Source organism: Simochromis diagramma, unplaced genomic scaffold (genome assembly GCF_900408965.1).
Source record: "Simochromis diagramma unplaced genomic scaffold, fSimDia1.1 OVJJ01000483.1, whole genome shotgun sequence".
Lineage (NCBI taxonomy): Eukaryota > Metazoa > Chordata > Actinopteri > Cichliformes > Cichlidae > Simochromis > Simochromis diagramma.
The window spans coordinates 1166924-1388305 of record NW_024386835.1 but is presented as its reverse complement, the minus strand read 5'-3'; the positions used below and the strand labels follow the sequence as shown (position 1 = coordinate 1388305).

Here is a 221382-nt window from a genome sequence, read left to right as displayed (position 1 = left end):
TTAATAAAATTAGGAACAAAAAGAGTTAGCAAACAGGATGTGATGTGAACAGTACGTGATAAATTAGATGCTTTCCAAAATGCAGCTGACTGAAATGGAACAATACACCAAAACTGGCTGCAGCACATTGATCTGCCAAACAATGATAACTTGTCACACTTCATACTCATGATCTAAGTGGTTTAGAGCTGATAGCACTGAGGAGATTAAACATGGTTTGTGTCTCTGGTCCCAGGAACTAAATAAGCATTGAGGATCTCTAATCTGATGGTGAGTGTACACATCATCTTGTGTTGTTTCTGGTAGTTTTCTGTGAAAAGCAGGAAAATAGTGCATCTGTTTTTTTTTTTGTTTTTGTTTTCTGCCACACCGCTCCTGTCCCAAATAGTACTCCAGACTTGTTCTGGTATGCCTGCGCATACTGTAATAATAATATCCACCAAATTCTGCTTACATGTATTTTTTATATGAGTATTTTTGAATTTACACCGTTACCTGAACGTTGTCACACTATAAAGCAGTAATGTTTGATATCAGTTTTTTATTTATCAATTTATTTATTTATTTTTAGACTTGTTCATATTAATGGAAAGGGGGTGCTATTGAAAATAATGAGTATTTCTTTGCGTCCAAGCCGGATTTTCGAAGCTCAGTAGGAGTAATATTCATTTAGTATAACGTGTTATACGGTTATTTGCTATTTTACCGACGTAATTTACAAAAACCAACAAGTCCTTTAAATAAAACATAAACGCCTCCCCCCGAGGTGAATAAGCTTGGTCTGACCGGGAAGCGTGTACCTTTGTTTGGGGAAATGACTAGCTTTCCGCTGTGCTTGGACTTTGTGTAGCTATTTCGGCTTAAAAAACAACAACAATTCAGCACTGACTTTTGAATAGTCCCGATTCTTGTGCCGTGTTATTTGAGCCATTAGGACGACAGCGTCGGTGCGAGAGTGACCCGAAGGAGGACGTTTAGCCCCAGATTTTGCAGTGTCTGCAGCTATTGTACCGCCTTGAGAGACCATGTCCGATTTATTTCTGCTGCTGCTGATAATTGTCCTTCTGCTGTGTTTGGTTGTGACGGTGGGGAGCTTACTGCTGTACTCGGGGGTCCTGTCAGACATTGTCATTAAGACTGGACCGCCTCCAATTAGAAATGTCACCATTGCTTATAAGTTTAAAGAGGGACCATACAAGGACTGCGGTGCAGCCTACACTGAGAGCTGCAGCATTGGGCCAAAGCTGAACGCCATCGGTGTCTTCTACGATGACCCCAAGCAGGTGAGACCGTGAGAGGTAGCACCTGTTACCGTAATGTTTAACTACACAGCACTGAAAGTGTATTTACATTTGACCCCGTGACATAACATCGAAATCCAATGTACTCTGTTAGCAGATAAGATATTGCAGCCAGTAAGATATGCTGACCTGCAGAGTGTCCTAAAGGTCACTCAAAGGCTCACAATGTATATTGAAAACTTAGACTGTTGCATCATTTAACATTGAGCTGTGATTGTCTGTGTAGTGGACTTAACAATACCCCTGAAAAAAAAAAGTAAAATATGACCATGGCTTCAATAAGTGCTGGTTATTTTCTTGATAAATTGTCTTTTTTTGTGACCAGTTTATAATGTGTTAGTAAGTAAAACATTTAGCACGCAAAACAAAGCAGCACAGATCAGATATATAGCATCCATGCAGTATAAGAGACTCCTCTACGGCTGACTAAAACCTGTGTTACAAAACTTTCCAGTAAGAAAGTCTTCTAAGTTTAATTTTATCACACAAAAAGCTCCTTCCTTTAATGAACAAATATACATGTTAGCATTTGATAAAGATTGCCTTTATATTTAAAAGTATTATCAGTATTGTCAGTATGTGTCGCATTATTGTATTGTCTCTAAAATCACCTCACAATTTCCCAGCAGCTACAGTTACATCTTTAATTGAATTCTTTTCTCCATGCAGTATCCTGTCATTGGAAAGTGCTTATGTTGGCATTTTTTGCTTTAAATGTAAATACATTTGTATTTAAATATAAATACATGTATTTTACTAAAGCTACGAAACATCGGCTAAGTTGTTAAGTGGCCACTGATCCCTTTTGGATAATAAACAAATCTTTTTGCTCTAAATACTGTTTATTCATATTTTTTCATGGCACTGAACTGCGTAAGCAGATTTATTTCAGTGTAATTTACTATGTGTAGCTCAGTGGCTTTAATATACAAGCTGTCTTTTAAAGTAACTGAGCTTGAATGATGAAACCAGTCGGCTATTCATTGCCACGTTGCACTGTTGATATTGTTTCCCCTCTCATCTGTGGCTCCAAGGCACTTTGGCATTTGCCTGTTTCTGACTCAGAAATGGTAACCAGACTCCTGACTATAAGGGCAAACACAGCCTCTTCACATGTGTCTAGGAAAAGCTGACAGATGTCTGAAAATGTAGCGGGTTCTGCTGTAGCCTAAATGAATTATATTACAGTCACAATCCAGATAAAAGAAGCAATGAATATCCTTTTGTCAGATGGATCCAGATCCAAATTTTGCATAACCTGGTCATTCCTCAGCTGAGAACTGCGGTTATTTCCTGCTTTCATTCTACATACTGCTGGGCATCACGAGTTGTGTTTTTAGTCAACAAAAAGAGTCTGTTCAACAGCTGATGGGAGTGTTCATTGAGTTCCCAGCTGGTATGGGAGCAGCACAAACACTGTGCAGTTTGATGAAATTTCACAGTTGCAAGTTATTTTCTATATATAGCTTAGTCGTTGACTTAAAAAAAAACCTAACACTTAGGCTCTGTTTGCTTATATTGCATCAGTCCTGCTGACACAGGGTAAGGAAGGTGAGTGTACGTTGTTGGACGAGCTGACCTAGCTGACAAACAGTGTGGCAAAATAGAGGCATTTGACACAACTTCAGTCTATGTGGTGGTCAAGGAGCAGTGTCATGTGTGTAAGAGTTTCAGAATTTCTATATGGCCAGATCACAATTCAGTTCCCTTTATAGAATAAAGAATGTGACACAACAGCATAACTGTCTGTATTTCTGCTTACACCCACTGTTTTCTCTGTCTTTTTTTAACTGAAGTCTTTTAGTAGAAGCTCTGACTGTGAGTCATGCCAGTGGAAAGTTCTGGGGAAAGACTAATTGAAGAGCTTTTAAAACTTTTTTGCTGGTGCTGGAGTTTGTGGAGAGTCTGGCTCATAGGGTGTCTACAGAACACAGAGATTACTATATAGATCGCATGACTCTTGCAACTGGAAAAAAGCAGTGTGATGAGGAATTAGGCTTTACTGGGGTAAATTAAGTAGGCAAGTATTTGAACTTAACTGACAGGTTTGAGGTTCTTAATGCAAATTTTCAATCTCTTTTTGACCTGACTCTTTGTCAACCCACAGCTCTTCACTGTTTTCAAAGTGACATGACATTCTGATTCCTCCCCACCATCCGCAGGAGTAAACATAAATTGCAAAAGTGCCACATGGCTTAACATTTGCTGAAAATTCTACTTAACACTAATATGTTAAAAAAAAGTTTTTCAAACAGGACTCTAAATTGTAATGCAGTAAATCTGCGTGAAGAGATACAGTTTTTATGTGATCAGATTTGTTTTTACTGCTTTTTTATTGCATGAGTTTTATTAGCTGTTACAGCTAGCTGTTTAGTCTTTACTTAAGGAAACTATTTACACCTACAGTCATGTGAAAAAGAAAATGTTCACAGGACTCTGCAGTCACCCTTAATTCTTCCTAAGGAATTAAGATGGTAAATTAGCAGCCAGGTGATGCTCATTAAAAGCAATGGATTAACTGATTATCAGGAAGTGCGAGCACAATGATCCTGAGCACAGCAGAATACTGAAAATAAAAGAATCAAGGTCCTGCAATGACCAGATCAAAGTCCAGATGCTCCAGATTTAAGACTCACAAAGCACAGGACTTTACTTATTTTTTGACAGGGCTGCACTTCCTGTGCAAACTTTCGCTTTCACTTGACTACAACTCTTATTTTCCTTTTGATAGCACGGCCTTACATTATAAGTTATAATAAGTTGGCTTTAAAACAAATGTGCTTGAACACATTCTCATTATGAGTATGCTATACCTAAATAAATAGTAATATAAAGTATAATAAGTCAAAAAACATACTGTGCAAAAGGAACAGTATGTTAAGTTGACTTATTTTTATATTTAATACAGATTCTTATTTGTTTAACTAGCTTGAAATTATTTTTTTGTTGTAATTTGTGTGTGTCGTGTACTGCATAGCTACCATAACAGTGCTTTAATGACTATTTCAATAGTAATGTTGAGTGCGAAAACAGGCTGGAAGTCATCAGAGGCTAATGTCTTGGGTTTAGCTTTTGCTAACAGCAAGCCACCACGAGCTTAAGCCACACAGACCTTAAAAGCCACCACACACATTCACAAGAATGAAACTATGTACTTATCTGTGTGAAACTGTCAAGGCTCTAAGGGGTTTTCCTGGCTCAGAATGGATCTTTGGGCGTTAAGCATAACTGGCCCGCATTCAGAGAAGGCAGTGAATCTGTTACCTTATTGAAAATATGCTGTTTCATAGTTTTGTGTTATATCAGGCCATTAGATTAAAAAATGTCTATCATGCTTGAGTTCATTAAAATCACATTTAATATAACTTGTTAAAACTTCATGTTATTAAATGATTAAAGTGCTGGTAAGTAAACTTCACTTCCCCCATCCGCCACTATCAAAAAGAACAATACATAAAGCTCAATGCACTAATTAATATTAAGTTAGGTCTGTTAAGTTGAAATATTAAATGTTTGTCATTTTTATGTTTACCATTTGTACATAGTTTTAAAGAATTCTTTCTGTCCTCCCCTCCCCAGATCCTTAAGATTCTGGGAGGGGGGGGCGGTAGTGTTTTTATCACAGGAACACCCTTGTTTGAAGTTGGCAAACTTCCTCCCCTTTGTATGGCTTCACTGTGTTATCTAGGGTGAACCATCTAGGGTGTGGGGGAGACTACCCTCTTTATGACCAAGGATGTTCCTCTTGTGCTTTTATGTTATATGACCCTTTGATCAACAGAATCACACACACACACACACACACACACACACACACACACACACACACACACACACACACACACACACACACACACTCTTACTTAAATACAGAAGTTCACACATCTTAGGACCATGTGGGCGTGGCTTTGTTCTGACGTGTTTTGTGTGAACTGTGTCTCAATAAAAAGGGCAGCAAGGGAGGTCGTGGTCGAGGTCATTTTCGTGGTGGACACAGGCCTCCCTTGCGCAGCTGTTTGATCGAGCGACTGTCTTGTTTTCTTCATGATGAATAAGTCTCTAGAATTAGCGGGGCTTGTGGAAACACAGACCCAACAAGGTCATTTTGGGGTTTTACAGTAGAAGTAGTCCAAAGTGTTGTAGTAAATCCATGTGACAATGGCATAAGTCAAAATTTCATGCTGCAGAACAAGTAAAAGGCAAGACATTATTTTAAGGAAAAATGAATACCTGAATTTCTTTATTCAGCAAAGCTGTTTAATATACATTTAAATTGTGCAATAAATGTATGTTTACATGTAAAAAACAGAAGAAGACCACATCTGGAATATGATAATAAAGAGGATAGTCTGGAGCACAGCTGAGATGCAGAATCTTACAATGTTACGCAGTTACTATCCTGACACTCCTTAGTTAAATCAGTAAGAAGGTATTTTAAACTATGCAGTATTTACTTTGATTGTTATGAATTAGTACTCCTTAATCTCCTATCTACTATGTACTGAACGTGCTACGCTGCACACTGATGGACTCTAGATGGCACTATTAGCGTTGAAATTGAGTTTGTGTGGGAGGAAGGTGCTTCCTCAAAACCACAATTGATCTTTATACTCAATTTATTATAATGGCATAAGTAGTGTGACTCAGCCCAGCCTCTTAGTATTCATTCAGTCAAAATGAGTTTCATCAAATTAAAATAAAATTGGATTTCATACCTGCTTGAGCTGGTCACCACGACACATTACTCCAGTGGTTTTCACTCCTGGCTCTCTATTCCAGGGCATGGCTGGTTTTCGATGATTCTTCTGCATTCACCTTGCATTCAGATTGAAATACGGTGCCTGTTTAATGACGATGATGAAAGCTAGAAGGGGTCTGTGCCCTGAAAATGTGGATTCAAAACTGACTACGTAAATTAGAGGGCTTCTGTTATAGCAGTGGAATATATTCAGTTGTATATGTGGCAAGTCAGAAGGCTCTTTGACTGTATATTAAAGACGTCTCTGTTGCTTGTTTACGTCTATACAGTTGTTTGCTTGGTCTTATAATTACCTTAACTTATTATTGCAACAAACCTGAAGGATTGAACGTCAAATTTCAAAATAATCGTTTGGCTCTCAGGTGTCAGTCAGCTGCACAGTGACCCTACACGGCTTGACTTAACAATCGAAGGCAGAGAGCTCCCTCGGGATCTCCTGTAATAGAGCTTTGACATAAGCTCCATGACGCGATCCCAGATTGGATAAGTACAGACTAAATCACTGGATTTTGTAGTTGTAGCCCTTTCTTGTGTTGTAGCATGAAAGCGAGTAAAGAATCTACAAGCAGGCTGCCTGTCTGCAAGAAATCTCCAGAGCAGAATTCATTAACAAGAGTGGGCAGCAGTGAGTGCTCCGAGGCCAACGTGTCATGAAGGATAAAGCAGTAAACTACCGGAGGTACTTACAGTTACCAGAAGTAGTTTACTGAGGGACAACTGCGTGCAATTTCACTCCTTCAGTCAAATTAGTGTACAGTACAAATTTACGTCTCACTTTAAATATAATGGCATCTGACTATATGTAAAGGAGCTACATAGCAAATGCAGCTGTCTGTGGCACTCATAGCATGTTGTGTAAGCATTGAATCTCAAGTAGAGCTGCTATTTGGTTCATCCTCTGATCTGCTGAATTCCCACTTTGTTTTAGCTCTCCGAAGCAAACCAACTCATGGCTCCCCATGACAAGGAGGAGAAAATGAAATGTCATGTGTAGACATATATGGGAGTGGCAGTGAGAGGTGTGGAAGTGCCTTGGAAGAGGGGTATAAATTGGTAGTCTGACTCACCTTGAGAGCATCACATTGCTCCAATTCATCAATCGGAATTTCAGATCAGAGCGCCGAGCATCGCTTCACTCCCAGTCAGATTTATTAGCATTTTAGTGCTGCTTGTCTGTCTGTCAACAGCAACAACATGAAAGAGGGGCTTCTGGCAAGGGGTTGCCGCTTTTAAAGGTGGATATGAAACGAGAAATAAATACACTCATACCCTGGAGTCTGGTCCCGCAGGTCTTCAAGCCAATATTATGCAAGGATATGGACATGCCAACTCTCCCTGTAGTAAAACACCCCATTAATTTTTATGGACTGAGAAAGACACTGAAAATCGAGAACGGGAGCAATCCAGATGGAATCGGTTTAATGGAGAACCGCTTGTGCCCCCCCCAATTCGGCTGTCTTCACAAACTGTTTTACTCTTTTTTTACTCTATAAACTGACATGTTCAGATTAGTCAGTGAAACAAGAGGGTGAAAAATGTCTTTGAATCTTCTGCACCATCCATCTCGTCGTTTCACGCATCTGCTTTTTTAGGCCGGGATACACAGGATATTGGATTACAGAGCTGAATATTTATTAGACAAGACATGGAGAAAGATGGTGGAGGAATACAGTTGAACATTTTTTAGAGAAAGAGCTAAGCATGTTTGGGGATGAGGGGGTGGATTCATTCATATTTCCTATTAGGGAAGATTAACTCTGTTACATCTCGCTTGATGAGTGCCACGCAGTGTCCAGCTGGCCTTGGAGTGGTAAACCAGCTCCACAACTGTGTGAGGGAAAACTGTGTCCTGCCTCCAGCAGGGTGCTTATCCTCACCAGTAATTATACATGCCAGTGCTCCCAGGATGCCATGTGTAATTACAAACCAAGTCTGAGCACAGCCTAAAGGGACAGAGCTGCACTCGGTGAAAGCAAGAGAGACAAAAAAATGGATTTCCTTTGGCTCCTGACTTAAAGGGCCACTGGGGCCCACACAACATCACATCACTGGATGTATAATCTGATTTGGATGCTTTAGGGCTCACTTAAATTTGAGGACATTTTTATATTTTGAGCTTTCAGTTCAAAAAGTGATTTTGATCCAATATTAAAGTCTAATGCTAAATCACTCAGTTTTCTCAATGATGGTTGATTTTTGCTTTGTGCCTAAATTGTAAAATGAATGGCACAGTTCTTTGTTTTTTTTTAGTTGGATACATGTGCTTCCTTTACTTTTGCGATAATTAAGCTGCAAACAGCCCATCACAGCATACCTGTGGTCCCGGTGCTGTGCAGCCTTGCAAGTTTCAATTTCCTTCCTGGTGACTTTGTCTTTGCCGTCTCATCTGCCTGTGGGGGGGCGAATGGCTTCCACTCAGCTGAGACAGGTTATTGCTCTGCCACACTGAGGTGAAAGACAGCTCTTGTTGAGAAATTGCTTATCCTGTAGTCTCCTGTTCTTGTTTCTCCCCATGTGTCAGGTTCTTTGCTTGGTCTTTGAAGTGCCCTAAACAACCATCTGGCTCAGTGTTCCAGATATATGGGAAGAAAATGATCCCGTGAACCACTGAGCGGAAAGAGAGAGCTCCCCAGCAAAACCCGCCATACTTTTATCCGATCCAGTTGAACCGTAGATGAAATATGATTGTGGTTGTTATCCGTTTTACACAGACTTGGGGTTTTCTTTATGAATGCTGCATTTCCTCCTTGTCATACTTCACTGGGGACACTGATCTGAAGATGGCATAGTGCTTTAAAGAGGGTCCAAATTTGCAGATTTGTTGGCTGCAGTGCAATGAAAGGACCTTGTACTATCACAGCCTCTTTAACTCCAGTCTGTCACGATGGCAAAACCCAGTTTGCCAACAAGAGCATGAAGGGCAAACATGTCGCATTTGGCTCTAAGTCTTATCATTTTTCAGCACTAATTTCAGTGACACTACTTAGTTTTGTGCTGTAGCAAACTTGACATGAAATAAGAATGATGTATTCATTTATTTAAATCATTGTTTCACAGCTCATAGCTGTGCTGTTATGTTGCCTTTACAGGGTTTACATGGTTTATTTAAAAACCGAGCAATATTAGTCACTCCTTCCCTCCTAGTTTACATTTTAGATTTACTTTTTGGTGAGTGGAAGTTTTCCAGTTTTGTCTTGACTGTGGTGATAATCCTGGATTAAGCAGAGCATGGCATGCTTATTGTGATCCTTTGTTTTATGCTGCGGCAAGGTAGAGAGTTGTCTCCTTGGTGTGTTTGTCCCCAGTCCTCCCTAACCTGCTGACACTTCAGAAATGACCAATTACAAAGCGCCCCACACTGGAAACAGTGCATACAAAGCACTGAAGGCCAGGAGGCTAGAGATACGGGGCTAAGAGCAAGCAAGATGAAGAAAGTAAATCCTCATTACGTGTCTGCTAATAAAAAATTACCTCTCTCAGCTGCGCTTTTGTATTGTTGGAGAGCACTCATCCATCAAAAAAGAACCCTTGTAGCCTCAAGCAAAGAATTGCTTTTGAAATTACTTTGTCTCTCAACTGGTCCTTAGAGAGCTGGCTTATATGTACAAAACAACTGGCAAATTAAAGGAAAAACCTGAAACCTTGACCTCTACCTCGAAGTGATCCAATAGCTCTTTTACCCCTTAGAGGACATTTTCTCATTGGGAGAGTTTAGCCAAACTCATCCCCTTAGCAAGAAAATCAGTGGAAATCAATAAAAAGTAGTTATGGCTGATAATGCTCATGTTATGCTGAAAGATCTATATCTATCTATAAGCCTGTATCTATAGCTGCACACACATAAAACACACACATTTACAAGCCACTTTTAAGGAAATTGGGTTTCTACAGCTCGGTACCGAAATATAATATATCTGTGTTCAGTTTCCAAGGTAAAAGCACCACAGTCTTGCCATTATCTATCGCTTTGCTTTTTACTCCCGCCAATCAAAAAGCCACAGTCGGCGTTTCCTCTGCTACCTGTGAGAAATGGTCTTTCAAAATCACAGCTTTGGCAGTGTGGACAGAGGTGAAGAATTTCTGCCTTTCGGACATTTGAACAACTGTGGCGGAGAAGCCAGTACAAGTCAAGTACATGGAGTGTTGTTACTCTCCCTCTCCTAATTGCCTGTAGTTTCTGGGGTGTGTTATCTGAAGGGAAGCAGAGATGAGATGCAGTCAGAGCTGCTGTTTGTTCCTGTTGCTGTGTGGGATGTGAACGATAGCTAGAGCCCTGAATGATATCATTAGTGAACTACTGGTTTGGCTAGCACTCTAGTCTATCAGTGCAGAGAGAGCATGAGAGATGGCGAGATATAAGACGCTGAAGAAAGGCCGTACGTGGGAGGGGTGTTGTTATCCCTTCTGTGTTTGAATGGCTATTGTTTTGTCTTATCATAAACCACCAGTGTTGACAGGGAGTAGCTTTGTACAGAAGCCATGCTGACAGCTCATACATTTGATGCATCCATGTAGGACAGAGGGCGATGCAGGCCAATCCCTGCACATAAATCCATTTGGATAGAGGAGAGAGGCTAAAGAAGAAATCACGTTCACACGACACATCGTATTAATGCTCTTTTATTCATCTAATTTTAAATTTAATATATTTGTTAAGCTATAATTAATGTTTTACTTATCTGAAGAGTTTCATTTACTGCACCACATAAAATTGGAAAAAAAAGGTTGTTTGCACTTTTCATTATCTCACCTTGTTGGTGTTATTTTTGTAGTTTGTGTGCATGTCTGTTTCTTTTTTGCTTACATTTGGCATCTTCATAAATCGTTTGTGGCGGTGGACAAGAGTACTTCTGCACACTGACAATCTTATGTGCACTTCCATGTGCCTATGAAAAGCAGTTTTTTTGTATCGTGTTTATGGTGCAAAGATTTACTGAATGATTTTAAAAACTAAGTGAAGATAAGGTTCTTGGAAAATCACCCAACGGTTAGAATCACCTTATATTTCAAGACAAACTGACAACAGTTAAAAGGATTTTTACTAAAAGCCACGAAGAGAAATTCACATGGTCACACTTGATAGATACGCTAAGAATTCCACCTGCTCTCTGCAGTTACTAAAGGGAGAGCAAGGTTCCTAGCGTCAGTGTTTTTGCTTTTGTACCAGTAATAGTTAGTAACTAGTAATTACATTCCTTTATATGTTACTAGGCTTTTAAATAGAGATGTGTACATGGTTACATTGTTGCGACAATTCACTGTGACACTGCTAACGCAGCCATTGTGACTCCCTGTGTTTGCAGTGACTCATTGCTTCGTTGTAAATAGATCTAGTGTATCTCATGCTGCCATGTATGAATAATTCCCTGTCAAAAGCAGGTGATCTATGTTCTCTGAATCACCACTGAACATGGTGTCATGTGACAGTTAAGATTATCTGCTCATCCCAAACAGACACTGTCAGTCATTATTATTACCCAAATGGTACATGCATGCGAGCGGCACCCATGGTTGAGGGGTCTGTGTGTTGAAATATATTTATCTCACCCAACCGCAAATGCTGAAATACAACACAAAAGCTGCTGCATGAACAAAGTAAGACAGCAGCGATGGCGCAGTGTAGTAGCAGTGTGATCAAAAAATAGCTCCGAATGTGAGAAGTGAAATGGAAAAGAAGAGGACGTTGTGGTGTTGAGACGTGATAATTATGCAAGGATGCCAGGGACATGAAGATGAGCGTCTTCCATCTGTGCCCCCTCGGTGCCAGCCCTCCACAGACATCCACTGTCACAGAGCAGAAACCAGCAGCAGGTCTTAAACACTACACTGTTTTTTGCATGTTTTAACCCATTTGACAGGAGTCACTTAAACTTACTTGTGAAACTTGAACTTACTTGCAAATCCTGCTTTTCTCATCAGCTTTCTGGATTTCACTGTGTTATGAAAATCTCATGGCAGCAATTTAAAATGCCCTTGAATCGGGTAATTTCCCACAGTGAATATTCTATTTTGTATCCAGTTGTTTTGACATAACATTGTTTATGTGTCTCTGCAAGTTCTTTTTATACTGTACAGGAATTAATGGGAACCATTAGAATTGCACCCATTCTAAAGAGCCTGTTTGTTGTTCTGCATAAAATTTCCTGCAGTAAGGCAGCATCATTATTATTGGCAGTTTCCTCATGTCTAGGAATTTTAATCCAAGCTACAACTTATTTTACACACGGCTGAAAACTTAGACTCGGGCATCTAAAATACAGTGACAACGCTCATCAAGAAAGGGCAGTTAATATAAAATGTACTGGGGACAAAAACCCAAACTGGTATGGCCCTTTAACCACAGCTCCCACTCTCCTTCTGCAGCAGACAGACTGCAAACCGTTTACAAGCGGATGTGAGTGGGAGATCCGTTGTCAGATCCTTTTCTGACTGACAGCTCACTCAGTGTTTGTTCCTGTGCTTATCTCACATCTGCATGCAGACATGTGGGCACATTAAGAGACATAATGTTGGCAGAAAGGCCTTTAAGTGAGGGAGATCATACCATCCTGTCAGTTTGTGTCTGCTCTCCTCAAATGTCATAAGACAAGACAGACAGTCTCTGCCAGTTCTAGGGGTGATGTTCTGTAGCTGAACCTAGAAATATTACAATATTACTCATCAAATTGATTGTATAATACCTCCAGAATTCAGAGGAAGTAAATTAACTGTGTGGAGAGCCCTGTTATTAATAAATGCTTTTCATGTAAGACAAAACATCCTATTTAGTTATCACTTGAAATGTTTCAAATCATTTTTGCATAAAAATAAGATATTTTGCCCACGGTATGGGCATCGTTTTTAGCACATATACAATTTGGACTGCCGTGTATGTGATCCGGCTTTTGGATATCTGGGGTAAGATGTTCACCAGAGCTGGCAGCCGTCTGTCCAGAGACACTTCGGGCTATATGAAGGTGCAACGTCTCAACATGTTTCAGTCAAATGGCTTCTATTTTTACTTGCACACGTGTGTAGTTTTGTGTTGATGCAGCATTAATCCCAACATACAGATTGCATCCTCCAACTCGCTCCCTTTCACTGTACTGGGCCTCTTCATATGCTTTAAAGCATTGCTTGTAATAATCGTAATATATCATAAAATATTGACCTTTTGTTCTTTACTCTGCAAAGAAAAAGTTGTCTATGTGAGCGTGGCTGATTAATAACAACCCTGTGATCAGTTATTTTTTGTCTTTCGTCCAGCTGAAACCTCATGACTTTTTACTCCTTCTACACTAAAGGGCTTGAAATGGGGTTGAACATGCATCATATGCTGTATATTCACTTTTTCTCTCTCTCTGCGCGCTCAGAGGCCACCAGAGAAGTGCCGCTACGTGGTGGGCAGCATCCTGTGTGAGGGTGAAGAGAAGCCAGATGAAGATCTGCAGAAGCTGTATGAGAAGTTTGGCTTCAAGATGTTTTCTATGCCAGATGTGAGCCATGCTGTGACCACCAGCTTTCCTTGCACCACCCCTCTGTCCCACGTGCTCGGGCCTTACAGGGTGTACCCCAGAATTGCTTCCTACATTGAGGTACATACTCTTTTAAACTTTTTAAACAGTAGTATTGGGTCGAGCTCGCTACTATGTTTAGCTACTATGTTTAGCTACTATGTTTAGCTAGCATTCTTAGTGAGCCTTGTTTTCTCATTGGATCTAAACAGTGTGAATATGTTTACAGGTTGTTTATATTCATTCATGCACTCTTGCACATATAGTGTATATCATCATATGAACAGGAGAAGCAGGAGTTTTCTTCCATTTTTCTCTTGTGGTTTTGTCTCTCATTCTTTTCTGCTTGCTGCTTGTAAAAAGTTCCCAGCCTATGTGTCGTTTAATTCATCACATGAGCAGATGAGGTCTTCAAATCATATTTAGACTAGATGAAATAGTAGAAAATGAAGGTACATATGAGTCCTCCAAGCCCGTATGCTTGGCTCCATTTCCTCAGGACAGGCCTCAAAAAGCTATTGACATTTGCTTATGACATTTACACACATGGTTTCATTTAGGTGCGTCCCGTCGCATGAATAATGCTCCTCGTGTAATTTTGTGTGTAGGGGGGTTCGCATGCATGTGCCTGCTTCCGTGTCTGATCATCTGTTTATTTAATATCTGTCTTTTCACAGGAGTTGAAAACACCCCATTATTTTTTAGACAGAAAATGCATTATTATATTTGAAAAAAAAAAAAGCTCGATCTTTGTGACATTTAGTGTTTCAGAGTGGAACAAACCACCTTTCTCAAATTCGTGACGATGTGTGACAGAAAACTAGTTCACAAAAAAGCTGATTTAGTGTAAGAGGCCTCACATTTGAGTGCAGAAATTCAGTGGTTTGGCTCTAATTCTGTGAACCTTTTATGCTTTATCTGTAAACTGCAGTTTTTCAATTGACAACACAAAGCCATTAAATGATCAGCATGTAGAAGTAAATGGTACCATTATGCCATCACAGTAGTGCCTTACTGCATTTAGTCCTTCATCTGTTATTGTGTTCAGGAAAATGGGTGCAAGGACTGTCCACTGGCTATATCAGCTCAGCCACCACATCAAAGCTGTCGTGTAGGCACAGCTATTTCTCACTTTTTATATTGTTCTCTGTCATCCTGGCCTTCTCTTTAATGTTTCAATTATTGGTACTGAAATAATTGGATTTCTTTTTTCTTAGCTGTCCACTATATCAGGTGGAATGTGAAAATTTGCCTGTATACAATGTCTACATCAATTTGTAGTTTTGTCTTGCCATTTAACTCCTCTGATGCATGCAGTATAGTCTCCTGCTCTTTCTTTTTACCTGCTCTGTCACAGCACAGCTGAACTAAGTGTTAGGGGTTGCAAGAGTAATGACAGATAAATGAGGGGGGGAGTTAAAAATCACAAAAAATATATATTTTAATATGTCATATTTTCCAAGTATGTAGTTTGAAGCTGCCTCTGGTCGGGATAACTAGGACCAACTTTAGCCATTATACTAATATACAGTCTAACCTTATGATCTTTGAAGTATGTGGCGCTCTATGAGCTGTAACACCCGATTTTTAGAGGCAGGACAAACTGTAATATGTGCACTGACACAGAATAAATGGTCTAAAGTCAAAGCCACTGCATCCCTAAATGTTAAGATCTAGTAGTAGTTATATAATCATAGCTAGTGTCAGTGTGCGTTTCTTGTGAGCTTGCAGCTGTGTCTTTTATGCTGGGATCCGTTTTCACTCACACACTCGTGTGTGTGTGTGTGCGAGACAGAAATGCTTAGTCCGTCAGTTGACCTGAGTGCTGCGACAGGTTGTTGCACTCAGGGTTTAGGAGCTTCCTCTGTGGGCTAATAACACCCACTGACAAGAGCACTATGCATACTAGCTGCAGCACGGCTCGTGAATAATGGAATATGGTTTAGTGTGGCTTGGTCTAAGGGGAAGGTATGTGAATGTATTAGAAATGTATACATACATGTATGATTAATGGAGTAGATGTGTAGTTTGAGGGAGTTTGAAAGGAGCGTAAGACTTGTGTGACAGTTTTGCACAAACTGTACATATTCTTTCTACTAAATTTTTGTGCTAGTCTGTATATAAATGATTAAAAGAACTGTTCTCCAACTGCATCTAAACACAAGCCTGGAGAGAATGGCTAAACAGAAAGTGGGCCATGAAATCCTCATATGTGTATAATAATAATTATATACTCTTTTTCTTAAATTACTCAAAGCAGCGACACTGTTGGGATTGTGGAGCAGAGACGGGTGACGTACACTCAGTTTCTGAGAGTGTTTGGAGAGCGTGAGAGTGTTTTCTCAGGGATTTTAGTAAACCTACTGGCTTCTTGTAATGCTTCTGCTATCTGTGAGCAGGTTAAGTGCCTAACTGCCCTTTTGGACCTCAGCACTTTCTTTGTGTGTCCAGCCATGGGGCAGACTGAAACAATAACTCAGGCTGGGAATTTGGCTCCATTCCACTTAGGCTGTGTGTTATTTAGGGCTGTCACCACAACAGATTGGCTCTATCTGGTTAAAAGAATTCACTTTAATCGTGTTAGTGGATGTGTAGTGTAGATTATTAAAAAGAATAGTGCTGTTGATACGCTTTGTCTCACTCTCAAAATAAGAGGTGTAACCATAATAATACAAAAGCTGTACAAGAACTGGGCAATGAGACAATTGGGAGGATTATTCATTCTCCTTCTCTTTCTCTCACCTCCACTCTTAACTCGACCATCTATTATGCTATTGCTGCAGAAGAAAAGAGCTTGCTGCATGCATGCATTCACATGATCCACAGCCGCGCCCGGTGAGAACATACAGCCTATAGGAAAACACGAGAGAGCTACAGCTGATGTGTGGACTCTGAGAGGTCAGGCAGCTCATTCCTGCTTTTGTAATATTGCTGCTCACATTCACGGCAGGATAAAACAACCCTTAGGCCACCGTGAAATTTCCCTGGTGCTCCTGACTGCGAGTCAGCCACTTGTCTTTTATCCACAAAGCATAACAGTATTTAAACTATAATATCTTCAGCATGTGTTGGTTTGACTATTAAAAGCAAATTAAAATGTCAGTGAATTTGTCATATTAGATTAATGCCTGAGGTCTTGGCCATTTATGTTTAATATCACTTCAAATGAAAGCAATGATTGAACAGGTAAGACAGCAGGACTGGTATCTTCTCTGAGTTATAAAAATGCCAGTGTTGAAAGCAAAGGAAAAATTAGAGGACAAAGGAGTAGCTGTCACGCTACATTAAAGGACTGAGCAAGCCCAGGACCTACAGAATCAAAGCAAACAATCACTGTGCTGTTATTTTGGTGTTCGCCCCAGAAAAAAAACTGTAATAGTCCCCGTGAGCAGAAGCAAGATGAGATGCTGATAGCCCCCGTCCATTTACCAATCCATTTATCTGAATCAAGCTTAAACATCATAAAAGCATCTTTCCCCTCATTTCCCTCTATACTGTGTCATAGGATGATGTTGTATGCCCTGCAGGTGCCTCAACAATTAAAAGAATTATATTTATAAACCTCCTGAAATATCCTGCATTTGTATCATCTGAGGTTTGTGACTGTATATGAATGCAGTCTATCGTAACCCATAAGAACCCACGTTTTTATGGGTGTCGCCGTCCTTTTACAGATTGAAGAAAGTTTCTGTTTCAGCAATTATATAGTTTTCTTGACAGTGAAAGTGTGTCTGGGCTTTTATGGGTTAATTTTGCTTCATAGGTTACTTAGATCATATTTAAAGATAAGATATGTTTTATATAGAGAAGAGGGGAAATCGTAAACAGTGCAGACTAACAAATCATTGCCCACAAAAATACTGTAAGCGGAACTGGGAAAGCTTAAATCTTTATCAGCATTAAAGCTCAATTTCCTTGGTTTTCACAGTAGTGCCTGGAAGGAAAGTCTAAGCAATTTAGCACTGTCACAAAGATAAATAACTGGAATATTGTTTTGAGCTCAGCCTGAATTAGAATTGTGCATCAAAGCCCACAGCCCACAGTTTGAGGAGTATGGGTCTGTTGCGATGACAGGTCGGCAACAGTTGAAGCTAATAACTTGAGTGGCCAGCTCTGTGTGTCACGGGGACACGAGCTGTCCAGAAGCAGCTGTGAAGACCTGCTAAGTGCGATCTAATATGAAGCCTGCTCCCATTTCTTCATTTTCTGTATGACTTCAGATACTCACTCTGCAGTGGACAGTGGAAGTCCACACAATGCAGAACTGACCAGGAATGTTTAAAAGAAGAAGCCGATTGCAAGTTCAGACAATCTAATATGATCTTAAAAAAGATAAACGCTTTGTAGCTTGATGGGTCAGAAAACTGCAGTCTGCAAACTTCTAACTGGACAGTGGTCAGTAGCGGATATTTGATTCAGGACTTCCTGTTCCACATCCCAGTTATTGTTTATGAATGCAGACACATTTTAAAACCTAAATGTCTGTGAAGGTTCTCAGTCATCCAGGTCATCGTAGTCAAAGGAGCTTGCAAAGAAAAGCGTCTGGATTTCTTTAAGTTGCTTGAAGACGTTTCACCTCTCATCCGAGAAGCTTCTTCAGTTCTAAGGTCAAATGGTGGAGAGTCCCAGATTTAAACGTCTTCAAGCAACTTAAAGAAGTCCAGACGCTTTTCTTTGCAAGCTCCTTTGAAAACCTAAATGAACTAATTAACCTAAATTTAATAAATCTAAATTAAACGTATATTAGGAGAAATCCTCATCCTTCATTATTTGTCATGAAAGTAAAAATAAAAATACTGAATATTCCCGCCCTGATCAATTTTAAAGTACACCAAGTCCATCACTGATGTCATTAGTTTAAAATTGTAAAAGTAAAATAAAAATATTTGCAATGCAAAGTATTTATCCCTTTTTTAAAAATCTTTTCTTCCTTAAAAATAACATGTAAATTACAGGCAATATGTAAATCTTCTCAGAGGAGATGAGCTGCTTCTCTATATCATGATACTCAGATTGTTGTTCACAAAACATCTGATAATGTCACCCAAGGTTCTGCAGTGTTGTCTTCTTAAGTATGAATAATTGATCTATGAATAATGAAATGAGTTGCAGCCCAGACTGTGTCTTCCACTGCACTGATGCCGAAGTGTTGCTGTTAATCGCTGGTAAAATCCTCACTGTTTTCACCTTTTTAAGTTAGTGACACCCTTCATGCTCCGCCACCGCACGGTGTTGATTCCTCACCTTCATTCTGCTCATGGTTTATTCACCAGCCACTCTTCCTCATCCTCTTTGATCTTATTATTTGCTGAATTAAATATAGAAATTTTGTTTTGGTTGTCCACAACATCTATATTTCATGCAATGGCTTGATTAGAGGTTATCCAGAGGAACTGTGCTGATTTCAGGTGTATCCACAGAGTAAACAACTGAAGTGCCCTTCGCTCTGGTTAGATGGTTCTGTGGTTGAATATAAATGTGTCTGTTCAGTCACAGCCAGCCATTGTTTTTGCAACCACTTTATGCTTTAGAAGTATGCTTTTGCTTTGAGGTTTTTCTGTCATCAAAGTCAGAATTGTTTTGGCTTCTAGAAAACTCAGAGATATCTGTTCTTAACATATCTTTCTTGTCTGTTTGTCTGTAGTCAGTGTTTGTGCCTTGTACCAGCCATGTACCCCTCGCGTGCAGCTGAAAAACTACATGCTGTCTGTCAGGCAGCATGATGGTGAATGGGAATTGAACACAGTTAGAGAATGAGTGGCTGTTGCTTCTACATTACTGTTTTGCCTCATGTTGTTGTTGTTGTTGTTGTTGTGTGTGAGTTATTTTCTACAAAGTCAGGTAGAGGAATCCTCCCACTTACTGCCCCCATCCCAGCTTGTCTGAATATCAAGCTTTGTAGTAGAGCCTTTTTTTCTCCCGGTACTTGGATGACAAAGCTGTGTTCAGGTACATGTTTAAGGGCTGAATTGTTATGCAGATACCTACTCGTTTTTGCTTTGTTCTACAGTATATTGTATACAGCCCGGACCCCCTGGGAATGTAGGCACTATAGCTTTTCAAAGGTGCTTTGGTTGTTTGCATATAAGGATATCTGATTAGTGCTGTTTTTTTTTTTTTTTGCTTTGCCCAACACTCCCCATTTGTGTCACTGTGTAAAGTATGTGATATGCAGTGAGTGCAATATACTAATATGCTTTCCTTGGTTTGTGTGTGATCTATCTGTCTATCTGTCTATCTGTCTGTCTTTCTGTCTGTCTATAATGATACAGAGTATTTGCCATAAGAAAAGAAAGGAACTGCGCATACTGCATGAAAATTAAGCGAGCAGAGAAATACTATATTAGGAGTTTGGCAATTTGAAATTACTTTTCCTACATACCCAAGTGAGATAAATGTACAGATGTCTTATGAAAGTAAGTACCTTTACCCACTTTATGAATTTATCTGGGATCAAAAAACAGCTCTTCAGCATATGGCGATTTAAAACTGCAGGCCAGGAAATAAAAACAAAACAAAACAACCAAAAACATACCAGAGTTTGATCCACTGAGAGAAACCCTTATTAGAAAGACTATAGTTTTTTTCCCTCTTATATTACAGTGTACAAGGGTGTAAGTGGGACCTACAACCACAGTTTGTCATTAAACCTTTCACTGGAATTTGTCCTTTAAATATCCCACATTGTATTTTTTTTCTTTGGGCTTATTCCTACAGTGATTATTAACTCAGGAGTCTGTATTGTTTACAAAACAGGTTGATTAGTTTAATTATTTTAAATAGCGCTAATATGTGTCTCTGTGTAAAGATGATTTACCTAATTAAAGATATATGTGTTAGTTTGAGTTAGGAAAATGGGTGTGACAGTATTGGTGGGGCATGACCATCTAGAGTCACTCCCTATGACAGATTTATACTTTCATTTATAATTATCCATCCATCCATCCATTTGCTTCCGCTTATCCTTCTCAGGGTCACGGGGGGCGCTGGAGCCTTTCCCAGCTTTCTTAGGGCTAGAGGCAGGGTAGACCCTGGACAGGTCCCAGTCTGTCGCAGAGCTAATACATACACAGAAACAACCATTCACACTCACACCTATGGGCAATTTAGTGTTTCCAGTTAACCTAACCCCACTAACTGCATGTCTTTGGACTGTGGGAGGAAGCTGGAGTACCCGGAGTGAACCCACACAAACATGGGGAGAACATGCAAACTCCACACTGAAAGCCCATGGTGCATGGTGGCATAGTGGCTTTATATTTTTTAAAAACACACAAATGCAGTTGTTGCACTCAGTTAGCAATATTTTGTTTCTGTACTATCACCAGACATCACAAGCCTTAACACAGTTTTAAAGTGAACCTCTCTTTGCTCTTTTTGTTTGACACTGAGAACTTTGCACCAGCCCAAAGGGAAATAGAGGCGGGGAGAAGGCGTGGCAGCATCGCCCCTACTTTGATCCTCTTCAGCCCCTTTACATCTTTAATGCCTCGGAGGCTCAAGGCGTAGACTCCCTTAACTGCTCTCTGTCCAACGATTTCTGCGTGGGATGGTGCAGAAAAACAGGGGTTGTGGCAGCGATGCCATCAAAGTGCAGAAAGCAAGAGTGAGAGTCAATAAGTAATGTGTAAGTTTGCGAGCACGCATTTGTCTCAGTGACTGATTGCTGGGGAGCTTGGTGAAAATCTTGTTGGCGGAGGAATATGCCTGTCTGCTTTTTCTGTGAATGTGTCTGTGTGCTTTAAGATGCAGGTCGTGGTGAGAGCAAGATAAAGCTCCTTCATTATTAAGGCTTTCATTCCTCAGCATCGTTCTCTGCATTACATTTTATTGGCTAACACCAGGTTCTCGATTCTTGAGGGCTCTCAGAAATAATAACCTTGGAAGAACAGAAAGCATCGAGCCAAGAAGGGGGAGGCCTGACCTGCAAGGCTACATATTATATGTTTACAATTAATATGGCTGTTATTCCTTCAGTCTGCCATTTGACAGTCTGCAGAGGGAACACTTGGCTGTAGATGCACAAAGCTATATTTAGAGTCCAATGACGCCGATGGCAGTTTCATCAGTCCCCCCCCCCCCTTTCTTTCCTACAAAGTCTGGGCATGATGCTCTGAAGCCCAGTGTACACACTGGGCTCTGCCTAAAATTTCATATAATGCCTGCTTTCTTGTTTGCTCTGCCGAGCTTTCAGAGAATAAAAAGCACTTCTGTAATTCACTTATTTTCTGTTTTTCACACAGAGCCGTGCACTTGTTTACATCTACGGTAAATCACAGCTAATGCTTAACCTATTTACGCCTAAGCAAAATTGTTGCATTTTTCTAAGGTTTGTGCAATTAAGCCTCACTAGGCTGAATGTCAGCTTCTAGGCATCTGATTATCAAAGTGTTATTGGGAATGGGAATGTACTTTTTAGTACTAATTTGCCGTGTAGGTCATATTTGCTCATTTGTATCAGAAGGCTTTAAAATGTAACTCATCCTTGTTACCGCTCACTTGGAAGGGGAGAAAAAATTACACACACACACACACACACAAAAAATTGAGGAACGACAGAGAAGGTCTTCATGTTTCAGGACACAGACATGTATAAATAACATAACATACAATACCATACTATACTTTATTTATAAAGCACTTTCACAGCTGACACAAAATGGTATTTATTGTAACTAAATAATAAAAATACATAAGACATAAATAAAACCAATTAAAAAGTCAAATAACTAAAAGAAAAACTAAAAGTAAAATTAAGTCTCTTTGGTTGAAAGCCAAAGAATAAATGGGTTTTAAGACGTGTTTTAAAAGTGGACAGTGAAGGGGCCTCTCTAACGTGCAAGGGCACAAAGTTATTCCATTATTTAAGAGCAACAATAGAGAAGGCTCTGTCCCCTCTGAGCTTCCTCCTGGATCTCGGTGCTTCCAGAAGAGACTGACAAGGTGAGGAGGGGTGAAGAAGCTCAGAACTACACAAAATTACAGGTATTGCAATTAAAAGACAATATGACATTGGTATGCTGGCTATAACCTCATGCTTTAAAACGCTATGTCTCCATCTACTCGATCTCAGTAAAATCATTTCCTTTACGTCTGTTATCTGTCTGCACATTTTGAGAAAACGTTGTAAACATTTAAGCATTTCCAGGGTTTAATCATCCTGATAGGTGAGGAACCTATTCTTAGCGACAGCCCAGTGATGCAGTAAGTAAAGGTGATAAGAGGCAGAAGTGTTTGTGGTGCACTTATCGATTCCTTCTTCCCCTCGGCTCTTGGATACTCTTCGTTCTGCAGCACCTGCAGGACATCACGCACCATGCTGCCAATTAGGCTTTTTCTTTGTAAGTGTACTCGGGTAGTTTGTACATTTATCTGTCTTCTCCACTAATCACAGGTTTGCTGTTTGGGTGAGAGGTAAGTTGGCCACACATTTTTTTTTTTTTTTTACCTACTACATTTTACCTGAGTCGATATATGCATAATTGTTGTCACTAAGTAATGACAGGGTTTTTTTTCCTTTATACAAAAACTTCAGGTTTGGTCATTTTCAGTCTCTCATTAGCCTTTTAATAAAGGTCTCTTTGAATGTGTGAGCCTGCCCTCTTTCATCTGCTTTGAGAATGGCAGCCTGGGTGTGAGACTGAGGCAGTGGGAGAGTTTACTTTAGATAGAAGGTTTGTGCAGCCACACAGTATCCGGTCATTTCCCACAATGAGCCGCGATCCCTGTTTGGAAGCACTGTTTCCTTCCTCACATTCATATTCGCACACAAAATCTTATTAGTGTGTGTCAAATAACTTGTTCGTCAGATAGCCCAGTGAGGTTTATTGACACGGTTTCAGCTTATTACATCTCGCTAAGTCGGCGAGGACACCTTGGCCTTTAAACAGAAGTTCATGGCCTTTAGGAAACAATTCTCTGCTGGAACTTTTGGCTCACTCAGAATCTGTCATTTTGTAAAGAACATTTAAACACTGACACACATTTTCATACCAGGATGTTTGAAAAATACACAGACACATGATTTCTGTGTATTTTTTGTGTTTGCACTGTTAATTTGATTTCAGTCAGAAATACTTGTTAGTAATAACTTGAAGATTTTTACTTGGTTTGGGCTGCTAAACAGTTTATATAGCTTTCATTCACAAAGCAGCTAGTATGTTTGCAGTTTCCTTATACTTCAGCAGTGACCTGCTAATTTCTTCTGTTTAGCAGTAAGACTTTATTTTTGCTCGGTTGAATGTGGGCCGAAGAGGTGCACTTTACACCTCTGCATCCGAGCCTGAGTTGGACCACTTTTCTTATCTTGTACTCATATTTACACCAATATTCATGCAAGTTTGTTCAGTTAATTAAGTCCAGTGCACTTTGTACAATTAAGAGCATGCCATTTCTTTTAGCCAAATTTTGAATAGAGCATGCAAATCTAGTCAGTGTCAACAATGTGGGCGGTCACAGTTGGTTGATATATTTTAAGAAGACATCTTGTTCCTGCAAATTCAGGCTGTAACATAATACAGTAATCTCTGTTTGCTGTTAAAGTGAGCAGATACTCATTCGTTTTCATGAGAAGCCACTTTATTCAAAAAACAAAACACATACACTTGTTTGAGTGATGACGGTATCTGTGTTTGTGTGTGTGTGTGTGTGTGTTGTTTTATCCCTGCTTTATCACTCATGCCTGATTTACAGAGCAGCGTTTTGTAAATACTCCAATGTCATCTCTGAATAATGTACTCAGCCTCTGTAGTTTTGTTATTAAGTAGAGAATGAAATATGCCTCACTGTATTTTAATTAGGCCTCACTCACTGAAACCAAAGCAAAGGTCTCTATTTTTGCCAAGAACTGATTTTCAAATCTTAATCTTCATGTCATATGTAGCTCTGACCTTCAGTGGACCACATGAATGCAGTCTGCTATATTAGTGGTGACTGTCCCTCAGTGAAAAGGCCACACTGCCTTACCACTGGGGGTGAGCAAATATTAAACAGATCCCAGATTACTTAGAAAGACCCCTATGGTTGGCACATACGGCTGTTAATCCACAACCCTCTGGCTGTTGTGACACAGGAGAGGAGCAGGAGCAGAAGTGTCAAAAGAGATCAGCTGTTGACATTTCCTAAAATATATTTTGAGTTCTTTTTTTCCCCCTGTCACTTGATTTTTGTAGCTGCTGCTATGCTGCAGAATTCTTTCTTTCTGTGTTTGTGCGTTTGTTTTCTACTGGATGCGCAATAAGATACTAGAATTATGTAAAGTAGCCGCACAGACATGCGATGGCCTTTGGGCATTTCCGTACCAACAGCAGGGGAAAGAAATAATATCATGAGGGGAGACGGGACATGCTCTGTTTATGCTGAAAAAGTGGTAATATTCTGGTTACGCTATGCTAGACGCTGTGTAAATGCAACACTGATAGTGTGGTTCTGTCTCCTTTGTTTTGTCTCCATGTTTTCTTTTTGTAAAGCACAGTACTCGCAAAAGAAGACAAATGCTTTGCTATAATTACTGTCGGAGAATAACTTACATTGCCCCCCCCCCCCCCCCCCCCCCCCTTTCCCTTTTTTTCTTCCTTTTTCTAAATTTCCACAGCTGAGATCATAACATAAAACCTTTATTTTAGGAGTATCTTGGTTTCAGCTTGTGGTGCAAACAGCACTTTCATGTGCAAATAATGAAGTGTCAGTGGAGTGTCTACATGCATTTATGACTAAAGACAGGATTGTAAATGAGGTCTTTGCAGATGCCTAAAATGTAGGCGATGATTCAAATCTATAAGAGGACCCTGAATTACCACAGCTTTATAAATCAGATAGAAATGAGATGCACATTTCCCTCACTGTGCATAGACAGAGTGTTTTGAATCAGACCCCTAGTTTGACAACGCTGCTTCCAGTTAACCTTGGTTAATTTCATTAGCCTTAGAGTAACGTCCTTGTTACATAGCATATTATGCTAAATATCAGCATAATGTTAACATATAAGCTTTTTATCTTTAGAACTCCTGGGCACACTTGCACATACTTTACAAAAAACATAGCTATTGCCTGGGGATACAAACATGTCTTGCTGTAGGCACATTTAGGACTGCTTTATCTGAGGCTACAGCAAAAATATATCAGAGGTGGATATGTATATTAAATAACTCTCACTTTTTTATGTAAAGTATTGGCTCCATTGCTCTCTGAAGCTAAATCTCCAACACTAATAAACAGAGCTGGAACATATACAGTGGTGCAAGTCAGACAGAGACCACACTATGCACAGTGAGACTGCAAAAGTTTAAAATTCTCCCAAGTTTGCCTTTTTTTTTTTTTTTTTTACATTTAGTGTTTTAATCTAGTATTATAATTATGCATATTTAAAGAGGTGCTCTTAGAAAGTTCTATTTGAATTCAGAAAAGTGTGAAATCAAAATCGAGCAAGCGGAGGATAAATATTCTGTCCTCTATCAGGAGGAAGCCGTGAGATGGAGAGATGCTGTGTTATCTCATGCGAGAGTAATTGTCAGACACCTTTTCTGCTGCTGCGTCCTTCTTCTCTTGGTCCCAGGTGGCCTTACAGTCCATTTTACTTTTGAACCTTTGATCAATTATGTAGCCTTTATGAAAAACGAAACGTCACTGTTTTTATAAAAAATGTGATTCGCAGAAGTCCTCGAGGAAATAAAAAACAGCAAAGGATAGTAAGGGTGATAAGGAAAGAAAATCAATTACAAAAACAGAAGTCACTTCAAAGCTAATCTATAAAGATTAAGCACTGGATTAATCTTACACACAGACAGTTAGTTGATGTTGTGGTAGAAGGACACATATTTTTGTTCGGTTTCTGTTTTGCCTCCTTATGGTGTGTGTTGATCTGTGTGAACACAGTGTGTGTCTTTGAACTGTTGTTTTATCTCACACAAATTATTTTCCAAAGCAGCTGCCCTGCTGCAACAACACCTGACTTTAAAAAAAGCACTGGCCTAAGTACTTTTGATTCTTCTATGATGACTCGAGGATAGGCATCCCAATGTGTATTTGTAATTTCAGCCTTTAATGAATTCACCGGGAGCCTTCTTTAGAAGCCATCTGTTACCAGTTTGTCCAATACAGCATCTTTTAATTAGGCAAGGATTTACTTAGGACTCTCATTCTGTCTTGTACTCTGTGTATAAACTGTGTGTTTTTGTCTGTGTTCCTGTAAACTTGCACACACCACTTCCTGTTTGTGGCTTATTCCCATAGGGAAGAAGTGGCGATATGTAAAAGTGACAAGATAAGCACAGGGGATTGCTGTTGTGAAAAATGAAGCTGACGCTCCGGCTTAGGTGAGAGGCTCGGTGCATCCTGTCCAGGTCACTAGTCAGTGTCGCAGTTACCACAGATGTAAACAAACACATTTACACTTGCATTCACGCCTACAGACAAGTTTCCAGTTCACCCAACTTTAATGTGTTTGTGCAAGTTTCAGAGGAAACTCGAGCACTCAGGGGAAACCTGTGAGGACTCAAGGCGAACCTACAAATTTCACACTGAGAGGCCCCAGCCAGAGCGGTCACGGTTATCCCGTTATTACTGGTTTTAATCTTTAAGAGATGTGTACAGATGCTGAAACTTATTTCGTCTTATGCAGCAATGCAAACACGGGCTGATGCTGACCACATTTGCCCAATTTCTATGTTTGCTAGCATGCAAAGCTTGTTTGCGGTTAAAAGTTGCAGGAAAAATTGCCCATCAGCAGCCTGGATATGTAAAAGCGTAACCATATGTCATTTTACCATATTATCTAGTTCAAATCCAGACTCTTTCTTGCTTCTTTAGTACATGTGTACTAACTCCATGTGTATAAACAGTCTTGGTTTCTGCTGCAAAATTCAGATGGTAGGATCATAATTTGGCAAAAATATCATGAGAGCATGGATCCATCCCGCCTTGTGTCATCAGTTCAGGCTGCTGGTGGTGTAATGGTGTGGGGGATATTTTCTTGGCACACTTTGGGCTCCTTAGGACCAACTCAGCATTTTTTTAAACACTGCAGCCTACCTGAATATTGTTGCTTACCACGTCCATCCCTTTGTGACCACAGTGTACCCATCTTCTGATGGCTGCTTCCAAATAACAAAATTATAGATCAACATCTATGATGTGCAGCTTATAAATCTGTAGCAACTGTGTGATGATGCTGCCATGTCAGCAAGGATGAAAATCACCTTGTTGAATCTGTGCTGTGAAGAATTAAGGCATAAGGGGGTGATGCTAGCAAATTGTACCTAATAAAGTGGCTGGTAGCACCACTGTTCTGAAGAGTAATGCTGCCAACCCCTTCTTGCATAGCTTCATGGTGGGCACACTTGCAGCATTGTACGTCACATTCTAACTAGCAGCAGCCTGAAGCTGCAGTGGGAACAGTCAGTGTGTTAAAGAGGCCTGGTGAGCAATCCCTCATTAAAAGAGATGAGACATCAGTGGTTTGTAGTGTGGAGCCTGGAGAAATGCTTCACGGGTGCAAATATTGATTTTATTTATTCTCTCCCCGTGGGAAGAATGTTGTAGATCCATGGGGTTGAATTCTTTCTTTATTTAATGATCAAAGTCTGAAGTCATTAAGATTTTGCACTGACATGTCACTAGCAGTCACGGAGCTTATTGTCTGTCACAGACTTATCTGTGTTAATCTTAAACATTAGAACGTAATTAAAAAGCACTGAATATCTGGGTGAATGTATGGACCAAACTGTTGAGATACAAAGTGTTTCACAAACTTTTAATATCAAGAAATTAAGCAGGAAATCTCATTTATGCTTTAAAAGTCTGTTAGTTTACTACAGTGGGCTTTGTCTTTTTAATTGCACTAGAAAGGAAACTTTTTGATGTGTGAAAACAAAAGCTTGTCTTAATCTGATCTTGGAATTTTATTAAGGATATTTTATGTGTTTAGGATATTTTCTGTGAAGCTGGTAAAAAAAACAAAAAAAACAACAACATAAAGCATGTGGATTAATTGCTAAATAATAATATATACACTAACATACATTCATATGCATTTTAAAGCCTTTGCATTCACCAGATACCTTTTATGCTTTCCAACTGAAATAACGCTGCTGTGTCTAAAATGTGAAGCGGAGCTTATTTAAATAAAGTCAGCAGTACTGTTTTCACTTTCTTGTGACAGTGACGTGTCTGACTGTGGCGCTCCTCTTGTCACCTACCTGTGAGGCTGCTTAAAGCATGCTTTGGAGATTATTTGCGATGATTAAGAGAAAGTGTGAACACCAACTCACAGCGCTACATCTCCACCGACCTCTAACAAGGAGGCAGCAAGCTCCTGGGAAGGGCTTGCATCAAATTTGTTTGTAGATGCAGTGAAGCATCCACGAGGATATCCGGATTCGAATGTTGGGAAACGGGTTATACATATGCTCACATGAATTTATGTCAGTGTATGTGGGCGAATGCGTGCCTGTGGATGCTTGCGTGTGTCATTGTCCAGCTGTAGAAATCATGTTTTCCGTGTCACCAAGTGTGCAAGAAATGAAGCAGGCCGCAGTGCTGCGTGCGAGCTGCTTGATTAGATTAGGGCAGCAAATTGAATGTAAGCGTGTAGTTGTCTCCATCGGAAAGTGCCAATGATAGAGGACGCGGTCGAGTGCGCTGGCGCCTAATTTGATCGCTCAGTAGCTAATGCAATCGGCATTACGGCAGCTATTGCAGATTAGGATTAATGTGCCAATAGGCTAAGCAGGAATTGGGTGTTGGAGGAAAGTTAGAAGGCTGGGGATCACACACTGGCTTGTGATCAATATAAGTTAGAGAATGACACAGGTTCAGACATTCTCCATTTAGCCTTCCTAGTCTATACACTCTCAGGAAACATTAGAGAGCTTAATTCCAGTTAGAGCAGTGGGAGCAGTTTTCATTAATTTGAACTCAGTTGACTGAACAGCAATGAAAGCAACATCCTCTAGTTATAAGCTCAACATTTGACCATTATTAAACCAGAATATTAGTATAATGGTTTGCAAAAGTACCTTTTTGATAGATAATTATCTTCTCTAAACGCCGTGTCTTGTGTCCCATTAAAAAAAAATGTAGTTTGGATCTCAATGTATCATTGAATGCCCATCTGTGTAGCTTGAGAACTTATTTGCATATTGTAACTCAACATGTTGGAACAGCATTTGCATAAAGCATCGCGTGTCAGTGTCTTCATATCAGAGTGATTGAAGCCAGACAAACAGGCACAGACATTTCTAGCATGCCACTAACATTTTACTCATGACCATAAACTGTATGTTAGTGTTTGTGGGGCGTAGTTTTTGGTGTATTACTACGTCTGTATAGCACATTATTACATTAGTATGCAGCACATTTCTCAGTAAGTCTCATATCACACCTGTGCTTTTGTTTTTTTTGTTTTTTGCACTTGAAGAAATTGAAATGTTCTTTAAAAACAAAACAGGATGCCTTAAAAATTTGCATACTTTGAATCTTCTGCTTCCATGTATCCATTCTACATCAGGGCCTACTTACACTAAATAAGTTAGGCATGAGCGGACTAATAGTCTGCATTCGGATTGACCTCCTATGAAATTAAGAGAAAGGAAGAGCTGCTTATCATAGTGATAATAGGGGTTCTGCCTGTCCTCTGCCCACTCCCATCATCTCCTGTCACATTCACTCATGAACCCAAATGCCACATTAGCATGCCTGAGACCCAGGCCCACAGGCATCACACAGACAGCTCTCAAAACGGCTTTGCCTATAGATCCCCTATTCAGACAAAGCAGCAGCTTCCATCATGGTTTATGTATTTCCTTAGCCTTCGTGGATCTTTAAGAGCATCCACACAGGCAGCAAATGGGATATAGTAAAAAAAAAATGTGTGGGGTGTAAAATTGATCGAAAAGTGATATACTTGGTTCTGTTTAGCTCTTTCAGCTCAAACAAACATGATGAATAACTGCAGAACAAATGTAAAATCAAACATTAAGACAGAGCTTATTATCAGCAGTATTTGAAAGTATTAATATAGGATGGGGAGGACTATATATTGTTTTTGCTTATTATCAACAAGAAATGAGAGATAGTTATGCTATTTAGTGCTATATAAAGTGTCCATATTGATGCACAGTGCCTTTTAAAAATATGTTAGAACAGGCAAAGAAGGCCTTTGTTCCTGAGTGGACAATGAAAGCTGTGGTTCATCTGTCACCTTTCACTGCAACAGCTCCACTATCAAAGCCCAGGCATGTTGTGGTCAGCAGTATTGTCCAGCTGGAGAACAGGTCTCGGTCACAAGGGCTTCAGAGGGTGTATCAAACAATGTGGTATTTTTTGTGATACATTTTTATTCATACAGCTTTAGCAATACAGCTTTAATAGTGACACATCCCTCGGTAAGTTAATATATAGTCTCAGGTGGTCATTTTAAATCAGCAGTTGACCTTTCCTACCAGAAAAAAAAGCTGACCACCCTTAATAAATGAATCAGATTTGGAAGATGTCTAATTCCCCCATGTACAGAATCAAATTCAGTTTTGTTTTATTAACAAATAATATTACAAGTGTAATTAATCCAGTCTCTCATTAGTGCGTGCAGTGCCTGGCGTGGTTTCTGTCAGCAGTAGTAAAATGGGAGAGAATTCTATTAAATGTGCTCAGCAGGAATATTTAACAACACTTAAGGATAAATGGCTTTTATGCTGTTGTTTTACACATATTTTGACAGCACTCGCTTGATGAAATAGTTTTTATTTTGAACAGCTAAAGAATTATGGACTGACATTGACTCTGAGTGACAGTCAGATAAATCAGGGCTAAATAAACCAACATTAGCATCCTCTTCCAGAGCACAGCAGCACAAAAGTAAATACCAATTTAAGCAATTCAGGGTTATTATTTCTGTTTTTAGCCGACACATTCAAGTGCTCATAGCTTGTTAACCTTTTTTTTTTACGAAACCAATTTTCCTGCATTTGCTAAATATTCTATTTTGAGCCATTTTTACCTTGTCATGCGTTAAATGGTTAGTGATTCAGGCAGTTATCTATGCACCACTTTTCTTTTGTCTTAAAAACATATTAAAGGTAATTTTCAGATGTCTGTTAAATGTGACACATAGTGAGTGGTACAGTAACTAGTATTAAGTGTTACATAAACTACTTCTGTATTCTGTTACACAAACATGTAAACAAGTATTTTTTTCTTTCTTATTGCGCCCCTCATTTATTCATGATTTACTTACAAGAACCTGGGTTTCCCTGTAATTGGCTGACATTGACTGCGTTTTCATTAATTTTCCACTTTTTTTCCTAGCCTAGACACACATAAATGGCCTGCATTTGTATAGCGCTTTACTCAGTCCCTAAGGACCCCAAAGCGCTTTACACTACATTCAGTCATTCACACACACATTCACACACTGGCAATGGCAAGCTACGTTGTAGCCACAGCTGCCCTGGGGCGCACTGACAGAGGCGAGGCTGCCGGACACTGGCGCCACCGGGCCCTCTGACCACCACCAGTAGGCAAACATGGGGTTAGTGTCTTGCCCCATGTTGTTAACAGACAACTTAACAAAAAGCCAATTTTAAATTGTATCTTTAGGCACTTTTTTACTAGTAGCCTGTCAGGAAAACACATAATAAAGGTTTTTTTTAGTTTGATCTAAATAAATGCCAACGATAACACAGATTGACATGCCTAAAATTGTACTTTTGCAGCAACAAGGTGACTCCCAGAGAGCCAAAACTGTGAAGTGTGTGCTTTGAAATTTTCAAGGAAACTGGACAATTTAGGGAAAAAAGAAGAAGCTGAAAAAACTATCTACAGCAAATGAGCGGTATCTAAAAGTTGTGTCCTTAACAAATAGGAAAAAATCCAACAAAGGCCTGACCTGAGAAATGCATCCGTCTCGTCAGTGGTTCCGACAATGGCCTGGAAATGTGGCTGTTAAGAAGCAATTCTTAAGAGGGGAAAGAGGGAGAAAAGGCTGAGGTATAGCAAATTACACAAGAACTGGGGCGGAAATCACTGGCAACAGGTCTGATGGAGTGATGAATACAAATTCATCGTCAGTATGTACGAAGGAGATCAGGTACGACAGTGAGTGCCTACAGCCATCTGTGACACACGGTGGAGACTGTCATGGTTTGGCGCTGCATTTCAGTCAGTGGCGTTGGAGATCTCGTCAAAGTCTTTGGAATTTTTAATGCAGATTTTGATCCACAATGCAGTGTCATCTAGAAAACATCTGATTGGCAATGGCTCAGCATGACAATGCTCCCAAACACACTGCCAATGCAATACTTGGATAAAAATACACTCAGTGGAACAATATCAGTCATGGATTGGCCTCCCAGAGCCCGGACCTCAGCATTAGTGAAGCTGTGTGAACTCATATTGAGAGAGAACATCCAAAGAAGAGCTTTGAATGTCTTTCAAGACACCTGGAGAAATATTCTTAAAGACTACTAAAAGAAAATTATAAGAAAGCTTGCATTTTTCCCCATCTTGTTATATTTTTTGTTCATTTTGATTTTCTCATTCAAAATCACCATCAGTTATTGTTTCTGAAGTGTGTGCAAAATGAGCTAAATTACACTTACTTAAGTGGTTTGTGTATTTTTTGCCCTTTCCCTGTTTATTGACTGTTCACAGACGTACGATTCGTTTGGATAAATAACTAATATGACTAAAGTGATGACTCAAAATAAATCAAGTGAGCCATGCAACAGAAATTAGCCCAGGGATAACATCCAATTACTATATTAATATTATGTGCCAAATTGAAGATAAACACTTATCTATATTGCTTAAAGTAGCACCCTTCCCTGGCGCATATGTTAAATCATTTTGCTGTGGGAAGGGAAGGAAGGGATTTTTATCTCAGGGGCAGATTCAACAAGCTGCGGGCTATGGATCAGTATTCTAAGGCACATCCCTTTGCACAACTCACCTCTAAAACCACCGTGTCTGTCTCTGTCTCAGCCAGTCTTACCACTCTAATTTTGCTGTTTTCCCACAGAGGCTGCAAACAGTAGCAGCACAAGGAAAGGTTAATGTTACACAGAAATCATGTCAAAGTGTGAGGTTGAGTCAAACAGGCCTGCGAGTCCACTGAGAAACAAATGATTAAAAATTATATTTCACAGACAGGCGTACCTATGATATTAACAAAGGTGGGTTTAAAGATGTTTACCTGTAGTTAGATTTTAGGGACATGGACGATCAAAAAGTATCAAAGTATGTGTGAGTGAATACATTTATTGAACATTGCTGTACACAAACAGGTGATTATATCCTGGCGGTATCTTAAAAGCACAGTTCTGTGAACTGTTACTACAGCAGGGTAATGAGAAATTAATGTAGTGTACAAGTTTGTGCCACACAGTGGACATTTTACTTTTTTTATTTGATAAAATGGTACAGACAAACCTAGCCTTTTGACCTGGATCTCTTATAACTGCCAAATGAGTGCTTGTTCCCCTGTGAACCGAAGTGGAGACGCCTAACAGTGCAGCTCAATTTATTAATGCCATTCAGGAAGCTGTCGCTCAGAGGAATGAGGCGGCGCAGGGCAGGGTGTGAAATACCATAAACATCTTCATGGCACTGAGTGGTTTACTGAGCAGGATGGCAGAAGGTTATGGGATGCGCCCGAGTGCAGTGATGAGTACTGCACGAGCAAAGGAGTGAAGATTACATATTACTCTGAAGACCACTAGGCTGCTTGAAACCTCCTCCCCTCTGGTCTCCTATGTGTAAATTTATGGCTTCTTATATGTATGGCTCATGGCATGCACCTCGCCTACTGACTTCAAGCTTGGAGGAGTAGACACGCTTAACAGCAGGACACCAGTCAGCTGTGCTGCAGATCACAGAGAATGACAGCAAGGCAGATCTGAAATGAAGTGGATGACATACAGACGAGCTTAAAAATATGTCAGAGGTCAGGCCGGTGAATGATATTCTGCTGACTGAGAGGCAGGTTTGTGTTTTCTCAGGTGAAAACAATATGCACATGACTATATGCTCTTTAATTGATTGCTGCATTTGTTTTCCTGCTCATAAGGCTGATAAGATTTCTCTTCTAAACTAAATTCCTTCATTCCAGGACATATTTATACCTGATTATTAATTATTAATTAATGACATCTGATCCACAGGCAGGTCACATTTACACATGATTTCAATTGTTCCAACCAGTCGATCTTAACTCCATTCTGCCATGGGGATTATAGACTACTATAGTAGGTTTAATGTCACAGGTCAAGGACAGTGTTGCCTGTGATAGATGTGACATCATTTTAAATCACTATGACACTTGGCAGCTACTTCTTCTATCTCAGCTGACAGTTAATGTTTATTTTCTGGTGAATGTTGTTACACTCAGTGGATTATATTTATATCTGCTTGAAGTCCAGTGTCAATGTATTTGGCTTTACTTTTAATTTAAAATAATGTTTTTACCTGTGTGGAGGTAATTATTTCTATTAAAAAGTTACATTTTTAACATATGATATCAGTAACATTATATTAGTTTCCATTAAAGTCCAGAATATCAATAATGTCAATATATTTTGAAAACCATTTGCCATTTTTAAAATTTATGCCAGCAGAAGCTTCTAAAACAGTTCAAGTCTAGAAACAAAGTTCAGCAGACATATCTTTAATTATGGACACTGTATTATGTAATGTCTTTGTTTTTTCAGTTTTATCGAGTTTTACCAGAAACTTATGAACTGATAGTATCAGCAGCAGAAAGATCTTGAATTTATGCTGGGTGTGGGCGTGCTGCTTTGCTTTTGCACAAGTCTGCTAATTGGAGTGGATGCACCATAAATAGAATTTTCCTGGAACACTTTACACGTTGAGTGGGAAGTCAGATTTGTTGCAGACGTGTTTCTCGCACTGCAAGTGTGTCTGTGTGTGTAGGTATGCACATGTATGTTTTTATTCCTTGTAACTGCTTGTGGGTTTCAATCAGCTGCTGATCAGCAATCCACGATGATGTCTGTTTTCTGTACAATAATAATGTGACATAATGGCATCACTCTGCCACCGTTGAAAATTTGCGGTGCCTTCATTCGTCTTAATGCTGTCACTAGCACAGTATGAGAAATGCTTTCGTATGGATCTGCTGTCCCTTGAGACTTGAAGGCAGCTTATTGTTTTTCATATCTTTATGTCTGGGGATTTTTTATATATTTCTCTGAAAATGAAGATAAATTGCTTCTCAGTTTTGTATGGAGAGGACAAACCAGATTTACATTTTTCTTTTTCCCTCGCTCATTTGCATATATGCTCATTTTCTGTGTGTCTCTGCCCATGGGCAACAGGAATATATGTTTCTTCGTTTGCTCTTCTAGTGGTGCAGTGTAATGGTGTAACGATTCAAATGAGAACTTTTGCTTATACCTTGCACTGGAGTATGCAATGTCACCTGATGATTTAGCATTTGCTCTTATATCTCATACTTAGCGATTTCACCAGAATTTTCTGTCTACTGTAACAGTACTGTCAGTATAAAATGTACTGCACTGAAATTTTTTGAAAACAAGGAAAATGACTAGAAATTCATTTTTCATGGGGTTTTCTGTGTTTTTGATCCTTATTTGATTTTGATTTTGGCAGCAGTATACAAGGCTTGTGAATCATCTCTAAAATGTTTCATCATTTCACCAGCACATTTAACATAATTTTCATCACTATCACAAATCCAATTAACATGATGAAGCTGTCTTGGGGGCAAACCTTTTTTGAGAGATTGAGGATGAAAATGACTAGCTAGAAGAATAGTGTTCTTGTAAGTTATTTTAATAGATGGCCTGAAACTAAACTGTTTCCCTTTTGAAAGAAACACCAGCCAGTGTAGAGATCTGCTCTTTGGTAAAGGAACAATGAGACTGGAAAATTCAGAAAGAAGGTCCTCTGAGCCTCTGAAAGCCATTGTACTAAAGATGGTGTTATAATGACTACAAAGCTTAAGGTATTTAAAAGTTGACCTTGATATCGGCTACAGACAGCTTCTCACAGTCCCTCTTGACAGTGTGGTAGACATAGCTATGTTGTTCAACTCTTGCTTATTTTATTAAATGTATATAAATGTTCAAATATTATAACAGAGTTAAAAAGAAATTGTTGAAGTTTGTGTGGTTAATACGCAGAAACTCTCAGCTTCTGTGTATTAGTGTTTCCAGGTAACACGGCAGAGCATTAAATATATAAATTTAGTTACACTGACTCAAAAAGGAGTGCACTTTAAGCACAACAATTATGCTGTTACCAATTTTTACTTCACAGAAATACACTTACCTGCTACATGTTACATATACACCTATTCAAATTGCAAATCTAATCAGTGAATGACATGGTAGCATCTTAATGGATTTCGGCATACAGCATCAGCATCAGAATGGGGAAGAAAGGTGATTTAAGTGACTTTGATCATGGAGTGGTTGTTGCCAGACAGGGACATCCAAGTGTTCTAGGAACTGCTGATTTCCTGGGATTTTCTCAGACAATAACCTCGAGGGTGTACAGTGAATGGTCTGTAAAAGAGAAAATATCCAATAAGCAGCAGTTCTCTCGTCGAAAATGCTTAGTGATGCCTGAGGCCAGAGGAGAATGGTCAGACTGGTTTGTGCCAATGATAAATCAACAGTAACTTAAATAACCACTTATTACAACCAAAGTCGGCAGAGGAACATCTCTGAATACACAACATGTCAAGCCTTGAAGCAGATGGGCTACAGCAGCAAAAGACCACAAGGGGCTTTCACTCCAGCCAGCTAAGAACAGGAAACTGAGGCTACAGTTCGCATGGGATCACTAAAAATTGCCGTAGTTCAGAATTTAGTGTAAACAGCATGAAAGCATGGATCCATCCTGCCTTGTATCAACAGTTCAGGCTGGTGGTGGTGTAATGCAGTCTTTAAGTCTGACGTCATTAGCCGTGCCTGGGCCCAAACTCCGCTGCAGGTCCCTAAGTCACACGATCACTGTGGCATCACTGAGAGTTAAAAACTGTCTAAATCCTTTCATCTGTAATAAAATTATCAGTGTTGCTGCTCTACCGGGTGTAACAATTAAGTTTAATATCCAGGCATCCATGAAAAAAAAAAGAAAAGAAACTTAACGGAGTTAGAAGTTAGCAGGGAGTTAGCTCGCTAGTTTCCATCTAAATATAATATACCATGTTTTGACTGAGCGATTTCCAAAAGAAATTAAGATGTACAGCACTGCTATCACTTCCAACATAAATGAAGACAGGAAACTAAACAGCAGTGACATTTGTAGGGTTACTGAAGTTTGGCTAGCTGGTATATAATGATGTGCTACATGATTGCTAGCGACTCAGCTATGTTAGCATAATATAAACAGTGAAGCTGGAGGATGAACCCTTACCTTTTTCCACTCGATAAAAGTTAACGTGAGGGTTCCTGAAGGTTAGGGACAAATGCAATCGCATGGCAGGATGCTGTAAACAGACCAAACTTAAGTCAGGAGAACAACTGAGATAATCCATCCACAATACGAGGTTAGTCATTAATGCACTGCTGCATGGGCTGGGCTGTAGTTACATCGTAAGGTTTTAAAAACTGAGCTTTAAAATGAACAGTGGTAATAAAAACCGAGAGATCATCTTATCATGCGAATTCCTGAGGTCAGATGGCCTTCACAATGAGCTCACCCGAAACCCTGGCTGATTGGGACCCACACCCAGTTTCACACCTTGGCTCAGGCGATTAGAGGGGTCCTTTTGTCCCTCTGTGGGGGGATACTCCCACTAGGTTTAAATCTGGGACTCCCCACCATTTGACCTTAGAACTGAAGAAGCTTCTCGGATGAGAGGTGAAACGTCTTCAAGCAACTTAAAGAAGTCCAGACGCTTTTCTTTGCAAGCTCCTTTGACCATGTTAAATACACAACAGCCTTATTAAGCGCAGAGTAGTTTGGGCCCAGAAGCAGGATTCATCACATCATCACTTAAAGACCGGATTATTTGGGCGATACTCACCATAATACCTTTTTATTGTTAGCTTGTTACCATATTACTACAAAAATATAACTGACTAATATTACTGATATCTTTAAATGTGTTTCCTCTTCATGAATTAATTGTTCTAAGCCATTTATGACCATGCTGAATGCATTTCATCCTAAATTACCACATAAACTTAATTAAATGTTATGACTTATTAACTCAATTCAATTTTATTTATATAGCACCAAATCACAACAATAGTAATCGCCTTTATAGTTTTATATTTGTGAGTTAAAAACTCTAAAATAATACAGAGCAAACCCCAACAATCAGATGACCCCTTTGAGCAAGCACTTGGTGACATTGGGAGATAAAAACTTCCTTTTAACAGGAAAAAGCCTCTGAAAAAAACAGGCTCAGGTAGGGCCAGCTATCTGCAATGACTAGTTGGGGGTGATGGAAGGTAAATGGGGAAAAAAACCTCTTTGTTACCCAATGGCTACTATTATATAGTAATAAAGGTGTAATGTAAAGTGCTACTGAAATTATAAGGCAAAAACTGTTCATGGCTTACAAAGATTGAGTGCTAGAAGCGGACATCTCAAGAACACAGTATTTCTGTTGGCATTTCTACTTCTTTTCTCATTTTGCTCTTTTGAGAAAACTCACATTCTTCACAAGACGTTTGCCAGCCACTCGGCACTTCCCCCACGTCTTTTGTAATCCCTCACATTATCAAAGTATCCAGTCTCCATGGAAAACACAAAGGGGACTCTTTGGGAGAGGTGGTTGCCCCTAGCAACAAGCTCAGTCAAGTCAGCTGCCCAGAGCGGGGGTAAAACACAAATGACTAAACCACATACCTGAAAGTGGGCAGCTGACAACCTGTCCCGTCTGAGTAAGACAATGGGGGTGAAGACAGTGTGGGGAAAAACAGTTTGTTTAGAGGACAAAATAGCACTGCTAGATGTTTGCACTGCCTTATGAGATGTCTCAGAGCTGCTTCTTAAACAATTATAAAATTATATATTTATTCTTAAAGAATTATTCAGCTTTCCAAAAGTTTCTCACTGGAAAAAAATGTGCGTACTGTAGCGCTATGATAATGACTTGCTCACTGGAAGAATTAAGAGTGCTGATAAATTCACCCGCACTTTTGACACTAGCATTCAAGCAGACTTCAGTAGTGGGTTGCCTTGTCTTGCACGTGTACTAGGTTGGATTTTTAGAACATGCACTTCCCTGCTGCTGTCATTCAAATCATATTGTGTCGGTGATTGTTAGGCAGAGCTGCTGCTGCTGAGCGTTTCCATTTCCTTCACATTCCTGTGCAAAAGTGTCTTTTAAGAAAGACTGCCAGACTGAAGTGAGTGTCATGTGTTTCATTTTGAGAAGCAGTCAGTGTTGACATTTTCCATCTTCTATGTTGCTGTCAGCTCCAGTAGAAAATCAGAAAATCTCTACCTGACAAACTCCAGCTTCTGCTTTGAAACTACAGGTTATTTGAAGGCTCTTCTGAAAGAGTTTAGATGTGCTACAGTAAAATGAACAAATGTTGCAATATATTAAGTTTGAAGGGCTTTGCTTTCAGAGTCCGACACCATTGTGCAATACAGCTGAATGTACTATGTCAGACAGAGAAAATGTATTGATTTACTTTTGTTTAGAGCAGCATCCAAAATCAGGAATAGTAAATAATGTATATCTTATTGATGTGGCCTGACAGTTACCTGTGGTTTTGACATGAACAGACATACCGAAGCCTCAGGGCTGTTGAAGTTTGAGTTTGACTGTAAGCAGCTCTTCTGCCGTCATAGGCTAGTTTCCAGAGGGACAGTACAATCCAATTAGTAATTTGTTGACAAGTTGGGAATGCAAACCTAAGGTAGGAAAGAAAAAAAGTCAAAGTCCAAAATGAAATGTCAGCGATATTAAATGCAGCAGCACACCAATTAATGGACAAACATCCACAATGCCGATGTGTCGGGAGTATACTCTCCTGGGTGCTTTGAGTTTTAGGAAACAGGAAATTTTATGCAGCATCAACAATGTAGGACAAAGAAAATACAATACTGCAAATAAACTTTGCCCTTTTTAAATATATTTCCTCAAGAAAGAATGTATATATGTGTATATATATATGTGTGTGTGTGTGTGTGTGTGTGTGTGTGTAAAACTTTTCAAAAACTTTTAAGAAGGAACCCCCCCCCCCCCCACACACACACACACACACACACAAAGTAGTAAAGTGTCTTTGAAGAGTAGTTTTACTCTCATAAAGCCAGCAGGTATTTAAAAGTATAAGGCTCAGTGAACTTCAAGAGAGACAGACAGTGGAACAATATTGGAAGTTCACGTTTTACCTTTGGGGACGGCACATAATAAAAACCTATCAGAGGTGGAGTGACACAAGTTAGACTGATGGACAGAAATAGTGATGGAAAGCATTGAAACAGACATGCTAATGGAAGGCTTTTGCTCTAACACAAGGCTTTTCTGATGAGGATTTTCTTAGCTTTTTATATAGTAATTTAGATTCAGTGAGGTGTGGCCAAATTGAATGAGCTTAAGGGGGGAGGATCGGTCAGAGTTAAGTGCCCTCTGAAGCAAAGTGGTATTTTATTTAGGCAAAAGTGAGAGAAAGTCTGAGTAAAGTAATGTGATAAGGCAAGAACGTTTTCAAGTCTTTCTGGATTATAATTTGGATGAATTATAACAAGAAAGATGCAGTGTACAAGTAGCTTGAAAATGAACTTTTGGGTCGGCAACATTTTCATTGGCTTTATTGTTTTTGTTATTAACGTTAAAAAGATCCAACACAGATTAATAATAATACTAAAGGTAACACATTTATTTTGAAACCCTTTTTGCCAGTTAATTATTCAGAATTCTTAAGGAAAGAAGGTATTATAGTATCTGGAGGCATAGCTGTAAAGAAGCAGCTAGCCAGACATACCTGTAGTAAGCAGCAAAAGTGGAGGGGGGAGGTTTGCTGTCCTTATCTGTTGCAAGAAGCCCAGATGGTGTCAGGCTGTTGTAGTTAGGGATGACATGCTTTTTGGACCAGTTTGTCTGTGATGTGCATCCCAAGGTTTCCACTATGGTGCCAAAGTTAGCAGTGATCTCTTTCATTTTGTTGTCATTCGAGGATAGATTGCTAGTCTTTCTCCGGCTCACAAGTTGTTTGACCTCCTCCCTATAAGCTGGTTCCTTGACGCCCAAAAGTGGGCCGACTACTGTTGTCTTGTCCGCAATTCAGTCCTTGACACTACAATTGATGGTTATCAGTGTAAACTGTTGTGGGCTAAGGACACAGCTCTGAGAGGAACGCTGAGATTGTTTTGGAAGTGTGTCCAAGTCCATCAATTATATAGATGGGTGCTTAAACTCACTGGGTACAGTTTGCTTACCAAGCCCCAGTGATTGTTTTGAAATTGTATTAGTGTAGGGAGGTTGTGTAGTTGGAAATCGCAGCTTCTCTCACTTTGCAAATATATTGGAACAGGACAAATTGAACACTGTAATTGTTTTCTGTATGGGTATGGGTGAACATTTTCCAGGCTAACAAATATCCATGTTGTTAAGGAAAAAACACACATTGGCTTGTGTTTTAAACATGTATTAATTTAAACTATACTCATGCGTGTAATTGAGTTTTTATTAGTGATGTAACATGTTACATATTTAACTTAAAATGACTTCTGCAGAGATTTTGTAATTGGTCCTGGGAAATATGTAAAGCATATGGCATGGTCTAGCAGTAATGCTGTGAAAAGAAAGAATGAAAGGATTCAGTAGCTTGTAGCAATGAAAAGTGAAATAACTGTTAGACATGAAGTGGGCATGTATCATATTAAACAATATGAATGGATTAGTGATTGAAGTTAATAACAGTACTAAAAACTACAGATATAACAGGGTTACCTATGCAACCAGAGCCTGAATTGTCGGCAAGTGATTAACTAAGGCGTCAGTTTGGAGACCTAGAGGCCAGTAGGCGACTCCCTGGTCACAAGGGAAATATGTATGTTCATTGACTGTTTGGTGAGTGGTTGCCGCAGGTTAATACAAAATTTTGCTTTGCAAGTGATTGTTGCCAGGTGGTCACACGCCAGGCTCTAGGCCAGGGGTGTCAAACTCAAATACACAGTGGGCCAAAATTCAAAACTGGAACAAAGTCGCGGGCTAACATTAATATTTATTGAAATATATTTATTCCTCCAGATATAAGAATGAATCTTTTCTTATGGGCTCAAACAAGTTTTGCTGAAAAACTGAATATGGAACAAGCAAAGCTTAATACTAAACAATATATATATTAGCTGTATAATACCAGAAGGCCAGCTCTAATAGTAATTTGGTATGGCTTCGCGGGGCCAGAGTTTGACACTTATGCTCTAGGCTTGTGTAACTGAGGTCGTAAATACCATCCAAACAGGAAGGAACTAGCAGTGACACATTGACCACAGAAAATCACTTATATTCAGTGAGCGATCAGTGGTGAAACTGGTGGTTCCTTAGTTAACCAGTTAGTAATTTTTAGGCAAGTGATTGAAGTGACTACAAGTGAGAATGAAGGATACCAAACTCATGGACACTCTCATTCAATCACATGGTGGTACATACATTAGAGCATCACCTAGGCAACAGAGCCTAAAATGTTTGCTGGCAGCCACTTGTCATCAACAGAACGCTGTACAACAAGCGTATCACCCTGAACAGGTACATCAGAGTGGTTGTTCAGCAAAACCCTTTATATTTGGTGCGTTAGCACTCTCCGCTACCATAATCAAACCAAAGGAGAGGATGTCTTTTGAAAGAATCATGTAAAGAGTTCCAGAAACCCAATGAATTTAATTAATTGAAGCTCTTCTGGCTCATGAACATTTTTTTTACTTCAATTTCAACATAATAACTTGAATATAAATTAAGGACACTGCAACTCTATAGTAAACTTGGCAGGAGGGGAAAAAAACTGTCAAATGCTAATTTAAACACTGCCAGACTAACATCTGTATGGAGTCAATTGGTCAGGAGGATCAAACAACATGAGAATTTTCCAATCTCATTTCATATTTGGCGTTGTTAGACTCATGACCAGCTCACTGCTCCACCGCTCCACGAGGAAAACTCTCACACTTCCAGATGGCCTGTTTTCTTGTGACTGCCAATAACCATCTGAACTTTATTCTGAATAACTAAATAACTAAAGAAGTGGTATTTTAAAATGAGCAGTTTGCTCTTTATTTAGATGGGAACATTAAAACAGCTAAAAACGAACTGACATTAATAAAGCAATACATTTGCTTTCAAAACTTGATGGAAAAAAACGGCTTTGTTCATCCACAGAATATGCTACGATTGAAGGAAATGGAATTGGGATAAAACAGATGGTTAAACAAATGAAACCACCACGTTGAAGCTTTTATTTATAGGACTTCTCAGCTCTTCCCCAATCTCAGGGTTGACTCCAGCAAACAACAGCCAACATAATTTTACAGATCAGTGTAAAACTATCTTTGTCCTCTCCCTGCCCTGTATGTTGTTTCAATGTAATAGACATGGAAAATGTAGCAATAGAACACATATGTGCTTCTTAAAATTGTAACTGAAAATTGTGTCTCCAGTATGAAGATGGTTTATATTGGCGTTTGTGTTTATCATTGCAGCAACCCAATAAAACCAAACCTATAAGAAAAAATGTTTTTCTTTCATTTTTTTATTATACTGTTATATGATAGTGCTTTTCTCCAACCAATAACTACAGTATATCTCAGCACTGCATACCATTCCTTGTCTAAACCCAAGAGCCGCATTCTGTGTTATTTTCTCAAAGCTCCATTCATGATTAGATTTATCTGAAACTTCTGTCCCATTTTAGCGCTATTGTTTATTTCTAAACCTCCTCTTTCTCTATTCTTCATCTTCTGGCTCCATCTTTTAGCTCAGGTTTCTTTTTCACTGCACCCATAAAACACAATCATTAGAACAGGATCAGGCTGCAAGTATCACACAGGGGGCATTCTGATAGGGGCTCTGTCAGCAGTAGGGATTGTTAATTGTAACCATTAGGCTGCCGTTGTGCCATGCTGACAGAGCCTTAATAAAGGGTGGCCTGTGGCTTAAACATGGTTCTTGCCCTGTGGACAGCGGTAGGGCAATGGCGACTTTAACCCAGACCCAACAGTTCCTGTCTTGTGTCTGACATAAGACCATCCCTCCCTGTGATTTTTGTGATCTTTAAGGATGGAGGCGTGATGCGAAAACAAATTGTTATCCTTGGTACCACTTAAAACACGTCATTAGTCAAAAGATTAGTTTGAGTTTCCTGTTTTGTTCTCTCTCTTCCACTCACACTGATTGTGGCTTTGAAACTGAAGTTTGTTTTCCTTCTTTATTATAATTTTGTTGGCTCTATGTGTAGTTTATTGGAGTTAATTAAAGTCCTATTAGCCACTACGCGCTGCAACAGATTTTGTATGTACTGACAAAATAATGCTGAGGATGTTAGTATGTCGCCTTTGTGTTGGCTCATTTAAACTTGATAGCACTGTGTACAACTGGAAAATGTAAAAAACAATGTGGGAAGGCTCCAGGTGGTGGTCGTAGAATAAGAAAGGTTGGAGTGTGGCAGGCGGTTGGGGAGGCAACGGAGAAGAACTTTGGCTTGGCCTCAACTCAGGAAAGGAAATCAGGGCTTGGCTCCAGGGAGCTTTGGTCGGGGCAGAGAAATGCCGATCCTAGCTGGGTTTATTCTCGTGCAGCCGAAGGAGCACTTAAATGAGAGACGTCTACATGTGCTTTGGGGAAGCATGCGAACTGGGTTCCCCAGGGGTTTAGCTGAGAAGGGGTACTGTGGAAGTACAGGGTCTAGGGCCATAGTTACATGCCTGGTACAAAGTCAAGCAGTGTTTCTTGGCATAAGTTGCCCCTCATCTCTGTTCATGGACAGGACCTTAAAGCATAGCTGGGGATAGGAGAACTTCTGTTTTGGAAATCCCTGCTTTTTCAGACAATGTGGTTGTGTTAACTTGATTATAATATGGCCTCAAGCATGATGTGCAGCTGATTGTACAGTGGCTGGGATGAGAGTCAGGGAGAGACTACCGGTATCTTCGGAAATAGAGCTTCAGGTTGGTCAGGGGACATCTGCAGTTACGTGGGCATTGTGCCTGCCTGTAGTGGTGACGTGAGAGCTGAGCTGGAAGGCAAAACTGTCAATTTACCAATCAGTCTGTGCTAAAGCCAAACCTATGGTAATTAGTTCTGGGTACTAATCGAAAGAAAGAGCGTGCAGATACATATACTTTTTGCTCTACAGAGTGCTGAGCCCATCCTTAAAGAAAGGATTCATATATGGATTTAGATTCTATATTATTTGAGTGTCACGTTTCTCTCATAATCTTGCTTAGACTGTTTCTTTTATGTCTTCAGTTCCATCAACTGTAATTGTTTGTTTGCTGTGAACTTTGAATGCCAGGGGATGAGGGGTGTAGTCAACAAAAATTTTGTTTGTGAAAGGAAAGCAGCATCTCTAGCCACATAACTGTAGAGAATATACAGTAAGTGTGGGTGTTTTTAACTTCAAGGCAAACATGAGAATTGTAAAAATGTTATAAGTCCTGTTTGTGATTTGTGATTTATTAAGATTGCTATGTGCACTCTCTTCATGTGTTAATGCCAAGGATGGGTAGCCATGGTTTATTCAAAGAGATGATGTTGAATGCCTTATGGCTGATTTCTAAAGCTACAAGGCCAGGTTGTTGTGGACTTAATTGGAGACACTGCACTAAGTAAATCCTGGCCAACAGAATTCTGTGTCTCTCTGCTGATTATGAAATTTTAGGTGTGGAAGGAATAATTTTCATCACCCCTTACTTCCTTTTTATCCTGTGCAGGTCTTTAACTCACAGCTCTTTGTTATAATGTGCCCTGTCTGTCATTTCATTCTTTGGCCAAATCTCACAAAATACTTGGCAGAACTCATTACCGCCACATTAAACACATCGGCGCTACATTAATCACACCTTTTTCTATCTTTGGACAATACTTTTCTTCTGCTGCTGCCTTTCAGAACTTTTAAATTATGTCTGGGCAGGATTTGTGTATATAAGTTGATTGGCTGTGTGTGGCTCTCTTTAAGGATGCCACTGAGACGTAGACACAATTCAAGTTTTTTGCCCTAGGTTTTGTAGAGCTTCATTATACTGCTGAAACTTAGCAAAATGCCATTTCCGTAAAATTGAGCCCTCTTCACTTGACAGGTCAAAAATTATTTGCTAATAATTTCTTGGGCCCTCTAAATGCCTCCGGGTTTGCTTGTGCAAAGAAGCTGCAGCACTTTGTAGAGACTTTCATTGTGGCAAATATTTAAGGTGCTCTGCAGATGAGATCCCGGCAAAAGCAAAAAATGGATAGATTCTTTCTCCGTGTCACAGTCACTGTCCTCATCCCCTTATCCTAATTGTATCTCATTAGAACAGATATGTGGATATCTCAAACATTAGATTCTCAGATTAATATCCCAAATAAAGGAGGGAATCTTTCTGCCTATTTAAAACGAGTCATGATTTATATTCATGCATTTCTGTATCCTGCTTTCCATGTAGTGCTTCACTGATTCCTGAAGCCTTAATGTTCAGGACTAATTGACTGCAAACCTCTCCGATGGTTTTCTTAATGGCCTCGTGCTTACTCTTAAATCTGTTTTCAGAGGGAAATCTCACTGCCACAATAAAAGCTACTGTTTACTTTAGGTCTTAAAGGCATATTAAGTATCCTTCTTAGAGGATGTGTTTAGAGCTGAACTCTGCAGTTCACTTAGCTTGTTTACAGGCTTGGTAAGAGTTTAGGAGAGACCCTTTTAACACTGCCCCCTTTTTTAAAACATATAAATACTTTGCTGGTACCCAGGCTGATCTTTAAATGTGAATAATTCAGTGCAAAACCTTCAGGCATATAAATCATGATAATGTAAGTGAATGCTTATGCTGGATTAAAAAAAAACTGCAATAGCTAATTTAAAATAAGATATTTTCACATAAAACAGACACAATGCAACATCTGTGCACTTAATATTATTATTATTGATTTGCTTTAACATGTTTTAGCATGCTGTAGGCTTTCTGACTTTATGTATATGGGATGGGGCCTTAAGCCCAATATAAACCCCAGCATGTAGCTGTACTAACTGTTGATATCATAGAAATCCTTACTTGTGTTTTTATTGTTTCACACTTCCCCTCCTGCTTCCCTGTCGGTGGTTTCAGTCTCTGTGTGCATATTTTCTTTTTTCATTTACTTCCAGTCACATTTTGAAGTTACCTAGTTTGTCTCTAGTTTGTTCTTTTTGAACGTTTTTCCTACCCTCATTGGGTTCACCTGTGTCTTAATACCCAAGACACACTTTGTATCGTCTGCTTCCTGTTGTCAATGCATCTTCCTCTGATTGTCCATTCCTGTGTGCTCCTGTGTTTTCCTTTGAGCCGTTGCCGTCTTGTTTTCAGTTACTCTTTTAGATCGTCTTTTGTTGGATCCTGTTTGTACTCAGCCTTCCTGCGCTCTGTTGATGCTTTCTGTTAAATTTTGTTTTCTGTCTGCATTTGTTTACCTGTAGTAAACGTTATGAGAAGAACTTTTTGTTCATTCAGCCTGTCTGTGTCATTGCGTATTGTGTGAGGCATCCTCTGCCTTGAAGTGAAACCTCAAGGCCTGGACTATTTCAACATCCTGATGTTTAGCAGATATATTTTATTTGGAAATCCAAACATTTTATCTGGAAAGCCATCTTATGGTTGTGGAGACATTTCACTTCAAATCGCAACTGTCAGTCTTATAGTGGAATTAGGGGAAAGGTTACAAGTTCACACATGGATCTCAGAAGATGTCTGCAGGATCAGGAACAGACATGTATGTGGTGCAGAGCAAAGATAGATAAGTTTTCCTTAATGGAGATACCGTGGTTTGTGTGAGCAAGCAGCCTAAATAGAGTGAACATGAGGCAGGACACACCTGACACTGTACCGCCTCCGGTATTCTCACATGTGTACTTCTGGACACTACAATTATTTTGTGGTGTCAGGCTAAAGCCTGTTTAATGTCAGATTCAATTTCATCAGATATTTGCATTCTCATATGCCCCCCTTGGTGGAAACATCTAGAAATGTTCAGGGCTTCATTGCATATGTGCAGAACTGTTTAGCATGGTAGTTATTTGTGGTGGTTATTATATTTGTTGCAATTTATCCAGGGCTTTGCTGCATATTGTATGTGAAACTCGAACTTGCTTGTGGCATTAACAAAGTGAACTGACTTTATTTATTTATTTATTTTAGCTTTGTGGATGTCTGTACCAGGTTGCACTGCATTCCATTTGATATTTTCAAGACATACCCTCAGAAATCAAAAATTTATTTTATATATATAATATTTCAGCGTGGACCATAGTAGTGCTTCAACTGCTCAGATAGCACTAAAGAAAGAAATGGGAATAAATCTAAAAGACATAAAAAGTCTAAGCTAATGTTGAATGTTTCATTCATCAGCAGTGATCTAGACACTGCATACATTATAATATGGTGGAACAGATCATCAGTGGTACCTTTTCCTAGTTTCATATTAACTAGCCTGTTCTTTTACTTTGATTTCATGTTGTGTGTCCTAAAGCAAGCAAGTAAGATGGGATTTATAATGAACATTTTGGGAATTAGCCACTCTCACTGTTTTTTACCTCTTGCCAGCTCATCAGATCAATTGGGAGACCTCTGGAGGCCACAGCAGCTGCTGACTGAGTCGCTATACTTGTAGCTCATGAAGGCTGTGTACTTATTGATTGCACAGGTGCACAGAGAGGTTGCTACAAACCCATCACCCTGCCTTCTGCAGCAATGCAATTTTCAGTCGTCAGATCTCTGCCACCTCCAGCCAGCCATGTCTGCACACTTCCACTGGGGCATGGAAGCATGGAGGTGATAGAGGTGATGGAGAAGGCCTGGGCTTGCTGAGAGGGATGCAGAAAATAGCCTTATTGGAGGCAGAATGAAAATGCTCTGTTCCGGAGAAGTGTGTGACCATAAGGGACAATCTGAATTGGACACCTCTGCAGAGGTGTGAAGTAGAGTTTTTGTCTCTTTCCACAGATAGGAAGGGGTGAGGAGGTTATGAAGGGTGTGAGGAGGGTGGATTGTGGCTGTAATAGTGCAGTGGGAGTAAATAGACCAGGGGATAGAGGGAACTCGGGAGACTGTCACCAATTATCACCAGAAGTCACCTACCTTTTGTATTAATTTTCATTTCTGTGTGCCTTTGGGCCGGGGTGAGAAATCATCCATCTATAAATAAATGTGCCCAAGTGTGTCCATATGTTCATGTGTGTATGAATGGGTTTGTTTTCTTTACATACCCTATTATGATGAAGTGACCTACACCCATAGCTAGAGGCAAGCTTCTTTTACCAGCTTGCACTGGGCTAGCAGTTTACTACATGGCTGAATGAACATTGTCTTCCTTTCATTATTCACTGCTGCTACACAGCTCACATGTTTCCTGCGACACGGAGGTAGGCTGTCAGTGTGTCTTACTCCTGACAACACTATAGCTTCAGCCTTTTAGGATCGCTAGTTTATTTAACGATAGTTAGCTGTGTTTAAAGAAGAGATCTACTATTAGCTGGGCAGATTAGGTGATTTACTCTGCTTAGTTAACTTAGTTAAATTAAACTGAAGTATTGCAGTTTGGGTTATTCAAACATGTCCTATATTAGAAATTACTTTAAACAGTTTAGAGAGACCATTGTTTATAGGATGAGCAATTGTGCTTACCAAAGTACCATAATTGAGGTACAGTGAATCTTAACATGTTAATATTTCAGAAGTCTGGGAATTATCGAGGTCAGTGTGCTAAATCCTTCAGGAACAGTACATAGTTGTAACACTTGTAGAAACTTTTTGAGTGTGGACCAAGGTAGTGGAAAAAAAAACTTTAAAGCCACACAGCTAGCATGTTTTCAACAAATATACAATTAAAAAAGTCCAAAAATAACCCACAAGGTAACATAACTATATCAGGTGTGATGGTGTTCTTTAACAGTGAGTAAGTGTGAGGATGGATTTTTACCTACTGCACTGTAATCTGCCTTCATGGGCTACCTGTCACAAATTGCGTTCAGTCATGTGGGACAGTCAATTATAGGGTTCCCTGGTGGCTACTCACTTATGGAATATACACTTAACTCACCGATAGGATCGGCACATTTTAAAGTCCTAAATAACATCTTAGTGATTTACACGGAGTAAAAGGAGCTGTGATGAAGGGCGATAATTTGCTTTTTATTTGTTTGGCCATATTAGTCTGCTTTGCCTACCTCTATTTAAGGCGGCAAGTTTCTAACATCTGCAACTCTGCACGACAACGAACGTCAAGCTGAGACATGGTGTTTGAGCTGGGAGTAATGATTCTAGCAGGAGTTTGAAAAGTGAGAATTGCCATTTCTTTAAGAGTTAATCAAATCTGAACACAGGTTTTTTGACAAATTGATCTATTTCTTTATGTGATAGTTTACACAATTGTCAACAATGTAGTGTGTTAAAAAAAGAATAGAAAACAAGCTAAAACAACAAAATACAGCTTGAGGTGAACAGCTCTCGTTATTAGGGATTATTAAGCTAGATCACAAGAATAGTCCCCAAATAAATCAAACTGTAGTTGCGGTAAGGCGTAAAGTCACACATCTTATTGCTCCTAAAACAAAATTCACCATGTAGTATTGGTCTCGGAAAAGGATGCTGGGTAAATTATCCACTGCTCACAGTTTAAATTTTATCCATGGGACCTGACAAACAACACACTGCATCCCTGAAAATATAAAGAACACAGTGAGGTGAGGATGACCCCCGTGTCTCGGTCAATCTAGAGTCAGACCTCCTGATATTTGCTGTGGGTTGTTCCTCGACTTTGTGAGTCTTCTGCGTTTTCAAAGTGAGATTTTCCTGTGTCTTCTGCCTCTTCTTTTTCTGGCCAACAGCCAGAACAGCTCCTGAGCTGAACACAAACCCGGAGATGAGAGCTGAGACATGAAAGGAAGAACCAACCTAATGCTCAGATCTTTGAAAATCTCCTTTTTTTGATATCACATCTTTCAAGACACGTCTGCAAGTATGCAACGCTGCAAGTGAATGATTGTTTGTGTTAGCGTTATTCATCAGACCTAAGAGGATAGAATACATTTAATATGTGAAAGGCTAAAATACTTCTGCTGTATTTATGGCCTCGTTACTCTGGGGGGGGGTCAGTTCAGAGTTAGTTAAGCAATGCAGTAAATGAAGCTCCAGGGGTGTTATTATCCATGTTCACCTTCCTGTTATTGCTGTTTCTGTTGAAGGAGGGGATACTGTGTGTTCACTGAGCTGCTGCCAGAGAGGTCAAAGACTATAAAACCCCAGGAGATTCTCCCCTATATCTTTATCTTTGTCTTGTAGTTCTCCCTACACACACACACACACACACACACACACACACACACACACACACACACACACACACACACACACACTCTAATTACACTGAAACACAGTATGAAAACACAAACCTTTTTGTCCCAGTCAGTCCTGAGTAACCCACAGGTGTAGTTATATCACCATAAACTACTAACTTGGCACTGTAATGCCACTTGTTCCATATTCGATACATGGGTTTTCGTGAGTTTTTGAAACCTCCTCATCCTCAGTATGATTTCTTTTTCCTGAAAAACATGAATAAATTGCACAACAATGCATATGTGCAAAATAATATTTAATTTATTATTTAATTTTAATATGTCATTTCTTTTTCAATCTGTCAGAAGGTTCAATTAAATCTCCAGTTTCAAAACATTGTAACTTTTTGGAAATTATTAGGGTTCAAGTCATTCGCTTTTGTTCTCTAGAAATCCTGTCAGACTTGGGTAATAATAGAAAATTGACTGTTGTCTCCGTTCAATCATTTGAGCAGCTGCTATCATTTCTCATATTTTCTTATAAGTGACAGAAAACCAGTTGCTTTTAAATTAATGTGAAAAAGTATGTATTTCAATCTCACCTGAGAAGACTTTTTATGAGACCGATCTGACTGATATACCGATCTTGATTGTTGCAGTAGCAATTATATTCCTCCTGGAAGGCTGCTTTATGAGCAGTAATTAAAAGTGGGGGCATTTCTATTGATTCAGTGGGGGAATTACTGCCTATATCTTGAAGTGAGTATTAATAAAAGGTCAGTCAGAGTACTATCCTGGGGATAAGACTGTGTTCAAGGGCACATCCACAGAACTGATGCTTCAACCTGTGTCCTTTGTTCTGTTTAATCATCTCGTTCTCCTTCAAACTGACTTGTTCTATGTTTGTTCACTTCACACCTCTTCTTCCACGGACATTTTGTGAGATCCTGTAAATATCACAGTACTTGTCTTGTTCTAAGGATAGAGCCTGATTAATTACTCATTACCTAATGAGGTATGTGATACAAGAAGCATTCCTAAGCCAAGATGATACTATTCTTTTCTGGTTAAAAATCCTGTACACTATATCGGCCAAGCAACTGATATTAATTAATACTTTTCTTTCCAGAGGAAATCCCGACATGGTTACACACAAGATAAAATATCCTGTGTAGGCATGAAATGCTGTATTGTAGTAACAATACATGCAGCAAATAACATATTTTTCTAACATTTTATGTTTTCTTTGCTTTTGAACTTCTGCCATGTGCCAGAGATTGTGATGCGTATTTTGAAGGTAGAGTACTACAATACCCATGATTTCTTTATATTTTGCAGGGAATGTGGGAAATAGGTGCAGCAATGTATTGAACTATATGCAAACATTACATGGAAATACAGCTTATAAGGCAAAATCTCTTGAAAGTCTATGTTTGGTCGGACTGTCTTTACTTTCAAACACAGCCTGAACCTCTCTTTGGCACTTTTCTTGTCATTTCTTTTAAGTAGTTTTCAGGACTAGTTCTCCAGGCTTCTTGTGGGACATTCAAAGCTCTTCTTTGGATTTTGGTCGACTTTTGTTTTGTTCTAAGTCAAGATGATCCCTCACTGTGTGGTGGATCAAAATCGGATAGTACTTTTCTGCGTTCACAATTCTGTCAATTTTGACAAGATCGCCAACATCACTGGCTGAAATTCAGCCCCAAACCATGGCAGAGCCTCCACTGTGTTTTACAGGCGCAGGCTCTGGCTGTAGATACCTGTTGTACCTCTCTCCTGGCTTCCTGCATACATATTTGACGATTTGAACCACACCTGTTGCCGCACATTTTTCGTCCAGTTCTTGTTTAATCTGACATACCTCAACCTTCCCTTCCTTAAGAATGGCTTCTTGACAGCCAACTTCTACTGGGACCATTTCCAGTGAGGCGTCCGTGAACAGTAGATGGATCAACTGAAGGGCCAGATGCATGTTTTAGACCCTGTGTCAGGCTTTTGGTGGATTTCTTAAGGATGACTTTCAGATACTGTTCATCTGTTGTTGATAGTTTATAAGTTTGTCACTTGTTCGTTTGTCGTCCACTTGTCCAGTTTCCTAAATTTTTAAGGACTCACTCCTCATACTAAGATATGCCTAAAACTGCGATATTTGCCAGTTTTTATAGATTCAACTGAAAACATGGTAACTAATACAGTAATGCATTATATTTGGCTCCTCTGAAGCAAAACATAAAAAAATGAGGGGTGGCTGGTGGATATATGATGGATATCACCCACTTCTGTGTCTTACACTTTGCCGCAACGCCTACATATATGTTTTTTCTACTGTTGTCAGCAAACAGCAGGCCCCAGAGTTTTGAGCTATCATGCAAGTCAAACTCCAGATTGTCTGATTTCTCTAATTAAAATGTGTTTTTTTCATAGACAAAATGTAACCAAATACAGTAGTGACTTTAGCAGGTGTATTTTTATTGAAATTCAAACTTCTGTGCCTTTAGCACTTGACTGCACATAATTATAAATGGATTTCACACCTCCACTATATTCTGATTTGTTTACATCACCAACTTGGGGATTATCTTCTGTTTATTTGCAAGCACAAGAGCTTTTCCTTCAGATGTATTATTAATGAAAAATTAAGAAAAGGCTATTTTGTATAGTAAATATTAATCATTAAATTGTATCCGCTGTTAATTTAAATGTAGTCAATTAAGTCTTTAGTCATCAGTAATCATTTCCTAATGTGATGAGGAATTTTGGAAAGTGTGGCCGTGACGATGATAACCATTGAGTCTGCTAGAAGGCGACGGGCAAGGAAGCAGTGACCTGTTTTTCGATGGTTCAGCCATCTGCCTCTGTATCCTGCAGCAGAGCACATTTCATTCCCAGCAGCTTCAAGACACAGGTTAAGTGGAAGCTTGTTGACTCCATGATAAGCTTTCGGGAAATAGATGGCACCCAATCAGAGAGCAGACAGGCAGAAACCACAAAAGGCCACTGGGTGGAAAGAGAACATCTTGCTTGTCGTATAATTAAGACGTTCAAGCCGGGAGCGAGTTTTGATTATGACAGTTAATCTGTCTGCTATTTCTTTATTTATTTCCCCGGTGACAGTAAGCATAGATTACTGGTCAGTGAAACATACCCCCCACAGATCAGACCCCTTTGTTGTACATATCGTTGTTTAATAATAGATGTTAGTTGTTGCTGTTTTTTTCCTTTTGCTGGCTGTCAGATGAGATGGCTGTAATCATTTAAACAGGTAAGACAAATGAAACACACTGTGTATAACATGTAATATGGAACAAGCCTATTTCAGTGAAACTTATGTAACATATGATAGTGAATTATGCTCCAATCAGTACCAGTAATAATGCCTTGTGAAATAAACTAATGTATGTTAGACCTCCTGCTTTTTATATTAGCTGAGGAGGATTTACCACAAGAAAAAATACTTTGATTAAAAAAAGGTGGTGGTGGTGGTGGTGTGGGGGGGGACCCAACAATGTTGGAGTAAACAAAAGCAGGTTAGTAAGAAGTTATGATGAGAGGTTTTCTTCATGCAGAAATAATCAAGGGACCCAGAAGAATAGTATAAAATATGAATATATTTATTATGAAAATGACTGAATATCAAGGAGAGGAGAAATGAAAACACATTACAGCAGGTATCATCATCCCTGTTCTGATGTTCTAATCTCACACAGAGTTTCATATACCCCCTTCTATGTCTGCTCTCCAGATAAGGAAACAAATTGTGCCTCTGCACTATCAAAAAGCAACTAGTCTGTCCTTGAGGCCTATCCTAGAGCCAAAACAAACAGCACCAAACACAACGTGGGTCATTGTTCTCCAAAAGGTTCCATCAGGCCTCCTGAAAAAGAAGTGCAATCCCCCTAAAATACAGGTGTTAACTTCATAAAAATCTATCACAGAAGTCACTGTCAGGTGTAAAGATTAATGCTGCCAGAAGACTTGAGCAGCTATGACTATAGCTATAACATAGGCCTACCAGCTATAACAGGTAGGCTTATGTTTGAAAACTCTGCTTCCGTATATATTTTAGTATTTTTTCATTAAATATCATCAAAGACAGAAAGAAGCTAATTATGTTAATGTTACTTTGGGTACTTCAGTTTAGAGATTGCCTTTTGATTGTGCACTGTTCATAAAGGCAAGTACAGTTAAAGTGAAGAATCAATTACTGTGTAATTAGAAGTAGTTGTTTGTGTCGACAGCAAAAGGAGTAATTAAAAAAACTGTCACTGAGGTCTTTGAAATACCTTAAAGAGCAACAGAAGATACAATAGAAATGAATCTTATAACCACAGATTAAGTGTAGTAAAATGCCTGCAGCAGGGAAGATGATTGAATAAACAAACCTATGTGAAGATTTTATAATCGGAAAATTAGAATAAAAGCTTTCAAAAAATCAACTTCGTATTGCAAAATATGTTAATGGAAGTGAAAAACACACCACTCGTAATTTTTAGGATGATTTTCAAAATAAATATATTCAACAACGTAACACTGTTAATGCGTTAGCAGGAGTGCAGTAATGATATTCACTGTTTCTGTTAAAGCAAATTTTGTTTTAATGTGGAGTACATTTATTTTGAAGAACAGCTCTAGAGTGGTGCGTTTGTGAATTAAGTAAGTGCCCAATGATTTGTCACAACAACTGAATGCCCTGCTGGAAAACTGTGTACATTTATATTGATGTCACTTTGGCATCTACGTACTTTAACACTGCTGCATTTTAAGCAACCACACCGCCAGCCCAAAGAACACAGAAGCTCCACCCACATGACCCAGCGGACCGTGCCCTAATGTTTTGGAACTACTTTAGTGCCATTACAGGGACCTACACCACAATGCAGGGAGTTTTACATTAATGGTCACAAGTAGGATTTTTGACTCCATTTTGCGGGATTAGGTGATAAGATGAGATAAGATGTTATAGAAACATTCCTCCTCAGGACTGAGATGGGCTAATATATGTGTCAGTAAATCACTATATAGTATTAATTGGTAATTAATTGGTAATATGCATGACATGATTTACAAAATTAAAAGGTCCAGAATCCTGTGCTTTCTAATAAGCTGTCTTTATAACACACTGGCATCCTGCAAAGTGGATTATTGAACATGTGCATCATCTTGTGCCTCTTGTAGCTTCACATGCTGTTGTGTTGCTTTATTTGTTCATTTATTTTTTTATTCAGGTATGAGACTTTTGCAAAAGAAAGTACTTTGCATTTCCTGTGTTAAAGGCAAAAATTTGTATTTGTACCAAAGATAATAGAAGTTATATCCTGTCTCCCTGATGTTGTGGTAACCATTAATTCATCAGATTCAGCCAAGTGTTTAAATAACATCTTGCAGTCACTGCTGGAAGAATCTTTTATGGAAAGAAATGGAAAATTATTAACAAATGACTGTTTTAAAGTAACTCTTACTGTCTGTAATGCAGATATATTGGTTTACACCTTTCTTATATGTGCTTTTCTTTCTTTTATCTGTTACCGTATCCCTTGGAGATACATGTATGCCTACAGTATGGTGAACTGTCTTTGTCTCAAATTCTCTGCTCATTATCGGAGTAGGTTCAAGGAGATGGGCACTCATTTGCATAAGGAGCCCCAAGGCTGGAGCCTCTGTGTGTTGCAGCCAGGTGATTCATACCAGCTCCTACAGTCTTATTTTGCAAGGATTAGATTAAAACCCATCAGTCAACCTAGATCACCCTGACCCATAGGAAATGGAGCCAGGTTACCGCAGTTAGGCCATCCAACTTGTTTCTTTCATTATTTCCCCCTCAGAGCTCAGAATAGCTTGTTTTGTAACATAACCATGACAACACAGCAAGTCTATACATTCACTTAAATTTATAGACGAGACCTTTATGAACATTTGCATGGTGAGATGAAGAGCAGCGCGAGCATAAAAATTCAAACAGTGGAGTTATACTGTGTAATATAAAGAGAGCGAGTGCGCGAAGGTTTCCACGTGGGAACGAATATGTGCGCTAAGGAGAAATCAGCAGTGCGGTTCAACATAACAACACATTTATCCAGCAGCAGATTTAAATAAATAAACCTCGCAACATTTTCAAAGAGCAAAAAGAAGTTTTGAAAAGTGCACCAGGTTTAAGGGTTTTTTTGTTTTTTGGGGAGAAACTGCTTTTTTAAAAAAAAATCAAAGTGGTCACTTCAGTTCTGAGAGGTTTAACTAACGAGCTGAACCAAAAGCACTTCTTGTAAATGTCATTTTCGCTTATTTGCTAGTCGAAGAAAAAAAAGTGAATAGAATAAGCATATTTAAATCTATATAATGGTGCAAAGTCACATTTTTAGAGTTATACTTCCCTGGAGCTTTCCCTGCATGTTTCCTTCTATTCGAAGTCTCCTGTTTTTAATAGAAAAATATCGAGTATCTTCAAAGCTATTTCACAACTTCTACTTTACAGTTACTTTCTACTTTGTGTGGTAATAATTTAAAAAGATATATATAAACTTGGTGATAAAAGCTATGTTTACAAGGTTCAGTAGCTCAAATTAGCACCGGCTTGCTCAGTTTCAGCAGGAGATACCGAGACATCAGTTAGGCAATTTTTCTGTTTTGTGTGCTTTTAATACTTCAAGGGCATTTTGTTCCAATGCTTTTATAGTTTTACTTGTAGTTAGCATTGCATATTTTTTTACTTTTTCATTCTATTGATTTTTTGTAATTTTAGCTAAAAATAAGTTATCACTTAAATATGTTGTTATTAAGTTTAAAGACATGTACATAAAAAATAAATTAAATTAATGAAATTGTTTGTGAATGCCATTAATGATGATAATGGAATGTTGTCTTATACAGACGCTCATAGCAAAGCGCACTCCTGTGTGTCAATGGCACGTTTTGCTCTCTAATGCAAGCGAAATCCTAACTGATCATTAAAAACTCCTTTTCCTGTCATCACGGCTGAAATCTGAAACACTTCTTTATTCAGTTAATGTTGAATTCTTTGCAGGTTTTATTCAAGTCTTAAAAGGGGCCCCCCATAAAGCTGTAAACATTCCTATTCTTGCTCTTGTTCTAAGAAATGAAAGCTGTGGGAAACTGACAAACACTGAAGATCGCATGCAGTGCTGGCAAGTTCTCCCTCCACAGAACAGTGCGGTCTTGCTCTAACAAGAATAGAAAGAGATGTGTGAGGCCCTGGAGCGCAACTGAGCAAGAAGACAAGTAGTTTGATGTATTTGTCGCCTCACAGGTCTTCAACTGGCAGCTTCATTAAATGGCACCCACCAAACACCATTATCAACACACAGTCAAGAGGCGACTCTTGGAAGCTGGCCTTCTAGGCATAGTTGCAACAAAAAAAAGCCAAATATGAGGCTGGCCAGTAAAAAGGAGATGATTAAGAGTGGTTAAAAAAAAAACCTCAAAGACACTGGACAGAGACAGTTTTGGGGGAAAGAAGTGTCGTGTATAGACACATGTGTGTTTGAGCTCTTAGATGTGGAGCAAATGGAAAGATGCTGAAGGAGTGCTTGAAGCCATCTTTCAAGCATGGTGGAGAAATGTTATGGTTAAAGGTTGCTTTGGTGTTGGTAAAGGGCATATTTGTAGCGATTTAATGCCCCAAAGCACAGCTCAAAACTATGAAATCTTTTGAGTGTTTTGGAGCCATTTGCTGATATCAGTTGTCCACATAATGCTTATGTCCTAAAATGTCAGGAATGTGGCTCCCAAAAATATACAAAAACAACAATATAGTTAGACCCAAAAAGGTCGGGTTTTCCTGGACTCCTTGCAAAACTTTTGCACCACCTTTTAATCATTTTCACCAATAGAGAAAATCTCATAGGTATGCATTAATCTGTGCAATGTAAAGGCAGGCCGGTGCAGCCTCAGTGTGGCAGCCTTGGTATGACAAAGCGGTCACTGTAGCCATGGCTGTACTTGGGCTGTTGCAGTTCTGACTGTGACACATCTGTTAATGAGAAGAACACTGACTGCACGTGTGTGTGTGCAGTGATGAATGTGCTGTAATGGGGTTGGCGGTTTAACACATTTGTCACAGAAGCAAATAGCACAGCCGTACATATTCACAGCACCACAGAGTCAACCTTCGAATGCAGCTGTCTGAAGGCTGAGTGATAACTGTATCCAGCCACAGCTTCACCTATAAGAGCCAGACAGAGCAGCTGCAGCTGTGCTCACAGCCAGCAGCTGTATACAGTCATAAATTTGCCTTTAATATGAGGAACGAGAAAGAATTATGTAAAACAACCCATCATACTGAGCTCTCTTCTCTTTAGTAGCTACAGAGTGTTACCCTTAGCCGGATCTCTATTATAAGTGAACAACTAGGCAACTTTTTTTATGAATCATAAGGAATAAAAAAATAAAATCAAGGGCAAAAACACTGCGTGGGATTTTTATTGACTTGTGTTCATGTCTGTGCATTCCAGCATTCATATGTCACTTTGCAGCCGATCACAGCTGAGACCAGCCTGTGCAGCTCACCTCAGCTTCTGCCGCTCATCACACAGCTCATTCCTCTGCAGTCCCTTGAGAACTATATGAAAGCATAAAGAAAAATTATGAAAGGCTAATGTCCACTTTAGAGGAAAATATAGTATAATATTTATAAACTCTCCACTCACTGCATATACTTCTTGCGGAGAGTGTAGACGCACTGATGTAGATGGTAATGCAACTTTAATGAACTCACATAGAAGGGGATACAGTATATACATATTAATGTGTGAAAGACATAGTGTTATATCAGCAAAGGCACTTTTGAACTGCATATTTGAAATGTTTTCTGCTTGTCTGAGGTGTTCATCACACTCCTTCAGCACGGGTCCTCGGTCCCTACGCTCTTTGTCGTGTTTTATGTGAGAAGCATTGAAAGAAAGGATTTAACCAGCAGTTTTATGAGGCCTTTGGGTGTTTTAAATTTGTGTTTAGCTTTTGTAGTGCAAAACAATAACTTGGAAAAACATGATGGGTACAGTGAGAACTGAAGATGTCCTTTACTCTCAGTGTTGAAGTTAATTGAGTCTGCTCAGACCTTTTTCATGCAAATGAAACACGAGGGCCTTTGCATCACTGCTTCCTAAACATTTTTTCAGGCATGTCTGACAACATAAGGCAGAAAAGTTCATATCCTACCACCAAAGATAAAAAAACAGAATTATAGTTCTGTTTTTTTAGTTAGTTAGCTCGACTCCATCAGAAATCTGTAGTTTTCCCCTGGTCGTGTACGCCACAGCTGCAGTGGCTCTATTCTCCACCAGTGGGGATCACATTTTGAGAACCAGTGACCCCGGTGCCACTGGCACTGTGAAGAAAAGGGCATGTTATTTGTTTACAGAGATTGTGCATCACTTGAATTTGATCATTGTGAAGATGATTATGTAGAATTCTGTTATCTTGTGTGCGCGAAGCAGTCATTTAAGCAGATAGTCTGCTCTCTGTTGATCTGATCTTTCTCACAGCTCAAAGCTAGTCAGACTTCATGCTGTCTGTGTGCTTGTTTTCCTTCTTTTTCCTCTTCCAGCTCAGTGTAATTATGAAAGGTTATCACTTTCTCAATTAGAGACACAAGCACAAGTTTGCACAAATATTAAGGTGACATTCGACAGTGTCTTTGTGGTTTTTACAGAACGAACGCGCCTATCTTTGCAAGAGTAATAGGATATTATAATGTAAATCTCACTTCCTGTTTTGTGTCTTTTTTCTTTTTCCATTTTAATAGGAGAGGAAGCTTTGTGCGTTCCCAACTATTGAGATCTACAGATCGGATGTCATCAACTATATGGTTCCGCTGTCTCGTCAGACGGACTTCTTTGTACCAGAAATGAAAGAGGAGGTCAGAACAGATGTGAAGGAAGAGGACTCGGACGACGATAGAGGAACCGACATTACAGGTAAAGATTTTACACATCCTCGGATACTGTCAGCTCCCCCTGAGGCAATTAGTGACAGCATCAAAAAGATTTCTCAAACAAGAAGAAAGAGCTGTCAATTTGTCTGATTCAAAATTAAGGGACAGTTTTCAGAGCGGAACAACTTTAGTTTAGATTTTTTGTGTGATTTATTTATTTATCTTTTTTAAAATCTAGCCGTCAAAGAATTGATGCTTTCGGTTTTCACTTGCTGTTCTCAATGGATTACAAAATGTATATCAGTAAAGATTTTCAACTTTTAATGTGTCATTCATTGAGATCTGATATGTGATTCAGGTGTTTTCTTAATTCGTTTGATGCGTACATTTTATAAGAAGTTTGTAGGAGAGCGTAAGAGAGTAGTAAGGTAACTAAACATACTTTAAACCACAGGAATCGGTTAAGTTATCACCGGACTGCGCTGATGTGCAGCTATATTCTGCTATTCTCGGATTATGTGACAATAGAGCAAACCTCAGCATGTGGCCAGTGGTTTTAGCCACAATGAGGTGGTTAGCCTGATGAGTCAATGATGTGTGAAAGCAGCTTTAAAAAAAATCAGGGACAACCAAATGCCACGTGAAAAAGGAGCCATCATGTGGTTATACTGCTGTCGTCTAATTTCAGTCTTACCAAGCATTCATTTCTACTCTGTTGATCCTACAGCTTGTGTCAGTTAAAAACAAACAAAGAGAAAATGCGTAACAACTTTTATTTTGTCTGCCACTGCGCTGACTCCTCTCTCGCCCTGGATCACAGAGGACGGGTGATATCTGAGACTCTGTAATTGCTCTGTCATTACAAGTATGTGCCTTCAAGCGCGATGTCTTCCATGCTGCCATTACTCTTTGAATCACAGCCGACCTGTGGGCTGGTCTCAGAGCCGTATTGACTTAATCAGCGTACAAATCTCCGGAGAACAAAAATGGTGTTGCTCTGTGGGGACAGAGTGAGTGGGGATGGGTTGATTTAAATCAGGTGCCTTAAGAATAGATCGTGTGACATCCCTTGTAAGCACAGCTTAAATTTCAGAGACGTATATGGAAGAAGGCCTAACATGTTCTGACCATGGTTAGTTGGCAGCCACCTTTAAAATAAAGCGTCATTACATGACAGAGGTGAAGACCACTCTCCATACACAGCAGCTTTATCCGCTGTGGAGACTCTCATATTCTGAGAGGCAAGAGCAAACTGAGAGTCTGAGCTATTCACAACTTTAAATGAGTTTGTCAGCATCACCAGACCGAGACAAAGTTTTGATTATTGCTTCCCTAACAAATGAGAAAGTAAATAAGAAAGAACTAAAGTGCCAGAAAGCATTTAAATACGTTAATTCAGATCAAATTAATTCGATCTGCCACGTGTCTTAATCACATGAGGAGAAAGTGATTTTGCAACGTTGCACACTCTTACTTTTTATGCATTCACTCAGTGGTCTCCAAATCTTTTGTTAATTCGTCGTGCCGCCGTGTCTGCGTTAATCGTGGCTGTGTGCTCGGTCTGGAGCCGTAGCCAAGAGTTAATTAGTTTGGCTTACCATGAAGACTAGAAGTAGGGAATAGACAGCTAGCCTTGCTCTTTCCAAAGATGTCCCCATCATAACTAATATTACTAATGAACATGTCTCCAAATAGAAATGTAAAAGTTTCCTTTTTTTAAGTAGAGGTGACACAGCTATAATACAATGTCAATGAAAGGACACATCTACATGTGAATTTACTTAAAGATGTGTCTGTATAAAAATATTTTAGCCTAAGCTTAATAAAATCAAAGAGAGAGGCTGGAGCAAAATAAAAGATATTATGAGTCTCTGTTAGGCTCTAAGATCAGAAGACAAACAGACTCACTCCACGCAGACGAGTGGTGTGTCCATTGTGCAAAGCTCAAAGCTAGCCAACAGCAAGGTGGTCAGTGCAATGGCTGTTTTTGGGTGAATAAACACAAAAGGGTAGATTTTAGGGAGAATTATTGCCTCTAACCGTTTCCTTATACAGTGACTTACTGGATTCTCCTCTGGCTGCCTGCAAACATTACATTATTGAAAACAAAAGCGTTTGTCGAAGTTTCAAACTATTCTTTTGTTGTAGTATTTCAACTGGTGTGGTACCAGTCTAACGATGATTTATCACATCAGTTTATTCTGTTCACAAACTAAATCAAAGACAGTTCGATAAACATTGGTCTTACTAAGTGGTACAACAGAAGATTATGTATAAACATTTGTCACATTCACTTTAAACACTTTTTTTGGGAAAGATGTGATATTTCTTTTTATGCTCCACATTTAACACCCAGAGCCTTTTTAATCATTCAGAACAATGCTGACACTGCTAACAATGCTTAGCTACTGTGTGTAGTAGAAACGAAACGATAAGTGGAGTTTGCAGAGAGGTGGATTTTTTATTTATTTATTTTATTTTGAAGAGTTTCTTTTATCAGAGAGTTGTGTGTTCTGCTTTTTCATACTTGTGAAAATTGGCTTGGAAATCAGTTTCTGTGGAAATATTTGTTGAATGCCTTTGAATACCGTTTCTTCCGTCAGAGAAATGTTTTTTTACCCACTTCTTGGCAGTTTTCCTTCTTGGCTGTGATCTGTGGTTTTGAATTAGCGTCCATAAATCGTCACTGTGAAAAACAGAATCTATCTTTATTAAATGCCCATTACTCAGAATGCCAAGACGTGCCCAGTGCTTAAAACATTTTAGAGCATCATTTGGATATCACAAAAGGCTATTTATAGGTAGATCATGAGGAATCTCCAACACTGAGGTCAAATCAGTTTTCTTTAGATAACAGATAAATGAAACGTTCCCCAAATATTCTGAATGAGTGAGTATTTGCCTTTGATTAAAGAAGTCCTTTTTCTATTGGCAGGGTTGTAGTTAAGGTGGCAGGGTCAGAATTTTGTATCTGTAGTTCAGCATGCTCCTGGTGGTGCAGTGCTATGGGGAGTATTTTCTTTTCACACTTTGAACCCTGCAGTACCAACTGAGAATCATTTAAACACCACAGCCTACCTGAGTGTTGTTGCAGAGCATGTCCATTGCTTTATGACCACAGTGTACCCACCTTCTGATGGTTGCTTCCAGCAGGATAACACGCCAAAGCTCATCTAACTGTAGTTAGATGAGCTCAACAGTCACCACATCTCAGTCTAGTAGAGCACCTTTGGGATGTGGTTAAACAGGGGATTTGTCACATGCCAAAAAAGGGTTCAAACCAGTATAAGCAAGGTGCAACTCATGAAGTGGCTGGGGAGTGTGTCTTGAGTGGCAATCAGAGCAGACACACTATATGTAAGCCGATACCAATTTAATGGCGATTGACCATCTGTAATATATATTATATATGCGGCCCAGCTCTGCTCATTAATATATTTGAAAACATTAACTGTACATCAGGGCTGTACACTGTTTATTTTAAGAATGAAAAGACATTTTACTATGATATTACTGCACACTGAAGCAAACAACAAATACAACCAAGCAATCCAAATTAAGAAGTTTCATTAAACGCAGTGTAAGTGTGTTTTTATGATGAGCTTCCTTAAAACGCTTGTTCTTTTTGGCTCTCATCTGTAAATATGATGATCCATTAAGTGTATCACTTCTTAATGTATGTTTATGCATTCCTTTTCGCACTCTTCTCGCAATCCACTCTGCTTATCCAAGCACTAAGGAAGCCCTGTCTGTGTCTAATTACCTCCTTAAAAATCCTCTTCTCTTTTTCAAACAGTTTGAAGAACAAGACCTTGATTCTCTGCTAATAATCCCAATGGGCCCAATTTAACAACTAATTTAGGCAAATGTTACCTAAAAGACTTTCAGAGGCTTCAACCACACTAGCAATTTCAGGACTTGCTTGCAGTTGTAGTGAAGGGTGAAAGTTGTCCAGTATATTGAGGTTTTTCCTTGGGGGGCTGTCCACCCAATTACCCTAAATAGACCCATTATTTCCTGTAAAACCTTATATTGTAAAACGAATCTTTGGAACAATCTTTTTACTGCAACACACAAATGAAATAGACTATGGATCACTACATCAACCCGTTTATATGCATTTTGAAGCAGCACCACCGTGTCAAATAACCACTTTCTGTGCCACCCAAGACTGTTCCCATCGGGTGTGTTTGGACATGCTAGCTAATCAACAGGCTCATAAATAGTTATTATAATGACCTAAATGGACTTCCATATGTAATATTTTACACTCCAGACAAGATCAGATCTGCTGGATGTGATAATTAGATTGTTGGGATTCAAATAAAAAGAAATGGTGAACCTCACAGAGCAGCTTGGAGACTCCCTGTTTATTGTGTTTGGGTCCCTGATGATAGATTTAGTGCAGACACACTTAGATGTGTGGATGAGATTCATTTGGAGTGTGAAGGCGGAAAGACAATGATGTGGATAAAAGTGTTTTAGTGTCTAATGGGATAGTCAAGTCAGATTCGGTTTTATTTGTCAAAAACATTTCATTTTAAGGCTGTCCTTCTACTTTGCAGAAACAATTTAAGTCTGTGAAGGTTCTCAGTCATCCAGGTCATTGTAGTCCAAGGAGCTTGGAAAGAAAAGCATTTGGACATCTTTAAGTTGCTTGAAGACGTTTCATCTCTCATCTGAGAAGCTTCTTCAGTTCTGAACTGAAGAAGCTTCTCAGATGAGACGTCTTCAAGCAACTTAAAGAAGTCCAGACGCAAAAATAGACAAGCTTGAGAGTCAAACTTGGTGTCACCACCTATATTCTTTAAGACAGTCTGAACACCTTTAGGCAAGCTTTCTTATCATTTCTTTAAGTAGTCTTCAGGAATAGCTCACCAGGCTCCAGGAGGACATTCAAAGCTTTTCTTTGGATGTTGCCTGCATTTTATTCCGTTCTCTGTCAAGATGATCCCACACTGCTTCAATAATGTTGCGGTCTGAGCTCTGGGGAGGCCAATCCATGACTGCTAGTGTACCACTCTTTGCTTTTCTACCCAGGTCTGATTTTACTGTACTGATAGTGTGTTTGGGATCAATTAAATGCTGAAAAATGAAACCTTTTAAGATAGTATCACAATATGTTTGTAAGTCCACCAGTTTTAACGAGATCCCCAACACCACTGACTGAAATGCAGCTTAAGCCATGACAGAGTCTCCACTGTGTTCTACAGATGGCTGTAGAAACACACTGTTTTACCTCTCCACTTATCTGAACCAAAACAATTAGATTCGGATACATCACTCCATAAAACCTCGTGCCACTGATTTTCAGTCGAATTCTTGTATAATTTGTCATACCTCAGCCTTTTCTCCCCGTATCCCTTCCTTAAGAATCCTCATCAGAGTTTGAGAGGAGCTTCAGCGAGTAGCAGATGGATCAGCTGAATCTCTTCTGTCAGGTCTTTGCAGGATTTTTTCCTGTTTCGTAAGGACATTACTTTCAGGTGTTATTCATCTGCTGTAGGTTTTAAACCTGCTCTTTCTTCTTTTGCCCTCCAACTGTTTAGTTTTCTCAACGTTTTAAAAGACACACTGCACACCGTGCTGAAATATGCCAAGTTTTTTAGTTAAAAACTAAAACTACCTTGTTGGTGCAAAAGTCTAATTTTATAGCTATCAAACAGATTTATCTTTGGAAATTTTTGTTGATTCAACCAAAGAAATGAAATGAAATGAACTGTTTTTGTGACAAGCTGTTAGTTGCCTAAAAATGTATTTTTTTTTTCTTTTCTTTGCCAAGATGTCTGTTATGTGTAGACACAACAGCGGTTCATCCCTTTAGTTTGGTACTTTTATGGTTAATGATTCATAGATCAGTGTTAAGTGGGTTAACAAACAAAAAAGCATTCCCTTTTATACTGGTCAGGTACAAGGACTGAACTGAAAACAAGCGAACAAGCATCCAACGTCCAAAGAAAAACTTTCAAAGACCTTCAGAAAGCCTGGAGAACCTTTTCTCAACACCACTCTAAAATAATTAAAATGAAGTCTGGCTCCTTAGAAGGAAAATATAAAGAAATGAGGAGTGGCTCAAGACTTTTGCGCAGTAATGCATATATGTATAAAATCAAACTTCAACACATTAATTCAGCATGTGATCACAGCTTTATACAGGGAGCCTTTTTAAAAGTTATCGTCACATGGGCTTTTCCTCCACTTCTTTGAAGTATCTTCGAGAAGACCAACTGCGGAAAGATCACTGAGTAATATTTCTTCTGTAGGTGGGAGGTGTGATGTTCTTCTCACATTTCTTGCCCTAATGCCAGTTTTCATTTGTAATTTTAGGGAGGCTAAGCAGAAAAAGCTTTATATCTTTCATGTGTCTCTGCTTACATCTTTGGCCCATGCAGAGTATTTTTCTTTCCGTGAACCTTGAACATGTTGTATTTAAACCTTCCTGTAAGTTTTAGTTTTTAAATTTTTCCTAAATAATGCAGATTTTTTTTGGTCCACCTACACAGTACAGCAATAACCTTCCAAATCGCTTGCACAAAAACTCCTATGAATAACATTCATCAGGGACAATAAGTGGTTATTGGGTCACAGTGAATCATAGATCAAAGGGCAATTAGAATCAGGTTTAGACAGAGAGCATTAGTAAGCTGATCATGTGGGTGAGAAAATCTCCATCAATCAGGTTAATGGACATTCTTTGTGATTACAGATATGCAATATGCACAGCAAGAATATCCCTCTCTGCAAATTATAGTCCATTACACAATTTCATGCAAGTAATGCCAACATGTAAATGACTGGTCTGTGACTTTTGTATAAATAATGTCTCTCAATAATATTTTGGTCCCTCTGAGCTCATCTGATTAGTTAAAGTTGACTGAGCTACATCTGCTGAATTTTAAGCGGTGAGCACTTTTAGGTTTCATGAAGCCAACGTTACATTTCTAATCTGTGATCAAAGGATGGAGGAGTATGTAAGTGCATATACCCATATCTTCACATCCTTGCATCATTTTTGATGAGCTTCAATACTAAGCATATTGTTAATGTTAATTACCCAACCAACATTGAGAAGATGATGCTTTTTAACCATATTCGCAGTGTTGCCATGGATCATAAAGTCACGAGATATGACAACCGATTGTGAAGTTGGCTACAGATATATACATGCAGTAACTACTATTTTCCGTAGCTGTTCCCATTGTTTCTTTCTTGCGTGCTTTGTGTAAGTAATAGTCTCTGCCTTGCCACCATTATTTGAATATCTGCAGCAATGTCCCAGAGGATGACTCCTAATGACTTTGTTCAGCCACTGAAGTTTTCACATCGCTACAAAGTATCAGAACACCACCTTGCTGAATTAGCAAAATATTTAGTACAGACTTCCTCTGTTCACCTGTAAAATCAATCTTTCAGTTTTAGTCTACGTGAGCTTTCCTGCCTTTCCTCCAATGATTTTATTTTGTTAATTAGTTGTGCATGACCCATTTTCTCACAGCCAATTTGATCAATTTCTTCTGTTTTGTTTTTTTGCATTGATGCAGGTGCAGATTCCCACAGTGATGTGAGCTCAGTAAGCGGTGGCGTGCCCTGGGACAGCAGAGAGACGTCCCTGGCTGTTTCCACAGCCGCTTCCATGGCTTCCTCACTGCCCCTGAGAGACGTTTTAGATGCCAGCGAAGACCTTAAATACAGGGACCATAGCGACAGAGGCTCTAATGACTCAGTGGGCAGTGGCTCCTCCTTTGAAGAGCTTGACATGGATCAGGAGGAGCTGGGGGAAGGTGAAGAGAGGGTGAAGAAGGAATATGGGGAAGAGGAGGACACTCCTGAAGGTGAAGGCGGAGCTAGAGAAGGAGCTGAACTTGCGGCTGAGAAGAAGGAGCGCTTAGGGGAAGGAGAGGAGTAGGGAGGATGCTGAGGAGATAAGGGGTGTAGCCACGTAACACTGGCATGCTGGAGAGCTTCTCAGCTGTGCTGTTGCTGGTTATCTGTCATGTAATCTTGTTGGTGGATCTAAAGCCGTTAATGTAATGACCAACATGCCGTATTTCCGCGCCTTCTAAATCTCTTTTTGAAGCCTGTACTTTCTGTTATACTCTAATCTCAGTTCAAAAGAAAAAAGAAAAAAAAAATCCGTCTATACAAACATACACACAACAAATGGGAGATTTAATTAGATATTTCATTTTAATTGTAATCCTGTTTGGATCACTTTAATTCCCTTTCAGATTAGAAGTAACCTTTCAGTTTAAGATTAAGGATTAAAAGCAATGGGGAAACAGAGTTACCAACTATCATGGATCATCAGAAAGTATATGTTGTTTTGCCCATATGTGACAGGTGATATTGCAACCCCACTCTCAAGGTCAAGTCCTGAGGAAATTTGTGTCACGCGTTTGTGCGCATTACCCGACTTTGGTGTTGTGATGTAACGACTGGGTGAAAAAGTGCAGGCGTTGCCGCTGCTGTAGAAATGTTCATGGTGCTGTTTCATTGTGTTATTTTATACGAGGGGAAATTCTAAAAGCTGAGGTAGAGAAAAAGATTATTAAAGTAACATCATCAATGCCTCCGGGTCACCAGGACTAAGATTTAGATTAAAGTTCAAACATATTTGTAAGCTTTCCCCCTGAAAGGTGTACAGAATATTTTATTGTCACTCTGCAAAAAAAGGTTAATTGAATTATTTTAATGTATTGTTCATTTTCTGTGGGCAGTTTGTTCTGCCACATTTCATTTACGTTTATGTTGTTGTAGACAAAATTCACCTATTATCTGAAACTAGATGTAACATGTTTGTAGGTTGACGTCGGATATGATGTACGATGCATTGTATGTCTTCCTGTGTGTAATAAAATTTTCAAAGAAATGTTAGTTTGAGAAGAACAGCAAAAATGGTCTCCGCTCTGCTGCTTTTATCCATATTTATTTGTGCGTTTCCCAACAGGGATGCAGGAAGGTAACAAAGTGTGTGTGGCAGTCAAAGCTTTCTCTGAAGTTTCATGACTTTACGATGTAACGATTGCTTTGTGGGGCTTACATGTGAATTCATAAGCTGCATAAAAGAGAAATGGTACAAAATAGCCCATAACATCAGTTTTTCAGTGCCGGGTGAGTTAAACAATGCACTGCTTTAAGGGTTTTTTTTTTTAAGTGAGCAATTTCCCCAGCACCCTTAGGACTGGGAAACTGTTTAATCAGAATGCATAAAATAATACAAATGTAGATACTTTTGGAAAGCATAAACACTTAAGATTAGTCTCACAAAATGTTGTTTATCCAAATGCCGGCGCTGCATCGATCGGGTCAACATTTGACTGAGTGGTTTGGCATTTGTTCTACAATTTATTTAATCAGCTGTGTGCACAAAACAACAGGAAGAATAGGCTCCAGCTGACTACTGAAGTTTGATGGACATACTTGTTCTTTAGCCTGCGGTTCTTAATGAGCATCATGACCTATAAGTGTTAATGTTTTGTTTCCAATCCAGCGCCATTGTAACCATGGTAATTTTACTGAGTAATACGCCATTAACCAGAGAGAGAGAGAGAAAAGCCTTTCATGCGCCTGGTCATGCTGTTAGTGTTGAGGATATTGACTTAATTGAATAAAGAAAAATGTATTTAGGGCTTGTTAGGAATGCAAGCCAAATTAGATGTGTAGACACCAAAGTCCACTGAAGAAGGATTTCACAGCTACACTCTTCTTTGCATTTGACTTGCAGTTGGAGTATTTGGACAGTGATACGTATTTTGGGAGCAGGTGGAAGAGGCTATGGAAAAGTGGAGGTATGCTCTGGAGAGAAGAATAAAAGCCAGTAGAAGCAAGATGAGATGGTTTGCCAGCAGGAGGAAGAGAAGTGAAGGAGGACGTGCACGGGGTTGGTGCCACAGAGGAGGATGCAGATGATCTGCCGTGTCGACCCCTAAAGGGAACGGCCAAAGAAGAAGAAGCCCCCATACACCACCACCGACAGTGGATTGGATATAAAACAATCCAGACTGACTGTAATACAGTCCTTCAGCTTCACGTCAAAGAGTTTTACAAAGTATTATTTAGGAATTACAGCCATTTTTGTACATAACCTCTATATTCGCATGTTCAAAAGTAACTGTACAGTTGTCTGACAAGCATTTTCATGGCCAGGCGAGGTCTGTTTCCACAGTATTTCACAACAAATTAAGCAGATAAAAGATCTAGAGTTGCTTCCATGTGTTGATCTTAAACTGTTAACCCTTCTGGTACACTAACCTGGCAATGAAACTGTTTGTCATTCGATCTTTAAATGACTTCTGAGCCTCTGAAATTAGAGGATTATTTATAAAAATGGCTGCAAATCCTAAATAATACTTTTGTTAAACCCACTGAATTACAACTCAGTCTGCACGTCAGTCACATGATTACCACAGTAACACAGCAGAGTATGTGCTAGCAGCAATACTTCAATAGCATATTTGCAGTTTCAAAAATGTTCCACATGCTTTGACGTCACCATAGCAGACAGAAAGAGACTTGAGAAATTTCAAATGGGTACACATGGGTACCCTGATGTACCAAAATAGCCAGTTCTTCTAAAAACTCTGCTTCACATTTGGCATATCTAATGTTCAGATGCGCTTTGGCTTTTTAGAGATCTGGAGCTGCACAATGGTGTTAGGCAGAAATGAAATCTTTTATTTAAGCTGCTTTCCATGTTTATTGGACCCATAACATCTATACTGATACTCTGCAAAAATCTCATAAGTGTTAACTTTATTATGACATCAGTGTTATTTCTAAACCCTGTTGTTGCAGAAATGTACTGTGTTCATTTTTAACAGATCTTTAAATAATAAAAAGTGACTATAAAAATGCGCAACAGCTAATCTATTACAGTTATTCTATTACAAATGTTAGCCCCAAAATGTAATATTGGTCTGGCTCCTTAAACTCTCAGGAAATCCTAATAAATGAACAGTAGATGATGGCAGAAGGTGAAGATGTGACACCTGAGTGTTACTGAACAACCACCATCAACACAGCGCTGATCTTTTGGTCTGATACAGTGATTCCCACAAATCAAGCACGCAATCTAACCAAGGGCCACTTTTGTTGGAGGGTTCATTATAACCGTGTTTTTTCCTTCACTTTGTCCTCGATTGCCTTGCAAGTCTCATACAGAAATATAACCTTATCTATTGACCAGAAAACGCACAAACCACGCCAGCCTTTAGTAATATCGTCTTTTTCTGACGAGAAAAAAAAATGAGATCGGTGTCTTGTGCGTGACCAGTCTGCGGGGACAGATGCCCTCACCACATGTGTGTTGCACTTTCAGGATCAACTCTGGCACCCCAGCCGTGGTCCAAAGGCAAAAATAAAAATCGGTGAGGAAAAGAGTGCGATGACACACTGGGTCAACAACTGATTTAATTAATTGTGAAACCCACATGGGTGTCACACAGCGTTCGAGGGCGCGGAGATTATTGCCTGTCCATGAAGTTAATTATTAATCTCATTACACTGAAAGAGAGAAAGAGAGAGACGATGTGAAGTCTCAACATACAAATTTAGAAGCCCACGACTGCGTGTGCGAAGCTGCTTTTGACAGGAAGGAGGGGGGGTCCCAGCACATCCCCTCTCCAAGCGCACGTCCCTCGAAACGCATCGGCCTGCCATCTGGGACTGACCTCACACTCATCTCGCGCCGTGTCACAACTTGTTTGCCGATCCCAAATTAAAATTATCACATCTGGAGATAATCAGCCCCCCCCCCCCCCCCCGCTCATTTGAACTAAACAGCGGGCGATTCTTTAAAGCTTCTCTCCACTGACATCCACAGTCCGTCAGTTCGCGTCTGCAGGAAGCCACGCAGTCGGTTCATTGGGCTCTAAATGACATAATTTGGCACAGAGTTGCGACGAGGCAGACTGCTATATCCAGGACTGCTCCTGCGTGGAGCAACTGCGTCTTTGTTCAAGTGCGAAAAACCTTCTGAGAGTTCTCCCAGGTTGCTGTGGCCATATCCGCAGCAAGCGCGTTCATCAGCTGATGTAAAAAACAACAAAAACAACAACATATATATATATATACACATATGTGTCTCGTTGCCAGCTATGGGGGATTTTGCCAGTCGAGTAACAGGTAGAATTTCAATTTTGTGTCGGTTCTCAGGGCGCCAAGTCGATAAACTGGCATCCCACCAGGATAAACAACACCTTTAATGCACGCCGTCTTATTAATCTCTCTCACACTTGACGCTCAAACAGAGAGAGAACCCTCTCTCGCTCAACGCAGTGATGTGGGCTTCACTTGCATTTATTTCAAGCGCGTTTAGGAGCTGTGACTTTTGAACCGCTGTTTGCAGGAATCGCTCCTCCAGGAATCCGGCGACTCTTTGTGCTGTGTGTGTGTGTGTGTGGCGTTATTATTATTATTTTCAGCACCACGGACAGCTGCCTGGCACGCGGCTCAAACTTCAGGCAGCTACGCTCACCTCCTTCATCCACCCTGCTCCCCAGCTCCTCTGTAGTTCGCAAACACACTTGCTTTAGGCTTTAAAAAGAAAAACTCCAACAGTGGCGCGAAGGATATGCGTTTAGTCTGCACCGAGGATCCACTGCACGGTAGCGCTGGAAACTGAGGAACCGTTGGCAGGTAAGAAAATGTGTTTCTTTTTCCCCCCTTTCTTATTTTCTGTGATTTTTTTGTGCGTTGAAAGCCTCCAAAGTGCATTTTTCTGAAGTTAAACGAGTTGTTTTGTAAGGAAGGCGCTTAAGTCGCGTTTTGACTTTGTATGGTTGACAAAATTATTCTTATGATGCTGACAAGACTGTGGTTTTACACCCTTTAATGCAGCAGGCTACACATGTGGATAGGCATTCATTTCTGGAGATATTATCTCGATGCTTATCATCATTTTGACCTGATTTTTGTTTGCATCTCTGGCTCCGGGCATAACCATAAGCAGTAAAAGAATGATAAATGAGCGAGGCTGCTGAAAAAACTACTAAACAGGCGATGCAGTAACTACTACACGGCAACATCCACCATCTCCCTCACTGGGTTGATCTCCCGTGTGACTTCAAAGTGAGACAAAAACTTGATTGACATTAGTTACATGTAAGAAGAATATGATCTGCACAAAGGAGCTGTTTCTTTTGTTTCCAGGCAAAGGCTTTTACTTGACTCTGGCTCTCTTCCACGGGAAAATGGATTGCTATCTCAAATGTTTCCCGTTGGAACTAAATTGGGCATTTTCATATTAATTCTTCAGCAGCTGAGACTTGTGATGCCCTGTGTGTGTCTAGAAATGGGGTGTCTGTGTAATTATTTGTTCCACAAGCGTCTAAAAAGCATTTTCAAAACTCATGGGGAATATGAAGAAATGCAAAAGCCGTGCAAACAGTTTGAGGCTGCATCCTTAATACTGGACAAAGGTATTAAAGGAGGCAAAATGCACAGTGGATTATTCCCAGGGGGCATCTGTGTGGCTGCACGTTCAGCAGATAAAACACAAGAAAGAAAGAAAAAAAAAATGGCTCATTTTTAATGCCTCAGTTTAGTCAAACCCCAGATTTAGATTAAACCAAAAGGTGTACTTATTAGGCTGCTTGATCAACTGTTAATATATCAGATGCATGTATCTGAATTTCTTACATAACAGAATTACAGCAGGCACGCTCCTCTAAGACTAAAAAACTGGAATAATATGTGAGCTCATGCTCTCACGGCTGAAGATGTTGATTACTGGAAATTATTCAGGTCATGGCTGACTGGAGAGGAACACGCTCTGCTGCCATCATCTGAATCCAGAAACAAAAAGTGGCAGAAAGGGGCAAGGCTGTCTAACCTAGTGATCCCTCCACACAGCTCACTCCTGTGTGCGGCCAGGTTCACCTGTTACTCTTCACTTGATGACAATGGGGACTCGCTGCCAGTGCGGCACAGGGATAGGGATCCCTAATTACCTTCATTTCTCAGAGCAGTGCAGATAGCAGCGTGAACAAAGACGATACAAAAAAGACTCAAATGCACAGAGAACCCAAAACTCTGTGCACGAACCAGCTTACTCTTATGTAAACATTAGCACCAATGTGTGGTTGACTACCAAGTTATTAATAATGGTGCGTGACTAAACTTTACCCCTCCTGCTTTCTAGATTTCAGTTTCATGTTAAGAGACATCGGTCTTGTTACTTCATCATCATTCAAACCTTTTACAATACACACGAGTTGCATTTGCTACCAGCCACAAGTGATTAAATTCAAGCATAACGACACGCCTGTGCTATCGAAAGGACAGCTTAATAGCTCACCCTTCCATCTGATCACGCAAATACGCACATACATGCAGGTGGGATCCACAGACTGATCATGTTATGTCTCTACAATACATCTGTTTAGTTAAATATTTAATTTCTCACTGCACCAGTGTTAACATAGGAATTCATCTGCTGATTTAGATTTGGTAATCAGATGGTACGTCTGCACCAGTTTTAATAAGGTGCAGTTGCGTTGCACACAGTGAAGACAGAGTGAGCGTGAAAGATGGGAAATGACGGAAATGCTGTCTTGGCTCCAATTTTTACAATAAATGGGGAAACCTACAGTTTCATTTCTGTGTGACATAAATTAAAATGAAGCTCAAGTCACTATATGATAATGCAAAATACACGAAACCCTGAACTCTCACTTATGACGAGGACAAAGAGCATTAAGTAAAAAACAAAAAAAACAAAGCATTGTTCCTTCAGCTGATTTCTGATGAAGTAGAAATATTTAAACATGGATTCCAGTGAAAGCATACAGGAGCTTCCAGGTAATTAATGATGCGCGTGACTCAGATTAAAAGTGACTGCTGGAGTGATGCTGGGCATATGTGAGAGGTTCCTAGGTGAGTCCTAGGTCAGCTGCACCAATAATTTCCATTGTGAGTCATAATGAACAGCTGTTCAGTCCTTTTACTTCCAACTCGTGCTAAAATAAATTCTGACTTCTGCTTGAACAGGATTATACTTTGTATTTGAGGATTAAGCAATAGGAGTCTGGTTTCTGCTGTGGTCTAAGAGAGACCTCTGTATGTGTCTGTGGGAAAAACGTCAGTGTGGAAAGGGGTCAGCCCAATGACCTTGCTCTGCTTCTAATACTGCACATTTACTATAAAAAGAAAGTGTCTTAAAGCGCCAAGTGGTGACACCTGGTTTCTGCTGATGAAAGCATGTCCTAACATTATGGCTGATTAGTGTTTGCAGACCCAGTGTTAATGTTAATTAAAACAGCCAACCTTCATTTGCTTTTAGTAACTTAATGTAAAGCAGCAGCTCCGCGGGACCAATTGTTCTCAGACTGATTGTAAAATGTTGGTAATCTGTGTTAATAAATTAGATGACAGCTATTTGTAGATTTTGGCAACCAGTCTGACAGTTGGTCCAAGTTGCACTGTGATTGTCTGGCGACAGTCTCCCACCAGATCAATCAATCAATCAATCAATCAATCAATCAATCAATCAATCAATCAATCAATCAATCAATCAATCAATCACTTTTATTTATAAAGCACTTTAAAACAACCACAGCGGACACAAAGTGCTGTACATTGGAACCATAAAATAAAATTACATAAGATATAAATAAAAGCCAAATAAAAGAAAGAAAAAATAAAATAATTAATTAAATAACTAATTTCATGTCAACGGAAAACTAAGTCTCACTGAGGTTAAAAGCCAAAGAATAAAAGTAGGTTTTAAGACGTGATTTAAAAGTGGACAGTGAAGGGGCCTCTCTAACGTGCAAGAGAGGGCAAGACTGTGAAAGCATTTAAAAACAAACATAAGAATTTTAAAATGAACTCTAAAAGACACAGGCAGCCAGTGCAGTGAGGCCAGGACAGGGGTTATATGCTCTCTTTTACGAGTTCCTGTTAGGAGTCGTGCAGCAGCATTTTGAATCAGCTGCAGACGTGAGAGCAATGACTGACTGACCCCCACATAAAGTGCGTTACAGTAGTCCAGGCGGGAAGAAATAAAAGCATGGAACACTGTTTCAAGGTGCTGCCTCGAAAGAAAAGAGTTTACTCTTGCCAGTCGCCTTAAATGATAAAAACTGGACTTCACCCCTGCTCTGATTTGGTTGTCCAATCTAAAATCACTGTCCAACTTTAAACCAAGATCAGTAACAACAGGTTTAAAATAAACTTCCAGGGGTCCCAAATCTACAGAGGAGGACTCACAGGGACCACTGGGTCCAAACACCAACAACTCTGTTTTCTTTTCATTAAAATTTAAAAAGTTCAGAGCCAACCAAGCTTTAATGTCATCTAGGCATGTCAGGAGAGGTTTTATGGAGATGCCATCCTTCTGCTTCAGTGGCAAATAAATTTGAAATGCGATCCCATGCCTTCTAAGGATAGAACCCAGAGGCAGTAAATACAGTAAAAACAGTAGTGGCCCTAAAATTGAGACCTGTGGGACACCGCATGACAGAGGAGCAGAAGATGATTCGGAACCGAGAAGGCTGACACACTGAAAGTTCGATCTGACAAATAAGACTTCAACCAACTGAGTGCAGTGCCACCAATATCTACTACATTACTTAATCGAGAAATTAGAATATTGTGGTCTACGGTGTCAAAAGCAGCAGTTAGGTCAAGCAGGACAAGGACAACATGGTTACCAGAATCAAATGCCAGAAGGATGTCATTAAAAACCTTTAATAATGCAGATCTGTGCTATGAAGAGTTTTAAAACCTGACTGAGAAACCTCAGAGATGCCATTATCATCTAGAAAATCTTTCAGTTGACTAAAAACAATTTTCTCTAAAACCTTGGAAAGTAAAGGCAGCTTGGAAACAGGCCTATAGTTCGCTAAAACTGTGTGATCAAGGCCAGGTTTATTAAACAGTAGCTGCACTACTGCATGTTTGAAATTTGCAGGAACCACACCAGAAGACAGACTGCTGTTAATAATTGATGACCTGCACAATCACCTTTTCATGACAATAGATTCCCAGAAGTTGAGGATGTTGAACAGTTGATCTCTTAGTGACGAGCTGGTCAATGCAACTACTTGCAATCAGCCGCTGAATGCAAAAGAATTCAGTGTGATCACCCGGTAACTAAAAGTTTTTATGAGTTGCAAAAAAGTTGCCATCCTACTTTTACTCTAGTGCGCCTGAGTCCTTGGGCCTGTGTTGGTTGTTTCACATAAAGGATTTCATTATTCCTGTCACAGAGTGTACATAAAATATGGATTAAGCTTCGGAGTCTAAAGTCAAGGCAGAAGTACCTTAGATGTGCATGTAATGTCCAAAATGACTGATTGTATAAAAGTGTATGCGAAAACAGCTGTTCACTAGTTTGCCACTTGATTTATGACCTCTGAAAAAAGTCTCACAATAAGTTCATGGTTTCAATCACTAGTTTGATGCCTTTTTAATACTAAACTTTGTGTTCATTATGTAAAGTGTGGACAGCTAATAGAGCAGTTTTGTTCAGTATCTTTGATTTCAAATACACTCCTTCCTTTTCAAAAACCAAGATAGTGATGACCAAAATGCTCAAGTCAAGGCTTTTAAAAATGGGACTTGATGAACAAACCCCCAAATCATTGTACCAAAATGATTTAGGGGTTGATTTGTGACTGTTGCCTTTGCATTCTTCTTGCCAGCTTGAATTGGATGGTGCTTAGTTGACTAAAATAAGATGACATGTACAAAGCACCAATCATGAAGCTGTATTTGAATCAAAGTGTGATGAAAGTTATTAATTTTCTGTTTTGTTACCAGGCTACTGACAATTTCATTGCATGATACCACACTGAGAAACAGGAAACTCTGAATGCTGAATAATTGAGTAATCACAAGTAATTATTTAGTCCTAATCATTTTTTTTTATAAAAAAAACCTTGGATTACCATTTCAGTTTAAGCTTGAAAGAGTTGCTAAATCAAGCCAAATAAAATGTTGAGGTTCACGTTCAGGATTTATTAGTAAAACAAGGAACCAAGAAGGAAACATAATAACCCTCTGAAATAAATCACTGCTTAATCTTGCAACCTAGCCTGAATACAATAACACTTTCATATAGTTGAAGAAAAAGCTAACTGAGAAAAATTGGAGCAGGTTTTTAAAAGCAATCCTGCTGTGGGATCTGGATTTGTAGTTACATAAGATCCCAAAATTGCTAAGTGTGACTTCTCATTTTGTCATATTTCATGTAAAATAATGATTAAAACTTAAAATTTCCCCAGTAGCACGTGTCTCCAGTCCAGTTGCTGGAAAACAGACATCGATCTTTTGTGTTTGTAAAAAACGCAAATCTCTGAAACAACACCAAGCGCCGCATGTCTATCACCGTGCTCGGACCAGTCATAAACCTGGCAGTAATGATCTCTGAGAGACAAGGGAGTGGATGAATGTTTGATGATGGAAGCAGGACGAGGCTGCTGGGAGTCAAAGAACCATTCAACACATGCGAGGGATTCCCCCTTCGCAGGTAGAAAGAGGATGAAGAGGAGGCGATAAAGTCAAGTGCGAAAGACAAAGCAAGCTGCTGAAAACAAAACAGGAAGCATACACAGAGGTTTTCCATTTGCAGACTGAGAAAAACTGAAGGAATCAATCTGCAGGTAAAAGTGGAGGCCCACAGTATCCAAGCGGTTAGCTTTTTTCCCTTTTATTTCTGTTGCCTGATTTATTTCAGCCCACCAGTACCATCCCTGTTTTGGAGTGGATGTGCCTGCATTTTTCCAGCTTTTATACTGAAAATAATTAATCAAAAAATTGTTTGGTGAAGAATGATTGCCTTAGAAAAGCTTCTGGTTGCAAAAGCAACACATTGTACTGGGAAATAAGATACGACATTTAGTGTTACACTACAGGACGCGTCAGTGGTGCCTAAAGGCAACCTGGGCACTGTGTGGTGTCAGTGGTGCAATTTCAGAGGGAAATTTGAAATGACAGAATAATATTCATCCATTCATCTGGCAGCAAAATGATGCACTCGAGATTAACGCCCCTCCAGACATCCTGGAACACCGTGAAGCTAAAGAGTTAAGTAATGTCAGATTGGGTTTGGGCCATAAGAGTTTTCTTGACAATAAGCAATAGAATATTAAGAAGCTGATATAGAATTTCAGGTTCTTCCAGCCTGATCTTCCATCTATGATTGGCAATATGTGCATGTATATGTTTTGCACTCTTGAGCCCTCTTTCCCATTTACAGACCACCTCCAGCTCGGCCCGCCCCACCCCCAGCCCAGGACCACTCTCTTTGTCAGCAGGAAATGTGATTTTAGGGAAGCCTGACTTCCATTTCCTCTGCTTCCTCTTAGCAAGACTCCAAGTCATTCCACTGGGGATCTCCAACCTGCTCATCCAGACTCATGGCAGCATGTACAGAAAATGACCTCCAGTCTTCAACACTTTCTGTTGCCTGCGGGGGATATTACCATATTAATGCTGCACTCCTGGGGCAAATGAGTGTCATAAAAAAAAATCACTCTGGATACCGTCTTCCTCAAACCTAGCCCCCCCTCTTTATTTCCCTCCGCTTTTTTTCCCTGCCTCTCACATCTGCTATCTTTTGTTGTATTTTCTGCAGCCCCCATTGACTACCCCCCCCCCCCCCCCCCCCTAACCAATTCCTTCGCACAGTCTGGTTTGAAGTGTGTAAGAGGCTGGCAGGCTTTACACTTCAGAATTAAAAAGGCCATCTGGTGGAGACAGAAACGTAGATGGCTGGATAGGAGGGGAGAGGAAAAAATGAGAGGAACAGTTTGTCTTTGAAGTTAACATGTAGACAGAATCCTGGGTGGGGTATTACATCTAAAGTGTAAATATCGCTCTTAGCGTCTGTCATTTAAGTATACACACAGCAGTTTGGAATGGCACCACACTGATCTACAATACAACAAACTGCAAAGCTTAACTGTGAAAATCTTATTAATTTGAGGAAACTAAAAGTATATGAACAGATAATGAACTTTATATTTGCTGTATAATGTCAAACCTTTTCTTTGACTGTCAATTTCACATAGAATTTGCCTAATTTGTTTTGCCCTAAAATAGCAGCATTTTGATGGGATCGGGAATCCCAACCTGTATTCCACATGGACATACTGGAATTTTTAAAAGATTGGTTTTCCAACAGGAGTCTGTCTGTCTGCTACCATAATAGGTTGCACACCGGAGTGTTCTGAACAGAGAATTGGAGTCCACTGGTAACACGCAGGCTCCCAGTGGGAATGCAGGATCAGAAAAGAGACTGACAATGTGTCTGTCAGAAATCCTTTTGTCACCCTTCTCCCTTGAGACTGTGCGCTTAAGTGCTTTGCCAGAGCCATGGCAGACAATTTTTCCCCCCTGCAGAATCTCCAGTAAATACATTTAGTCAGCTTACATCTCAGACATTTGATGAAAACTTGTGCATCGGTGTTTTAATGTGGCAGAGAGCTACACTTAATCCGGAATACACTCTTCAAACATTAGAATGTTCTTATTGTACAGAGTCATATTCCTTCGCTTGTTGTGGTTGCCTTTGTACGCGCGGCAAGTAGCGCAGGCGATTGCACTGGAGTTTCACTTGTTGACAAGCTGCTGAGGGAGCAAATGGAAAGTCTGACACCTACACAATTATTTTGTGCGGAAGAAAAAGGACCTTTTAAGTTTCACCGATGGTTCCTGAAGTGTAAGGCTACATGTCACATCTTGTTTCCCAGTAAAGTATGTCGCGCATACACCAGAAGCATCCCCTAGGCGATAATTCTTCACCAAACCATTTTTAAACAACTAAGAATCTGTCAAAGATAACATATTAAAACAATAGCGGTGTTAGCTGCATCTTTCTGCTGTTTTATTTCAGTCGCGGTTGAGGGTGGGCTGCTGTTTAGAAGGCAAAACATGAAACGCTCTGGCAGGAATTTGATAAGTTTGGTCAGTGAACAGTGCAGGCTTCCCAGTTCTCCCATAAGACCAGGCACCACGCATGATCAGACTGGCCCACTTGTCCTGGTCTGTCTTCCACTTTCCCTTCACCCTCTCCATCTACTGGCAAGTTTCCATGGAAACAACAGAGAAAAAGACAGAAAAAAAGAGAGAGTGTAGACAGAGAAACAGAGAAAAACCCCAAAGAACGTGGTCTGCAGCCTGATCCCATTGAGAGCTTTATGTTGTTTTAATAGGTAAGTCAGTATTTTTAAATGGATTTGAAGACATATGCGCATTAATATCCCCCTGCTCTGTTTTCATAATCTCTCATCAATACAGATAATTACTGCTTGTCAGCCTACTTGACTTGGTGAGACAATGGATTTGAGACAGATCATTCTAGCTCAATAATTTACTCCGATAAACTTGTCCCACACTCAACACGCTGCTTAATTAAGCTTCTGGGATTTGTGGGAACTGACACCAGGGAACAGGCGCATAAAACTCTGCGTAGATTAACAACTAAAAGGCTGTGTATGCACAGAGAGCAGAAATATGCATGCACAATCTTTTCAGCAGATTTATAAAGCCACAAGTACGCCTGGCTCTGTTTTGCTGTCACTGTGGAGCTGGGCGCACATTTATAAGCCCCATTTGCTCTCCTGCAGTTCACCACACATCGAACACTGATACATGCACAGTCACTGGACAGTAGTTGCGCTGGTAAGGTTTTCCATCAGCGCCAGAACAGATGTCATTATGCATAATTGTTATTGCTGTGGACCTTTATTGGATCCATCCATAGTGTGTCATTAATGAATTTATAGCTTTCAAAGAGAAACAGACAAAGTTCTACAGAGCTGAGGATAACATTTAGAGATAACTAATCGCTCAAATGTCAAGAAAAAGAAAAGAATTCACTTAGTCAGTGACACTATGCTCGCCAGACACTTTATTTGGTACACCTGTTCAACTCCAATTTAATGCAAATATCTAATCAGCTAATCACATGGCAGCAACTCATTGTACTTAGGCATGTAGACATTGTCAAGATGCCCTGCTGAAGTTCAAACCGAGCATCAGAATGGGGAAGGAAGGTGATTTTAATGTGGTGTGGTTATTGGTGTCAAATATGCTAGGAATGATCTGCTAGGATTTCCCCACACAATCATCTCTGCTTACAACCAAGGTACGCAGAAGATAGGAAGTAGATAGGCTACAGCAGCAGAAGAGCTGGGTGTCGCTCTTCTCAGCTATGAACAGGAAACTGAAGCTCACCAAAACTGGATAATAGAACAGTGGTTTGATAAATCTTGATTTCTGGTGCGACAATCAGATGGTAGGCTCAGATATTTGGTGTAAACAACATGCAAGCATAGCTCCATCGTGCCTTGCATCAACGGTTAAGGCTGCTAGTGTTGAAATAGTGTTGGGGGTAATTTCTTGGTACACTTCAGGCCCCATATTACCAAGTGAGCATCATTTAAACACCAGAGTGTTGTTGCTGACGATGTCTGAATCTGTATGTGAAGAATTTAGCCGGTTCTGAAGGCAAAACATGGTCCAATCTAGAATCTAGAATCTAGAAAGATGTACATAATAAAATGTCTGATGAGTGTATACTTTGATAATCTCAAAAGTCACAAAGGAACCAGGGTAACTTTGGAGCAACTATGCCACGCTCACATTGACTAATGCTCACGTTTGTAAAAACCACCAATCAATCTTATATTTAATGTCCATGATATCACATCATTTAGCCGTGTGACAGACTGGCAAACTGTCCAGGGTATACTCCGCCTCTTGCCTTACGGCAGGTGGGACAGGCTCCAGCCCCCTCGCGACCCTGAATTGGATAAGCAGAAGAGAATGGATGGATAGATGGATATCACATCATATCACACAAGACTGACTGCAGAAGACTCAGTGTGCTTTGTGAGTGAGGAGTGACCTTTACCACACCTTCCTCAGTAACGCTGTCCAATTATACCAGTTAACGAATGTTAAATTTATAGTTAAAAACAGCTTTTTAGAAGGCATATATGTATTAACAATGGAATTATACTTGGTTTTAATACACATAATAATGATTAGTTATGACTATATATAGTAATGTGCATGAAGCTGAGAACTGTTATTTTACAATGTTAACAGCATCATACCATAACATTTTATATACTGTGTTATATGTTTGTAATGATTACACAAATGAAACAAATACAGAGAATTCTTTTTATTTTTTATATTTAAAATTTAAACATAACACACTGTGTGCCCTAAAAACAAAAGGGTGTCTGACCCATCGTTAGAGAACAAGTGCTTTAAATAAACACAGTGTAACTGGCTGTGATTTAACACCCAAATGGCAGCTTCGGTGCACTTTTGCTGAACATCTGCACCCAGTGCACTGTTTGTCTTGTTCACATTGGCCTTACAAAAATGTCTTTTCATTTTCTAAGAATTTCCCACATTAATTTTGCGTTTCATCAAACCCATGAAAATAAATCATGTTCCAAAACAGTGAGTGAAGACTGAAGTATATTCTTGTATCTCTAGATAAAATCCCACTAATTCAATTTGTTGGCAACAAAATCAATTTGCTTGCTCAAAACAGAGTCCTCAAATCCATCTCGTTTTATTTTTGCGCGGATTTTTCTTTTGTTGTGCGTAAATATTGTCTTTGTAAGACTCTGTGAGCATTTAATGTGATTTGACAAAATGTTCCTTCGGGACACGATTTGTTATCTCTCTCGACTTTCGGTGTACAGGAGCATGTGCACATGTGATTATAAAAGAGTTGTACAATCATCTGCCTTGGAAGAAAAGCAATGTGAGGTCACAAAGATAGAGGGGATGAAATGGAGGGAGAATAGAAAAGCAGAATCAAAAGTGTAGCGTACACGCTCACTAAATGAGGCCCTTGACAATGAGAGATTAACTGTATGCTGCCCGAAAACACGCGAAAGCCATTACGGGGATGTTTTTGTTATTCTCAGTGAACTCTGATCTAATGGTGAACCCTGTCCTTAAGCTGCTTTATAAGCTGGCTATTTCAAAGCTAGACATGTCATATAACTCCGGATAAGAGAAACATTGGTGTTCATGAAAACTGGAAAACAAACTGGAAAAAAAATTGTCTAAGGTAGCAAACTCACTCCAGCTGTGTAGCAGCGCGTGTGGTGACAGTTAACAAATGGAGAGTTTTTGTTTTCACTGTCTTGCCTGTCACATCTATCATCAATAAGAATCAAAGGACACAAATATTTACTAATGTGTAGATGTCAAATATTTCCAAGGGCTGAGTCTGTCCCTGGCAGACGCACAGTCTGTGAGACAAAGGGATCATTGTACTTCAACTCAAAAGCTGTGACTGAATTTCTCTGTTTGATCTGCAGGCTGTAATCTACAAACACTCTGAAGAAGAGGACGCGGAGGATGGCAATGATGCTGTAAATGGCCTCTGTCAGAATAAAAACAGTGGAGCTTTGAGATCTGGCGGGGCTGCTGCTGCACCTTCTTTTCTTCAGTGCCGCCGTATTTAAAAGCCGACCGGACGCTGACCACAAATCGCAGGCGGGACGGTGACTTTGTTTTGCCCAGGGATATGTCATTGGGGAAAGCCCCTGTGTTGGGGGTGCGCCCTCAACCCCGACCCCTCTGGCTGTCCAACCTCAGCCTGCTGTGCTTATGTGTGTCTCTCTTTGCCCAGGCTCCCCAGGGTTTGCCTGTGGTGGGTTACAACACTGACACCAAGAAAGAGATCACACTGGAGGGAGATTTGATGATCGGTGGCCTGTTCCCTGTGCACCAGAAGGGTGAGGGTGCAGAGGACTGTGGAAAGATCAATGCACAGAGAGGGATCCAGAGACTGGAAGCCATGCTCCTGGCATTAGACGAAATCAACAAGGATGAACACATCCTTCATGGGCTCAGACTGGGAGCTCATATACTGGACACATGCTCTAAGGACACCTATGCTCTGGAGCAATCCCTAGAGTTTGTCAGGGCCTCCCTCACCAAAGTGGATGACAGTGAGTACACGTGCCCTGATGGCTCCTACGCCATCCATGATGATGTCCCTCTGGCTATCTCTGGGGTCATAGGAGGGTCCTACAGCGATGTCTCCATTCAGGTAAGGACTAGTGAAAACAGAAATGTTTTTTTTTTTCATTTATTTTAAAAATGCTTTATGCCAATAAATAAACTGATCAAAATTCTGCATTAAATTTGTCAAAGAGACCATTTTCAAAAGATGAACTTCACTTTTAGCTGTTACTGTAGGCTCGAGAGAGAGCGCCAGAGAGGGGAGGGATTACAAACCCAAGAGTGATTGTGATGGATTGTCATATAACTGTCCATTTAGACTTAAGTACCACGTGCAATTACCCCTTGCGAGATGTTAACACAGGGACTTAATGAGTATCAGTTCCGCAAGAAGGATCTGTTTACCTGTACGCCCATGTGCTTGGCTGATCTAATTTGGAAGCTCTCTTTCTCTTTCCCAGTAATTCACACTTCAGCAGTGGTCCTGTCAGAGGCAGACATGCTACAGATGTTGCACTCAGGACGGGCTGACAGGATGACTAGTGATGGCATGATTACTCTCAGCAGCAGTGCTCCTTTCGGCTCACTCAAGCTGATGCGATGAAAGCTCTGCTAATTGGGCCTCCCAATCTTCAGCTGTAATATGGCTGCCACATAAATGCAATTTCAAGTCATTGTGAAAAGAGATACTGTGCGTCCTGCAGAACTGAGATTTGTAAACATCCACAAATATACATGCCTTAAAGCATTAATCCAAACTCATCATCCCGGCTCAGCCAGCCAGACGACCCAGTACGCCGTCTCATCTGAAGAGCACGGTTCACCTCACTTGAGATATGCAGCTTCATGTTCCAGATATCTGCTTCTTGGAAGAAAAGAAACACACTTCTGCTCATCCAAAAACAATGATTGGAATCAGGTCGCAGATAAACAACAGACTCTGCAGGAACCCCTGTCAGTGGCAGTGTGCTGTTTGCAGCCTTTCCCCACTGCGTATGGCAGGACAATAGGCTGGGGGAAGCGTCTATACACACTTTGTCTACAATATAGACATGCCCACAATGCTAAGCCAAAAAATAATTAATTCCCTGTGAACAGCTGCTTCACTAGCTATAGCGGGCACATGAAAAATCTGTCTCTATTCTGCAAAAAATTGATACGATAACTCCAAAAGTTTTTAAATGAGTAAATGATGGTTAGTAAGTTTGGGAAGGTGCTATGTAAATGCAAACATCTTCATTTACTGTAGTCTTGACAAAAAATAATACCAAATATGTAAAGAAATGATACATTTTGCAGGTGGAGAGCTCCTGGAGAGCTTTAAGGCTCGTGCCTATAGCACCTATAGAGGGATTCCTGTTCAAAAGGAAAGTTTGAAAATAAAGGAGTTGATAAACGAGCTGTAATTTTAGCAAAACTCTGCATCTGGGGCTCCTCAGAGAGTGCCCTTGTCTTGTGGTAATTTATGGGTATGCTATTACAAGCCTGAGGTCTCAGGTCTGCCCTAGCTTCTCGCTGAATATTTCTCATAGTAGAAGTACACCATAGGATACAGATGTCTTTTTTTTCAATACCACAAACAACTTGTAATGAAGTTCAGTCATGAGGTGTGCTCGCCGTCTCTTTCTCACGCCTGGTTGGTGAGTGTGTGATTATGCAAATAAATCTGCCCTCCTCTTACACACTTGCTAGCATTTTAAAATGAACTTTAACCACATAGTTATATTTAATCTTCCTAATGTTCTAAAGATTTACTGCTATTTTCTGGGACAGTGTTCATCCACAAACATATGCATTTGGGCCATGAGAAATATGTGATATTTTTGTGCTGCTGCTGGAAATCATCTCCACATAATGTGTCCGTTCTTTGTAACTGCCTCATTTGTATATAATCTATAGCCTGTCAGACCTTTCGGTGAACCAGCCTGAGTGAGTGAAACTTTATAATGTCTTCCCATCTGTGCGAATGGCACAGAGTTAATACACATGTGTGTATTTCACCCCAAAGGCAAGGCAGTTACAGGACAAGCAGCATTTATTAGTTTAAAGGCGCTTTTTGGTCCGGCGACGTGGGGGAACATGTCGAACTGACAGGTGGTGAGAACGCTGAGTGCTGTCTAAATCTGTCACAATGAAGAAGCGTGTTGTGCTGTGCTGCTGGTGTTGTGGTGTGACAATCGCAGATATGGGGGCGGATCTGGCTGCCAGCCTAGCCATGCTGCAGCTACACGGGCCCAGATTGAGTTAAGTGTGGAGGCGAAGTTTGATGACGCTCTTGCAGGGTAGGTCCTGTCTTCCCCATCTGTGGTTGCAGCCGGGCTGTCTGGTAGATTGGCAGAGGTGTGCATGCACACAGAGGACGAAAAAAAAGGGGGGGATGGAATGAAAGCTCATGTTTCTCAGAAACGCGGAGACGCCGACGTGCAAATCTGATCACAGAGTGAAGGAGATGGAGTGAGTCACATGGCGTCATGTGGCGTCAAAGCACTTCACAACCCCAAGTCTGTATCTTAAACAGTCTGGGGGAAGTCTGTGATGCCATCTGGATGCTTTGACTAAATGTACATGTAGAAATCGTTGGGTGATTCAAATTTTTAGCCTCGACCATTTTCCCTGTGGAGTATCCAAACAGTGGGTCATCAGTGCAAGGTGAGTAATGACCTTGTGATGACATGCTCGCTTACATTCAGCATCTTTATTCATGTGTGAAGCACCAACAAGTTACACGTTTACCCTCTGGACATATCATTCTATACTTGAAGCAAAGACACTGAAGCGCTTTGCCAGTCCACATCCGGTGTCACGTTATATTAATTTTTGTTGGTATACCTTTTATATAACTGGGGACATTAGCTTTATTACTCTGCAGTGTCCTAAATGGGTGGGTTAAAGAAAGGGTGCATTAAATTCTACAATTGCAGTCCAGGAACATCTAGCCTCGGGGTCGGATTCTGATTAATACACGGACGGGACTCCACTTTTTGTTACCCCGACAGCAGTCTTCGGTGCTGAATATGACTCACCGGTATGAGAGCATCCCCAGGCAAAACATAATCACCGGGGCGCATTAGAAGAACAACACCTCTGGAATGTCAAATACTCAAGTGCTCACAAAAGAACAATGCTCAGGCATAAAACACGGATAGATTTAAAAAGAAAAAAAATCAAAAAACTCTGGAACCAATCTGCAAACAATGGAAAATAACACACTGTGATGTTTCAGAGCAGCATACAAAAATTGCTGTCTGGAGGCAGAAACGTGGCTTGTTCCAGGGTATTTGGATAAAAGCGCTTTCTGAATAACGGCAACTTTGTGGATAATTGGAATTTCTTCTGGATTCACAAGGATGCATGCTGGAATTAAAAATGTTGATCTTGATTTGAGCAGTCTGGTTGACATTTGAAGACTAAACTGTGTGAGCAAAATAATAGGATATATTTATATATATGAGCTTTCAGCCAGCTCGAGAATTTCATTTTTATCACCCGCAAAGAAGACTATTTTTAGCATTGTCTTCATCTGCAGGTAGACTGTGCCAATCTCCAGAGCATACATGAGTCATATGAAGGATTTAAACATGGATACACACATGACAGAACGCAAGCCCCGGAGAATAATAATGATGAAACGTATCAGTAAAGCTATGCTGTGCAAAATGCATTAGTCATGGGTAAAAGTGAAGAATACGCCCTGAAATTGTAAATAATTCACGTATGATTGGATTATTCAGCCACCTGACCAAATCCACTATTTGTGCGGTTGAAATAAATATCATGTTCACCGCACACATACACACACAAACATCTATATCTATCTTATATGATAGATATGAATGATAACATGACTTAAAGTCAGCTGAACCCCAGTTTTGTTGTTCTGTGTCTGAGGCTTTTTAACACCAGTGTCCGGCTGGATTGTACTGACCATGTCTGGCAGATATGATTTAAATCTAAAAAGATGAAATTGAAATAATGACCAAAAAAAATGAAAATGAATAAAAGCAGTACATGTCAAAGCTGAGTGACTGACATTAAAATGAATGGAAGTGCAGCCGTAGCCTCTCATTTAGTGTAATCTGAATGGCTGCATGGCTCTGGGGGCTTTGAAAGACTATTGCAGCATAAAGGAGACTCGTATTATCCAGCAGCATTAGAGGGCAGGACCTGATCAAAAACAACCTTGCTCCAAGTATGTGACAGCTCATATTTCTATTCTGTTAAAGCTGTTGCCAAGCAACTAAATGATAAGAAATAAACTGATAATGATCCACTGCTAATGATAACACCGTGCGTGTGCTGTGCGTGCATGCATGTCCACTCCCCGTGTGCGTGTTTGCCTGAGTGTTCCACAGTGCTGCAGTGGGCCGTGTGTGTGTGTGATACTGAGTGAAGCTAAGGACTGCTGCTTTGGGAATACAGTGTTATTGCTGTAGAAGCACACAGAAACAGTCTTCTGGGAAGAGCAGATGGGCTTTTCATGTAAAAAAAAGAAAAAAAAAATCATGACATCTCTACAAAGGAGGCCTGATATTTTCTGGACGAGGACACTGTTTCAGTTTCTTATTTCTGTGTTCTTGTATATCTCTCGCGTTTAAATTTTTTCTTTTGAGCACATCTCACCCACTCACTAGTATATTAAATTCTTTCAGTTCATTACTGCCGTATACATTGGTGGATGCTTATAATGAACATGGCCAAAATGTTATATCAAGGTCAACGGATGTACAAAAATCAGAATGCTATTAACACTTTCTTATAAAACATTTTTTTAAAACTATGAGCTCTGTATGGCAATTAGCTCACTAATATCATTAATATAGTTTTTTATATATATATATATATATAGTTATAGTCCCACCCACCTGCTGTTGAAACCTTTTGTTTATGTGGGTCAACCAATCAGAGAAAACTTGATTCGGTGTAAAGGGAGATGATATAAAATGCTTTGTTTCGTCATTGGAGAATTAATAATAATAAAAAATCAGTGCAACATATGTTCCATATCTCCAAAAGATCAAAGCATATTTTTACATTTGAAATTTGCACATATATATTTTTACTTTTCCGTCATGCAATCTGAAATCTTTTCATTGTTCTCCTGCCAACTAGCAGTATATGACAGCTGAGAGATCGGCCCAAGTGCTGCTACCAGATCAGGCATGCCCTCACTGCCTGGTAGGAAACCACTTTCACAGTAATCTGCTCAGAACCAGACCCTGAGCTGTAAATCCACACTAGGCCAGTTCTTAATTGTATTAATTAAATAAGGTGCTGTCTGAGGCAGCATGATCCCTTATAGCTGAATGTAAGAGACTGGAAGCCATACACTACAGCTAAAACCAAAGGCAGTTATGTATAGTTTAGTATTTTGATCCATTCAAGTAAATTAATTTAATGAGTGTTCAGTTTCGTCTTTGTGCTTTATAGAGCGCTTTGAGTACTCCGGGAGAGTAGAAAAGCGCTATATAAGAATCAGTCCATTTACCATTTACCTTTGCATGAATTTTTTAGATTTCATATTTGTACACCACCTGCTGTCTTTTTTGTCAAAACAAAAACAATAGACAAAATGCCAATCGTTGCCTGCAAAAAGTAAGTAGTAGTAGCAGTGTTAGTGGTGATCCGACACCAAACCGTAAGTTATGTAATTAAGGTTTCAGCTTTTGAACTTTTCAAATGCGATTTTATCTCGATAAGTACTATATCAAAACATTTTACTCACTTAAATGAATTCCGGCACATAAGACATGCAATATCGACCACTAAATTAACCAAATTTTCTAAAGATTAAGATTCCCTCTTTAATTTCCAGTACAAAAGCATTAATATTGACATTAAATTAATGTACAACACCAGATATGAAGAAGCACATGCAGGTCTGTCTATATATAGCCATTTATAGAGCCGTTCACAGGACCTTCTTAAAACCTGCAGGTGCAGGCAGAAAGAAACCCTCCGAGTGCAAATTGTTAAACAGAAAAGACTGCAGGATGAAAACTTTTCTCCTGTAGACACTGACTTAATGTGTTTCACATCGTTCCCTCTTTTGCCACAGGTTTTCCAGTGACAGGATTCATTCCTCAAGTTATTGCCCTCTGCTGTCATATTTTGTATTCCTTTGAACCTGTCGGGAGTTCATTCTCGACTGAGAATCCTTGTGCCGCAGAAGCCAGCTGGCAAAAACCTCCCAGGTTAAAGGAACGTAATGATGTTAAAAAATAATCAAGATGACAAGAGTAACAAATGGATAAGCAGAAAAAAGAAAAATGGTGATTGTTGAAGTTGTGCGCACACTATCCTATTTTACCAGTGGCCTCGACCCTAAATCGTCATTTTTTAATACATGCCATATAAACATCTATATAATGATTTCCATTAAGCCTGTTGTATCAGTGTCATGCCTGCCGCTGTGTGATACAAGATTTCATAAGCTACGTGTAAGTGGATTACAGCTCCATTTAACACCCCACAGAGAACTATCACTGTGAGCATTGAAGAATTTCTGCAGCACAGATAAATGTTTTTATTTTTCTAACTGTGCACAGAAAATCATGGCAACAAAACTATGCCATGAAATGTACTGATACTACAGGTGGAATATTAGGTACCCTAGACAGATATTTATATAAATGTCATCATTATATCATACTATCATACTGTAGTGATGACAGAAATCAGGCAAAGATTAGGAAAGTTTGTTACAGCCGATACTGACAACCTCCTTATAAGCAGCGTTATAAAAAGTTATAAAAATAATTACCGAGTAATAGAGTTCAGATCAAAGGGGCCAAAATGCAGACACAAAGGAGGCAAGCTGTAACAACCACCTGCATCAAGCTGCAGGTGGTGTAAACCTAAGGGAACCAGAGAACAAAAGGCAGCTGGTGAACTCACGTATGAACATTAACACAACGAAATACACTCACCGGTCATTTTGTTAGGTACACCTGTTCAACTTCTCATTAACACAAATATCTAACCAGCCAATCACATGGAAGCAACTCATTACATTTAGGCATATAGACATGATCGAGCTGATGTGCTGAAGTTGAAATTGAGCATCGGAATGGGGAAGAAAAGTGATTTAAGTGACTTTCAGTGGTACCAGACAGGCTGGTTTACCTGTACAACCATCTCGAGGGTTTACAGAGGATAGTCTGGAAAAGAGAAAATATCCAATGAGCAGTAGCTCTCTGGCTGAAAATGCCTCATTGATGTCAGAAGTCTGAGGAGAATGGGCAGTATACTTGGAGCTGACGTGACTCGGTCATTCATTACTACCAAGGTGTGCAGAAGAAAGCTGAATGCACAACACGCTGAACCTTGAAGCAGATGGACTGAGGCTACAGTTCATTCAGGATAATCAAAACTGGACAATAGAAGATGTTGTCAGGTCCTAATGAGTCTCGGTTTCTGTTTCTTTGACACAAACAACATGAAAGCATGGCTCCATCCTGCCTTGTATCGATGGTTCAGGTGGGTGGTAGGTATAATGGCGTGGGAGATATTTTCTTGGCACACTTTGAGCCCCTTAGTACCAACTGAACATTGTGCAAACACCATGACCTGGCTGAATATTGTCGCTAACCACCATCCATCTTTTTATAACCACAGTGTACCCATCTTTTTATGGGAGCTTGCAGCAGGATAATGCGCCACGTCACAAAGGTCAAATCATCTCAAACTGGTTTCTTGAACATGACAATGAGTTCCCTGCATTCAAACGGCATCCACAGTCACCTCATCTCAATCCAAGAGAGCATCTTTGGGGGATTAGCATCGTGGATTTGCAGCAGACAAATCTGCAGCAATTGTGTAATCCTATCAAGTCAATATAGACAAAAATCTCTGAGGAATGTTTCCAGAACTTTGTTAAATGTATGCCATGAAAAATTAAGTCAAAACAGGGTCCAACCCAGTACCAGCAAGGTATACTTAATGAATTTTCCAGTGAGTATTCTCAGATGACCAATTTGGTCTTCCTAGCATCGATAGCACACGTCTGTTTCTTTGTCTAGAACAGCTCAGAGATGGTTAATACCCTCAGCTTAACAGTCACGGGACTCACAGGCCTCGATGACAGTCTGTTTCTTGCCTACAGGAGCCCTCTTAGATTTTCTGGCTGCTTTTCTGTTAATGCTAAAGTCAGGATGTGAATACAAACTTTAAACTGAAAGAAAAACGTCTTTCACAGCAATTTCTACTTTGAATTTTCTACTTTTCAAGTTCATTTTATATCTCACCAATTAATCATCCTTGAGCATGTAACACATGGTTTAAACCATCAGTACAACCAAAAGAAATTTTAGCCTTTGTTCCTTATATAACAGCGAACACTATGAAGATGTTAAACACATCCAGTTTTCTGTTTTTTGCTTTTTTACTGGTGGGGTTGGGGGGAGGTGGTGATGGTGGTTATCAGCTTTCTCTGTTAAACTTGGTTTTCAGCTTCAGATTTTGTGCATGCTCACATGCATTTCATGTCTCGTATGACTCATAGGGAAGTGATGCATATTCCAATCAGTGATTCTATTAGATGATGATGATAAAAAGTAAAAATAAAAGTCTGTATAGAACATTTAAGTCTAAAAAAAGACATGAATATGCTGGTTGCTGCAGAAAAGCATTAATCTTGGGATTTTGAACATGACGGCAGTGATTTAGAGGTCTCAAACTGGAAACATTACAGCTTAATAAAAGATAAATAAAGACGTGGAAATCATTTCAGTTTCTAGATAACTTAGAGTAAAATTACATTTATTGACTGGACAGGTGTTCTTGGTGTGTGCTCTGTGTTCTAGTAGCTGCAGTTCAAACAGTGTATGAAACACTAGAATCAAGTATAAAAACAAGCAAAGATTTTCTGCATCACCAAATTAATTATGCAACACACTGTTTGTGCTGCTGTAACTTTACAGCTGGGCTTCAATCTTAAAAACTTGCACAAAAAATGTATTCCACCAGCTGAAAATTCATATTACAATTAAAACATGTACGTAGTAAATAAAACTATCAGTGAAAATGTGGCACTTCAAGTCAATTTTTAAAACAAAAATTCAGGAAAAAAACTTTTCCTGATCAGGTTAGCATTAGTTACCATGGTGATTTAGCCAGGTTAAAGGAGAGCCATTTTCATGACACTAACACATTAAGCGATGAAGTCACAGAGAGGGGGGGATAGACTGAAAGCGCAAACTTTATACCCTTAGCTAGTCCCTCTTTTCAGGTGCAGCCACTTCTCTGAGACTGGGAGAAGCAGGAAGCATAGAGGGTGAGATGTCACACCTGTGATGTCTAGATTGAAAAAATCAAGATGGTGATAATCAAGGTGCTTAAGTCAGGAGTTGCAGTCCATGACAGAAACACATTGCACAGCACAGCTAGTAATATATTAATGATATCAGCAAACCTTGATTTTTTGGAAACATTACTGTCCCTTTTTGTAGTCAGATATCACCAACATGCTGATATCATTATGTAAATATTAAATTAGGAAAAAAATACAGGAGAAACTCAATTTAACACAAAAAATTGTGAATGTCCCCAATGAATTGTTAGGAAACATTTCCCACTGCAAATATGAAAGAATTATGGACTACACTGATTAGCTATCATAGGGTGAACTGGTAAATGTAAAAATGATTAATCTGTGTTTACATGTCACTTGCACTTTAAGTTATGCTTTGATTTCTTCCTAAAGCAAGCAAGCACAGTACTGCCAGCTGTTTTACCACATGTTGAGAATGGCTGTCATGACGGTTTATGGAGAGAGATGATTTTATGTAGAAATGTGATTACGTATAGGCCTTTCTGCATAATCAGAGTTCCTCCAGCTGACCTCAAACTCTCACTGAATACGAACCTTTGAAAAAAAAAAATCAGTGAAGTGTTTCAACGACCTGGATTTTCATAGTGTTTCATTTGCTACACTACAGAAGAAGCAAAATAAAAGCTCTAAATCATCCGCTAGTAAAAGTGTTTGATATTGTGCCTGTTTGAGTGGTGGTAAAAAAACAAGACCAGTGGCACTTGATTGTGCATATCATTTTTTGTGTGAAACATCCTGTCATTCATTTCAATAAAATTAGCAGCCTGGAAATCACTGTGATTGGCTCATTTAACATTCATCTCACTACGATCCAACAGAATTATAAAGCTCTGATGATTTAAATCCAAGCACATCACAGCAGATCTAAGGGGACATTTCAGTGCATTGCTCTGTGTTTCTATAAAGATAAACTCTCATCTAAGAAGTGTCTGCCTATGTTATTTGATGTGACCTGCTTTTTCCTTGCTACTCACTGTTTTCCATCCAAATCAAGCGATTTGTTACCAATAACTTGCAATTTGCATATTGGCTACTACCTATAGGAATACTATTCTAGCCTCACATATAGCCATGCTTTTACTTTGTCTCCATTTCATGATTTTGATACATCAAAGCACTTAAATTAGTGCCATTATTTTCAAATAGATGTCAAAATAATACTACTATATAATATATATATATAACTATAATACTACCACTATTATAAACTGCTTGCAGCGTAAACCAGGTTGCTCTCACTACAGCTACATGCAGATAATATATAGTAATGATAAATGAAATCACACTGGATGAGCTGGAATGTGAATTTCCTTTCTGACTTTTATAAGAATGACTCATTGGCATTCAGGATGCAGCACCATGAGTGTGCTGGTGTGAGAGTCGGCATTAAAGTCAGCCATAATTAGGTTGGCATTCTTTTGACTGATCAGACTGACTCCCCTTAGGCTCCCACAGAAGTGCCTGAAGCAAAAGTTAGTCAGTAGCGGCTTCTGCACACACAGCATGCAGTGTCACAACACCGACAGAGCTTATTACACAGAAAATACAAAGTTTTGAGATTCTTTGACACTTTGACGTCATTTCACTCTCATCCCTACCCTCGGTTTCACTCTACTCCTGTCTCGTCATGCTTCTTTCTTCTTTCATCAGAAACTTTTCTGAAAATGTGTTCCTTCTTATTCTGTTTACTTTGTGTACCACCTGTAGCCACTCAGCCATTTGTGCTCCACACGTTTATTGTTTATTTTTTGTTGAAAGCATTACAGATCAAAAATAACGAGGTAGACAGGCAGTCGCTGCAATTATTAAAAACATACAAGGATCTCACCACTGATTCAACAGGAGTGTTAAGTTTTAAAGAGACTAGCAGGGGTCCGTTTAAGAAATAGGAGCCTGGATGAAGGGAGACTAATTGTATCTGCAGGGGGGAAAGACGTAGTGTAGTTAATTACGTTAATATATTTAATAATAGGCAATTATAACAAATCCCACAGATGGTCCGTGTATGTTTTCTGTGTAGCTTTAACAACTTAATCGCTTCAGTCTGAAAGAAAAAACGTAGTTGTGACAAAAATATTGTGAAACCCTTTGAGATTTTCTGCATAAATGCGGCTGCATATCATTGCATTCATAAATACAATCCAATTGTGTTACACATTGTGATTTATTTACTGAAGACAGTGATCTAATATTATGTATCTCTCAGAGGCAAAAGCATGGGAATGTTTGTTTCAGGTGACTGTGGATCAGACCTGCTCATTAGTTTTGAGGGATTTTAGTTCCTCAATGCTAATCCCAGGTTTCAGTGCTGAGCAGGTTCAAACCGGGATGTTGGTGGGTTTTCTTACGTGAACTCTTTGCTCCGTCAGATTTGTTTTCTTTGTTTGTTTCTTTGACCATTATTTGATAGAATAACTCATGTGCTGGGGGTCGTTGCGTTGTTGCTTGACATTTTAAACTCACTTCATATACAGGTGTTTGCCTCTAGTATTTAGCGGTTTAATTCACAATTCATTATTTCATCCATGATGGAGAAAGCTCACCTGGCCCAGATGCAGGAAAATAAGCCCAAACCTTGATACCTACCTTGCCTAACCCGAACCCTAACCAGAAACTTCTATTTTGATCTCTTTCTTTCATAAATCATTTGTCAAACAGCTTTCTGGCTCGATCACTTGACCTTTAGCAGCCCTGGATTGAAGACTATTGTTTTTGTTGTAGCCAGTGACAGAGGGTTGTTGTTGCAGAGGAGGTGCCCTGGGTTTGTGATGACCCTCGGGGCTATTATAAGCTTCATTTGTATTTCTTATTTGTACACAGTCTGTTTAACGGTAAATTGGCGCGGTCTAAACCTTTTAGGCTCTATAACCCTTTCCATCCTGATACATGTGTTGTGAAAATCTAACTGCCTTATATCCCTGTTCATTAAATAGAAGTGGATTCCGATCCCAGAGCTTTCCTACTTTTCACACTCACAGATTTATAGTGAAACACCTATTCCTCAATTAATACACAAATAAATAAATAGTATTTGCTTTATTTGTTTAACCATGGTCTCCTTATCTCTCCTTATCTACTTTTATTGCATGAACATCTTTTCTGGTTATATTTATGTAGAAATATAGAAAAGTGGAACTGCATGTTCATATTATCAATACTTCATAAAGGCTTATTTGTTGTCTTTCCCTTCCTCCAGGTTGCCAACCTGCTGCGACTTTTCCAGATCCCTCAGATCAGCTATGCTTCAACCAGTGCCAAGCTAAGCGACAAGTCCCGCTATGACTACTTTGCCCGCACCGTGCCCCCCGATTTCTACCAGGCTAAGGCCATGGCAGAGATCCTACGTTACTTTAACTGGACATATGTATCGACAGTGGCATCAGAAGGTGACTACGGTGAGACTGGCATTGATGCCTTCCAACAGGAAGCTCGTGCCCGCCAAATCTGCATTGCCACCTCGGCCAAGGTGAGCCGCTCCATGAGCCGGTGGAGTTATGAAAACGTGATCCGCTCCCTGCAGCAGAAGTCCACCGCCAAGGTGGTCATTCTGTTTACCCGCAGCGAAGATGCCCGTGAGCTGCTGGTAGCAGCCAACCGCATGAATGTGACCTTTACCTGGGTGGCAAGTGATGGCTGGGGAGCCCAGGAGAGCGTGGTGAGGGGAAGTGAAGCTGTGGCAGATGGGGCGTTCACCATTGAACTTTCCTCCTATCAAATTCCCAAGTTTAATGATTACTTCACCTCCTTACATCCATACAACAATACCAGAAATCCGTGGTTCAGAGAGTTTTGGGAAAACCAGTTCCAGTGCAGCCTCCATGATCTAGGCTGTGGGAAACACTCGCTCCGGGAGGTTCCATTTCAACCAGAATCCAAGATCATGTTTGTAGTGAATGCTGTCTATGCAATGGCTACTGCCTTACATAACATGAGACAAGCCTTGTGCCCAAACTCCACCAAGGTGTGCGATGCTCTTAAGCCTGGCAATGGACGAAAATTTTACAGAGACTATATTCTCAAGGTCAAAATTGATGGTGAGTGAATCTTAATGAACTAACATTACTTAAGCAAAGCTTTAAAGAAATATGTTTGTCATTATTTGAACATCTGTATATAAAACTAAATATAACTCCAGGTACCAATGCATGTACTAGATGGTGCCAGATTGAGTTAAATCAATTTAGATTTCCATAAAATGTTGAATTTAAGACTAAGCCTGCATATTTATTCACTGCACCCAGAGAACATTTCTATAATGATTCAATTAGCAGAGATGAAACAATTTCCTCACCCTCGTGCTCGGAGGCTGCTTTTGTCATGCATGCAAGTGTGAAAAGAACAATGGATTATTCAGTTTAAAACAAATCAGACACAGCTTAAAAAAATATAACTTGTTTCCTGCTTGTCTACACAAAGCTGCAGCACAAAACAAGTGTCAACTACTGTAACAGCATCAGTTCACACACATCGTAAGTGATTGGCTTTCCAATATAAATGCTCCTACTTGTGCAAATTAGCTTTGATTTATGGAAATACTGACATTTTCATTGATATGAGATGAATGCGGACAGCCGTGTTTGTATCCAGCTGTGCTGCATTTCACGATTTCTAAATTAAAAAAAAACATAAATAAATAAATAATAAAACACCCAAAGGATTTTTACTATCCAGAGAATTAAAATTGGATGAAAGGCCTTAAATTAGTCTATCCCATGAGACACTGCAACACTCTAAGGAGAAAACACACAAAAACAGGTGGACCACTAAACTCATACATATTTTGAAATCATTACGTGTGATAGATACGTAGGCTGTAAATGAAAATACTGAATGAGGAACCCTACAGTGTATGTAAAAGAATGGCTGTTTAGCACAGTAATCAGACTGAAGCAGTTACTTGATTGCAATTTTATTAACTGTAATTTTAAGAAATAATAAGTTGAGTAATATATTAGTATTATAACTTTTAATAATAAGATTAAATGAGTAACGGTGATTAAAAATTGACCTCATACTCTGGTTAACAATAAAAGGCATCATTTACAGCCTTTTAACATTTTATTTAAATAAATGAGAAAATAGCAGGTAGATTAACCAGTACTGAAAATTATCACTAACAGCTGGCCCAAGCACTAATTTTCATATGCAGGTAACCTTTCAATTTTTTAGATGATAGTTCATTTCTGCTTTGATTTCCATGAATTTACATTTTGCCATGTAAGGTCCTGTGTGTTCTGAATCTTCATCCTATTGTTCCATCCAGGAACAGACTCAGACTGTGACTTCCATCATGTAAATTGCCAGTTTGCACCTGTGTCCTTCCACAGTCATGGAGTCTATATTGAGGGGCACATATTAAAAGATAAGACTCTCCTTTCAGAACAAACAGAATGAGTTGCATAACATATGAGTTCACAGTCCACACTGTTGTTGCTCCAAAACAATTGAATAGTTAAAATGTTACAAAGTTGACCAATTTAGATATTTATACCTTACATTTTATACCGCAGTCCCAAACTCTTTATGATGAGTCTCTTACATCTGTTACTAATACACAATATTTTTTCTCTATTCCTTTCAGCCCCCTTTCGTCCTCCAGACAGAGACAATATAGTCCGCTTTGATACTTTTGGAGACAGCCTGGGTCGTTACAACATTTTTCACTATCACAAAGACGGGGAACGCTATGTCTACCGTAAAGTCGGCTACTGGGCTCAAAGCCTGAGCCTGAACCACAGCCTGATTCCCTGGCCTGGTGATGTTGTGCCCACCTCCCAGTGTAGTGACCCCTGCAGGAAGAATGAGGTGAAGAGTATGCAGCCGGGAGATGTGTGCTGCTGGATCTGTATCCCCTGTCAGCCCTACCAGTACTTGCATGATGAGTTTACCTGTGCTGACTGTAGTTTTGGACAGTGGCCCCTGGCCAACCTGACAGGCTGTTATGATCTGCCTGAGGAGTACATCCGCTGGGAAGATGCTTGGGCCATTGGCCCTGTCACCATTGCATGTCTAGGGATCATGTGTACACTCTTTGTTATTGGCCTCTTCCTTAAACACAATGAGACACCAGTAGTGAAGGCTAGTGGACGTGAGCTCTCCTACATTCTTCTGCTTGGAGTGCTGATGTGCTATTGCATGACATTCATCTACATCGCCAAACCTTCCACAGCTGTGTGCACGCTACGCCGGCTAGGCTTAGGCACCTCTTTTGCCGTTTGCTACTCAGCCCTCTTAACCAAGACCAATCGCATTGCTCGGATCTTCAGTGGAGTGAAGGATGGAGCCCAGAGGCCTCGTTTTATCAGCCCAGCTTCCCAGGTTGCCATCTGTGGTGCTCTGATCTCTTGCCAGCTGGTAGTGGTGGTGGTCTGGCTGCTGGTGGAGACCCCAGGGGTGAGGAAGGAAGTGAACCCAGAGAGGAGAGATGTGGTCACCCTGAAGTGTAACAGCAAGGACTCCAGCATGCTCATGTCTCTCACTTATAACTGCATCCTCATTATCCTCTGCACAGTCTACGCCTTCAAAACCCGCAAATGCCCCGAGAACTTCAATGAGGCCAAGTTCATCGGCTTTACCATGTACACCACCTGCATCATCTGGCTGGCTTTCCAGCCCATTTTCTATGTTACTGCCAGTGACTACAGGGTGAGTTAACTGAGCTTATACCTGCTCCTCGAGCAGGCACACACAGCTCTTTTAATGGAAGTTGGGGAATGCACAGACTTCTTACTATCACTGACTGTTAATTAATTCTTCTCTAAATCACACACACGGGATGATAATCATTTGCAATAAATTATTTATTCAGATGGCTTTAGATTTCTATAGTCTGACCAGAATACATTCTTGTAGATAATGATAATTTTTTCTGGGCTTGAATTTGAATTTTATATGCAATGCCAGTTAATATCGATTCAGTTGTCAGCAATATCTGCATCGCCTGTGGCTCCCAACAATATGTATTCTTTATTACAGTTGCTTCAATTTTTTATGATTATCAGCACACTTTCACTACCTTATTTTACCTCTAATCTTTAAATAATAATGTGGGGAGTGAGAGCAACCCATTAATGAGACTATGCACCTCATGTAAAACTTTAACAGAACTTCAAAGATATAAGTCTTTTCCCTCTCTGGGGAAAATGTGCTGTGCGCTACGGTTTTGGTTACATTGTTTTCACTCTCTTTTTTATACACTACTTATGATTAAATGAAATAACTGGCAGGCAGACAGCCAGCCAGACATCTGCTGAATAGGATCATACACTGAACTGATAGAATTTCAGAGAAAAGGTGGTCTGAGTTGTGTGGGTTCATCCCACTGGGATCTGAACAATGTGCAATGAGACAGAGGCAGAAGGGAGAAAGACAGCGGAACCTCCTGACACAGCTGCCTCTACAGAAACATGGCGAAGACAGGCTAGACCATGAGGGCTGCTAGGGAACTGAAAGTCCCTGTGAGTCCCTGTGCGTAGCTGTGTGGAATGGAGTGTGAAAGACTGGGCTGCTGAGTCCCAGCTGTGCTTTCTGTCTTGGGACTGTAGTGAGGCTCAGAGGAACCCTTCCTCCAGGCCCTGTAGGCAACACAATTCGCAGCCTGAACAGACTCATCAGATAGACGCAAATCTCCCCTTTAACCGATGAATAATTACTGAAGCAACTGAGTTGGCACAGTGTCTCTAGTTTTTCACAGGCAGGGACACATTACCAGCGTTCTCCTTGCTTTACACTTCTTCTCAAATTGTTGTCACAGCCTGATGCAAACCTCCAGCTGAATAACAAATACAGATCTGTACTAGGCAGTCATGAAATGTTAAACTAAGCTAAATACAATCTACTGAGCCGTGAATAACACATTTGATTACCAAATGAAATATTTAAGACGCTCTCCACACCGCTGGGGGAAGAGGGCTCCTCTCTTATGCCAGTGCTGGTCATCTCAGCAGCAAATGCAAGCTAATTAAATAGCTACTACTGTTAAAATTCAAAGTGCTTCTATGAAATCACCGAAGGCTACAGAAACTACTACTGCTTGTGAAGTCTATCAAGAAGTGTGTTTAGACAGATATTTCCTAAATTTGATTTCCTTCAGCTTCAAACTCCATCAGTTCGCTTCCACTTATCCCTTTCAGGGTCACGGGGGGCGCTGCAGCCTATCCCAGCTGTCTTAGGGCGAGAGGCAGGGTACACCTGCCTTCAGCTAAAATTAGTGTAACACCACTAAATATATAGTAACCATATAGATATATAGGTAGACACAATCAGACTAAGCAAGAGGTGAACCACAAATTCCTTGAAAACCAAATGCATAGCAAGTAACTGTTCACTGTCTAAAGTTTAAAGTTCAGCAGTTTGAAAAACAAACAAAAAAACCCTGTCTCGACATCTAAATATCGAATAAATCTTAAACTGATCTTTAAATTACTTGTGACTTTAGCAAATTCGGCATCCATGCCAGACTTGGAAGACTCCAGTAAAGCTTTTCAATAAACGCACAGTAAAACCTGCAATAAAAAGGAGGAATTTCATCTCTCATCTCAGAGGGTCTCTGTAGGGATTAAGTTAGCTGAACACAGACACAGAGACAATGCTGTATTTGTGCAACAAAAACAGCACCATCAAAGGTCAATACAGCGAAAAACAAGGTTGAAGAGAGACTGTAGCAGCCATGCTCTATATCCACACTCCAGAATATAACACATCTGGGGAAATATAAGGGGAAAAGCAGATTCCTTGTCCTCTTCTTCCTTGTGCTCTTTCACTGCAACATATTGTGAATTATTAAAACCACTTAACAGGTTATTTCTATGCAGTATTGTCCATAGTGTTATTCAAAACCAAAAGTATTTAGCCTTTGTCCGCGTTGGGATTGGTGAGATTATTATTTTTAAACAGCCGCCATGCATCCGTACATTACACTTACTCCATGCTTTCAAAACTACAGCTTAGCTATATAGTGAAAAAATGGGAATCTGAGGCTTTGTGAATTTACATTACAACACAGCACCTGAGCCTGTCAGTGTGCACTGTATTTCAAAGACGGTGTGAGGTGAATCTTAATGTTGAATTCACTGCAGATGGCAACTTAGAAAACTCGATGCAACTAAAGGTCAGTTTAGTGATATAGCTGTTTCACACTACATGGTACATGACCACACATAGTGATAACCACTATGTTTCCAAAGTGAGAAATACAGTATACATATCAATAATGTCCTGTAGATATTTTTCTTGATTAGTCATAAAATCTATATTCAAGTCATGAATTTACAGAGAGAGTAAGAAACCGACGCAGTAATTAAACAATATTCCTTCAAAATAAACCAGGTAAACTGACGCTGTGCCAGTTACATCTCTGTCTCAACTCGCATAGCTTTTTCTGTGGAGCTGTCAGTGCACAGAATCACACTTGGTACCCACAATATTTTAATACCGACATTAGCATTCAGGTTGATGACAGACACCTGCTGCGTCTTGCGAAAAAGAAATGCACCTGCCATGTTGCTGTGTTATATCTTCTCACTGAAAAAAACTAAAAAGACGACTGTGAAAGCGTTGGAAAGCAAGAAGCAGACTGAGGATGCATAGCAAGATGTGGGCAGGGTGAGCCGAAAAGGAGCGAGGGTTACACAGTTGATTGACAAGCAAATAAACAGATCGCTTAACACCTCTAGTTAGAAATCCCAGCTGATAAACAATCCCCTTCCTCCTCTGTAGCACCTGGCTTTGATTCTGAATTATGAAAGACGTACTTATCATTTCTTTTCTGACTTCAGGGGGTTTTTTTTTGTTCAGAATGAATACTCTTGAGCTGCAAAAATGGTCCTCCATATACAGAGTTAGCAACTTTTGTGCATTTTCAACCACAAGTGTGAAATTAAGAGTAGCACTTATGAGGTATACGGGAATTCCCTCAATGCTTGGCAATCTAGAAATGTGACTTTACTTTTCTCTTACTGTACATATTTTTGTACCTCTGAAACACAACAGTTTGGAGTTTTACCTTTTGTTTCCTCCTCCAGGTACAGACCACTACCATGTGTATCTCGGTCAGTCTCAGTGGGTCGGTGGTACTGGGTTGCCTCTTTGCTCCCAAGATCCACATCATCCTGTTCCAGCCACAGAAGAATGTCAGTACACTCAGGGTGAACACCACCCGCTTCAGTGTAAACACTGGCCCCGGCTCCAGTTTTTCTCAAGGTACCACCCAAGATACAGCAAAACTCGTGAAACTGAAACAAATATTAAATAATAATAATACAATTGATATTATTATGAAAATATTGCTACATGCTTTATCACTGTGTCACACTTGTCTGTCATACTTCTGACACTGGGAGTTATACATAACCTTTTTTTTTTTGTCTTTTTTAAGTCATACATAATAAAAATTTTTTTAAAAAACCAAACAAAACCTTTTAAAATACCAAAAATGGCCCCATACAAGAAAATCGCTGATGGTGCAGATCTGGTGTAGCCAAAAATAAATTAATAAGTTTAATAAGTAAATAAAAAATCCAAGTCTGTTTATTTAAACATTTCGATAAGATATGAACAGAATGTGTAATTGCAGGAGCGCTGTGTTATTATGATAATTAAGTGAAAATACAATGCTTCAATATACATATCATAAGTAGAAAAAACCAAGCTGCATTGCACTCCACATCATCCATGAGTTAATTATCATGCTTCAAAGGGGCATCTGGGACCCAGGTGCCCCTTTGGGTTGTTACATAGTACAGTAATTTTGGCTTATATCACAAACTGTAACTACACCGCTGACATTACACAAAATATCCTATTTTTTATGTTTTGCAGCAACGGCCTCCAATGTTGTTCCAACAGTGTGTAATGGACGAGAGGTGGTGGACTCCACAACATCCTCTTTGTGAAGATCAGCTGAGTTATATTTTATTTTATTTTTCGCCAAGCATTGTAAACAAAGTTATATAATCACTAGTCCTGAGTCAGGTGTCTCAGATATCGAAGAGGTCACACAGATGATCGTCCTGACTTTGTTGTCCTCAAAGTGCTGTGAGTACAATGTCCCGATTATTTTCTTTTGTTCTTTTACTCGTAGCATATTTTAAATGAGATGCCAATAAAGTCGCATATAGCCCTTGTTTTTGAGGATTTTACTTGCAACAATGGAGTAAATTATAGTAAATCTGTTAAATGTAATATATACAAGACGTTTTTAATGTAGATTCTGGTGAACCAGTTTGTGCTTTCTTGTAATTTATGTAAATAAAATGTGTTTTTTATTAAAACTGAAATGATTTAAAGTCTGTTCCTTTGCACATCATATTGAGATTCATATTGTAGAGGGTAACATATGCAAAAATACATTGCCAATAATCTAAAAATACGAAATAAACCTTCAATTTTCAGTAGCCAAATCAGTAAAATATACTGTAAATCTGCTGTCATGTTATGTTATAACATGAAATTTTCACCCTTGGCAAGTGCAGGATTCATCTAAATGCAAAACAGAGTACACATATGCAGTGTTTTTGCACTGTGCCTCTCATTTCCCCTAACTCCAGTAATTTATTCACAGGACTATGCAAAGCACTGATGTGACCAGAAGAACATTTTGGGACTCAGTGTCTTATTTATCTTTACACTTGGACAAAAGAAGCGACCCAGTAATGAATACAAAAGTTAACTTTCACAACTCTTTAAAATAATAGTGTGCAAATCAAACCTCCATCAGCTGGGATCTGAAATCTATGCTGCCCAAATTTTAACAGCTTAAATCTACACCATCTGCCTAGACCAAACAGCCACTGAAATGAGAATTACCTGCACAAATATCATCTGTTGACATGGGATAAAATTCACCAAAGCTGTCCTGGACCCGGCCCATACAGTATCAACGATTTAACACTGCCATCTTGTGTCCACATTTTTTTTTTCATTTGTCTTAATTTGACCAACATGCACGCAGCTTTGGGGTTTATCCAAATATAGAACATTTCCATATGAAGGAAGTCAATGAATAATTGCAGTTCTGCTTCAGTAGATCTGCTCACTGGACATCATCAAATTGCTGTTTTTACGTGGGACAGGCCAAACATGCTGTTCCTTACTGTGACAGACAGGCTCGCAATATATCAAGCACATTATCAAGACACAATTTTGTGGGGGTAATTAATTTTCGGTATTGCCTGATTGTGCAATACAGTTGATTGCAGCAATCCTGTTAAACTCTTGAACTGATGTTCTCACCCTCATGAGGAAAACCACCACTGTAGCCTACATGTAGCTCATTCATTTTAGTTCATCATGTTAGGCAGCTTTTAAACAGTCTTTCTGGATCTTTATTAAGTTAAATTACAACTAAACTGCTTAAGAGACAAAGATTGTCCAATATGTTTGTCTAACCCTTGGGCAACACAAAGGTCACATGGTACCCTGCTGTCTCAACAATCCCTTTATTAGGTTGCTAGAAATAAACATGTATACATGGCACAGGCATGTATGTCCACACAACAAATTTCCCAAGTGTGGGACTAATAAAGGTTATCTTATCTTATCTTATATTATGCATGCGATTAACTTATTATAGCAGTTGAAAAGTGGCTGATGAGTGTAAACTGTACGTTAATGAATTGTCACACACCACCACCACCAATTTTTTTTCTCTGCAACCTATTCACTCCATAATTTTAGCATAAAATATGTATATAAGTAAAAGAAAAATCCTGCAATAATTTTTTTATCGAGTTGCAGTAAGTGTAACGTGTTCAATCTCACACATTTAATGTCAAAATATACTGAACTGGAAACATCAGGAAATTAATATTTTTGCTTAGCAACACTGTTTGCTAGGGTTTTTTTTTTTTTTAAGTTAAGGGAGCTGTGAAAATGATATTATATAGCAATTTGCTACAACATAAAATTCTATGAATATAAAAATATTTAAGCTAATATATAAAATATATTTTCCATGAAAATTCGAAAAAGAAACGCACAGTTGTGAAGCTCCTACTGTTGTTAATCGTGGACCGGATGAAGGGAAAGCAACGTGATTAAACCTTTGAGAAAGTACCTCTGTTATATTATATAGCTATAGGTAGGGCACAGATAGTCACAGAATTTAAAAGACCAGTTCATTTTGGCCTTGGTCCTCGCTTAATCCACCTGTGAAAGGCACAAACGAGCCTCAGCTAGCTAGGTGGCGGTATAGCCGTTTGTTCGCTCTGTTGACTCCAGCAGCAGAGGAGGAGGGCACAACTCAGCTCCAGCACTTCCGTGATTGTAAACTTACAGAAAATTATAGACACTCACTTACAGCCGGTGTTCTGCTTAGGTGACGAGGAACATCTTTGAGTCTGCTGTTAGCATCATTTATCGTTACAAGGTGAGTCCCGTACACAGGGAAATTCTTGTTGTTTTTATGATAAATAACAAGGGGCGGAACTGGTCCAGTGTCTGCGCTGCTTCAAAACATATCAAAACTACTGTCGCAGTGTCGGGTGTTGTTTTTACTAATGGCAGATAGTCTGTAATTATCGGTAACGGATGTGTGGGGAGTACTTCGGCTTGTTCTGATGAACAGTCAGAGATGGTTGTATGAGCAGTGCAGGCATGCCTGAACTTGTCCAGTCATGATGTCCAGAGACCAAAGTGATAAGTTTGTGTACAGGCCTTTCAGTTAGGACCATGGCACCAAAGAGACGAGCTGCTTCTGCTGCCAAGGCTGGTGGAAAGAAGGTCAAACAAGAGCCTGAAACACCAAAAGCCAAAGATGCCTTTACCTCTGCAAAGGAAGCCCTGCTGGCTGCAGGGCCACAAGTAAAAAGCAACAAGAAGGTGGATGAACATTGTTCATTGTCATCCTGTGGAGAGGTAGGACATGTGAAGTAGAGCTTGTTAGTGCAGGAGCAGAAAGCTGATTTTGATAAATGTTCTCTAATGTCTTCACCAGGTGTATGAGGATTATGACTGCATGCTCAATCAGACAAATATCGGACATAACAACAATAAGTTTTATGTCATCCAAGTTGTTAAAGCAAACAACAAGTACTATTCATGGAACAGATGGGGCAGAGTGGTGAGTTTGTTCTACTGTTTTTTTTAAATGCATTTTGTTCTGTTAATTCATGTACCCACCCACACTATGTGTATATATATGTATACATATATATTTATGTATATATGTGTATAGAGAGAGCGTGAGATTCTTTTTCTAAAGGGCTTAGGGGGGAAAAGCAGACATTATTGATTTTTAACCCCTTATTGTTGTGTGTTGACATATTAGCATCACTGTTAGTGCTTCATTTCTAACCTGGTTTCAGGGCGAAGTCGGACAGAGTAAACTTAGTTCGCCCTTTGATAAGGCTGAAAATGCTGTCAAGGACTTTGAGAAGAAGTTTAAGGACAAGACAAAGAACAACTGGAGCGACCGAATGAATTTTGTCTCTCACCCTGGGAAGTACACCTTGATAGAGGTGGATGGAGAGCAAGATGCTGAAATCAAGGTAATTTAAATACCTGTATGATTAGATAAAGGAGCATTGAGTGTGCTTATGAAACCTCAAATTGTTAAAATCACAGTATGAAAAGCAAAGTCTCTAAAAAAAAAAAATAAAAAAATAAAAAAAAAAAATACAAATTCTTCAACTGCGTCTCTAATATTTTAGACTTTTGACACTCTGTATGAGCTTTAGCAGAATCTCCCTGTGCCTTCTCTTGGACATTGCAGGTAGACTGTGTTGATGGCAAGCCAGCCCAGGTTGCAAAGAACGCCCTGTCTTGTACCCTCGATGAAGCTACACAGAGCCTCATTAAGCTCATTTTCAGCAATGACATGTTCAAGGAGGCGATGGAATGTATGAACCTAGGTGGGTGTGTCTCACTTGTAAAAGTTTTCACACGACAGATCCAGTCTGCAAACACTCTTTGTATTTAAAATACCAGTTGTGTAATGTACCTGTGAAGCTGAAATGGGTGCAGACTTTAAAAATACTCGTGTGTATTAAGCCTAACTTGTATTTCTAAGAACTGTAGGAAACAATAAAGAATGCGATGTAAATGATTAAACATTGTTACAAACAAAGGGTAAATTCTACATCTGCATATCTTCCCTCATCTCAGCATTTTGGACATATATGATCAATGTTCTGGGCTTTGCTAGCTGCAGAAAGCTAGAAAAGGCAAAAATGAAGAGATAAAACAGTAAAAGCAATCCCAGGCTTAAAACTCGATAGGCTTCTCTCTGCACCTTTGTCCTCTTTGTGCATCCGTACATGTTTCATAGCTCTAAAAGTAAGTGAGTGCTGGCTTCACACATTATTATGCTTAACCCACTGCACCTCCATAACTTGTTTCCTGTGAAGACTTAATAGTAACAATCTGATTTGGTCTGAAAGGTTGCGTGGTTTACAAGAGTGTCCTGTTTTGACTATACTTTTCTAAACCCTGAAATCAAAGTCAAAAGAAGGATCAATTGTGTAGCTTCCTCTATGAGCACACTAATCATCTGAAAACAACCTAACCTTACATTTTTGTTTCTCATTTGGAAACCTTTTAAATTGCACTAAAAACACTCTTTGACAAGTGTTTTTAGTGCAATCCTGGGTACAAAAATTATGAAAACATGCAATGATCTGCTTGAGAATTGTGTTTTTTGTATGTGGTTATTACGCAGACATCAAAAAGATGCCTTTGGGCAAGCTCAGCAAGGTCCAGATTGCAAAAGGCTTTGAGGTTTTGGAGGAGATTGAAGCTGCTATGAATCAAAAAAGTGGAAAAGGACGTCTAGAAGAGCTTTCCTCAAAATTCTACACCACAATCCCACATAACTTTGGCAGGAACAGACCGCCTACTATTAATGACAAAGAGATTGTGGAGAAGAAAAAAGAGATGCTCTTGGTAAGATTTTCTGGTTCATAAATTAGGAGAAGCTTTGTCTCGCTGTGCTGTGTTCTCATTCCTAAAGTCTGTTCCCTGTTGTGTGTTTTTTACAGGTGTTGGCTGACATTGAGCTTGCCCAGACTCTGAAGTCAGAGACTGAGAAGGCTCAAGAAGAGATGATACAGACGGTTCCTCACCCTATAGACCAAGACTACAATTCTCTCAAATGCAAGCTGACTCTGATGGAAAAGAACACAGAAATGTTCAAGGTACAGTCTCTTACGTGACTAAGTCTTATAAATACAAAGGTTTTGGACTGCTGCTTATCTCAGATCTGCTATTCATGTTGTTTTATACAATAGTAGCAGTTGTGTTATTTCCCTCTTTGTGTTTTCGCATTTGAAGATCATAGAAAATTACCTGAAAGCGACTTCAGGTGACTATTACAAACCAAAAATTCTCAATGTTTGGGAAGTCGATCGAGAGACAGAGGTAGGCACTACAGCCAGTTTTATTAAGTCAAACACAGAAAACGGGCGTCCTCTGACCGAAAGCACATGTTCCGCATTGCAGGGGCAGCGCTTTAATGAGAACGATAATCTGGAGAATCGGCGTCTGCTTTGGCATGGAACGAACATAGCAGTGGTTGCAGCTATCCTGAAGAGTGGTCTGAGGATAATGCCCCATTCGGGAGGCCGTGTCGGTTGTGGTATCTATTTTGCCTCTGAAAACAGCAAGTCTGCATGTTACGGTAAGGCTAGAAGCAAGAAACAAGACAATTTTGGGTCTTTATTGGAGTCATAACATTGTACTTTTCACTTTCTGTCCATTTTCAGTGCGCCCTTCCAAAAATACAGGAGTGATGTTTCTCAGTGAGGTCGCCCTTGGCAAAGAGCATACCATTACCAGAGACAATTGTTCCTTGAGGACGCCTCCGGCCGGGTATGATAGTGTGGTGGCACGAGGCATGGTCGAACCAGGTGCAGTACTTTTTAAGTTTTATACGGTAAAATAATACCTTTTTATAAAGAAATATACAATGTCACAAAGTAAACTATCAGCATATTGAGAGATCTGCGTGCCTTTTGTCCTTGAAATTGTTTGGCAGTTTGGATGAAGTTTAATTTCCACTGGTAACTCATGACAAATTCATTAAAAGAAACTTGCTATTCATGTTATCAGATTATGTCAGTTTCCCCCAAATGAATAAAAATATAAACATTTGAAAATCAGAGTGGCAGTAGCTTTTCTGTGTGCAGCTTACGTGATCTCTCTGTACTCGCTGCCTTACCTCCAGCCCAAAGACATGCATGTTAGGTGAAATGGTGACCCTAAATAGGCTGCAGGTGTTCATGTAAGCACCTTGTGGCCCGTAGTGCACTTTGAATGATCAATTAATCCGGAAAAGTGCAATATGAACGCCACCTCCTGTCAATTTTATTATATCACTTTGTGATTCTTTGATTTCAGATCCGTCCAAGGATATCTTCATCACCCAGGAGGGTAAGAAGGTTGCTGTGCCTCAGGGTAAGCCAATAAAGCAACCCCAGTTTTCTGATAGTCACTTCAGCAACAGTGAATATCTCATCTACAAAGAGAGTCAGTGCCGCCTTCGCTACCTGCTGGAGCTAAACATGTATGGCTAATTCTAACCAAAGAAAAATGAAGGTCCTTTTGTTTGTTTCTTGGTGATGGACTTCCTACAGTCCTTCTGATAAGGCTATGGTCTAATGCAGTGAATGTGGATCTGTTCATTTTAGATGCACTTTTCTGTGCCTTACGCTTATGTTTGTGTAGTTTGCAAGTTTTTATACATACTTTAAAAAATGTAAAGCTAATATACAATGCATGGTGGTCTTTGCACATTTTTGTTTTTGAATTGAATTAGTGGTTTTCAAACTGGAGGGCTGGACTACGATGTGAAAAATGTAAAGTGAAAACTGATTTCAATTCATGTGATTTTGTTTTTTCTTTTTTAAGAAAAAACAGTAATGTTCAAGTTTTTAGTTGTTGAGAAGCAGTGGATGACTTCTTACAGCTAATGAGGTGGAGCCTGCTATTTTGAGAACCATTGAATTACATATTGAACCTCACCTTCTGTTTGACGTCTCAGTTCTGTTTCTATAGGGTTTACATATTTGCATACGCATCATTTTGTCTAAGTGACAACGAAGGACACAGTTCTGTGCTTCAGAAAGAAAGGGTCTTGAATGTGCACTTATATATGCATTTTGAGTAGTGATAAATTAAGTTAAACTGGTGTGGGAAAGAGGCATAAATGGTACCTATACAAAGACATATTTATGAAAATGTAAAATGCAAATTTTTAGGTAACTTTGAAGAACTGTTACAAATGTAAGAAGGTTTCAAGGAGTTTTCTGCTTTGGAAGCCAGTCCCACTATGCCTTATTGGTTTATTCCAAATACAACCACATGGTGTCATTAATGAGAAACTCCATTTTAGATTAAAAAAATGTTTGTAGTAAAGCACTATGACATTACGTGAATATAGAATATACTGAAGTGCTCCTGCAACATCTCTTATTATGAAGGCAATTAGTTAAAATGATGCCATAATGGTAATGCACTGACTGTGATTGTAAACAAGTAATCCATAAATGAAGAATAAATCATCTAAAATGTTTACTGGTTGTTTGGATATCTTCTCTTTCGAATTCATAATGTTTCTCATATAATGCTGTGTTTGTGTGTTATGTAGAGTGCTTAACACATTTATTAGTCCACCACCCAATGCAATGATTAATCCACCAGCATGTGCAGACTCTTTAATCGGAGTAATATTTTTAATGCTAAAGTAAAGTTATTGTTATTATCTGTGAATTTATCCAAAAATGTATCATCTTACAGAAAAGTGGAAAATGTAGTATAGCATATTGGTGAAGATTAAGATGTTTTCTTTTGTGTGTATTTGTGGTTTCTTTTTTTTTATAACAGGTGGTTTAATGATTTTTTTTTAAGCACTGTATTGCAAAGGGTTTAAAGGACTCATTTTGCAAGATACTAGCTCACATTTTGCTTGCTGCAAACACTGCTTATCATTTATTTATTAATGTTTAGGAAAGTTTGTATTATGTGAGTGGTGTTCTCTACAGGTATACTATAATCCAGCTCAATGAAACATATAATTTAAGATGTATGAATAGTTTTTGGAGTAGATGACCTAAGATCCAGTAAATTGAAAATATTTAAAGTCAAATAGATGTAAAAAGAAAACAGTTGCAGTGCCAACGTAAGCTACATTAAAAACAGAAATAAATCTTTGAACTGGTGGCTGTTAGGACCCAGGAGAGACTGGGCTCTGGAGGAAGACAGAGGAGTGTGTGTCCGCTTGAAAAAACAAAAAACGCATCACTCACACAATCACACAATACAATGTGTGACAGTCACCGCCATACACAGCATCAAACAGCAATTGGGGTGTTACTAGAGGAAGGGAGAAGGAAGAGAAGAAGCATCATTTAAAAATGGAAAGCCGTCATGGAATTGGGAATATACCTGTCTAGCAGCTCTGAAACTCTCCTCTTAAACTTTTCATGTGGAATTAACAAGAACAACAAAAAAGCTGGGACTGCATAAACAATATGTGGGATTTAAGCTATAGTGGTGTCAGCGCTGACACTTGGTTAACCTATTCAGATTTAACTATGGTGTAGAAACAGAGTGGTTCATGGGTAAGTTATTTCAGTTTGATCTCATTTTTCAGTGCTCTATTTGTTTCTTTATTAAGCAAACAAAAATACAAAAGGGAGTCAATAAATATATTTTCCCCACAATAACGTATGAAGGCACAGAAATTTTTGAAAGTGTACCATTGCAATCTATTTCAGTATCTGGTAGTGGTACTAGTGTGTTCCTACAGCAGGTCTAAAGTAATAACTTGTACTTGTCTACATTTTACCATAACAATGGGTTTATAATTTCAGTTACTTTTATTAGTGTGTCTACCAAAATCTACCAAATCTACCAAAATTTGTTCAGTCACAGTTGTGATTATAATAACTTCTACATCACATCATCTCCTCGTAATTGATCCTGACATTGCAAATACAACAAAAGGAGTCAATAATTCCTTCCTGATGAAAACAAAATGCCGTGTGAACAAAGGTTTATCAGATTGCAGTTAGATCTAAATCAGTCAGCCTGTAAAACCACTTAGAGTACTGGCTGTTAATGGATTAGACTTTTTAAAGAGAAACAACTCTCCTCACAACTCTTTAATTTAACAGCAGTTAAGTAAGCTGACTGAACGTTGTATAACCATTGTTTTTACTCTAAACATTTCAAAGTTTACCCATCAATATGTTTACACCAGCTGCTGTTACTCTTATGACCTTTTAACAAGTCACAGTGAGGAATTAAATGACTGTGGAAATTTAATTGCAATATATTTCTCAATTAATTCATATTAAATAAAATTGCTTGACATTATATGGACAGAGGCGATCACATACACAGAAATAAAAAGCATACCTTTTTAATAGATACATAAATACGCTTGTAAAGTCTACTTTTAAACTACTTTAAAATGTTTATAGATGTTTTATGAGAGTTTTTCCATTTCCTTTCAACACAGATCCACATATGAAGAAATCTGAGATAAAAATGGAGGAAGCTGCGATTTAATAATGGCTGACAAGACCAGGTCCATGTTAGCCTCTGTGGCAAATCATTCTGTTCTGAATCTTACAACTGCCCAGTGGGAACCCAATCCTACCGTTCCTGCTGATGTGGGTGTTGTCACAAGCTCTCAGTCACAGATCAAAGATCTTTTCGGTTTGTTCTGCATGGTTACCCTCAACCTCATTGCTTTGTTGGCCAACACTGGTGTGATGGTGGCGATTGCTCGTGCGCCTCACCTTAAGAGGTTTGCCTTTGTGTGCCACCTGTGTGCAGTTGACTTGTTGTGTGCCATCCTCCTGATGCCTCTGGGGATCATATCCAGCTCGCCGTTCTTTGGAACTGTTGTGTTCACTGTTCTGGAGTGTCAGGTTTACATCTTTCTTAACGTTTTCCTCATTTGTCTGTCCATTCTCACCATCACAGCCATCAGTGTAGAACGTTACTTCTATATTGTACACCCAATGCGTTATGAAGTCAAGATGACCATCAATCTTGCTATTGGTGTCATGTTACTGATCTGGGTTAAGTCAGTCCTCTTGGCTATTGTCACACTGTTTGGATGGCCAGCTTACGGACCTCAGAGCTCGATTGCAGCGGCTCACTGCTCTCTTCACGCGAGCCACAGTCGCCTAAGAGGAGTATTTGCAGTGCTATTTAGTGTGGTTTGTTTCATGGCTCCAGCAGTGGTTATCTTTGCTGTTTACTGTGCTGTGTACAAGGTGGCTCGTTCTGCAGCCCTGCAGCAAGCCCCTGCAGTAACAACATGGGCAAATGCAAGCCCTGCCAAGGATCGCTCTGACTCCATCAACAGCCAGACTACCATGATCACTACCACCCGTACTCTGCCACAAAGACTTTCTCCAGAGAGGGCATTCAGTGGAGGCAAAGCTGCACTGACTTTGGTATTCATCGTAGGCCAGTTCCTGGTTTGTTGGTTGCCCTACTTCATCTTCCACCTGCAGATGTCTCTGACTGGTTCCATGCAGAGCCCTGGGGACTTGGAGGAAGCTGTCACCTGGCTGGCCTACTCCTCATTTGCTGTCAACCCATTCTTCTACGGCCTGTTGAACAGACAGATCAGAGAGGAGCTGGTAAAGTTTAGACGTTGCTGCCTTACACAGCCTTTGGAGTTTGGGGCATCAAGCCAAGAGGGTTCGTTTCAGGAAAACTTCCTGCAGTTCATTCAAAGAACCACTAGTACAACTGAAACTCGATCCAACTGTGCCAACTCCAGTCCCCAACCATCCACTAACCATACTGTGGATCAAGTAAATAAGATACCTGGACAAATACCAGAGGAGCATGCTTAAACAATGATGAGCAGAAGTTGTGTACTACAGAGCTAATATGTAGTCACTGTAGCTGTTCTTTGTTTTTGCAAGACATTTGATCTTAATCAATATGTTTCTGTCCGTGCTGGGGAAAAGCAGGCCACTTTTGAAGGAATAAGTGAAGGTGGACAAAATCCAGTGGCCTCTATAAACAGAAGGAACAGTTACAATAATGCTTTTAACATACATATGGACATTGACAGTATTGTTTTAAGATAGTATTGGAAAAAATCTGTTCAAGTACAAATATAATGTTTAGGATATTTTATCTTTTAATTATGAAAAGTTTTCCTATTTAGGTCAAGGGACTGTGGTTGTACTGTAACCGGAAATATTGAAATGATGATCTATTCTCCCACGTAAATTTACCTTTCTCTGATTTCTCTGATTTTAACAGTGTTTGTGGTAATTTTCTATATGTTTATAAATGTAAATCTGGAATGAATGTAAATCTGGAATACTGCAATAATAAGGTCTTGAGAGTTGGTTCCCGGTTTCCTCTCAATAACCAGTATATTATATATCTCAATAATAATGTATATTTAAATGCTATTTTTTTGTTGACATTTTTAAAGTGCTAAATGTTTCCAAGCTGTGGGCCTTTCTATTTAATATTCAGGAGATTGTGGTTATCATATATGACCAAATAATCCCGTAGAAGTGCCAATGCTCTCTGTGTTCAGAGGTCAAATGAACCTGAGGGCTAATACCTTTGAGTTCTTCTGTGCAACAGATATGCTGATGGATCATGGGCATCAGCTGGCTCTGTCGTCATGGAAATTGAGTGACTGGAGGTGACTCGCACAGCACCAGCGACCTTTCAGCTGGATGTATACTTAAGAATCAGATCCTGATTGGAGTTTGCTAATTCACATTTAAAAGGTCTGGAAGTTCAGATACGGATCATTAACATGCAAAGAAAGACTGAAGGTAGGTCACAGAAGTCCCTGCAAATATGGGCTACTATATTAATGACATAGGTATGGTGAGGAAACGATAGTGAATTTACAATGGAAATCATTACTGGGCAATGATTATGCTCTGAGAGTGGTGACAAAGTGCTATTTTATGACCCCTGCTGTTTGTGTTAGTCTTTCACAAACAGGGAAAAAGACAGAATAGTGTGGTTACAGCAAATAACGGCTAACACCATTTCACTTGCTGTACTATACACGATGCACCACTCTTACCTTACTGTAGCTGTATATTTAATCCCTGGGTAAATGCCGTGGTAGCTTTTTTTTATTTTATTTTTACCAAGTGGATATTAATGATGCAGAAGCACACATGGGAGCATAAAGGACTCTATTATTCAAATGTACAGTTTTGAGATTATAATAATAATACGCACAATTTAGGACTCACACACATCAATCAAGAGATTAATAGTAGGACACACAGTAAAACATTGATGCAAAAATAAATTGTGTAAATGCTGACGTCTTTGGGGATAACGTAAACCACCGATTACTGTACATTTTTACTGTGACCTTAGTATTTTCTCATGACAAGCACAAAATCTTTACGCTCGAATCATTAATTAATAAGCTGTTGTTATTCTGCTTTTTTTTTCCCAGTTAGGCTGTTTTCAGCCTTTGTTGTTGTAATGTTTCCAGTGTTTGTGTGTGTTTGCCTTGAGGACAGCTGGTAAAATTTTGATTACACCAGTTTTCCATAATCAAAGCATTGGATTTTTTTTTCATAAATAAAGAAAAAAGAATAGAAGGTGTATTTATAGTTTACATAGCTTAATAAACTCTTTTGAGAATACAGTAGCACCAATTTAAAAAGGCAAAGCTTCATCACATCACAGCACTGTGTTATAAATTTTACAGTAACAAATTTTACTTGTAAATTACAGTAAACATGCCATAAATTAACGAGAATGCTGCTGGAAGTAAACGTGGATGTACACTCTGAAGATCTTAATACTAGCAATCCTATAATACAGTCTTATACTTTAATGGGGAATTTTCTTACTGTGCACAGTCTGGATCACCATCATATCATTTCTCACGACCACACACACACACACACACACACACACACACACACACACACACACACACACACACACACACACAGCTGGTGTAGAAACAGCTTTGAAATGTACGAGTATTTCTTTTACAGTAACAGGAAAAAAGGTCAGACAGAAGTCTGACCTCTCTCTTCAAATCTGACAGAGCTGTGGGGAGTATAAAACAGCAGCAGGTTATTGGTGTTGGGTGCTTTTGTGCCTGTTTGCTGATGTTCATATTATGTGTGGATCTACCACCCTTTGAATCTGAAAATGTAATTCTAGAGGTTCAAGACCTGTCAATAGTTTATATCTGCGCAGATAGAGGAAATTGAAGGATGGGGTGGGGGAAGAAAAGCTCATTTTAAGATATTTGTAGAGTGTTATCTCATCCGGCTGAATAGTGGCAAAGGAAAGAACACTCACTTTGACACACACATTTCAAAGGCCTGATCTGGAACAAACTGATCGCAGACAACACAGACGTATGCACTCTTTGATGTTTTTATTTTGCAGCTGGCGTGAAAATAAAAAATCCAGTCATGAAGATTTGAGGTATTTCAAATCACAGTGTGCCTGCCTCCTTAACAGATCTTCAGGCAATTCATCTGGGCCTGTGAGCTACAGACAGAGGACATAGTGAAATACAGCTATGATGAATGCTGTGAAGAATTCTAGCTCAACACAAATCATGACCTAGACTGTTGTTTTCAGGTTTTATTTTGTACAGTTTTAATACATTTTCAGAAAATAGTAATAGAAACACACAAAACTATAAGTCATACCACTATGGCCTGGGCTTTGCTATTAGTTTTATTTAATATTATGTTTTCATTTATTGTTTTCCATGTGCACACAGAACCTAATCTGGGTAAAGTACACTTGATATTTTAATTCTGGTTGGGTATTTTTTAGCAGTATACCCAACCAAGTACTTGTGCAGTGCTTATGCTATCTTTTCAAACTGTAAGTATACACTGCTTTACTGTGATTTTCCTCTTAATTTTTACTGATGATATGACTTTGATTAAAATGATAATTTTATAAGCTAGATTAAACTATGTAAGCAACTTTTAATAATAAGTGAATCTACTGACTGTGAACACAATCATATAACACAGTCTTCCAGGGGCTTTTCATCACAGTGGTTGCCAAACACTATTAATCATCAGCTAATCAGATCCTGCCAACACTACCACAGTACTGCATCCCAAGCATGTGGGGAAAAAGAGCAATTTAAGCATGTGTGAGTGGAATAGCTGCTTTATGCAACAGGGATGTATTAAAAAAAATGCAATGAAGAACCATGACCAACAGAGTGTGCTACATACCAGTCAATCCTCCTCACATCCTTTTATTTTGACGTCTCTAACAAGACCAAGACTTGAAATAATTTTCAACACATAACAGGATAGATGTTGTCTGCAGTGTCTGGCTGTGTTCTTTTTCACAGAATATTAAGTCTTACAGATGCGACAGTGCTGTCTATGGCCAAATCTGACACTCTTTACAGCACAGTTGTATCTGGTTGTGCCCAGAATATAAATTGAAAGATCCATTTGATTAATTCAGAGGGCAGTACCAAAGAACATGTTAAAAACACGCCTACGCCACACACGTAAGTGAAAGAAACCTTCAGCAATACATTTTTAAAGGTCAGGGGAGAAAAAGTCACAATCTACAACAAAATATAGAAATACACTTAATATGATATGAAATCAATACATAAAGCTCACACTGTAATTTGATGCTTTGAAATGAATGAGGATTTATTTTGTGAGGACAATTTAAAGACTCTAAGGTTTGAGGGGTTTTTTTTTCTTGATACAAGGAGCCATGCTGAAGTTAAAAAAAGTGACTACACACAGGCACGGTTTTACAATAGACAAACGAATACAAAAAAAAAAATCAATGGGACAGCTTACTTTATGCTGTGAGGGATAGGGACTGCTAGCAAGGAGCTGCTGATTTGGTGAGGAGTCTATATTTAATTGACCAACACTGCCAAACACTGTCGCTGTGATGAAGTAACTCTGTAATGTGAGTGCCAGAGTACTCCCCCTGATCATCACCCTGGCAATATTTAAGCAGGAAGTCAGGACTGATTTGATTCCACAAGTGATGGATATTTCTCATGCAGGCACAAATGAGACTTATAACATAGTGTGTCACAAAATGTCAAAGCACGGCTGTAAAAGCCAATAAAGGCATTCCTCAACAGCAGTCAGTTCAGTCAGCAGAATACTATGTTCCACCTGGGTGCTAGCAACAAGCCAGCCATCCTCCTGCTCATCCTCCCTGTTTTCGATTATACCATTCGGACACACAGCGCAGCTTATTGAACATGGAGGACGAAAGATTGAAAGACAAGAGACCATTGGGGGAACTGCTGGAAGTAAAGGTGGATGTTCACTCTGAAGCTCTGGACTTCATCCACAGTGACACGAGGCCTGTGATTTATGACAGGGATCCCAAAAAAGTCAACAGCAGTCTTAAGGTAACCAATGTGCAACCAGCATAAACATGAGCAGAGAATACACAGTACAGGACACGAGACAGGGAGCACTAAATCTTAGTAACTAAATCTGTGTTTCAGATTTAGTTATTAAGCTGTTGTTGTACACGTGATTCATCCAATTAAAAAGTTTGTAAGAGTAAATTGTTATCCAGTTTGGATAAATTCAGTCCTTGTTGAAAACTTTCCTTATGCTTAATTTCCACTCAATGAAAGAGGAATTACCATTTTAATAATAATAATGTGTTTCCCAATACTGACCTCAAGTGGACATATGCACATACTCTAATAGTGCTATTAGTGACATGTAAATGACTTTTTTATTGTTAGTCATTAATAAAAATTGTGGAGTGAGTGTATTGAAATTTTACTGGAATCTGAGGGAGAGCATGGCAGAAATAGTTTTGGACCACTGTTATAAAGTATTGTTTTGTTTCTCTGATACAGTAACACATTCATTTACCTCATCTCTCATGATCATTTTCTGATATTTGTAACATGCAAATGGCATTCATGCCAGCATAGGAATCACTTACAGTCTCCCTGTTTGTGTCTGGAGGTCATGTTTGAGGATGTGATTGCAGAACCCCCCTCTGTGCGGAGCTTTGATAAAGTGTGGCTATGGAGTCACGCCCTGTTTGAGGTATCCAGACTATGGTGCTACCGATTCATCTCTCTCCTGCTGGCTGTGCCAGTCTCACTGGCAGCAGGGCTCCTCTTTGCTGTGCTCAGCTGCCTGCATATCTGGTAGGACGCTTACACTGTGACAAGCAGACTTACAGACAAGACTGAATAGCTGCACTAGTTTTCTGCTAAGTAAGAATCTTTAGGCAGAAATGGTTGTCACGTTTTCTCTGATACATTCAGGGGACTCCGTCCAGGAGTCCAAAATGATTTTTACTTCCTTTTTATTAAATGAGCTCATATTTTGTCCTCTTCTTTGTGTCCTTCAGGTTGATCGTGCCATGTGTGCAGCTCCTTCTCATCAATATGCGCTGGGTTCAGACTGTGTGGGCCAGCATACTGAACATTTTTATCAGTCCATTCTTTACGAGTATTGGAAAGTGCTGTGGTCAAGTCACCATCCTTCTGGCAAAAGATGAAAACTGATGGAAACACACTGTGTGGAAACGATTGGTTAAAACAGCAATTATGGCACATGAACAGTGGCGACAGACTGCATACTAATTCTGCTGGGAGGGAAATGATCATCTGTATTTTAACCATCTGTGATTATTCTATGTTTTTATTCACTTATCGTGTAATTTGTCATGCTGAAATATATAATTAGTTTTCTGTTTTCTAAATATTATAGTGCATTATGCATAAAACCTTTTGGCTGTCTAGATAAGGGCAACACAAAAATCATACACTGAGGGGAATTAATAAATAATAATTCAATAATAAATTATATTAAAAACCTCCTTAATACACATGTAAAAGAAGAATCCACTGAAAGCAAAGTGAATGACAAATATTGCAATTAATTTGCAAAAGATATCCACCCATAAAATTTGAACTGATTATAAAAACAGATTAGGAGGCCTTAAGAGCTCTAGTAGAGCACTGGACAGTCCTCTGGATGGACTGATGTGTATGTGAGGTTAATGAAGACTATATGAATGCAAATATGTAAAAAAAAAAAAAAAAAATTTTCAACACCTGCTAACAACTTTTGGTTTAAGGTTTTGAATCCAGCTATATGCAGTAGTTTCTACTAAACAAGATGATAGCTGAAGGTGGAGACCAACAACTAATTTCACTCTGATTTATTTTTCTATGGAAAAAGGTTCCTCTGAATCTTCTTTTAGTTTGATTGGAAGTAACACGTTTATAACAGAAAGCCTCCTGTGTTAAATGTAGTGTAAATCGAAAGGAGTGGAAGTTTAAGAGCCAGAAGGTGTGCAACCTTGGAACCTGTCTGCCATTATCTTTGGATGATAGTCAAATACAGACCATCATCTGCATATTCAAAACCTCTGATTGCCTATAGGCACCCAATCACATCTGCATATTCCAATTTAGATACACCAATTAACCTGGCAGGCAAATTTTTTGGACTGTAGAAGAAAGCCCAATTACCCATGCAGACATGCAGAACTAACTATTGAACCAGCGTGCTACCCCTTGTGTTTGAGAAATTAAAACAAATCTGTAAATGTTGTGATTCACCTCATTTGTACAGCGTGTAGGATCAAACCTAATATTTGATTAAACAAAGTAAGAATTTATTGTTATTGGAAATTCATCTCTAGGGATGGGTACCGGTAGTTCTGACATAAACGGTAGTAACCAGACCGAAAAGCAGCACACATTTCGGTGCTTTATTTCGGTGCTTTTTTTTCCTGAGCTGTGATACACTTTAGATTCTAGCCAATCATTTTACGTTTCCGAGGATAATAGGCGGGGCCAGGTACGTACGTTCTTTTAGAGCAGAGCTACAGATTAAAAACGCCCAAGAGGAAGCGGTCAAAGTCTGGCTGTACTTCACAGCAAAATATGCAAACTCAGCAGCCTGCAACAAGTGCTTTAAGCTGATACTGTGATACTGTCAAAGGAGGTAACACCTCGAATCTGATGAAACACCTGGCGACGCATAGCGTTTTTTTTAAAAGCCGAGAAATGCGCCGTATTTGATAGCTTGCTGCAGACCTCACACCGTGCACATCTACTGCGGGTGTGGTGCCTGTTATCGGACCCGGAGTTAGCAACATCCCCCAAAAACCCGAAGAGGAGAGTTCTGGTCCCTAGCCCTGCCAGTGTAGCAGAAATGATGAGGATGATGATGGCAGCAGCAGCCGTTCTTCTCTGCGTGAGTAGCTTAATGTTGTTCCAGTGTAATTTATGTTGAGTAGGCTAACCGCGTTATTACATTAATGCATGTAAGGTGAACTAGCAAACATCATCATAGCTACATGCGGCTGTCTTCTTGTTTGATGGCAGATGCTCCCTTCACCCTGGCCAAAAAGGCTAAAATGACCAAAGAAAAAGTGGAAAACAGTTAAACATGAGAGGTTTTTGGACAAAGTTTGTGTTTTTTCCATTGTTTAAGCACTGCTTCCAGCCAAGAGTCATACCATATATGACCCATAGCTGCAGAAAAGGCTAACATTGTTATCTTTTTACAAAAAAACAGCTGAACATGAGAGGTTTTTGGACCAATTTTGTGTTCGCCATTCTTTAAGCACCGGTTTGAGCACCGTTTAAGCACCGGCACCGTTTCAAAAGTACCGGTTTGGCACCGGTATCGGATAAAACCTAAACGATATCCATCCCTATTCATTTCATTATAAATCATATTTTGCATTTGTCTCAAGTTACACACCCAGCAGTGCTCACTGCAAAGGGAGCACCACCTGTGTGCGTAATATAACCTGAGCTAGTGATACCTACTCTACCCACTACATTCTATATGAGTCTAAATATAGGCATGAGACCTGCTTGTGTCTGTGTACATTAAATGGAAGACAAGAGCCAGTGCAGTCTCAGCTAACTGCGCCGACACCCATGGAGACAGAGGTATGCCCACCGTGACTCTCTGCAGAGCTATTTCTGTCCGTCTGCCTCAGTGCCAAGAATACACCCCTAATTGGCTTGGCACCCAATCACATGCACTCTGATCTCATCCCACCTCTCCCTCTTCATCTCCGTCTCTACCAACGGGAAACTGGGACAAGGAATGCCAATCCTTGATCCACAGTCGAGCTTCCTGTACTTCTCTTACACGCAACTGTTTGAGATACATAGCAACACAGAGCTGCCGGTGCTGGTGGTGGTGCTAAGAGCCTTTGAAACAATTTTCATAACAGCAATCTCTGCGCTGCCTCCTATTCCCCACCTCCTTTTTTTTTTTTTGTTGCAGCAATAGTGTATGAGTTTGTTTAGGGAATATACTGATATAGAAAGCTATGACTGATAGCAACAACTGCAGAGCTTAGGAAAGACTGAAGCCTGTTTTATTTTGGGGACTATTGAATTTTATGTATTCCCTGTCACTAAATCAGAAGTATACGAGAAGGCTAAGGACATGCATTTGTGTGGGCTCGTCATGCTCTGTACCACAGCGTATGGAAAGTAATGACTGAGTCACATTGTTGTTATGATTACCATTATGAAAGTAAACATATCGATTAGAATATAAAAGCTAAATTGTTTTTGTTATCACTTTTCTGCCTTAGCCTCCAATGATGGAGCAGTATTTTCTTTAGTATTTGAGCACTCTGTTGTGTGTCCAAAGGCTTCATATTTTTTAGTGAAACATTGGAAATTGCAAACATATTCAGCATGTAATGGCAAAACCTTCCCGACAAGACCTCTAAAAGAATATACAGTGCTTCAAATAATTTATAATACAAATTCTAAGCTGAGAAACATAGGACATGGAGGATGAGTCTGAGTGTGAAGGTGAACATTAATTAATTACATTACCGTTACATTAATGGAACAGAGTGCTGTTATCATTGATTGTTGACGTGCAAACATGTTAAAGTCAATCCTCTAAACTTAACTCCAGTCTTAAGACTGTGTGTAGTAACTAAAGCCACAGGATGAGACTTTCTGCCTCACTTTCGAGTGGAAGTTGGGGCCTCTGTGCAAACCCGGCCCAGTCAGCCCAACAACCCTGTGTGAAATGTGACACAACCCTGGGTTCTCCTTTAAGACATTCCTTTTATGTCTGTGTGCATTACATTGTGTGCAAGTGTGTGAGTGTAAACTTTCTCTGTGCGTGTGGGGTGGGGGGGTCAGGCCTCCATTTTTATCAGGGCGTCTGCAGCAGCTGTCCCCTGGCATGTCAGCGGGAGCGGCACAGTAGTGATACCAGGGTCAGAAGCGAACTGAGGCTGCTGCGCACAGGTTGATTAAAGGTTTATCTTCACTTTCTTCATCCAGGACCTGCAGCCCGACCATGGCGGATCAGTACCAGTACAACACTAATGAGGAGAAGTTTGTGAAGGACAGCCACACCAAAGAGATAGATCTAATTAACAGAGATCCCAAGCAGATCAATGAGGACGTGGTGAAGGTTTGTGCAGCATGGACACGACACCCTGCCATTAACAGCTTTAAGAATCTGTCACCTGCTTTTGCATGTATGGATCTGTGGATTTTTTTTTTTTAAGTGGTTGCTGGAAAAAAAAGAAGTGATAAGTGAGTGTAACGGCAAAAAAAAAAAAAAAAAAAAAAAAATAGACCAAGAGCTATTCCTGTTGCTTGTGCAGAACGCAAAGTTTATTTTAGGAAAGGGGCAGGACAGCCTGAAACTGATACACTGTGCCACGATGTGTTATTTAAGTTACTGTTTATACTGTGATTGTTGCCATGTGTTCACCACAAAATCCTTTATGTAAGGACAGAACCCACCATACTTTAGATTATATATTGTTTGACTTAAGGTAAACATTTAAACAATGAGGATTGTGAATGTGTGTAGTGTGTAAGCTCATGACTGATTTACACGCTTGCTTTTGTCAGTTTTCAGAAAATTATACAACAGTAACTCATAATAACTGAAATATTTATCAAACTGTAAGGGCTATCTCTAATCCATTTACTCCTGCATAGATAGTACTTTTATTGATGAATTAGCACTTATAATGTAATCCAATTCTTTGCTAACACTTCATATTCTTTGCTTTTTCATTAAACCAAAATGATTTATTATCCCTCAATTAGTCACAGAATCCTTCAGAGGATTTGACAGCTTGTGTATGAACCACGTGCGTGTTAGGTTTTTCTAAAATTACACTGCTTTTTGCTTTACATATGCCTCTAATAATACTCTAATGCCTGAAATGGCCCAGACCATGCAGAAAAATATAGAACAGCAGTGCATTCATTCATTCATTTGTTCATTCAAAGTATAATCTCACCCCGCTATCTCTGCGGGAAACAGCCTTTTTACTCCCAAATTGATCATAACCAATGTTCTGGAAGCAAAGAAAATGCTTTAGATGTGGACATGATCACTTTCTAGCTTGAATAACATTTCATCACTGAGCCTGAGCTGAAAAAGCAGCTTACCAAGACTGCACTTTAGAAAACTAAAAACCAAATCAGACCAATGTAAAGTAGCTCTCATGAATTTTACACGAGTTTATCTTCGGTTTGTGCTGCAATAAAGCTTTTAGAATTATTACGATGCTGCATTAAACACACTCCTCAGTTTTTCTCTGTTTGTAACGCACAAAGTGCAACAAACAGTTATTTTCTCTGCATGCGCCAACACTGCAGCTTTCTGAGGCATATGATTACTAATTATTAAGCATGTCATTGCCATGTGCGTGACGCTTGCTCTGAAAGCATTGTGCTCTTGTTCATCGGTATTAATGAATGGCTTTTTAAAATGTCTTATTAGGTGGAGTTTGAGGATGTCATTGCAGAGCCTGATGGTACACACAGCCTGGATGGGGTGTGGAAGCTCAGCTACACCACTTTCACTGTTTCCAAATACTGGTGCTACCGCGTTTTGTCTGCTGTCTTTGGTATCCCCGTGGCCCTGCTCTGGGGCTTCCTGTTTGCCTGCATCTCCTTCTGCCACATCTGGGCTGTGGTGCCCTGCATCAAGAGCTGCCTGATTGAGTCGCAGTGCGTGAGCCGCATCTACTCCCTTTGCATCCAGACCTTCTGCGATCCCTTCTTTGAAGCCTTGGGCAAGATCTTCAGCAGTGTTCGCGTGGCACTGCGCAAAGAAGTCTAAGAACTCCTGCAGTAGTGTTTGTAGCGTGATCGGATGAAGCGTAGTATCTTTTTATACACCAGAAGACCAGACTTGGCATCTTGCTTGCTGCCTAATACTCTTCCTCCACCTTGACATGACATGTTGTTCCCCACCCTCCCAGTGTCTGACTCATCGATCTGAATCCTGACATGCCCACTGTGGGTTGTGCCAGCAGAAGTTCTGTGACAGCTGAAGCAGGCAGTGTGGTTCTCCGACAGCTCTGGCACTTCTGGAGAAAGGCCCTGTCTAGATACGACCGCCCTCATGTATTATTTGTTACACAAAATGCTCGGACAATGTCTACTGGTTCACTGCACATGAAACGAACTGCACGACACTGCTGTAACCTGAGGATGCTGCTGCTTTATTGAATCGCATTTGGCCATCTTAAAATTGATGCTGTATGATCCTGCATCTGGAATTGTTTCACTTGAATTAAATGAATGTATCTTATTGTTAATACTTTAACATGAGTGAAAGAATTTATCTTTGTCTGATCTGGTTTCTTTGTGTATTCTGATGTAATTTCCCCCTAATTTCTGATTAGTGTACAAAACATAATAGTCGTTTTGAAGACTTACAAATGCATACATGTGTCAAACAGACACTTCCTCTATTCAAAGTGTGATGAGGTGAATAATAAAAATGCTTATTTGCGTATTTTAGTCAATTCTAAACATATATGTTGGAGTGAAGTAAAATTTCTTTGTGAGATCTGTGTTAATTTTTCACAGTGTTTTTCTTTTCTGGTTTTTTATTTTATTTTTTTAGACCTGCAGTCTGAGAAGCAAAAACATTACAAAAATACCTTAAACTGGACAGAAAATCGTTTTGCTGACTATGTTGCACCAGAGTTTGAGTGTATTGTGTGCATTTTTCAAAACCTTCTGAGAGGCGTCAGAAAATATCTGAGCCTAACATCTGTTTCACTGATACTGTCCTTCTGGAAGAGGTGACCTGTGACCCACCAGAGGTTGCTGTTGTGTATCTTTCATGTGCTTTTCTTTTGTGTCTGAGATCCACGATCAATAATTCATTGTCACCACACTCATTTTTTCTTAGCTATAAACCACTTTTGTATAGTCCACATACTATAATACTGAGAAATAGCAGACTCTTCAAGACATTATCACACTGTTTAATGCCTTATGTAGTTATGCAACCACATTCTATTAAAACGAAACGGCTTTAATCACTTTCATTTTACTAGAATGATGCTCTTAATTTGTAAGACTTAATTAGGTTAAGCTCTCATCACACATTTTAATAACCAAGACACACATTTTAAACTCACAGACTTTAGTAAACATATGTTTACTGCAAGATTAAACCTTTTCACTGATTTTTACAATTCTTACACTGAATTGTCAGGTTGAATCCACTGGAAAGCAGATTAAAAGGAAATGCAGGGCTTTATTTTCAAAAACAAATTTTCAGTTTCATGAGCACAAAATTAATGCTGCTGAATCACTGGAAAAAAGGGCAGTTAGCAAGTAAAGTATAAAATATAAATACTCATTTTCTAAGTTTTTCATTTACATATTTTTTCTGCCTTTTGCGAAACATAAATTAAAAAAGCAGAATCACACACACTGATTGGCCTCCATATTTATTTTTAATTAATGTACCCATAAAGTACTTGTGAATGAGCAGTTATTGATGTGGTCAATAACCGCTCATTTATGAGTCATTTAATAATAATGGTTCCATTAGTGGCTTTAAACATTAGCACAGCAACAAGGCTACGAATGACTGAATCCATACATATGTATACCTGTTTAATAGAAAGATTGGCCTTTGCATTAGGTACACCTTGCTAGTACATGTTAGATTGCTTTTTGCCTTCAGAACTGCATTAATGGTTTGTGGCACAGTTTCAGCAAGGTGCTGAATCATTCCTCAGAGATTTTGCTCCACATTGACATGATAGCATCACACAGCTGCTGCAGATTTGCTGGCTGCGCATTCATGATGAAAATCTCTCATTCCATCATATCTCTAAGGTGCTCTACTGCACTGCGATTTGGTGACTGTGGAGGCCATTTGAGTACAGTGAACTCATTGTCATGGTCAAGAAACCAGTTTGAGATGAGTTGAACTTGTGCCATGGTGCATTATCCTGCTGGAAGCAGTCATCAGCAGATGGATAACTGTGGTCATAAAGTGATACGGTTGGCAGCAATACTCGGGTAACTTTTGGGGGGGAGAGAGTGTCAACAAAATGACCACCACCCACTTATTCTGTTTCACTATATGCCACTCGTGACACTCTTAATTTCCCAATAAGTTGGGGATAAATAAAATGATTGGAATCTGAATCCGTCACAATCATCAGAGCAAACAATGTTTTTTCCAATCTTCCATTGTGCAATTTTGGTGGGTCGGTGTAAACTGTAGCCTCGATTTCCTGTTTTTGGATGACAGGAGTGGCACCTACAGTAGTATGATCTTCTTCTTCATCCTGATGCTCGGTTCCAACTCCAGCAGGTTGTCTTGATCAAATCCACATGCCTAAATACATTGAATTGCTGCCATGTGATTAATTGATTCAATATTTGCATTAATGAGCATTTGAACAGTTGTACCTGAAAAAGTGGCCAATTAGTGTTCAAGGTAAATATTAGCCTACTCAAATCCATCATTTTGACTCTTCAAGATTAAATCTAAAGCTTGGCTCGATCAGTATAAGGCAGCTGAATAATAATGAAGCTCGCCTTTTACACATCTGAGGGATGTTGCTGTACTTTCAGTATTATTTATTCATATTTAATTATAATATTCATTGTATCATACAGTTTTGGCTTTTCATTCAAGTCCCCTCTGACTACCAGTATTGATAACCATTGTGCTGTAATTAACAAATCCAGACTGTCAACACGTCAGAGTTATTTAGTCACAGCTTATTTTATTTTCATGTCATGCAGCAACTGTTGCCTTCAGGTATCTGACAGAAACATGAGTCACTCATTAGTGTAGAAACTCTCAACCAGGTCAGGTCTCAACCCTATACTGAATTTTGGGGCTGAAACAGGATGTTCCCAACTTGAATGTTATGCCAAGAATCTTTTTAGACTCTTTTCAGGAGGCGAAAGGAAAACTAACCAGCTGTGTTTAAATAATTTTATCATAAGTGTATTTTTGGTTGCTTTCATTCTTTATTTTTTTAATATGTTTTTTGAAAATATTTACCAGTGACAGGCATCTCACATCTAACAAGAACTCAAGTAACGTTTTACATGTTTTACAGGTATGCAGTCTACTGAAAATGTGACAAAATGAACAATGTGGTGCGCAGTATTTACAACAGAAGAACAATTTCATCATAACACAACATGACAAGTAGGATCCAGAAGCTCTGCTGGTGACACTAACTGAACCCATGCTGTGGCTGACGGCGCTTAGAAGCTTTGTAAATACTGTACTTTTTCTGCATTGCAAACATATACTGTACATCTAAAATGAAAAGTGTAAGAAGAAAATACAACAAAAAATCAGCTGAAGATACAGCTTAGTCTGTGATTATCTCTCTGTGAGTTTTAAAGAGCAACACTTTACCCCCTAGGAATACTCAGCTGAAGATTTCCTTTTATCACAATTCTTTTCCCACTTCACTCTGATATAAAACAGAAAAAAAATTAAGACTTTTGTTGTCTTCCCACTTCTAAACATCAAGCCTCAGTGAGGAGGCATTAAAGAAATCAAACTGCTGGATATTTTATGGTCGACAGCACGTAGTGAAAGGCTGAGGGCACAGCGCAAGGAGGGGAATGGAGGGCCCGGGGCTTATGTGGTAGAAGTCTGTGTGATGCTCCTCTGACTGCTAGTGCTCTTAATGGCAAAGGTTGAAGAGTTGCTCTTGTGACTGGAGTTAAAGTCACGCTCACAGTGGCACTGGGATGACTTGAGGTAGCGGGTGGAACAGCAAAGAAGATTCTGCCTAAGATCCTGGAACAGATGCCCGGCAAAGCACATATAGATCCAGGGGTTGCAGCAGCTGTTGAGGCTGGCCAGCAGCATGGAGATAATGAAGGGCATGGCTGCGTGTGGGGAGAGAGAAAAGTTACAAAGATGAAAGATTTATGCCAAGTCTGGACTGAAAGGCAGCTTGTTTACTCTGTGAAATTTTGTATTCTAGCAAATAAGATGCTGTTGACTGGCTGACAGTGCGGTACAGCTGTCTTTATCCCAGTAGAGTTTTTTCACAGTGGATATTTTCATGTCTCACAAAAGCCTATGAGGTACCGTGTTACACTGATATTGACCATAACTGTGTGATATTTAAAATAAATATTGATATCATGTTCAATTCTATTCTAATATTTTTATAGTGTGACAAATCACAAAAACAATCACTTCAAGACACTTTATATCGTAAGGTAAAGCCCCTGCAATAATAGAGAAAAAAGCACAACAATCAGACACTATGAGCAAGTACTTGGCGACAGTGGGAAGGAAAAACTCCCTTTCAACAAGAAGAAATCAACAGAACAAGACTCAGGGGGGACAGTCAGCTGGAGGTGAGGATGTGTTGATAATATTGAAATATCTGCAGTTTTTCTTCTTGAAATCTTTTGTGCATTTTCCTTCGTATCATCATATTATGAGTTTAATTCATTTGCTAAAACAAACAAACAAACTTACAAACTGAAAGATACTTTTTTTTAATAATAAAGTTAATGATGGGGTAAAAAAATTGATATGATGACAGCCACAGACTAAACCAACCTGCAGTCATCTGTAATTTTTGCTTAGCTTCCTTTAAAAAATAAAAATAAAATTGCTTGTGCCGACACATTTAACATATTCCTGAAGATGCATTCCTGCTGAAAACATCTCCTGTTTCAGGATGCTGGCAGAGTAAGAAGGGGGAATATACAACACAAAGAATTGAAATGGTGAATTATTTAAAGAAGAAAAGTGATGACTTTCTGAAACAAAGGGAATTCCTGCAAAGAGGAACAGTTGGAATAAGAGAAGTGAAAATGGCTCCCCTGCAGTGTCATTATGATACCTTACACTAAGTAATCTGCAGAAGCGTGCAAAATGAAGTTTACACCATTCACATGACATTTAAAAATTGTATGGAATATATATAATTACTTTACACCCTGTATTTAACCTCATTTCACTAATTTCTGATCTTTTCTTCAGTGTGTTTATGCTCCTCCCATTTTCATGTTGTCTTTAATGACAATTTCTAAGCTTGAAAGAAAGAAAAAATCAATGTAAATGCTCTTTGGAAGGGTGTGAAAGTCACATGCATGATTAAAGGTAGTTGACCGATAGCCATTAAGGGTTGGATTTATGACTCAAAGAACTCCTTTTAGAGGGTCATGGATGTTACGATTTGAGCAATAGTGTGTGAAACAGCCAGAGCATAATATCAGCTGGAGCAGTTTTCAGACATTTATTATCAGAGCAGCGAGAGCGCGGCCTGCACTGATGCTGAATAATATCAGGAACTACTCCCAAAAAGGCTTTAATAAATTAGCTCCTGGTGTCTTTCACAAGGAAATAATAAATCACTCAGCAAATGAAAAGAAAAAGAAGCATCATCTCCTGGGTGGTACATCTGTCTGGCTGCCACAACTGATAATAGCCAGCACGTAAGACTTCTCAGCAATTCATTACTGAGATGACCTAATGCTGAGTCTTTTTTCCTGTGGGCCAACAAACATCAGCAGTAATCTCATTTTGATTATTACAATATGTGATATTTATGAGTAAATTGCATTTTTCTCTTCACATCTTGTCCTTTAAAAAGTGTAACACTTGGAGATTGAACAATGGGGCTTTGTGTTCCTCAAGCTCTTAATCAATAGTATATAGAGTGTGAGCCGGTGTCTGAGGGCAGCAGGCTCAGTGGGGAGATGTTTGTGTTAAATTTTCTTTCGGGTTTTTTTTGGGGGGGTGGGGTGATTCTGTGAGTGTCTGACTCAGGCTTTAACCTTCTTCTGTTTTTGTCCTCTACATAATGAAATCTGTCTGGTTGTTAAATGTGAAATCACAGATGCTGCTGATGTCCTTCTAGCAAACCTGAGAGGAATGGGACATTTTAGTATCCTATGACATTTCCAGAAATAGCTTTGATAAGCCTAACCAGGTGCTAAAAATGGTCAAATTCTCATCTGTGAAAGGTCCTGTCTCCTTAACATGAATAATAACGCTGACATCTCAGTAGTTTGGGAGGAATTTGGAAAAAGAGTGACTAGCTTTGAGGACATATTCATACACTAAATGTGTGTATACTGCACAACCATATACAGCATACAAATGCTTTGTTCAAATGACAGCAAGGGAATACTTTGGTTTCTTTGCAAGCTAAGCGAGAGAAGTTGGATATCACTGTGCTGTCTGCACTGGAGCTGCTTTGCTTAACGTAGTCTAAGGAGCTTGGAAAGAAAAGCAACTGGATTTCGTCAAGTTTCTTGAACACGTTTCACCTCTCATCTGAGAAGCTTCTTCAGTTACAAGACCAAATGGTGGAGAGTCCCAAATTTTAAGCCCTAGTCGGAGTTGTTCCTTAATAAGACATCCCCTCTGTTCAAAGATAGTCGTTCACAGTGGACATAAATGGCTTCTTTTACTCCTCTTTCAAACCATCTCTGTCCAAAATGTGAAAAATAGCATCCTTGAAAGAGTGACCTTTGTCCTTTAGATACAGGTGTACAGCTGAGTCTTGTCCTGTTGAGGTGGCTCTTCTATGTCGTGCCATGCATTTATGGAGAGGCTGTTTGGTTTCTCTAATGTAGAGGTCTGAGCACTCCACGCTGCACTGCACAGAATCCACTACGTTGTTTAGCTTGTTTGGGAGTTTTGTCCTTGGGATGAGCCAGTTTTTGTCTGAGTGTGTGGCTGGGTCTGAAGTGCACTGGGATGTTGTGTTTGGAGAAGATTCTCCTGAGTTTCTCTTGATAAACCTGCTTCATAAGGCATGACAATGTTGTTGGCTCATGTGATGAGGCAAATGATTCAACGACCCTCTTAAGGGACACTCCCACTAGGGCTTAAATAGCTGGGACTCTCCATAATTTGGTCTTAGAACTGAAGAAGCTTCTCAAATGAGACGTGAAACATCTACAAGAAACTTAGGGAAGTCAAGTTGCTTTTCTTTCCCAGATCCTTAGATTACCTGGATGACCAAGAACCTAAGCAGACATTTTGCTTAGCATATTGACTAGAAAAAACAGGAAACAGCCTGCCTGACTCTATCCACTTGTAGTCAAGACTGTTAAAACTTTTTATTAATAATTTTATCTAATTAACTGAATATGTGAAAATGGAAATCTGAAAGGAACACATTTAAATTAGTTGTTTAACCAGTATGTCAAAAATATTTCCTGGCCTTTAACTATAGAAGGAATGCCAGGCAGTTACTGGCAAAGCCTGAATTTTTTGGGGACAAAGCAGGGTAACTGTTTCTCTCTGAATCTCCCCATTTTCTAAATTGTATATCTCTTAAAATTAGAAGAAAAATATGCAAAAGTTGTTTATTCCCATGAGCAGTGATTCAGTTTTATTGTATGATCCTTACTAATCGTCCAGTGTAATACAAAGCACAATCTGTCATCTCTTTGTATCCCAACCAAATATTAGATTAAAGAAATTAATGATAATAAATTAAATTAATCTTTAAGAAGGGGGACCGGAGGGTGTGTTCCAACTACAGGGGGATCACACTCCTCAGCCTCCCTGGGAAAGTCTATGCCAGGGTGCTGGAGAGGAGAGTTCGTCCGCTAGTCGAACCTCGGATACAGGAGGAACAATGCGGTTTTCGTCCTGGTCGCGGAACACTGGACCAGCTCTTTATCCTCTCGAGGATACTCGAGGGTGCATGGGAGTTTGCCCAACCAGTCTACATGTGTTTTGTGGACTTGGAGAAGGCATTCGACCGTGTCCCTCGGGTGTGTCCTGTGGGAGGTGTTGCGGGAGTATGGGGTGTCTGGCCCATTGCTACGGCCATTCAATCCCTATACAACCGTTGCAAGAGCTTGGTTCGCATTGCCGGCAATAAGTCGGACTCGTTCCCGGTGGGTGATGGGCTCCGCCAGGGCTGCCCTTTGTCTCCGGTTCTGTTCATAATTTTTATGGACAGGATTTCTAGGCGCAGCCAAGTGGCGGAGGGCTTTCGCTTTGGTGGCCTCAGAATCTCATCTCTGATTTTTGCGGATGATGTGGTTCTGTTGGCTTCATCGGGTGAGGGCCTCCAGCTCGCACTGGAACGGTTCGCAGCCGAGTGTGACGCAGCGGGAATGAGGATCAGCACCTCCAAATCTGAGGCCATGGTTCTCAGCCGGAAAAGGGTGGAGTGCCCACTCCGGGTCGGGGATGAGTTCCTGCCCCAAGTGGAGGAGTTCAAGTATCTCGGGGTCTTGTTCGCGAGTGATGGGAGAAGGGAGCCGGAGATCGACAGACGGATTGGGGCTGCGGCTGCAGTTATGCGGACGCTGCACCGGTCAGTCGTGGTGAAGAGGGAGCTGAGTGTAAAAGCGAAGCTCTCAATTTACCGGTCGATCTACGTCCCTACCCTCACCTATGGCCACGAGCTGTGGGTAGTGACCGAAAGAACGAGATCGCGGATACAAGCGGCGGAAATGAGCTTCCTCCGAAGGGTGGCTGGCCTCTCCCTTAGAGATAGGGTGAGAAGTTCGGCCATCCGGGAGGGGCTCAGAGTAGAGCAGCTGCTGCTCCACATCGAAAGGAGCCAGCTGAGGTGGTTCGGGCATCTGGCAAGGATGCCCCCTGGGCGCCTCCTGGGCGAGGTGTTCCAGGCATGTCCCACCGGGAGGAGGCCCCGGGGCAGACCCAGGACACGCTGGAGAGATTATATCTCTCGGCTGGCCTGGGAACGCCTTGGTATTCCCCCGGACAAGCTGGAGGAGGTGGCTGGGGAGAGGGAGGTCTGGACCTCTTTGCTTAGGCTGCTACCCCCGCGACCCGACCTCGGATAAGCGGATGAAGATGGATGGATGGATGGATGAATAAATTAATGATTAAACCATTTGAAAACTGACAACCATTTGCTGATTCTTTTTAAAACATATATTAAATGAACTGACTCTTCCTGTTGTTTCTTAAGCAGTCTGGTCTGGGTTAACTTAAAAAAAATTTATTATGACTTTAATGAAAAGTGTATCTGCACACGCACACATGGATGGCATTCCTGTCTGCCTTTTGTGCATGAACACTGGCGTGTGTCACTGCCAGTTCTGTCCTTTCTGAGTGCTGTTCACTTTCAATCATCAACCTGCACTGATGGAGCCTTCTGCAAAAGAAAATAAATGAATCACTTCATTTTCCATTCACAGGATCAAGCACTCTTTTCTCGCTTCTCTGTGGCTGACTACGGTGCCCTTACACCAATTAGCCTTTTCAGCAAACTATCGAGCAATAAGCCTCTTATTTTAAAACTTAAGTGTAAGTATAAACATCTGGTGTCAACAATGGAGCTTAAGGAAGTTCCGGTCAGCCGAACCCTTTAATGCAAACCCACAGAAACAGAAGAACAGAAAGAACCGTAACACCAGAGAATGTTTCCCCTTTACTCAGGGGGGCATCATGACAGTTTCTTTCATCTTATTGTGCTGTGTGGAAAAGGACAAATTTTTCATGGTCACTAAAGAACTGATTTAGTGGCAAAAAACAAACAAACAGATTTTGCAATGCCCTTTGGCTGTTTATTTTTATTCACAATGAGATGCAAGCACATCATTTTGCAACTCTCTCGGGTTAATGGCTGAAATTTAATTTCCTTAATCACCAGGGTGATAGATATGTGCTTTTAATCTTTTCCGCTTAAAGAATGTAGCTCAGATGTGCAAATGTATTGTGACTCGTTAAAGCTTATGATGTTGAGTGGGTGTGGACACAGTCCCGCAGATCCATACACACTGAGACCAAATACAGTAGATGGCTGTTTAGTGGCCATTGTGGCTAAATGTCAGTGTACCCCACCGGCGCAAATGAAAGCTGCTGAGCGCGTGGTGGTGCACACTAATTTGGTTAATGATTAGCAATCACTCAGTCTCTGCAGTGCAGGGAGGCTCAAAAGAAACTTGAAAAACCCTGCTTTGCCCTGATGTTTCTAACCGCAAAAATGTGTATTATGAGATGAGAAAAACATTACTGAAAACAGTAAAATGAATTCACTGGTTTCCTGCTAGAATGTGCCAGTCACAGGATAGCAATACACATTTAAGCCACGTACTCCCAGGTGCATCAGTGGTAATGATATATTTTGTTAAAATCACGTGAATATCTCACATTGGCTTTGCGCTTCCAAACGTTTATGTGAAACTCTTTCCTCGTTTTTGACTACGATGACCTGGATGACTGAGAACCTTCACAGACATCTTTCCTCGTTTTGTTTTCTTTGCGTTTGTTTCACCGTAAGACCTCTACCCAATCTTTACCCCACCCTGTACAGTTTGCCGTTCTAGTAAAAACAGAACCAGGTTTTCTTTGAGTCATTATAAAACGTAAGACACGAAGCACCCGAGTACGCACGGCTTAAATTGTGTTTTCTTTCTCAGTCTGTTTCAACTAACTCGAGCTCTGGTGCACAAATTAACGAGGACCAGATTAAAAATAAATAAATAAATAAATTTTATTGTCATTTGTAAATACTGTGTGGATGGTGCGTAAAGGAGTGATGGGACTAGCATGTTTTAAATTAATGTAAGTGCGTAAGGACGCGTGGAGCACGATATCCTTTGCGCACTGGCGCGCACTTGGCATATTATTAAACTTAAACATTGATCCTACCCTCACGGGGGGCTGCTGGATCCCACGCAGACCACATCTGAACTGAGAAAAAGGGGGTCCAGCAGACGATGTAAGCCACCACGATCACAAAAGTCATCTTCACTGTCGTGATCTTCGCCTTGGAGATGAGCTTTACGCTGCTTACACGGGCCAGTGTGTTGCTTTTGGTGGTTTTAGGCGTCAGGTTTATGCACTGCTCCCGTCTGGTTTTCAGTTTAAAGTTTTGCCATATTTTAAAGCTTATCAACCCATAACAAATGCTCAGTATGGCCACTGGAATTATGTATATGGTAAGGCTGATCCATGTGATGTAAGCTTTGGCTCCCCAAGGTTTCACGAAGTCGCCCCAGCAGTCATACACCCCTGATCCGGCCGAGCCAACCTCCCTCAGGGAAAAGATGAACATCTGGGGGATACTGAAGAGCAGACTCAGGATCCAGGAAAATATGACATATAAACGGTCTTTTCTCCTGTGCAAAGAACGGAGAGGGCTGACAAATTGCCAAACACCTGTCTATAGACATCAAAACTAACATATAAGTGGAGGCGAACATCCCAACGACCTGCAGGTATTTCACCAACCGGCACAAGATGTCTGGTCCATAGAACCGAAATGTAATGTCCCAGATAAGTTGAGGGAGAACTTGAAATATCGCCACAACCAGATCGGCGATGCTCAGGTGTTTCATAAAATAATACATACGAGACTGGCTGTGTTTGGTTGTGTGGATAGCCAACAGGACGCACAGGTTACCCGCGAGCGCCAGAAAGAGGACCAAGGCGAGCACAGTCACCTCCACCCTCGCCACTTCTTCATTCCGCTTCAAGGGGTTTGTCTGATTCAAACCACCGGTTCCGTTAATGAGACTCGAGTTCCTCCAAGATTCATTGAATTGCCAAATGTCACTTTCATTTGAAATACTTTCCATTGCTGCAGTCTCGTCCTCCGCAGATGCGTCAGGGTTGTGCAGTCATGCAATAGCTGAAAGAGTCACCTGGAGGGTCTTTAAGTCTTCCGTGCGTCCTCACCAGTGGCAAGACATAACCCTGCTCAAAAATGTTTCCTTAATAATAAAGAAAGGAACTCGTTCTTTGAATCTCAATCACCCATACCTTTCCCCTCTGAAAGCAGGATGTGAGTGTGAGAGGGAAGCAAATGTTTCCACTTATCTAAATCATATAGAACAGTTCACAAAAAGTCCATTGAAAAAGAAACGTTAGCTGAAGAAGGGAACAGTAGCGACCAACAACAGGATCTAAAATATAAGGATCTCACTGGTCAAGGTAACATCCCAAAACAAAAATCATTCTTTCTCAATTAAGAGGCTGTGGTCTTGAAAATATACATTCATCTGTTTTCAAAATTAAGATTAAGGCTTGCAAATTAAAATGTTACAGAGAGGGGTGAAAAGCTATAGAAATGGAAAGCTCCACCATGATCTGTGGTAAGAATCCGAATGACCGGCACTACAGCATAAGCCCCTATTATAAGATCCCCAGTTCAGTAAAAACAGACAACAGCCTTACTCATCACCAACACTACCACTAGGTGGCTATATGCACTATTCAGTAGTAACGTCGATGGTGTTTGCAGCTCGGAGGACCAACTCTCCTCCAGATCTGCAATAAATCACGGAGCTCATTTTATAACCAACCAGCCTCATTGATGAAGATTGTTTGTTGTCAGATATAATATCAAGAAAGCTATGAAGAAAACACTAGCTCCAAACTGAAGTCTGATATAGAAGATATATTAAGCTGTTTTCATATTTTGAAACCGCCTGGGAAGTCAGAGTGAAATATGTTTTTATTCTGCTGGAGACCTGAAGGGATCCTGACGTCAAGACACCCAGAGTCAAATTTTGGAACAGCTAGAAAAGTAAACATGTGTTTAATAAACACAAGCTCATTCACAGGCTAAATGTGAGTGCAGGCACATACGGGTGAATAACTTTAAAAAAAAATTGTGCCATAAAACACATTTGTATAACTTAAAATCAGAAACGTGTTGATTGTACGTATGAAATGACATTTAAAAAAGAAAAAGAAAGCAATTCATTTTTATAAGGCACGCCATAAATGGTAATGGATTCAGTCTTGTGACATCATCTTCGCCCTTTGAAGCTGATCTGGCTATGAATGGGAGGAAATGCTGGCTGGCATATGAAATGTCTGAAGCACAAGCTGTTTAGGAGAGGCACTGAGACCTGACAAAGAGCTATTCTTAAAGGCACCTTGGTGCTCTCAGCATATGCTTTTTATTGGCTGAATCAAAAGGCATCTTAGACCAGATGCATGACTCGGCTGCTTTAAGTTTTGGAAATGTCTTCCTGATTTTCTAAGGGTCACTTTAAACTGTCCAGTAGGACAAGAATAACACTGGTTTTGCTTATGTGACGAGCATTCTTCTTCTTTTATCCTTCTTTCTATAATCATACATGTATATATATATATATATATATATATATATGTATGTGTGTATATATAATAAAGGAAGACAGAATGATGACCCCACACACATGGGGATAAGTGTGAGGGACCAAGCAGCCAAAGCAAAGAGGACACAGGCAAAAAAGGTATCTTCAAAAAGGGTTTTCTTTATTTTAACCCTCAAAAAGTCCAAAATTAACAACATTCAAAAACATACTTAGCAGGCCCATAAAAGAGGCCAACTAAATATACCTCCACAAAAAGTAATTTCCAGAAACTTAAACAAAACAAAGTGAGACACAACTTAACTCACAAACTGACCTAATCACAAAGACACATGAGGGTAGCTTTTATAATGATTTGGCCAAACCATTTACACACAATAGGGGGGAAAACAAAAACACACACTAATATTAACTAAGCACAGAATAACCTAACTAAACCTAAAACACCCCTGCTCCTGGTAAGCCCATGGTTGGTCCTGCTGAGCAGGCATTTTGTTCCCAGAGTCCTCAGCCATGCCTTTTGCCCAGACTGGAAACAGCCACCGCCCAAACTCAGGTAACTCAAAGAAAGAGAAACATAATTAATATAACAAAACATTTTAGAAAAACCACACAATGCTACTATGTGCACGCCTCATAATATCAGTGTTAGGTTTAACCAAATGATTAATGAATGAAAGAATGGACTGATTTACCCCTGTGTGGCTGATGCCATCACAAGAAGACATTTGCCTTTAAAATGTTCATATCCATGTGTTACATTGGCCTGATTCCTCTGTACATATATTTCTTTTTTCTTCCTACATGTGCTGCCAAGAGCAGCACTGCACTGGGATTTAGGGATTCAAATGACAATGGTGATTAATACTACTTAAGCGTGAAGGGTGTTGCGCAAGTCCTACACCAACATGAAAACTGTTATAGATTAATTTGGAGAGTTAGTGCAGAAATGAAAGCACAAAAAAGAAAGGAAAACACAGAAGGATTTGTGCTAAACATCATGTGAAATACTAAATAATGTGTGCCACTCTCTCAGTGATAGAGAAATAATATACACCATAAACCATGTGAAACCGACAGAGTGTAGATGATTACACTTAATGAGTCCCGAGGTTTGCTTTTTTCATGACCACATTAAAAAAAAAAAACATATGAAAATGCTCTTATGTGATTTATTTGATAGAGTTTATTGAAAAATAGGATTTGTCTGCTACTGCACGCTGTTTACATTTCCAACAACACAGCCTTGAAAGCCTTGTGGGAAAATATATCTATGCCACAGGGTCCTTCCCACTTTTGTGGTTTTTGGTTTGGAAAAAGGCAGAGGCACCCCGGAGTTTGAAAGCAGTTATGTAAAAAAAAAGAAGAAAAAAAAGATGGCTTAGCAGCAACTGTAAATTAAGAAGATAAAGAAGAAAAGAAGGGTAACGATGAATTGAATCTACTGTGCAATCTGCAGTGAAAATATTTAATGTGGTTGTTAACTAGATCTCTGGTGAGACGCATAGAGTGAGTCAGCAAGTAATGAAACAGGGGAGGTCTGAAAATAACAGAATAGCAAGAGAAATTGTCCCAATATAGCAGAAGTGAAAATGGAAAAGTTTAGTACATCCAGTACGTCACGATCTGCAGCTCTGCAGAAAGTTTGATGAGTGCTAAAACGTTTCATGGAAGAAGATGTGGAATAAAGTGAGAAATGTTTGCAAAATGGTTCTGAAAATGAAAAGCACATCTCTAGTCCATCAGGGCTGCGAAGCTTTAAGGGGAGGGTTTGTCAGAGGTTGTGTCTAGATGCTATCTGACAACAGAGAAAGGCTGAAGCCACACTGCCAAGTCTCGGCCTTATAAGTGAGTTACGGAAAAGGCAGACGATGTAAAAGATATTTGTGCAAACAGACGTATGTAGAGGAGTAATCTTAGCTTCAGGGATGTGTTAAATAAATCCAGTACACCCAAAAAGTTATTCTATTTAAAAGCCATTGCCATAGTAACAATGACAAATGCAGATTTTAACCCCTTAACAGCTAGTGTATCATATTTCATACATGAGTATTTGAGTCTTCTACATCACCAGTGTGGACCTTAAAACCTAAATAATTAGCAAAATATATCATTTGAAACCAATAAATTGGAAAAAAGGCACAAAAAAGGAAATATATGCAAATTAAAACTCATATATACAAAATGATATTTAATTTATTTAAAAAAACACCAGAAGATTCAATAAACACTCAATTTTCAACAAACTGGGGCAAAATAAACAAGATAAAATACATTTCTGTTATGTTTCTGTCTGCAGGTAGAGATGCTCATTCTGAGAACAGATTGATCCTCATCGGGACGTATTAACAAAAACATGTTCTGGCTAGTGTCTATTGAAGCAACTGTGGTGTAGCATGAAATAATAAAACCCTGCAAGTCATAAAGCCAGCCAACCTTACTGTACCCCTTTGTGTTTGCAGAATAACTGTTATAACAAATTATTTTCTTATTATGCGTCAATGTCTGTAGCTCCGTAATGCTTGTAACTTAAACTTAAAATGCAAAAAAAAAAATGTTTCAATGGTATTTTCTTTTTGTTTTCAATTCGGGTAAACCCCCTGGTGCTAAACTTGGAAACAGTTGGCTTCACGAGGGCAGCCTAATATGCTGTTAATTCTGTTATATGCTCAGGTGACATGAAGCCTTTTGATGTGAGGAAGAAGCACAGATTCAGTCTGAGCTGCAGGCTGCCTGAAGAACACAGCTTCATGTTGTGCATCTATTAAAAGCGAGGCCACTGAAATGTGACACTGGTATTGTGTGCGGTTTATTCGTCGATTGTGTTTTAGCGTTTAATTTGTGTAGTTTTGGTCAAAAATAGAAAAAAATTCAAGCAACAAATCATCAAAGTGGTGCTTATGGGTTGAACTAGGTGTGGATAATTGTGAATGCATTTCGAGTGCTAAGCAGCAGGAAGTCTGGTTCGAAGTTTGTGCTTGATTGATTGTTTGAAAAGGAAAGAAGGCTGCAACAGTTAGAGGCTTGTGTGACAAAGCAGAGAGCAGAGTGTTAGACGGATCTTTCCTCCCATGAAGAGAGAAAAATTGACAAGGCTCAGAGTCCAGGTTCCTTGTGGTGAGGACAGACCGTCATGGAAACATTAGGAAAGTAAGAAAGATTACAGATGGAAAATATGATGGTCTAGAATTTCCTGATATTAGCAACGTTAAAGGAGAAAATTCATTGGAAACTATTGGAGGGGATTTGCATAAGGACTTACCCGTGTCTGGGTGATGAAGGAGAACAGGATGGCAAATTAAGTCTGCATATGTACAATGTTATAATTCAAAAAGACTCAGCTCAGAGGCAAATTACAGCCGACTGGTCTACAGAGAATACCGTATAATAAAAGGTCTTCACATAGTCTAACTGCAGTGATTTCATTTGCAGACATTTATTGCATCACAAGCAGGAGTAAAATAAAATAATGTTTCCCAGTACAGCACCCCATTTATGACCTCACTAATACACACTATTGTTTAAAAATCTGAACATTATAAACCGTGTTAAACCAACATTTGTGAATGTGCTATTGTATTGAATATATTGCTCAGGTTTTCCTAATAATGTACAGCGTTTTACAAAAGTCTCAATATTTGCTATGACCACTTTTTTTTTTCTTTAACACCTTTGAACCTGAACTCTCTTGTTATTTCTTTAAGTAGTCTTCAGGAATAGTTCAGCAGGCTTCTTGAACGGCATCCAACACTCTTTTTTTGGATGCTGGCTGCCTTTTGTTCTGTTCTCTTTCAAGATGATCCCACACTGCTTCAATAATGTTGAAATTAGGACTCTGTGGAGGCCAATCCATGACTGATAGTACTCCACTGTGTGTTTTTCTACCCAGGTATGCTTGTACTGCACTGGCAATTTGTTTGAGATCATTGTCATGGTAAAAAATTAAGCCACTGCCAATCAGATGTTTCCTAATTCCATCAGTTTTGGCAAGCTCTCCAACACCACTGGCTGAAACGCAGTTCTCAACCATGACCACGAGTCTCCACCATGTTTACAGATGGCTGTAGACCAGGGATGTCAAACTCATTTTACATCGTGGGCCACATACAGCTCACTTTGTTTTCAAATGGGCCAGAATGGAGAAAAGCAACAGAAGAAAAAAGAAGTGCGCTTTTAGCGGCATGTCTCAGTTTTTATACAAGACAAAGAAATGCTACTTAGTTAATGACAGAGATCTGTTGGCACAACTCTTTGGACTTTAAAAAATCGCAAATTGTAAATTACAGAAAAAGTTCTGGCAGCTCATTACCCAGACTGTCCTGTTATTATAAAGCAGAACGTTTGTATGTTTGTACATATTGTAAAAAAAGTCAGATTTTTATAGTAGATCGTAAAATCAAAACAAACAAACAAACGGAAAAGGAACTTTTCTCTCATTTAATTGATTATCTGTTACTTGATTACTCTTGTGTAGTATGAAAGGTTGTATGTGTGACTCTAAAGACATCCAGTGGGCCAATTCTGGCTCCTGGACCTCTCTTTTGACCTCCTCCTGTACATATTTATGACAATTTCAATTTAAAAAAAAATTGCATTAATCATTTGATCAGAGCTGTTGTCAACACCCTTCCACTGAGAACAGTAGATGTTTCAGCTTCAGGTCCAGCTGCATGTCTCAGGTCCTAGCTCAGGTCTTTGCTGGATATTTCCCTCTTACATGACTTAGATTAGATTAGATTACTTAGATTTTTTTTTTTAGGTTTGCCACTTATTCTTTTCTCCTCCACTTGTCCAACTTCCTCAATGTTTTTTTTTTTAAGTAGACACTGCACACAATGCTGAGATATACCAAGATTTTGGCTAATAATTCTGTGCACGTCATCTTATTGGTGCAAAAATTCTATTTTCATGTCAAATTGTGTAATTTTCAAAACCGGTTCATTCCTTGAGTCAGATGCTTAAATAATTTATATGCCAATTTTTAGTGTCTTAATAAACAAAAAAAACATTCCTCTGAAAATGGTCAGGTGTAAAGACTGCACCCGCTGCCTGAAGAGAAAACTACTGCTCATGGCCACTCTTTGGAAGCAAAATATAAAGACATGAGGGTTAGCTCTAGACTGCACGGTACTGTATATTGTATTATACTATACATAACTAGAACTATACATTTACAGGATCTTAAGTTTACACACAAATCATGGCTTTAAAACGTAAAGTACTGATCTTTTTTTGCAGAAATATTTGCACAAAATCACTCATATAGTGCTATGTGTTTAATATAATTAATATATCCAACTTTTACAAAGGTGGATACATGTTTAAGATTTTTTGTGTGTGCCTTAAACATCATATTACTTTTTAATTGATTTTATTCAGATAGTACTGCATTTGTTTTCTTACCTTTCAGCCTGTCTTCGTTCCACTGTGGTGTGAATTTCCCATGTCACAGTAGAAAGATGTGGCGGAGTGAGCTGACAGATGTTTTCTGTTTGTACAGACATACAGCTGATCTGGCACTGAGACAACTGTTGTAAAAACAGTATAAGTTTACAGATAGTTGTGGACATTGGAGCTATAGTAAACGCAGGCAACGCTTTTTTTCCGAAGCACTGATAAATTTGCTGTGATCACATCGAGCCTCATTAAAACAAGTAAGTTTGGTCTCCACGTTTTCTGCCCACTAAAACCTATTCAGCATATGTATCCCATCCTCATGACTGATTCCACTTGCTCAGCACTTCTCTGTGCTGTTCCCACACATCTTGGGCTTTCAGTTGACAGATCTAATTAGAGACAAGGTTCAGGCTCAAACTTCTATTGAAGTAGGATGCAAGGAATCTGCTCGCTAATACTTTTTGGCTCCTGCTGCTTTTGTAATAACTCAGATCATGATGTTCTCAGTCATTTTCCCCTGGGTGATCTTGTGTCATTCGATGCATGTAAAAGCATAACAATGCACTCTAAAGTGTTGCGGGATTCTGCCACTCCTGGCTCAGTGGGAGTATGATATATTCTGCATGCTAATGTCACTTAAACCATTACTGAGAAACGTTACCTTCACAGAGGAGAGGACGTTAGTGATTTCTGAGATTACAGCCATGGGTGTCGGTGGCTTGATAGATTGTCTAAACAAGCAAACTAAGTCATGCATCACACCAGCTCGAGGCATCTCTCACTCAAACATGGAGCTGCGATAGCTGGAACTTGTTGGATAACAGACTTGTTGTACGATATTGCATGCAGAGTTCTTGATGTGGGCCTCAGCTTTGCGGAAATGCCCTACTTCATTACAGGAGCTTCCTGAGTTCAGGCTATTTTAAAAGACATCTTCTTATAGAACAATAAAACAATAAGACCTCATGTAGTGTGTCTGGAAAACTTACTTACATGTGGGTTTGCCCTCTCTGAAGGGAATTTACAGGATCTTGAATTTAAAAAAAAAGCAAACAACTAAACAATAACTCTTCCAAATTCCAGCTTCGCGTTTGTTGGACGAAACACACATTGTTCGATTCAGGCTACCGACAAAATCCACAAATAACATCTGGCCTGTTTGCCAAGAAAACTGTGATTATGGAATCTCTACAGATGGCTCTTGTCACGAAAGGGTGAAGAATGGATTACTTTTAATCACAGTCTGCGTTGATGTCAGATAAACGTAATTGTTTTTTCCACATGCGCAGTGCCTTAGTATATAAAAGCAGAGGCGTTCGCCTTATTATCTTTATGACCAGTCAACTGTATTTTCTTTCCTCTTGCTTTTATTGGTGAGATGAATCAAAGGCATGGCCACGATGAACGATGTGTCAACCATTACAGCCCACCTTTGTAGTGTATGAATCCAGCACTGCTAATTACTGCACCTCTAATAAAAAAGTACATTGTAACGTTTACATCTAAAACTAGTCAAATTAACCAACCTTTGCATTGCTGAAAAGTACAAAAATAAATAAATAAATAAAAATCTGAATATATTAGGTGATGCTAGCAGCTCATTAGCAACTGCCATCTTTTTGGTGACCCCTGACCTTTTATGGGGTCAAGATTTTAATTTGTCAGACATTTTGATTAATGACCAACTAGCCATATTTTGTGTAGATTAGCCTGCAAACAAGATTTACTAACTTATTATTTAAAGCGTTCTGCTCATTGCTCTTATTATGTCCTGGCTACATTTAAGGAAAGAACAGGAATGAGATTTGCCCCTTAAATTTACTATTTGATCCTTCTCCATATAGATCTGTGTAATGGTGGCCGGTAATAAACAAGTCCTTGGCGAGGAACAAATGCCTCTTTAATGAATGCAGCACATAAACGTACACAGTGGAAGCAGCATGGTGTTACATACAAGTTTATCAGTTCGCCATCTTAACTAGCTTAATTTTTTCGATGCTACGTTTTTCCCACTTTTTTATGACACCACCCTCTAGTGGTGCAATATGGTATATAACATTACAGGACACGGAAATCTACAACTACTGTTTTTGTTCAGTTATTTTGCCTGATTTGCTGAAGTATGGCACATATTTTGATAACCTCGGATATTCTAACAAACTTTTATGTTAACTTCATGCAGCTGTTCCTTAGACATGCAAATATTTGACTCACAAACATTGAAACAAGCAAAAATTGTGAAAGGCACGACAGATAACATTATTCCATTTACACCGTGACCTCAAAGCAAAGGAAAAACAAGGCCATGACGGGAGCAGCAATACTGAGACGCAGCCAAGGGCGTCACTGTTTGAGTGTTAGACACACTGACAATACATCAGAGCTTCAGTGTGACAGCGTTTAGAGTCTGTTATTAGTGAATGGAGCGAACAGCAGAGTCGGGTTTATGGCAATCACAGACTCTAACCACCACGCATGCACCTGCCGCGCCATCAGAATAAATGATCAGTAATTCTTTCTTTGCCCATATTTAGGTAGCGCTCTTCTAATAATGTGCAGCCAAAAACAAATCCTTCACACTGATATTTGCAACGTGACTGAAAATGGGACTGAAAAAATATTTACTTCTTTTCTTTTTCCTCTCTTTGTTTGATATAACTGGGTTGATATTTTATGTTCGTTGCCTCAAACAGCCTCAGAAATGAAACACCAGGATTTGGTGGCATTGGGTAAAGCCGGTGTTTCTTTTAAATTATTCAAAATACCTCGGACACAGACTTGTGCAAGAAAACTGTGCTGAGACTACTGGCACTGAGACGTACGTGAGGGAGGATAATTACAGCTCTTTGAACAACTGGTAGGTCCCCTTTCTCGGACCATTACCTCCAAATACACCAGTTGGCCGGTGGCCTTTGGACTGTTTGTTATTCTCTCTGTGTTTGTGTATTGGTGTATCTTGGAGGTTTTGGAGTCTATAATATGGCTACATGGGATAAAAAAAAATACCCTAAAAACAGAAAACAAAAACTACATCATTGGATTTAATACCTAATAGCTTCTCATTTCTAATGTAAATGTAGTATAAATGAAAGATTACTCCTTCTACCAGCCAGCAATCATCAGTAGAGCTGACGTGCTCGTGTCTCGTGAACGTGTCTCTCAGTGGCGGCTCCTGAAAAAAATCTCAGGGGGGGCAATTTTTATGATATCGACTAAAATGACCCATTTAATGAGTACATCAAACAACACAATTTTAATTTGTTGCTAGGTGATTAACTCATACAGTGATACCTCATGCCCACTAGATGGCAACACACAACAGAAAGCTTTCCTCTAGCTACATAAGTTACAGGTAGAAAGCGAAAGAAATTAGCATCCAGTAGCCTTTAAGCAAAAATGAATGTGTCCACTTACTCATTACTTAGGCTACATCAATCCAATGTTGTGTGGTGTAATCAAGCAACAATATAAAGCCGGCTGCATCATATAAATCAATATGCACAGCCTGTCAGCCACGACTTGCGCTGGAACCAACTCCGACAAAAAGTCCTGTTGTATGCTTTTGACTTCTCCTTCGTTGCCTGGGTTAGTTGAATTTCGGGCTTGTCAGGTCCCAACTCTTTAACTTGCAGTTTTTCTGCCATTGTCCTTCTGGCAAAAGGGTAGGTTAGAAGCGATCTAACCGAATTTGGGGGAGGCTGTGCCTCAACCGTTAACAATACCGCTGCCATCGTCTCTCTCTGACCTTATAGCTCACTTAGGCTACTGACTGAGGTAAAATTCTAGAACAGCAAATCTTCGCGCGTTTTCTGCAGGGGCGCAATTTTAAGCGCCCCCAAACCATTTAATTCAGCGACGCTGATAGGTCAAATATTTATTATTTTCCCCTGGCAACCATTTAATGATAGGCTATTTCGCTGCATATCAAGGGCGCTTTGACGAGCGCCCCAGAAGAAGAAAAACACCGTTTGTTGGTTGAACTTTAATGAGTCAGCTGGTGAAAATGTTAAAATACGCCTGGCTGTATATGGGCACACACATAGTAAAACTATCATTGATGAATTTTTTAAAAATATATATTTTTACTCCTCCACATTTGGGGGGGCGGAGCCCGAGCGCCCCCTATGGGCCAGCCGCCACTGGTGTCTCTGCATTTTTAAACTTTTAGGTGTTTGTGCTGCTTCCGCTTTTAAGTGCAAAGCGGAAGGTTCAAGTTCATTGGTTTCTTAAACGACAAATTACACCAACCTGTCGGGAAAAACAAGTTTATTATAGTTCAAACAACAAAATCTATTCACTGAGCCGTTTTCTTAACTGCTTATCTGATTTAGGGTCATGGGGGACAGCAATATCAATACAGAAATGCAATACTAAGCGAACACGAAATGCACACAGCAACAATGTAAACAAATCCATAATCTAATGCAATCAAAATAAACACTGAGGTGGATATAATAAACCGCAAAAGCTTCAAGGGATACTATCAACGTTCTAAGAACTTCACAGAATCAGGTGGTTTTACATTTGCAGCAGCCCAATCAGGACTGCTTTTGTTTTTATATATATTTTTGAATCTTGGCCTTTATGTATAGAGGCCAAATGTTTAAATATTGTATTATTGCTGTTTTTAATTTACCTCAGACTACATTTCCTTTTTTTTTTTTTTTTTTTTTTTTTTTTGTGTCCCGTTTGGATCTTTAGCCATCAGAATTGTTGTCTTAAGGCCAAGACAGATGCCAAGCGGATTTATTTTACCAAGTGGATCATCATGGCCTTGCTATATTGGTCCATTTGATTGACCTTTATTATAATTATGAATTTATTTTATTTTCGGTTGCTACAAACGGGACAGACATGACTGGGGGATAGGACAGGGAGAAAGAATGAAAGAAAGAGAGGGAGAGAAAGAAAACCAAAGGGGAGAAGAGACGGTGAGAAAGGGGGGAAGAAAGAAAACAAACAAACAAACAAAACACCTGGATCACCTGTATGGAGGAAAAAAAACAGAAGAGAAAGCAAACAACAAAGAGCAACATAATAAAAAAAAACACAGCACCATCACAATAATCTAGCTAGCAGTAGATAACAGTAGATACTAAATAATAAATGATATTGTGCAGCACGCAAGATAGACAGCGTACAATGTGCTTTGAGGCAGCAGCCAAGAAAGGTGTAGTCCGCGTCTGTGAATACCCGTGTGTACACCTGTGTGCATACCTGTGTGGATCAGCATGCTTGTATTCCAAAGGTTTCTCCATGTAACGATCTGCTAGGGAGTGTGGGGAGCCATAGCCCCGTCCCCCAGGGCATGAAGCAGGTATGGAGGAGATCCAGGCCCCAGATATCCAGAGGCCCCAGAGTACAAGGACCCGAGGAGGACCACCAAAGGGGGGGGGGAACCGTGCCACCCTCCTGGGAAGAGCTGAGTAGAGCCCCAAAGGAGAGGTCACCCCGCAGCTACGGAGCAGAGGCCAGAGGGGTTTGCAGTGGCGTGCCCGCAGGCTCTGCCGGCAGCCAGCTGTGCCAGAGAGGACCGAGCTTCAGGCCCAGAGGCCAGAGGCCTGAGGGCATCCCACCCCCCGGAAGGAGCCCAGCCGGGCCACAGGCGCCCGGCCCCGCCAATCGGCCACCAGGAGTGAGCCGGTACATACATGAGCGCCCAGCCCCAGACGACAAGGACCACCAACACACCAACGTCTGAGGGCATCAGCCACCGGCAGGGAGTGTGGTGAGGGGAGATAGGCCTCCGTACTTTAGAGGGCCTGAGATGTACCCAGAGAGGTTGAGTCTAAGACCCAACCTGACATATAGACACAGACGAACAGGCGCACATGGACACAAACGTGCATTCCCACCCCATATGCACAACCAAATACTCGGCACTCACCCAACGTGTAGACAGACACAAATACAAATACAAACACAAATAGACAGACTACATTTCCACTCATGCTTATTTCTCTCCTTTTGCTATGGTCACCCAGCTCTCACCTTCTCACCCTCTGTATCGTCCTTGTACAGTCACCAAAAGGTAAATGCAACAGCGAAACAGAATCTACAGCATAGAAACTGGGGAAAAAAACATTAGAAGACAATGTTATTTTTAGGAGGGGTTCAGATGAAATTTAGGTGTGCTTGAGCACCCCCCAAAAAGGGTCTGAGCTCACCAATGGCTAATGTTAATGTGTGCACAAGGGAGTTAATGTAGGTACAGAGGTTTTACTGACCTCTTGAAATTGTATAGAGCAGGGACAAAGCTTCCTGGTTTGAAAAACTAAGTCAATGCACAAGTTTCTTAAACCTGCATTCTTTGAAAGCTACCAAAGTGTGTGTCAGTCACTCAGTTTGGCTCATACTGAATAAGAAAATTAAGTCTGTTTTGGAAATCTTGCTCATACTATATTCCAAAATGGAGCTTTATTGGTTTTATGAAACCACAAGCGGTTGACTAATGAGCAGTCATTAGCGAATGAGCAGTTTGACAGAAAGCGCCACCGAAACAAGACGGCAATGGTGTCAATGCTCATCCCGAGACTTCAAAATAAATATCTGACAGCAAAGTGTTTAAATATTCCCAAGAAGAGACAGCTAAGTTAATTTTACTGATATTACATTTACACTGATAGTTATATAACTTTCTCAAAGAGCCACAAGTTTCTTAGTGCACCCTCTATCCATCCAAGCTTCATGGTTCAGCAGTCATATGAGCGTAACAAAGTTATTGTTAGACAGTGGGAAGCAATCATGAAAGTGAACTTTTTCTCATCATCCTGCCCAACACCAAAGAGAATAGAATCAGAGGTTAATAATCCCATTTAATTGAAACAAAACATAATCCTCTTACCAAATGAAAGCTATTATTAGCTTATCAGTAAGTACTCTATCACCCCATTAAGAGCAAGACTGAGGATCATGCTTAGCCTGTATTAGTGTCAGATTTTGTCTTCAGTTTGAGCAGCCGAGGGTCTATTATGCCCATAATTTTCAGATCATTTTCCCTTCATTATCTTCTATTCGAAAAGAGAAAATCCAGAGCAGAATGGAGTCGAGCAAAAGCCAACTCAAACATCAACAGCACTGCTGGAATTAACTCATAAGGCTTTAAAACACTGATATGTCTGCATTGTTTAATGTGTACCCTCAGATGCAATTAGACTCCCTAACTTTAAAGAACCAAGAGTGAGTATCCTTGTAACAAAAACCTGCAATTGATGTTTCTCTCTAAAATGTAAAGAATTACAATTCATAGCTTTTCTCAGTCTTAACAAAGTGGAAACTGTTTTTGGTGGCGAGAAAGCAAGGACAACTTGGATCTTTGATTGCTTTATGAATAGATGCATGTCAGGGTCCCATACTTTACATGATACCTGGTTCATCTGCCTCAGTAGGACACCTGCCTCTTAGCAAGTTGATGTCCTTATTGTCCCTTTACATAGCAATTCATCATGTTTTCAATTAACTGTCAGTATTTTTCACACAGCGGCTATTGACCTTTAGCCAAAAACAAACCCCTATCCCATAAATTACTAGATTAATGTTGTTTATCAAGCTTCCTGCTCTTGCACAGGGCATAAGCAGCTAATAGATGAGGCAGGTTTAATGTTTTCATTTTGGATGCTTTTCTTTAATGTGTAGCCCCACAAAATATCATTAGCATGCGGTACCTAGCCCCAGAAGGACTTTTTTAGTCACTGTTGAAGGTGATAAGCTAATTAGCCAGATGACAAATGCCAGATGCTAAATGAAAGAAAAGGACATCATGGTACAGTTTGTGGTTACAACCCCATGGCATGACCCGACAATCATTGCTTTTTATTCTCATTCTAGCTTAGCTAGCTCTATGAACAGCACCCGAGCACATGGATTGCACAGGCAGCCAACCTGACAAGCATTTGGTTCACTAAATTCACAAATCAAATCAACTAATTTAAGCATAAACAACATATTTTAAATCACATAATGAACTGATATGTGTAACAATACGATGTAATACAATACAATGTGTGTGTGCATACAATCACGCACACATAATATGCTCATAGAGGAATGTAGCCACAGTTACAAAGCTATCTGTAACGGATGACATTGTATGCAAAACAGGAGAAACATTTTCTCGACATGCAGAAGTAGATCAATTAATTCATCACTCACCAGGACAGTTGCAGTAACTGACTCTAAGAGCAGATAAACTCAACACATTTCCATTTGTTCTGCCATTTTTTGAATAAGATCATGCTTTTAAACTAGCTGCACAAGCTGAAGAATGACTTTTTTGGTTCCAAAGACACATATGGGGATTAATTCCCAAAGTATGACTCGAATAAGACCATATGCTCCAAAATCAGTGTCCTCCTCAGCCATCCTGCTGTGTTTGCACAAAGCTATCGGTTTGTTAACATGTGCTTACCTGTTGCTGCAATAACTTACCGGCAATATGGGTGTTCAAGTTTTTCATTATCAAATTTTAGGATTTAGTTTTACTTGGTTGTAAAAGTATGAATAAAATAAGTATAAAATTCAGCTGAGGGGACACAGCAACCTTTATGGACAGGCCTGGACCCCTGGGGCCCATCTTAGTGCTGACACTGGCAAGCAAGTCTGAGAGCCTTCTGTGTAGTAGGAAGCACTGCTTGCTTTACCTTGAGCTTCATCTAAAAACACAACACGTTCCTCTGTGGAGCTTTCCAGTTCTATGCATCCACTTTGGACATTTCATTTTAGCAATTAAGGTGCTTCTTGTTGAAGGACAGAACTGGGTACTATGCATCAATTCAGACCAAACAAGGAAGTCCACCATTTTTATTTCTAAATCCATTAGGCCCTCTTATTGTGCCCACACAGGGACATGTCTTTACTAATTTGTTCCAGTTCTTTATAATCAGGAGCACAAAGGAGACTACTAGGGAATAGGGAATGGATACTTTAGACCAGCGGTCCCCAACCTTTTTTGCGCCACGGACCGGTTTATGCCCAACAATATTTTCACGGACCGGCCTTTAAGGTGTCACGGATAAATACAACAAAATAAAACTAGTACCGGTACCAAAAAAAAAGAAGACTTATTCATAACACACGTAAAAAGACCAAGGAAAACCGAGTTAACGATAAAAACGATAACAAAATAACGCTGAAAACCGATAAAAACCCTGAAAACCATACATTTCACACCTGAGCTTCTACTCTCGCGGCCCGGTACCAAACGACTCACGGACCGGTACCGGTCCGAGGCCCGGGGGTTGGGAACAGCTGCTTTAGACTTCTCAAGACTTGCCTCAAAGCTGTACATACAATTAACCAGGAATGTTATTGTGAAAGTTATTGAGCTATTTTGTGACTTACAGATGAATGACTAATTCTGACACATTACAGTTGCTTATTAGAGTAAACATTAAGTGGTATGACATTATGAACAATTGCAAAACAAATAAAACACCTGCATACCCTCTTTATGGGTACCAAGCACTTCAGCATAACCAAGTGTTACAATTTGGCCCTGATACAGCCACACCAAAAAGGAAATACTACTGACAGATTAATTTATTATCTTTTTTTACTCTTTTGGTGCTATGACCCCACATCCAATAATGTAAAAATGGAAATACTGTTAATTCTAAGGTTTGATCAGGTCATGATAAAAAAATGATGAAGTTCTTATCAGGTCTCAAAATCTGGTAAATAAAACCTCAGATAAACAACACATGACTTATTACCCTTTGCCATTATTTATTTAACAAACACTGAGCCAAAATGCAGTAGCAGTGTGTGGGAAAACTAAGTACACCCAATGGTTCAATAACTCAGGAACTTTTTTGCAGGTTTTTGTACAGTCTGTCCTTGGGATGGATTTACTGGGCTGTCCAGTCCTGGGAAGATCGGCAGCTGCCGTTAACGTTTTCCACTCATAAAAAATTGTTCACAGAATAAAATGATGACCACAGACTGTTTAGAAACTTTTCTTTCCTCATTGGCATGATGTTAACACATGATTATCAGTTAATCAGGTGCATTTGATTAGCAGCGCCTGGCTGAACCTTGCCCTCTTCATAACGGTGCACTTAGACGTTCACACGCTGCTTTTACTTTTTGGCTCATTATTTTTCTAACTAAATAAATAAATAACAACACAGTGTAATATTTCATATTTTTTGTTTATGTGAGATTGCATTTACTGAAATTTAGAACCCACTAAGGACCAGATTATGTTTCATTATGTCCTCATACATAACACTTTCGAATTTACAAATGGTGGTGTCTCTTTTTACCATGACTGTATAAGCAGGCTACACCACATGCTTACCCCTGTTGATGAGCTCCCGATGGATATACTTGTTTTTCTTTACCGATTCTTCCAGCTTGCATGGAACACAGAGAGTAACTGGATCCAATTTAATTTGTTAGCTGACTTCCTGTCTTATCCAAACCTATTTACAAACTATGCTTAGCATGATGGAGCTTCAACTGAAATAATTGCCAATAAGACACGTACAACTATTTAGAAACAAGACAAGCTCAAATAAGGAAATTATAGATGGCAATGAGGAAGAGACAGAGCTTTAAATCAATTTCATTTATAATAGCATAGCTTACTGCATTCATCTCAGTGTTTGGGACAGTGTTTCATTAGATCAGTGTTTTCCCATTTTAACCTGGATGCACTTGGGGCCCAGTTTCATGCATAGGTGTCACTTCTATTATGATAACTTTCCTCATATTTTCAACTAATTATATCGTGGAGGATGTCCTGTGGGAAAGTAGAAATTTCTTCCTAATGATTTCATAAAACATCTTTATCTTGAATCTGATTTAGGGGCTAATAAGCTAAAATTAGTCACAGTAAAGCAGCATACTATGCCTTGAATAAGATTACACATTAATATTATTATTATTGTGTGACAATGAATGTCTCTGATATACAGATCTGGACCAGGGCATCAATGAGCTCCTGGATCTGCTAAGCTCTGAAATGCAACCTGGCAGCATCGGATGGTCAAAAACATGATGTTCCAGAGGTGTTCCACTGGATTTAGGTCAGGTGCGTGTGGGGGGCCAGTCAGTGGCGTCGATTCCTTCATCCTCTGGGAACTGCCTGCATACTCTCACCCAGGGGACCAGGCATTGCCATGCACCAGGAGAAACCCAGGACCCTGTAGAGGTCTGTGTGTCCCTCCATGGATATGCCTCCTCAGAACCAACCCTCCACCAAACCAGTCAAGCTGAACCATATTACAGGCAGCATAATGTTCTCCACAGCTTCTGCAGACCATTTCACATCTGTCACTCAGGCTTATCAGACTCCTGGGCAGTGAACACAGGGCCCTGTAGAGGACACTGGGCCCTCAGGTTCAGAGTTCATATTGTAGCTTTGGCAGTGGCCATCCTTTTCCTCTGTGCACAAAGGAACAAATACTTGTCATGCTGTTGGGTTAAGGACCTTCTACGGCTCTGTCCAGCTCTCCTAGAGGAACAATCTGTCTCTGGAAATCTCGTCCATGCACTTGAGACTGTGCTGAGAGACACAGCAAACCTTTAGACAATGGGATGTATTGATGTGTCACCTTGGAGCAGTTTGACATCCCGTGTCACCTCTGTAGGGTCACCGCATCGCCTCTCGTTAACAGCAGTGACACTGACCCTAGCCAAATGCAAAACCAGTGAAAAAAAAGACCCGGAAAACAGGAGGACAGAAAAATGACCTCCAGCTGTAAAACCGTTCCTGTTTTTTTTCCTGTTTTCTGACTCAGGCTAAGCAGGGTCAAAAAGACTTTGACACAGAAAAACAGCAGCATAATTGGGGAATTAGACCACTGAGAGATTTAGAGTTATTAGTCAAAGTGGGACACTGAATCATGTTGCTAAACTATTTAATTTAATTTAAATTAACATAGTTATTACACAATTAGCCCACATTTTTAATTTAATGTTGCGCAACTCGTCAAACATCACAATCAGTCTGAAATACCAACACTGTGTAAAAGAACTTAGACACATCATTGTTATTCACCTCAACATTAAACCGAATGTGAGAAATTCTGATGTGCTTTGTGAGTTCCTTATCAACTCATCGTTAACCAAATAAATATTGAAAAGATAGAAGCTGAGTGACTGCTATATTTAGGGCATGACCAGAATTAAATAAACACGCACGCACACAGATTGCTTCCTCATATGTATGACAAGGGCCATAACTGGTCATTCATTTTGTGAGGATAGCAGGGCTGAGACATTCCACTCGATCTTGCTAAGATGGATGTGGAGGGCTCAGCTATTCCATTACACTCAGTAGTGCTGAGCCTGTTGGACTGTGCTTAGGTGGAAGTGCGCATACTAATAACTCCAGCATATACATCTCTGTACACAATCCTGGATGGAAAAGCACATCTTCTTACCTTAAAATATAATTACTTTGACATGTATTGGAAGATTGAAGTGTTTTCATGATAGTTTCGAAGATAGGAAATCAAGCCAACTGCAGCACTAAAATGTGCCCCGTATGTCAGCAGCAATTAACTCTCGGTGTCACTTTTACAGAGTCTCATTGTGGTCAGTGGTACAATCAGACTGACTGACTGTATTGGCTGTTTTGTTTATAAATCTGACTTGCAGAATTGGGTTGGAGTTGCCACCTGGGAATGGAAATACTTTCAGGCAAGTGTAATGTGAGGTCCTAATTAGTTCCACAGAGGTTAAGATGCAATGCAGTTTGGAGAGCTGATGGCATGATTTCACAAGTGTGTCCAGCTCTGAATGCAAACGCCTATTTTTAGCATTAATAATTTGCCTTTTTACATTCTTAATTCATATTTATTCCCCAGAACTGCTTAAAACATATATTCAATATTCAGGAACAACTGCTGTCTACAGTATTACACTAACCAGACGAGATAAAGGCAACTGACAACATCTGTCACATACTCTTCGAGGTCTCTGCTCTGTTCTTTCAGAAAGTTTTAACTCACATTAAATACATAAATTGAACTTTAATGGATGTGAATAAAAAGTGACCCTTCTCGGCTTGTAGATGGTCGATAGAGAAGTATATGCAGAGTTTACAGAGTGAAATGCACTGAGAATAGAAAAAAATATCTCTACCTGCAGACGTCTCTCCTTAGGTCTCAGCTTAGGGGCAAAGGTATATTACAGAACAGAAGTCAGACATTAAATAGCCTTTATTGTCATTCCAGAAAACACACAGTAAGCTCGTTCACTACTCTACAATTAAAATGTTACTATCATCTTATACTCAGAGGCAACTGCTTTAGCTCTACTTTGTGGGAATTACAGAGAAACTCTATTGAAGACAAATGAAGTTAATTCGAAAAAAAGGATTTAATGCTAAGAGACACCAAATGAGAGAGTAAATTACTTTACTTTGCTATAAGCACTTTCTCATTTCTAGACAGGACAGCACAAAATGAGCTAAACAACATTTAACAGTCAGAGTCCTGTATAAACGAAAACTAAATGAGGCTCTAAATAAATATGAAAAGTGAAGGGATAAGAATATCTCCACAGTCCCAGAAATTCCTCAGATTAATAATGATATCTTTCAAAAAGACTAAATGATGTCTGCTGGGCAGTGGAAGGCGATGCGACTGTAAATTTTATATTGCGTTAGCTGCACTATGGATGACCTGCAACAGTCAAGCTGGGATGCATATAGCAGACAAGAGGAAGGGCAACAGGACTTAAAGGAACACCTTGTTAGCTGTAATAAATCTGTGACTAAATCTACACAGACCATCACATGAAGAATAGCACATTCACTTTAATGCATCAGCTTCAAGAGTGTCATATGTGGGAGCCTATGGGTATAAATGGCATCAGTGCCTGCAAAGCATCTGTCTGTCCAGGCAGCACTGAATGCATCATGTTTATGTGGATCTCCCTTGGTCTTACTGCATGATGAAGCAGGTCAACAGAACAGAGAGTACAGTCAATAACACGCGGGGTAACTGTGGACAGCTGTAATCTCATAGCACACAGGATTATGTAGTTGCCCCCCTGTGACAACCCTCTTGCTGATAATAGATTTGACAACATGAACACTGTGTGCTGTCTCCAAGGAACCATTTAATTTACAAGCCATTGAAATGATTACACGCACAATTTTCTGCACATATTAAAGCAGAGCTGATGTTTTTCCTTCCCTTCAATTGCATTATCCTGTTTACAATCCCCTTGACAACTGAAAGTGTGATGCGGCTCTAATAAACACATTTCATTCTCTATCCATTTCATGCTCCAACATAGATCATTCAGTGACACACCGAGGTGGGGGTGGGTGGCTGACAACTGGAGGTGTTTGGAACGAGTTAATAAAATCAACTTAGTCAAAATGTCAGCTGCCCAGAAAAGCAAGAAGCTGTGATTTAGTTTGACTCTTTTCCCTTCAGTCTTTTCTTTGTCTGCCTTCTCTACACCTGTTGGACAACTTCTCACATTATTAACATCAGATTTGCTCATTCAAAGCACAAAACTGACCCGAGTAAACAAAACTCCACGTTATTGTTGAACTCCTTCGAAATCAGGTAACGTTAACATTCTGTGCGAGTTTGCTGTTCTCTAAGTCTCGCGGCATCCTCGTACTGCAGCTTGGAAATGGATCACTCTCGCACCCCCGTCGACTGGCAGCAGTAACAAATAAGATTGTTTGTGGCATATTGGCAGATGAGAAGAAAGCAAATGAAATGCTGCCCCTCGGAAGGACAGATGTGCTTCCTACCACTGCAAAGCTGCTTTGTTCTGTGCTGGCATTGCGGGGATACATCAGTAGTCAGCACATGTCTTGCCTCGGGTCTTTATCCCTGAAATAATGTGATAGACAGGGATTACGCAGCTGGAGTATGTATGAAAGGCAAACAATAGCACAGGGTGCACAACTCCTGAGAAAGAATGTCTAAAACAAGTGGTTTTGTCCTGACTTCTACCAACCAAGACCGTAAACAGAGTGACATTTTAGTTTTTCGAATCTGAAGTTCATGCACCACATCAATGACATAATTGCACAATTAAACATTAAAGATGAATCACCACAGCTGCTCAGATGCTCTCACTGAATTACCTGTAAATCTCTTCTCTGTCAAAGCGGTGGAAATTTAGCCAGGGCATGTCTCATCATCTCTATTTATCTTGTTGATTTAGAGCTCTTGGAAAAGAGACACAAGGTAGCTTTGCACCTTAAATCACATAACTTGTAGAAATGGAGGCACGAGCCAATACATTCTTACACTGTAATATTTCATTGGCTCCAGTAAGAAACTTTGGAAATTTTGCGTTTACTGTGTAATGTCATAGACAGGAAATACAGTATAAGACGGCCAGCTATGCGCAGGTACAATAACAGCTAGTTAAGAATAAGGAGAAAGCGTTTTACTGTGAGCTCCAGAACCTTCTGTGCTGTGAAAAACACAAGGCTGGTACCCGGAAAAAGCAATCAAGAGGAAACCTAAGAACAAAGTACACATGAAGTGATCCATGAAAAGTGGAAGCTGGCTTTTTGTTTGTGATGACAGATTGTGCTCCCAGTGGTTTCACCTATGTTATCTGTGAATTAATGGGATTTGAAACCGTCACTCTTTAACTGCCTGCATTGTTTACTTTGTTTCATATTATTCATTTACACTGCATATGCTCTACAATGCATGTTGTTTGCCTTTAGGCTCTTCAGCTGCTGCAGGTTTTCACTTGCTTTCTCCTGCACTAATTTTTCTCTTTTTTACATAAAAAGTCACCAGGATACTACCTTTTCCCAAATGGTGATAACACCAATAATTCCATTTTAATAATTAATGACAAAGTGAAATGTAATCCCTTGAGCTTGTTGTAACAGTGTAGCAGATATCAGCTTTTAGTGAGAGTCACAGGGATGCTTTTGTGTTTATGTGATCGCCTTCCTGATTTTGTAAAGCCACTCATCAAAGTAATATTTTCACAAGTGTGAAAAACACCACCATGATAGAAAAAATGGGACAGCGTTAGCCATTAAAAGGAACGGTAAAACTAAAACAATCTTGTGACCTTCATGCACAGGGCTTTAACCCCAAAAAGCATACATTGTTTGTTTGGTGTTTGCAATTTCATGCTTGGTTTCTCTGTGTTTGCTTTTTTTGACCTCTAGTTCAACACAGCCTTTGCATAATATCAGACAATCCTTTAAGAACAAGTTCTGACAACCAGGAAAAAGGCAAAACAGAAGTGAAAAAGGACAGAAAAAACCCCAGTGTAGAAGCACTGGCATTGTTTTTTCTTGCTGAGAAACAGTTGTCTGCGTGCCAGGAAAAAAAGGGAGACCTGGAAGGCTTAGATAGAAATGAAATTGTCCAATTCTGGTCTCTATTGAAACTTCTTTCAGTGCCTGCAAACAGCAAACTGAAACTGGGAGTTGTTAAGAGACATTCTCAGGCAAATGTTACAGCAGGTTAATGTGATTTGGAAAGTTGTGGCATGATGGTTCAGGGGATGAACGGATTGTGATAAACTTGATAAACATGAAGCAACAACACCCTTAGAGGAAAACATAGATGGAAAATAGTTATTTGCCTTGACCCACAAATTCACGCTTTATTTATGTATTAGCAATTCAATCAAGGAGCATTTCAACAAGCATTACAGCAGATTATCCAGAGACCTACACTGATTTCTCCATGGCAGCTAGCTGTACTTGACAAATTGATTTTTATTTCTCAGAGTGTCTTGGATTAAATTACCTATAATTGATGAGAATTTACAGTTTGTGATTGTGTTTTGTCATGTTTTAATTTACTCATTTACTATGTGAAAAGTGCAGTATTTTCTAGAATTGCACCCAGTATCAGAGGAGGAGATAAAGGAAGACATTTTCAGGCATCTCAAGGTGAAGTTTGACTGCATTCAAGTCAGGGCTTTGGTCACACGAGATAAGGTGTGGTCTAGTTATTATAAAAGTTGGGAAACTATTGTGTTACAGCAGCCAAAACATAACAAAACAACAATCCAAACAAAATAGATTCAAAACATTAAACAGCTCAATAAAATAAACATAGAAAAAAGCGAAGAGCTCAATAAATCAAAATCTGAACAAAATAGGAAAAGAAGCCCGATAAACTCATACTAAATGTGGCTGTTGTGGTTTGAAGCAGACAAAAAGACAAAGTGTTGTGCTGCCTATCCAGCAAGTGGTGCATAGGGTGGTTTGCATCCATTCATTATGCATTCACCCACAGTCATTTGGATGACTTCTGCAGCAGCTGATGGAGGAATGATGGAGGAACTGGATTCAACCAGCAATAGCAATGACTGGACAACAATTCCCTTGGCAGGTAAGATGGACAAATTCTGCCAGAGCTAGCAGTTCAAAATTCAGGCCACAGACACATTCTTTTAAAATAACATTACTGAGATTAAACCACTTACTTAAAAACTGTAAGCCCGATGTTAATTCTTACCACTCAGATTAATTTCCCTGTCTGCCAGGAAAAGTCACACTGTGGTTTGGGAAGTGTGAGTGTGGCTCCGTGAAATCAAACTACACTCATTATTCTCTCTGGTTCTTAAACTGCTCACCAGGCTCATCCATCTCACTGTCCAAGGACTTCACATTTCCCATGATGATTGTTGGAACAGATAGTTTATATTTCCTCCTCTTAGCCATTCCCATGGTCTCCTTGCAGGTTCTCCAGGATTAAAAGCCTCGCTCCGGGGACTAGAACTGCTGGTGTGATCAGCTGGTGAGAATCTCTGTTTTCAGAGTTTGCGAAAAAGCAGAGGGTAGACTTGCAACACTTGACAAAATAAAAAGCAGCCATTTCTCCACCACACCAAGAAAAGTCAACTCCATGTGACGATGAAGTCATTAATCTGTGTTATCAGGAGGTAGAGCAATTTGTCTAATAAACTGAAGGTTACTGGTTTAATTTCTGTATGCCATTGTGTCCTTGTGCAAAACACTGAGTTCATAGTTTGTGCTGATGGATATACTGGAGTGTAAATGTATGTGATTTCTGTTAGATAGAAAGCACTTAGGCACAGAAAAAGTCTTTGCATGAACAGTCGAATGAGGTTTCTAGTATAAACTGCTTTGAGTGTTCAAGTACAGTAGAAAAGCATTTTGTAAGAATCAGTCCATTTACCATTTAAAATGGAAAAAACAACAGGAGCTGCTGCCACTGAAAATAGTGCCAGGTGAAAAAGCAAAGGACTGTCCCGGGCTCTGTGGGGCCAGGAGGCGCTGCTGCACTGGGCCCCGGTCTGGATGGGCCTGGGCCCCCTTTCCCTGGCGGGTCGCGGAGTATAGGGGTGCCTACTGGGGTCAGCGGGGGAGCTGGCCCCAGGGAGGGGTCACCTGCCCCTCCCTTCCTTCCCTCCCCATCTCCAGCTGCCTCCCTCTTCCCGCTCCACCACAACCACCCACACATGCAGGACCTTGGAGTAGGGGTATGTCACCAGGGTGCAGAGGAGGCTACCCCCCCCCCCATCCCCTTCTGGCTGCCTCTGCCTCAATTTTATCCCACAACTTAGACATTCACATTACTCACACTCTCATTACACATACATATAGGATCTTGGGGGTGGGCACGATACACGGAATCCAAAGTACCATCAGGGTGTACACCCCACCCCTGGCGTCGTTGCCCACCTCTCAAGGTTAAATACACGTAGACATTGAGGGCTAGCAGGAGGGACTATGCGCTTACCTGCTGCTCTCTGGCAGGTAGCTCCATGCCCTCCTGGGTTTTAAATGCACCTTAGAACACACATGCATCAACACTACAATGAGCGGGTGGAGGGAGGTTTGGAGTCTTCTCTCACCCCCGTTCTCTGCGGCCTGCTGGAGCGGGGGGGCTAGGAGGAGGAGTTGGCCGTCCGACTGCGGTCTGGAGTGTGGGGCCTCCCTGCTGCTGCGGAGTCGGGGTGGTCTGCCTCCCCCCACCGCAGGGAAAAGGGTAACACCACCTGGGTCTGGGTGCAGTTCCCCCTCCAGGGGTAAGGGTACCTAGACCCGGTTTGTAGAGTACGCTTGGGGAGTGTGATCGTGTGTACAGCGTCTCTTTATGTCTGTCTCCACGTTGGTTGAGTGTGGAGTAAGTGCATATGAGAGCATGAGGGTGGGAATGGATGTTTGTATATGTGTGTGCCTGTATGTCTGTGTCTATATGTCAGGTTGGGTGTCAGGCGCCACCTCTCTGGGGACATCTCAGGCCCTCCAAGGTTTGGAGGCCTATCTCCCCCTACCACCACTTCCCCTGCCGGTGGCGGACTCCCTCAGGTGTCGGTGCGTTGGTGGTTCTTTGTGTCCGGGGGTGGGCGTCCAGGTACACACCGGCTCACTCCTTGGCGGCCGCTTATCGGGGCCTGGAGCCTGGGGCTCGCTCGGGCCGCTTCGGAGGCGGGGTGCCCCCGGCCTCTCGGCCTGGGGCTCGGTCACTCAGGCACGGCTGGCTGCCGGCGGAGCTCACGGGCGCGTCACTGCAACTCCCCCTGGCTTCTGCTCCGCGGCTGCTGAGTGAGCCCTCATCTGGGACTCTCCTCAGCTCTTTCTGGGACAGTGGCGCGGCTGCCCCTCTGTTGGTCTTCCTTGGTCTCTTGTGTTCTGGGGGCCTCTGGATGTCTGGAGTTTTGATCTCCTCCATACCTGCTTCATGCCCTAGAGGACGGGGCTGTGGCCCCCCCACACCCTCTAGCAGATCATTACATGAAGGAACCTTTTTTAAAAAAAAACAAGCGCGTCCATGCTCACAGGTGTACACACGGGTGATCACACCCACAAACTACACCCTTTTTGGCTCCTACCTCAAAGCACACTGTGTTCTGTTGATCTTATGTGCTGCACAATAATGTTTAATATTTAGTATTTACTGTCATATTCCCATATATCATTGTGATGCTGTTTATTCTATTAATCTTGTTCTCTTCTGCTTGTTTTCTTTTTTCTTTCTCAGCAGGTGATCCAGGTGATTGATATATGCATTTTTTATTTCTCTTTTTTTTTTTTCTTCTGCTCATTCTGTTGGTTTTTGTTTTTTGCCCTTCTCCCCCGTCCCTCTTCTCAGCTGTTTATCTTTCCCTCTTTCTTTCTCCCCTTCTTTCCCCCAGTCAAGTCTGTCCCGTATTCAGTAAGTGAAAATAAAATAAACAATAAAAGGTGAATCAAATGGACCATTACGGCAAGGCTGGGATGGTCAATTTGGTAAAGTAAATCCGTTGGGCATCTTTCTTTGCCTTTAGACAACAATTCTGATGGCAAAAGAGCCAAACGGGACAGGCAAAAAAAAAAAAAAAAAAAAAAAAAAAAAGCAAAGGACTAAGCACTTAGTTTTCTCTACCATATTGCTTTATCGCCATGCGTTGAGCCTTTTTCATGTTGGAAGCTGAAACGTCTACCTTTAGCACTCTTAAACATATTTTCATCTTGGTGTACTGTACTGCCATTCAGCACAACCCTGACCAGACCACCACACAAACACACAAAATGATGCTGCCGCCATCACACCTGAATATTGAGAATATTGTTAATTGACACCAATTTTTGTCCAGACACATGGTTCAGAATTGAGGCCAAAAAGTTCAATCACAGATTCATCAAACCAGAAAACGTCTCAGTTGACCAGATTAGAGATCAGGGCATTGATGGTAGTCCTTAAAGAGATTTCTCACATCTCAACCAAGGATTTCTTCAGGTCTCCCAAAGTTATCGTTTGTTACTTGGTCTGTTCTCTTACCAAGGCCCTTCTCCCCCAATTACTTAGTTTGGCAAGAATACAAGCAGTAGCATAAACCCTGTCTATTCCAGACTTCTCCCATTTACAAATGATTTTGGACACATATGCACTGTCAGTTGTTGGGTAGGTGAGTAGTGTATCAATGAAAAATCTAATGAGCAACAAACAACGGCATAGAAGTAACTCAAAGAGAATATAAATATATGAATATTTATGTCAATGTGATATTTGCTTTTTTTTAATGCAAAAGTAGGAATCCCAATTATAAGTTTATAATCTAATGAACAAGTTTAAAAATTATCCAGATTTTGTTAGATGGGAGTCGTTAAGCTCAGATCTCACTGATATTGCATGGCTGTCATTGGAACCTCAGTTCTCTCTCCAGTTACCCTCCCTTGTTGGTTTAATCTCCTGCTTGGTGAGATAACACAACAGGAATGTGACACAGGAGGTACTGCAGAGCTGCTTTACTTCCTTGTATGGCTTCATGTCTACAGTTTTCCAACTTATCTTCACTCTAAACCTGCTCAAATAACTAAAATGTGCTTTGACCTGGGACAACAAAAAAAGGAATATCAAAACAAAATCATTGAATAGTTCATAAGTTGAGTTCATCACAAGACTGAACACAGCTGCGGCACGTCCACACTTTCTACGATGACTGTCAGTACTGGAGGAACATACATGCGTATGTCAGTCTGAACTGCTCATTCAGCTTACAGTTGTCATGGTGTGAGAGTCAGTGCTCATGCTCGACAGATCATCTTTTCCAAAATGCCTGTGATTGATTCAAAATGATGGGGGTAGGCAATTAATTTTTCCCAGGGGGCCACATCAGAACCAATAATTAATATAAATTTTATTTCTTTATAAAGTGCTACAGGTGGAGCTAAATGTTACAATTAGGCAATGAAAAAGTGAAAATACATGCCAACAGTTTACCACTATTTAATCAACAATCCCCTTTCAGCCCCAGCTTATCTAAGTTATCTAAGTTACCTCCCTAGAATTCTCTGCCTGAGTCCCTTTCATTCAGTGCACACTGCCAGGTCTTAATAATCTCCAACTCCTTCTTTACCCCAGATACAAAAAACGATTGTCTGGGCTGTCAAAATTGCCCGCTTTGTTTTTCAACTCCCCATCATGGCTTACTAGTTTTTCTGAATTTATGGCTAGTCTTATGGTTGATCTTGACTAATCCATCCCTGAATGTGTGAAGCTTGTTGCTTTTACAGCTTTAATAGCAAAGGTTCAGGTGTCTGTTGCCACTCTGCATCAGTCAAATTCTTGTACTTCTCTGCAACTTTAGTCTCCTAATGGTGATTCAAACTACTGTACGGTGGATATTTATGTTTGAATCCTACTTTACCATTGACCTCACCACTCAGGGACAACCAAAGGGCTGGATGTGGCCTAGAGGCCATGCAATGTCCAGATCTGGTCCAGAGACTGAGAGATTTAATTTTAGTCCCTTGAAGCACAATCATGTTGTACAAATGGAATTACAGAGCTGTAACCTCTCACATTAAAAATAAATATGAAATAGAGTGCTAATCAAGACCTAATAACATCAGGAAGAAAATGGAGAACGCCAGCAGTGTGACAAATTTTAGTCATGTTGTGCTGGAGGCAATGGAGATGTGATTGTAAATGCTTTGGCCGCCTGTTTCATTTAATCTCCAATGCTAATTTGATAAAGTGTTTAAAAGATCTTGTGCATCTTTTATCTAAAATGCATGTTGTAACATAGTTAGAAAAGTTATTACATAAATTAAGTTCATTATCATTTGTTTTCTTTGTTAATGGATTGTGCTACTTCAAATGCACTCTACAATATAATGGCGATCACCTGGATAATGGTAATATTTGATTTTCCACTAGGAATATTCAGTTATTAACCAGTTTGTACTGGTCACAAGAGCACCAATAACTAAGTGCCAAGTCAATTAAGCACTTTAAAGCCTTTGCATGTCTTTTCTGAAAAATGCTGTATAAATGAAGTTCCCTTATTTTATTTTATTTTACTTTGTTACAATTTAACCATCCCCTTAAAATGTAATGATTTTTAGTTGTTTTTGACTGAGGAAAGAATATGTGTTTTCTTAGTTTATGTTAAAAATGGACGTGTGTTTCACACAGTCAGATCTGAAATTCGTGTATTGCTAAATGCCTATGTCTTATGCCTTTAGAAATGGTTTGATTCTGTTAGTTCAGCGTGCTAAAACATTTGTCCGAAATTTTGGTCCATGGTGATATGATGCCACCACACAGTTGCTGCACGTACATGATGTAAATCCCCTGCTCTACTAATCCCTTTATTGGACTGAGATCTGATGTCTGTCGAGATCTAGAAACCAGTTTGAGATTATTTGAGCTTTGTGATATGGTGTTTTATCCTCCTCGAAGTGGCCACCAAATCATGGGTACACTGTGGTCAGGGTTGAACATGGTCAACAACAATACCCAGGCTGTGCTCAGCTGGTACTAAGGGGCCCAAACGAAACTATTACACCACCACCATCCACCTAGACTGTTAATACAGTAGATGGGGGTGCTGTTATTTAAGTCAAATTCTGACCCTATCATCTGAATGTTGCAGCAGAAATCAAGCCTCAACAACATTTCCCAATCTTCTAATGTCCAACTTTAGTGAGCATGAATGAATTGTAGCCTATGTTTCCTGTTCTTAGCTGACAGGCGTGCCACCCAGTGTGGTCCTCTGCTGCTGTAGCCTGTCTGCTTCAAGGTTTGAGATATTCTGCATTCGGAGATGTTCTTCTGCATACCTTTGTTGTAACAAGTGGTCATTTGAGGTACTGTTGCCTTCTTTGCAGTGTGGACATTTTCCTCTGACATCTGGCATCAACAAGGCATTTTCATTTCTCACTGGATATTTTCTCTTTTTTGGACAATTCTGTATAAACCTCACTGTGAAAAAATCCCAGTAAATTAGCAGTTTCTGAAATACTCCAGCCAGGCCAGTCCATCTGGCAGCAAGAACCAACCATACACATTCATAGTCACTTAAAAAATCTTTCTCCCCCTTTTTGATGATCAGACTTTAACAGGTTGTTTTTACCACGTCTGCATGCTGAAATGCACTGAGTTGCTTCCATGTGATTGGCTTTAGTGACAAGTTCACACCGTACACATCAGTATTATGTCTACAGATGCTTTCTGCCCACATGTCCAATCCCCGCATCAGTGAATATCACCAATCTAAACGCTAAAGGATTTCATGCCATCTAAAATTCCATTAATAGGCTCAGGGGGAAGTTTGTTTCAAAATAATAATTATTATAATGAGACTTCAAAACTTTTTTTTTTTTTTTTTTAAATTGTCCAAAAATATATATTTCACCTAATTAACCTCTCATCTGCCTCACTGGCCTCAATTATTATTATAATTATTGCCACAGCAGAAGATTTTTTTTTTATTATGAAATTTTAATTTTAAAATTTTACCACAAAAACAGCAGACTATAAATGTGGCTTAAATACACCAGAGGAAATTAATGTATATTATCTATTGGTGAGGGAAATTTTTCTTTTTGCTTGCTTTTCTCCACTGAGGTCAAACAAAGTCAGCCTGAGCACCACAGAACTGGTACAGATGGTTATTAAATTTACCCAATGACACTTGAGCTCTGTGTAATGTTTGTTTTCAATTTCAAGTCATTACACAGCCTGCTGTTGAGGGAGCCATTCACATCTCTCAAAGTTAAGAAAGCTATTAACAGCAATAACAAAAAAAAAGAAAGTTGTCCACTTTCTCCTTTTCATTCACATTCTGGGCACTAACTGGAGAGAGTCTTATATCACAAAGCTTGGCTGCAGATACTGCCTGCTGCCTCCGAACATGCAACAGCATGTCTAGAAGAAACGATAAGATTGCTTTAATTGCTAAGAAAAAACGTTAATCATGTCACTTAATTATATTATGGTCTGTTCTATAAATGGGCTTTTGTCCCCACTAAACAAGCAGTAAATGTGTGGTAATCAAATCTTCATGTGCCAATCTGAGATAGGTGGGGAGTTCCACAGCTGAGGGAATCAGACAGCAAATGCCCGGTCACCTTTGGGCACAAGCAGAGAAACAGGAATCATCAATAAAGCGCTCATGGGGCACATGGAAGCAGGAGCGTAATAATCACTTAAGGCCTAAAATCTGACATGATTTCAATCTCATTGAGAATCTCAGTGTGTTTGTCAACTTGCCCACCTCTTCTATCCAAGTGCTAAACTAAAGCGAGTTTTGTCGGGAGAAGCCTCACTGAAATTGCAAACATGTCTAGTGGCAAATGAATGCTACTTATACAATCCCTGTTTAGAGTAAACGCATGTGGCAAAAGTAATTTAAGTTGATTCAAAGGGATCTGATTATGGAGCACGACTGCTTGATTGTAATTCGATATGAAATATCCTCTGATGTATTTATGCAAATCTCTTATTATTCTCTATTATTCTCAGTACAGTATTTTTTGTGCAAACCTCGACACATCTCTAAACATGATGCAGGCTGTTGATGGAGCAAATTAATTTGATCATTTGCAAAAACCCACATAAGCCTGAATGTTAAGCAGGGCTGCTAAATATTTGCATATACAGTAGTGTTTACATACTCTGCGTCCTACTGTCATCTGCTAGTGTGTGTCTCTGTGCTGGAAGCACAGTTTGTGCCTTCCTCTTGAACTCGCAATAACAGATTGCATTTTCTGTATAATGGACTTATTGTGTGTTTGTTTGGATCCAGCACCTGTCAGCCTGCGTTAAATCCTTTGAACATACCTTTGCTGGGATGGGACCAGATGCCATTCTCCTATTACCTAAACGAACTGTCATGTTTCCATCTGGTATAGGAAACAAAGGATGCATTTAGCATTTTATACCATATATAACTGTGACACTAAAGGTTTACCATTTGAATTTATGTTAAAAGCTGAGATAGCTGTTTTACACTCAAATTAAAAGAATAAAAAAAGTGAAAGAATTGGAACAGAGAAGAAGCAACAGTGTTTTCAAAATACGCACAAAAATACTGTTGCCCATGTGCAATCATGGGAAATGTGCTTATTTAAATAGAAATAGTCCTACTAAGACAAACAATCATATGTCATTACTTCTCTAAAAGCTATAGCTTTCCAGTGTTTTATCTTTTTTAGCTTCTGTGCCACCTCCAGTTTATTATACTAAGGAATAGGTTCCTCTCATCAAGTCTCAAAGAAGCTATTCAATACTGTAAATAACTGTAATTTAATCTGTCAGTACTTTTTGTGTTAAATGATAAGCCTGAGTCTGCCATTGTTATTCCACACAAGTAAATGAAAGACTGAACAGGATTTTCGGCTTCCTCTCAAACAGCTCACAGTTTACAAGATAACAAAAACAAATTAGGCCTCAATGTTTTGCATTTGTTTTAATGAATTAGGAATTACATTTTAGTGGTAAAATTAATTTTCATCTTATTCGAGAACACCCCAATGATGCTGGAAACATCAGCAATAACCAAACCAAAACACAGTTAAAGACCAAACGAAAACAACAACAACAAAAAGCGTTGAACAATCTGCTGATTATACTAGATGCTGTCAAGACACAAAATTACTTCCTGGATAAAACCTTGTCTTTGTGCCTCTGAGTCTGTTGTCATTGCTGCTGGTGTTTCATCTTACTAGGTAATCGATTGCATTCAGGTCTTAATTTCCCATTTGACAACAAGGTAGAAAACAATCAGGGGCCTGTTGCTGGTTGCTTTAAGTAAAGCGTGATTATGTGACCAGAATTGAACACAAATCCACAGCAACGCATAGCCTCATCTTGGCCAGGCTCACTCTACACAGTTGAAAGCTCGGGTGGGTCACACTACTACACTAATACTGTGCTCTTGACATATACCTAGGCCAAAAAGTACTCTTTTGAAGGAAACTCAATTTTACAGTCTTTGATCTTGTATTATTCATTCATTAATGGTTCGACTACATCATAATTATCACTGAGTCTTGCTTTTCACACTTTGCTATAGTAACAAGTAGACATGCATTCAACATGATTGGTTCATAGTTAGGTCCATAAATTTTGGTCAGCGACACAATTTTTTAAATTTTGTACGGAAGTGGGTTAGGACCAGTGGAGAAAAAATGTGGGCGTCGTTTTTTTGCCCCAGAATTCTGAGAAAAAGTCAGAATTCTGACTTTTTTTGTAATTTTGTCTCTGTACACCACCACCACAAAATCAAGATGTGATTGAAGTGCTTTTAGTGGTAATTCAAGGGGGTTAAAAAAAAAGTATTGCATAAACCGTTTCAGAATTACGGCTATTTTTTGGATGAACTGACAATTTTAATATTAAACAGCCTGTATTTATATAGCGCTTTACTAGTCCCTAAGGACCCCAAAGTGCTTTACACATCCAGTCATCCACCCATTCACACATTCACACACTGGTGATGGCAAGCTACATTGTAGCCACAGCCACCCTGAGACGCACTGACAGAGGCGAGGCTGCCAGACACTGGCGCCACCGGGCCCTCTGACCACCACCAGTAGGCAACGGGTGAAGTGTCTTGCCCAAGGACACAACGACTGAGACTGTCCAAGCCGGGGCTTGAACTGGCAACCTTCCGATTACAAGGTGAACTCCCAACTCTTGAGCCACGATCGAATTAGAAGGATTGTTTTTAAGACTTGGATGAAAATCATTTTAATTCGATTCAGTTCCTTAGAATCAATTTTATTTATATTGCGCCAAATAACAGCAACAGTTGCCTCAAGTAGCTGTAGTCAGTCAGTGAACCCATGGACAGCACCAAATGCTGTTTCCAATCTTGAGATGAACTGCCAGGTCTTGACTGCAGCTACCTTCGGTTGCTGCTTGATTCAGTATTCAGTTTTATCTTCAGTTTTTAAAAACCTCACTGTTTGGTGAGATCTGGTGACTGACATGGGCATTTAAGAATATCTCATTTCTTTGCCTTGAAAAGCTCTTTGGTTACTTTTGCAGTATGTTTTGGGCCATTCTTGATTTGCACTGGGAAGTACCATCCAATTAGTTTTGCAGGATTTCGCTGAACCTGGGCAGAGATAGTATAACTCTGTACAAGTCATAATTCATCCTGCTACTTCTGATGGCAGTCATATCATCACTAAACACTATGACAAGGTCCCACTACCAGCTGTACATGTCAATACCATTCATAACCAGTGATTTCCATCTTCTGTCTCTCTGTATTTACATTCATGAAGGCATCTGTGGATTGTTTTAGATTGTTTTATATACGGTATCTATCTAGATGCTGTAAAGTTGTTTTTCTTAACCATAGAAAGAATTTTGTGCCTTTAGCTAGTCTTCTGTAGTCTTTCAGGCGTTTTGATGTCTCTACAATTGCCAGAGCATTCTTCTTTTTTTAAAACTATGTACCAGATTGTTAATTTGGCCACTCCTTAAGTTTTTCCGATCTTTCTGGTAGTTTTATTTTTTGTTTTTCAGCCTAGTGCTGGACTCCTACCAAAATCAGGTTCAACACTTCAAACGAACGTCAGACTTTTTATCTGCTTAATTTTCATGAAATAGTGAGAGGACACGTCTCATCTGGCCATGAATGCTTGTCAGGCAAATATCCAATTACTTTTGCACCTCTGAAATTGGAGGACTAAGTATAAAAATGGCTGTAATTTCTAATTAGACATTTTTGATTATCCCCTTTTTCTACACTTAAAGCACATATTGTTGGATTTAAAAGTTGTGTTCCCCAGTTGGGCTGTTGATTGGCTCTTTGGGGGTAGAGGCACCTTCCCATTATCCATAGATGGCTATTTAATGTTTAGGAAAGACTAAATCATTTTAACCAGAAACATATTTAACATTAATTTCTATCACATAATATCATGACAGATACTTTGTTAAATGCACAATGACTGTATCATTGACCAACACTGTTTGTTGTCTCCACTTAAAAACGAGCAGTGTGTAGTAATCAACTCTGAGTGTGCCTGCCTGAGATCTCCAAGTAGAGAATTCCACAGATGAGGGACTCAGTTAACAAATTCCTAAGTTTAGGGCCAAGTAGAGAATCGTGAATCATAAAAAAAGTTAAAAGATTGCTGATGTGGACAGGAGCCCCATCATTTAAGGCTTTAAAAATCAAGCAGTAATATCGTAAAACCATTTCTAGCATTCCCAGATTCCCACTGAAGGACAGCGACAATTCGTATATCGGGGCTGATTCTTTCAGTACATGTTACAAGGCTGACAGCAGTGTTTCAGACCAACTGCAGTCTTTGGATATTTCACCTGCTGATCTAAAAGTAAAGTGCTCTGAACTGGTCGATACTGCAAGAGATAGAAAAGCATCATCCATGCTTTTAAGTCATTAGTGAATATGTAAGACATGATCTTTCTTAACTGTCTCTGGTAGGCAAAGTAGAGGGTCCACCACTTTGGCCACCTGAGCATCAACCGACAGTACCGAGTAAAAAATTACTACTAGATTCCCTCTTTCATAAGTAAACCAGACTGGAGGAGAGATCAGTAATGCTGGTATTTATTACCTCAAACTTTGAGTAATTTGGCTGCAGGAAACATTTGGACATTCATCTGATTTTGAATTGGAAATTAGTGCTGTGCCCAAATTGGACTAGAGGTTTCACATTTTTACTCGGTGTACTTCTTATACCATCAAATATCACGTTCAGGTTTCATAAAGTAATTTAAGTGATTCATTTGCCATCACAAGTCCTCTTTGGAAACTTCCAAGTAAATGTCAAGAATCCTCTTGAAGCAATACAAAACTGAGTTGTCATGGAGATGGTTAACTTCATCCCGTGAAGACAGCCATGAGAGGTCGTTGAAAGCTTTGGAAATATAATACAAGTGGGAATCATGTACATGACTTTACAATCAAACTGTTGCTTTAAGGTCAACGAGGAAGGTTCTTCCTTGTCGTTCTTGGAAATGGCTCCATGTTTCCTCTTGTTATGAATCCTTTACGTCTGCTTACAGTTCTGCTTCATTCAAAGCAGTTTGTATTTTGAAAGGTTTTCACTATCTCGTAATGTGTGGACCACTGAGATCTACTGAGACTTAAACTGTAGGACTGAAACTTTAAAAAAATGTTTTACCTAGCTTCAACTGTTGGTTGTAGTTCAATAAATTCCAGTTCTCCACGTCCAAATTTCTATGTAGACTGTAACTGACAAGTCAAACATATACAATAATCCTGCCAAAGTTATTGTTTACCTTTGTGTTCTTTATTAGAACAAATGGGGAAAAAGTGACTTCATCACAATATTTTTTAATGTTTGAAATAGAAATAAAAAAAATCACATAGCAGTGGAACAATGGAAGATAGTCTCTAATGTTTTGCAGTACCTGTAACAGGAGTTAAAGATTTTAAAAGGTCAAAACTCTTGCAGTATAAAAAACTGTCAAATCTGAACATTTTATCAGTACCAAACTCTTCCCACACCACACTGCCTAACCAAGGCTAACTAAGCTCAATAAGACTCCTTCTTCAGCTTGACAGCTTCCTTCACCTCTGGTGTCCAACATCTGGTTTTGGGAACTACTTTGTGGCTGCAGCTCCTTGCAGCAACTTCACCAATGCAGGTGTTGAGCATGGTCCACTTCGACTCAATGTCCTTAGCTTCCCTCAGAATGCAATCAAAGCTCTGCAAGAGGCGGGAATTGAATATTGTGGAGAGTGGGGCCTCTACCAGATGCTCCCAGCTCACCCTGACAATATGTTGGAACCAGGTCCGTCCCCTGGTGGTGACCTAACTCAACCCCAGTTGGTGATCAGTTGACAGCTCAGCCCTTTTCTTTACCTCAGTGTCCAAGACATGGACAAAAATCATTGCCTGTAACCTAGGGTGTTCTTGTGGCATGTGCACAACACCCTTATTGTCAAATATGGTGTTCTCTATTGTACAATAGCAGAACACCACTAAGGGTCAACAGAAGGACAGAGCCACATAGCTTCTTCGAGTAACCTGCAACAATTCTGCAAAGAAGAGCGGAGCAAACTTCCTTCGCACCATTGTGAAAGACTCATTGCTAGTGATCACAAAAGCTTATTTGCAGTTCTTGCTGCCAAGAGTGATGCAACCAGCTATTAGGTTCAAAGAGCAATTACTGTTACACAAAGGGCCAGGTAAATTTGGATTGCGTTTTTTCACCTTAATAAATGAAATCATCTTTAAAAAAAAACACTGCATTCTCTATTTACCCTGGTTATCACTGTCTAATTTTAAAATCTGTTTGATGATGCACGATGATGTATGTAACATGAAACATGCAAGTGTGACAAATCTGCAAAAATCTAAGAAATTAGGCAGGGGAAAATGCTTCTTCATCTACCTGAATCCCAAACCAAACAGGAATCATTTTAACTTGTTTCCAGCTGAATTAAAGGCTCCATCTAAAACCCTGTAATTCTACCAGCTTCATTTTGCTTTGGATCAAGAAACTCCATCACAAAAAGTAAGAAGTACAAAAAAGGATGAAGCACTTATGCCAAAGAAACTGTATTTACTGCAGTGAGTCTTATGTAATATACAGTGCAATGCTAATACAAATTGCAGAGTAAGAAAATAATGTTTATACCCATTTCAATAAATGTTGAATTTTCACCAGAAATGCACTGAATATGGATAATTTGTTGTTATCAATGATGAGTTTAAAGTGAGCTACAGCCAGAGGTGGAGAAGTTTATGCAGAGCACTGAGCATTAATGTGCCCCTGTACGCGAGCTGCCTTAGATTCAGACTGATCTGTAACCATGACATTAAGATTGGTTATCCTTAAGTGATTTGATGGGACCTCGACAGTTACAAAAACCACTCAAAGGTCATTTTGACTGAATATAATGTGAATTGGGACCAGAGAGGGACATCATAATATTTACTGCATATTTATGAGCCTTTAAATCTCTTTCACCTTGTGTTAGACAGATGATAAATATCCTGTTCGACATTGCTGTCAAGGCACAGGCAAGTAAGGTGACTGTCATTCAGGTGAGGTGTCTGGATCTTTGCCAGACACAATGGGTATGTGTGTGATCAATGAGATCACTACCTGCTTCACTGCTTCTTAAATCCAGGCTGAGATCAAAAGCCTCTCAGTGCTCTCCTGTTATTTGAAAGAGCAGTTGCTCTCATGCTAATTAACCCAATGACAAAATGCATCATTGTAAAGGAAAGAATAAGGATGCAGTGAGATAAGGCATGTGTGGCTTAGTGCTCATTTCCCTCCATTCAGCCGGAGCCTAATGATGTCTGGCCATGTCTCTGCTTTGTCTGAGGGGTGAGACGGTTGACTCGGAAGAACCATGTGTCTGACTCCGGGCTAGCTCTGTTTTCAATCAAGGTCAGCTCCCAAATGTTTCCCTGCTAAGTCTCCCATGCATGTGCACATAAACACCACTTTTTCTTCTTAAGTGTTTACACTCTCTCTTGCCTTGACCTCAGGTTTCTGCAAGCGCTGAGTTTGAGTTACAGCGACCCTGGTTACTTTTCCTTCAATGAAAACAAATCAATTTAAAAAGCTACAGATGTGTTGTAAACTTTGAAAATTGAGAATGACAGAGGAATCACACAGGACAGTGCCCCTAACAGGATTTGGAAACTCATGAGGGAAATTTTAAAGATGGAAACGATAGATTCGCAAACAAGACTGAAACCCAGCTATCTGATGGGGGATACAAAAATTGGGAATCATTTAGAACATTGCTAAAATGCCTTGATGCCAGACCCTTCCTTTCAGAATTCTTTGAGCTGTTAAGAAGTCAACGGTAACTCAAGCAACAACACATTCAACCTTGAAGCAGCTGCACCAGCAGAAGAACACACCCAGTTACTACTCCTGTCAGCTAAGCACAGGAAAAAGACAACAATTCACATCATGACAGCTGATCTGAAAATTCTCAATTTTTGCTGCAAAATACAGACGGAAGAGTCAGAATTTGATGTAAACATGAAAACATTGATCCATCCTGCCTTTTATTAACAGTTCAACCTGGTGAAGGTGATAACGTAATGATGTGGGGGATATTTTCTTGGCACACCTTGGCTGTACAAAAGTTATGGCGGCCACTCCTATCAGGATAGCGCACCATGTTACAAAGCTCAATTTATCTCAAATTGTTTTCTTGAACATGACAATAAGATCACTGTAGCCTTGAACAGACCACCTTTGGGATGCGATGGAATGGGAAAATCAACAAAATGGACAAATCTGCAACAACTGTGTGATGCCACGATGTCAACATGGACCAAAATCTCTGAGGAATGTTTTCAGCACATTGAATTTATGCCACAAAGCATTAAGGCAGTATATGATGTAAAATACAAAGTATTCCTGTGTCAAAATATTGAATGTTTCTACTAGTTTATTGCTCTTAAAATCTGTAGCAAAACATGCAATAATACAAACTATGGATTCGAGTCAAAACACAAACAGGTAGCAACAACAGAAATGGGACATTGACCAGAATATTGCAAAAGACAAAACTGTAAAAAAAGACCAAAGATTTATTTGTAAACATGAAATTACCAGTGCAACGTAATCAGGGTACAAAGAAATGTTAAAAGGAATGTGCATGTCCTTCAAAGTTAGCTGATACAGAAGCCGTCGGATTTTCTTTAGATTTTTTCCCTCCTTTCCTTCGTCTCTTCTTACGTTTTTCGCCGTCGCTTTCCCAAAACAGGCGATAAAGTGGCATAGTCTTCTGTCGAGTGGGATGTTCGCTTTTGGCCTGGGGTCCTCTCGACATCTCTGTGAATGAATATTTAGAGACAGCTAGTTAATGTCTTGTGAACAGAAGAGATTAGAACAAGCAGCTTGCAAGGTTGGAGCGTCAGCAGATGTTCTTATCGGTAATGTTTTGACAACGTAAAACTGAAACCAAAAGATTTGGTTATTTATTAATTGAGGAAAATAATGTGCAAAAGTATTGAGTGTGACCCCCTTGTGAAACTATTCCACCATGTATGACGTCTACCCCCTGGTTAAGGTGACAATGGTCTTGATTTTCCACTTTTTGTACTTAATTGCTTGACTTATTGGCAAAAACCATTTCCCGCCCGATGAGTCTGAAGAGCATCAGGCCCTCAGAAATATCCTTTGTCCATGCCATAATACACTTTGACAGATCCCCATTCGGTAAATAAAAACGAGACATCCACTCACATCTGTTTGTCATCCCACAAAACACCTCATTTTATTTTAATTTCACCTACAAATTAAGTGCTACTCCAAGAAGTTAACAAACCTTTGCCTCTGTCTAACACATAATATTGGAGCCATGGGCTCTTAAATCCCTTCATTTTAATCAAGATTAAATTCTGTGATTTCCCAGTCAGACATGATTACTCGAGCCAAAAAAAACCTTCCACAGGAGTTATGATGCACATTGCAAATTAAAAATGGAAGATGAATGCCTATTTGCACTTGCATCTGACTAACCAAAAGTTCATACAGTCAATTAACACCAAAAGCCCCTTTAATATCACCAACTAATGTGGAGAAGACTCTATACGTTCTGACGAGAGCGAGGACGCAAAGCCTCGTACTGCATTCGTACTGATTGTCACGCTGCTGAAAGAAAAAAAACCCGACTATCTTCGGCAACAGACGGCTTGACAGCCCTCCAGCAAATTTATTACAGTGGGTTAAAAGGTTGCTCACACACAAGTTCAAAATAACTTTGAAAGGAAGAATGTTGAAAGGAAGAAGGCACGCCTCCGCTAACAAAAAGCTCTCACACTACTGCCCGACGACGATCGGGCAAAATTAAAGTCAAAATGTTCATTTGAGAACGTGGCAGAAAATTATTAATCAAAATATTATATTTATCATGCTTTGCAAAAGCACAAACTGCAACATACAGAAATTAGGTCAGCTGCACATGTGCAACTGAAAACAACTGCACATCATTTAAGTCAACCTCGGTGAAACTGCACAATCGTTAACAAAATCAGTAGCGCTAATCTCGCTGCTGTGCTTTTCCTGCTATTCATATCAAAATATGTTATGTGAAAGAGGTCAATTAAATCTGTCAGAGGAAGAAACTTTGTATAATTTTATCCTCCATATGATTACATTTAGGGAAGTGGAGGGATAAGATTAGGAGTCAAATTCTCTCCTCCTTTCCTAAACAATAACAAGAACATGAGTTTTTGAGAGCCCTGGCATTTAATTCATAGTTTGAGCTTTACAGGGTTAAATAAGATGGGTAAATGAAATGCACCCTTCTTACTCTTAAAATATAATCATCTTGGAAGCAAACATTTAAAAGTTTACAGGAAAGCTATAGTGAGAAAAGAATAGAGGTGAATCTATACACTCACTCACACTCCCATCTTTTATTCTGGGGGAAGTGACGCTGTTGTCTGCAGAAGACGTCAAGAGTAAATACTCAATACTTCTAAATAGGCAGTTTCCCTTTATGGATTACCTTTCGTCACGTCAATGTTTTGCTACCATGTGTCCCCATGTGGGCTCAACAGCTCAGCACGTAGCTTAAAGTTACATCCCCGTTAACGAATCATGCTTGACATTAACAGACAACGATGTGTAATCTCCTACACAACAAGTGTGCAGATAACATGGCTTAGAAACCAAAAGGGAGCCCTGGTGCCACCAGTGTCTCATGTGGGGAATCACTTAAAGTTTCACCTATAGATATAATTCAACATTCATAGACAAGACAAGGCTTTTAATCATTACTGCATAAAGAGGAAAAAACAATATTCCCGCATTAGGGTCACAAGGCCACATGGACATTGTAAAAGAGTAAGGAGGCGTCTTCTAGGTGTTGTGGATTATCGGTAAGCACAGTAGGAAGCCGATCACTTTTCTACTGGTCCACACTTTGCTCAGTACTTTTCCAGAGTCTGACAAAAACTAGAGGATGGATATAAATCGATGCTCGATGGAAGAACATTTCCTGTCACTAATGTTTCAAAAACACTCGACTTCAGTATAGAATAGTGCCTTATGATTACATTCAGTCAAGTGTTATGTGGAAGGAAAAGATTAGGAATGAAAACTGGGAGGTTTGAGCCCAACTTCAGGGTCAAAAACACAGATAAAGAGGGGAGTCCAGACAAGGAACAAAAACAAAGCTGAGAATAAGCTTAGAAAATGTTTGTGCTATCACCTTTGTTACAGTAGAGCTGTGAATGAAGCTCTAATTTGTCCTACATTAAAACTGCATTTTCTAATTGTATTTTATTTATTTATTTATTTTACTTAAGCAGCAATAAACACATGCACGGAGAGGAAGGAAAGATGCAAAACTCTGTGGTCGAAACACCACCACCACCCTGGAATGATTCAGTGTCCTAGTGCATGGTTTGCAAGTGAATGAGCTCCGACTCAAGTGTTGTTATTTATGTGACTCTTTTGGGGGTTAAATGCTGCGTGTGGTGTTCTTTACAGGCTGAATCTCACTTGACAGAGATGACAGAAACAAGCCCGAAAAAGTAAGTATGAGGGAAAAAAAAGAAGAAAACCCAGAAGGCACACTTGCATTCAGCCCACACGCGACAGCTACAGTATGTTCAAACCGACCACCACCAGTACTCCTCAAAAATTAGATTTTTTTAATAGAAAGATTTTAGTTTCTGATTGTTTAATTTGATTAAAATCACTGTTCTATGGATGTTTAAAAAGTCAAAAAAATAACAACTTTTGTGCACTGGAACACATTACAAACCCCCTCTTCCAAAAAAAAAAAGACTAACAACCATTTGCCAAAACTAAATAAATAAGAAATTTGCAGGAGTGACTCAAGCAAAATTATATTTCTGCCTTTATGTAAGTGAATTTTCTTAACCCCCCCCCCAAAAAAAAAAAAGATTCAATCTTTTAAGACTTTAAAATCATGTGTACAGCACAGTAATTACAAAATCCTGAATTTGGATCCCAAGAGTTTGTGTCCTGGAAAAAGTGTTTACTGACAAATTGCTAAATGAATGAAGAAACATAAGGAACTTAGTGGTGGTGGTGAAAACTGTAGCCATGTGATCATGTACATTTAATTTGTTAACCATATTTCCTGGTTCAGACCTCTGTTAAGCATCTGCTAAAGCTTAAACGAAATAATAATTTTGACATTTTTTTGTAATTTGTCAAAAGTAAATGTTTTAATATGTATTACTTTATTGTTGTTTATATATTTTTATGGTTAAGAAGCATGTTCACCTAATTAAATAGTTACACAATCTGGAAATTGTAATGTGGAAATCTGTATAATAAAGTACGATAAAAAAAATAGATTCATTTAATACAAAGGGGTCAGCACAAAAAGCAGACTTCAGGTATCCCAAAATAAATAAATAAATAGATTTAACTGGAAAATAGAAAAAATATCTGCCCTTTAGACTGATAATACTGAGATGAACTGACTAGAATCCAATAGTTTATTTCGAACATGTAAATATATTTGGACAACAAGAGAAAAGAAAACCTTAAAAACATCACGTTTTCATGAATATCTCTATGTCTACACATTGAACTTCATCCTTTTCGACCATAAACAAACTTTTTCTGTTCCTACCCAGTTTTTTAAAATGCCATTATTTACAAACCAAAATTCAGAATGCGAGCAGAAGGAGAGCATGAAGAAGGATTGGAAGGGCTCACAATTAAAGCATACCACAACATCTGTCAAACATGGTGGAGGCAGTGTTACGGCATGGGCATATATGGATGCCAATGGATTCAGGTCACCAGTGTTTACTGATTATGTGCAAGTTGGTAGAAATACCAGGACTGATTTGCATGGAGCTATTATTTCTGATAAATACTGATTCACAGTATAGATGATGACCTAAAGCTACCCTAGAGATTCTTTAGACAGAAATGTAATTTTTTGTAATGTAATATTTTTTATGGCCCCATTAGCCTCAATCCAAGCGAGCATGCTTTCTGCATGACACCCACAATCAAGCATCAACTAACGGTTCACTGCAGGAAAAGTCTGACAAAGCATCTCAAGGAAGGAAACTTCAGGCAGTCACTGACAGCAAAGAATTTATATTCATGTAATAAAATTATTTGTCAATTACTCATGAGCCAGTGAAAGTGGAGCGGCCATGTAAAAATGCCCATAAATCCTTTATGCGCAAGTTTGCCAAAACCTCTGGATTAGAGCTAAGTATTCACTTCAGTTGCATCTTGATTGCATCATTTCTAATCCGTTGTGGTAGGGCAGAGCGGCCAAACTGAGTCAGATCAAAATATTTGGACCTGACTGTATGGTCTTGATTTACTTCAGGATATAACAGCTGACAGCACCATATTTTTTAAAATAAATTACAGTAAGTTCTACCTTTCCGTCTCCCTGCTAAACTAGAACTGGCTAAAAAACAAACAAACAAAAAAAACCCAGCTAGTAGGGGCCTTCAGAGGCATCAAGTGGAACAAAAGTTGTGCCACTGAGTGTTACATGGAACTGGAACGTGGAACGTTATACTGCTATAACGTGCTTTTGTGGAACACCATCTTGAAGTTGCCCTATGGCATGGGCCCCATCCTGAGGGTGGCATGCTTGGAGCAGACACCAGGTGTAAATCAGTCACCTGACTGTCAGCACCAGAAGCTCAAAATAAGAGTCAATAGCAGAATAAGCCGTTTTCCATTGGCACAACCCACAAACTCTACTGTATATATATGCTTGGGTGCGTTTGTTTGTGTGTGTGCGCGCTTCTGCATGTACAACACGAACACAACAACATCAACAGTACGCTAACATACAACATTACTTGTAATATAAAACAAAACAAAAAAAGAAACAGATGGATGAACAATATCAAATTTAGGCAACAGCAATAACAAAGTAATCACTTACTTTCTGGCAGGTTCTGGACCAAAGATGTCAGAAATAGAACTGTAGGGGAGGAAACAAAGAAAGGGCAATAAATTAACTGTGGCTACATGCACACTAACACAAGAAGCCATAGCAATAGCAACAAGTGTCCACACAACTAGTATTAAAATTACAAAACGTAACGTAGGTGAAGCTGATTTTCACGTTTTACTTTTCACGTCTGATAAGATTCAATCTTGATGAGATTGAGAAACACTGACACAAACATCCAAAGAGTCTGTCCCGACAAATGGTTTGGTTGATGATTCGGGATACTTGCCGTTTCAATATTAAACACATTTAATGACTTGCCTTGTATCTGTGTTCACTTGCCTGCAGGAGAAATGTGAGATTACAATAAAACCTCATATTTCAGATTCACTGTGTGTTTTACTGTACCTGCAAGATCCATCACAGGCAAAGATCAATAAAATGTGAAAAAGACCCAGGATGTTACTTCATAACAAAAAATCGACCCTCAGTTTCCGGCTTGATTTGAAACTAGACGGTATTGCACAAAGCTGAGGCAAACACTTCAAAAATCTGAATATAGATACAAAAAGAAATTCACTCTTTTTTTGGGCTGTTGTCAGAACATAAAATCTAAAAGTCTGCAATTATGTGCTGCTGTTCCTCTCGCACACACAACAGGCTGCTGTGCTGTATCGGTGGGGTGCGTAAACTATAAACTGATCTAATTTCTGCCACATTCATGCTCTGTGGGCGCTGAAAATAAAGAACAATTCCATACCCCTGATAACAATATCACTATTATATTGTTAATTGAATGCACTGTGGATGTTTCGCTGCCTTTTTTCTCTCTCTCTGCCGTATTAACCGATTTGGACGTTCAACACCTCCGGCACAAAAAGCTTTTTGTTCACGCCGTGATTTATTCTTCTACCGTTCTCGCTGTAAACCAACAATAAGCTATCGATGTGCATCAGACTTCGCCATGCATTTTAGTTTCTGTGTGACATTTTGAGTTTTGTGAGGCGCTGGACTTTGATTTCATTTGCATTTGCAAGTCACATCTTGTTGTGATTGTAAGAAGTAGAAACAGGGAGGAAGATCTGTGAAAAACATTATTCCACTCATGTGTTTGATGGCTTAGAAAAAGAAAATAAATTGTCCAAAGTGATTAGTTGCACCTTTTCAGTCTAGTAAGCCAAGTGTGAATATTAAGAACAGAATGTGACTGGTAGAGCTCAGGAAAAAACATTATCTTCCCCCTTTTAAAATAAAAAAAATCAAGACGGTCTAAAAACAAAATACGTCAGCTCATGTTAGCTCAGCAGTCACTAACGGTGACATGATTGATTACCCTTAAAAAAATGATAAATTACTTGGGATGCGGACTAAAATACAAAAATTTAAATGGATAAAAAACACAACTCTAGTAGAGACTACATTACATTTTACCATGAAATTTACACATTACACCCCTTAGAAATGTGGCACACCAACTCCCTGATAAGCAATTTTAACTTGAATAAAATGTGAAATGGTGTCAGAGCTGAGAAGTCATGAGTCAAAAAGGAGGAAATTAAAGTTTTATCAAAAGAAACTGCAAAAATATGCATTGAAAAGCACAATCTAACCTAAGACTGGGCTTTTCTCTCCCTGAGGGTGAATAGGTCTTAAAGCAACTTTCTCTCTCCACTTATATTAAATATTCTTGGAGAGCTCCTTTGGTTTCCCCAAGCTGTTGATCCTAAAGGCACGGATCATTCCTAACACCATTAAATACCTCACAACTCTTTTGGATAGTTATTGCTACTGTTCAAATCTCCTGTAAGCATGGGCCGGCCAATTAAAGTCAGGGTGGACTTAAAAGGAGAGGAACTAAAAGTGCTTGTTTCAGACGGTGGATGAACTCCAGCATAAGCTAAAAACAAACAAAAACAAACAAACATGCAAAGCCACTCTGAGAAACCAACAATACAAATACTGAGCTGACAAAAGGTATTATTTAAGTGTGAAACCCACAAAAAACCAAACCAAAAAAGTGCTTCTCAAGATGTGCTAGTGGCAGGCACTGCCATTTACCAGCAGGTCCCTGTGGGCAAGCTGGTGCGTGCGAAGCATCGAGCATATCTCAACATTACTGAACAACTTCCAGATGAGGTTTGGAGCTCGAAACAGTGGGGTGCTTTAAAAAAGAAAATGAAGTTGAAATTGGTCCAGAGCTGGTCCCATACTATCATTTACTGGCTACTTAGCCTGTGTTTATTGCACGCAACTTTTCATGGCTGGGCACAGAAACTAAAGTCAGCCTTGTGTGAAAGCCACACTTCACAAGCGGAGCCTTAAAGGTACAGTACGTCCCGCTTATATAAAAATATGACAACCATTTCATCTTTAACTCACAGCACCTCAGCTGTCTGCGGTGTGCTAGGAATAGCCATTTTCTAGTTAGCAGGTGATCTCTGAGGATAGAGACACGAGTGCTGCACTGGCTTCTTTCCCATTATCAATGTACACCTAACTGTTGTAGGCCTTCAATATACATATTTAACCAAAGGCTGTACTTATTCATCTGTAGGTAATGTTATTTTACAGAAACTACACGTTATTTGTTGTTTAGTTAAAGTGGAAATCTTGCATTTTTATCCTTTATTTTATTTCTCAAAGCTTCAGTCTACCTCTCATCATTAGCGACGTGTCCCATATAGTAGCACATTAATCTGGATTTGTATTGTGGGAAATCTCTCTCTCACTTTATGTGTCAAATGGACAAAAAAAGGCTGAAAGGGATTATGAATTTAAAGTAACGGCCTCAGTCGTGCCCAACTTTAAAAAGGCACTTTTGTCTGATTTAGGCGGCACTCTGCTGACAGCACACACAAGAGGCTATCAACATCATTTATAACTGTGCGGCAAAGGACCTTGTCTCTTTCCCGAGTCTCACAGCACGGGGCTTTATTTAGCGACAGCCAGTTATCTTTCCTCTTTGCAATTATATTCAAAGCTATAATTGAATCCAGACTGAACACCTGCGTGACTCCACACCGATGCTTTTTGCCTACTTGATTGGAGGGAGGGGGAATCTAATTACCTGAAAAACAGTTAATTATCAGTTTTATAGAGAAGTTAGGAACTTGTCAGTAAATCTGGACTATCTGAATGCAAAAGTCACAAAAAGAAAATTGACTGTTAATGTTAACCAGTGCGTTTTATGTTCTAATTAAACATTACAATCAGCTTAGAAGCCCTCAAAAGAATGTGTTATTTGACATATACAAAACAAATGCCTTTAGGATTTGTAAGAAAATAATCCAACAACAGATTTAATGTGAACGCAGTAAGAGCAACGTGAAAAGAAGTGCTGCAATGTTTCTGGAAATATGGTACTAATGACTTCTTTAAAAAATAAAGAAAAAAATCATGGCTTGTAGAACTTATTGGAGGAAGCGTGCTAGTTTTTCAAAAAGAAATGTGAAATGTAAAGAGAATGAAGTGAAACTCCGTGGATGGGGTGTGTATACTGTCATCAATTCTATTTTTAGATCAGATTCTTTACTGATTTATTTATGTATTCCTGGAGCCGGTCTGATTCCCATCGCTGCTTCCTCTGTGTGTGTTGAAATCCAGGCTTCTCAGGCCTGTGGTTTGATAGCAGATCCACAGACATGTAAGCAGATATGAGCCTCTCTTCATAACAGATGAATATTTCCACTAAGAGGGTGAACATGATAGCAAAGCGAGATGACAGGATCCAGTCTGGAGTGCTCAGGCAGTGCTTTAAAAGAGAGAATCAGTATTTTATTTGCATTTGTTTCATTGCGGCTCAGTGCTCGGATCTACTTGTTTTGCTGCTCTCGGTTTCATCTTAGTTGTGTCTCCTCTGCCCAGCGGAGCAGACCCAAGAGCAGAGGAGACACACACGGAAACATAAAGCAGAGAAGAGAGGAAAAACATCTTTATAGAGTCTTGTCACAAGCGGGGGCTCAACATTAGCTGTCATGTGTGCTAACTGATGCTTCTGGATTATTTGCTGGCACTTGTGTGCACGCGCTGTCTGGTTATAAATGAAACCCTAAGAGACTGAGGTGTGTCTGATGCACCTGTTTATTTTGGGTTGAGATGCTGGTGTCCAGTGCAGCACTCAGTGGTTCTAAATATTGTTTGTATTTTTTGTTTTGTTTTACCTGCTGACGGACACGTCGCTATAGGTGGGGCTGGACGGCACCTCGATTACTCCTCCTGATTCCTCGTCTTCAGCTTCATGTTCAACCTTCACTTCTGTGCAGCTTTTTGTTTGTGCACCTTGATCTGAAAGAGGCAAACAGTAAATGCTGTACGACGTCATGCTACAGATCCAGGAGGAAATGACGGGTCAAAGGTTTCTGCATAAAATGAATCTCTTTCCCTCCTCACTGATGTGATAAGTAATGTGAAAACAGAGTGGCATGACATATGCTAAATGTTGAATTAACATTTCTGGATTGCAACACCAATTTTTAGAGAGCATTTGAATGAACAAACACCAGGCATCATCTCTTTGTTGATAAAAAACTGAGCATTCGGTGGTGGAAAAGTGCTTATGATTTTCTACTCAGTTGGAAAAACTACTTTCTTACAAAAAGATGGGACTTTTTTTTTTCTTTAAAGGCAGTTGTGTGGGAAAAAAAAACATTTTTCACAGGGCTGCAGGGTCTGTGAAAAACTAAGTGCACAGCCACATTTTGTAGGAATAACATGAAGTAATTATTTTTTGCATCAGACAAACACTGATGCACAGACTCTTTACAACATTGCTTCAATTCACTGAAATGTGCAGGTATTTGTTCAAGCACAGCTCTTTTCCAAGGCAACAATCTGATTATTTCCTTTTTCATCCATTGAATTGTAGATTTGCTGATGTGCTTGGGATCATTGTCCTGCTGCTTGTCCCAATTTCAGCCACGTTTTAACCGTCAGACAGCTGGCCTTAAATTTGAGAGGAGTTCATGGTCGTCGCAGTGACTGCGAGGTGCTCATGTGGCTGCTTGACAGTTTATATGAGTTGCTTGTGTTGATATGTTGTATTTGCTTTTTTCCAAACGTGACACTGTTCTAGAAATCTCGAGGTTTGTTCAGACGTTTGCAAAGCTAAGCCAGGCTGCCATGATCATTTTAAAAAGAAGAGGCTTCCACCTGACAGCCATGCTTATTCAGTCTTTTTCTAATTTAAACATGCTAACTGAGGCCTCTGAACTCTAACATGCAGGGCTTTGATTTTTTGGATTTTCTCTCAACATCATGTCTTCACACCGACGAATGCTCCAGACTAACAAACTACCAAAACGTCTGCTATTATAAAAGGTGCTCGCACTTGCAGACGATCAGTTTATCAAGTGAATTTGATTAGCAGCACCTGGCTGCTACTTATTCTCTTAACTCCTGTGAAAGCAGCAAAGGTGTTCTTAGTCTTCACAGGGCTGCATAGGATCCCCTGAAAGATTTCCTTTTCACGCAAGTGTACAAGATAGCAGGTAACCACAGACATCAAGTGACTTTTTTTTTTTTAAAGGGCGTCAGAGAAGTGCACAGAAGTGTCCTTTGGCTAGAAAATATTATGTCTGAATGTCAAAGTACCTGCAGAGTGCGTTTTTTGTACGTCCTTGTTCACCTCGCTGACTTCCTGTTTAACACGAGGTTGTCTGGTGGTCTCCATGCGGCCGCGGACCTGCGCTATTAGCCGGGAAAAGTCACTGCTGTGCTGCTTCCCTGTGGGCAAAATAGCATATCGCTATAGGGTCAAACACATCAAGAGGATAGAATGATTATGACGTTATGTGATAGTCACTGATTTCTAATAGCGGTTCAAGAGTCTAACCTTGAATTCAATGTTTAGATTAAATGCAGTCATAAATTAAAGTTATTCGAATTAAATGGTTGCTAATTAAAATGACTGTAACGCACAGTTGACCACTTGGAGCTGCAGTTTAAACTCACGTCTCAGAAAGTGTTACTGCAGAACATTTTTTTTCAACCTGCTGTTATTTTACCAAATGGGAATGTTTTCTGAATAACTAGCTACCAACTGTATTAACACTAAAAGAAATTGGTGTCACAGAAAGAAAAGGCTGCGAGCTCCCGGCGGATACGGTGTGTGCATGTGTATACGCCGCTTTCACCTTCTTGCCTGCTCAGGCACCACTGCCCATGCTGGCAGAGTGAGTCATCCACATCCTCCTCTGATAAATCAGGAGGTTATCACAGCAGCGCAGCTATTTATAGAGCACACCTCTTGTGAGTCACATCCATTTTTCAAACACTTTTAAAGTTAGCTCTTAAGAGTTATTTCCAACAAGCTTTTCATCTAGTTCAACTATGTCAACATGACTTGAGAACAATGTCCTGTGACTTTGGTGAACTGGCCTCTGCCCCGAGGATAAAAACACAGAGCTCGTCTAGATTTTCTTGCTTCTGTGTATCCGAGTGATTACCTCCGAGGTCACATGGGGAAAAAAAAGTCTCAGACATACAAATCAACAGACAAGTGGCCCTATGAATTATAATAAAATACTGGAGATTATTTACACAGACAAAAACCTATGTCACCACGTGCTGCTAAAAATCAGACAACTGTTGTCCATGTTTCTGCTTCTGTTTTAACTTGTTGATGAAGGTATGTGAGGCTAGCTTATAGACTAAAGTAACACTTGCGTTATGGCTGGGCGACACACTTCATATGCAAAACTGCAATCCTCTTTCTGAGAAACAAAAGCATGTTATATTAGAGATACTGAATATCAGTAACCTATGCCGGTTTTCACAGGGACAGTCGACCTATCCACAGTATTACCAAGCAACAATTACTCAACCAGGCAAAAATGTCATGCAGTCTTTATGATGGACTGCCTCTCAGTAAGTTCTCTTACAGTGGATTTCCCAAGTGAACTAGTGACCTATAAGAATTGATCACCGAGAAGCCTGATGGAGGCTTTGAAAACTGTCATAACAGGCTGTCAATAACATCTATCCAGCTAATTTTAAACTTTTATTTCTTTTGTAGCCAAAAAATATATAATATGCACTCTAATTCTGAATACCCAATACCCAATTTCCTTCGGGGTCAACCTTCAGGATCAATAAAGTTTTATTGAATTGAATACGTCTCTATTCCTTCATTTAAAAAAAAAACTCTGTATAGAGTTAATAGAGAAGCTCTCCTAAATTATTTCAAGCGTTCTCATTGTACCTGACAAAAATCAGTGGAGTGATGAGCCCAAATTTTTGGTTCAAACTGACATTAATATACAACAATGATTGTCTACAGCCATCTACCCACCCATTTACAATTTTCCCAGAAAAATATAAAGAAATGAGAGGTGGCTTAAGACTTTCACAATACTGTATGTGTGTTGTATTTCATGTGAGCCATACATTTCAGTCTTTCTTTCCAAAGACAGCAGCATCCAAAAATGAACACCATTCAGTTACTGGCCAAAATAAACAGAGTCAACAGGACTCTGGCTTTTTTTTCTCCATCACCAAAGTTTATTGTCACTACATGTGTCGTTCTTCACAAGTGTTGATTTAAACGAAACATTTCCTAGGACTGCGTTGCTGTATGCGTGTAAAACATGCAACGCTTCAGCACATAAAAGCGTCAGGAGGAAAAAAGAAAAACTTACTGTAATTTGAATGCATGTCTTCGATCTCTTTCGCAGACTGATTCTTTGAGAAAACCATGACCTGGAAAAAGATTAATTGGAGAGACATTTGTTCATATTGACAATGAATCAAGAAAAACAAATATTGAAATTTTGCAATATTTGTAAAGAAACTGAGCTAACCTGTCTTTCTTTTTAAGCCAGCACCCGAGCAACAAAAGTACTGTTTTTTTATTACAAATAACTCATTTTCATAAGACTGTGAAATTTTTAAATTGTAAGAACTTGTCATAATTATTGTTTCTCAAAAAAAAAAAAAAAAAAAGACTAAAAATACAGTAAAATAAACCTTACTGATGATATATAAATGCTACTGAAAATGCTGCAACGTACATTTGAGAAAAAACAAAAACAAAATTTAAGCTCTCATTAAGCAGTTAATACATACTGGCTTGGCCTTCCCCTGCAACTGGTTTCTCATCTTCTCATTGGCCTCGACCTCTTTGGCAATTTCCTCAGCTGTTGACAGGCGAAAGATGAATCTTTATTTGGCTTGAGGTGACAAATATTGTCCCTTATATGAAATGTACCATTTGACCCATGAGGTGGCAAAACAAAACTGAGGTTTTCAAGAAAAGTAAAAAACAAATCAAGACAAAAACCAAACTAGTGAGGTCAAATATCACCAACTTCATTCTATGTTTAAGTCTCATGGGGAAAAAATGTTAAAGCTTTGTACCACAGCAAAGGCATTTCACAATAGAGTTACAAAAAAAAACCCCAAACAAACAACAAAAAAAACTGCCTGTTCCCAAACAAGCAGAGTGTTTGTTAAAGCGAATGCAAAACGGTTCAGTCTGATTTTGCTTAATTAACATTCAGTCTGGGAACAGCAGAGACCATCTGCTGGACTTTGAAAAGGAATGTTGTCCCGTTCTCGTCTTATACACGATTCCAGCTGCTCAACAGTCCCGGGTCTTTGTCATATTTCTTCTTTCACGATTTGTTAAATGTTTCAACTGGTGAAAGTTCAGGACTGTGAAATATGCAAAAGCCTCACTGAAATAAATGTCGTCTGGATGGGAGAATGCTTGTTTAAAAGTCCGGATGCACTGGATGGTCCCTCTTCTCTTTAGTCCAGAGGACCCTGTGTGGAATTTCAAATTCCCAATAGTACGAGGATAGAACAGTTTTCCACTTTTGCTCCGTCTATTTTAAATGGCAGAGAAACGAAAGCTGTATGATGTTCACTTCTTTGCTCTTTTTGATACCCAATCATGTTACCATCTGTTTCCATTTAACCTCATTAGTTATAAAATGTCGATTGAGTTCTTTTTTTTTTTTCTTTAATGTTGGGGTATACTTTTCCAGCCTTTTGGTGCCTCCATACCAACTTTTGAGACATGTTACCGGCATAACATTCAAAATGAACAAATATTTTTTATGAAATGTTAAAGATTTTGCAGTTTAAGCATTTAATGTTTCCTAGATTGTGAATAAGATATGGGTTTATGAGATTTAACAAAACATTGCATTCGTTTTTATTCACATTTTATAAGAAAATCTAAATTTTTGGTGATTCTACTGTGTTTCTAAATATTTGAGTGTCATTTTCTGGCTAGAGCATTTAAGTCCATGCAAGCCTCTGTCTGGTATAATGAAGAGTGCAGGCACAGGTTCAGGGGCTGCCACACTCCCTCCTGTCATTTGTTGTATAACTAATAAGGGCAACAAGTACAACTGAGAGCTATTATATGACTGTTCCCCTGTTTTGTAAACAACTCTGCATCTGGCCCTTTTTATGATGTGTGATTTTTCATTCCACATTCAAGTGTGGCTATTTGAATAGACTACAAACATTTCTGATTTTCAAGTTGAGGTTGGACAATATCCTATACAGTCCACTTCTTTTGTTGTGTAACAAAACACTGTGATATCACAGTAGTTTAGAGTTTTTGTTTTGTTTTTTCATTTTAATAAAAAAAACAGACCAATCCTCTCACCTGATTTCGGGTTTAGAGAGTCACACTGGGCATTGTATAAGTAGACAAAATCTTGGTGTCTTTTGATCAGCTGGTCTCGAGATCCCTGCAATGGCAGATGGCATTCCTTCAGCCTCCTCTTGAGCTCCTGCACTGAAAGCAGGTTGTACACCAACTTCGGCATTGGACGCCTCTTCTGGCTAAGAGAGCGGAAACAAACAGATTCACTGTATATTTTCAGTAACCAACAGATATGACATTTTAATGCTTGAGGTGCATCTCCGTGCTAAGCTACAACAAAAATCTACAACTATAGAAAGAAATGCTCTTGAACACAAGCAGAATTTTTATTGTCATAACAGAAAAGGTAAAAAATTAATATCTTTACACACTAAAAGAAAAGCAAGTGCTTGCAGACCTGTTCCCCACTTTGAAGCAACCATTTCAGAGCCAATGAGCTCACAGGGTCGCATTAATTTTGGTCGTGCCAAGTCTCCAACCACTGGTTCCCCTAATGTGATTGTAGCTTTAGTTATTCACAAGTTAAGCCCTGTGACATCAAACTACAACAAGACAGATTTTCATAAGAGTTCAAGAAACTCATGACTGTTGCTACTCTCCCTAAGAATGGGAGCGAGCCCAGGGGTTACAATGAAACACTATATCTATATTTGTGAAAATCTTTGTTCGTGTTTCTGTTACAACAACAAAAAAAAAAAAAAAAGAATAACAATGGGGTTCAAGAAGAATACCACAAAGGAAACTCTCTCTCAAAAAAAACCCAACAAAAAAAACAAGCACATCTCATGTTAAAAAGACAGCCTGGATGTTCCACAACACATCACTGAAAAATCTTTTAAACCTCTCTAAAGGCACAAAAGTTCCCCAGCATGCTTGGAGGTAAACAAGAAACTGCACAATAGCCACAAACTCTCATATCAGCCTTAAAGCACTGGAACAAGTATTACAATTTAAGGCTACTTGGCTACCTCAGCCTAGATGTTTGCAACCTTTGAACGAACAATAGATGCAAAATTGTATCAAATTTTAGAGGAAAAGAGCAGGGCAGGAGTCCATGACCTAAAGCTCAGCAGATGTTCAGTAATGGAACAAGACAACAAGCAAAAGCACATAAATCAGCAACGGACTGGCTGAATAATAATACTGATAAGAGATAATTCGTGTATGGAAATCCGGACCATAACTTAGTCGAGATGCTGTTCATCAATATAAAAACTGATAAGCTGAAACCGTTTTCCAGGAGAAGAGATAAGATACCACAAGAAACATTTGACAGAAGTTGTTGCCTATAAAGGAAACATTATTTTGGAGTTATGAAATTCAAGAGTGCATAGACTCTTTTTGTTGCCTGGACTGTGAGTAATTGTGAATTGTGAAATCAATACAGACATGACCTGTTCATGAGAGTTATTCATTTAGGTCATATTGTGTCTGGCTATAATCGGCTTATCCTGACCAAACCTACAATATTTCTCCCAACATTTCTGTTTTTGGTAATTGTACGGCATTTTGTATCACAAACTGTATTAAATGTTATTAATAAAGCAGGAAAAAACTGCTGGGAGGACATAAGGTCATCGGTTGACTGAAACCCAACTGTATTGTTTAGTTTTCTTTGTCTTCTACTTTTATTTATTCTTTTTTTTTTTTACTGCATCCATACACAAGAAAACTTTAATCTCATTATAGAAAAGACATTTAGCCACAAGCTAATTTCCATCTGCTGTCCCTAGGCAGGTATACACAAGATTAAAGAAAAATGCCACGTAAACATAACTCCACGTGGTACCTGTTAATTTGAAGCATAAGAGGTATTTTTAGTTTAAAACAAAATCACAAGTAATTAAAAAACAAAACATCTCAACATGTTAGGCTACACATACACATGTTAATGACAGTTGAAATAATGTTTAATAGTTTAAAAATAATTTTACAGCTAATCTGATTCATATCTGTCTTTTAGTCTGTCTGATCCACTGATGAGTTTGGAGATAACGGCAGTGGCTACCATTTCTAATGGCTGTTTGTTGTCTTTGCTATCTTGGATGTCCGACATCTCCCACATCTTAGGTTGTCACACTGGTGTTCGTTCACCTTCGGAAATTACTGATCTTGAGTGACCTCTCTTTGCTACAATTTCCTTAACTTGAGGAGACTTCTGACTCTTCCTACGTACGACCCTTTTATTTGTATCCTACCTCCCAAAAGAGCATTAAAGCTTGACAAGACATCAGTACAGTCTTCATTTAAGTGATCAGTAACGTGGATACTTTACCTCCTCAAGCTTTCCTTCTTGTCGCCACTGGTAAGACACGTGTCCAGATGTTTGTTGATAAAATGCTGGGAAACACTTACAGAACACACAGGGCACTCCACTGCAAAAAAGACACACAAAATAATGTTGATAGTTTTCGGTGCTATGACTCTATAATATATTTCCATGCAAGTTAGTGCATGCATCCAACCAGCTGCAGTTATGCAATTCATTCATAATTCAAATTAAGCACATGAAGAACTGAACCGAAATGACACATCTGTATGTTTTGTTATCAATATGTTATATTCACTGGAGGTGAATTTTAATTGTGACCCAGTTAAACTAATAGTGACAATTAAAGCAACAGGTCATGAAAAACACTGACAGTAAACTGTACTCTATGCTGTCTTTTTTGTAGATGGTACAAAGTTGGTATGAAGATGGAATTCAGTCAATGTATCTCACAGTGCACCAGTCACACACTGTTCTGTACTTTAGATCCATCACAGTACAGCAAACTAACCTGTTTATCCTGCACTAACCTGCAGAGGATTTCCATGCAGCCTTTAAATAACACAGTTAGTCTGCCTCAGTTTGAGTTGCAGCACGTTTCACAATATCAAAAAACATAACGTCACATGTACAGACCTAATATCTGGTTTAAAAACATGTAGGGCCACTTAGATGCTGAAGTACCGCAACCACAACTTATGGACACCTGCAGTCGTTCAGGTGTCAAAAATAAAAAAAAATTAAAAAGCCCCCCAAAAATCCACCCAATCCCCCAAACAAACATAATAAACCCCACCATCCCGCTTTTAACCCCTGACTTTGGCACATGTCGTCTCTTCTTATGTTTGAAGGCTCGCAGTGACATGAAATATTAACTCCCCTCAAATGTGTTACAGCAAAAGTAACAAGCCTGTTTTGAAAATAAGGAGTAGAGAGTATGGATATTTGTTTACAAATGTAGGGAGTAAAAGTTAAAAAAAAAGGAGTCAGGTGGAAAAAAAAAAAAACTACTCAAGCTACTCAAGTACTTAAGTACAGTAAGGAAGTATTTGTACTTAGTTACTACCCACCTCTGAAATAGGATGACAAAAATGAAAAAAGAATGAAAAAAAAAAAATCAGTGTTTGCCTACTGACTGCAGTTTTTTTCCACATTTGGTTATAAATTACAAGTAGTTGCAGTGACCAGTTGCCCAGTTTGAATCTGCAACACCAACAACTTCTTGCAATCCTTCTGGGTGCAAGGTGATTGTTGTCATTTATAAACACAGAGTGCAGTCAAACACTCTGCAATCAGTCTGAGTCAGACAGTGCTGAAGAGCACAGCTTCTTCCAAGACAGGAAGCTGACTCAACTGGTTGCTTCATGTTAGTATTCCTATATAAAAATAAGGCTGCCAAGTGGCTATACTGGGTTTGTTTTTCCAGTTAATCCACCTCCTGCAGCAACTACAAATCTATTTGTGGAGGAATTTCAGTATTAAATCTATGAGGCTGTTCCAACTAACAGATTTGTGATTTTCCCCAGTTTATCACAATTAATCCCATTTATCATAAACACTTAGCATGCAATTCCCAATTTGAGTCAATCACAAGCTAATAGCAGATTGATGCCATCTTATTGCCCTTTCATTGCCATCTAAATGCTTTAAAAGCCACTTTTACCCATTTTTAAAGCAATAATTTCAAAGGCAACAGCCACAGTATGTTTACAGTTAAACTGGATTTACCTTTGATTATGGGCTTAATGTCTTTTGAAGGTGTTAAAGAATGTACCATCCCATTTTCAGCGCTAATACTTGGAAAGGCCGTGAGTGACGTCGAACCCTGAGTAGACGCATCGTCCATATCTATGGGTTCTTCTTTCACAACCACTGAAAGCTCAGCTTTTCCTGAATGTAGGTCAGTATCATTGTGGATTCCTGCAGTCCATCTTTTCCCCTCCTGAACGCACTCAGAGATGGAACCATTGCGCTGGGTTTCTTTGCTGGGAGGTGTTTTAGGCTTCTTTTGGAAAAATTGGCTCAGCACAGAGTTGTTACACTTCTGGCCCCTCTCCTTCGGAGTTTTGCATTTAACGGCTGAAGCGGGAGTCTTCGGAGATATTGGAGGAGAGTCAAATTGTGCTTTTAACAACTGTTGCCTGGAAAAAGAGAAAAGAAACAGGGCACATATGAATGAAAAAGAAAATACAACACAGTTACATGCTCTTTTGTTACATTCAGTTTGAAAAAAGAAAAAAACGACAACAAAGGAAGTGTGAATAAATGTTGTTGGCATTGAAGTGAGCCCTCTGATGTTCTCTTCACCTGCTTAATCATCTCGCTCCTTTTCTACTGAGCCAGAAAAAGGAGACACTTTGGCTGCAGCCTCAGAAATGTGGAAAGCAAACAAATTGCAGCTGGGCTGTTACTTGACAATAAAATGGAACCAATGAGGTGTGCGATGTTCCACTTTCCATATTTAAGAACTTATTTGTGCTTTCTGTCTACATTAGGAGGAGGTTCATGCACGTGCACGCACAGATGCAAGCACACGCCAAGTTAGCTCTGCACACATGTGATGTGGAAACACATTCTACTCCTCCCAACCTTAAACAAATATGCTCTCCCGATAACATTCATCAGTAATGCTGCATACACATAGACAAAAATGAACAGAAAATGTCCAATGAACAAACCCACCATCTTTGTGCTAATGCCATTTTTCCCCATGTGTGATGAACTTAAACCACCTGGCTATCGAGTTATGTCCAAAGCCCTTTCCATGAATATTAATACAGAGCCTCACAATTAACACACCTAAGCTTACCAACGCAGAGATGTGGTCCGGGCAGTTACCCCCTGCACTCATGGTCTCGCAGTGTCCCAGAGACTTATGGCATTACAATAAAACCACCTCTCTCCATTCTTATTAGTTAATATTATTAATAAAATTTGATCTAGTTGGAGAAACTAAAAGTTTCCTAAAATGTTAGGACAGACACGGAGCAATTTAAACTGAGTTATAGATTTCATTTACTGACCAATATATTAAATAAATGTAAAAGATTTATATATGTGTTGTATTTACAACCATCCAAAATAATTATTCCAGTGCACTAACATCATTCAGTTGATTAGCCCAATACCATACTGTTGTATACGAATTTGTCTTTGTTTTTTTTTAATCAATGAGTAGATAGGAATTTATAGTAAATAAATCATTTTTAAAAAAATTACTATGAGGTAAATGAAATGAATGAACTGGTCCTATTATATGAACCATATTCTCTAGCTTCTCTTCAAAAGCTGTGCTTCAGCTTTGATCTCTGATTAGGTGGAAAAGGATGAATTTAGTTATTATGAGGGAATGAAGCTAAAGTTTGGGCATTTTATTTACAATCCCACTGATCTGTAAGATCAATACAACCTACTTAAATTCCCAACACTTACTGAATTTAAATAGCTGCATCATTGATTTTCTTTACAATGTGAGGGCTAAAGTTTTATAATTAGAACTGAGTTTTAAAGGGCAGGTATAGCTTCTACAGCACTTTTTAAAGCTGGGTGTTAGAGACCTTAAACCATAGATACAGAGCAGGAGATCAGAGGAATTCCACACAAAGCCTTTGGACCACATTTTATAAAGTCGCCGTCGCTGTTACTCGGGGACAATACACACGGTAATTGTGCCAAGACTTTAAAAAAGCAGCCCTGCAGCAGTCAGAATCATTTCATTAATAGGATTTTGTGTGTGGATATCAGTAGACCTCAGGGAATGTAAAGAAAGACTAATGAATGGTGTAAGAAAAAAAATGCATTTTTACAATAGGAGGGCTCTATAGCAGAAAAGTCTGGGTGCTAAAACACCATCGACACATTGTGAAATGAAACCTAAAGCAAATGAGACCCTGAACATCAGAACAGCTCATATCTTATACCCAGAAAGTTTCAAAACTGCAAAAACTGTTATTAGTGTCAGTATTTTAGAGTATTTTTATTTTGTAAGAAACTGTGATACAACAAAATACACAACCCACATCATTTAGATGTGGGTTGTGTATGAAACACAATTTCATAATGCGATGGTTCAGCCTCACAAATGGTCTCTCAACACTAAATCCAAACCATGTTGCATTTATAATAGAAAAGGGCATGTTGTGATTGTGATCAAACATATTTTGTTAGCAATTTATCTCTTATCCTAATGTGCAAATACACAAATGAGACAAGAGGCTGCAAGGTAACTGGTTACTGTACCAGTGTAAATATGCAGCACTGAGATAACAGCTAATGGTGTGCTAGAGGGGAAAAAGGCCTCTAATAGAAGTAAATTAGAGCCATCAGATAACAGCAACCCAAAGCACTGATTTCACAGTGATAAATCCGAATGAAGGAAGTTATCCCCAAACACATGCTGGACCAGAGAATCTACCAACCGCATAAGCAGATGTTTAAATAATTATTCCCTAAATGCTTTGCAATGCTGTCATTTCAAAGCAAATAATCCAGTTGAAACAAGTCTATCTTTACACAAAACAACATTTTGACAGAGTCAAAACCAACGAATCCAATTTCTCAGATGCTCAGTGTTAGACAACAGGAAATTAAAAAGAGAAGGAAAAGGCTGCTGCCTAATCCACTCATTCGTAACTGTGATGACAATCAGAAGGGCTACAGTTTGAAGGGAGACCTTTCAGACTGTTGATAACAGAGATGTGATTGATGGAAGGGACAAACATTGTGGTAGACTGACTGATAACAGCATTCAGCATTGGCATCAGCCCAGATATTGGAGAAACAATTCTAATGACTTTAGGCAGAGGGAGGGAGGGGGGGCAGCCCTATTTTCAACTAATCTTTAGGAGTTGCTACAAGATTCCCCAAAATATGGATCATCAAAATGATCTGTTAATAGATGACTATCTATAATACAAAGGAACATATATATCCTTTGAGAGATGTTTTCTGTTCTACATTTGGATTATTATTTCTTTAGAAAAGAATGACAGGATGGCGTCACTCTCAGTGAACAAGAGTTTATGAACGCCCTGAACGGCGCCCTGAACATTTTGAGAAAACGCTTCCGGCCAGAAGCGTTTTCTCAAAATGTTCCCTACTTTCACGCAAACTAGAAATGTTGCTGTCTGGAGCCCCACTCTTACACTATTCCCGGGATGGAGATATGGACTATAGATATGAAATGTTCCAGAAGGAGTCAACCTCAGCCACCATCCATAAAAAAAGTGGTTTAGGAGGATTAGTATTAATCGGTAAACCTGGACCAGATCTTTTTTTTTAAGGTTTGTGAATACAGAGTTGCTGGCAGGGAGGTTCTGACGTGTGCGTTTTAACAGAAGAAATGGAAACGCAAGCAAAAGAGAAAAGCATTTCACAGATGTAGTTTTTGCTGGTATGAATGTGACGAGTTTGGCAGACGACAAACTTGAATCTTTTTCCAGTACAGAGAAGGGGTGAGGTGGCGTTGTTCTATGCTTTTTGGGACAATTTACTCTCTGTCCATTTGTCCCCTAGAGGGAAGTTTCACTGCAAATCAATACAAAGTCAGTCTGAGGGGCTTTGCTTTTATCCTTGTCATTACAGGATAACAATATCCCATCCACAGGCCTAAATGGTTGAAACATAATCATATGCTATGGTTCTTCCAGTCAGCAGATCATCAAAACACAGAAGAATGGTGTTCAGCTAACATACAGAGGCTTTGGCAACACACGGTGGCACAAAACATGACTAAGTTACATTTTGCAAATATCTAACCAGCCAATGACCCGGGAGCAAATCAATGCAATTAGGCATGTATTCATGGGCAAGATGACCTGCTGAAGTTCAAACTGAGCATAAGAATGCAGAAGAAATGTTACTGCAGTGATGTTAGGCGTGACAAGATGGTTGGTGCCCAGTGGGATGGCCTCAGTATTTTAGAAACTGCTGATTTACTGGGATTTTCCCCACACAGTCATCTCTGGTTTATGGAGAACGTACCAAAAAAGAAAAAGGAGAAAATATCCAGTGAGCAGCAGCTCTCTGGGCAAAAGTGCCTTGTTGACGTCAGAGGTCAGATAAGGGGTTGATAGAAAGGCAACAGTAACTCAAATAACCTCTCATTGCTAATAGAAAACTGGAAAATTGTTGCCTGTTACTAGCCCGGTCTGATGAGTCTTAATTTCTGCTGTGAGATGTGGATGGCAGGGTCAGAATTTAGATTGAACAACATGAAAGCGGATCAATGGTGCACTGTGTCAACAGTTCATATTACTGGTTTTGTGATGCCATGGCAGATATTTTCTTGACACACTTGGTATTAATTAAGCTTCAAGGCAATTAAACCTGTTGTATAAACTTCAAAATCCTACGTCAACACATTCTCGAGTTATGTCGACTATGACGACAATAACCATTAGCATTTTATTACTGAGGGGTGAAAATGTAAGCTTCTCCAGAGCTATGTACAATAATAATAATAATAATAATAATAATAATAATAATAATAATACAGTTAAACCCTTTTTACATAAGTTTAGCATCACCAGGGGTAGGGCTGTTCGATATAACGATATATATTGGATGACGATATAAAAACGATATCGTTTGTTTCGTGGTGTCGCAAAATAAACTGTTTACGGCAATATTTTTTCATCGTTTTGATGGTCACTGTAGTGGCTATATTAATTTCTTAAAGTTCTCTCTTTCTCTTATATTTAATATAACCACACTACAGACGGACAAGCGCCTGTTTTTATGCGTTGTGTTTAGCAACAACGACGGTAACACCATCGCGTGTCCGCTTGTTTATTTTCCACATAAACCTTTCACAATAAAGCTCAAGATCCTGTTGAGACTTTTCAAAATAAACTGAATCACGTGAAAGAGCAGATTATTTACGGATGAGAAGTAAAAAATAGCCGCCAGGTGCTAAAAAAGAAACCTTAGACTCAAACGTTAGAACAGTCTAAGACAGCCTGTGATTGCAAGCATGTGGCCAGTGTTATTAACTACAGAACAATCCGTTTTTACAATCTATTTTAAGGGAAAGGTTTTCATTTGTGTGAACTGTGTTACTAGAGCAGAAGATTGAGAATAACATGCAACCTAAATTGAACCTAGCCCAGCTCTGGACTCTGCACCTCATCTCTGCGTCCTGTTGTAATGAAAACTTATCAGCCCCAGAGCTACACAGCACACAGGTAAGTGCAATGCAGTGAGAACTCTGAGTGACCTCAGCTGATGAAAACAAAATCCCCATTTGATTTACAGAAAATCTGTGAATAAGAAGCAGATTACTAGGAGGCAATCAGGCTGTTTTTTCAATACTGTACAGAAGAAAAAGTGAAATAGTTTTCTTAGTGGGCATAATGTAATCTCGCCAATAACAATGGGATCCCCTGAAATCCCTGCAGTGATCTTTTTTTTACCCCTTCGGGTCTTACAATCATGAAATGCAAATTGAAGAGATGCTCAGAGCACCTGTGCTCATGGTAAAGAGGTTTACGTGGATTGCAGAGGAAATCTGATTTGCCGTTTTTATTACTCATTTAGCCTGCCTCTGCAGGATGAAGAATTTTTTAAAAACCACTTTGGATAGCTGTAGCAAATGGATTATATTAAATCCTTGTGTCCCAACAAGTCTGATGTGCAAAATGCCAGAAAGAAATATTTCATTAATGATACCTGATGAGATGAGAAGCTTACTCACAGACCACTTTATTAGGCACAACTATTCGCTAACAGATATGTGATCAGCCAATCACCAGGCAGCAACTCAATGTCTGACCAGATATACATCAAGAGCAACTGCTAAGTGACACTGAACATGGCACGGTTGTTTGCGTCAGGTCTGAAAAATTCCAGAAACTGCTGATCTTCTGGGAGTTTCCCACAAAAACATCTCTAGGGTTTCCAGAGAATGTTTGAGAAAGAGAAAATATCCAGTGAGAGACTGTTTTCTTTTTGAACTGTGTACATCTGTGATGTATTAACTGAATGACAATAAAGGAAATTAGAATGCTGTTGGTTGTTGGTGCTAGAGGTCAGAGGAGAATAGGTCAGCCAAGAACAGGAACCTGAGGATTCACACAAGCTCACTAAAATTGAACCACAGAAGACTGGAAAAACATCACCTAGTCTCACGAGTCTCACTTTTTGCTGCAACATTCAGATGGTAGGGTCAGAATTTGGTATAAACAACATGAAAGCATCGATCCACTTTGTCTTGTGTCAACAGTTCAGGCTGCTGCTGGTGGTGGTGGTGGTGTAATGATGTGGGGAAATATTTTCTTGGAACACTTCTGGCCCCTTACTACCAGCTGACCATCATTTAATCTCCACAGGATACCCGAGTATTGTCGTTTATTGTGCCCCTTGACGACCACAGTATGCTAGTTTATTTATAAAGCGCCTTTCATAGATAGGCAGTCATAAAGCACTGCACAATAAAATAAAAGTGCAGTTAATGGCAATAGATGCAGAACAAAGTAAAACATGTAGTTTGAAAACATCTCAACAGAAAGTCAAGTTAAACAAAAAGGTATTTAGCTGCTTCTTAAAATAGTCCACAGTCAGAAGTTGGAGTGGGAGGCTGATCCAAAGCCTTGGTACCACAGACTGAAGGCTCTGTCCCCCCCTAGTCTTTCATCCTGTACGAGGAACCGCTAACAAATTCTGAGATCCTGTGATCGAAGACCACAAGCAGCAGTGTGTTTAGTAACAAGCTGGGATAAATAGTCTGGAGTCTGGCTGTTAAGTGCTCAGTCTGTGAGTACAAAACTTTCAAATCGAGTCCTGCAATTTACTGGGAGCCAACCTAAAAAGTAATGTGAGCCTCCTTACAAGAATGTGTAAGGAGTCTGGCTGTGACATTCTGTATAGCTTGGAGGAGTCAAAAAGATGATTTATCTAAGACCACGGCGTACTTATCTTCTGGTGGCTGCTTCCAGCATGATAATGCACCATCTCACAAAGCTCAGATCATCTCAAACTGGTTTCTTGAACATGACAATGAATTCACTCTACTCAAATGACCTCCACAGTCACCACATCTCAATCCAAGAGAGCACCTTTTGGATGTGCAGCTGACAAATCAGCAGCAAGTGTGTGATTCATATCAGTACGGACAAAAATGTTCGTAGCACCTCGCTGAATCAGTGCCATGAAGACTTAAGGCAGTTCTGAAGGTAAACTGGGGTTAAACCCGATAATGTATAACTACTGAAGTGGCCGGTAAGTATAGTTTGCATACACACTTATTCTATATGTGTACCAAATCATGCAATACAGCTGCAAGTATTTTTTTTTCTGTCCTTTAACTTAATATTGTAATATTGTTGTGGACCCCACTGCTACTTGTCATGAGCTGTACATTACCTTGCAGATTGAAAGTTTGTGACCAAGTCATCCAACAGACGGTTGTTCCTCAGGTCTGCTTCTGTCATTTGCTAAAAGAAAAAGAAGCAAGATATGAAGAAATTCTGCCTATAAGGTCCAAAATCCAGTGATATTTACAATTAAAGTTGAGCAAGACAATGTTTAAGTGATGTTCTTGAGTGAATTACTTAAATAATTTAACCAATATTTACTGATATCGATTAAGTCTCTTTAGGTGATGTCCTTAATTATTATTTAATTCCATTACAAGTCATGGTCATACTTACTGTATTGCAAACTGGACACTGGAGCTTGTAAGAAAGAAATTTCCGGATGCACAAAGAACAAACTGCAAAATAAAATGCAAACACAAAGCTGTGTCAGCCTGTTGACATTTTATCACATCGCTATTTGACGTGTGTGACAGTTTTTAATTTAGCAAATTGTGAAATTTGAAGAGTGACAGAGAGAGGGTGAAGTGTTAGGAGAAGATGAGAAAAATAATATTATGTCTGCAGCTCTACAGTAAACCATTTTAAATCGTTAAAAACAAAACAATAGAAATTTAATGTGTGCCCGTCAATGTTGCGTTATGGTAGACGATCAAAAATAATTTATGTAAATATACTTCGTGATCTGCCTCTGCAATGTGTGGGATATAGTTCATAAACCAGACAAAGGACAGCTGATTGCTCGTTTCAAACAACCACTCAGTGTTCTTCCTTTTATTTGCATAAACTTCTTTTATGACTGCATCTGCACTGCTATTACTTTTTTTTATCATCAACAATTTTTTTTTGCACTGCTATTACTTACAATTGTGTGAGCATTTTGTCATCATTGAAATATTGAGAAAGTCGAAGCAAATAGGACACCGAAGCAGCGCATCGACATTCTGTAGATGGGAGAGAGAGAAAAAAAAGAGCTGAAAATCAACAAGTACCTGCAATAATAACAACAACAACAACAATATATTTTACCTACTAAAAGTATGGCTGGCTCAAAGCATCTGTGCATGAACCTTTGCACTTTTAATCATATATTATTTTAGGATAAAAATATCCAAAAGTTGATTGTGTTCATCTGGACGTAGCATTTTGTGGAAGAAATGTTTCGTCACTCATCCAAGTGACTTCTTCAGTCTGAGCTGATTGCAGGTTTCCCCAATCTTATAAACAGTACATTTGCATAATGACTGAAACCAGCCCACTGAAAGAACAATGGGCTTTGATCAGTGAAACCCACTGTGCTGTTGATCAATGGTCATGAGAATTTGCATAATTAAGACAAAGGAACTGACCTCCCAGCCCATTGTTCTTTTAGTGAACAGAATTGACTTCTGGAGATTTACTTACCTGGATGATTGAGCATACGTCAAGACATAGGATGAAAATACAAAAGTTGACAGATGAAGATGTTACTCACTGAATGATAAATAAATGTAGTATGCTAGAGTTGGTGAATGTCCTCGTTTAGCAAAGGATTGCCCATACATTTCCATACAAAGGATATCATTTCCTAAAACCAGTCTATCCAACTAAATAACAGGAAACTATCTAACCCTCCTGTCTCAAGCTGAATGTTCTCTTGTAAGAATGTTCAAGGTTCCACATCTTTTTTTAATGTGATGTTTGCATAGCATTCAAGAATACAAGTTGTCCTTTCATTCTGACCGCAGACAATACTGTGCACACATTCTGAGTCATCCCTCATGTCTTTATTTTTTGCTTCCATGGAGCCAAGCTTTCGTGTAATTAAAAAAAAAAAAAAAAAAAAAAAAAAAAGGGCTTTCAAATTTTTCTCTGGTCACTGACAGCTTTTTCTCTCATTTTCAGCACCCTCCTTGTACCTGACTATTTTCAGAGGAATGTTTTACTTTTCTTCTTGATTTTTAAGCCACTTAATACTGACCTATAAATAAACCAAGCATAAAACCCCACATAATTCAAGGGATAAAACAGTGTTGTTTCTGCAAATTGACAGATAAATTACCACAGAACCAAATTTAAATTGCATATTTAGCCACAATGTTAGCAGCCGGCTGAATAAGGTCAAAATTTGCTCCCATTTCTTAAGCTGAATCTATGAAAAATTATAATTATAATTTTATACAGCACTGTTCTACTGTAAGTGCCTTCTATCCAACATTCACACACCAATGGTTACATCGGCGAGCAACTTGGGGTTAGTATCTTGCCCATGCAGACTATAAGAGACAGGGATCAAACTACCAACCTTCTGATTATTAGACGACGTCCTAAACTACAACCCACAACAAAACAGTATGTTTGCACCAACTACTCACTTTCCAAAGCACTATTAGGACAGTGAACAAGTAGAAGTCAAAATTAGAAAGTCTCAGCGGTAGTCAAATTAGATTGACTTATGTCATTGTTGCACTGTATTTACAAGGTTAGCAAACGTTTCATTACTAACTGTAAGCACGTCAGATACTCAAGTGAGTTATAAAGATTGAACGAATGTGATGTAAGTGTTACTGCTGGGGTTTTCAGTTAGCTGGGGGCTAACAGCCAGCATGTCAACAAAACATTTGAAATCAAACATAGCTACAACCTACTTTCAGACATGCGAGACTAGGTGGTAGATCCGCTTCAGTCTCGAAGGCCATTTTCTCCGAAATAACGCGCAGATTCTTGACAAAGTTAGCCTCAGCACTTTTTTTTTTATTCGGCGCTCAGCTGTGAGAGTCCCGCTCACAGAACGGGATGCGTCTGACGTCATTTGACAACTTCCGCTGAGCCACAAATATGTAAAGCTTGTAGCTGTGCTCGTCACTCGGTCAGAGTCCGGGTTACATTGTTTCAGTTTTACTTAAGAGGCTGTCTTTATTGTTTGGACTTAAAGGCATAGCAGTACTTGTGCTGCCTCGTATCTTTCTACGGGTGCAGATTCAAGAATATCAGATTTGATATACATGCATTTTATACACAATGTTTTACTGCTTGACGAATCATAGAAAATAGCAACAAAATAACAAAACAAGGGGTTTTTTTTTCAGTTAAAGTTTGACAGTGGTAACAACTTTTTCCAGAATAATTACAATATATGATGGACAGCAGCTTTTGTCTGTCTCTTTTTCTGATGTACTTTGTTATATGATTTTATAAATAACTTCCCGTTTCTACTGAGTTTAATACGTTAATATCAAGCTACAGTATAATTTAGCATACTAATAATATACAATACACATGTAGTAACAATTTTAACCAGCTTTAGTTATTCGGTTTAGCAAGACTTTGCAGGACTCCAGTGTAAGATGCAAAAATCCAGCCCTTTCAGTTGTACTCATCAAAGCAGCAGAGCCAGGGCCAGATGCAAATCCAGCATATCCCCATTCTAGCAACCTCTTAGCAATTCCAGCCCCTGCAGACACCAACCCCCGAGCCCTCGTCTCGTTTCCACCTCCCAACCCCAGAGCCAGGATCTGGTCTTCACCAGCAGGAACAGCTTTATTCTGGGCAATCAATTGCTGTCTTCTTTCTCTCCTTGGCCATCTCTCTTCAACCGACAGAAGTGGTGGGGGAGGATGGTGTGTTCTGGGAGCAGGCCGTGCATAGGGGGGTCTTAGCTGATGGCACTGAGAGACACATGCAGCAGGCCCCTCTTATAAAACAAAAATGATGCTCACCGGTATATTATGTAAAATACTGGATGTTTCACCTCACATTGAATGAGAGGTGAATCACCTCCTCAAACCTTAAAGAAGTCACTTTCATTCTAAGCTCCTTAAACTACCATGACCTGGATCACAGAGAACCTACACACACATTGTGTAATGCTCACTCACTTTCACATTCAGTAGATTGTTAGACTCTCCGTATCAGGAAATGGTATGTGTGTTGCTATTGTACTTAACAGTCCTGTGATAGCCACTTTGAGTATAATGACTATATGTATATATCAATGAGGCTGTGCTGCACATCTGTTGCTATTATGCAATAACATAAAATACCTCTTAGTAATATACAGCACATTTGATGTGTAATTTGTGACATGAACAAAGTTACCACTGGAATAAATCAGTTTAATTTATATTATGGATTAAACATGAAATACATGAGAAATGTTATACAAAAAAATAAAAAAATCCGTGGACACTGAAAGATCCAAAAGTCATAAAGATTATGTTTTTCTGGCTCCAGTGGAGGGAGCTAATAGGAAAGACAGCCACTGCTAACTCCAACCAGGGAATCTGAGAGTGGAAAATGACTATTACAAAATAAATGACCTTCTTGTGGTGGATGTAAAAGGACAGGCTCTTCTTTTGTGGTGTCCACACCATGACAGCCTCGTGTTTTTAGATGACACTAACACAAGTGATTCTGGATGACAAGTGTAGCATGAAAAAAATGGTACAACCAGTTCTTAGCTTGACTCATGCTTTATTATAATAGTTATTCATGCCTTTGGCAGTTGTTTTCAGGACATTGATGGGAAAGAAATAAGTTAACCAATCTTGTTCTTACAGTGGAGAATGCTCAGCAGATTTTTCAGAGGCCTTAAATGCAGACAATGAAAACCATCTCCCTTATTGAACTTTAGACTAGTAAGTGCTTACCAGAGATCCACAATAACCCATGTAATGTACAGTACAGTGTAAACCCAAAGAAGTTAGCAGAACTTCAATAAATTAAGGCAATCGATTTGCCCTAAGGTTATTAAGTTTATGAACTTAAAAGCTTATAAGAACTCCAACATTTGAATTACGTTTGACTAAAAGTAAAATGTTTAATAATTATATTCACAAATATTTATTAAATACAACTTAAAATCTTGATTTATGTCTCTAATGTCATGTTCCTAGGTCTGTTGACCCGGCGTTTTAAGTTTTAGTTTATTTGGATGTTGTTTATGTTTAAGTTCATTAGATTAGTTCATTTGGTTATTAGACTCCTTGTGTTTTCTTCCCCTGTATTTAAGTTTCCCTCACCCTTTGTGTTTCATGCTGCGTGTCTTATGTTATCAAGCTTGTATTGTCATGTCTGCGTCTCATGTTTCCTGTTTTATTTTGAAGGAGCGGTGTGTTCTTTGCTCATTGTATTCAGTTTGACTTCCCCTGTCCTGTCATTAGCCTCATGTCAGTCAGCTGTTCCCCCATGTGTTCCCACTTCCCCTAATCACCTCCTGTGTATTTAAGTCCTCTGTTTTCAGTGTGTCATTGTCAGATTGTCTGTGTTGTTTCTAGGCCAAGTGGTCATGTCAAGTTTTCTTATATCAGGTCCATGTTCCTGTTGTAGGTTTTTATTTAATTTAGCTCACCCAGATTAGTTTATTGTTAGCCTTGCCTTTTGCCTTTTGTTTGCAGTTAATTTGCCAGCCTTAATAAACGGCTCGTGTTTGGTTATTCAAGTCATGTTTTGTTTCGTCTGCATTTGGGTCCACCTTTCACTCTACACACAGTCGACCCCGCTGATTGTGACATCTAATGTGAATAATGTGGCATAACTTAAAAGAAATGAGTACAAGTCATTTTTTGAGTTATGAAAACTGCGTATTTATTGTTCACTTTCATCATCTTTTTTTAATTAAACAATAGTCAAACATCAACATTGAAAACTCAAAAACAAATCACACAAAACTATTTCTATAGTAAACCATATTTAAGAAATATTAAAATAAATCATTTTAAAAAGACTTTTAAGTGCTAAAGACATGGCGTGTACTTTTGAATATCTCAGTAACAGATTTGATTCATTACACTGTAAACTGTTAAAACTCTAAAATGTACATATACCACTGTCCTGGTTCTGTGATTTGTTAATACCTGCTTGGTTAACCTTCATATTCAAAACAGTGACTATTAGAATTCTATTGTAGTCCAGTTATTGCAACAAAACAATGAAAGTAATCAGTTCTGAGGCCACCAAACCCAAGTGACAAATAGAGAGGGAAAGCTGAGATGGTTTGGATATGTGCAGAGGTGGGATAGTGGATATAGTGGACAAGGGATGTTGAAGCTTGAGCTGTAAACAGTAGAAAAGGCAGGTGAAGAAAAAGAGGAAAACAAAAAATGAAAACAAAGTGGGCAAATGCTAGAATTCAAAATCTCAGTTTGAGGTTTGGGTTAAATGTCTTTCCATTGTGAAAGTTTTAAATTTCAGCCGAAACCTTTGCTGTATTAACTGTATTGGAAATCTTCTATTTGAAAATAGGTATTGGCTGAATAAGACGGCTGTGAAGCTTGGCGTAGAACGTGTTGGGCATGCTCGAAATGCTTGCCCAACACCATGCTCTGCTGTGGTGAGAACAGGAACCTGTGTTGTTTATTAAAGTGAGTGAAGTGGGTAGCACATTTGGTTTCTCGTAACATTAGCTGTTGTTGCAAAAGACTGAAACAAGAACTTTTAAAAGGCAGACGTGCAGCAACATATTCCTGATGAAAAAGGTTTTCATCAGTGGGTAAATCTTCATTAAGACACACATCCACACATGTGCAATAACACTAAGTGCAATTCTCTTTTTCTGACAATGTTGTATTTTATTCTGTTGTATATAGTATTTTATTCTATTGTGTACAGTATCTTATTCGTATTCTTATTATCTTATCCTATTCCAGTGTTTTTTCTTAATTTTGCTACTGTAACTTTGCACTGTCCACTTTCTGCTGTAACAAAACAAATTTCCTAACAAAGGTTATCTTATCTTATTAACTCCATCCCCTTAAATTTGAAAGAATTTTACATAATACCTGCATACAATAGAGAACATTTATCAAAAAAGGGGGGAACTTAGCAGGCTGTCTCAGCTACTGTGATGAACTCAGCTAACTTATTAGCTGTTAGCCAGCTGAATGAGAATTGCTTTGCTGACATTTCACTAAAAGAGCTTAGGAAAAAATAGAAAGCTAAAGAAAATTTGAATGCTTATTGCGATACAAACGATGCTGGTAACGAGTGATAAATACAGAACCACCTAATGGACCTGTCACAACACCGGTGTTTGTAGGTTTTCAATGAATCCCGCACTCTCACTTTTCAAAATCAAACAACTGCAGACAAGTGGGCAGACCTCCATATTTAAGAGGAAATGACCTCACTAGTGAAGCCTTACAAAATTAATTAAAAAAGATCACTTGACTGTTTCTAAAGCTTGCAGTTGATGTAGTTTTTTATGGGAAAAAAATCAAAATAAATAAAAGTCATTAATAAACAAATTGCAGTAAATTCATTATTTTTAAGTCAAACTCTTGTTTTAAATATTTAAAATGTTTATGTAGTGTTTTAAAAAGAAAGAAAAGCAACCAAAAAATAAAGCAAGAAACAAAAACCAATTTGTTAAACTTTGTACTTAATGTTAGTGCAAGAACCTGTGAGCACCTGATAAAAGACATTTTACTTTTACTCCATTGTCTTTTCTCAGAATCTCAAACAATCCAGCTCTTGTATCATTTAACAGCTGCTGTAAATCTTTGCATCTTTGCTGTGTTTTATACACTTGACTGAATGCACTTAGACTGAATCGTGAAGGTTTGGTTAACGTTTTTCTTTAAGTCATAATGTTTAAAGAATCCACAGAGCAAGAGACAGGGTATACCCTGGACAGGTCGCCTCTCTCTCGCAGGGCCACCACACAGAAACAGACAATAGTTCACACATAAAGTCAAATCAAAATCACCATTTAACCTGAACCCATGCAAGTCTTTGCACTGTGGGAGGAATCCCTGAGGAGTACCCATGCAGACACAGTGAGAATATATAAACTCCACACAGAAAGGTCCAAAATTCAAATACAGGACCTTCTCGCTGTGAGGTGACAGTGCCATTAACTCCACCATGGTTAACACAAAGTTAAGCAGAAAACATCTTCCAACTCTGACATTTCACTCTGACTGTGTTTTACTTTGCCTCTTATGGGTGTACTGTACCAGCAGACAAAATAAAATTAGCCCTGTCAGGCAGCTTTAGCTTCAAAATAATACAAACTGGTATCTGCAGAACAGACAAACACAAAGTAAATGCTTTTCACTAATAAGTCATGAGATAAGATGCTGACCTTGGAAGTAAAGCCACTGCCTCGATAAAGAGACATTTCCAATTTGATCAATACAACACAAGGCTGGATTTGAAATGCCAGCTGGCAGTTTGTAGCTTGTGGCCATTCCAAGCCCCAATGTCATTGATCATGTATCCTTAACAAGGCACTAAGACCTTTGTAATGCTGCACTTTGGGCTTAATTGTTCCCAGAACATGCATACATGATGCTCTTAAATCTGAAGCTCAAGTCTGAAAGGACAGTTTCAACTATCCTTGTGTAAAATAGCTGCCATTATAAACCGGTGTCTGTTTTGTAATCATTGCAGTTTGATTAAATTCTCTTGTAATGGTTCCCTGCTGTTATTTATCAGATGGCTCCAGCTTATATAGATAAAGTCAGTGGAAGTGGAAAGAATACTACAGAGTCTACATCACAATTCTGATCATGGGGCAACTTTTTTGGATTTGAAGTGGATTATTTTGGGATTTCAGCCTTAAATGCAAAGATATCAAGCAAATAAAAATGAACACAGTTTAACCTGAAATCCTTGTGATGATTGAAAAAACTCACTAATTATTCAGCACTCTTACAGCTTACTGGACTCTTACAGCCGCTGTATCGCAGATATTCAATGATTTAATGACCACCTTTATATACACAGATGTTGAGCATTAATCACAGGAAGTGTCATGGAAAAGGTCATGCCTCTGTAATAGGTTGCTATCTTATTTTTTCTTCATATATACATCGGTATATATAAATAACGAACAATTTTTCACCATCCATTATTTCCTGTGTGACCGATGTTTCACCTATTAGACTGCAAGGCAGCCAAAAATGTTATCTGTGTCACTGACATTGTAAATGTCAAGGCAACACAAGCTTCTACATTTCAGTTTGTTATGTTAGGTCTGATTCACTGAATTAATTTGGTTATAGATAATATTATGCAGCTTTATTTTGCTTTTTCCCAGCCAAAAGTCTTCACGCTAAAACAATGTTTTCAGTTCTCTCTCTCTCCCTGTGTGTGTGTGTGTGTGTGTGTGTGTGTGTGTGTGTGTGTGTGTGTGTGTGTGTGTGTGTGTGTTTGATATGCCAAAATTCATTTATCTCTTTGAATATTACATCTCAAAAGGCTGAACCATGCTTTAAGTCTGCAAATCTATACCAAATGAAGAAATCACTGTCATGGCCCTGTACACTGACCAATTTCAAAATATGTAAATCTAAACTGCTGTGTGATAAATGCTCAAAAAAGAAGCAGAAAAGGACAAATAATACAAACAGATATGGAACCATGTAGAAGAGACTAAAAGTCTGATTAGTGCAGTTTAGCCGGCCATCCAGTCAATTTTCAGCACTCTATAGAGACATTCTTATGGGCTTGGAAACTGAGGATGTTTAATCACTGGATGCTCCGCCAAGCGGAAAATATATCCCTATATTAGCAAGATGACATGATGTACTGAGTGCCTGTAAGAGTCTCCAATTCAGATTTTCAGGGACTGTGTTACAGATTAAACCCATTACCAGCTATTTTACTCTGTTTCTAGTTCAGTCTGTAATTTTGAGATGTTCTTTTCAGAAAACTGAATTACTGATTATGTGTGTTTAAGGATTATCTTTGGTGCACTGTTTTCTGAAATTATGAAGCTGTAATCTGTAATATTATGTTTTATTTTTTTTATCTGCCCTGTGGTCAGAGCATTTTTCTAACGTTCTCCTCACATGGAGAAAACATTATTATGATATACTGTAGATGGAATCACAAATAGTTGGCAGCAGGTCAAAATGAGCTGTTGAACTTTTACTTTTTATACTTTTGGAATATTTGCTGTTATCCTGACAACAAAAAGAAAGAAAAAGGGTCTCCGTATTTAGCACCATATAGATTATTCACAAAGCTATTTTTCTTTAACTGTTATACTTTAACTGTTGTGATTCATGCTATCACTGCTTAATTATAAGTTACTGCACAGAGCGCCAGCTGGCAGGGAAAGCAGGTTCTCTCTTCTTAAAATGAGGTCGAATAAAGGCAGCAAGCCAAAACTATTTAGTTAAATCTTAAAAGTCAGCTACAGAGATCTTTACAGAACTTTAAGACCAACACTGTTTTGCACAAAGTCTCAATTTTAATCTATGTTTTACCCCCAAAAGACCCTGTCAAGGACCCTAAATATGTGAAAAATTCTCATGTTAAAAGTTAAATGCACTCTCTGTCTTCATATATGGACTATATTCAAATTTGCAAAAGTGAGAAGCATCTAAATGTGCACAAACATCATTCTGTCCAATGCAAAACAGTGAAATATCAGAATGAAAAAAACACACACAAACACATTTCTGGAGCCAGATTTTTAAAAGATTATCTTATTCACACGTTTATAAAATTAATCACAGTTTTAGCCTTTTCCGCATAATTTGTAGCCATTATTTGTAATTCAGAGTCTACAGTAGAAACTGAGCCTTGTGTTTATGATTTTTACATTGAGAAATGTCTGACAGGCTGCTGCTCCTTAGACATTATGCAGAACCTTTGAACTGGGGAGTCTGTGGGGAAATCATGTTCAGCGTTTCTTCAGCGAAGTGTAGCATTTTAATGTGGATTCAAACAAGCGCCACTCATAAGAAATTTGTTAAGGATGCTAGCTGGGCTTCCACATTCACGATTATATGTAGCTTTGTGGTGGCCTGTCCCTATACTTTCACTGAAATACATTTCACTAGATGAGATTGTGCCGCTCCAGAGACTGAAAATATATATTCTGTTTTTTAAACAGCTACCCATTAAGCAAGCTCCAACAAACACATCATGAATCACTGCTGCATGCTGTTTTATTTTCTTATGTCCAGAGAAAAGAATCTCATATAAAACTAAATCCAGTCATTGTGTTTTACCTTAAAAGTACCTGTTAAATTAAAATAGTTATGTTACAAACTCTAAGATAAACGACAGCTCTTTTTTGTGGTTATTTCTCAATTTTATATTTTTATTTTTTATTTATTTATTTTTTTACCTCACATCATTTTAAAAATTGGTTATTAGATAATAGTAACAGTACCTCTTTCGCCTTATAATATTTTTTTGGCAACAAGTGGATTTTCAAGCAGGATACCAGGAAGCAGTTTTAGGGTTTTATTGGAAACAAGTGTTTGAGAGAAAGGTGCATGGGATGGAGTCCAGGGTTGGCTGAAGACAGGGCTTTGGAGAGACGAGGCACTGAGTTTGCCAGGGGAGAGTGGGTTGGCAGGAGAGCACCAGGTAATAGATGAGCAGGGTTGCTAGCAGGCACACACAAGTGATCCAAGCACACAGAAGGAACTGTTTAGCATGAAGGAAAGTATAAGGCAACAAACTACCAGCACAGCAGACAGAATTATTGGGTGAAGAGTGGCTGGAGAAGTTAGAGATGAGATGATGAGGTGCAGGCAGGTGAGAAAGCCAGACAAAGGAGGGGAAGGGAGGAAGCGACACCCAGAGATGCAGACAGACAACATTAAATGTGCGGGCAGACACACACACGGATACACACATGGACACACAAACACACACAGCTTTTTGAGCTGGCAGACATCCTTGTCAGTCTACACTTGTGAAACATCCATGCCATTTAGTTCAGTTGAAATTTTATATTGCTGCAATGGAAAATTGCTTTAGCTCATTTGAAACTGTTTATTTCACTTTACCCAAAATTAAGAATCCCATGTGGAAAAATCAACAAATACTTTGTCCTTAAGTTAATATGTACTTCAAGTGTATTTCAGTGACCAGACGGCGAGCACTGTGAGGGTCATGTTGTTTTTTTTACTTTTCCAGTGCATTCAAAACCATCAGGCCGACCCTTTTGGGTGATAAGCTAACAGCAATGCAGGTGGATGCTTCTCTTGTGTCCTGGATAGCTGACTAACTGACAGGAAGACCACAATATGTGCGTTGTCAACATCTGACAAGGTGATCAGCAACACAGGGGCACCACAAGCGACCGTCCTCTCCCCTTTCCTCTTCACCCTCTACACCACAGACTTCAGCCACAGCACAAAGACCTGCCATCCTCAGGTTTTTCTGATTACTCTGCGGTGGTTGGATGCATCAGTGAGGGTGATGAGATGGAGTACGGGGCTGTGGTCGACTCCTTTGTCACGTGGTGTGCGCAGAATCATCTGCAGCTCAACGTAACAAAGACCAAAGATTTGATTGTGGACTTTAGGAGGACCAGGAAACCAGTGATCCCTGTTTTAAACCAAGGAGTTGGTTTGGACATTGCGGAGGACATTGCAGGGAACTGTACACATAGATAATTAACTGGACTGTGCTAAAAACACCACTGCACTCTACAGGATGGGCAAGAGTCGTCTCTATTTCCTGAGGCAGCTGAGGTCTTTTAACATCTGTTGGAAAATGCTCAAGAATGTCTATGAGTCTGTTGTAGCGAGTGCCATCCTCTATGCTGTTGTATGCTGTCGCAGATGCCAACAGACTCAATAAACTGATCCACAATCACAGCAATGTTGTGGGGATGGATGTGGAAACCCTTAAGGTGGTTTAGGAGTGGCGGATGTTGTCCAAGATAAGGACATTTCTGGACAATACCTTCTACCTACTCCATGATGTGCTGGCCACTCACAGGAGCACGTTCAGGCAGGGGCTGAGATTACCCAAATGCAACACTGAATGACACATGAAATCATTCCTGCCTGTGACTATCTCCTCCTGCATATAAAGCACAGTGCAATAGTTACATCCTTTTGCACACCCTCTACAGTGAAAATAACAAATAAAAAAGTTTTATAGTTTACGGTTTAGAGTAAAATGTCAAACATACATATTTAATCTCTGTAATATTCTGGATATTTATAATTGAGCTATTTGTATATATTAGAGCTATTTCTTTTATTTTGTAACTTATACATAATATACTATATTATTTAATTTAGTTCAGTCTGTTACTGCTCTTATTGTTTTGGAGCAACTGTAACCACATAATTTCCTCAGGGATTAATAAATGATTCTGATTCTGAAGTCAAAGGTGATTGTGTCACATGAGCATGTGACGTCACTCACATGGCTCTGCACCATTATTTCACTTAAGCAGTGAACATACTCAGTTCTGGACTGATCTACACTGTCAGCTCGAGCTATCCCAGAGAGCTCAAACACAACAAATTGTTCATGGAGATTTCATGGAGACACGCAGAGTCTGTAGTCTCTGGACCAGCCAAAGAGACATGTGGACACTGCTTTGTTTTGTTTGTCTTTTAGAGCTAATTTGTATTCAGATACACTTCAGGGAAAGTCTAAGGAATTTCTGTTAGTTTATATTAGGAAGGAACAGACTCAAATTTAGGAGAAATTAGAACTACAGCGTGTTTTCACAGTGATAGAAATGTTGTTAATGTTAATGGTCGTTACATTAGCAATATCACTTTTTAGGGGAATCGTTTTGCTTAATTTTGTCTGATGTTCTTTTTTTTCTCTTTAGCAACTGTTGTGTAAATAGCACTGATAACTTTAGTACTTTATTTTTTAATTTTTATTGATTTTTTTGTACATAAAACGCAGCCTTTGTTTAAAAAACACTCTATAATAAATTTGGTCCTTGAAAGGAGAATGTATCTTTGTTTCTAGCAAGCTGATTGTGACAAAATTTTGGTTTTACCTTTAAAAAAATCAGCTTTTTTAGCAGATTTTTTAAAGGTAAAATTTGAGTAATTTTTTAAAGCTGGTTTAAAGAAACATTTTTTTCAGTGTA

At 39.4% G+C, this 221382-nt stretch overlaps 8 protein-coding genes and 1 long non-coding RNA gene across 10 annotated transcripts; 7 read left to right on the top strand and 2 right to left on the bottom strand.

The window, feature by feature from the left end:
- Positions 1 to 788: 788 nt before the first annotated feature.
- tex264a (testis expressed 264, ER-phagy receptor a) lies at positions 789 to 70769 on the top strand. The gene is made up of 4 exons (XM_040028706.1): positions 789 to 1283; positions 13413 to 13634; positions 61755 to 61926; positions 69425 to 70769. The coding sequence occupies exons 1-4, from the start codon at positions 1026 to 1028 to the stop codon at positions 69787 to 69789; spliced, it is 1017 nt and encodes a 338-aa protein (XP_039884640.1). The 5' UTR covers positions 789 to 1025; the 3' UTR covers positions 69790 to 70769.
- Positions 70770 to 70879: 110 nt separating this feature from the next.
- On the top strand, positions 70880 to 107090 carry grm2a (glutamate receptor, metabotropic 2a). The gene is made up of 6 exons (XM_040028702.1): positions 70880 to 74519; positions 86183 to 86919; positions 99356 to 100193; positions 101741 to 102804; positions 106182 to 106359; positions 106978 to 107090. The coding sequence occupies exons 2-6, from the start codon at positions 86392 to 86394 to the stop codon at positions 107049 to 107051; spliced, it is 2682 nt and encodes an 893-aa protein (XP_039884636.1). The 5' UTR covers positions 70880 to 74519; positions 86183 to 86391; the 3' UTR covers positions 107052 to 107090.
- Positions 107091 to 109112: 2022 nt separating this feature from the next.
- parp3 (poly (ADP-ribose) polymerase family, member 3) lies at positions 109113 to 114664 on the top strand. 2 transcript variants are annotated; one of them, XM_040028703.1, is made up of 11 exons: positions 109113 to 109525; positions 109811 to 110013; positions 110093 to 110218; positions 110463 to 110645; positions 110870 to 111008; positions 111815 to 112038; positions 112134 to 112289; positions 112426 to 112512; positions 112594 to 112771; positions 112857 to 113000; positions 113491 to 114664. In XM_040028703.1, exons 2-11 carry the CDS (start codon positions 109828 to 109830, stop codon positions 113664 to 113666), a joined length of 1599 nt encoding a protein of 532 aa, XP_039884637.1. In that variant the 5' UTR covers positions 109113 to 109525; positions 109811 to 109827; the 3' UTR covers positions 113667 to 114664. The 2 variants fall into 2 exon arrangements, with proteins under 2 accessions (XP_039884637.1, XP_039884638.1); XM_040028704.1 differs by lacking the exon at positions 109113 to 109525 and having other exon boundaries at positions 109542 to 110013.
- Positions 114665 to 114780: 116 nt separating this feature from the next.
- On the top strand, positions 114781 to 124722 carry gpr61l (G protein-coupled receptor 61-like). The gene is made up of 2 exons (XM_040028705.1): positions 114781 to 115712; positions 116615 to 124722. Exon 2 carries the CDS (start codon positions 116667 to 116669, stop codon positions 117969 to 117971), a length of 1305 nt encoding a protein of 434 aa, XP_039884639.1. The 5' UTR covers positions 114781 to 115712; positions 116615 to 116666; the 3' UTR covers positions 117972 to 124722.
- LOC120731511 (caveolin-2-like) lies at positions 122354 to 123634 on the top strand. Its single transcript, XM_040028546.1, has 3 exons — positions 122354 to 122506; positions 123084 to 123271; positions 123478 to 123634. The coding sequence occupies exons 1-3, from the start codon at positions 122354 to 122356 to the stop codon at positions 123632 to 123634; spliced, it is 498 nt and encodes a 165-aa protein (XP_039884480.1).
- A 2561-nt stretch (positions 124723 to 127283) lies between the features above and the next one.
- cav3 (caveolin 3) lies at positions 127284 to 129960 on the top strand. Its single transcript, XM_040028701.1, has 2 exons — positions 127284 to 127547; positions 128880 to 129960. Exons 1-2 carry the CDS (start codon positions 127431 to 127433, stop codon positions 129219 to 129221), a joined length of 459 nt encoding a protein of 152 aa, XP_039884635.1. The 5' UTR covers positions 127284 to 127430; the 3' UTR covers positions 129222 to 129960.
- Positions 129961 to 132137: 2177 nt separating this feature from the next.
- Positions 132138 to 141491, bottom strand: oxtr (oxytocin receptor). The gene is given in 3 exon segments (XM_040028700.1): positions 132138 to 133279; positions 140007 to 140496; positions 140498 to 141491. Coding segments are annotated over 3 exon segments (1182 nt in total). The 5' UTR covers positions 140936 to 141491; the 3' UTR covers positions 132138 to 133025.
- Positions 141492 to 142537: 1046 nt separating this feature from the next.
- Positions 142538 to 159492, top strand: LOC120731604. The gene is made up of 2 exons (XR_005695390.1): positions 142538 to 142997; positions 158755 to 159492. It is a non-coding gene; the product is annotated as an uncharacterized LOC120731604 (long non-coding RNA).
- A 21018-nt stretch (positions 159493 to 180510) lies between these two features.
- Positions 180511 to 210406, bottom strand: rad18 (RAD18 E3 ubiquitin protein ligase). Its single transcript, XM_040028699.1, has 13 exons — positions 210215 to 210406; positions 208453 to 208531; positions 207924 to 207985; positions 207637 to 207707; positions 200005 to 200417; positions 198283 to 198382; positions 196008 to 196186; positions 194453 to 194523; positions 194026 to 194086; positions 191981 to 192112; positions 190552 to 190675; positions 186383 to 186421; positions 180511 to 181302 (listed from the first exon to the last, which is right to left on the bottom strand). The coding sequence occupies exons 1-13, from the start codon at positions 210263 to 210265 to the stop codon at positions 181203 to 181205; spliced, it is 1482 nt and encodes a 493-aa protein (XP_039884633.1). The 5' UTR covers positions 210266 to 210406; the 3' UTR covers positions 180511 to 181202.
- Positions 210407 to 221382: the final 10976 nt, after the last annotated feature.

What these genes read in the sequence shown, in the direction of transcription:
- rad18 (XM_040028699.1), bottom strand. Translation starts at nt 210,265, where the DNA reads ATGGCCTTCGAGACTGAAGCGGATCTACCACCTAGTCTCGCATGTCTG. An exon ending in ACAAAAAACGCACTCTGCAG is followed by an intron (nt 190,676 to 191,980) that starts GTACTTTGACAT and finishes TGCCTCTTTCAG; the next exon opens with ATCAAGGTGCACAAACAAAA. An exon ending in AGCGACGTGTCCGTCAGCAG is followed by an intron (nt 186,422 to 190,551) that starts GTAAAACAAAAC and finishes CCTCCCCTACAG; the next exon opens with TTCTATTTCTGACATCTTTG.
- cav3 (XM_040028701.1), top strand. Translation starts at nt 127,431, where the DNA reads ATGGCGGATCAGTACCAGTACAACACTAATGAGGAGAAGTTTGTGAAG. An exon ending in TCAATGAGGACGTGGTGAAG is followed by an intron (nt 127,548 to 128,879) that starts GTTTGTGCAGCA and finishes ATGTCTTATTAG; the next exon opens with GTGGAGTTTGAGGATGTCAT.
- grm2a (XM_040028702.1), top strand. Translation starts at nt 86,392, where the DNA reads ATGTCATTGGGGAAAGCCCCTGTGTTGGGGGTGCGCCCTCAACCCCGA. An exon ending in TCTCAAGGTCAAAATTGATG is followed by an intron (nt 100,194 to 101,740) that starts GTGAGTGAATCT and finishes TATTCCTTTCAG; the next exon opens with CCCCCTTTCGTCCTCCAGAC. An exon ending in CGGCTCCAGTTTTTCTCAAG is followed by an intron (nt 106,360 to 106,977) that starts GTACCACCCAAG and finishes TATGTTTTGCAG; the next exon opens with CAACGGCCTCCAATGTTGTT.
- tex264a (XM_040028706.1), top strand. Translation starts at nt 1,026, where the DNA reads ATGTCCGATTTATTTCTGCTGCTGCTGATAATTGTCCTTCTGCTGTGT. An exon ending in GAATTGCTTCCTACATTGAG is followed by an intron (nt 13,635 to 61,754) that starts GTACATACTCTT and finishes CCATTTTAATAG; the next exon opens with GAGAGGAAGCTTTGTGCGTT. An exon ending in TAGAGGAACCGACATTACAG is followed by an intron (nt 61,927 to 69,424) that starts GTAAAGATTTTA and finishes GCATTGATGCAG; the next exon opens with GTGCAGATTCCCACAGTGAT.
- gpr61l (XM_040028705.1), top strand. Translation starts at nt 116,667, where the DNA reads ATGGCTGACAAGACCAGGTCCATGTTAGCCTCTGTGGCAAATCATTCT.
- parp3 (XM_040028703.1), top strand. Translation starts at nt 109,828, where the DNA reads ATGGCACCAAAGAGACGAGCTGCTTCTGCTGCCAAGGCTGGTGGAAAG. An exon ending in GATGGAATGTATGAACCTAG is followed by an intron (nt 111,009 to 111,814) that starts GTGGGTGTGTCT and finishes GTTATTACGCAG; the next exon opens with ACATCAAAAAGATGCCTTTG. An exon ending in AAGTCGATCGAGAGACAGAG is followed by an intron (nt 112,513 to 112,593) that starts GTAGGCACTACA and finishes TCCGCATTGCAG; the next exon opens with GGGCAGCGCTTTAATGAGAA.
- LOC120731511 (XM_040028546.1), top strand. Translation starts at nt 122,354, where the DNA reads ATGGAGGACGAAAGATTGAAAGACAAGAGACCATTGGGGGAACTGCTG. An exon ending in AAGTCAACAGCAGTCTTAAG is followed by an intron (nt 122,507 to 123,083) that starts GTAACCAATGTG and finishes TTGTGTCTGGAG; the next exon opens with GTCATGTTTGAGGATGTGAT. An exon ending in CTCAGCTGCCTGCATATCTG is followed by an intron (nt 123,272 to 123,477) that starts GTAGGACGCTTA and finishes TGTGTCCTTCAG; the next exon opens with GTTGATCGTGCCATGTGTGC.